Source organism: Canis aureus, chromosome 4, assembly GCF_053574225.1.
Source record: "Canis aureus isolate CA01 chromosome 4, VMU_Caureus_v.1.0, whole genome shotgun sequence".
Lineage (NCBI taxonomy): Eukaryota > Metazoa > Chordata > Mammalia > Carnivora > Canidae > Canis > Canis aureus.
The window spans coordinates 79,284,433-79,572,790 of record NC_135614.1 but is presented as its reverse complement, the minus strand read 5'-3'; the positions used below and the strand labels follow the sequence as shown (position 1 = coordinate 79,572,790).

The 288,358-nt window shown below is 34.0% G+C and overlaps 1 long non-coding RNA gene and 1 pseudogene across 3 annotated transcripts; one reads left to right on the top strand and one right to left on the bottom strand.

The window, feature by feature from the left end:
• The first annotated feature begins 22,169 nt into the window (after positions 1-22,169).
• LOC144311744 (ectonucleoside triphosphate diphosphohydrolase 6 pseudogene) lies at positions 22,170-23,281 on the top strand (annotated as a pseudogene).
• An 80,439-nt stretch (positions 23,282-103,720) lies between these two features.
• On the bottom strand, positions 103,721-266,364 carry LOC144313054 (uncharacterized). Of its 3 annotated transcripts, XR_013378752.1 has the most exons (6): positions 266,276-266,364; positions 179,792-179,957; positions 170,782-170,867; positions 118,870-118,976; positions 117,748-117,862; positions 103,721-103,924 (listed from the first exon to the last, which is right to left on the bottom strand). It is a non-coding gene; the product is annotated as an uncharacterized LOC144313054 (long non-coding RNA). The 3 variants fall into 3 exon arrangements; XR_013378750.1 differs by lacking the exon at positions 170,782-170,867 and having other exon boundaries at positions 103,722-103,924; XR_013378749.1 differs by lacking the exons at positions 118,870-118,976; positions 170,782-170,867; positions 179,792-179,957; positions 266,276-266,364 and adding an exon at positions 118,413-118,523 and having other exon boundaries at positions 103,728-103,924.
• Positions 266,365-288,358: the final 21,994 nt, after the last annotated feature.

Below are 288,358 nucleotides of genomic sequence, written 5' to 3'. Positions count from 1 at the left end.
TGGATGGACCATCTTAATTATTATAATAAATATAATGAAACTACTCAAGTTTATATATAATTAAAGCTGAAGTTATGTAAGACTAATGATAATATATAAACAAAGATAAATCATAAATCATAATTATTAAATAACTTAAATTTCTGTCTTTAATAGAAAAGGTAATGAATTATCTGATCTTGTTTTATACTGATGATCATTTCATTCCTATATTCTTTACTTACAGAAACCTAGGTGGTAGTTTTAAAAAGTAAATTCATAAACTTTGTAAACAGTCACAACATTAACTATTGCTCTTTATCGTTATCTTGATTCTTCAGTTAAATATTCATTTATAATTCAGTTGTGTTTTTAGTAGTTTAGGGTTTTTTTGGTTTTTGTTTTAATTAACTCAACATTCATACCATCAAGAAAAATAGTGGTGAGTAGAAATAAGTTAAAAAGTGATAGAAACAGAGGCTAAAGGATATTCCAATAGAATATACAATTTTGAGAGAAATAATTGGTATGGAAATGTAAAAGGATATTAATCTAGGTTTGAGCTTGTGTATATAATGGTCAATAATTTTACAACTCAATTGTTGACATTAGCATAGCTTCACTTGAAGCCAGTTTTTAAGTTATTTAACATTAAATATAAAGTTGGTTTTTAAAGGATTGATTTGAGAAGCTAAGCAGTTTCAGCTATAGTATTTGACATCTGCTGCTTAGCAAGTAATAACATTAATGAAAGAATGCAATTTTCTACAACGAACAGAGTGGATGGTCTAGTAAATCACTAGATAACTTTACCCATAAAATCTTTTCTTGCTCAAGGCTGGGGCATGACTGAAAACAAGAAAGAAAAAGAAAATAGAAGGCTTTTCAAGGGAGTAAAGTAGATTTTCCTATTTGGATATAAGACAAATGTTTCCAAGGCAGGAAAAACTACTCATTCTTACACAATAGACTTTGATCCCTTTTCTATTCGTCTTCCTGGTGGAACACTTTAGATTGCAGCTCTGCAAATTGATACCCAAGGCTAAGAGCAAATGGGAGCATTTGCTCCTAAATTTCTCTCTTTCTCTTAAATTTTATCGCTGCCTGATTATAGGGGATGGATATCATGGCCACACCCATGTCAGGGCAAGGAAGACGTGGTAATGTCTCTAACATTAGTTTACAGGCTGGAGACAGAACAGTTTAGAGACTAGCACAGAAAACATACCAAAGGCAACAGAAGTAACATGAGTGAGAAACATCTCCCTACACCCACATTCCTATATAGAGAATCTTAAGAATTTAAATTAGGAACCGCAATATTGGGAAATTTTTAAGCAATCTTTATATACGCAGTTCCCGTGCTATGAAAGATCGAGCCAAGGGACTACATTATGTTATGAATTCTCGTTAATTCCCGAACAGTGTGTGTTAAATTCATATAAAATGATTTGAAGACAAGATAGATTAGCATGCATTAAGTATCCATAATAATATTCAAGATTGTCAAAGAGATATTATGAAATAATGATGATATAAGATAAAGTTCAGAGAGTTTCCCTGGTGTCAGTAAATAAATCTCAGCTTTTAAGGTTCATGGGCTCCAATTAAAATGTTATTCAAAGGAACCAAAGTGTCAGGTTCAATAGAAATAAGAAAAAATGGTTAATCACGGCAGAAAAAGCATTTTCTTACATTTGAATAAATATTTCTGCAGAATCTTAATATGTCACTTTCTATGAATGGAATTTTTTTTCACTACAGAATAATAAGTTAATTGATTTGATCTTCTTGAACCATGTATAAAATAACAACCATATATAAAATAACAACCACTTTGTTATGTACGTATACTTCATGATTCTTCTCTCAACATCAAAGGCATTTTAAAAATGCATTATAAAAACAATAATTAAAGTAATTATCTCAAATAAAAAAAAATTATCTCTGCATTAAGAATGCAAACAGTTTGTGGTAGGGAGAAGCAACCTTGATATGAGCATGTTTGCCATTTTATTTATTTTCTCCCATTTCTGTATAAAGTGTCCTACTATGGTCAAATAAAATCAAAATTTTCTTTGAAAAAAAATTCATGAATAGTCACTTAACATATTATCTAAGTAATCAGTTAAGGTATACATTTGCCTCACTCCCTTCTTTCTTTTTATAACCACAGAAAAGGTAAGTGGTCTGTGGGTGGTCCCAGAGAAGTCACTTATTATTACACTTGAATTTCCAATTCTTCTAAGAATTCACATTATTTCTTCTTTCTAACTCACTAATCTTTCAGCCTTCTGCAGTTTGTGTCAGGCTCTTCTCTGGTACATCAGGTCTACAGAAGAGTATTGTTATGGACAGGAAGCAAGTTGAAAAGCAGAACAGTAAAAAAAAAAAAGAAAAAGAAAAAGAAAAAGAAAAAGAAAAAGAAAAGCAGAACAGTGCAGTAGTCTTTGCAGTGATGTACCATCAACTCAATTAATGTGAAACTTTCTGATGTTCACAAGATTACAATCTTAAGAAAATTAATTTTCAGATTCTTATACTCAACAGTCTTCCCTAAAACTACCCTCTGTGGGAATTCATCTGCTGATCTTTCTACCTACACTTTTACAATTGTCCCTTCTCACGTATCTCTAGTATATTTGGAATCTTACCATGAAACAATAGCTTGAGGGTAAAAAAAGGTTCGTATAACAAAGGGACATTTCAAAATACAGTATTTAACTGTTGAAGTTATTGAAAAAATGGGAAATACCAAGTTCTGAGAAACAGTTCCTTTTAAAACCAGTCCATTTTGTTGCTGCTGTTTTAAACATATTGGTTGGAAAATAAAATTCAATTCTCACCTAGAAGCTCAATAAAAATAATTTTTTATTATATCATTTTTGTCATGTAAGTCAGGAAATTTTTGATTATATCATTTTTGTCATGTAAGTCAGGAGGTGTACAAGGAGTTGAGGGACATCGCTATAAAAAAAACAAGCTTTGCCACTTTCACTTACTATTTTATATCAACAAATTTTCTGAGTCCAAAGCTATATAAAAATGAAGACAATGTTTTATTCCAGCTAATATTAGTATTTCTGTGTATATATAATAATTTAAATAAGCAAGTATCTTCTACCAAATTAAGGAACATATAAACCATAAAATGTTATTTTAATAAGTATCAAAATTGAAATATATACATATTCACACTTTTGGAATCATGTACTGATAATAATTTTATAAAACCAATTCAGAAAAATGTTTGAAACTTAGAGACTTAGGACAATAGGATATTTTATGAATATACTTCAAGTTATAAATATCTTTATTGTATGAAACTCTGCTTAAGAAAGTAAATATAAAATATTTTCATAAATAAAATATATTAAATTAAGATGTATTTTTAAAGAAAATTGGAGTGAAATAGAGTATGAAGAAAAATATTTAAACTCTTTGTTGACTATTGTAAAGAAAGAAAATATACACAAATCACTCAAGAACCAGAAAAATATTAGCATTCCTGAGGCCTTCTTTGTGCTTCTTTCCCATCATGATCCCACTTACCTCAAGATAAGCCTATCTTGATTCCCAACACAAAGGCAAGGACACCTACATTACTAGTACTATAAAACATTTTACAGATATAGGCCACACAGAACGATATGACCAGAACCAAACCAAAACAATACAATAGAATGTCAGATAATATGATATATCACATTTTAAAAAATAAAGGCATGTGCTTTGGAAAGAAAGGAATCATTGCTATTATTTGCAGATGACACTATGCATCTATCAAAATGGCTAATATACCAAAGAGAGACAAAATAAGATGTTACTGCCTGATTTCTTTTGCTAATATTTTGTTTATAATTATTAAATCTATTTTCATGACAATGATGTTTCTGTATTTTTTTTCTTGAAATATATTTGCCTGGTGTTAATATCAAAGTTACTGAGGCCTTATAGTGGGAAGCATGGGTGGCTCAGTCCATTAAGCATGTACCTTTGACCCAGGTCATGGTCTCTGAGTCCTGGAATGGAGCCCTAAGTGTGGAGCCCCACTATGAGCCCCTGGCTCATCGCTCAGTGAAGAGTCCACTAATCCCTCTCCCATTGCCCTTACCCTGTCAGTCGTGCTTTTCCTCTCAAATAAATAAATAAAATATTTAAAAAGGCAGAAGATCATAGGGGAAGAGAGGAAAAATAAAACAAGATGAAATCAGAGAAGGAAACAAACTATGAGACTCTTAATCATAGGAAACAAACTGAGGGTCTCTGGAGGGGTGGGGTTGGGAGAATGGGATAACTGGGTGATGGGCATTAAGGAAGAGTGCTTGTGATGTAATGAGCACTAGGTATTATATAAGACTTGATGAATCACTGACCTCTATCTCTGAAACCAATAATACGTTATATGTGAATTAATTGAATTTAAATAAAATGAAAAAAATAATAATTTTAAAAAGCCAAAAGCCAAAAAAAAAAAAAAAAACCCACCAAAACAGAACAAACAAAAAACTCCCAAAACACAAAGTTACTGAGGGCTTATGAAAATAATGCTGTCTTTTTTGTTCCCCATTAGCTAGAGAATTTTGCATAAGATTGCTGTAATTCTTTTTTTTTTTTTTAATACTTGGAAGAATTCTGAGGAAACCATATGGGCACAAGTTTGTGGATTATATTTTGTAGGGGGTTTTTTAATAAAAAAAACTTCATTTCTTTAGTAGACATCAGACTTTCGGATTATCTATTGCTTCCTTTATTCATTTTGGTACATTGTATTTTTTTAATTACTACTTTCACACAAATTGTCAAATTTAATTGGCATAGAGTTGTTTTTAATATGTCCTATTTATCTTTTGAATATCTGTGCAGACTTCTTCCAGGCTAAGAAAAAGTAGTACTAGTAAAACTGTGATGTGATATCATAAAAATCATGTTTTGGAAACAAAAACAAACAAAACAATAAAATGCTTAGAACATATTTTTAAGTGAAAAAAATTAAAGTGTTTTAAAATCTTTACTAATTAGATAATTTGTATATAGAAAGAAAGAGTGAAATGGATGGAGGCATATACATGCAAACTACACACACTTAAACCTAACAGAGTTATCACAGCAAAATGAGATATAAGTGCCTATCATTTTGTCCTTAAAGACTTTTCCCTGCAATTCACATGGTTAATATGAACACGAATTGCTTTCATAGTGAGAACAATGTTTCAAACTGAAACAGAAGCTTATAATTTTGTTAGCTCTCAATCTCAAGACTAATTTAATTTTCTAAACCATATTTATAATTGCATAAATGCGATTATCTTATTTATTCCAAAGTCCCACTAATTGTCCATATATACATTTGCTCTAAAATTTGCTTTTGGAAGGTAAAATATAGTTAACCCTATTTATTTATAGTGATAATGACAAATGAAGGTTGTCATTTCTCATGATGATAATTTATTAACATAAATCAATTGGTGAGAGTTGGAAAAGAGCAGAGACAGACCACTTTTTGTTCCTGCATACATTTCTGAAATGACTGTCCATGAGCACACATAGAATCAAGATCAGTTACATACATAAATGAACTGCAGCCAAGCAGTATCAGGAGATGGATGTGACATAAAGAGGAGATCCATGTGCACATTTTTAAAAAAGATTTTATTTATTTATTCATGAGAGACTCCGAGAGAGAGGCAGAGACACAGGCAGAGGGAGAAGCTGGCTCCCTGCAGGGAGCCCAATGAGGGACTCAATCCCAGCACCCCGGGATCACAACCTGAGCCAAAGGCAGATGCTCAACCACTGAGCCACTCAGATGCCCTCCCCCACCCCCCCGTGTGCACTTCTGAATCTAATTCAATCCTCTGAAATTATATGAATGTGTTATGTTAGATTCCTGAGGACCGCATCAAGTTCAGAAATTCCGTAGAGGGACTCACAGTCCTAAAACATGGTTATATGTATGGTCATAGTGTATAATAGCAAAATTATACAAATCGAAATCAGTATGGGACATGGGACGAAGTCTGGAGGAAAGTAGGTACAGATTTCAAGGGTTGTCTCCTAGTAGGGTCACACAGGACACCTTGTCCACCAGCAGAAGACTGCAACACATAGAAAATATCATCTGCACTCAGCTCATCAGTACCCAAGGTTTTGACAAGGGCTGGCGTAGTCATTCTCTGGTTTGATATGAACCTACCAGGCAGGATGAATCTTTTACAAAATTTGATTTTTATGTTGCAGTTGATGGCAGCATGTACACACCCATGTGTGCGTGCCCCAAGAGTGTAGAAAGAGGTTTATACCCACACAGTGAGAATTTTAGGAGACTGGCTTGAGGTTTTTATGGTGTTTAGAGGATGCACCGGGATGAGGGTTGCCTAGTTTGAATCCCCTGCCAGGACCAACAGAGGGAGCACCATACTTTCTTATTAACTTACCCAGATATGAGAAAGCAGGGCAAGAGTGAGAGACTTTCTGTTAAAAAAGCAAACTTAAAAGCTGCCTATAAACTTCCAAATACTGAGTTAGATACTTTAATGCACCTCGTTGAACACATGCCAGAATGCCAGACACCTAGAAGGAAAGCTGATGTTGACTGTAAACCACAGCTCTAGTACAATAAACCAGACTCATCATCGAGGAAAGTTTTATACTGGCGTCAGGAGCTGTCCATCCACCAGATTCTTAAGCACCAGCCAAGGACCAACCTATCAAGACCTTTTTTCTTAGGATGGGCACCTTCAGCCTGCAACATTAACTTTTTTTCTTCACAAGTGTGCACTGAAGTTCATGTAGATGACCTGACCACTTAGATTTTGTCACATGATTTTGTCATTGACTTTCGCAGGATTTTTTTTTTTTTTCAGCTTTGATCTTCTGTAGCATGCAGCTCATAGGACATACTCAAGTAGAGATGCAGCAGTACAGAGAAAGCAAAAATAATAATAATAATAATAATAATCTTCAAATAGTGTGTGATGCACCCTATTTTATTTACCTAAGTTCTGAGCTTTTTAGCTGTGGCATCAATTTGTTGAACATTTTCTGCTAACCTTTGGAGTTGTGTAGTATGAATGCTGCATCAATTGAGACAAGTCTGTTTAGGCAACAGGCCTCCTCTGTTGCCGAGGCATGAAGTCTTTGCTAACAACCCAACGGTGAATCTGTAAAATAGATGCTCACCTTGGTTGCCTCTCTGATCTGAGTGGTTGGCGTCTGTAGTCACCTTCAGGAATAATGAAATCCCTTTACATGCTCTCTGCCCCAAGAGCTACTGTATATATATTTACGAGATGTAGTATCATACAATAGCTACTATATATATTTATTTAACTTAATCCCCATATTCTTAACAAAAATCCCCATATTCTTTAGTTTATATTTTTGGTGAAAAATTAATTAGTGAAATCTTAGAGTAAACCACATACAATAAGAAGATAAAGTTTTGTTGACATCTGTGAGTTCCGTAGGTGTATCAATAGGCTTTCAAAGTTATAAGTACCTTTCCATTTCAACGTTATAGTTTTAAAATTCAATTATCTTCTGATATTGAAGAATCAAGGTTGTTGTTGTTGTTGTTGTGGGATAGTTACAATTCTTGTAACGAATAACAGATGGAAACTGTAGACAAGTTATTGTATATTTATTAAAGGAATTATACTCTGAATACTTAGCTACAAATTTCATACCTCCTGGCTGAAGAGTAAAATTGAAATAGCAGACATGCCATAATGCAATTTACAATATAATTAGCTCTTGGTAGTGTTATGTATTTCAAATAATTCCATTATTAAAATGTTTGCAATTTACATAATCAGACAAATAATTGAATGAGGTTGATATAGGAGAGGTTTTCCTACATAGAATGAAAGACTACTCATAAGTAGAAGTAATGGCCAACTTTAAATATTGAAAATAGTTTAAGCACCATAAACCAAGTCAAGGTATTTAACAGAAATAAAGTAGAAAGATGCATTTTAGGCATTGAAGTATGCCTTTTTTTTTTTTTCTTACTATTGCAGAATATTGTCAATAGATGATAAGATGAAATTTTTTTACAGTTTCACCATCTGAACTGATATATGTTCTGAATATATCAGAACATATTTGATATTTACCATAAAATAATATAGTTTTAGCGTATGATTTAGAAATATCTTATAAAAGTGATTTTGCTTTTACTTTCACTAGTTGTCGAGATTTCAGAATTTTGAAAGTTATTTTGATTCCTTCTTACTGTATATGTGCAGGTATCACTGAATCTTGACTGTTATCAGTACTAAAGCCAGACTTATCTGGGAACATTAGAAACTAGAATAAGTAGGTTTAATAGCAGTCTCTTTATAGAGCAAGACAAGCCCCTTTTAAGAGGAAACGTATGGAGAGAGATTAGGCTAGTCCCTAACAGCTCAATTTAGTGAGGAGACCTCTAATTTAGACATAAGAGTTTAAATTGCAGACAGGTGTCTGCTGCTGGCTTTTTCTCTTGAATTTTCTGGCACAATCTGAAGTCAATTGGGGCTGAAATTACTGTATCATGTAAACCTTAAGCAAAACATAAGGTATGTTAAGGATCCTATCTCATTGCCTGGGAAATCTTATAATTTAATGAGTATAATTTAATTTAATTTAATGAAACTTCAAGAAGGGCTCATGTGTGTACTGGCTTCAGGGCTATGGTTACAGAGGAAACAGAATTTCCACACACACAGGTGGTTAATAAAGGGTGTGGGCTGGCATGCTTTTTGTTGAAGGTGAAACTGAAATATTTCAAGATTCTCACAGAAACAAGTGTTCAATGCTTTCTTGTAGCCTGCAGTAAAAATAAGAGGGCTACAAATAAAAAATAAGGCTACAAATCTGGGGACTATTGTTTCAGTTAATTTGATATCATCATCTTTTATTCTTTTCCCAGTGCACTTCTGTTTGGTAGATCTCTTGAGTCAATTCGCAGCACTTTGCATATCTCTTCTCATAGCTTATCAAGCATTGGTTTTATTTACTAAGTTATCACCTAGAGTGGGGAGCTACAAACTAGGGCCTGTGGGCCAAGTCCAACCCAAGGCCTATTTTCATACCACCCTATTCGCATCCTAAGAATTGATTTTACTATTCTAAACCAGGTTATTTAAAAGAAGAAGAATATGCCACAGAGACTGCACATAGACTGCAAAGCCTAGAATATTTATTACTTGACTATTAAGAGGAAAAATGTCCACTCTTGATGCAGAGCAGTGCCTACAGTGCCTTCAATACAACTTTCAGCAAGGATGGAAATACTGGCACTTTTTAAGAGAGTATTAAGCAAAATCTTCACCTTTCTAATGAAAAAAACAAAAACAAAAACAAAAACAAACCTTCTTTTAAGGTACCTCAACGTTAAGGATAAACTTGTTTGAGTGAAAATTTTAAGAAGGGAACTTCAGGCTTAGCATAAGAGGACATTTTCTGAAATTAAGTATGGGTAAAAGTTTAATGAACATCATTGAGAAGCAGCTATTGCCATATTAAGATGTTTTGAAACAGAGACCAGATGTACCAACTCATCGGTGGTGACGATGAGAGTCTCCTGGATTACAAGTGAAGGTTCTTCTAACTGTGCTAAAATATCTTCAGTAAGTCGATGCAGAATTGACTGGCTGTATCTAACATTTTTAATGGGTTTCATGGAAATAAATATTCATTCAAAGCAAAGCTGTTTAGCCTCTTAAAACTGAGTGAGTTTCCAGAAAAAAAAAATGAAGAATATAAATGTTATAAAATGCAAGAAAGATCTTTGAATAACAGCTTACCTAGATAACTTAAATGTATTGTTTCTCAAATAATGGCAGAGATTGTCTCATCCACCCTTATGATATCATGCAAATAAAAGCAGGCTTTGCCCCAAAGAGAGAGAGAGACAGAAACAAAAAAAGACAGACAGGCAGACAGAAACGAAAAAAGAAGCATTCTCAGTAACAAAGTGGTGTTTGGTGCTTATTTGGTTTCAGAGTCTTGCACAATTAAATATGCTCAGGAAACTCAGTGATTGGCTAAAAACCAATTTTAAAAAGAAGCTCCTCTAGAGTGTTCAGTTTGGTAGACAAAAGTCTTTTAAGCGCGTTAGGAGTTTAGAAAATCTAATATACAATAATAACAATACAAAAAAGAAAGGTAGGGGTGTTACTTAAAAAAAAGTAATGACACCTAATGAAAACACTCTAGAGGTATCCAGGACCATCAGCTGTAATATGTTTCACACACAACAGGACAATTCTCTTACTCCATTGATTCATTCTCCTTCAATTTTTATTTTCTTATTATATGGGAACAATATAGAAAGAAAAAATCATTTTCAATAACTCTAAATCTAGAAATCTTTGCATAGCACTACATGAATGAAAATGTGGGGAGAAGAAATTATCTTTAGTTCTCAGAGCTTTGGAGAGACAACGCACAGTAAAATGGGCAGATTGCACTTTAATTTACATAGCCAGCTCCCATAGCAAACAACAAATACCAAATATCTTTTTTGTACACAATATTTTTGAATGGTGCTCAGTTGGATATAAACACGATAGCACAATATTTTCTGCCGATAGGTTTATTGTACAGTTGAAAATGACAAAGTAATCAGACCTGCTCCCAATAGGCATAGTGTGTATGTTAAAGCTCATGCCAGTCAAATCTCTTAAAGCAGTTATTATTATTATTATTATTATTATTAATTATTATTATTTCTAAATTGCAAATGAAGAAACCAAGATATAGAAAGGTGTCATTTATCCAGAGCCTCCACTAATAACTGCTAGAATCTGTTCTCAAATCTAGATTTGGCTTACCCTGGGCTTAGAGTTTATAGCTGTTGAACAGATTAAAAGTTCTCTAAGAAGGAAGTGATGAGTGGTAAATGAGTCTTGTGAGCAGCGTTGGAATATAGAGAAGACGGAACTCTGAATGTGAATGAGCCAAAAAGTTTTCGTACAGAATGGGAAGCAGTATTTTCTCCCTGAGAGATGAGAATGATTTAGATGAGCTGAGAAGGAGTGGGGTGGAATTTTAAGAATTTATAAAATTTACCGAAACACAAATACACACACACACACACACACACACACAAACAACTATCTGCCAGAAGAGTCACAATATTGCTGTAAACATGAAACCGGATTGAACAATATTCGCTCTTTTGTCAATGCTCAGACAGCACCATAGAAAAGGCTTCCATCTCTATATCCAAAAAAACAATCTACTCCCCTCAACCAGAAATAAAACATCTTTAAAGTTTTGCCTTTCTCATCCAGCTCTTCAGTTTACCTGGAAATAATTTCTCGTATGTTACTAAGAAGGATTACAAATTTGTTTGTTTTCTTTTTTTTTTCCACCTAAACAAAGAGTATTCGAAATGTTCCTGGTGTTATATCATGGGTCTAAGAATCATTACATGAATAACAATGCGCATCTTGGAACATAAGTAGGTTTCATTCTTCGAAAATAGATCTTTGGCTCTTAAGAATGAGGCGGTATAGTTTTGAAAGACAGGCAGTGCTAGGTCTGTATTTGCAAAAACTTAATTTCTACAGCTTTGAAACAATGATGATAGACTGGTTCACTCACTATCAAAACATCTATAATTTGATTCTAGCACCCTCCCATGTTGAAATTTCCTGTTGACTTTATTAACGACTGATAATTAGTCATTTCATAAGTTATTTTTTTTACCTATTTTGTTAAATCCAGTTTTCCTTTTTTTAAGCTCTTATTTCAATACCAGTTAACATACTGTGTAGTATTGGTTTCAGGTGTACAATATAGTAATTTGACACTTCCGTAGGATACCCAGTGCTCATCTCAGCAGGTGCACTCCTTAATCCCCATCACCTATTGTAGGCACCCCTGCTTGCTTTCCCATATCATAATGATGATTATATTGGTGATGATGAAGGTAATGATGATAATTATGGTTAGTAATTAATACACGTTAGGTTTAGTAATTGTTATTCATTTTAATGCTTTATGTTTATTAATTCAGTTAATCTCCACAAGAATCCTCTGAACAAAGCATATCATTATTATCCCTACTTTATAGGTAAAGAAACTGAGGCACAGAGATATTAACTGACTACTCAAGATTGAAAACCAAGTAACTTGGAAATCTGAGATTTGGATACAGGCATCTAGCTCCAGATTTGTGTCTTTACTACTATAATCCAGCCTCTTTGAATTGGATCATCAATCACCCACCACTATTTATATTAAGTATCTGTCCTTTGTTCACTGATCTGCAATACAATCTCAGTTAAATATCGTGTTCACATAACATGGTCTATTTCTGAGCTCCCTTTTCTGTTTCATTGACATATTTTCTTATTGCTACACAGATGTACTTTCTATTACTTGGTGTAAATTCTTTCTTAATTACTGTAGCTTTATGACAAGCCCTGTGGTTAGGAAAAGTCCATCAACCCTGTTCTTCTTTAATAGTACCTTGAATATTCTTGGCTGTTTGTTTTTCTAAATAAATTCTAAAAGATTTTGTCAAGTAACACCAACAAAAGATATTTTGAAAGATAGGATTTTGAAAAAAAAATGAGCTTTTGATTTATATATTCTTGAATTGATATTCCATGGAGATAATTAACATCTTGACAGTTTTAGGTCTTCCAATCTATGAGTAGAGAGGATCTGCTTATCAATTTGAGTTTTTAAACATCATTTGCTCATTTTCCCTTGAAATTATTTATGAAATTATTGAGAAAAGCTAGTCCAAAGTTTATGTGTAGAGTAGATGTTTAGGTAACCTGATCTTGGCTTTCAGATCCATGTTAGAATTTGCTTATGAATTTAACTTTTTAGGGAATTCCTCACCCATCAGACCTCCTGCTCTACAATGAGAAACTTATATTTTAATCTTCTTTAGATGGGAAAGAAGAGTTTTAGATTCAATTCTCAATTTTACAATGGTTATAGCCCTGTGGGACTGTAGTTTTCTAGAAGAATGGTCTTAAATGCAATTTGAGCAGGAGTTGAGACTGTGTCCTCATCCCTTTGACATCGACTGAGTATTGGAGAGCCAGTGCCAGCCAAGTTCATCATTTCGTAGCAATGTCTCCAGAAAAAACTGATACTGGGTTCCCACTCTCTTTTTAGAAATTCTAGCCAACTCATCATGATTTTAAGAATACTTTTATAAATAATTTACGTGCTCTTAACTGCTGTATTTTTAGTTGTTCTCTGGATATTTAGCGATTTCTTTACTATAAACAGAGTTCAGTTTTATTTATTTAAATAGCTTATCTTTATCACTATCAGTTCTTCTTGGATATCTTGTTACAACTTTTCCTTGTATCAACCATGTGCTTAGGATATGGCATGTGTTTATATAAAACATATATTCTACTATACTTTTTAGGGACATCCTTAAAACCTTATAAATTACTGATATTATTGTTTAATAAGAAAGGTTGTGAGAAAGTCAGAAATATATGACTACGGATATGAACTGGTTTTTAATAATAGAAAAAAATACATACAGTGTAATACATGTAAGAAGGAAGCCTAAAAACAGAAACATACTATTTATTCAATAATTTTATATGAGATAAGAGGTACAGTCTGAAGTCTTTGTTGTAAAAACAAACAAAAGACATCCATTCATGCTTTTAATATTTTCAAAGCCAAAGATCAGTTGAATTATCACATATAAAATTTAAATAAAATAAATCACTACAAGCAACTTAGTTTTGGAATTTAGAAAGAGATTGTGGAGGCTACAAAATAGAAAAATGAAGAAAATATTCTGGGTTTTAGGGATGTAGGCAAAGCTACAGATTTTTCAAATATGAAGCTAAAGAACTTAATAAAAATATATTTTTTTGCCAGCTGTTTGCAGATTTTCTAAATTACAGCAAATGAGTTTTAAAGCCATGTGCCAGATGGAAAAAGCCTCATATTTCCTAAAGTGTTAATGAAGTTTAGTTATAGCAAGTTAGAAACAGGAAAAAAAAAATTGGTATAAGACATAACGATTTTGTCAAGCCAGCAGCTGTCACAATGAGCTACTCATCTGCCCATATTTGGACATGCTTCCCATATTTGTTACCATATTTATTATACAGTGAAATACTGAAAAATGTTCACTTTTGATGCAAGTCAGGTTTAATGAATGCTATTCATCTATAAAATAATTCTAATATAATGCGACATTGTATGATTACACTAATTTTAAGATTACATAAATGGTTTCATGAACAAATTATCTTCCATTTTTTTAATTTTATTTTTTCAAGTTCTTATTTAAATTCCAGTTAGTTAACATACAGCTAACTATTAGTTTCAGTTGTACAATATAGTGACCCAATACTTCCAAACACCCAGTGGTCATCACGACAAGTGCACTCCTTAATCCCCACCACCCATTTCATCCATCCCCTGACCCATCTCCTCTCTGGTAATCATCAGTTTGTTCTCTATGATTAAGAGTCTGTTTCTTGGTTTGCTTTTCTCTCTCTCTCTCTCTCTCTCTCTCTCTCTCTTTCTCTCTTTTTCCCTTTGTTTTGTTTCTTAAATTCCACATATGAGTGAAACTGATTTTGCTTTCATGGACAAATTTATTTCACATTGATGACACAAGACCACCATTTGAAAATATTTCAAGGATTGATATGGAAGAGCACTAACCAAAAATTCTATTCATTTCTGTGATATCAACGTATTAGTAAAGACATTTATATAGTAAAAAGATTTTACTACCTTAAGTAGAAAATTGCCCATTGATAATATTGATATTCCAGAATCTTTAATTCACATTTTATTTTTTTAAAGATTTATTCATTTATTTTAGAGAAAGAGAAAGTGCAGATGTACAGGGGCATGTGCTCATGGATGTGGGGAGGAGCAAGGGAGAGGGAGAAAGAACCTCAAGCAGACTCCTCGTGAAATGCAGAGCCCTATAGGGGCTCAATCTCACCAGGAGGAGATCATGATCTGAACCAAAATCAAGAGTCAGTTGCTTGACTGACTAAGCCTTTTAATTCTCATTTTAATGTAAAATGTTGTCTTCACAAATACAGTATTTTCTTGTTTTAAAATTGATGGGCAAAGATGTCTTCTTGATGCCTGGTCTCTAGTAACATTTGTAATAGGTTATAATATTTCTAATAAACTTTGACTTTATGTAATTATTAACTTTAGTTTTGAAGACATGAAAGAAAAGGTATTTTGAATTTTAGTAGAAAAGTTATATTAAGGGACGCCTGGGTAGCTCAACGGTTTAGCGCCCAGAGAGTGATCCTGGAGAGCCAGGATCGAGTTCCACATCAGGCTCCCTGCATGGGGCCTGCTTCTCCCTCTGCCCATGTCTCTGCCTCTCTCTCTCTGTGTCTCATGAATAAAAAAAATATATAAAAAAAAGAAAAGTTATGTTAATGATCGCATATGAAGAAACATGTTAAGCTTTGTCATAATATTAGTGCAAATGAAAAATTGTTCATACATACTCACTTAATATGATGCAAAACTTTTGCAGGACTTCATGGATATAGTATGATTCAAACCCTGGTTGGATCAAGTAAGAAACTGGACCAAACTATGTGATTGAGAGTAAACACAATAATGATGACAACAATATGAAGATGATATAAACATAGAATATTGCTTTCCAAAGTCAAACATAATGGGATGTTTAAAGTGCTACTGTTAAGTGATTTATCTATGTTGTGTAATTATTCAATAATTGGTGAATGAAGGGTAGTCTGTAATTAGAGAAAAACAGCATTGACTGCTATCAATAAGATATAAGAATGTTCTTGAGCTTGAGTATTGAAACAGAGATTCATAAATCATTGTTTATTTAATATAGTTATAAATTTATTAATTCAGAGAAATATACGTTATTTTTAATGTCTATTTTTACGTGTATTAGAAATATCAAAACTTGTAAGATTTATAACGTTTTCACTGAAAATCAAGGATTATACTAGATAAACAATAATTTCTTTTTACCATTTAAATATATGTTTGTGTGAAATATAGCAACCTCTTAAATTCCACAAACTGTATCAACCGTATAGATAAAACAATTTTCCAAGGATAAAGTATACTAAGGCAAGCAATGATGTTGCCAAAGCTTGGCACATCCACTGGAATATACTGTTTGAACTATGTGAAATCTGAAGGGGTACTCTGCCTCGAACGTTGAGGGAAGGGTTGGTGTCCAAATTGACTCTTCTCTTTTGGCCAAGTATTGTGTAAGGGAATTTTAGAATGATTTAAATCCACTGAAATGTTTAATTCAAAACAACATTGGTTACTTGGGAGATATTCTGAAGTTTCAGTTTTAATTAATGATATACTAGATGCAGACATAAAAATGCCTAAAATTTCTTGTTTAAGAGTCCGGTAGGATTTTTGATAAAAAATAGTGGGTTCTATAAATTATCTGCAGACCCTCAAGTACTGAATAAAAGGGTGCCTATAATAGCATCAGCTGTGCTTGATATGATGTTAATTCACTCCATTAAGGAAGGATGGTAATTCTGTGATGGTCTTAACTAACACTTTCTTTTTGATTTCTATTTCAGAAACACTTTGCCTTGACTTGAGATGGAATGAACTACACATTTATTGTTCTCCCACAAGGACTTTTAAACTTTTGTGTATTGACTCCAGCTGGTGAGACTTAGGTTTGATTTAATTGAAAACTATTGTTATTCATTATATTGATGATATAATGTTGATATCTTAACTTGAAGATTAAGGTGAGAATGAATTAAAATACCTGATTTTTGACATAACTACTAGGGAGACATTAATCAACGTAAGTGAAATACAGATTCCAGGACAAACAGTAAAATTATTGTTTATTACTTGGGCTATAACAATTAAAGAGATTTGTCAATCAACCAAAACTAAATTGTTGATTTTTTCCAGTTCCAAAATCGAAAGAAAATGCAGAAAGATTGGTCCAGTTGTTAGGTTTCCAGAGGAATCATGACGCATATCTAGATATTGTTTTCAGGACTATCCACAAAACCATAAAAACATCTAGATTTAAATGAATATTTAAGTGACTTAAGGTTCCCTTGAGCTTCAGAGAGCCTCTTCCACTGATCCTTTGGTACCTGTAGCAGGAAGATCATGTTGAATGATCTCCACCTCCTGGTTTTTAAGCTCCTTTATAATTTCTCCCCTTTAAATGTAGACTGGCCTGGTGATTTGCTTCTTATCAATAAAATATGGCAAAAGCAACATCCTGTCACTTAGGCTGCAAAAGATCATGACTTCTACTTCTGTCTCCTTTGTTGGATTTGACAAAGTAAGTGGCTATGTTGGTGAGGCATATGTAGCAAGTTGATGAGGGAAGCCTACGGCCGATAGGTAGCAAGATAAGAGGCCCTAATTCCAGTGGTTCTCAAGGAATTGAATCTTGCTAACAATGACATGAGCACGCAAACAGATCTTTCTCAGTTGAGACTTCATTTGAGACCCCCGCTGGGGCCAACATTGCAACATTAAATACGGTCTTATGGAGTAATCCTGAAACAGGGAACCTAGCAATAGCAAGGTCCTTGACCCACAGAAGTTGTGAAATAATAAATGTGTGTTGTGTTTCAGCAGCTATGTTTATGATCATTTGTTGCAGAGTAATAAATAAATAATACAAGCTCATATATGATTCTGACATTCAGAAGACATTAAAAGTAAAAAAAAAAGAGATTAAAAGTATTAGTTATACACACTAATGCTGACTGGAGCCTTTGGCAAAGGCCTATAAGTACCATCTAGTTGTAATGGCTGGGATTTAAAACCAGGAAAATTATTGGAGGCACCAGGAGTACGCTCTTTGAAAAGCAAATTATAACCCTTGTTAAGGGCTTTAGTAGTATCCAAAATACTCATCACCTCAGGGTTTATGTCAGAATAGTATTACAGTAGAGGAGATTCACTCATCATATGTCAGAATGCCTGTCAGGGTAGTCACCTAAATGAACAAGCGGCTGACACGGCTTTGGGACCCACATTAATTCCCTCTTAGAAGTCATCTGATCCCATAAGGATTCCAAAAGGAGTTAAAAAACTCTTGTGTATAATCAGTTATTAGAGGACACCCAATAAGTATCATGGCTAAAGGTGGAAAACCAACATTCAATCTAGAAGGTAGCCACATTGTGACCTGTGATAGCTTTATGTAGCTGGAGAAGGAAAAGAAATATCCCCTAAATAAACAGAATTAGAATGATATTTCTAATTTATGAGAAGAATAAATAATAATGACAATGGAAAGGTATGGATTTATACAGCTCCTTAGTAGCCAACAAACAGGCTATAAGGTCAGGAAAATAGACTTTGGATGGCTGGAGGATGAAAGGGACCCTATTCTGGGTTCTGGGTTTGAAGAGGGCATTTCAAAGTGGGACAACCTGTATTTATCAAAACAAAGCCCTTAGAAATTCAGCAGCATCCAGGAATAAACAAGCTAAGGCCTTTATTCACTACTTGGAAGTGATCCCTTAGCTACATTATGTGGGCAGTGATAGAGGCTTTCAAGGAATACAAACAGGGGAAAAGAGAGAAAGAATTTCCTCTCTCCAAACCCCACCATCCCATTGCCCTCCATGAGACAATTGCTGAACTATTAAAAATTGCACACCAGGGGTATCAACTCCTAGCATGTTTTTAAAAATGTCTTCCTGGACACCTGGGTGGTTTAGTGCCTGCCTTCAGCCTAGGACGTGATCCTGGAGACCCAGGATCGAGTCCCAAAACAGGCTCCCAGCATGGAGACTGCTTCTGTCTCTGCCTCTGTTTCTGCCTCTCTCTCTGTGTGTCTCTAATGAATGAATGGATAAATGAATGAATGAATGAATGAATGAATGAATGAATGAATAAATAAATAAATAAATAAATAAATAAATAAATAAAATCTTTAAAAAAAAGTCTTTCAACAGGGACTCCTGGGTGGCTTAACAGTTGAGCATCTGCCTTTGGCTCAGAGCATGAACCCGGAGTCCTGAGATCGAGTCCCACATTGGGCTCCCCTCAGGGAGGCTGATTTTCTCTCTGCCTCTCTCTCTGTGACTCTCTCAATAAATAAATAAAATCTTCAAAAAAAAAAAAAAAAGTCTTCCAACCAAAACTATCGTTTCCTCTATTTTAAAGGTATATTTTTAGATTTTTAATTCTGAATAAAAATAATCTTACATTTTAAAATCTCCTACGTTTAGATTTTTAAAAATACACTAAACGTTCTGATATTAGCATTACCACTACTGCTGATATTAGCTCCCAACAATTTAATATTTGCAATGAGCTGAATATTGTTTAATTGCTTCATGTGAATTCCCTTTAACTAAATTTACAATGTTTTGAGAGCGTATTGTTAATATCGACACCATAAGTTAACTGACTTTCCCAAGGCACACATCTGGTAAGTGAGGAAGTATTTGAACCCAGGCAAGCTTCTTTCAGAAGTGGCATTCTAAAGCACTTTGTTATATTGGATTCCATAATATCAAGACACAATTCCTCTAGATCTAGGTCACAGAAAATACAATATCATATATAAGCTTCTCAAGTATCTAAGGTGTGATTTTGCTCTGAATCTTTTCTGTAGACATATGTAGAGATGATTCTCTTTAGAATTTGCTGGCCCATGGGGTCATTCCTGAGTACATCCCTCTACTTCCGAACACACAGTCCTACCTAATGCTTAGGAATACTTTTAAAACATCATAGTTTCAGATACCTGCTGTGGTATGCAACTCTGAGGGAAAATATTCCACATTTTTTCCATGTGCTACAATGTATCCAAAAATATTTCCAGAAGACCATTCTAGCTTTGCTGGCAGAGAGTGTCGGAGCCAACTTTTCTGCAGTGTCTGGGAGGCTTACTGTATGAGTGTGAATGCCGATTTTGTTTCTCAGATTTTAGAGTAGAATGTCACCTGCCCTACAAAAGTATCCTTTAATTCATTTTAGTTATAATTAGGTGGTTGTGTAATAACCGATTTGGCTGGCCTTTATCCCAGTTGCTGAGAAATAACCTCAAAATCCGGGATCCCTGGGTGGCGCAGCGTTTTGGTGCCTGCCTTTGGCCCAGGGCGTGATCCTGGAGACCGGGGATCGAATCCCACGTCGGGCTCCCGGTGCATGGAGCCTGCTTCTCCCTCTGCCTGTGTCTCTGCCTCTCTCTCTCTCTGTGTGACTATCATGAATAAATAAATAAAATCTTAAAAAAAAAAAATAACCTCAAAATCCTTGGAACTTCCTTGGTGAGAGGGGTGTCCTTGTTGTCCTTATGGTGGACTTCAACCACACCTGATGGTTTATGCTGAGGTGGCCCAGGGTAGGCCCCCGCATAGTTTATGCTAAGGTGATGACTCAGGAGAGGAGTTGTTCATGCCAGAAGGGAAGACCAGTCGTGTGAGGCTGAGGGCTTTGCATCACATACCAGCCAGATCTCTAGACAATGGAGAAGAGCTGGAATTTCAGCTCAATAGCATGACCAATGATTCCATCAACAATCTACAAGTGATGAAGCTCCATCAAAAACCTTAGACAAGGGATGCTTGGGTGGCTCAGTGATTGAGCATCTGCCTTCTGTCAAGGGTGTGATCCCGGAGTCCTGGGATCGAGTCCCGCATTGGGCTCCCCATGGGGAACCTGCGTCTCCCTCTGCCTCTGTCTCTGCCTCTCTCTCTGTGCCTCTCATGAATAAATAAAATATTAAAAAGAAAACTTAGACAATACAGCGTGGGTGAGTATATCTTGTTGAAAATGCTGTGTGTTATCACAGAGTGATGTGCTGAGAGGTTGTTACCTGACTCCCACAGAAGGAGTACAACAGGAGTATTGTGTTTGGAATCCTCTAGGAACTTGGACTATATTCTCTGCCTTCAGCTGGTTCTGGTTAGTATCTTTTTGCTAAAATAAAACTGTAATCATAAGTATAGTTCCTCCTGAGTCCTAAAAACTGTTGTGGCAAATTATCCAACATGAAGAGGTGGTGAAAACTCTCCAATTATAGCCAGTTGGTCACAACTGGTTGTTGCCCAGGAACCCTCGGACTTGCAGCTGCTATCTAAGGTGAGGGCTTGAGGAGCACCATGCTCTTAATCTATGAAGCACGGTCTAAGTCTGGATAGTGGAAGTTAGAAGTCTTTGTAACAGAATAACAGTGAAGTTGAATGTATGATTTCACTTCATAATTTAAAAATATGTCAACAAAACATTATGAGATATTTAAGATCACTTAAATAGGGTATTATCTACTATGAGTTAATGTGTGGTGTTTAAAAATTGGAATTGTATTAACATTATATGTAAAAATGTGTCTATTAGGTTAAAATATTTCTGTGTGTTCAAGCTAAGTGTTGTTCTCACAATTTATCTTTAATTTAAAGCAAGTATAATTTGCTTCATTTAAAATTAAGTGAAAAAAAAAAAAAATAAATAAATAAATAAATAAATAAATAAATAAAATTAAGTGTACTTAGGGAGACTGGCAGGAGAAGTGGAAGCAACCTTCACCTACTTGTATCAAGGGAATGACACTGGTATCCATGGATGGCTCGAAGGAGACCATGCAGGGTTCTGAACAACCATTGGGTAAGGAAGTTTGGAACTTCCTCTTATGCCACTGAATTCTGTGAAAAGGCTTTGGAAACAATAGCACAAATGAAATGATAAAGTGTGTTTGAGTTAGAGAGAAGCTGTGGACACATGTTTGTGCTCTGCCTTGCAATAGTTATGCAATTTTAACTAAGACACAGTCCTCAGACAAAGAAATGAGAAAGAACAAAATAATGGGAGCCTGAAGATGATGAAAATAGCATCAGCTCTGGGTCAGTTTGTGTGTCTGTTTATTGACGTGATATACATCAGGGGCACTGGTCTTTGTCATTCAGGGCTTCAGCATCATCGAGGTGACTGCAGGGGCAGGGAGGGTCCAGTGGGCCCGCACTGACCACCCCACAGGTGGAAGTGGTCATGAGGTCTTCTACAGGATCATGTCTGGCATAGGGATTACTGGTACTCACGTGTTGATCTTCTGGTTTGCACAGTAGCCCAGAGCCGATCCCAAATTGATCCATAAAAACTTCAAAACACTGAAGCCAGCCTTTCTGCATATTCTCATGATCTTGGAGGAACAATAAGAGATGATATTAAAAAAAAATCACTTTGTCTTCTGGAAGGCCAACTCTCTGTTCCTCATGAGAACAGCAAAAGAAAAGGCTCAGAAGCAACTGCAAGAGACACAAGGTGAAAGAAGTGGTTGAAGGCATCTCCTTGCCTGTAGGAGATGGCTATGTTTCCAGCATCAATGGAACAGATGAAGATATTTCAACATGGATCACAGTCAACTTCCTAACAGGCAGTTTAAAGTCCCCAGGAGGAAAAAGTGTAGGCATGCTAGATTTGGGGCAAGATCCACTCAGGTCACCTTGTTTCTGAGAGTTGAGAGCACCCTTCTGACATCTCCAGTTGATAGCACAACAACATTCCAGATGTTTAACAGAACCTATCATCTCCATTTCCACATCTATGGGTCTTGTATTGATGTTAGCAAGACTCAGATTTGGGAGGGCATAGAGAAGAATCTAGTAAAGGTGGAAAGGAGTTTGTCAGTCCTGGTTTGTCTCCCAGTTTCAAAGGAGATAGAAACATGTTGAAATAATATACAGGCTGTCAGGGCAGAGATGGTTAGTTTCCATGAGTGGCAGAAATCCTTTAAAACAAAGTGAACAAAATGGAAGAAGTGAAGAACTCGGTTCTTTTCTTTTTCTTTCTTTTTTTTTTTTTTTTTTGTACTTTCCTACTACCATGATTTTCCAGGAGAATTTGCCCTCATACATGCAGAAAGGAGGCAGGCTTGTGGTTGGAGACTTTGAAACTTCAATCAAATGTGTGTGTTAGACAACAGAGACTCATCCACAGAACAGCCCTTTTGTAGGTATGCATAGATTTCACCTATGTCAGCTTGCCACTGCAACAATTCATGTTTCTGGGGAACAAAGTGCTAAAGCTGACTCAGAAAATTGACAATGTTAAGACCAGCTATGCTCTGGGAGCCATTTTTCATTACATCGGCTCACTGAACCGACAGAAAAGTCAAGCCTCTTGGTCACCCAGCTTCTCAGTGACCTACGACCAGGCTGCCCTATTCCCCCCATCTCTCAATCAGCACTCAGATTTACCTTGGGACATCCTCCCCAAAGTGGTGACGATCTCCATGAGAACAACAAACATTTTAAGACGAATAAGTTCTGAGGATCTAATGTATAATGTTGTGACCATAGTTGATAGTACTGTATTGTATAAATGAAATATACTAAGAGTAGGACTTAAGTGCTCTCACAAAAAAAAAAATGTTAATTAAATAGATCAAGGGAATCCTTTCATAAGAATTGCATATATCAAATCATCATGTACAGTTTACATTTATCATGATTTTGTCAGTTATATCTCAGTAAAGCTGAAAAAAAAAGTCAAAAATAGAAACAGATCTTGCACACAAGAGAGGATTGAGGACGTTTCTTGATATGCCCATCCTTGTGGTTATATACCACAGTCTGCCTCTATCTACCTACTGTACTCCTTAGAATGGATTTTGTAGCATGGGAAATGGTTTGGGAAATCTCTCCCACTTTAACTCTTTAAAATATTAAAATAAATAAACAGAGAAGATCCTTCAGGATCTCCCTCCCTAGACAGGTCTGTCAGCTGACCGGACATCAACCAAAGTGATTTTACCCTCAGTTGAGCTGTTGAGGTATTGAAGGGCCCACAACATAGCCTAACACCCTCCTCTCTTCTAACCTCAGAGTTGGGGTGCTTCTGTGCAGACTTGCCCCAGGAACTTTTAGAGTTCTCCGTGTAATGGTTCTTAGGGCAAGCTTTAGCTTCTTCATCCGGGCAGCACTGCAGCCTCACTGTAGAATGGCAGTTTTGTCTCACGTGACCTGAAGATCAGAGCATTGGGAAAGGCTCTAGAGGAAAGAATGAAGGTCCAGGCCTCAATGGCTGTGTCCGTCAGTTAGCTGTAAGTGGGCCACGGAATACAGAGGGGCAAAGTAAAGCTGTTCAGGCCAGTAACACTCAGCTTCCACCTCCACACTGCCCCTCGGTCTCCAGGGTTGTTGTTTCTGTGATAGGGCATCCTTGTGATACAGGAGTCTTTTATTGTTCTCCCTGCTACCTGCCTGGTTTCTTCCTGGAGGAGTGGACCTCTACATTCTCTGAGTGGGGAGATTCTATAGACTGTCCTGGTTGCTCTCAATGTGAGCCAAGTAAAAGTAAAACACACACATATACACATATACCCAGCTCTCTGAGAAAGATGGGGTAGATCTTGGGGTGGGCACCCATGAACTTTGTGACCAAACATGTTTATCTCTTCCTTGGGTGTGGACGTGCACTGTTATCCAGATGCCTTCTTCAAATCCTTGACTGGTTTGGTTTGGAGCTAAGTGACAGAGATATCACTACAAACAGTCATAGGAATCCCAAGGAAGAAGATTTAGGGGGTGCAAAATATCACTGTATAGACCCTCATATGCCCTGATTCTTCAAAACTGGTACTTAAATACTGTTTTTTAGGGTGAATGTGATGTTGAGAGTCAATTGCTGTAAAAATATTTCTAGTCATGATACTTTCATTTCCAGATCTCTTAGCAACATCTTTGTAGTGTGGGTACGGAGTGGCTCATGGAAGATTTATGTTCCAACAGTGTCCCCTTTTCTGGGAAGTGGCTCTGTTCAAGTGCATCCCTACCAGGAACTACCTTTGCAGTCAAGCAATGACAAAAGAAACTGAGGACTCCATTGTACTTCTCATCTGTAGATCCCAACTCAGAGATCTTCCTGAATCAGAGTCCCAAGCATCATCCGCTCTTTACCCTTCCTGGTGTCTTGAGTCACAGCCCCTTCACCTGCCAGCACAGAGATGTCCTTGATACTCTCTCTACCCATCCTGTGTCCTTCTGGGAGACCCTCCTTCATCAGCAGGCAGAGGTCTGTTCCTTGGGAGACTTAGTCCATTCATTCTGCTTAAATATGGTTTAGGGTGTTCTGGACCAGCCCTTAGAGTCACTCATCCAGTAAAGGTACAGTAAGAATAAGCTGAACCTTGTATGTTCCATCCTAAATAAAATAGTTTAAAAAGGAAAAGAAATAAAGTGTTCTCATAAAATGTCCTCAAGCAAGAGTAATGCTTGTCAAAACATGTATTAAATGTTGCTTAGTTCTTTACTGAATGAATTATAGGAACACCTTTAAACAATATGTAAAGTCTACACTCTGAAATTTGAATTAAATATATACTTTTTGAGCCCCAACCCACATAACCTCAGTGTCTAACTCTATTACCCATAGTTTTATATTTCACACAACATTTTTACAATTCATAGAGTAAATTACACAAGGTTTCGGGCCATCAAACCATCAATTTTACTTTCAATAAGATGTCATAAAAAAAGATTTCATAAATATACTTATCTGAAGAAAAGTAAAACTTAGCACTAAGCTATTTGGATCATGCTTTGTCAAAAAAGATGGAGAATGGGACCACTTTGAACAGACAGAGGATTTGTTCTTAACTGCTTTAGGGTGAACTATGTGAAGTTAAACTTTTACAGCGGGAAAAGAAAGAAGTTCCCAGATTTCAAAGATAGAATAATTCTATAGTTCCGAAAAATGAGGCAGCAATTGTCCTTCCTCCATTCCTAATATAGGCCATTGATGCTGTTAAATTTTCCTGAAATATTTCTGCAAGTCAAAAGGCATGAATGATTCAAGGAGTTACCAGAAAAAGAAATTTATCTCTTCTTGCAACATTATTTTATATGTTTCTCTTTGAGTCGTTTTTGGGGGGAAGAATTTCAACTAATAGAACACTAATGAATTGAATCAGATCACACACACAAATAAGGATTCAGAGTCCCCTCCTAAGCTAGAGGCAAGAGACCTAGTGATCAGAAGAGCTTGCAAATATCCCTGAGAAGCTGAGCTCCTATAACTTCCTGGTTATTGTGGAAGTTAATTCTTTTCCATAAGGGCAACTCAGTCCACATGGCAAAAGAATCTATTCAGATCTTGTGAGTTTACAAATTGAACAACCATGTAGCATGAGAAACTGTTTCTAACATCACCAATTAAAAATCCATTGGGAAGAAATTCTTACTGTTCTTGGGGAAAGGGAAGAACCTACTAAGGAGTAGATCCTGTAAGATATTACTGAACAGATGGAGAGGAGTCTCTGCAATTGACGGATTTTGATCCCATCATGATAGCAGTGTTTGAAGCCAAACTCATACTTACCCTTCAAAAGAATTTCTGGCAGTCATGTACAGGAGTTTTATTAATATAATTATATAACTGGTAAAGAAAGGAAGTATTTTTATTAAAAGTGGAGTCCAGTGATTAACTGAATTTTTCCTCTTTTCATATTTTAGCTATATTGCTTCTAATCATTAATCTGTAATAACAAAGAGGACTTAAAGTTAATCTCATATAATCATAGATTTCACTAGGGAATCTGGTGCTCTGTATATTCCTCCTGTAATATGATTTCATTGAACTTTCTTAAAGCTTATACTCTTCACTTAAATCACATCTGCATCACCAGCTTGTTTCTTTCCCTTAGGATTAAAGATTGTTTTAATAATAGGCCTCCCAAATCCCTAACACAATGTGCTTGATAAAATAAAGTGAAAAGAGGAGATGAAGTAATTCATAGAGAAAGAGAACAGATTTTCCTATGTGCCTTCTCATTCCACAATGTTTTGATGAGCTGGATAAATAAAACTGCGTGTACGTGTATGTGTTTGCTGCTCTTAAGGCTGTTTTCTATTAACATTGGACTTTTGATTTTATCCCATCCTTTAAATATGCTTAATTTATATGTATATATAATATATATAATATATTATATATGTTTGAAATATATAATGAAATATATATATATATATATATATATATATATATATATATGATAGGTAACTGTATTGGGGAAAGGAAGGAACCTACTAAGGAGTAGGTCGTGTAAGGGATGACTGAACAGATGGAGAGGAGGAATTATAAATAAATATAAATTAATAAATTATAAATATAATAATTTATATAAATTATAATTTATAAATAATTATAAATTAATAAAACTCCTGTACATGACTGCCAGAAATTCTTTTGAAGGGTAAGTATGAGTTTGGCTTCAAACACTGCTATCATGATGGGATCAAAATCCGTCAGTTGTAGAGAATCCTCTCCATCTGTTCAGTCATACTTTACAGGACCTACTCCTTAATAGGTTCTTCCCTTTCCCCAATACAGTCACCTAATAGATATCGATAGATAGATATAGATATAGATATAGATATAGATATAGATATAGATATAGATATAGATTAGATATAGATAGATATAGATATAGATATAGATATAGATATAGATATAGATATAGATTATTTTATTTCATTTGATAGGTCATTCTTAGGAGACCAATATAAATTATCTAATAAGCATTAAAATGATCACTGAGATAATATGATTAAAAAATTCACATGTATAGAAGAATCCTGAATTCTTTCTGTACTTAGGGTAGCTCTTCATAATCTAAAAACTGAACTCCCAAATTTCAATGACTCAGCACAAGAGAAGTTTACTTCTCGCTCATATAGCTAGCTAATGTGTGTGTATTCTTATTTGATGTGAGGTTATCTCCTCTGTACGGTTATTTAGGAACCAGGGTGCTTTTAGACTGTAGCTCTGCTGTCCCCCAGAAACTCGAGTCCTCTGTCCTCAGTCCCCAAAAGGGCCAACAGAAAGCAAGAGGAAGGCTCCCCTGATTCTTAACTAATTTCACTTACACATTTTACTTTACTTTAATCTTCACTTTCATCGAAGACAGCTCTTATAACCGTCACAGAAAGGGTCTAGGTAATGTTATCTCTAGCTGGGAAGCCATTTCCCAATGAGAGTTTTATAAGATGAAAATGGGAAAAAAGATTTAGTTGGAAATCAACGTGTTGCTTTCTCCATAAAAGTAACCAGGAAAATTAAAAGAAGTTTCCCCCTGGAAAACAGTTAACCAAACTCAACTTTGTGCAGAGCTTAGCACTCGTTGAGTCTACACCCTGACTCTAAATTTTCTCTTTGATGTGAAATTGTAATAAAGTGAAATGGAGATAATATATAGCACCATTAGATTCTCTTAACTGGAAGTTATTCTGGACTGTAGACTACACTCAATGGATAAATATGTACTTCTTCATTTTGCTATTGTATTTGCCAAACTAGAATTTACCATATATAATAATAGAATGTAGTACATAGCAACAGGACAGTAATTAATTAGTGTGGTTTATATACAGGGATTGCTTTTAAATTATAGTGTATTGACCAATACCGTAGAATTTGCAAATAAAGTAATCTATCACATACATTGTAGTTTATAAGATTAAGATAGTTTGAATTTAACAGCAAGTTCATTAAAACTTCATGAAAATAAATATTGCATGCATAGTAATACCTACATTTGGGGGCAATTTTTATTGAATTCTACATAAACACATTTCTGTTTTGATCTTATTATTTTAATGTTTGGGTGTATTATATGTTTATATGTTTTGTTATATACTTGGTCTTATACTTTTCCTCACTATTACTACCTTATGATCTTATACTTCACCTTACTATCTCTGCTATTGATTAAATTCATTAAATAGTATGACTAAGCTGGTTTTTAGTAGAAATACTTTGAGATAACTGAAACCCACTAGGATTTTGGCTTCTAAGCTACAGTATGGAAAACGGTAAATAGACTGCTAAGGAGAGACATAGCAAAAACTCATTAAAAACGCTAATTAGCAAGCTGAATCTTTCTGACATACTCACTTCACTAATCTGCTAGCTAAACACATCATAAAAATATGCCTGCGTTAGAAGTGAGCAAATATCCAGAGGAAAGCTGTTTTGAATTTCCAGATTACTTTCAATTAACTGGATGCAGAACAATCTAGAATATGAATGGCTGTGTTATTGAAATTGTATCCTAAGTCCCTAAAGGAGCCATGGAGTCCAGTCGCTGTTCCTGAGGCAATATTATTGTTTCTGCTTCTTCTCACCCATCTCATTACCCTCTTTCTATTTTATTTAGTTTACAGGTTCTGGTACTTCTATTCCAGTGTCTTTCACATTAAAAAAAAAAGATTTATTTATTTATTTTAGAGAGAATGAGATAGAGAGAGAGAGAGAGAGAGAGCGCTGAGCAGAAGGAGGGGCAGAGGGAGAGAGAGAGAGAGAACCTTAAGCAGGTTCCCGGCTGAATGTGGAGCCTGACTCAGGGCTCTATCTCATGACCCTGAGATCATGTCCTGAGCTGAAATCAAGAGTTGGATGCTTAACTGACTGTGTCACCCAGGAGCCCCTCATATTTTGTTTTTTTATCGCATCTACATTATTACAAATTTTATCTTCTACTAGATATAAAGTTCTGTGAAGTCAGGGATTAAATTTTTTCTTGTTACCAGAAACCCATTTTAGAAAGTGTTGAATCTGAGAATAAGTATGGATGTTGCACTAGGCCTTTAAAATTTGTTCAGGAGGTGGATGATGGTTATCTAGTTCCCAGTCCTACTGAACACAGGTCTTCCCTGTGTGTGTGTGTGTGTGTGTGTGTGTGTGTGTAAGAGAGAGTGTATGGAGGCAGTTATATCTTCCTAAAATACATTAGATGAATTTCTTTATTTTTAATTCCCTAAAAAACTGATATCGAGTATAAAGAAGATAATGACCATAAGTTAATATTCTCTAATTTGGGAATCCCATGATTTAGTGCAGATGGCAATTCATAGGTTTTTAGTCAGTCTCTTGCCGTAAATCTAAATCTTTATTATTTAGTAAATCTAAATGTTTCCTATTTATTAATAATAAAGTTTATATCTTAAATTTATGTCTGTCTTCTGTTTTATTTCTCAATAGATAGATAGATGATAGATAGATAGATGATAGATAGAACCCAATGTCTTAAAACTTTTAACAGTTAAAACACTAACTGTTTAGTGAATTCTCCTGAAATCTTGAAAAAAAAAATGAGACACGGAGGGATCTGAAACAGCCCAAGTGGGTGACTTAAAATTTTAATTTTAGCAAATTAAAGGATAGGATCTTTACAGCAGCAAGTCATTTGAGATCATGGTTCCACTCTGAGGAGTTAGGAGATTGATATTTAACAGGACATGTGACTACCTTACTAATTAAAACTGTGATGAACTTTGCAGCTGACCATGACCATTTATGCAAATATTTTTATTAAGTTGGCATGGTGGAAAGAAGCAAGGATTTATATAGAAGAAAGATGTTTCTGATAACCAAGCATTTTCTATACTGAGGATTAGAAATATATATTGCAAATTTAACCAAGTTGTTCAGGAAGGTGTGTAAACTGAAATTTAGACTGCAAAGAACTAAATTCCAGATGGGCTGCAGGACAACCATGGTGTGCATTTCCCGCAGTGCAGTGCTGGAGGGAATACCTCAAATCCAGTCCATGAAACTGATGCTCTTAGACCAAGGAGGAAGCTGTAGGAGAGCTTTTCTCCACCATCCATGTGGCTTATCCTTGGACATAACTGTCACCTGACAATGATATTCTGATATCAGCATATTATGTGACCTACAGAATCTCTGAGTATGGGGTTCCTGGGTGACTGTCAGTTAAGCGTCTGCCTTCAGCTCAGGTCATGATCTCAGAGTCATGAGATTGAGCCCCACACTGGGATCTTTGTTTAGTGGGGAGCCTGTTTCTCCCTCTCCCTCTACCTGGGGCTCCCCCAGCTTGTGATCATGTTTCTCTCTCTCTCTCTCTCTCTCTTTCTGTCAAATGAATAAATAAAATCTTTAAAAACAAAGAATCTCTGAGTATAAGTTTGGATCTAAAATATTTGCTATGTGACTACTCCCTTAATTTGAAGCATGCCAGTCTATGCCCAACACCCTATAGATTTCTACCTGACATTCTGTCAATTTGATGCCACAGGAAATAACAATCTGTTGGTTTGACCACCTTTCCCTCACCAATGGATGAATAATATTCCATTGTATATATTTATAACATTTTCTTTATCCTTTCACCCACTGATGAACATTTGGGTTGCTTCCATGTCTTGGCCATTGTAAACCATGCTGCAATGAACAAGGGGGCACAGATGTCTCTTTGAGATAATGATTACATTTTCTTCAGATAAATAGCCCAAAGTGGGATGGCTGCATCCTACAGTAGTTCTATTTTATATATTTTTAAGAAACCCCCATAACCTTTTTCCAAAGTGGATAATTCAATTCATATCCTCAGCAACACCGCACCGGGTTCCCTTTTCTCCACATGTTCAACAACACTTTTTATCTATTGTCTTTTGATACTAGACATACTCACATGTGTGACATTATATCTCATTGTGCTTTTGATTTTTACTGATGATTAGTGATACTGATCACCTTTCCATGTACTGAGGAGACAAATCCATAAATATGTTGCTAAGGTGGATGTCCAAAAGATTACTGCCCAGGTTTTCTTTTAGGAGTTTTATCATTTTAGGTCTCACATTTAGGTCTTTGTGTTTTGTTGAATTTTTTCTCTGCTATCTGATAATTTTCAAAGTTATTGTTATATAACACATTGCCATTTGAGTGTTTTCTCTACCATCTATCTATCTATCTTATGTATGTATGTATGTGTTTATTTATTTACCTATTTATTTAGCTTTCTTCCCTATGTGTGATGAATGCTGTTTCCCTTTATCTATTAGATTGTCTTATATATTTATATAGTTATTTTAAGTACAAATGTAATTCCAATCTCTGTGTTACCTATTCTGCTTTATTGAACTGTTTCCTTTCTTTTTTTTAATAATAAATTTATTTTTTATTGGTGTCCAATTTGCCAACATACCAAATAACACCCAGTGCTCATCCCGTCAAGTGCCCCCCTCAGTGCCCGTCACCCATTCACCCCCACCCCCGCCCTCCTCCCCTTCCACCACCCCTAGCTCATTTCCCAGAGTTAGGAGTCTTTATGTTCTGTCTCCCTTTCTGATATTTCCTACCCATTTCTTCTCCCTTCCCTTCTATTCCCTTTCGCTATTATTTATATTCCCCAAATGAATGAGAACATATAATGTTTGTCCTTCTCTGATTGACTTCTTTCACTCAGCATAATACCCTCCAGGTCCATCCACGTTGAAGCAAATGGTGGGTATTTGTCGTTTCTAATGGCTGAGTAATATTCCATTCAGTGTACATAAACCACAAACAGTATATTCCATTGTATACATAAACCACATTTTCTTTATCCACTCATCTTTCAATGGACACCGAGGCTCCTTCCACAGTTGGCTACTGTGGCCATTGCTGCTAGAAACATCGGGGTGCAGGTGTCCTGTCGTTTCACTGCTTCTGTATCTTTGGGGTAAATCCCCAACAGTGCAATTGCTGGGTCGTAGGGCAGGTCTATTTTTAACTCTTTGAGGAACCTCCACACAGTTTTCCAGAGTGGCTGCACCAGTTCACATTCCCACCAACAGTGTAAGAGGGTTTCCCTTTTCTCCACATCCTCTCCAACATTTGTGGTTTCCTGCCTTGTTAATTTGCCCCATTCTCACTGGTGTGAGGTGGTATCTCATTGTGGTTTTGATTTGTATTTCCCTGATGGCAAGTGATGCAGAGCATTTTCTCATGTGCGTGTTGGCCATGTCTATGTCTTCCTCTGTGAGATTTCTGTTCATGTCTTTTGCCCATTTCATGATTGGATTGTTTGTTTTTTTGCTGTTGAGTTTAATAAGTTCTTTATAGATCTTGGAAACTAGTCCTTTATCTGATGTCGTTTGCAAATATCTTCTCCCATTCTGTAGGTTGTCTTTTAGTTTTCTTGACTGTATCCCTTGCTGTGCAAAATCGTCTTATCTTGATGAAGTTCCAATAGTTCCTCTCATTAGATGCAGAGAAAGCATTTGACAAAATACAGCATCCATTCCTGATCAATATCTTCAGAGTGTAGGGATAGAGGGAACATTCCTCAACATCTTAAAAGCCATCCATGTAAAGCTCACAGCAAATATAATTCTCAGTGGGGAAGCACTGGGAGCCTTTCCCCTAAGATCAGGAACAAGACAGTGATGTCCACTCTCAGAACTGTTTCCTTTCTTGATGATGAGCTACAGTATCTTGTTTCTTTTGTGCTTTGTAATTAGCTTTTTTCAGCTGAGTGCTAGGCATTTTGGAATGGAGGTAGGTAATAGCTATATACAAAAATTTCAGGTATTCTCTTCTGTCAAGTTGAATCCTGTATGAGTCAGTCAGGGTTATGCTGACTGTTATTTTTATTATTTACTATTTACTATTATTTACTATTATCCTCATCATCAACAACATCATCATCACTTGGCTTTGGTTAGATTCAGGTCATTTATTGCTTACTTCAAATTATTTGAATTGAGGACCAGAAACTTCTACTCTTCCTGAATATCTGATTTCAATTAGCTTTTCCTGCCTTTATCTTCCTGCTAGCCCTGGGCAATTACAAACCACGAGAGAGCTCTCTCTTTCTCAGTTCTCCTGCTTTTCTTCCACATGCAGATACCCAGTATTTAATACTCACTATAAGATTCAGAAAAGCGTTTTCTGTTATTAATGGGTCCCAAGACCGATATTTAGCACATGCTCCGTCACTTCTCCTATTTCCCTACCCTATAGAGTTTATTCTCAGTTTTCTACCTTGCCATTATAGTCCTTAAGGTCTGATATTTATATCTCACAGACAGTTCTCTCTTGGGGTCCTTCTTTGCCTTCAATCTTTCTGCAAGCACTTAGTGAGAACCAATGGAAATAACTCTCTGATTTTTAAAGTCTTACCTTAAGTCTATTACTCTAGAGTTTTCACTTTTAAGCTAGTTCTTAGTTTTCCATTAAAAGGATCATTAGCATTCTCATCTGATTTCTTCTTACCCAGGTCTTTTTTTTTTTTTTTCTTCCCTCTCATGTTCCATCAAAGATAAAAGCAACAGTGGGCCTCTTTGTTGGCAAGATGTATTCATCGAATTGCACATTAGTTCATTGGTTTTCTTTGTGGCATGAGCTCTCTTACATGCTTTAAAACTGGTTCTGTTGGTTTTCTAGCTTGTTTGCATTGTTAGAGAGCATTCATAGTTCTCATGACTACCTACATAACAGCGGGATGTGAACTATCTCTCTGCTTCATTTGTGCTGAAATTCTCAAGATTATGTTGCAAATCACTATTAGGCTTGTGTGCAGTCTGTTGTTCTTAAATTATATTATATTATGTATAAATTGTATGTTATATAATTTTATCTAAGATTTATATTTTTTCTAAATGTATTTATCTAACAGTGTTATCTGTATAAGTTTTTGATTAATAAATTCTGTCTATAAGTTTTTTTTTAAAGATTTTATTTATTTATTCATGAGAAACACAGAGAGAGAGAGGCAGAGACACAGGCAGAGGGAGCAGCAGGCTCCATGCAGGGAACCCGACGTGGGACTCCATCCCGGGTCTCCAGGATCACGCCCTAGGCTGAAGGCGTCGCTAAACTGCTGAGCCACTGGGGCTGTCCTGTCTATAAGTTTTTAAGACAAATATCTTTAATCTCCACAAATATCTTCAATAATTTTACTTAATATTTTTTCAAATTGTTAAGTAACATTATTATAACCTGTTGTGAATTTATATTTTAATTATAGAATACATTAGCTATCTTTCTTAGAATTAGGAAACCTAATTCTAAGGTTTGTCTTTTATTTATAGATTTTTTTTTCCTTTTCTCATTATTATAAATTTTTCTTTTCTTAGCATTATCCACTCTCCTTCCACCTCCCTGTCTTTCTTCCTTTCTTTGGTTCTCTTCCCTATATTTAATCTGTGTGCCTGGATCCAGTTTCTCATCTGTGTCTGAAGTGTATTTAGTACCTGTTACACTGCAAGACCCAAATTTCTTGCCACCATTGCACATATGGGATGGATGTCCCTTGTCCCTTTAGTGACATAAATGAGCTCATTATTTTTTAAATTTTTAAATTCTTTTTGTTGTAGGTATTTATTTTTTTAATTTTTCTTTTTTGTTGTTGTAGATATTCATCTGTTTTTATGAGCCTGGATGTGTAACTTTATTTATCATCCATCATTGTAATATATTGGCAGCAAAAACGATTATCAATGGGTAAATTCAGGGCACTACTTTTGATGCACTATATATATATATATTTTTTAATCATTCTTTTTTTCCAAGAAGCTCAACAGAAATTTTCTTAACACAATTTTTAATCATTACCTCCATATATATATATATATATATATGCCACAGAGTCTGAACCTAATAAACCATAATGCTATAATGCCATAAAAAGGTCAAGGCTCATGGAAAAGCAGACTAAATAAATGCTGATTACACAAAATGTTTGCTCTTCCCTCTGACTTTTTCTTCACTATGGTCATATGCAAGAGCATGTGGGCAAAAAGTGATAGTTAATTTATTTACTTTGCATTAGACTTTTGACTCAATGCTACTTCAATGTCCCCTGGATAATTTAGAAACTTCTGCTTAATAACTCTGGTAAAATATTGTTTTCAATTTTCTGAGGCTTTCATTAGGTAGAGGCAGCATTTTAGGAATACCCATGTATAACTTATGAAATAGTTACATGCTAGTGTGAGGTATTTAAACAACAACAGCAAAAAAACTTAAAAAGATGTGTAGAAAAGTAACATTTACAAAAATAAGTCAAATCTCCTACTTATATACACATGCTTCCTTGAGCTTTGGATGCTTTTTTACCTTGAATCTTATACTCTTTACTGAATTGAATCTCTGAATATGTTAGAATTTGTTTTCACTAGGTGATAAAATAACTGAAAAAAATGAGCTAGTAAGGTGTATAAAAATTTAGATATCTCACATATCTTTAAAAAAGGTGACATGTGTTTCCAGTAAATAGGAGTTAAAATTTATAGCCTACCCATAGGAAAACTGCAAAAAAAAAAAAAAAAAAAAAAAAAAAAAAAAAAAAAAAAAAAAAAAAAAAACAAAACAAGAAAGTAAATAAAAATTATAATACAAAAGAGCTAAAATGTATATTTAACAAGTGAGAAACTGTAATAACACAGACTTCTCATCATCCTCATTTTTTTCTTTATTTCATCTATTCTGAAAAACAACAAAAAAGTTAACATCAACATTTTAGACTCTATTCTTTAATAATCAAATTTGTTTATTGTTAGCATTCAGCTAATTTCATACTGAATAAAATCTAAATCATGGTTAAAAATCAGGGAAATGCACTCTAGAATCAATTTTACAAATTAAGACCAAACATTATAGTTCTAAAACTATAGAAGAAAAAATGCCAAAGAAAGTACTTCAATTTTTGTTCTGGAGTAAATTTAAAATATAACACATTCTATTTTATGTTAAAACACCAAAATTAGATATTATGTCATATTGCTTTGGTAGCAGTTCCCAATTTTTCACACCCCTCTCTGTCTATACACTTTTAAGTCCTCTCTTATTCTGATCCTAGGCTTGCCTGTGTGACTTGTTTTGGCCAATGTGACAATAGCAAATCCACTAGGAGCAGAAACTTTAAGCTTGCTCAATAGGGCTTGATATCTTGATACTTACTCAGCACTTCTACGAGGTGAAAACAGCCAGGCTAATCTGCGAGAGATGAGACACATTGTGTAGACTAAACACAAGTCTATATTTCTGCCTAAATAAAATATTTTGTATCCCATTGGACACGAATGATCAACAGAGGAAGGTTGGTACAGTTGCTACTGAGGAGCTGTAGAGTGTGTAATATATTATCCTAACTTGGGCTAAATGCATATTCAAGAATTCATTATCTGGAACTTTAGTGTCAGGAAAATAATAAAATGGGCCTTAAGGTACACACAATATTTGGGGAGAAAGAAGAAGCACACAATGTAATTGGGTGACAAAAGCAGAATATAAAAGCTAATAAATTATTAAATTCCACATATGAGTGAAATTATATGTTATTTATCTTTCTTTTATTTATTTTGCTTAGCATAATACACTCTAGCTTCATTCATGTCATTGCAAATGGCAAGATTATATTCTTTCTGATGGCTGAGTAAAATCCCCTTATATATATAGATCATTTCTTTATCCATTCATCTGTTCATGAACATCTGGGTTCTTTCCATATTTCGGCTGTTGTGGACAATGCTGCTATAAATATTGGTGTGCAGGTGCCCCTTTGAATCATTATGCTTATATCTTTTGGATAAATACCTATTAGTGCAATTGCTGGGTTGTAAGGTAGTTCTATTTTTAAATTCCTCAGGAAATTCTATGCCATTTTCCAGAGTGGCCACACCAGTTTGCATTCCCACCAACAGTATAAGAGGTTCCCCCTGTCTCTGCATCTTCTGCAATATCTTGTCTCCTGAATTGTTGATTTTAGCCATTCTGATAAGTGTGATGAGGCATCTCGTTTTGTATTTTTGATTTGTATTTCTCTGATGTCAAGTGATGTTGAGCATTTTTTTCATAGGGGAAGGGAAGGAAAAATAAGATAAAAACAAGAAGGCAAGCTGTAAGAGACTCAACTCTAGGAAACAAACTAAAGGGGGCTGGAGGAGAGATATCGGGGAGAGTGGAAAAACTGAGTGATGGGCATTAGGAGGGCACTTGATGTAATGAGCACTGGGTGTTAGATGCAACTGATGAATCACTAAATTCTGCTCTAAAACTTATAATATGTACATTATATGTTAACTACATTGAATTTAAATAATTTTTTAAAAAGCTAATAGATTCATTGTGATGCAATGCGGGTAACAACAGCAAAAGAATATCTCACAAATCTTTCTCTCAAAAACCAAGTAAGAAGATAGATCAAATAATGAACATTAAAGAAATCCATAGGGTAACTGGGTGACGGGCTACAAGAAGAACACTTTACATAAGGAGCACTGGGTGTTATATGTATCTGATGATTCCGAGTTCTAACCACTGAAACTAACAATACACTGTATGTTAATTAAATTGAATTTAAATTTAAAAATAATAAACAAACAAACAAACAATTCGGCAAAGTTCAACTTCATCCCTACCAGGCAACAATAAAATGGTTTTAAAAATAATAATATACATGTTTGCTGTATTTTATGTGCCTCTTCAGTACTGTAAAATTTACTTCATACACCTACATTGTACCAAAATTATATATTGCAGAAATAGGAAACCTATATTTTAATCAGAACTACAATCTTGTTCAAAATTCAGAGAACCTTTACTTATTTTGATAATTATAAGAATGTAGGATACTGAGAAACCTTAATTCAAAAAGCAATCATTTGTATTTTTAATGAGCCATTTAAAATAATAGAAATGATAGCTCTAATGAAAATACAAATAAATCATAGAGTAATATATATTGGTGTTGAAATGGGCATTACAGGTTGTCTGGTTTCACAATATCATCTTTCATATGCAGAAATTAAAACAGAGAATATTGGAGGATTCTTCAAGTTTGTATTCAAATAGCAGCAGAGTTTTTCTGCTCACTTCCATAAAATTTTGTTTCATATTTCTTTAATATGTAAATGTTTAATAGCCTGAAATCTGAGCAAAGCCCTTTAGAATTTTATGCCCTAATCTCCATAATTTAACTGTTTTAATATTTTTAAATGGCCTTTAGACCCCAGAAATAGATTTCAAGGTTCAAGGAGACATTTATTTTAGACCAGCAACTTAATCTTTCTTGGCTTTCATAGACCTGATGAGTCCTCATATTGCAAGTTGGCTTAACTGCAACATTTAAATGAATGGACAGAAAATGCTAGCCAACTGCTGTTAAAATATCTGTTTTTTGCTTTTGACATTCCCTCTCCAGTTTTTATGCCTGTTTAGTGCCTCTGAGGTCTGAGTGACAATGATATTCTAAACCAGTAAAAGAATTCATTTTTATAATGAGAAAACCCAAGTGCCAAGGATTGTTCAAGTCCTACTGCCTGCTTTAGATGTGGCTTTGGTGAAACAGTTTTATATGTCAATATATTATCTGTAAACACAGCAGTAGAGAGAGCAAAGACAATACTTATCCAGCACCACAGCTAGAGCAAGAGAAATTCTTTGGACAACAAATGTACTTGTAGCTTAAGTATGTGTGTTAGAAATGGAAAAACATTAATTCTACATTATGGTTTCTAAGTAAAGGTGACCCAGATGTTCTACTTTGTCTGATTACTTTGTTTATTTAGTTAAATATCCTTGTAACGTGATTGTTTCTAAATGTTTATTTATTCCTATTTTTATCAATCTATTTGATGCTTAATATTTGAAATGAAGTGTTATTAGTTACTATATTCTAGTTTGCATTTTTATTTTTCACCTGTTATTTATCTCATAACCACCATGAAATCAAAGGATGTTTTGTGAAGTTTTTAGTTTCTTCATTTTGTTTTGTTGTAAATGAGATGGCTTTAAAGATTCCTCAGTAAGTTATGTCTAATTTTTGATAGTAAGTTATGTCTAATTTTTGGCAAGTCCAAAATTTAAAACTGCGTAGCTCTTTATAGACAAATCTTTCTCTTTATTTACAAAAACTGACTACTCTCAGGAAGTAGAACGGTCTGTCAACATTTGTTAAATCAGACAATAAGCAAATTACTCAAAGATAGAGAAGTTGACATTGGAATTGTTAAATTGAGCGAAATCACCAAGTGATCATTTTTATTTATTTATTTTGTTTAAACAAAACAGATGTGCCTCCAAAATCAGAACAAAACAAAACAAACAAAAGCAGTGCAAAAAAGGGCATGTTGCCAAAATATGTCATCTGTAAAATAAATTGCGTCAATAGTCTTCAAAAATTAAAGCAACCAAAATGCACATCTCATCTCTTGAAAAGATAAACAAAGATTCATGTTATTTAAGCAGTAAACTGTTTATCTAAATTATGTTTATGAAGTGCAACATGAGATAGTCATAGACCTGACACGCGCTATGTATTGCTCCACGTTCACCATAAACAAAGCGAGAACTCCAGAGGCACACACACATTGAATGAGTGTACATTACATGGTTCCAAATTTAAGGTGTAAAACACTAAAGATAAACAATGAAATACATAGATCAACTTCACTTATATTTCAAATTCCTTAGTATACTCACTATGTAGTTTGTAAATTTCAATATTATTATCACATTAATAAAACCATAATGCCTTTATGAAATGATAAGACAGTTTTAAAAAATACAATGACTAGATAAATGTGTATTAAATTAAGTCAGGAGCAAGGACAAAAATAAAATAATGAAAATTATATACTTCTTTAGTTCTGAAGCTGTAGTGTTTTTTTTCTCCAAAGCAAAGTAAATTATTTATAGCTGTCAAACTTTTTTTGTTGTTTGATCTATTCAAAATCAAGCTGAGTAAGACATACTTAACACTAATGTTAAAAGAGGTTGAAATAATAAGAGATTAATTATATGGGATACGTGTCATAAATTTAGGTCCATTTGTGAAGATTTTCTGAATTTTTTAAAAGATTTTATTTATTTATTCATGAGAGGCACAGAGAGAGCGAGAGAGGCAGAGACACAGACAGAGGGAGAAGCAGGCTCCATGCAGGGAGCCCAATGTGGGACTCGATCACGCCCTGGGCCGAAGGCAGACGCTTAACCACTGAGCCACCCAGCTGTCCCAGATTTTCTAAATTTTAAGATAAATTCAAATTTTTACAAACTAAATTATGTTTTACTCTTCACTCACATGAATAATTTGGAGTTGCTTTATCTTAATGTCCACTTGGTATAAAGTTGGCAATGAATATTAACATTTTGACTGTTTCTGAGTTTCCCTTCTTTGCCTTACTCACTACTTCTTTGTACTACTGAGAATGTATCATTCTTCAAGAAATTGAGAATTTGACAAAGTGGCTTACACAAAAGTGTTATATTGTCTCAAGATAACCAAATATTTAAAGGTATGTGACTCATTCCTCTTTTTCTTAAATATTTACTTATTTATTCATGAGAGGCACAGAGAGAGAGGAAAAGACACAGGCAGAGGGAGAAGCAGGCTAATACTTTTACTTTTATTGAGGTATAATTGATATATAAAAAGCTGCACATATTTAATATAAAGAGTTAGATGAGTTTGGACATATGCAAGCAACCATGAAACCATTACCACGATCAAGGTAAAAAGTATATTCATCCTCCAAACCGTATTTTTTCATGCCCCCCACCTCTTTTTGAGAGGAGTGTAGGGATGAAGAACACTTAGGAGATCCATCTATTTTTTATTATTTCATAGTGCATTATACAGCATTAACTATATCATAGACACTGTGTTGTACAGCAGACTTCTAGAACTTGCTCATCTTGTGCGATTGAGTGATTCAGAGCTACATGGGCAACTGCTCATGATTTTTCCCACATTACCCTGCAACATCAGTCATCCTATTCATATTCAAAACAGGAAGAAGGGAAAGAGAGATGGGACCAGCAAAATCACAATCTCGTATGAGGAAAATGAGAGCTTTCCTTGAAGGTATCCAGCACTTTTGTTCTCTACGTGAAAATATTGTTTTGTTGTTAATTTTTAAAAGATTTAATTTATTTACTTGAGAGAGAGATAGTGAGAGCATGAGCAGGTGGAGTGGGGGAAGGAGGCTCCCTGCTCAGCAGGGAGCTCCATGTGGGGCTCCACCTCAGGACCCTGGGGTCACCATCCAAGCTGAAGGCAGACACTCAACCAACTGAGCCACTCAGGAGCCCCTTTCTTGGTCATTCTTAGCAGCAACAGAGATAGGGAAGTAATCATTTGCCTTTTTCAGTGTCTGGAGTCAAGTTGGCAAGTGAGAAGTCAGTTAAGAATGGGTGTCGAGTTAGTCAACTATTTCTCTAAGGTTGAATGTCTTATTTCTTTTCTTAAATTTTGTCAATTCTTAAATTTTGCTTGGCTCTCGGTTTTTCCCATCAGTTCTCATATGGTACAACATTCACTCCTTAAGCAATCTCTCATATACTTCTCTACCTAATGTTTTTTTTTTTTTCCCAAAACATACCTCATCTCTGAGCTCTACACCCATATGCACATATATTACCAACCAGACTTTGTCCTCTAAATAGTGTCTATATTAGCTGTACCAGACAACTCAGTGTGCACCATTTTCAACAACTGCTAACAAACAACCATCCCCCAACTCCCATCACACGTGAACACAACAAGTACAACATCCACAAGCAATCACTGCCCACAGACAATAAATCAATCCAATCCGTCTACGATGTTGGGCCAAAGTTAGAAATCCAGGCTTTGACATTGACTCTTCTATGCTCCTTACCACTCATCATGACCTACTTATCAAATCTCTCAAGCTATTATTTGACTCTATCCTTTGTTGCTTGTTACAGATGTAATTACATTAATTTAGGTTCTTATTTTCTGACAGTTGAACTTTTGCAAAATCCTCTCAGCTGCAAACCTCCGGTATCTTTATTCCACAGCACCTCTTTGAATAATACCATGCATGTTATTTTCAAAGCATAAAAGCCTAATAATGCTACTCTCTGTTGATAATCCTTTCTTTGATTCTTAGTATTGAGTACAAACGCCTCAAATGTCATTCACTATTCCCTTTTCTCACCTATCTCCTCACTCTTCTGGCCACAATGAACTATTTGCAATTATACACAAGTCTGTACAAATTGTAATACACAGCTGGGCATGGACTCTAACCAACCATTTTCCTGTGAATTCTGTTTTCTTTGTATAACTCAAATAAATAACACTTCTCTTTAAAAAATCATTTTCTCCTTGAGGGTTATAACTATCCACCCTACTTGGTTAGCATTCCAACATGCCATGCTTTTATTGTGGAACTGACTCATTTAGTTACCCTCTGTTTCTCATCCTAGAATGTGAACATCTTGGTGGCATAAATCTTGTTTCTCTTTGAATCTTCAGGACCTAGAGCCTTACAAAGCATGCAGTTCAATAGGACTGGTGCCCTTATTTAAAAAGAGAGAGCCCAGAGTGTGCTCTCTTACTCTGTCTCTTTGTCCCTCTCTTTATCCCTGTTTCTGTGCACATGTACAGAAGGCAAACTAAATGAGGACACAGAGAAGACTTGCCATCGTAAGCCAGAAAAAGAGCCCTCACCAGACACTAACCTTGCTGGCAACTTAATCTTGGACTTCCAGTCTCCAGAATTAGAAGAAAATAAATTTATGTTGTTCAAGCCATCCAGTCTGCATTATTTTGTTATGTCATCTTGAGCAGATTAATATAATTAGTGAATCAGTTGTCCATTTAACTTTGTTTAATGAATATCATAGATTGTGCTATAAAATTCATCATAGACCTGCTTTTTCATGAGAAGGCGAAATACGCAAAGATTGAGTTCACAGCAATTACAACATAAGGAAACTTGCATTGCATCTATACTGTAGGTTTAGCAAATTGTAAGATTATGGTGTAAAAGTTATTGGGTCTGAACAGTTTAATTCAAAGTTAAATTCAGACTCTGAATTTAGACTCTAACTGAATTCAGTTAATTCAGTTCAGTTCAGTTAACAGTTTAATTCAAAGTTAAATTCAGACTCCATTTCAGAAGATAACAATGTAAATTTAATTACCAGAATCAAAACTTTTTAATTTTAAAATTTTGTTTTTTCTAATTGGCTTATAATGCAAAGGACTCAGACAGACTAAATTTATCAGTAATTCTCGTTCACACTGTAAGGGCTTTTGTTTTATGGAATAGAGATTGATAATATGCTTTATATAAATTATTCTAAATTCAAGTACAGTTGATTAGTCATTAAATTACTATTTTATACAACCATGAATCTATAATTACACTCTCTATATAATGAATCTGAAAGCAAATAATTTTGCTATCTATATTGACTTCTCCCCTCTTTTATGACTACAATATATTTTAATTATATTGATTAACAAAAAAAGGACAATGAATTGAACAAGTTAAAAAATTCTTAGTAAATCCATACACTAGGATCACAGGGATTTAAAAATATTCCACTGAGAAAGAAAAAGAAGATAAAAAATTTGCCACTTTTTTTATCTATGTGGGAAATTACTTGAAGTGCATTTCAGGGTTATTACTATTTCTTGAAAATTTTCTAAAAAGCTTAAAGAAATATGACAATGAGAATAGGTGCTAAAATTTCAGTAAATTTCCTGGGATTTAATTTAGACTCTGCTGCTTATTTTCTTTACGACTTTGGGCAATTTATTTGACCTCTCTGAACTTCAATTTCTTGCACTGCAAAAAAGGAACAATTATGGGACTCACCTTCTAAGGTTGATATAAAAATTGCATGAGTTAACATATGTAAAATGCTTGGCATAATGCCCGATATCTAATAAACAGTCAATGGGAACTGGCTATCTTATAATGCCAGTAGATATTCATAACTCATTTTGTGTTTGATATTCAACATGAACTTAACACATTTACATTGGGTAAATAAAGACATTCCTACTTGATATATAATAAATTTCAGAGATCTATCTAGCTAACTTCACCACTTAACGGTCAGCCGAGGTTTTGAACTTTTGACCCCTAAAAAAATAGGTTTTACCTGTAAAACTAAGAGTATACAACACCTTTCTGATATCCTGTGAGGAGCAAAGAGTTTGTTTATTTTTTTTTCAGATATGGCAAATGTTTCCAAAATATGCAGTTTCTGTATAATGCAGAGAAGTAATTGAAGTAAACAGGTAATTACCAGGTTGTCTTGATACCAATTTATTTTCATAAACACACACACATACATACACAGACACACTCAACATCCCCAGAATAAACAGCTAACAGGTGAAGAATCACAGAGCAATTTAAAAAGTCACATGTTCTTAAAGCCAAAGCCCAAGCATAAATGTCATTTTTTTATAAATGTCATTTTTGCTACAATAATATACTCAGTTTATTTTCTTCTTCTTCTTTTTTTTTTTAAAGAGTCTATTTATTTATTCATGAGAGACAGAGAGAGAGAAAGAGAGGCAGAGACATAGGCAGAGGGAGAAGCAGGCTCCATCCAGGGAATCCAATGTGGGACTCGATCCCAGGACTCCAGGATCACGCCATGAGGTGTAGGCAGACGTTAAACCACTGAGCCACCCAGGTGTCCCAGTTTATTTTCTTCTTGATATGAACAAACACTTTCTAATTTGACGACCTTAGAGATGTTTTAGAATTCACAAAATGGTAAGGTGGTTTAGGGATTAATATAAATGGAACTTCTAATTAAAAAAAAATAATACATACGTGCCTTAGCCAAGAACTAAAATAATAATAATAATAATAACAATAATAATAATAAATCAATCAATAGTGGCAACCATAGTGGCGAGTAAAAGATATCATCAACTGCTTTTCAACAGCAGTGGCAATGTTTCAAGGTTGTCTGCCGCCTGCAGATTTGTTAGCTCCTTCATGGAATGTGTCACAAGGGAGGTATTTTTGAAGCAATCACAGAAGTGTGTGAAAAAACTGCATATGATGCATGAGTATAATCTCCTCCTTGCAGATGTTAATTCCCTGCTTGTTGCAACTAGAAAGCAGATGTCAACATATTTACGAAGGCTCTTTCCTGCTGGACACCACACAGGCAAGTTGGGAAAGAATCTTCTAACAAGCCACTTGCCATTGATACGCGATAAATCTTAACAGTTCAGAAGTCTTTCCAAATGCATGAGTGGTTTTTAATAGTATTTAATCTCCTTTAAGTTGAAAGATGAAAGGCAGTAATTGAAGCTGAGTGTGTACTCTGAGCTTGGAGGTGAGATATTTCCTCATCATAAGTTGTCTCTGATGAACTCTCAACAAAAAAGCAAAATCATAGATGCTATCAAATACTTTCAAAAATGATTTCAGTGTCAAAAATAAAAAAAGTTGCTTTTTTTCCTAGAAAAGTTTTTTAACAAAAAATATCATGGTAGGAAAAGAAAAACTGAAGAAAAAAATTCAATCTTCAAGGTGATATAAGAAAACCATAATTTGAAGATGATAGAAATGAGCAAAATATATCTGAACAAATACGAAAGCTAGAATCAGATAACCAAAATTTATATTCTTACAGAAAAAATAGATTAAAAAGTACAGTATAAAAATTTGATTTTTTTATTAATAGAAGTGATTTTTCAGGATCAGTGTAAACTTTCAAGCTGACATCTCATGGTAAACTATAGTACTTTTTTAACCCAACTGATGAGCTTACTTATCTTAATAGAATGATTATTCTATCTGAGCAAGTATGGATAAAAATGAGTTTTCTAAGGGTTGTGATGAAATTCTAATTGCCCAAATACTAATTCAAACACATCTTCCATGTACTAGGAAATTCTGTCTATATCTTCTAGAATTGGGAATGTAATAGGTAGAGAGGACTAATATTTATCTTTAGCATGTGTGTGACATAGTTTTTTAAACTTGGGTGTGTAAAATAATCTAATTTCTACAAAAGCTCTAAAATATTATTGTTTTCTTTATCTGGCACATGAGGACACTGAAGTAAGAGAAATCATGTAGCTTCTCCAAGTAGTTACCTTGTGCCACATCTATCTCCAAAACTGCCTTCTGTTCTTTTGTTGTTGTTGTTGTTTTGTTTTGTTTTTAAGATTTTATTTATTTATTCATGAGAGACGCAGAGACACAGGCAGAGGGAGAAGCAGGATCAATTCAGGGAGCCCAACTTGGGACTTGATCCCGGGTCTCCAGGATCGCCCTGGGCTGAAGGCAGCACTAAACTGCTGAGCCACTGGGGCTGCCCCTACCTTCTGTTTTTGTTGTTCGTGTCTATGTGTGTGTGTGTGTGTGTGTGTGTGTGTGTGTGTGATTTTTTTTCTTTTTTTTTTTTTTGTGATAAGAAAGTTGGATAAATCAAAGGAAGAGTTGGACTTTTTTTGTTTGTTTGTTTTGTTAAGGAAATGCATCCATCATTTGGAGTTGGGAACAGGAAAGAATAAGAAAGAAACATTTGAGGAATCAATAACAAAAGAAAAACAAAAAAAAGCATTACCTACTTTTGTACCTTATTAAATCTGATTATCTACAAATGAACTAAGCCACTATTTCTAAAAATCAAACCAACAAAAAATATGGCTGGAAGAGAAGGCAATTATTTTAGCTATTATTTTGATTAAAGCTGAACCATTTTCACTCAGGTCAAATGAAACCAATAAGGTTTTAGGATGGTAATATTTATTTTTTTATTTTTATTTTTTTTTAATTTTTATTTATTTATGATAGTCACACAGAGAGAGAGAGAGGCAGAGACACAGGCAGAGAGAGAAGCAGGCTCCATGCACCGGGAGCCGGATGTGGGAATCGATCCCGGGTCTCCAGGATCGCACCCTGGGCCAAAGGCAGGCGCCAAACCGCTGCGCCACCCAGGGATCCCATGGATGGTAATATTTAAAAATTGAGTATAATAGCTATATCCACATCATATAATAATGAGATGAATGCCCTATAGCACAATGAAGATCAAAGGTTAAATCCAGCTGTATTGTTATTTTTTCCCCTATCTCTCAAGTAATACTAAGTTCTTTGAACTGGGAGTTTGTTTTAAATGATTTCATAGAAAGAGGCAATGAACTGAATAACTATATTTATTCAACAAATATTGTTGAGTTTCTATACCAGAGTTTGTTTTTGTTTGGGGTACTTGAAACACTACAGTGAAGGAAGCATTAGAAAAAGGAAAAAGAATAGGGCACCCTGGTGGCTCAGTTGGTTAAGCATCTGCCTTTGACTCAGGTCATAATTCTGGGGTCCTGGGATCAAGCCCAGCATTGGGCTCCCTACTGAGCTAGGAGTCTGATTCTCCCTCTGCCCTTCTCCTGTCTTACAAGTGTATGCCCTCTCTCTCTTTGAAATAAGTAAATAAAATCTTTAAAAAGAGAAAAGAAAAAAGGAAGAGGAGGAGGAAGGGGAAAGGAAGAGGGGAAAAAGGAAAAATAGGGGAAGAAAAAGAAAACATTTTTCTTTTTTTTTTTTTAGAACATTTTCTTTCGTGGAACTTGCATTTTATCAGTGGTAGACATACAATACACTACTGATACACTAAATAAGCATAATATTTTAGTATGCTAGAATGTGGCAAGGGCTTTGTCAAAAGAAAACCATGGCAGGGTTCTGCAAAGGGACTGGAGGTGTGGTTATCCTGTTGACTCTGAGGTGTGGATATACCATTATACAGTTGACTCTGAACAACACAAGTTCTAGGGGCATCAACCCCCACACAAATGAAAATCCATGTATAACTTTTGACTCTCCAAAAACTTAACTCTTATTAGCCTAGTGAAAAGAAAATGTTATTAAGAAAATCATAAGGAATGCTTCACAGGGATCCCTGGATGGCGCAGCGGTTTGATGCCTGCCTTTGGCCTGGGGCGTGATCCTGGAGACCAGGGATAGAGTCCCACGTCGGGCTCCCTGCATGGAGCCTGCTTCTCCCTTTGCCTGTGTCTCTGCCTCTCTGTCTCTCTCTGTGTGACTATCATGAATAAATAAATAAAATCTTTAAAAAAAAAAAGGAATGCTTTACAGTTTTGCACCATATTTTCAATACCATCCATTTATATATTTATCTATTAATTTATTTTTATTATTATTTTTAAGATCTTATATATTTATTCATGAGAGAAACAGAGAGAGAGGCAGGGACACTAGGCAGAGGGAGAAGCAGGCTCCCTCTGGGGAGCCTGATAGGACTCAATCCCAGGACCCCAGGATCATGACCTGAGCCAAAGGCAGACAATCAACCACTGAGCCACCCAGGTGCCCAGTTTAGATATTTATTGAAAAAAATCCCCATATAAGTTGACACGTGCAGTTCAAATTTGTGCCATGTTTTCAAGGGTCAACTGTCATTTCAAAAGAGGGGTCATGGTAGGCTTCATAAAGAAAGGCACATTTGAGCCATTGTTTGGAGGTAAAAGAGTTATGTGAAAATCTAAGGAAATATGTTCCAGGCAGATGGACTACCAGTGAAAATGCCCTAAAGTAGAAGCCTGGATGGCTTATTCTAGGAAGAGCAAGATTGCTACTCCTACAACCCTGCCCCGCATGATTTGACGGAATGAGCTACAAGAAGAACAAAATGAGATTAGAAACAGCCTGCTGAATCACATTGAGGCACTTGTAGCCAACGTAAAAACATTACATTTGTACTCATAGTTCGATAAGAACATATTGCAGGATTTTGAGTGAGAAGTGATATGATTTCAGATACCTTGAAAGAATCACTCTCGCTCCTCTGTTAAGAATAAACTGAAAGAGCACAAAGGTAGGGCACAGAGACAACCAGGAAGCCAGTGCAGTAATGCAGGTAGTAGCAATGATGAAAGTTTTTATCAAAGTGATGCACAATGAGACATCAGTGAGATAGTAAGAAGTGGTTGGATCCTGTTTATACTTTAAAAGCAGAACCAGTAGTGCTTCCAAATATCTAGTACAAAGGGAAAATACAACGAAAACCAACACCAAGTATATAGTCTAAAGATGTGGGAAAACAAAATTGTCATCAACTGAGACAGAAAAGGTGGAAGGAAGAATAGATTTGGAGAAAGATGATGAAGGGTATACTATCAAAGATGTAGAATTTTAAATGACTGTAGATGCAAGTTGAGACATATAGTAGACAGCTAGACAAATGAGTGGATTTCAGGTAAAAAGTCTGGGCTAGGGATTATATTTGGGAAAAACTGGGACATAAACCATGAAACTAGATGAGGTAGCCAGTGTAATGGAAAACATGGGAAAAAGGTCTGAAATTCTGTAAGACAATATTATGCAGTCAGGCAAAGGAAGGAAAAGCAAGAATACAAGAGTTAGGAGAGCAAACAAGAAAAATAATGCCTTGGAAGCAAAATGAAGAAAATACATTAAAGAAGATATAAAGAAAAAAAAGAAGATATAAAGATAAGCTGAATTTTATGCTGCTAAATAGGTCATGAAAAATAAAGAATGAGAATCCCACATTGGATTTCGTAAGGTGGAGATCACTGATTACATCGACAAAAACACTTTTGCTAGAATAGAAATAAATGCATGGTCAGTGTGGCTTCGTGACAGGATACACACACACACACAAAAGGAGATGCTGTGTGTACACAACTCTTTCAAGCTGTTTAAATGCAAAGGAAAGCAAAGGAATGCAGTTGTAGTGGATAAGAATAATGGAATCACATCAGGATAAATTATGTTTTTAAATGGGAGAAATGTCAGTATGTATTTATGCTGTTGACAATAACCTGTTATGATGGTTAATTGTAGTGTTAACTTGCCTAGTCTGTTTTGTCTGGTTACGTGATCAAACGCCAGTCTAGATGTTGCTCTGATGTATTTTTCAGATACGATTAATATTTAGGTCAATATTTAGAATAAAACATATTACCCTCCGTCATGTAGATGGGACTAATCTAGTCAGTTGAGACAAACAAAAACTGGAGTCTTCCCTAAGAGAAAATAACTTTGCCTCCAGATCTATCTTGATACTCAAGACTGGAACATCAACTTTTCCGTGGGTCTCCAGCCTGCCACCTGCTGTGTAAATTTTGGACTTGACAGACACCAAAATTGTGTTAGCCAATTCCTCAAAATGTGGATCTATCTATCTTTCTATCTATCATCTGTCTGTCTTTATCTCTTAATCTCCCCTACTATGACTGGTCCAGTCTCTCTGGAGAACTCTGACTCCATGATAAAAAAGAAAATTACTGAATGATGCCCTTAAGTGGATAAGTGGTAAAAGATCTAGAGCGCATATAAAGGGATTGACTATAGATATGATATGGTCATTTCTTCTAGAGAAGTTCTTTTTTTTTTTTTTTTATAAAGATTTTATTTATTTATTCATGAGAGACACAGAGAGAGAGGCAGAGACACAGGCAGAGGGAAAAGCAGGCTCCATGCAGGGAGCCCGACGTGGGACTCAATCCCGGGTCTCCAGGATCACGCCCTGGGCTGAAGGCAGCACTAAACCGCTGAGCCACCCAGGCTGCCCATCTAGAGACGTTCTTTTTTTTTTTTTTTTTTTTTTTTAATTTTTATTTATTTATGATAGTCACAGAGAGAGAGAGAGAGAGGCGCAGAGACACAGGCAGAGGGAGAAGCAGGCTCCATGCACTGGGAGCCCGACGTGGGATTCGATCCCGGGTCTCCAGGATCACGCCCTGGGCCAAAGGCAGGCGCCAAACCGCTGCGCCACCCAGGGATCCCTAGAGACGTTCTTAAATCCCTTTATGCCATGGACCTTTTGGGGAGCTGGAGAAGCCTATAGACCTACCCTTAGAATAATATTTTAGGATTTTTAAGCTAAATTACTCATATGTAAATGCATACATGTCTATATTGCTAAAAATATTTTTTCAAGAAAATAAATGAAATTTTATCATAGTAATACGAATTTATTAATGGTTTAGATAACAAATTCAAGTGGTAGCTTTGTTAATTGTTTGCAAAGTTGTGAGTAGTAGAAAGAATATTTTGGAATGCTATAAGAACTGTAATGCAATGTAAAAAATACCTGTGCTTTTCAATGATGACTGTGTTACAAATATTGCAATTCAATTTTTGCCTGTATTCATATTTTAAAAACATATAAAATGTGAGGAATTAATAAAAATAAGAATATAGGTTTTTTCCATCCAAGTTCATAGACACTATAATTTCCACCCATAGGGGATTTGGTAGCTGCTGGCACCCAGTTTAGCACCATTTTACAGTGATTAAAGGGCAGTTAGAGGCTATGATTCAGATGCTGTAAGTGTCTAGATTTGGCAGTGGGAGTCTGAGAGCTTGCCTCTATTTGGTACCAGTGGTGTAAGGCATAGGTTCATCAGGGGTGTGTGAGGAATAGGAGGCGTGGAGGTTTGGAGAGAGATGATGGATAATTGTATGAAAGAATGAATTTTCTAGCAGAGTCTGATTGTTTAATTGTTTAATTACATTAAGATCCCACTTGGGGTTCATATCATAAATTGAAAGTGAGATCTATCAATGTGATTGTGTATCTTTCTCCAATCATGTTAAACTTCAAGGATGCAGATACATAGTAGCTGGAGCGTTGGACTTAATTGGAAGACTCGTTTTGCCAATTGAGTATGAGGAAGCAAGTAAGGGCCCAGGAATTAAGTATATGCACTCGACAGTGGAGTTCAAGATGGGTAAGGAGGTGTCAAGTATGTTAGGAGATAAAAAGCAGTGAAACTAACAGAATCAAAAGATCAATGGTTTTTATTATATTTGTGATTGTCGTGGGCTGGGTTAAATAGTGAGCTATAAATATAGGAAGCTAATGATATCGCTGTGTTTTTTTGCAGATATTTGAAATAACTGAGTGTTTCTTTTAATAGGTGCTTTTTGTGAAATAACTGAGGAAAAGATCTTCACAGAGGAAAAATCTCAGAAGGGAACATACTCGTTTGATCCAGAGACTGCCATAAAGTCCGTTTTGTAGGCCCTGGAAAACAAGTCTGGATCACATATCACTATTCTTTACTGAAAAACCAAGGCATAGGGACGCCTGGGTGGCTCAGTGGTTGAGCATCTGCCTCTGACTCAGGTCCTGATCTCAGGATCCTGGGAGGGAGTCCCTCATCAGGCTCCCTGCAGGAAGCCTGCTTCTCCCTCTGTCTATGTCTCTGCCTCTCTCTGTATCTCTTATGAATAAATAAATAAAATAAAAAAATACACTGTATATAATTCTTGTTCAAGAGTCCTGCAATGGACTCAACACTTGTGCTCCCCCAAGATCCATATGTTGTCCTCCTAATCCTCAATGTGATTGATTGCACTAGGAGACAGGGTGTTTGGAATGTAATTAGGTCATGAAGAGAGAGCCCTCAAAGAATGGGGTCAGTGCCCTTTCAAAAGAGACCTGGAGAGTTCTCTAGCCCTCTTTCTTCCAGAAATGATACAACCAGAAGGTAGGATTCTACAACGATTACAAGTGGCTTTATCCAGAATCAACCATGTGGGTACACAAAAGGGGCATATGTGCCTACATGTCTAGAGGAAAGCATTTTCATCTCTTCTTGACAGAATATGGTAGGAAAAGTTGGGATGGTCTTTTTTTTTTTTTTTTTCTCCAAGCTACATCGTTCTATTTAGCTTGACCAAAATGAAGAGAGAAAAACATTCTCCAATATCATGGCTCATAGACTCCCAAGAGTACTGACTCTAGGAAGGAAGCAGAATATATTCCTAGAATACAAGGCTCAAGCAGTATCCTTGATATTTAGTAGAATATCCTCCAGCTTGGTTTCAAAATGCAAAATCAATTCTTGTTGTATATTAGACAAGGGAACAGGCAGTTAAGGAATGATAGGTACCAAAGTCTCCTCACAGGCCCATCAGTAAATCTACAGCTGTATACTTTACAAAAGATATTCTGGACCCTAGATGCATAGTGACCACGAATTACCAGAATTTCAAAATCAGCTTTGCTCTTGTTTTGTTTTTGTTTTTGTTTTGTTTTTCAGAGAATTTGAAAGGAGTTTATACAGTATTTAATTGGTCACAGAATATGAAGAAGAAATGCTTATAATCCTGGAGAACAAATTATATCCAAAAAAGGATATTATTGTTACATATCATCCAACTCAAAAGAAAATTACACAATAAACTATTGCATCACAAGCATTTCCATGGGATACTTATAGTCTCTAAATGGTAGATTTGGGCAGCCCAGGTAGCTCATGGGTTTAGCGCCTGCCTTTGACCCAGGGTGTAACCCTGGAGACCCGGGATCAAGTCTCACGTTGGGCTCCCCGCATGGAGTCGGCTTCTCCCTCTGCCTGTGTCTCTGCCTCTCTCTTTCTCTCTCTCTCTCTGTCTCTCATGAATAAATAAATAAAATCTTAAAAAAAATAAATGGTAGGTTCTTTCCTGCATTATTTGCAAATATTTTAAGCTAATGAGTTTAGATTTCTGAGATTCAACTTTACATTCTTCAAAGTAGCAGTAAAGGAAACAGGCCTACAATACTAAAAAGAATATGATAAAGATCAAATTATATAATATATATGAACAAAGCAAAATCAAAAAAGTTGATGTTCAGTAAAAAATCAAATTAGGATAAGTAGTCATAGAGAGATAGATGATAGATAAATAGATATGTGATAAATAGATGGTAAGTAAGATATAATAGGTATAGATAGAACTATACAACATTTCCTCAATTAAAATTTACCTGCACTAACTCAGGTAGAAAAAATGAAAATCAGTCAATAAATATGTCAAAGAACTTTTGAAAAGCATAAATAATATTCCAGCAAATAAAACTCTGCCTATTGTGTTTTATAAAAATAAATGACTTCTTACTAAATCGGTGATTTCAGTAAATTGAATAATGAGCAACTTTATTTTTATCAAATTGTTTTGATACCTATATCGTTTCAAACACAGTACGTACTTATCAATGTATTTTTATTTGAGTAGGCCATCCTGTACTTGTTCTTTCAACATTGTTTACCAGTTTCTATTCCACGACTGCTATGACCATTTCAACTCTCCTAGCTAAGTGATGAGAAAGATGTAGAATACAGGATAATTTGGACAATAGCAATACACACTGTACTTTGGCCTAAGGATTGCCCTTTTTTAAATCTGGTATATATGGAACAAAGATGATAAGATGAAGTGATTATACTGAATGCAGCTATCAGAAAACAAAATATGCAAGGGGCTCTCTATATTTAGCAGACTTCCACAATTGTTCAGAGTTTAGGGAAAACACTAATATGCTTAGTTCCTGAGTTTTGGTGTCAGTGAAATGCAGTCATCCATTTTTATTTTTTAACTGAAGTATAAATATCCTATTCTCAAGCAAGTTCATGCTATTGAATAGAGAGATTCAGTGACAGGACAGGCAGTGGCAAGAAATCCCTTTCAAAATCAATGCTCTACCCTTTATTAAAAAATTCATAACCCTAGTGATAGAAATAGACTCTAGAAATGTACATATTTATAATATTAATAGGATTATTTGCACAATTTAAATTATAATGACAGCATATAGATCATTTACATGCCTAAGAAGTTATCTGAAATTCTTTTACATAACCAAATACAAATTAGAGTATCAGAGAATTATGATTTATTAGCAAAATTGCCTTTGAGTATATAAACAAATTGCATAGTTAACGTACAGGCAAATAATGAAATAGCCTTCTAAATAGTATAAGACAGATGCCTTCATTTCATAATAATAATAATGTGTTTACTATAATCACTTATTCACTAATTTCAAAACAATCGTATTTAATATCAACTCTTTGTTATATTCTGTATTTAAAGTTTTAAAATTCATTACATATGAGAAGTCATGTGCAGAAATAATTACAAAACAGATTAAGATATTCTGAATTTTAAAGAAAGTAAGATGTAGCAGAAACCATACTCATGATTAGCCAATGGAAGAAAATGTTAGTCTCAAAGAGTTTAAGTTCATTAATCCATTTATCCCCAAGTTTATATTGATTGCCAAACATATATCATGGACCATGCAAGAAGTTGAGATTTAAATGGTGAATAAAACAGATATAATTCTTGTATTGATGATGGTTATAGTTCATTTGAAAACTATATATATATATATATATATATATATATACAGTTGTTTTGAAATTAGTGAACAAGTGATTATAGTACACAAATTATTATTATTATGTATATATATATATACACTTGCATGTGTGTGTTTGCAAATGTGTGTACATGATAATGAATGTTGTAAATACTATGATGGAAAAATACCAAACTCCTTGCTCAAAAAGAAATTGAATGGATAATGTAGTCTTTTTGATCAGTGAAGCCTATTGCATGACAGGGTCTATAGAGGGAAACAAACAAATGAACGAAACAAAAGGTCTTTGGGAAAACACAAGCGATGGAAAGAAACAAACCAAGAGTTCAGTTTTGAAAAGGTAGACTACAGAGACTTGTAAGGCAGAGAAATATTAAGGAGACAATAAGAATTGTGAGGTTGGGATGAAGAGCTGAAATGAAGTTGGTATTCTTTTTTTCTATAACGATATTCCTTAAAACCAGGGTTAAAAGGTAAGATTACCTGTTTTAAAAATGTGTTCCATAAACACTTGTAGAGTGCTTATTAACAGTCAGGCACTTGAAATTGAATTGCAGTAGTGCACTATGATGTCTATAGAAAGATAAGGAACAGAAGGGACCCCCCTCTTGAATTCTAGGGGACACCAAAATTAGATGTCTATTCAAAGGGAAGAAAGGTATTGGTAAAGGTATTGAGAAAAAAGAAATATCTTGGCGTAAGGAGAGACAGGAAGATGAGGATGAGAGAGAAGGATTGAGTTAAAGAGAAAAGAAAGAGACCATGTAGTGTTACAATACATAGAGGAGAAGAGATACTACTATAGAAAAGAAACACCGGCAAAAAAATCTAGTAAAGTATGGTGGAGTAAAATGTATGAGGTTCCCTTTGGCTTTGGTCTACTGGAAATTAATGGTGACTGCAAGAGTATTTGGTTTGAATACTAGTAGCAGATGTAGATGCTAAGTGGGAATGGCTTAAAGATTGACTGGGATGTAACAACACAGTGGCTTTATATGAAAATAACTCTAGAATATGTTGCCAATGATGACGGTGGAGCATAGGGCAGTAGCTCTAGGCAGATGTGTGCCCAAAGCACGTCCGTAACTGCTGTGGAACTCTAAACCACTGAATTCAGCAACCACAGATCCAATCAAAACAACACATTGCTTTTGCAATTTGTACAGATTTCAAAATTCTCTAATCAAAATATATTTTCTGTTAGATATAGTATTTGAACAGGCTTTGATTTTCTGTCTTTATTAGCATACAGCAATAACTATTCTGTCTCGTTTCATTGGGAAATAGAATTATGATGTAAAACAAATGTCTTACTGCGATTAAATTCCTCATCAATATAATACGAGTCATATTCAAATATTGTCATTTCCACTCAATATGCAACTTCAGTGTGTAGAGCAATATGTGGAAACACAGAAATAGCTTTGTCCCTCTAGTTGTTTTATTTTTCAAGGGAGAGAGCAAAGGTTATTAGAGAAAAGGAAAGTTCTAAATACAAGTTATTAATTATACTAGAGAAAAGCAAAATTGGCTCTGTGTTTTATTAGAGAACAGATATCTTTCTACAAGTACATTGTAGAAATACTATATTTTATTAAAATCTCGTTCACTTTGTGCTTCTACTTCAAACATATAATTATATCATTTTTAACCACTGAATAACATCATGATAGTAATTCTATTATTGTGTATATTAATCATAATCCATTTTTGAATTAACAACCTGTCTCTATGGTGGTAGTTGTTATTCGCTTTGAGTATTTTCCTAAATCTTCCTATTAACAATCTTTTAAAATATCATTCTCAATTAGATAAATGCTCATGGTTTTCTGAGCAATGGATTTTGTCAGTTAGTAACAGTTTATACCATTAATCGTGATGCAAGATCATATTCACCAGATCTATTATACTGGTACATCCTGCATGTTAATCGTGGTTTTAAAAATTCTCTAACTGTGATATCAAAATCATGAGTGTTCTTTTTTTTCTGTTGGTTTTCAGGTATTTGGCCGTGTCTTTTAGCTTGTTGTGTTTATTCACTTACCTGTTACACATTTGCACACTAGTTCTTGGTTATATAAAAATGTCAGTTTCTAAATAACATTTCTTTTCTCCATGTGAGGCTTACAACTTTTTTTTTTCTGTCAGGCTGTTAGTTTAAGGTCAAGTAATCTTGGACCATACGCAGACTGCCGATATTCAAGGCTAGGACTGTACTTTTGTGAGAAATGGCCTATTGCTGATTTCTAGAACATAGCAGTTGATAATTGAAACCCAGAGATTTTAGCCCTTCTTCTTATCAGTTCATGAACTCCATTTTTTGTCTCCCCTACTCCCGGAGCCCATAAAAACAAACATTTTCTGGCTTCTTAGCTTCTTAGTCTCCATTTCTGAGCCTTTCCCCATGAGCCGCTTATAGACAGCAAAATACCTCAAGACACAGAGGACTGTTGCATGAGTTTCAGCTAACTTCATTGAACTTTCCTTCTTTCTGGGATTTTTGACTCCCTAAGCTCTGTCTGACTCGGTGGTTTTAACATGCCATCAAGAATTTTATTTTTTTAACTGAACGCCACTTTCCTAGTTATTTCTTATTATTTCCTCTGAATCTAACGGTCTATGATAAACTAATCAGTCATTTCCAAAAGATAAATTTCATTTCTTTCTCATTCAGTTATGCCAACTCAGATATGGTGCCATGTGTTTTAACAATACCCTAAATCCGTTTATTAGTGTATTTTACATTAACAAAGTAATGTAATGTAATGTGTTTGTTTGGAAAACAAAAACATAAAGACATATACACACACTTTAACTTATTCTTTTCCTTTCTTTACCATAATTTTAGCTCATCTTCAAAACAAGCAAAATAGACTAACAAATCCAGATCACACACCAAGGTATACACAAAACACCTGTGTATTTTTTGATGCATGAAAATAATGGTTTCTAAAAAGATACAGCTTTCCTTAAAAAATTCATGAGATACACTACATTTTTTATGCCAATCTTCAAAATCCAGTTCTTTACATTACACTTGACAGCATGTCTCAATTCACACTAGCCACATTTCAAGTTCTCATTAGCTGAGCTCCCGGGTGGCACAGTCAGGTGGTCATCTCACTCTTGATTTTGGTGCTGGGCCTATCTCAGAGTATGAGATGGAGCCCCACATCAGCATGGGGTGTGCTTGAGATTCCTCCTCTCCCTCTGTACCTCTCACTTGTGCTCATAGGTTCTCTCTCAAATAAATAAATAAATCTATCTTAAAAAAAAAACAAATTTTCATTGGCCACTTGCGGCCAACAGTCACTATATTTGAAAGCATGGTCCTAGTTCCATTTTAATATTATCTTTCATAATTAACAAGTGAGTATGGCAATCAACAAAATGTGTACATCATTTAACATAACCTGGATGATATTGGTAAAGATAAAGATAAATAAATAAATTGACAAAGAAAAAAAATATATCAGTCAAGGCAGAGGATATTCTAATATCAAGATCTATTATGTATGACTTTTCCATTTTATTTTCTTCCATATTAGTTACCTTTATTAGCATTAGGGAATGAATATTGGTTGTTTTTACCAAGTATTTCTTATTTGTAAATCTAGATATGTTGCCATTCAGGTTTTCTGTTAATAAGTGTTGATTTCATTAAATTAAACAGCCTGTGAAGGAATAGAAAATTGTAATACAATCACATATAAGTACTTTAAATCCAATTTCTCACAGATTTTTGCCAAGGAGATAAGTTTCTAGACCACATAGTTCTAGAAAATACTATAAAATTTAGGGAATCACAGGCCATAGTATAGTCATATCTTTGTCTCAAAGACATAAGAGTGACTGGACTAGATAATTAGCTTACTTTTATAAAAATAAAAATACTTATCTTCTCAAATTATCATTAAAATTTTCCAGGAAATTTTTAATTTTATTTTTCTGAATGGGTATGGGTGGACAATTTCTGATCTGATGTCTGCATTTGGAGAGATTCAACAGCACATGCATGCATGGATGGTAATAATCTTTTATTACAGAATGGTTTCCAAAATGATCAGAGAAGGCAATAAAATTCTAATTTAATTCCAAAAATATCATTTGTTTTGGTACATTTGAATCATATAATCTATGCTTCATTTTATTCTGTGCCAGCAACAGCCTCCACTAAACTACATAATCACTTTTTCTAAGACATTCGGCTTTTCTGAACTAGTACGTTTCATGAGAAGTGGAGTTTGAGGAAAAGGAGAGATATATTGGGGGAAAAGTTTGAAAAGTATTAAAATAGTTATTTCTTTGATATAGGCTGCCATGAATTGATAATCAAAGGTTACAGTACCAAGTGTATTATCTTTGAAACATAGATTCATCATTTGTAAAATTAGGAAAATATTATGGAACACACAAGCAATTGTAATACCTCCCAGCATTTGAATACAAAGCTGAAACTGTTCTTGCTGGTGGATTTCTAGTTTCATTAAATCATAGGAAATGAGTTTTATGAACAATCCTCCAGATGGGCAAATGTTCACATGCCACACAATGTTCATAGATTTATATGAAAAGCAATCTATAACCATATGCATATCAGAAATGAGAAAATGAATCTTCAATATACATGGATTGCTGTTAGGGAAACAGCTGTACAAATATAATGTTTTCCTTCCAGTGGGTTTACCTGATGCCCTCTTATTTTTTGTCAGCTAGAGTGATTAATAGTGATTAATCTTTACAAGAAATTAAACTGCTAGATATAAACAGTGTTTGGTTTGGTTTGGTTTGGTTGCATTGGCAACATATGAGAATAACCTATGCATTTACATTTTAATCTAAAATTAAACATTAATTTTGTATCACCTTCAATTCTCCTAGCCAGAAATACAAGGGTATTTTACAAAATCATATATTTAGCTTCATATAGTATCACATAATTGCTTTGCTTTTTCTTTTGTGTAACAAAAGTGTCATTAAAAATAAGAATAATATCTATCAAAATATGTTAATCTCTTGCCTAATCAGAGATAATTTACTATGTGTGCTTTACAAAAATCTATTTCATAATCTTTTGTCAATAGCATAAATATAATACATGTAATAGCATAAATAATGACAACATAAATACTACCTAAGAATCCCCTCCCTCCCTCCTTCTCTCCCTTCTCCTCTCTCTCCCTCCCCAGTTTTCAGAACTTAATGATTCCCTCATGCATGTGGTTAATAGATAGAATGTAAAGATGTATAAAAGACAGCATATAACATTTTTTCTTCTTTTCTTTTATAATGAAATAAATTTTCGATAGAATACATTTAATATGTGAAAACAATTTAAACAGCTTGATTCAAGTCTCTTAAGGACAGAGTTTCTTATTTGACTTAGTGCCCACGGGTCTTGGAATTTTGCCCAGCATATAATAAACTTTCACAAACTACTAAAGTAAAACTAAACCCATTGAGTCCATGTGGATTCTATTATACATCTTTGGAAAATCAATTACCATTAATGTGTAAAATATATGTTTATAGACTGCCTTTCATATTTTCCCCATAGAAATTATATTCAATTAAGTGCTAAGTTCCCTACATGAAATTATATCATATGATGTGAAAGTAATCATCACTTCTGAGTAAATCTTGCAACAGATAAATAGTCTATCATCACTTTTAATATAGTTTACATTTTGAATTCTCTGAATCATTCTGAGCTACTCTGGATTTTCCTAAATTTATTCGATAATCACACATCATACATTATCCTTTCCAGGCTTCTCCAGACCAATTAAGTCATTAATGTATTTTTCCTTCTTGGACTCTTCAACAAATTTTTGAGCAGAACGAAATCCCACTGAGTGTTCTCCTTGACCTATAAACTGGATGTTTTGAAGTTTGAAGTTTGGTACCTGTAACAATATGGTGAGTTCTTAAAATGGAGTTTTTTGTACTAAGTATGAAACTTAAATTTGTGTCATAAATTGTTAATTATGAAACCAAAGAAATTATTTTTGGCAAAGAATGACAGCATTTAAACCATTGCAATGATCAGAACTGTACGGTCTAAAGGCATCCATAACCCTGTTTATTTACTATTATGGTAAATCTCTTCATGTAGTTGCCCTTCATTCATCTATTCATTTAATATAGAATGTTGTGACAAAAATTGAATGATTTTTCACACATTTCCAGCGTGCATTGATTTATTTATTAAAAATAGAAGAATAAATTGGGAATACTGTGGATTTAATAGTAACAGTTCACTGCTTTATGTTCTCCCAAATCTGAATTTTAATTCGTAATTCTCACTCCACCCAATCTCACTTCCTCTCCAGAAGTAACTCCAGGCCAAATATTTATTGCTTTTCATATTCTTATGCTTCTATTTGTTTTCTGAAATGACTAGACTGGCTAACCATGTCTGGAAACTGTTTCTGTATGCATAACTAGACCTAACAATATCACAAAATAGAAACAACATAACATTAGGGTCCCCGATATTCCCAGTTTTGATGATAACTTTACCGTTCACTTGGAAAAAATCATTTAAAATGGCCATGCTCTATATTTACAGACGTAAAGAGGTGATACATTCTGGGGTAATAGGCAATCTAGAAGAAATGGACGCATTCCTGGAAAGCCACAAACTACCAAAACTGGAACAGGAAGAAATAGAAAACCTTAACAGGCCAATAACCAGGGAGGAAATTGAAGCAGTCATCAAAAATTACAATGTTCTTATACAAAAGCTAGCCCAATATCTAGCCAGAAACTCTTTCTCTTTTTAATATTTTTTTGAATATTCCTTTCACCTCTCTTCTATTAATCCTTCTCAAAGATCTTGCATTCTTTAGCAGGCAAGACCAGAATCTCTGTAAATACGGACCATTTAACTCTAAACATGATTGTGATAATTGGGGAGGCTGTTTATACTTCTTCCAAATCTAGCCTCAAAACAGAGAAAGAAGAGCATCTTCACCATTTTATAAGCTTAAGTGTTTTAAGGCAGATTGTAATCACACATTAACAGCCAGCCTCTACTAATTCAGCCTAACTGGAAAAAAAATTATCTATATACATAAAAATATTTCATTTATGTAATGTTAACAATTTCTGCTGTTTAATTTAAAAAATAGATGTTGCCGTGAAGTAGTTAATGATTTCTTCCCAAACAGAGCTTTAAAAATGGGTAAGTGACATACATTAATAAGCCACTTATATATAATTTGGTATTTCTAAATGCAACTTTTCCTTTTAAGTAAGTTAAACATCCTTCTTGTAATTCTAGTTAAAAAGTCTAATTTATTAATTGCTTTTTCATATTAGAAAATGAAACCAGATTTTATACTTTGCTCAAATCATATTTACTTTAAATGAGACTCATCTAGATGAATATTTTTCCTGTAATAAGCTCAAATGCTTATTTAAATGTTTTAAAATACAAAAATAAAATTAACATCCAATATGTTCCTTAGTCATCCCAATATGAAAGTGAACTGTGCCAAGTATTACCATCATATCCAAGAATTATTCATTGCTATTCTTGATTCAAGTAAACCTGCACGCTTTCCTGGGGTCTGAGGTTTGCAATGCCCCATTTCCCAACTCTCAAAGAAAGAATAGTCTAATGCCCTGCTTCCTTGAGATTAGGAGATATAAAAGATCTATATGTTTTTAATTTGCTGAAGCTGTGTGATTCTCACAAATTCAAAATAGGAAAGAAAAATTTATCATGCTCATTTGCACATAAAGAAACTCATGGGTGCCTGGGTGGCTCAGTCAGTTAAGCATCTGCCTTCAGCTCAGGTCATGATCTCCGGGTCTTGGGAGCAAGCTCCACACAGGGCTCCCCGTTCAGCAGGGAGTCTGTTTCTCCCTCACCCTCTGCCCCTCCTCCCTGCTCGTGCTCTCACTCTCTCTCCCTGTCTCTCTCTCATGAATAAATTAAAAAAAAAAAAAACTCATACATTTACTAATATGGAAATCTGCCCGAGGAGAGAGATCTGTCCGACAATTTACTTGCACTTCCCTGAAAAATCTGTAATCTGAATATTTTAAATAGTTATTATTTGTCTTGACTTACTCTGTTCATTTATCCATTTTCCACCATTCGCATACATCACATTCCCAAAGACTACTTTAGCCTATTGACAAAGGAAAGGAAGGACACTTATCAAATATCCTACTATTGAAATAAATATTTACTTTATGTATTCCAGCAAATACCCTTAAGTGTTAGAAGACATATCTCATCCATTTCTTTATTCCACACGGTCCTCAACATTTATGTTTTCTGTAGAAGCAACTCTATAACAAAACACATTTTGTTTTTGTTTCCTTGAATATTAAATCTGAACTGTACCGATTCTACTTCCCCCCACTCTGGTAACAGACTAAATCCTTAGTCACAGAATTATGTTACATTGACTCAGACCAAATCAACTCTAATTAATATCCTAACAGAAGTAATTGCTCAAGAAATACATATATAATCTTGGGACAGACCAATGAGAAGCCTTTCTCAGATATTTTGCTCCTGTTTGCTTTTGGTGCTGTTTTCTTCAAACAAAGAAAAAGAAGAGCCTATTTATTTCCTCTGTATTTATGACACTCTTAAAAATAGAAACACATATCTGCCTGCAACCGTAACTCTAGCTTTGTGGAGAGAACTAGCCTGAGAGTTCAGAAAAGTCTGGGAGAACAGCCAAAATTCAGAAAGGAGATGATGCTCACCTCTACAATTCTAGTCATTTCTATACAATTCTTCCTCTGTCTCCTGATCCTTTACAAAAGCGACTGAATTCCCCTTTTTTTCTGTCTGAGCTAGTTGGAATTCATTTGCAAACAAGTAAGTACTAGTACTCTAATGGTTTAATATTATGACAAATCCTAGGGCTACCTACTTAGAGAAGTTTAGGGTGCTTCCAAATTAGCACCTGCCCTCACGCAAGCTCTGAATCAAATAAAAAAAAAAAAAGATAAATCTGGGTAGAAAACTAACCATATCACTAATATGACTGATATTAGAAAATACAGTTTGAGTGATTGACAATAGGGATTTCATCCCACACTCTCAAATTGGATAGAATTATCCAGGGGTGTGCTGGACTTTCCCATTTCTCTGGGCAGATCCTGTCTTTGTAAAAGTTACAGTATAGAGTAACAAACAAGAATGCTTGCTGTGAGGATACCCTAAATCCAGACGGACGGGAGGAAGGAACAGACTTCCCACTTTCTCTCCCAAATGCTCTCGTGAGGCAAGTAATTCTTTCCGCCCAGAGGAGGAAACAGTGAAGTAATAGATAAGAGATCAGAATTGTTACACTGATGGATGCCCTTCTTTATGGATGAAGACATCAAATTGCTAACAAGTCTTCTCTCCTAATGCATAAAGACAAGTACAGGGTATTTTTTAATTAAAAAATACATTTGGTGTTCTTAGAAGGATCATTTTAGAGAAAAATCCAAAATGACCAGCAATTTGTTTTAAAAAAAATTGCTTGCTATGTAAAATATAACTTTTCCTCTGTTATAAAATTCTACTACTTTTGTAGCCAGTGTGTCTGGTGTAATTTAATTAGTTTTTTAAACATGCTTTTGCATCCTAATTTTATAAAAATAATTTGATACATGAACTTCTCGATAGGAATGGATAAATTTTAACAAAAAAAATAAATGTTGGTCTTTTTTTATATCTCAGTGTGTTGTCAACAAATGCTATCTCAGGGATGTAGTGACTTTAGTATAACCTGCAATTTCAGGTAATCTTTAGTCATATAATTTCTCTTCTCTGCTACAGAGAAGTCATATTTGTGTATTATAGTCCCTAGTCTTTCTCTTTTTGGACACATATCTAGAACTATAGAATCAGGATAACAAAAGGTAAGATAGATGCTACTGCTACAAATCGGGTTTTCTAAGAGACAGTCAAAATAGAACAACTCTTGCTAGGATTCAAAATGATGGTCACTTTCATTGCCAGCTGCAAATAGGAGAAAAGTCTCACCACCTGTGCTGTTGTACTTGTACCACTACTTTTTCGGTCTCTGTATTAATAATTCAACATGAATACATTCAATACTGTATTTAAAATTTTGTTACAGTCAGCAAGTACAAAATTTAGACAAGATGAAATAATTCTTATAAGTTTCTCCGACATCTAACAATCTTTAGGCAACAAGCTTCAGACATTTGACCTCATAGGTTTGATGAATAGGTCTATATTACAATTTTAGAAATTAAAAACATTGAAAATTGTATCCTATCATTTTGTGTGATCATTCAGCAGCAAGACAATGGAAAACAGTTATGAAGGAAGTCTTGAGTTGGTACGAAGTTAAATTTACTTATGCAAAAGTTACTTGCAAATTATCTGTGAAAAGTAGGATAAAATAGATATCTTAGTTATGACATAGGTGTTAGAGTTCTAAGCAATTAATTCCTAGCTACATGGTTAATCAAGACAAGATGACTAAGTTAATTTAGGAGATGATTTAAATTACTTTCCCAAAGAAAAACCACTATCTAAATTATAATATGAATAAAAATTTCCAATAGAGCATCTTCAATTGAACTTTTAATATGTTACTGTCTTAATTTTATTTTCTATATATCTGTAGTGTATTTGTTGTAACTTGTTTATTTAGGTCACCATTATTTCCTGGACATGTGACAAAAAACAACACACACCAAATTTACTATAATTAACTCTTAATTCTTCCACTGAATAAAGGACTTTTTTTTTAAGAATAAATTAACTCTCAAATTAAATAATATATCGTAAATAAAAACAATAATTTATATGTGATTTTAGTATAACAATTTCATGTAATATGCTATTTAATTATCATTATGAACTACTTGAAATATGAACCAACTGGTCCTGTGATATGTATTAAAAGAGTGTATGGAGGTGACTTTAAAAAACTAGGCATTTCTGTCCACCTTCTCTAGCTCTGGAAATCATATATACTGGAGATTTCAGAGTTGTTTCTTACAACAAAAGACTTTCTAAAAAAAATGCATAGCTTTTCAAAGGAAATTTTTATAAAGCAAACAAAGAAATAGAAATAAAAACTATTGAATTTTTTGTTTTGTTTCTTATGTTGGTCTCCATAGAGTATTTCCAATCGGTACTTACGGTCTCATTCAAAACCGTTTCCCTTAGGAAGCTCCTGACATCTTCTGTCATTCAGAAAATCAAAGTTAGTCTCTTTACCTTCTGTTGTGACAACTTTGGCTTAAATCAAGTTTAGAAACAGCAACAGCAATAATATGTATTTATATATGCATATATACGTATATGCATGTAGGTATATTTGTCCTCCATCACTAAAGGTCTTATACTTTCATTTAGAAGTAATCATTTTATATTTTAGCTAGTGTCCTTACTGAAAGTCAGATTAGTCCCTACACTGATTTGCTCTTCATTATAATATAGATTTATTATTAAAACAAGTTAAAGAAATGGTATTTCTCACCAAGCTTTAAAATATTAGTTTCCATTTTGCCTCAGAATAAGATGTTTTATTCATTGGCAAAATTCCCAGTCCAATAATATAAAGGGAATAAATTATGTACATTTGGATGGCACTTTAGTGGATTCTTAATTAAGAAATGGTAACCATCATCTAAGGGGACACATTTTATTTAGCAAGTAAAAGAACAGATCCATTAACCCCCATAAATTCCAATATTTAGCACTAGGGATGAATTTAAAATTAATGTTAATTTCTTCATTGTGTAAAAAAAATATAACCTTAGGATATTATAAGGAATAAGGAATGAATAAAATCTCCTAGCTATATAGGTATACGAAACATTTTGAATATTTAAATATAAGATGTAAACATAACCATTACTTAGAATGTTTTGTCATTAAAGAAATGGTGGATTCCTAGCATTTTAAAGCAGTTTAACACATTGTAGTTGTTTTACAGAGATAGCTGGGCAAGAATTTCTTTATAGATATGTACATCTTTGTAACTATAAACCAGTTAATTGATTGGATAATCTAAGGTGATAAAGAAACCTCCCCAAATCAGTGGAACAATGTTAAAAATTTATGACATACATTTTTTGGAATAGATGAAGGTATGTTTTTGAACAGAGAGAAAACAAGGAAGAAAATACATTTTTTGAAAGGGAAAAGAAGGAAGTAGTCAAAAAATATTGTGTATTTGTCACATATCAAGAAGGAACTAAAACCAGAGTAGAAATTGGTAATTTCCTAAAATAATAGTGCATTAAAATATTTGTCTGTTAAACATAAACATAGAGAAACTTAAAAATAATGGCAGGAGATTTTAGAAGAAAAAAACTCTTTGTAAGTAATATTTTCAAATTGAAAAGTAATAAAGTGTTCAGGCCAGCATGTGAAGTATTTATTGATTTGTGAAATTCTGGTACAAATGAATTCCTTGTATTTATATTTGGTAGAATTCATTAACATTTCAAATGTTTCAAAAGATATGATGTCTATTTAAGAAATTGATGGTTTTAGGACAAGTGGCATGGTATGTTTAACGAACACCAGCCTATGATTTATAAGGAGAGATGGTCACTTTTGATGATTTAATAGCAGTACTAGCAATCACTGTCATGGCAAAAGTGAAGAAAATGACACTAAAGATCAACTGCATATGATTTTTTCCTTACCAATCAAAGGTGTATTGACTTCTGAAACAAAGAATACTTAAAAAATAAAACCAACAATAGCTATACCCCCAAACTATTTAAATTATATTTAAACAATTTAAATTATATATGCATATTTGGTTAGTTACAATATTGGAAAAGAACAAAATTGGCTCAAATGAAGCTACTTTGCTTGTATTTACTGAATTATGATTCATTATTTCCTGGAAACCGTAGTCACTTAAACAATATTTTAATATTGTGCATGTAAACCATATCTTCCCAACTACTTTGAAAAGAATATTCTCTTGATCAGTTATATTCTAAAAATAGTTGTGGTACTTTTTTGTTTGTTTGTTTTTTTCACAGTTTATAAAGGGCTGTTGATCTTATTGCCATTCTTTCACAGACACACTACTAACGCATCTTTCCAGATTATCTTTTCGTATCTGATATTTTCAGTTTCACTATAATCTATTTGTTGCGAGTTTAGTTTATGTTTCCTATTATTATCAACTTTTTAAAAAAGACATGTTTTTATTTGAATTAGAACATATCCCAGGCTGCTATTAGCTCCAATATTTTTTTCTTTACCATTTTCTTGTCTTTACCATTCTTTTCTTTAACATTCTATGTCTGAAATCTAGGAAATACTGATGCATGTATTTCTTTGTTTTTTTGATGCATATATTTCTTAATAGTTTTTGATTCTTTGCTATTTTTCACTCTCTCTGTGAGAGACTTGTAGTCCTAAATCCTAAATTCAAATTGATGAAAATGCTCTAAGAATTTGTCTAAGTTATGGTTTATAATACATATTTTATTTTTACTTAAATAATTACATATTTCATCTTCTGTATGTCCAACTGTTTGTAGGGTTTTTTATATGTCTCTTAGATTATTTCCTCATACATTTTTATATCATAAACACTAATGAGTTACATGGATACTATTACTTTATAACTGAGGTAATTAAACATTCTAACAGTACTTATTTACTTTGTCTGGAGAGAATGCATCTCCTTCTTTTTGAGTTAGTTAGGCTACAAAATATTATTATGGTTTAGTTGGAGCCACAGCAGCTATTCTCATAAATAAACCCTCATTGATAACAGTTTAAAGATACTAGGAATTTTTATTTTTGGCTCCTGAACCAGTGCAAAATGGCAACTCTAGTTGGGAGATAACTTAGCCTTCTATCTTTTGTACTTCTGTCTACAAAAGTCTCATCATTTTTTACAGGCAGAAGACGTAAGGGATTCTCTAAGACATAATGTGAGACAAGCGTAGCCACAGTTTAGAACTCTTCCCTTGTAAGTGGAAGAAATCTCTTCATATTCCATTTGGGAGAATAAATCATACGGCCGTACATAGATGCAAGAGGCTCCAGGAAGGTAGACCAGCTGCTGGCTCAGCAGTTGCTTTCTACATATAACCACAGGTCTTTACCATGAACAGAAGAGTTTAAGACCTGAGTAGAGATCTAGCCTATTCTGCCAACATGCATTTTTCTTTTCTTCTTGTACTTTGGATTCCTAGTTTGTAAGTATACTGAATCTCTGAGGAGAAATTCTTTCTCTCTTTCTTCCCCCCCCCATTTCTCCCTCCCCCTTTCCATTTATTCTTCTCTTTAGTTGGTTGTGTAATTGCTTCACTGAGATTTTAAGATCCCAAAATAGTTCACAGTTCAGAAAATCACAGCTCAGTCATCTTTTATGGTGTTGACTTTTGCACATCGCGCGGATCTCCTTATATGGATGTGGTGCTCACCATGGGGTTCAGTGTACTTCTCAGTCCCTGACTGTGTAGTCTTAACATAGACTAAGATCACACATATTTTTAAAAGTTTAAAAATGTTCAATATACAGATTTTTTTTCACCTCCTTGATTACATTTATTCCTAGGTATTTTATTGTCTTTGATGCAATTTTAAATGGGATTGTTTTCTTAATTTCTCTGACACTCTATTTTTAGCATATAAAAACACATCAGATTTATGTGTATTGATTTTATATTCTGCAAATTTGCTGAATTCATTAGGTTCTGACACTTTTTGATAGAGATTTTAGGGTTTTTCCATGTATAATATCATGTCATCTACAAATAGTGACAGTTTTACTTTTCCTTTGCAATTAGGATGCCTTATATTCTTCCTCGTTGTTTTTTTTTAAATCTAACTGCTTTAGCTAGGACTTCCAATACTGTATTGAATTAAGGTAGCAAATTGACATCCTTATCTTGCTCCTGATGGTAGAGGAAACACTGTCTACTTCCCACTATTGAGGATGCTGTTAACTGTGGGCTTTTCATAAATGGCCTTTGTTAAGTTGAGGTTTGTTCCTTCTATACCCACTTTGTCGAATTTTTATCATAAATGAATGCTGAATTTTGTCAAAAGCATTTTCTGCATGATCAAATTAAAAACTTTAAAAAGGTCTTTGTTCCTGGCTAGACTACTGATGCTGACTCTCAGTTATTCTACAGAGTAAAATTACCACCTGATGGTTCATTCTGCAACCAGAAGTTTAGAATATTACCAAGATTAACCTGAACTTTTTACTACTAATTTGTTTGATCTTCAGTTTATAGAGACAGTGTTCCTTTTTTTTTCATGTCCTTTTCTTTTTTTTTTTTTTTTTTTTTTTTGAGTAGTGTACCTGTGGCATTTATATCTCTTGCTCTGTACTTAAAATATTATGGAGAGTTGAATATAAGTAGTGAGGGTTCACATTGCTAGATTATCACTTTATAGGTGTGTTTGCAATATGTCTTGTGGATTATACGTGCTCATGTACCTTACCACGTATCAAATGTAGATATTCTTTTTTTCTTTTTTACTTGTATCCTCTTCTACTTTATATATATATATACACATTTCTACTTTATATATACATTTCTACTATATATATGTGTGTGTGTCTGTGTGTGTATATATATATATATATATATATATATATATATATATATATCTTGAGATTTGGTCATATTTCATGTAAATATTTCCAGTTTGTTCAGTGCCTCCAATTATTTCTAATGCTTGTGTGAAAAAGTAAGTAGTTAAAAGCACACCATTGCTGATTCACATCTTTATCTGGTTCATTTTTTTGCAGTCCCTATATGACCTTATACTTTACTTGTTTGTTTGTTCCGCTATGTATGTATACAGCCAATATTCACAATATATACAGTCTGGGAGTTTTTGTCATTAAGACCATAGGAATAAACACTAGGGAACTACCCAAACTTTTGAACAAGCACAGGAAAAATGACCCGTAAAAAATTGCATGATTATTACAATTGTAACCTCCAGATATTTTGGAGTGAAGCAGACCTTTTAAAAACAAAGTTAAACCAATCTGTTGCATTTCCTGAGAGTCTAGGACTTTGCAGCATAGTTAGCAAATTGATCCATGGCGCCTTTGTTTCTCTGGGCCACAGAAGTCACAGAGCTTATTCTTGCCTAAGGGATAGATTTGTGCTCATTTCTCCTCTCTGCTAAAGCACAGTGAGTAATAATGACAGACATTGCTCCCATGGCTCCTTCTAAAATGTCTTTAAGGTATAGTTCAAGAAAAAATATCTTTGGCCATCCTGATTTAGACTTAGTGTCACCCAACAATTTTGAGTCATTCATGACATTTAAGCAATTTCTATTTTCTGACTTTAAAATTATCTTAACATTTTAAGATAATATAATACTTAAAAGTAAAACCATCTATAATGGCTCTGTTCTAACAAAATAACAATCAGTTTTGCATGTACCCCTTACATACTTTTTTTTTTTTTGCTTTTTAAAATAACTATATCTTATCGAAGTTTAATTAACATACTGTTATATTAGTTCCATGTGTACAATATAATGATTTGATAATTCTATGCATTACTCAATGCTTATTACAAGTTTAATCACCATCTGTCACTAAACAACTTTATTACAATATTATTGACTATTCTCCCTAGGCTGCATTTCATCTCTGGGACTTATTTGCTTTATAATTGGAATAATATAACCTCTTAGTACTCTTTACCTATTTCACTCATACCCTCATTCACCCCTCTGGCAACCATCAATTTGTTCTTTGCATGTAAGAGTCTGCGATTCTTTTTTTTTTTCTCTTTCTTTTTTTTTTTTTTTGTTCCACTCCCCATCTTTTTCAAATAATATGAGAATGTGTAAAAAAATAAATAAATCCCCATCAAAACTTACACCTTCAAAATAAAGTTTGCTTTAGTATTTATATTCTTAATTTCCATCATGCCATATTTCATGCTGTGATGGCCTTCAGAGGTTTACTTCCATGTGAGTTTGCCTTTAGCTATATTTTTATACAAAATGACTCTGATTCTTATTCAATACTTTACTGCTTCAATATGCCTCAATACTTCACTTTGTTTTTGTGAAAAATTAAAATTAAATAACTACTGCTGAAGTAAGTATAAGAAGAAGTCATAGGATAGTTCTATTTTTAGCTTTTTTAAAAAAACTTTTTGAGGAACAGTTGCTACAGTTTGCATTCCCATCAAGAGTGTGAGAGGGTTTCCTCTTTCTCTGCATCCTCATTATCTGTTGTTTCCTGTGTTGTTAATTTTAGAAATTCTGAAAGGTGTGAAGTGATATCTCATTGTGGTTTTGATTTGTATTTCCCTGATGATGCGTGACGTTGGGCACCTTTCCATTTGTCTGTTAGCTATCAGGATGTCTTCTCTGGAAAAAATGTCTCCTCATGTCTTTTGCTGATTTCCTAACTAGCTTATTTGGTTTTTGAGTGTTGACTTTAATAAGTTCTTCATAGATTTTAGATACTAACTCTTTTTCAGATATGTCATTTGTGAATATCTTCTCCCATTCCATATGCTTTCAGTTTTGTTGATTGTTTCCTTCACTGTGCAGAAGGTTTTATTTTTGTTTGTTTGTTTTGTTTTGTTTGTTTGTTTTTCTTTTTTGTTTTTTTTTGTTTGTTTTTTATCTTGATAAAGTCCCAATAGTTCATTTTTGCTTTTGATTCCCTTGCCTCCAGCAATGTGTCTAGTAAGAAGTTGCTATGGCCAAGGTCAAAGAAGTTGCTGCCTGTATTCTTATTTAAGAGTTTGATGTTTCCCTATTTCACATTTAGGTCTTTCACCCATTTTGAATTTATTTTTGTGTATGGTGTAAGAAAGTGGTCCAGTACCATTCTTCTGCATGTGGCTGTCCGATTTTCCCAACACCGTCTATTGAAAAGACTGTCTTTTTTTTCCATTGGATATTCCTTCATGTCAAAGATTAGTTGACCATATAATTATGGGTCAATGTCTGGGTTTTCTATTCCATTCAACTGATGGATGTGTCTGTTTTTGTGCCAGCACCATACTGTTTTGATGACTACAGCTTTGTAATATAACTTGAAGTCCAGAATTGTTATGCCTCCAGGTTTGCTTTGCTTTTTCAAGATTGCTTTGGCTATTCAGGGTCTTTTGTGGTTCCATACAAAAGGATTATTTGTTCTACTTTTGTCAAAATACTAGTGTTATTTTGATAGGGGCTGCATGGAATGTGTAGATTGCTAGGGTAGTATAGACATATTAACAATATTTCTTCTTCTAATCCATGACCATGGAATGTCTCTCCATTTCTTTGTTCTTTTCAATTTCTTTCATAAATGTTTTGCAATTTTCAGAACACAGGTTTTTTACCTTTTTGGTTAGTTTTATTCATGGGTATCTTGTGGTTTTGGTGAAATTGCAAATAGGATTAATTAATTTCTCTTTCTGCTGCATCATTATTGGTCTGTAGAAATGCAACAGATTTCTGTACATTGATTTTGTATCTTGTGACTGTTGAATTTGTGTATCAGTTCTAGCAAAATTTTAGTGGTCTTTTGGGTTTTCTGCATAGAGTATCATGTTGTCGGCAAAGAGTGAAAGTTTGACTTCTTCCTTGCCTATTTGGATGCATTTTATTTCATTTTGTTGCCTGATTGCTGAGACTAGAACTTTTAGTACTATGTTAAATAACAATGGTGAGGATGGACAACCTGCCCAGGAATAAATCCCAGTGATCATGGTGACTGATTCTTTTAACAGTATGTAATATGCTTATTTTGATTATGAAATCATGCACTGGAAAACTGACATGAATGATATGTCTAAAAATAAGCAAATAATCAATTCAATTTCTGGCAACAGAATTTTTTATGCTTTCTTTCAGGGTCCTTTATATTTATATTCACATATAAATAAATATTCAAAGTAATCATAAAATTCCTAAATTTGTTAATCTGCATATCCCTTGATTTTAACAACTTGTATATTATTCCACTATATTAAGCCCCATGTCTTAATTGGTTCATTCCTTATCGCTTTCAAGTTGTGTTTTTTTAATATGACTTTGAAAATTATGGGTACTAATTTTTTACTTAAAAAAATAAATTTCAACCTGCTAACTCAAAATATATATTTTATGTACTTTGAAAATACATTGCCAAATAATACTTAAGAAATTTTGCATAAATTTATATTTCAAATATATATATCAGAATCAGTATGTTGCTTTTGTATTGACACAATAAAAAACAGATACTAGGTAGATAGGTCATATCTTATTTGCATTTTAATGATTTTCAACAGTCATAGGAATGGTGGTAGAAAAAAACTATATGAAAAATTTCATAGATACCATCTATGTAAGAGAGTCAGATTGAGGGGAATTTAGGAACCATATAGAGAAACACCAAATGACTGTAAGGCCAAATATCTTTCCAAACTGTAGTAAATATTCCATGTAATATTCCAATTCCTTACTCCCTTTCCTATATTTCTGGCCTGAAACATTCATTCTCCTAGTGCTGAAAACGTGGGGAGACAAATCTCTCTGATGAGTTACATCCAGGCCTTGTCATGGGCTGAAGAGAGTTGCTCATCCAATGTCATTACACTCTGCTCAGAGCAACACACGTTCAATGACTGATTGAGTTGGCAATTTAAAGGCCCAGACCTCTTATTCCAATTTGATGCAACTCTGAATGCCATTCCAGGTCTAGTGCCTCTTCAAATGGGATCTTTTCTATATTAAAACTTCTACTACTACCTAACTCTATTTCTTTACTCCCATAGAAATGTTGATTCTGAGAGTTTTTACCAATAAAATTCCTGCATGTAAAATCTCTCAGAGTCCTCCTGCAAGAAACCAATCTGTGATACCTATAGTAATCCCAACACCAATAGAGGAAATGAAAGCAATATCACCTTTTTCTCCTTTCTTTAGGTGACAAGAAGAGACTCATTAATCCTGAATCAGCCTTCTTCTTCACAAATAAGGTGTTACTAGAAAGTGGTAATTGTATAGGGAATAATATAGGGATGCTTGGGTAGCTCAGTGGTTAAGCATCTGCCTTTGGCTCAGGGCATGATCCCGGGGTCCTGGGATTGAGTCCCACATTGGGCTCCCTGTGAGGAGTCTGCTTCTCACTCTGTCTATGTCTTTGCCTCTATCTCTCGGTGTCTCTCTTGAACAAACAAATAAAATCTTTATATATATGGAATAATATAGAAAAAGAAAACTGAGATGATCAGTAATCTGGATATAGAAAAATAGACATTGTAACCCTTTAAAATTTCCTTTCTTTACTATAAAATAACAATTTTATGTACAATAAACATACTTAGTGTTTTTACTAGTTCCTGGGATCAATCTAAAGTGGAAAAAGCTAAAAAAAAATAAAAATAAAAAAATAAAGTAGAAAAAGCTATTCAAAAGCTTAAGATACCCTGGGTAAGAATAAAATATGCTTCAAATCAGAGGTGATTTAAAGACTTTTAACCTAAATATACTTTAAAATATCAAAGACTGAATCTGTGGACAAGGAAATGCAGAATATGGAGACTAGAATTCTATAAACTTAGCCCTCATGTCTAGTCTCTGAAAAGAAAAATAAAGTCCCAAAGTGCAGTTAAATTAGGGCTAATTGGTTAGATATTTTATATGAGTAATATCTAGTTTAGGTAAGGGTATCTATGTTAAAATTAGTAAGATGGCAAAATGAGGAGAAAATAAAAAAGAAGGAAAAAGATGAAATCATAACTTAATCAAAGTCCAAAACATATTTTGCACTCCTACAATTTTAAAAGAAATTTTGATATCAGTAAAAATAAGTTATATTTCCAATGCTAAATTATATTTCCTTCACTGAGATAAACAGAGAATGCCGAACAAAACAAGCTGAGAAAAAAAGCAAAATTATAGGAACAAACATGAGTAAGAAAAATAGTAGCAGAATTCTCTTATATTAGTATCTAAATCAATAGACTAGATGAGAAAGTTAAGATAATCACCGAGAAATCAGAAGAAAATTCAATATCATAAATTAGAAGATAGTAAGTGTGAAGTACACAACATAAGAATATTTAAGAAATGTGTAATTAATTCCCCTAAAGTAGAAAATGCAAACTAAGGAAGAAAATTATTTTTAAAAAACAGCAGAATAGGAATGTATCAAAATTCAAGAAAAAGCAAAGCAAACAACTACATGCAATAATTAATTAAGTTATAATCAATGCTTCATATATTTATGTCTTTTTGAAGCCCCTGTGGGGAGTGGGTAAAATTCAAGAAAGTTAAGAGGTAAAAGCAGGATGGTTTCAAAGTTCTACCTAATACCATTCAGTGGCAGAAAGTCTTTAAGAATAATATTTACTGGGCAATGAAGGAGATCCAGTCAAGCTGTCACAACTATAAAATTGAAATTACAATGATCATATTCCTACTCACCTGAGCTAACTGCTCATATGGTCACACTCCAGAGATTCTTGGCCCTGGTAATTGCCTATTCTCTGAAATGCATATTTTAAGACTCCTGTCCCCCAAATATCATGTTTCTCCCCGAGTTCACTTATTCCAAGGGCTATTCTCTGCAATCCTTTGACTCCACTGAGAACTCCTACCTATGGATGTCACAAGTTTTTCACGATGTATCAATCAGTTTCCTCATTTTGTTTCTTAGCCATAGGATCACCTAGTCTTATACTACTCTTCCTATTTGTCATCACAACTGGACAAACCTCATCTCAGTTATTAGTCCATCCTGGATTCACATCCTACTCTGAGTATTAATAGAAAAAGCACATGACAGTGTTACATGGTCCCACTTTATTTGTGTGCACACAAATCCCAAATGCACATTACTGTATGTATCTATTGACTTCTCACTCCCATACTCCTATATAGCTACTTTATATCCCATCTTCCTATTTAAAACTATAACCCTTTTACTTATCCCCATTGACTCATCGAAAACTTTCCCTAACATTTCATTTGAAAAAAAAAAAAAAATGAGAGCAATCAGAGGTGAAAAACCTCATATTTCCACAAGCAGGTTTAACAATGCTCTTTCCTCTGGAGGTTTATATTCTGACTTTGCTTATGCCACAAAATAGGAAATGCCTGTAGGGGTGCCTGAGTGGCTCAGTTCATTAAGCATCCTACTATTGATTTTGGCTCAGGTCATGATCTTAGGGTCATGAGATGGAGCCCTGCATCAGGTTCCACACTCAGCAGGGAATCTACTTGAGATTCTGTTTCCCTCTGTCTCCACCCCTCCTTCTGCTCTGCTTAAATACATAAATGTCTTTAAAAGAAAAAGAAGAAATTTTCTTTTTTTTTTAAGATTTTATTCTTGATTCTTGATTTTATTCAACCCAACATGGTGCTTGAACTTACAAACCTGACATCGAGAGTCACATGCTGTACTGACTGAGCCAGCCAGATGCCCTAAAATGCCTTTACTTTCATTCGAGTTTTTCGTTTGTGATCTGGATGCCGTTCTCCCCCATCAACCCAAGAAATTCAATACTGCAATCTTCCTCTCTCACCCTTTACCCTCAAGGGTTATCTTTCTTGTACATCATCTTTAGAATTTTATTTTAAAAATCCATATTAAATAATTCCCTTGACCCAGTTTCTCTCTAGGAATTTCCTAGTTCTCTATTGTCAATTGTGAAAATAGTAATCTAAAACAGGTGTCTAAAATTATGTTCCTTTGTATTTCCCTACTTTCTTCTCAAGTTGTTTCATGTGTACTATTATATCCACCTAATGTTTAAAAAAAAAGAAAAGAAAAGAAAAGAAAAAGACTTTGTAAGATAAACACAAACATTTACACAAATAATGTTTGGTTGTATTATATACTGGACCATGTTATAAGGATTGCTACATATTTTTGACTGTAACTCTCAATTAGAGAATAGAGGTAACCAAATTCTTCAGGATACGAATAAGAAAAATAGATTTTAGGCACACCTGGGTGGCTCAGCGGCTGAGCGCCTGCCTTCGGTTCAGGGCCCAATCCCAGGATCCAGGATCAAGTTCCACATTGGGCTCCCTGCATGGAGCCTGCTTCTCCCTCTGCCTATATCTCTGCCTCTCTCTCTCTCTCTCTCTCTCCCTGTCGCTGATGAATAAATAAATAAATCTTTTTAATAAAAGAAAAATACATTTTAATTGGCTATCCCTACTTCTAATATTCATAGATATAAAAGAGAGAAGTACAACATACTCAGGAGAGAATATTAATAACCAGGTGCTTATGCATAGAGTTTATTGGTGTAGCTTTGCCCTAACACTCAAGTAGGTAGAATTGGGGGAGTTCCTATTTCCACTCAAACACTTGAAAGAGTTGAAGTAGAAGAAATCTGTATTAATCATAGTTTGCCAGAGAAATGTAATCGATAAGATTTATATATGTGTATCTAGAAATAAATTTCTTATAAAGTATTAGCTGATGATATATATATATATATATATATATATATATATATATATATTGCATAGTATTCTTACATATGAAGACATAACATTTTTGGAAAAACATCAAAACAGTTCCAATAATTAATGTAGAATTATATGCCCCACAAATAAGAGACCTAGCCAATAAGGTTCACTGGAAAGTTGTTTCAAATATATTTAAAGAAAGAATAATTCTGATCTACATCATTACAGAGCATAATCAAGAGGTAAAACTGTTTAATATTATTTATTGAGAATCTAGAGAAATATTGATTTAAAAAAAAGAAACTGGCAAAGATATCATAGCAAAAGAAAAGGCCAATTACACTTTTGAGTATCTATTCAACATTTAAATATAATGGTAACAAATAGAACTCAGTAACACAATAAAGAATATACCATCACAATATTTCATTCTTAAAAGTATGGTATTATGTAATATCAGGATATAAGTATATTACATTTAACATGTTAAAAAATAATTTCCTTTAGAGATGTTTAACCCTCATTCATCATTCTGAATCTGTGTTGGCCACCTTATCTCAATGTACAGCCTTCCCTCCTATCCACTCTCCATTCCCCTCCCCTGATTTATTTTTGTCTTTAGCAATAAACACAATTCACTATAATGCAATTTTAATTTCTTTATTATTTTTATTATTTTTATCATTTGTATGGATTTTCTCACCCTGGTAGAATGTAAGGTCCATGAGGCAAGGAATTTTGTCTATTGTTTGTTGTTATCATTCCTCCACTACAGATGGAAATCTTAGGAGGTTCTCAGTAAATATTAATTGAATAAATGAGTGTATGAATCATTTCAAGAGATTTCAAAAACCACTTAATAAAATTTAGTATCTATTCTTCATAAAAATCTTCAGCAAAATATAATCAGATTTTCCTCTGATATGGAAGATATCTACATAGTAAACTACTGGAAAATTAGCAGATGTGCATGTATGTATGTGAGAGAGAGACAGAAAAAAGGCAAGGAAGGATTTTTATCCCAGTCTTTAATCTGAGGGAAAAGGTTTTAGTAATTCTCATTCCTTTACCTTCTGCATGGGGACAAAGAGGTAGCTAGGAGAGAATAATAATATTGGGAGATGAACAGATTGAGAGCTACATGATAGATTTATTACTGGCACTTATTTTTTATCCTTTGAGATACTCATGCTTCCTGGCATTCAATTTTGTGTCCATCTCACTAACAGCCAATGTATATAGTGAACCTTGACTTGGGCTTGGCCAAGTGACCTGTTTGATCAGTGATATATGGATTGAAGTGATTATGTTGATTTTGAGCCTAGGCATAAAAGAGACCTCACCTCTTTCTGTTGTCCTCTTGCAGCTCTTCCACCTGCATGACGCTATGTCTCACTTAGGTCTGTGATCTCAGAGGGAGAATGAAATCTAGTACAACACGTATCCATTGGCCCTTGCCTAGCTAGTTGACTTTTGTGTTGAATTTTAGGTGAAAACAGACTGTAGGCAGATTGACTTGAACACATTCTGAAAGTGAATGATGTAAAGATGGAAGAGATCATCACATGATAATATAATACACTTCTAATAAAGTGTGAAAATGGATATTCAATGATAAATACTAGAAAGCTGGCTTTACCTGAGTGTGCCCCTTTTGAGCTACACTTGCTGCATGTCTGAAAATATGGTGAAATTAAATAATCAATTCCTTATCTGTGGAGTCCTGTAGCAGAAGACAGATAGTTCTCATATTTTTGGCAATACACAAGAAAATTCACCAGCAGACTTATTGACTCACTGCTAATTTTCTTATACACATGATATCATACTCAGAACATTATTTTTTCCCTTGGTTTCCTTGAGTATTATTAAGATCCAAGGAGTGGTCAAAAAATATGAAAACCAATGTGAAGATATTTTTTTCACATCTGAGCTCCACCGGATTTGCTATGGCTTTGTAAGTAACAAATGTTTCACCCTTTGCCAAGTAGTAGAATGGATACTGGGTTTTTGTTTCACGTTTTGATTTTTTTTTTTTCTCCCAACCACTGCATCCTCTGAATAGCTCTCTTTCTAAAAGCCTGGTTGTTACAAATTTTTGTATCATGTAATTCACATCATATATAGGGCAAATTAAAAATGGGGAGAGAAAATAATCTTTTGGTGCAGCTATTATATTCTCATATTGAACTTTTCTAAGACATGGGTTGAATCCACAGAAGGTGCCCTGGTGAGTCTAGAACTGTGGGAGCTCTGAATGCATTGAAAGGCTATGCTGGAGGAAATCCTTCAAACTAGTAATATTACTGCAAATAATTGGCATTCAGGCTGAGATGCTGTATTAAACAAGAGGTATAGAGAAAAGATATTTGAGCCTGCTATACATTTGGTGATGGTCTTTCTGAAGTTTACCATTCCATATTATCACTTGCATAAACCCGTACTTTCTCCTAAGCATGTCAACCCTTTCTACTGACTATTATTTATCTAATTCCATTCTGGAATCCAACAGATTTTATGCATCATTCAACCAACTCCAAAACCACACTAGATTGTGATGTTATCATTGAAAAATTAAGCAAATCAAGATGGCATAATAACATACATTGAATTCATAAAGACTCTTTAGTCTTTCTAAATGTTTAATGCTTCTGTTTCCAGTCATATTTTTCTTTTTCATATTCCAACTTGCACATAAATTTATACACTTCATAAAATGACTTTGATCCAAAAAGGATGAGAAAAAAGCAAAAAATAAAACCTGAACTGTGTCTATTTAAAAAGCTATCAACACAGGTAATTAAGCGAACAACAGAAGTACATCAGGGATTCTCTCTACTTTGTTGGTCTATTGATGCATTGATGTGGTAATAGTTTTATGACATGTGATCAATTAAAAACTTTCAATCAACTTGCAAAGGAAAAATTCCACGAATCATAGGTTTTGTCAGAGCGAGTAATTGAGTGACTTTGAAACTGTAACCTTCAAGAAGGAGTACTAGAACCTGCTGCTCTTCATTTCCACTGAGAGTAGAAGACATGAGTTTGTTTTTGTTTTTTAATCACAGCAGGAGTGAGTTAGATTGGATAATGGAAAGATGCACTTGACAGAAATTCATACTAGACCCTAACAAATATTAGCAAGGGAGATTTGTAAACTCCTTTTCCATGCAAGTCTGCAAATAAATTAGATTCTACAACCACTGTGATGACTATGAATTCTTGTCAATTACTCAAGGTGGTGAAACAGCGTGCTAAAGTAACAAGTCTTGTACTGCTCTATGCTAAGATGGTACAAGTTAAGTAATACATAAGGCATCTCCTTTCTCTCATACATGGCTCCCTTTCTCTCCCGTATCTACTATGAATTCATATATGTAACTCAGTTTAAAGTGACAAATTTTCTGTTCCCACCATGGTGCTTTGTTATGAACAATAAAGGCCTATCTCACAACGGAAGAGACAGACACAGCTCAAATTATGTCAATTTTTATAATTAATTCATCTCATTATTTCCCTCTTAATGCTAAAAGGTGTCACATATTTTCTATTATGAGTGTTATATCTTCTTGAAATGATTTGTTAATGGCTGAGTATTCCTTTTTATCTCTGTATTTGCACTGAGCAAATAGTATGAATCAATAGGATCTTTGCATTCAGAAAACATTCTGCTTTGTTTTTGAAAACATATTTGAATGACTTGGGAATAAAATGTCACTATGAAAAAGCAAAAAACAGTCAAAAGGGTAATTAATCTTCCTTCATTGATATATTTATCTAGGTTATGTTTTACCACCTAATGCAGTATGCTTAATAGAATAAAATAAATTTGTTTTTTTCTGTAACTAAATTAGCTAATTATATTCTTTTATGTTTTAGGTATTAGGGTTGACTTTTTTTTAATAAATTTATTTTTTATTGGTGTTCAATTTACCAACATACAGAATAACACCCAGTGCTCATCCCGTCAAGTGCCCCCCTCAGTGCCCATTTTAATGAGCTCAATAATTCCTCCTAATCCTATGTTTATATTCTTTGGCAATATCTTTGCCATTCCTTTATCAAGAGGCAGGGTGTATTTTCTTATCCATTGAATATGGGCTGTAAATAGGACTTCCTTTGACCAAGACAATGGTTCACAGATGACATTTTGAGAGTTCAGCAGATGACCCCTATTAACTTCTTTCTTTTCCTTTTCATGCACTGCCCTGGGGCCACTATCTAAAGCCAACTCCCTGGAAGATGAGAAACCATATGAATGAGAATTGAGGAACTCTGGTCCACAGGCAGCACCCAGCAAGCACACACTAGCCTTCTTCATTGGTTCTTATCTGCTTGCCATCTCTCAAAGCCATAAGTAAATATTATTCAGTTGGATACAATGGAATCAGGAAAGCAAATTAACCAAAAGTGGCGTAGTGGAGCCCCCTGGCCACCTGTGACCTAAAGCAGTGACCATGTAGAGTATTAAGTAGCAATGCTGGCAGCAATACTAGCTTAAATTGTTTCTGTGGAATGATTTTTGCTGTGCCTTGTCTTTCTTAACTCCTGTGCAATTCTGGTGCTTCTGCTTTCCACTCTTTTGATGCACTTACGTTGCCTAACCAAAAGTGATTTCTATTGCTTGGAACCAAGAGGTAACAATGGGACAAACTGGACTGACTGGAAGCCACAGATTCCATCAAAGAAATGGGGCAAACCTAGGGGTAGAAATCTTAGTTTGTCAGTACTAAAGGGAGTGCACATCAAGAAATGAGTATCTGGCTATGCCTGGCACACAATGCACAAAAACAGCTAAACAAATGCTTGTCTCTCATCCTCTGGAAAGTAGCTCTTAGAAAGTAAAAGGGTGTCTTAGGGTGAATAGGAACCTACTTCTATGAAGGAAATTAGAAATTTAAGATGTATATTCCTTTTAATGACATTGGATATCTTCTGTGAAATAAAAGCTCAAATACACATAGAAATATTCTATATTTTGGTCAATGTTAACTATAGCTTGGTGCTAAATAATTCACCAGATTGTTATTTCTTGCATTCATCCCGGCAAGGCACTTTCAATCACAGCTAAGTACCTGTTAAAAAGATCCACAACTTAATTTAAATAATAATTTTGATTTTTTTCTGTATACTTCCCAAGGACATCTCCATGTAAAAGTAAGTTGACCACCATCCAGGTAAGTTTACAGTAAGCACCGTAAGATCATCATAGTCTAGCTTCTTGTTGTATCATTGGTAATAACAACAACAAATATGCTACTTTTTCAATCAACAATGTACATTTTCGTAAATTCCTGAAAAGCCTAGTTTCTGAATATTTGCTATTTAAGGGAAGTTAGAGTGCAATTGAGAGACAGAATGATAAGTAAGATAGCCTTAATTAGGGTGACAATGTCATTTGTTGTTTAAGCATTAACAACCTTGATCATCAAATGGGTCATTAATAATTATGTTTAGATAATGGGTATAAATTCAACTGTTCCAGGACAACTGGGATGCACAGTTTACTTTTTTAAAACCATATAAAGGATACATTCTTGTGGGTTTTCTTAATTCAATTTATAGTATTCTTCTCTTTGGTAATTTTCAGCATCCTTGTAAATATTTTTTTCAAAATTTAGAATCCCCACAAAAATGCAAATTCCAAGAGGGAAATGATCTTATGTGTCTAATATGCATAGCATGAAATTCTGCTAAATATTAAATAAAGAAATTATTCAATGCTACATTTCCAGCATTAAGTGTAGAAATAAGAAAAAGTCCAAATAAAATTGTTCCAGAAAAAAAATAGTTTCTTACCTTGTGTAACCATATTATAGAAGGCATTGTCTATTAGGTTATTTTAAATCTGTATGTTAATGACAATCATTTTACACTTCTGAAATATAATCACAGAAAGTTACATGAATTGAAGAACTAGAATCCTTCCTCCCAACCATAATGAATGTGATATGGCTTTTGCATTTCTAACTTGAGTATGGATGTAAAAATATAGAGGTATCAGAGATAAACAAAAATGTAATATCAGTAATTATGTTATTAGATAATTGTGTAATATTTTTTTTTATTTTCAAATTATGGTTTGGGTTCTCTATTGATTTTATAGACTTTGGGTATGAACGTAATTATGAAGTAGGTATAATTTTATAAGACTTCAGATTACCTAAAAATTTTTAGTATGAACATATATGAATCACAAATATTGTCAAATGGTAGTCATCTGTCACTTACAGTACTCCTTTAAAGTATTTTAGTTCAAATATACATTCAGCATCTCTAATGCCACATATAATGTAAAAGTTATTCTTTCAAAGAAGAATTGCTTATAATCAGTAAATGTTTTATTTTTTCACAAAAATCATAGAAGATAAATAAGTGCCTTTCTTGCTGTTTATTTGCACACTTTTCACTACTAAAATTCATCAATAAATTATTTTGTATAGGTTTTTTTTTTTTCAACAGTGTGGAGCCATGAAGCAAAATCTTAAAAAAAGAAAAAAAATTGCAAATAAATTTTGGATTATTACTTGAAAAGGTAATATGAGCAGCTCTTATTTGAAATTCAAATAATTACTTGCAATGCTATTGATATGTCAACATTTTATGTACCTTTCTCTTTTAAAACACACACACATAAGCACACACTATTACATTGTAAACATCTCCAAATATTTTAAATATATTTTATTATGTGAAGAAATAGGTTCAGATAAATGCTTTATAGTAGGAAATGTATGTCTCATATTTAGAAATATGCATCCATGGTAGAGTCATGTTATTAATACATTAGAAATTAAAATAATATGAAACATGAAATTAACTCTTCATTCTATTCTAGTTTCTATGGTGTGATGCATTCATTCTTTTCTCCATTTCATTACTTTTGAAAATAATTACACATCTTAGAACAGTATTCTAGAATCTTCATTTGTTTGGCCTCATCAAATTTAGAAAACAAATTTAATTATCAATTTTGAATTCTGAGTTTTATCAGATGTAGAAGACAAATATATTTTCTAATATAAATTCTGCTTTCAGCTACACAAATCTTTGACAGCATGATTGAGTAGTTTTTTTTGACACATCCCCTACCTTGAAAAATAACCTTTATAATCTTCTTGAGTTTTGAGATAACAAGATCTTTCTGCAAAACAGACACTGAGGAAATAATCACAGTGGCTCGCTCTGCCTTGTACCCCCATTTTTATCAGCTCTCTGCTCCTGCTGTCCTTGTTGACCTCCAGAGTAGAAGCTGAAGAGCATCTTAAGGCTTTTTTCAGCATTGATTAGAAAATAAGCAGAAGATTAGCATGAAAATTAAAGCCTGAATGCATACTTTCCTTTTCATATATATTTAGAGTATACTTATTAATGGAATTTAATAACAAGTATGAATGCAATTATAGGCAATTTACTTGACATTTGTGTCCTCAGAGGATTTTAAATTAGAGAACAAAAAGTCAACACAGGAGGGAATGTTATTAAAAAAATAAGGGGTAACTATACAGAAGCTTACTTGGTGGTTCAGAGCTTATATATATTTTAAAATTTAATAGACACTATTGGATGTGGTCTTTAGGAAAATAACAAGTTTACTACATAGGCGTTCTTATCAATTTCTATCTCAAAATAGGTTATGTTGTCTGTGAATTATTATTTTTTTAATTCCACTACTTGATCATTTTGTAATCACTCAGTAAGGAAGGTGAAGGTGAAAAGGAAACGTATAATTCATTTAATCATAACTTTAAGGTTTTGAAATTTGGATATAAATTATTTTAACTAAACATCAATATTTAATTTGATTTATCAATGAGTCCTTTCAAGTGGGTAAGGCAATTGTGAATCTTAAAAGCACTCAAAGTAGAATCAGATGCACACATGCACCCAATATACATTTGAAAGTGCATGCACATATTTAGATGACAATTATGAATATATTCTCTCTAATTACTACTGAAACAGACTTAAACTGCAAAAGGGAGTAGTCTGCAAAGTTATGGAAAAAGAGCCTGATTATTTAAATAAATGCAATATTTCTGGCATCTTTTTTTAAATTAAAATAACCCTTAAGATATGTTAATAATGATAGCACGGATAGAGGATATGAAATAAGTTATAATTCAGAAACAACATCTTATATAAACTTGCCAGAATGAGGACAGTAACACCGACACACCTGCTAGGCCAGTTCCTCTGCTGTCTTCTTTCCCTCAGTTCAGATCTATTTCATCCTTTCAATTGCTCAGGACCAAACCTAAGTTTATGCTGCTTGTCTCCTCTCTTTCTATCACATTCCTTATCCACATTATGAAAAATTCAGTTTGCTAGGCTTTCAACATTCAACATTTAAATCCCTTCGCCACCACCAATGTCACCACCCTGATCCAAAAATTACTGCAAGCAACAGTAGCTTCCTGTGCAGTAGGTCCTGGTGAAAAGAAGGACGCTTGTCTTGATTTAATGCTCTGCTCTTTGGCTTCTTTAAATACTTAATATTTTAGTTAGAATTGAATCCTTTCCTTTTGCACTGGACTTTCAGAACTATTTAACCAGACCTGATTGCAAAAGTTGCCTAAATGGTTGCCTGCTAATGCTTGTATTCCCTCTAGACTTCGCAGGACAGCCAAGGTGATCTGTCAAAATTTAAGTTAAACCATATTGCTCCTTTGCTTAAAGTCCTCTGATTATGTCAAAGCTAAGAGTTTGACTAGTAAGGTCATATATGATTTCCTCACTCCGTTCTCTCCCTTATTTTCCTACAGTTCTTTCACAATTCTCTCTGAGTCAGACACTAATTTTGTTTTCCTAGATATGCATATACTCCAACATAACAGATTTCAAGTTTTTCCATTTCTTGCTACTAAGTCTAGAGAACATGTTCTTATTATGGTAAATTTTCCCCCAAGAGAACAAAAATGGATTCTTCAAGGGCAAAAAAAAAAAAAAAATCTCAGCTATTAAAATTGAGCCTTTCAATGTTCAATTTCATTGATGTTTCATTTCAACTGGCCAAAATGTAATTCTTAGGATTGAATTTCTGGAAGAAGAACAACTAAGAAAAGTCTGAAAGGCTCCTAAGAAGGTAGATAATGATATTTTAAAAAATGTTGAGGAATTTTAGTCTACAATATTCTCCTACCAGATACCTTAAATTATGTTAGCTTCACTTTTTACTCAGTGGGGTCCCCTCCTCAGTGGGGTGTTCCCTGACCACGGGAGCTCAAGTTTCAAAACTTACTCTCCTTTCCAAAAATTATGTTTTTTTTTAAAGATTTTATTTCTTTCTTTGAGAGAGAGAGAGAGAGAGAGAGAGAGAGAAACCATGAGCTGGGGGGGGGGGGATGGTAGAGGAAGAAGCAGACTTCCCACCGAGCAGGGAGCCTGATGCAGGGCTCAATCCCAGGATCATAGAATCATGACTTGAGCTGAAGGCAAACACTTAACCCACTGAGCCACCCAGGAGCACCCCCCCCCCGCATTTTTCCCCTGAAACAGTTAAATTATTTCCCTAACACAGACGTGCAACCTGTTTTATATTTTCTTTATCATGTATAGTGTCAGTTTGTCTCACTGAAACACAAGTGCCCGTAGGAGCTAGCTTTTGTCTGTCTTATTTACTATCGTATCTCAGAGTTTAGAATAGAGCTTTTCACACAGTAGGAAGTCTGGGCAAATCTGTGAACAAATGAGTCAAACAATTCTCTCGTGTTCTCTTTTATGTTTTGAGAAGAGTAAATGGTCTAATGTGCAATGAGTTTATTGAAAGCAGCTACAATACAGGTTTGTATCAATAAATTTTATCTGTAGTCCTTTCAATATCTAGAAAAATATGAAAATTATTATATACAGGGATAAAAGTTTTCAACTGGTAAAAATTCAAGTAGAGGAATGTATTTAGTTTAAGCTCTGGCTTTCAGATAGAAGATGGGAAATCAAAATATTTTGGTAAAGAAAGAGGAAACCTCTTCATGCTGGAAGTACTGTCTTTTTTCTTTCTTTTTTCTTTTCTTTTTTTTTTTTTTGCTGACAATATAAGATATCATCTTATACCTCGAATTCAAATCTGCATAATGAAATTGTAATGTTTCATTCCAAGTGAAAGTCATTATAGGATGCATAAGACTTTTATGATAGACTTACAGGAACACAATAGGTCCATAAACATGTATTGGCACCCTTCATATTTTAAAATTCAGAATATGACACATCAAAAATCTATTAAAAATTAAAATAATTGGTAACACCAGGCTATCACTCCCTCATAGCAGCAATGACGTGAAGCTCACATGGCTGCAATATTTGATACTGTCTAGACAAATTTTTACCTCTAGGCAACTGGTGCACCTCTTTCTCTCTCTCTCTCTCTCTCCCCTTGACTCTTTTTTCATCCATCATCTTTAACACAAGGTGTTTAAAATCTATCTTCAAAAATTAAGAGTTAGCAAAATCATTTTCCTGAAAGTATTATTCAGAAAAGACTTAATGGCATACAAGATGTAGGAGATTTGGGGCAAAGGTAAGTACAAAAATCTTTCCCAAAATTTAGTTTAAAAAATAAAATTGCACACATATCCCAAATCTCAAGAACACATTTTGCCATGTCCTTCTTCTGCCTCTAAAGCATGCCTCTTTGACAGTTAGTAGCAATATTTTTAAAAATGTTAGTATATTCATTTTTTCCTATTGATAATTAATCTCAATACCTACTATCCTAATCAATTTTTTTTAGAGTATCATTAACAAGTGTTTTAAAACTACTTGCTAATAACAACTGCTTTTGTATTTTCCTCTAAATAACAATTTAGATCCACAGGTCATTTTTTTCCTATAATTATTTTTTATGAACCAACAATATCCTGAAAGTTAATTATAGTCATGATGCTGGCAGAATGTCAGTGCAGGCCATGACTTCTCCAGAAATGTAACATATTTATCACTTTAACAATGGTCACATTTATTTTATCCTATTTAGGTTCACATTCTATTATAATAACATGTATATAAGGCATACTTGCTGATTATTAGTAGAGTAATGATCATAAAAATATCTAATAATCTACTTTTCATATTGTTTCTAGGACATAACTCCTATAATTCACATAATATAACTAAATATTATATAAATATGGATCGATATGCATGAATTCCATTCACATAGATGATAGTTAAGATTTAAACCTTATCCAGTTTTGTAACTATGAATTATTTTATTTTACTTTTCAAACTGCAGTTGGATATCAGTGTTTGAATACTTTTGTCTCATTGAAATGCACAGCAAATACAAAAATACTACTTTGATAAATAGGGCCATGAATTATAATTCATACAACAATTTCATGTAACCTAACCTCCAGGCATCTATAAGCCAATGATATTTATTTGGAAATTATTGGGAATAGGAGGAATTTAAATAAATCTGGGCAGTTTTCCAAAGCTATATGCAAGAAGTTTTTACTCCTGTGAAAAATCATCTTCCTTGCTGCCAATTAAACTTACCAAGTATGAAGAGTAACAAGATTATATTTGAATATATCAAAAATCTTCAAATAGACAAAATTAAATTATATGTCTTGCATATATGTCTAAATTATTGTTAAGAAATTCAGTATATAAATGCATATGAGTAAGAAACACTTTCTCCTTTGAGAAAAAATATGTTTTAATATTTACTTCATTTAAGTTCTACTTGATTAAGAGCAGTTTTAAACATAACATGTATAAATGTGTAATCAAATCTCTTTTAAATCTCCATGTGCCTCACATAATTCCAAGTGATTTAATCAATACTTGGCTGGGTGACAGATGTTAGCATCAATGGACCATATGGTGTTATTAGTATCTACAGACAACAAAATAATAAAAATTCTATACTGATCTCCAGTCCTTTAAATTCTAACCTTATGATTGCTGGCTTTGAAGAGAAGATATTAAAAGTAACATTTTGTTTTCAACCTTGTTATACAAAAGTGTATTTTTAATATAGCATGCCTATTTTACCAACATTCATAAGAATCATGATATAAACTGTGGAATATTTCATCCTGTATGGATGCAATGATATTGGTAATACAAAAATATACTACAACAATCTAAAATCTTATATATGTAAATATCTTGGTGTTTCCCTTTAATGTACTTAAAAAAAAAAACTTTTAACACAATAAACTATTTTTAGAACTAAAAATGGGAAACAGAACATCCGATGTTAGCATAAGTAAAGACACATGAAGACTTTTTCTTGCACTTATTGTTCCTGCCACAATAATGATCACTGAAATCCAAATAGGAAAATATTTGGGAAAAGATTTCCTCTTGTACGTGACCTAATTTATAAGTTTGAATTGTTCAATAAAGGACTGTATATGATTTATTTTTCCCCTGAAGCAAAATGTGTCTTAAATTTTTTATAAATTTTAAATTTCCACAAATATAAGCCCATGTCCTAGAGCACAATCATCATTCTAAACATTGCCACAAATCAAATTTAATAAATCATATTTTCTTTCCCTACCAAATTGGAAGAAATTGGAGACATGAATAACTTGATTTTCTTTCCCATGATCTTTGAAAGTAAAGTGAAGAAAATGCTCTTTGCTCTTTTTCTGGAATTGAAATGTCTCCTATGTGAAACTTACATCCCATCTTTCTATGAAAGTTGTTTTACCATCTAAACTCTTCATTTGAAAAGTACTTTACTATAATTACTCTGTTTTAACTTTAAGATGTAACAATTATCAGATGTTTTGATATTTGTAGTGGGTTACGTGAAGAACTTCCATATTGTACGTCCGGGTAATTGATATTACCAGATATGAGGAATATGAAAGACCTAAAGATATGACTTAACCTAATGTGATCCACAGGAAAATGGAATTTATAAGCCAGAAAACCCTTATATTCATTTGTTGCACAATTTTTAATTAAACTGATGGAAATGTGGTGCTTAAATACATTAATTAAATACAGAGGTATTGAAAGAAACATATTTCATTTAATTATAAAGCCTAAATCACTAACACAGCACAAAATGTTAAAGTAGTTATTTTAACCTCTTGAGATATTGGTTTCTAGTAGTTAATAAATAACATATAAGTTTGCTTTAAAACAATGTAATCTTACTTAGAGTTCTCTGTGTGTTCCTAAACCCTCTGAGCAGAGATTTTCCATTCTTCTCTATATGTTTATTAAGGCATATGAAATCATAATAAACCTGTTAAAATTTAAGTCATCTGCCCTTCAGAAAAGACCCTGTCATCATGACCCTTGCTTTATATGGTCCTTTATGTGTCCAGTTTAATAATGGTTTTCTGAGAGAATGACTGTCCAAAAGAATCTCAGAACATGTTGCAAATTATGTGTGTTGATGATCTTTTATGGCCATCTACCAGATGTTTTATACTACATATTCACCATCCCTGAACCTTTTTATTTTGATTAACTTTTGTTGGTCTACTAGATATCTAAGAAATACTTTTAAGAAAGCAATGTGTGTGGTGTATCTCCAAAATTCTTTGTATCTGGGAATGGCTTTCTGTTGTTTCAATTCACAAAAGAAAAAAAAAAATCCTAATTGTATATTCTTGGGCTTCATAGTTTTCTTCAAGCTTAGCAGATGTTACTCCCATTGCCTTCTGGCACTTGATATAGCAGAGAAAGGTACCTGCATCATAATAATTTCATTTTTTTCTCATATAACCATTTCTTAGATAATTGTACAGGATACTTAAAAGGATTGTATTTCCGGCTTTAATTGTCATATAACTCATGACAAAGAAAAAAACTCTTCTGGTGAAAAACTGCAATGTTCTGTTTTGCTTCCTACTCAAAGACTTCTTACAGGTAGCTACTTTTGAATATTTCTTACTTTACTTTTTCCTTTTTGTTACTCAGCATCACATGATTATAATATTCCATGTGCATTTATAGATATAAGACATTGTTTGCTGACTACCCTTGAAACATACAATAATTTAGATCATTAACTACACTTTCCTGCCAACACTTCAGAATTTTTGATATATAATCAAGTTGTGATGGCGACTGTTGTATGTTTAAGGAGCACGTGTCAGGAATATAAAGGGTCTAGATTTTTAGCTTACTTGCAAACTAAAAGTTAGCTTGCAACAAATTCATAGAAAATTTTGCCAGAGACAGAGGGAAATGTATCAGTTGAAGTAATAGCAGTAGCTCCAGTGTTATTCCCTGAGCCACATTTTTTTATAGGGCAACATAGTGAGGATCAGAAGATGTCTTCACATGCGGTGGGGGTGTTTTACAGGAGAGGAGTCCTGACTTGAGGAAGCACCATTCTGTGTAAGGAGCCACCAGCAAACCTGCCCAATTTCTGTCTCTGTGAGAGTTACTATCTTTATTATCTAGACAGTAAGATCTGCTCAGATGGAGACATTATCTTCCAAGGCTGCTTTCTACAAAAACACCCTTGAAAAGAGAATTCCAAGCAATAATAGTAATAACGATAATAAAAATAATAATGCTTTTGTTCAGAAGGTATGCAAAAATATGAGAGACTCAAAGAAAAGATTCTCCCTATATATACTTAAAAGTCTTGTTCAAACAAATGTTAACATCTCCTGGTTAGCACTGTTAAATGAAGCAGTTGGCAACTTTATACATCCTTCTACCATTCTTCCTTTCTCCTATGCTCTGTCACTTTTATCTTTCCTACCACATTATAAAGATTTATGGTAGTTATGGTCTCTTTCTCAATTGTATTTAAGTGTGCTTAGTACAATAACTAATAAACTAAGTGTTTAGCTTGTCTCCATTTCCTTGCAACACCTCATTAGAATGGTAGAACTACATCCCTTATGAGTTAAGAAGCTCCAAAGCATTTCTATGAGAAACAAAAAATAAATGAAAATGGTGGCTAAAATTGAAGTGAGTCAGCAGCAGCCAACATTATATGGAATTTGCAACTAAGGAAAAAGCCAAAAGCATAACTGCAATCTAGACATGTCCAATACTGGTAAATAAATGAAAGTTCATCTTTACAGTGATTGATGTCTTTATTGTCCCAAACGCCATCTCTTAACTACCTCCTCCATTATTACTCAAACTGAATCAGGAAGTACAGCTCTTGTGTTCCCAAAGAAAACATTAAAAAAGATGCTATTTTCTAACTTAAATGACTTTGCAGAACTTAGGATTTTAGGATACAATTTATTGAAGCACTTTGCCCTTTCTTTCTTGGCATTTCAGAAAAATGGCTTTATTTTCATTGTTTTTTCCTAAAAGATCATAAGCTCCTTCAAAAAAAAATATTTTGAGCTTGTGCATGAACATGAGTGGGGGAGGGGCCAGGCAGAGGGAAAAAGAGAGGGAGAATCTTAAACAGGCTCCACACTGAGTGCAGATCCCAACACAGGGTCAATCTTATGACCTGAGAGGAAATGGGGAGTTGGGTGCTCAACCCACTGAGTCATTCAGATGCCCAAAATATTTATATTTTTAAAATTATTTTTCCAAGGTCAAACAATTTTCCTCCATTATTTCTTTGAATATGGCTTTTATTCATTTTTCTAATGTATATATTAAGTATACATTTTTGCCTAAAATCTCTATCCTATTCTTCAATTATCTATTTCCTTATTTTCTCAAATCTACAATTGCCTCTCAGATTTTTTCCCTCCACATTGCTATATGTTTTATATTATAAGTTCTCTTTCATATCATTTGCAACATTATTTTAGTTTTGTTGTTTTTCTTTTTTTATGTAGTTCTTTTGAACTACATACATTTCTATTTGTATCTTATGTCTTCATTTTAACCTATTCTGTGTCCACTAATTTTTACTCATATTTCATGGGTCTCTTCCTTACAAAATGTTTTCCCATTTTTGTAAAGCACATTTCAGGGCTAAGAGTTTCTGGATTTCAGGTTGATATTTTATCTGTGTTAGTCTACAATATTTTCTATTTCTCTTCCTCCTCTCTATCCCTCTGTCTCTCTTCCTCTGGGTCTGTCCCTTCCTTCTACCTTTCCTTCTTTCTCTTCTTCATATCTTTGTCCTATTCTGACTTGAGAAAGCTCTGTCTGAATGAGAATGTTAAGCAACACTGGAGTTGAAGTTATTTTTGGCCATTAGGAAATAGGTCAATCTCTTCCTCAACATCTCTAGCTAGAGGGTCTGATGACTACACCACTTTTTTGTGTATAACACTGTTTCATCAACCCAGCCTCAAAGGACTTGATATTAAATTGTATTCAGTCTTCAGATGAAGCATATGAAAATTGGACTCCCAAGTGCCCTCTGCCAAAAAGACTGTTATGTCTCTGCCTCCAGACCCTGTGGGCAATACACATATCAAGATGGGTGGGCTCAGCTGTCAAAAACATTTTACTTTTGCCCAGTGGTTTTCTGAAAACTTCAATAATAGCACAGATTTTTCTAGTTGGTGAAGATTCTTGCTGAATTAGGAAATGTAAAGCATGATGAAGGACAAGTGACCCTACTCAACCTAGGCCAATTATCAATAGGCCTATGTTTGTGTTAACCAACTTAATTTCATCAGCTTGTATAAGTCTTGGAACTTCATTTTAGTTTCACATTTGCTGGCAGAATGTTTTAATAGTTTACATGAGTGTTTTTATGAAAATTGTAAACTAATCTATATGAGGGGTTTGTTGTCAAATCTCATTTCATTTGTTTAGTTGTTTGTTTAGAGGGAGTGGGGGAGACAGAGGGACAGGGAGAGAGAGGATCTTAAGCAGGCTCCATGCAGGTGCAAAGCCTAAAGTGAGGCTGGATCTCACCAGCTGAAGATCATGACCTGAGTCAAAATCAAGAGTTAGATGCTGAACTGACAGAGCCACCCAGATGCCCTCAGGTCTAATTTTAAAACAAGATCTTTGAATATCAATTTAGAAATATCATCTGGAAATGAAACTGTCAAATATTTCAACCCTTTGGCTAGTACATTATATTGCTAGGGAACATATGTTGGAATCTAAGTGAAAATTAGAATATTCCTTAACAGTGAGAACTGTAGAACCCTGGACACAACAATTCCTTCCAAACCTTGCACTAAGAGGTTTGACCAAACTCTACCATGGCTTCCACTAGCTTCAGGCCATGTCTCTGAAATGATCCAGCCTCCCTAAAATCCTTGCCTGGAAAAGTTCAATGCCACCAGGATAGTCTCCGGTTTGTTCTAGCCAAAACCTGGTGATAAGCAGATAGGCCCCTGAACTCCCTGTGAGACCTGTTACTTTAGATAGCTCACAGTTATCAATCTTTTGACCTTTGAGATGTATATCTATCACCAGTGGAGCTGGAAAGCTTCGTTTTTGTCTCACAGAGTTGTTGAAGAATGAATTTCATGGAGGAAAGTGAGTTAAAGCATTGAAGTTTATTAAGCAAAGATGCAGAGAAAACTCTCAGAAGTGAGAGGGGTCCCGACAGGGTTGCCACTGAGAACTTTTTTGACTGGCCTTTTATAGAAAACCTGACTAGGGAGTTGATGGCCTTGAGATTTCTTGAGTGAATGACATGACTGTTTTGAGTCTCAGTGATTACTTGATAGCCATCAAAGGAAGATACTCCTAGTATTTTCAAGCCAAGGGACCAGATTTAATTCCTTATCTCTGTTTTTGTTGCCTTGTCTCTGTTGCATCTCAATGTCCTTGGTTTTTATGGGAGCCCATAAATTTGTGGGAGCCTGACTCTGGGCCTTTCCCTTATCTTTCCCTGCCTAGCCCCATCTGCCGCTGACTCACCAGTATTGTTTCTTCAATGACTTGAGAGCCAACTCTTTGAAAAGCAAACATTCAGGGAGATAATTCTGATTCTCCTGGCCAGGTGTGAAGAGAAGGGTCTAACTGGTGGAAGCCATGCTCCAAGTTGCCCCACTGCAAGTTTGTGTCTGCTCCAGGTGAATGCCAATTAGCAGTCCAGATGGCCTGGTCACATAGACCACACCTCTATCTTCACCCTTGGTGCTTTTCTCATAGCACACTCTAACCTTTAAAATTCTTCTGCCTTTTCTTCGGGTGAAGTTGAGTTCAGTTCATGCCAGATTCTTTCCCCTATTGTTACCGAATAAAATCTGCGCCTACTTCTTTAACCAGTGCCCACATTTATCTTTGACAGTGAACATAAATTTAATTATTGGAAACTGAGTGATATTGGTAAAGTGACTATGTTGTAGGTATATGTCTGTAAAAGAGGAGGATTCAAGGGTGAGCAAAATGGGTGAAGGAGATCAAGATACAAACTTCCAGTTATAAAATGAATAAGTCTTGAGGACATAATGTACAGCCAGGTAACTCTAGTCAATAATATTTATCATAGATTTGAAAGTTGCTAAAAAAGTACATCTTAAAAAGTTATCATCACAAGAAAACTAATGTTATAAATTTGTATGGTGACATGGTAAATGAACTTAATGTGGTGAATAATTCACAATGTATACAAATGTCAAATTATTCTACTGTACACCTGAAACTGATATAAGGTTTTATCTTAATTATACTTCAATTAAAAAAAAGTGGCTACATTATAAGAATAAATCTGTAAGTATACATTATGAAAAACAGCAGATAAATTGACTACATTTTTTATCTGCTTCCTTTCCACTTGAAAACTATGGTCCTGACTTTTTCTATCCACCGGTTTTCCTTTAATATGTTAAGAACATTGTTGTCACAGTTTTAGATATGTAAATGAGGCTTATCTTCCATTTTGGAAACACAAACCAAAAATATCTTGTTTACACAACAGTCATACATTCATAATTACTTCTCATGTTAGAAAAATCAACAGTAGACACGGCTGTTTTGATTCGTTTAATCATTTCTCAGAGTTCTAGGTGTCGTAGTACGTTCTTTTGAATCTTCTGCTGGTGTGGAAAAACCTGAATAATTTAAGTTGAAATGTTAAGTATAATTTGCCCTATCATTTCTTTATCCTTAATGAAGTCAACAAGATAATAATATTATGAAACTATGTATATGAAACAAGACCATCCTTGTAAACATGGAAAACAAATAGGATGAAATGTGATAAAATGTGGGGTACTGGCATAAAATGAGGATGGGGTTGCCTGGAGGGCTCAGTCAGTTAAGCATCTTCTCAGGTCATGGTCTCAGGGGCGTGGGATCCAGTGCACTGGGCTTTCTGCTCAGCAGGGAGTCTGCTTCTCCCTCTCAGTCTTCCTCTGAGCTCTCCCTTTCTCAGATATATGAATAAAATCTTTAAAAAAAAATGTAAAATTGAGGATGGAATGCCCTTCTATCTCAAAATCAGATGATCAAAAGTACACACATACACACACGCAAACATATGCATAAATATGTGCATACAGCCTCCCTTTTCCTACTCTATTTGTTGTCTGTCAAGTTTGTTGAAATTGCATTATTTCAGATTCATTTCCTTAGTTATTATGGCTGCTTATTTTTAAACATAATATTTAGATTAAAAATCCCTCATCTAAAGCAACATTGAGATACAGGGAAACATTTGCAAAATAGAAAAGCTTGCAGAAATTGGAAAAAATGTAACAAAATTTGGCAAGTAAAACTTATAATTTTTTCAAAAGCTGGAATATGTAGAGAGAGCATAGGAAGAAATTGTATCTGCTTTATAAGTCTTAACTATTACAAAAATAATTCAAAGTTGTTACACCAGGAAACGTTTCATAACTTTAAAAATCTTAAGCAAAGAAATGGACACTTTATTCTATATCTTAAATTGCAATAAAGATGTTTTCAGGACTACCTTGTGAGTTACAGTTTTAATGTTTATAAAAAACACAGACATAAATATAAAAAACTCTTCTGTTACAAATAAATGGCAAACATTGACACCACCATTTTTAGCAAAGGGCTTTTTAGAATTATATATTAAGTATATTTGCATCTAGTGCTAGGACCATGAGAAAAGTATGTGGAGAGGAAATTATTTCTATAAATTTTTATGCATTAACCTATTTTAAATTCTTTATTGGATGGTTTTATAGAAATGTGCTTGGGCATTATCTAAGTCTTCCAGTTAGGGTGATTGAAAGTTTCAATTTGTGGAGTTTTATAAGGCTGATAAGCACTAAATAAAGAAACCAAATATTATACTATGGTAATAATTCAAATAAACCATAGTCCCATTTAGAATTTTGTTCCTATTAATATTTTAATTGTTTTATTAGCATAATGTTGGGAACATTCACAGATGGTAATTTTGCTTTTATGCCTTACAATTAATGGTAAATAATAGAGAAACTTGTAATCTTTTATACCTTCTCACTTTGGACAACTTTATTAGCATATTTGATATTTTTATGGTTTCTATGGTGCTGTACAAAAAAATGTATCAGTGAATTTGCATTAATTGGTTACAGATAAGAAATCTGTATATTAATAATAATGATATCTAAAGATAATACTTTTTAAAGTAAAATGCCCTACATTTATATTTTTTGAATCTGCTACATCTGATCTAAAATGCTAAGCTCATTTCTTTGTTTATCATTACTTCTAAGAAACACTCCAGGAGAAAGAGAGTGCATAATGCTATGTGTATTTATCAGGTTCTTCCTCAAAGTCACTTTTAAGACTTTTTTTGCCCATCAATGCTTTTCACTCAGCCTAGTAACCATTCAACAGATATAACCTATAGGAGGAAAGATGAGGACAGTGTATCGTGGTCATGTTGGAGTCTTTTTACTTTGGGGAGAGTAAGGCATTGAAAGAAAGATATATTAAAGGCCAGAATCGGGGAACCCTGGGTGGCTCAGCGGTTTAGCGCCTGCCTTTGGCGCAGAGCATGATCCTGGAGTCCCGGGATGGAGTCCCACGTTGGGCTCCCTGCATGGAGCCTACTTCTCCACCTGACTGTGTCTGCCTCTCTCTCTGTCTCTGTCTCTCATGAATAAATAAATAAAATCTTAAAAAAAAAAAAAAAAAGGCCAGAATCATAACAAGGACTGTGCAAGTTAATTACATGTGATAGAGGTAGGTTTCCACCTGGCTCAGTCTGCAAAATAACAGTATAAGAACTCTTGATATATTATGTTAGCTCAAGACATAAAAGTTATTTTACCATAGCTTATGTGGTTAGGTCTCAGTTTCAATTCAATTCAATGCAGAAAAAGAAAAAAAAAATACTCGATTTGTTTCACGTCATCTACATGATTCAGAAGAATTTAACCTTCAAAATGATTGATAGTGACCCAGTTTGCAAGAACAGGGGAAGCCTGGAAATGTTTTCTATGCACCATTGCCTGGTCAAAAGCTTTTCCAGTTAGCTGCAATACTGGAAGCTAGGTCATCCTAGAGAAAGAGTGAAAGAAAAAGTTGCTGGATTCCTACTTTAAGGCTCGCAGCGACTGCCATCTGTGGAATCAGACGGGGGAGTATAAGGGCTAAGTTTAACGTGGAGCAACTAGCAAACATCTTAAACATCTAGAGGTGTCTCATTGTATTGGCAAAAGCAGCACTGTACAGCATCAATCCCACTGCCTGAAGCCAGGCTGCCTGGGTCCTTCTGATGGCCCCAATGGTACGATTTATAGGGCAAAGTCCTTTTCTATCATTGTTGGCCTGTCCCTTTCAGACAGTGAAGGATAGGTGGGATTTAAAAATGAATGTAGGAACTTTATATCACTGTCTTAATATGGCATTTTCTCTTTCTCGAAGAACGCAACTGGCTATGTTTTAAAAAAGAGAGTAGAATAACAAGAAGAGAGGCTTTGTTTTTCCTTCTTCTAATTTTCTTCTCTTGAATTTAGAAAACAGTAGAGCATTTTTGTTGCCTTAGTCAAAGCCGAAAATCTTTGAAGGTTTTGCAAACAGGACAGCAGGTGTTTTTCATGGGAAAGAAGGGTAAGGGAATGGAGGAGGTGGCTAGATTAGACTGGAACAGAAAGAGGGGAAGTCATCCCTCCTGTGGGGCCTTCACATTTTAAATCTGAAAATCAAGAGGAAACAGTGTTATATCCACAGAACAGATGCTGTCAGGTAAGCCTAAGACCTGCTGCTTTCATGGGGCCAGCTCTGCCCACAACAAAGCCTGGAGCTGTAGCTCATCTTAGCTCAGGGCATCTCCTCCTCCATCAGTGAAGGACCTGGCTAAGAACTGATTCCCTGTCTGTGCTTTATAATTAGACACCACGGTTCCAACATTCCCATTGAGCTCTGACGGCAAATATTGTCTGTAACCTTTTAAGCTTTGATATTCTTCTCAGAACTATAAATTTGTTTTCTCTGAACTATAAATTTCTCCTCAGATATTGGGAAACAACAGCAATACATCAAAACAAAATCTCTCTCTCAAACAAAACAAAATAGGGCAGTCAGTACTGAACAAAACAAAACCAAACAAAAAACAGGAAACCATCCCACAAAATCCACCAGTCTTTTCAAGACAGTTCTGTGGGCTACATGAAGGTGATCATAACCAAAAGTCATTTTCCTGCCTAATTGTATTGAATATCTTCGTCATTAGTCCAAGGGGAACAAATACCAAGAAAGCTTTGGTGCAACAGGGGCAGGATGTGAGAACATGGTCCTGGGTCTCGCCATCCTCCCATCTGTCTGGGTTCCTCCCTCACATCCTATGACACTTTCTTCCTTTTTTTTTTTTTTCCCCATTTCTCTTTCTTTAAATAACCTGGAAGTAAATTTCAACATTGTGACTATTTAAACTTCATCTTGATTTTCTTCTCTGATAACCTAAGTTTAAAACATATTTTAAATGGAATTTATGCTTTAAAAATATTTATTTATTCATGAGAGACACAGAGAGAGAGAGAGAGGCTGAGACATCGGCAGAGGGAGAAGCAGGCTCCCTGCGTGGGACTGATCCCAGAACCTGGGATCACAACCTGAGCTGAAGGCAGATGCTCAACCCCTAAGCCCCCCAGGCTTTCCTAAACCATATTTTAAAATGGAAATCAATATCAATAAAGCAATATTGTCAATAAAGATCACACATAACTGTAAAGATCAAGAGTTAAAAAATATCTTATAAGGGTTATAAGGGGACATATATAATTAAAATTGTAAAATCAACTACACATTTATGTTAATGAGCTATAGATTGAATAATCGCAATAATAGCTATGTCTGAAAGATCATGGTCTTTCTATGATAATCTTCTATATTTGTTTTTAAGAAACGTCACTCAGGTGTCCTTTACGGAGAGTCATTTTCCTAAGGGAATGGCAAGCTTTTAAGAAAAACAAGCACGTTAAAGACATTTTCTAAGTTGAAGTAGAGGGTGAGTTGAGGCAATCAAGAATTTGCAAAGTAATTTGTATATAAAGGTGAAGGTGGTGGTGATTTTTCAAATGAGGAAATGCAGAGAACAGCACAGGAAGAGTCCAGAATGGGTAACTGTGGGCTTGAATTTCTAGAGATTACTTAGGCAGTTGTCAAGCAGGCCCTGGTGGTTCAAGGTGAGGGTAGGCTCAACTTAGGCTAAATACTCTTTTCCACATATATGGCAATAGTTAATGTTGCCACCTAATTTTGGTAATACGCAATAGTGCCTGTCTCAATATATAGCAAAACATTATTTGGATAATACAAAACCAATTGCTAATGGGTCTCCTATAATGTCTTGATATTTTTTCCGTAATTAATAAATATTAGTTTTTTGAACAAAAACAAACCCAAAATGCAAATATTTATCTTTTTTTTTTTTTTTTTTAAGATTTCATTTATTCATGAGAGACACACAGAGAGAGGCAGAAAAACAGGCAGAGGGAGAAGCAGGCTCCATGCAGGGAGCCCGATGTGGGAATCGATCCTGGGACTCGATCCCGGGACTCCAGGATCACGCCCTGAGCCAATGACAGGTGCTAAACTGCTGAGCCACCCAGGGATCCCCACAAACATTTATCATTAAAACCAAACACACTATTGCCCTAGAAGCATGTTGCAGCACTGCTGTACTGCCAGATTTTATAAATCCTAAATCCGATTACCATGATTGCAGTTTGCAGATAACAGCTGTAACTAAGAAAGCTGCTGATTGGAAATGAATTGCTATATAGTAATTTGATGACAATGAGAAGAAAACTATGCTCAGAAGGAATGTAAATAAATGTACATCAAAGATTTTATATACACTCTCCAAATAAAGTGTCCTTGAAGAGTGTCTTTGTGTGGTTTATCTGTGCACCCATATACTCTGATATCTTTACTATATTAGGAAGTACACAGAGGGCAAGTCTTATCCATAGTACCGAAAAAAAAAAAAAAAGCAAGACTTCTTAATTGGACAAAAATAATCAATTTAAACATTTATTTCATATTATCATAACAAGAGTAGAAATCTTGGAAGTAACTCTTCCCAAATTTAGATAATAATTTTGCAAAGACTCTAAGAACATGGTAATATTGTTATATTTTATTGATGTTCTTAACTATGTTATTGATTTAACGGAATGAGAATTCTTCATCCCTTTCTACAAAACAAATTGGGTTTTATTTTTTTTTTATTTTACCTTGCATTTTTCTGTCTACTAGTGAAGTGAGCATCTGCTTGTATGTTATTTAGCTATCCAGACTTTACTTTTCATCAATTACCTATGCATAGCCTTGGCTTAACTTTTATTGGATTTACTTCTATTTTGTATAGATTTCAAGTTCTTACTATGTAGTAGGTAGCAATCCTTTGCCAATGTCAGACATTGCAAATGATTAGAAAAAAATTTAAATAATTACAAGAATAATGAAGTGATAATATATATAGTATTAGTATTAAGATAAAGATTTGTTTTTTGTTGTTGTTTTGTTTTAAAGATTTTGTTTATTTTATTCATAATAGACACAGAAAGACAGGCAGAGACGTAGCCAGAGGGAGAAGTGGACTCCCCATGGAGTCTGCTGGGGGACTTGATCTTGGGACTCCGTGATCATAACCTGATCGAAAGGCAGACGTTCTACCACTGAGTCTCCCAGGCGTCCCTAAGATAGAGATTTGTGATTAATTTTGGAGACAGAACACAGGAGAGAAAACACAAATGTTTAGGTGAAAACAAGAGGTCTGGCAAAATATTATGCATTTACCTATGACAATATCAAATGTTTATAATAAAATATCATACAGTTATTTCATTTAAATGTGCTAAGTTAATTCAAAGATCGGTAAATCTCCACTGGTTAGCTAAACAAGTAGAATAATCATCCTATTATTATTATTTTTAACTATGTTATCTGAGGTGATCCTACTTTCTGTATGACAGCAAAAAAATCTATTTCAGCTCCTTTGGTGATATTGTCTCTCTCTTGTCTTTAAATGTTTTCTTTAGAATCTGAAATTTTACTCCTAGGCAGGGCCAAATAAACAAGAGTCCATTCAGAATGCAGCTTTCTTTTTACTGTTGATGCTATTGCCAAAATAAAATCACATATATGTAGTCTATAATATATTGTTCCACCTAATGTCATTCTCACTACTGTAAAAGGATAATCAACTTCCTATTTTTGAATAGCATGTAATTTACCAAACAGTAAAATCAGTGAATAGAAACTTTTGCTGTTTAGAGTAATGCAGTCCTTCTTTGTTCCAATGAAAATTGTGAAATAATCTAGTATTTGAATATCTCCCAGAATGTATTTCTAATGCTAACATTATTAATTCAAATTCACTTCATACCAAGGATAAAAAATGATTTTTTTTAAAGAAAAACTTCCCTCAACCTATATTATAAACACACTGAAAAGCTTTAAAAATTAGCTTCTGCTGTGGACTTGGTCATATTTCTTCATTAATCCAACAAGAAAACAGTGCTTATATAGGAAACAGATATGTGAAATAACTTTTGATAATTATTAACATTCTTTGAGTCATGAGTAATGTCAAGCTGCTTTACACACTGTGCTGTCAATAGCTAAACAAGCAAAATCTGCAGGTGCACACATTTCAGGTGAGCCGAAACTACCATTCCAGCAGTGTGTGTCAGACTTCGATGAAAGTTCAAAGGAAATTTCTGTATTTCAAGAAGCATTGAATTATAAAATGGAGAAACTTTCATATAACCTTTGATTGTAGGTGATTATCTGAAATGTAATGACATCATAAAACACAAATATCAAGAGGATAACCCAATGGGGCTCTATAAATATGCTCAATTAAAGGCATATACTTGTAGAATGATACTAGTATCTGGCATTACCTATCTCCATAAGAAAAGGTTTTCATAGAGGAAATACATAAAATCTCATCACAGATCAACATTAACAGGTAAATATTTACAAAAGATTTCAATGATATGGAACATGAAATTTGAATCTCGATGAAACAAACAAAAGAAAATGAAAGAAAAAATAAATCCCACTATTCTCATTAGCAAATGTTTACTGAAAAAAAATATTCAATAGTTCATGAGACCTTCTTTTCTTTTTTGATCCTTAAACTCTAAAATATCTACTTTCCGGTCCTTTGTCAGAAAATGTTTGCTTACTTCACACTTAGAGAACCACATATATTTTCTAAAGATTTTAAACATAACATTTCCCAAGTATGATATAATCCAATCTTTCTAGAAATTAATAAAGGTGTAGTTGCCTTACAGTACACAAACATTTCAGATACACTTTCAGCAACATTTTTGAGTGTTTTACACCAGGTTTTGATACACAACCAAGTCTGTTTCTACTGTCCCTGATTTGTCTTATTGATATGCTTATATTTGATCATATATAAACGTATATATATCCTTCCCATAAACATTGATGATATATGTGTAAATATATGTCATGTGCATATATCATTAGTCATGTGTATAGTATGTGTGTGTATGTATATAGAGAGGGCTATTTTGGATTTTCATTTCAATTTGCTATTTTTTTTTAAGATTTTTCTATCAGTGTTTAAAAGCCATGTTCACATGAAACAATATTTTCTTCCTTGTATTTAATGTTGATATATAAATTAAATTCTATTTATAACATATTCTGTGTGTATTTTTTTTTCAATTTCTGGAAGAGACTTCTTAAAATACAGATTAGCTATTTCTTGAATATTGTGTAAAAACTCCCTTACAAAATTCTCTAAGATTGAAGTTATTTTATGGTTAAATATTTGTTAAAATAATAGTTTTAATAAAGGTTAACATTCTAATCATATTCTATGTAAGTGTTTAAACATTTCTTTTTTAAAAATGATAATTGCACAAAACATAAATGTACACTTCAGTGCATATGTATAAAATGAAATAATAGCCATGGTGTAGCCACACCCACTCATGAAAAATACCATGAAAGCTCTTTGTACTCCCTCCCAATCATTAAATTTTATCTTTCCACAAGTAATACCATATTAATTACTAAAATATGGTTAAGTTTTGCCTGTATTTAAAATGTATAGATAAATGGAATAAATCGGTATATATTGTGTGTGTTGTATTTCTTTTATCTACTATTATGCTTATGAGTTTCATCTGTGTTGTTGATGTAGTTATATTTCATTGATTTTCTTTACTCGTTGGTAGTCAATTTTGTGACTATATCACAATTCAGTAATTGATTCTGATAATAAATGTAGATTAGGGAGTTGAGCATCAGGTTTGTGGTCTGTTCTTTTCTACTGGAAAGAAAGAAGACAAGTGTCCCCATCTAATCTTGTAAATGTAACAATGACAGATCTCTTGGCAAAAAGTCCAAATTCTTTTTTTCTTGGCAAAATAATTCTTATCTATGAATGCTTTTAACAGATTGTGCCAGACTATCGAGGATTACTGACCGGGGTCTATGGATTTATAAAACATGGCTCCCATGACAATGTCACGTAGCTGTGAAACTGAGTAAAAAATGTAGATATTTCATGACCTAAATGTCTATGTTTGGGTATGTGAGTTTATCTCACACTTTGCTTAGAAATTTCATCTGTTTTCCAAAGCCTGAGTATATCTGATATTAGAAAAAAAGGGCCTGGGAAATCTTGCAAAAGATCCTGATCTCTGCCCTCTTTGCCTGTGCGTGTCGGTTCTTTGTATTCTTGAAATAATTATAAAGCTGAAAGTCAGTAGGCTCTCTAGTTCACGAAAGTCCAACCTGACATTCTGATCACCTCTGTTAACTTAATGGACATTCAATTTGCTTTCAATTTTAAGCTTTCTTTAAGTTGAGAACTCTCGAAGCAGACCCTGAGCTCAAGATTTACATGAAATCTATTGGGGTAATAGCTGTAAAAGAGTGAGAAAGTAGGGCTGGGCAGAGATAAAACTTCTCTGCAGTGACATTGCAACCGAGAACACAGAACACCCCATAGAGAGCTCTGAAGCTGGGTGGGCTTTCAGAGGTAGCCCAAATTGAGGCAAGAGAGCTGGGAATTTATACTACAGATTGACTAGTCCTTGGTGGAAGAATCTTCCCAAGAGAAGGCTAAACTTGGCAAGCCATCTTCTATACAAGATAACATTAAGATAAGCGATGACAGCCCAACCCCCAGATGCTTCAGCTGCTTCATCTCCATGGCATGGAAAATCCTGGGATAGAACTTCACATCTGCATGCTACCTACAGATCAACTCAACCATAGTATTTCTTTTTATATGAATACTGAAATAACAAGTCTTCCTATAAGATACTGGTAAGATTCGGAGACACTGACTTCAAGGAAAAGTAAGAGAAGCAGGAAGATGAGTAAAGAAAATAGCAGAACTCTTTCCTCATCTATACCTCTGAATATATATATATATATATATATATATATATATATATATATAATTATATGATTTATTTTATTAAAACTTCCTGAGAGAGAACCCAGAGAACCATACTTATTTTTAGTCTTCAGAATAATTATGAACATATACTGGTATGTGATTATACTTTGAAATTACTATCCTGAATATTCTCTTAACTTGAAGGAAAACCAACATGAAATATATGAGTATATATAAGTAATGTGTTAGAGTTAATTATTTTCATTTTAAGACAAAGTTACTTTCTGAGTTGTAAAATATTATCTGAAGATATTAACAGTATAATTGTGATAAATGCACCATAGTGAACTTTTTTAAAGCAGTCTCTTTAACTAACATAACCAACAATCAGCAAACATATAGACTCTTGTTTTCAAATGTCTATTATCCAGGTCATACATTGCTCTAAGCAATATTTCAAAAAAATCTGCAAACCAAGAATTTCATATGGACAACCAGAGATTGGAAAGGAATAATTGTATCCATTCTGTGAAATAAGCCATATTTCCTTAGCAATTAGCATTTTTAATATATTTTTTAAAGATTGTATTTATTTATTCATGAGACACAGAGAGAGAGAGAGACAGAGACAGAGAGAGAGAGGGGCAGAGACACAGGCAGAGGGAGAAGCAGGCTCTATGCAGGGAGCCCAAAGTAGGATTCGATCCCAGGACTCCGGAATCAGGCCCTGGATTCAAGGTGGCACTAAACTGCTGAGCCACCTGGGCTGCCCAGCAATTAGCATTTTAAACATAAATAAATTCAGCTATTAAAAAAAAAAAAAAAAAAAACAGCCCTCAGTAGAAACATGTTCTGTGTTTAGCTTCTAATCCTTGTTGATAGACCATTGGTGAACCTTTAGCCATGAAATAAATGTATTCTTAGTTTTGGGTCATTATGGTTTTGTATCTCACAAATAAAATTTTGTTTATTATTTTAAATTGTTCTCCTGGTCTTGTAGTAGTTCATTTATGGCTAGAATAGATTATCCTTAATAGACAAATTTAGTTTTAAATATTTTCTCCTTGACTTTCTTGGAACCCACCAAATGGACCTCCATTGCTTTTTGTCTATCTTTTTTCATATTTACTAATGTACATCCTTAAATAATGCCAGGGATTACATGTGATATATATGTCCCCACAAGTAAATTCTTGTTTTTTACTATGGCTATACTTTTATTCTTTTTATATAGTACTAATAAAAAAAATCAAGTGTACCCATTTTCTATATGTTTTCTACTTTTTTTGAAAATTAAGATATTTATTCTGTAATATGGAAGACAATAAGACTTTATTCCTCTGTTTCACGATGTACTGTTTTACATGAAATATATATTTATAACTTCTTAAATCTCACCAAGAGATTCACTGGGACTTGGTTCTTACTCTTAAGTATTAACAGTTCCTTTTGTCACTGCACTGCATTTGAGAACTGTGAACTTGCTAAACAATTATATCAAATTGGGTATCGACATTACAAAAAAGTTGTAATCTTTTTTTTTTTTAATCTCATTTATTCATGAGAGATACACAGAGAGAGACAGAGAATAGGCAGAGGGAGAAACAGGCTCCCTGAAGAGAGCTTGACGTGGGCCTGGATCCCAGGACCCTGGGATCACGACCTGAGCCACAGGCAGACCCTCAACCACCGAGCCACCCAGGTGTCCTTAAAAAAAATTGTATTCAATTCTATAAAGTAAGGGAGTCTGGGTCTGTGATTTATGAGCATTCATCCTAATAAGGCACAAAGATTTAGGTCTATATGGCATTTACGGAATATATGTTACATTAAATTGCATTCAATTTTGAGTCTAAAACATGACTATAATCTATGCAAGGGGTTGCAGCACGTAAGGCAATTCAGAAAAGGAAATGCTCCCTTCTTTGCCAGGGCTTGAGTGATTTACACAGAGTTCTTGAGTACTCTGGGAAATAGAAGGTCAAGATAGCAGTTTTAGATGTCCTGTAGAAGACTAAGCTTGTAATAATAACCTATTCAGTGAGGACTGGAGGATGAGAATTCAGAGATAATATCAGAATTAGATATGTTCTTTCAGGGTAAAAATCAGGTTCTGGTTTTGGGAGAGTGAGAAAAAAAGTACCGGCCTTTGGGCATTTTCTAAAGCTTGACAAAAATATTTTAATGACTCATTTTTATTATTTCCTATTCTACTCTTCAAACAACAAATTTGAAAGTGAAAATATGGGCAGCCCAGGTGGCTCAGCGGTTTAGTGCCGCCTTTGGCCCAGGACATGATCCTGGAGACCCGGGATCGAGTTCCACATGGGGCTCCCTGCATGGAGCCTGCTTTCTCTCTCTCTCTCTCTCTCTCTCTCTCTCTCTCTCTCTCAGTCTGTGTCTCTCATGAATAAATAAATAAAACATTTAAAAAGAAAAAAGAAAGGAAAATGATTAATTAAAAAAAAGAAGTGGAAATATATTAAAGTGAATCTGAATTAAATTTTATGATTTCGCTCACATTTCATGGTATCTAACAATGTAGTCACTCAAACCATAATACTATGTTTAATTGTCACATGCTATTTTCATAAAAGCAATCATAGTTTTTGTTAAGTCAAGATACCTTTTCAGCATTTGTAATGAAAACACCATCATCCATTCCATAAATAACACATATTCTTAATTCAGTTACATTTTAGGTAATGAATGATTTCACAAAGGAAATAAAAATAGTTTATATAGGGGCACATGTGTGGCTCAGTGGTTGAGTGTCTGCCTTTGGCTCAGGTCATGATCCCGGAATCCTGGGATCGAGTCCCACATCAGGCTCCCTGCATGGAGCCTGCTTCTCCCTCTGCCTATGTCTCTACCTCTCTCTCTGTGTGTGTCTCATGAATAAATAAATGAATTCCTTTAAAAAAATAAAAATTTGTATAAAATATATGCAGTATTATATATTTCTCCCTATCTTTGATATGGAATTGTATCTATTAAAATAATTAAACAAATCAGAGAATATGAAACAAGTATTTGCTAGACATTCAATTATTGTGATAACCATGAAGAACTAGTGTGATTTAATCAACACTAATAGATTGTGTTTGGACACTCTCATTTGACTTTTCTGTTAAAATGACGTCATACTGGATTAGGGTGGCCCTAAATCCAATAACTGGTGTCCTCTAAGAAGGCTATATAAAGATACAGACACAGAAGGGAGAACTTCAGGTGAATATGGAGGCAAAGATTGGAGTAATCCATCCACAAACCAAAGAATATCAAAGATTGCTGCAGCAACAGAACCTAGGAGAGAAGTGTGGGACAAACCCTTCCCTGGAACCTGCAGAGGGAGTATGACCCTGCCAACACTTCGCTATTGGACTTTGTGGCTTCGGAATTGTGAGAGAATACATTTTTATTGTTGTAGGCTACCTCTGCCGTAAGAAACTACCACACAGGTGAATAATTCCTGCTCTGGCAACTCTGCAAAGGTATAGTGGTGGTTATGGCAGGAATGATCATAGCGTATTTGGAATATAAGGAATGTAGTAAAGGAAGCAGATTAGTTTTTACAAGGGAGAGTGTGTGAAGAAATATCAAGCAGGAGATACAGGCAAGGTTTATTAGCCATTTAAAACACTTACATACATACTGAAGTTAAAGAAACTGCTTATTTCTAGAACAATGGAGAAACACACCCAGGGATGTGAGCATTATTGAAGTGGAGTGACTGATTTGAATATGAATCTAAAGTGTTTTATTACTCCCTGCCCAATGAGTTGGATTTGCTCACCCAGTCTAAGACAAAAAAGCTTGCTATTTTCAAACCACCACCAAGACAGACCTCGTATCAAAGCTTAATAAGCTTTCTTTTACAATATATATTTCATCCTCTTTCTGATCACACAGCTAGAATATATTTTTCAGCTTTCTTCGCTGAAAAAAAAGACATGGTACATGACCGGGTTTTGGCCGAGAATGTGAATAGAAGTGAAGTATAAGGTCTATAAGCTTAGCCGTTAAATATTTCCATGTGCATTCCCTCATTCTTGATCCCTTTCCTGGTGATCTTGGGTGCATTATATTGAAGATATAAGAGCCATAAAATAGGAGTTCTGTTCCTTGATTTGTGGATATTTCCCCAATGAGTCGCAAAGGTTTAGGTCTGCATGGGATTTTTGGATTTATCTGTTATAGCAAATATAATTGCTCTAAATAACAATATAGATAAAGATAAAAACACCAGGGAAAGCATTTATGAGAAAGTATTTGTGAGAAAGAGAGAAAGTAAGAGAGAGAGAGAGAATTATAGGCTACTTGTGACCTATGACCATCTCCCATTGATATTTGGAAGAGGAAAAATAAATAGTTTCCCAAATTCCAGAATTTGGAATAGAAGAGAGATGATGAGTGAAAAGGGGCATCTATATTTCCTCCAAAATTGACTTTACCTCCCTACAGAAATATAAAATGTAAGATAATGAATGTTGTCCTCTTTTTCTCACATACATGACATAGCATTGCACACTATTAAGCTTTATAATAAAAAGTCACTTATACTTGTAAATAGTTTGAGATTTTATGATAATAAATGTTAAAAGACATTTTTAAGAGATTTTATTTATTTATTTGAGAGAAAGAAAATGAGTGGGAGGAGGAGCAGAGGGAGAGGGACAAGCAGACTCCCCACTGATCGCAGAGCCCAATGGTTGGCTCGGTCTCAGGACCCGAAGATCATGACTTGAGCCAAAACAAAGAGCTGAATACTTAACTGATGCACCACCCAGGTGCCCCTAGAGAACATTAAAAGATGACAGTAGTAATCCATGTTTTATACCTTTGGTGTTGACAGTACAAAACATGTGCCAATTCAAAATATATTTAGAAGATAGAGTTGAAATATATTATTTATCAATAAGGACAGAAAAAGTCATTAACCAATGTATGAAGACTATGAAAAGGTACGTGGGGTTTGGGTTCTGAGCTCATAACTGGTATCATCAGCCTGTAGGATGTTATATTTTAGGTGACTATGCAGCTTCAAAAAAACAATATTGTATAGGATTGGAGAGGGGTATCTGTGAGTTTATAGTGAGACTACTTATTTAAAGAGAGTACATAGATACAGAAGAGAAATAAATTAAAAATGAGGTCCCAGCTAAATGTGGGAAGAGGAAGAACCCCTTACAGAGGACAGAGGACTCTACTTTTGTGTAGCTGATCTGATACTGGAATGATCACCTGACCGTTTTGTGCATCATTTCAACATGATGCTTATGCATATTTCCAAAATATGCTTAAAAAGTTACTTTACAGAGTATATTTTCCATCTAAACCGCCTCTGCCTACTCCAGGCTATGGTATTATTATACATATAATTGGAAAAGGAAACCATTTTGGAAAACTAAGGACAAATGTTAATTAGGTTTCTTATCATTTGAATTTTAGTTTAATAAAATATATTTCACCCGAAGAAATGAAAACATTATGGCGCTCTATTTGACGTTTGCAAGGTTAGCTTAGCTTTCTTATTAGATTACTAAACACTCTCTACCTCTCTCCATATAGGTCAGTGGTACAAAGTACAATCAGTACAGTAATGTGGCCAATCCTGAAAACAAGATTGCATAGCATCCCTGATAAAAGTGTAGCTGTTCCAAATGGAAAACCAAATACCAATCATGACAATACGGCCTTGAAGTCTAACATTCTAAGAATAATTCACTTTTGAGTGGAGAAACTTAATCTATGATACAGAAATGCATCAAGTTATAAAGGGAAGATTTGTGTAAACATTGCAGTTTGTAAATATGTGTAAAATTTTTAATGTGGGAACCAGTTGGAACTTTTCTTTCCAGTTTTATTGAAATTTGGTTTATACTAATGGAAGAAAAGGAGATCCTCGGGTTTATCATGAGTTTGTTCTTGTATGTCAACTTGTATACCCAAATCCTTTCCAGTTCCACCTATCTAAAAAGGTAGTAGCATCTACTAAATCAGTCATATACCACACACAGTGTAGCTTAGAATAACCTGCCTTCTATAAATATTAGCAAGAAAAAAGGATATATGCAACAGAAAAATTAATAGAATAAGCCTTTCCATGTTGCTTTGTCTTTCAGTTTTAGCGAATATGCAGCATTGTATTTTTATGCTTTCAACCTTTTTATATTATCCTGCATGTCGTCACATGAGAGATCATAAACAAGGCAATGTTTCTGAAATATTATAAATGTGATGAAGTGAACTGAAATGGGCATTTCAAATTATACTGTCTAGAGATAAGTGAAAGTCCCTTTCCACGTAGCTCTAATGGTAATTGGATCACTAACCCTTGGGAAAATGCATGTTCTAAATCTCTCTTTGATATTATTTTCTGTTCTTCATATGGCTTGAGTCTAAATCACGCCTCACACATCTGTGTTTTTAAGAGTCTGTTGAGAGGTCATTAAGCCTTTCTGTACCATGCGGTAGTCCTCAGAGCTTTGTTTGCTTTGTGATGTTATTTAGAGTTTGTATGAGTGCTGAACAACCTAAAAATCTTGAGTCTGAAGTAAACATATTTCTGGGTGGCCAACTAGTGTGAAGGAATTCCTTGACCTTTCGTCTCATTCACTGAAGCAAATCAAAGTGTATTTCAAGTAGTGCTGCCTTAAGTCATTCTCAGAACAAAGTCAGAGCATAAAAGTAGTTCACCCCTGAATGTCCTAAGCTAGTGATTCTACTCTTGAGCAAAAAGAGAGAGAGAGAGAGAGAGAGAGAGAGAGAGGGAGAGAGAGAGAGAGAAAGGAAAGAAATGCTGTGAATGGCAGTATTCCTTAATAATGTCCACAGTCCTTGCTGAGATAGCTTGTCTCATTTTGTGTGTGTGGAGTGACAGTTTTGCAAGGTGCATGTGATTGAGACAACAAAATAACTCTTGAAGATACCATACTCTGAGTTTTTGAAAATGTAATTTTATTTCTGGTTATGGCTAATTGGGAATTGCTTAAGTCCAGAAGGTAGTGGATATAAAGAAAAATGATATATAAAATAAGTGGGAGGTAGCATTTTCCTCCAGGCAATATGGTTTTATCATTAACCCCACCTGGAAATCTTGATATAACTTGCTTTACTATAGATTTTAATTGAAAGGGGACAAAAATTATTGGCTAGCCTGGTCATATTGATAAATAAAACTATATCCAAGGAGCCTGAAAATGAGTTAAGTTCCTAAGATCCTGGAAAGTTTGAGATCAAGGGTGTAAGTTACATTATTTTCTTTAGTAAAACTGTAACACTAATGACGTAAATACAATCTTAAGTTTTATTAAAACCTTATAGTGAAATAAACCTTGTTGTTAGTAATTTAAAGCCATTATTAATTTTAATCCAGAGCAGAAATACTGTTATTTATCAATTTATATTGTAATGATTATTTTAAGTATTTATTCCACCTTTACTGATTTCCAATGTTTGCTTAAGCACATTACACATTTCTGAAAATTACTATGAAATACAAGGTTTAAAATTAAAATTCATGCAAATTATGCCCAGTTAAAATTGCTCGACAAAACAAATACAAAAACTGTCTCCTATTGAACTCCTGAAAACTGAAGATTATCAATTTAAATAATCATCAATATTTTAATGAATTAAAGAATCAGTTCTATCTTAAAAGAGCCAGTTTACCCCATGTGAAATATGTTTTCCTTCATATGAAAAAAGCACAACTGTCTTGGGGGGTGCCAGGTGGATCAGTCAGTTTGGCAGCCAATCTTGGTTTTGGCTCAAGTCATGATCTCAGGTTTGTGGGATTAAGCTCAGCATGGAGTCTGCTTGTCCCTCTCCCTCTGCTCCTTCCCCTGCTCATGCTCTTAAATTGATTAATTAAATCCTTTTAAAATATCACACAAATGTCTTCATATATTTATGACATAGTTTTCCAGGGACTAATCCTGTGTTCCTGATTACTGACTCTTCTCTGGGTTCATCCCCATTGATTCATGACCTCCCACTGAAGAGGTCCATAAAAATGAATATTTCCCCACCCTTTGAATTTTGGTGTTGCCTCGGACTTGCTTTGACCAAGTGGATAAGGTTACATTGATACCATGCCACTTCTGAACCAAAATATAAGAGGCAGTAACATTTTTTCTGTTTGTTCTCTTGCAATTCTGTTATCACCATGAAAAGAGTATATCCAAACCAGTTCCCTGTAGTTTAAGTAAAGACTTAAAGACAAGTGAAGCAGAGCCAGACAGAAATATGACTTAAAGAAATGCTAATTGTTATATAACAATAATATTTTGGCACAGCTTGATGCATAGAATTTTTGTTAACAAATAGGTAATTAATGCATATATCGTAAATTTCAGAAATGTAAGAGAGAGAAATGGAATGGAAACAATGCAGTCTTGAAAATAATGGTTCATATAATTAATAATAATTTTTGTTTTAGTCCCTTTTCTGTAGATCACAAATACTAAATATTACAGAAAGATTTCCTCCCCACAAAAGAACATAAGCATCTTCATCCTAAATTTGGTACACATAGCTACCACTCAATGATTCCTTTAGGAACACTGAAAAAAACTCCATTTATAACAAATTATGAAGTATCAGTATATATCTGCATGTACTTTAGCATGTTATTTATCCCTGTTTTATATTCTTTCAAGAACACTGATGTAAATGGAACTTCATCAAGCATAAGAATAAAAAAAATAAAAAATAAAAAAAAGCATAAGAATAATCTTGGGACGCCTGGGTGGCTCAGCGGTTGAGTGTCTGCCTTCAGCTCAGGGTGTGATACTGGAGTCCCGGGATCGAGTCCCACTTCAGGCTCTTTGCAGGGAGCCTGCATCTCCTTCTGCCTATGTCTCTGCCTCTCTCTCTCTGTGTCTCTCATAAATAAATAAAGTCTTTAAAAATATATTTTAAAAAGCACAAAGGATAATCTTCAAAAACAAAGTCAGTCTTACAGGATACCCTCTACAGATGGTGCTTATGAGTTTACTTACCATTTAAAAAAACTGAAATATAACACAAAAATATCATATTATAAATTTAGAGTCAGTGAAAAAAGTCCATAGCAAATACAGGCATTGTGCCTATCAGGGAAATCATATTTGATTGACAACAAAAGTGTTAAAATACAGAGGAAAATTGAATAATTATATCATGAAAAAAACAATGATTTAGAAAATAAGCAACACTCATGTAATATGCACAATAGGAATTCTAGAAAAAAGAGATTTTAAAAAGTAAAGTTTTTCCTGAGTTAAATCTAGATAGTATTTGATCAATAATCTCCTATTTACTAGTATCAGACTATTCAAAAACTTAACCATGGTACTCTGTGCAGACAGCAGATGCATTTTTTCAAGTGCCTACACTTTGGAGATAGATGCAACATGAGAATAAGGAGGAGATTATATATTGTAAAATTCTATTTGAATAATTTTAATGTGAATGTTCAAAATAAAAGTTTCAAGTAATGTATCTACAACTCAGTAATAATTTATTTGTATTTCTAAGTGTTCAACACTGTGGTTTATATAAAAGTGGCAACTGAATTTCAGTCAAAAAAGGTGTTTAAATGTTATTTAAACAAACTTCATATTGATATAAGAACATTTTTAAAGCTGTCTCATCTCACATGTTTTCAATAATCTATTCACTCAATCTATTCACATATCTATTCAGATTTCATAAACTTTATGAAATATTCTGGAAATATCCAAATTTTATTGGTATATGTCTTCATTTTTTCCATTATAAGCTTCTTTAGAATGTGTTATTTGCATTTTTATCTTTAATGCCACAAATACAGCTATTTTCAAATTATATTTTAAAAAATGCTAATGATGAAATTATAGTAGCAGTAAGAACTCAAGCAGGCTATATTTTGGGGCTTAACATGCAACCTTTGTTGATAGCTTTTCAGGTTTCCTTTTGGCTACTTCAAATGCATCTGCTTTGTTCTCTATATTGCCTTCTAGGGAAAGCAAGGCTTCTCACTATTTATTTCAATCCTTCCCATCTTGTTTCTATAGTACTCATGGCTTCCAGAAGGCATCACATAACTCTTCTCCAAATATTGATCCTCAATGAACTGAAAACCTGATATTCATACCTTAATGTGATTTTCTTTCCACTGAACCTGAGCTGGAGTGATAGAATAATATGGAGGAAACTGAAATTCATTTCAGATGCTTTATATAGTAATGGAAAGTTGAAAACACTGTCACCTGTGTAATGGGAAAAGTAAGAATATAAAAATAAATTTGTGGATTTGACTAAGCATTTGCCAGACAAAAATGTTGAAAGTGTCGACTATAAATAATATATAATAAGCAAAGTGTATTGTATAAGAAATAATGCAATATATAAAGCATAATAAATATATCATAGGGGATCCCTGGGTGGCTCAGCGGTTTGGCGCCTGCATTTGGCCCAGGGCGTGATCCTGGAGACCCAAGATCGAATCCCATGTCGGGCTCCGGGCATGGAGCCTGCTTCTCCCTCCTCCTGTGTCTCTGCCTCTCTCTCTCTCTCTAGGTCTATCATAAATAAATAAATCTTAAAAATAATATCATATACTGTATATAATAGACTATACATTTCTAAATATGAAAATATATGTATTTATATGTATATTTATATGTATATAAATACATATATATACATATATATACACACACAAAAACTTGTATATCTAATTCTGAACTTTTAATTACATCAGAAAAATGTGTCTGTTTGCTTAAAACTTTGTTAGCTTTTCCATTACATGCAACAGACCTCATTTCTCCATGATAAAACTATGAAAGGTTAGAACCCAAATTCCTAGACGTGTTGAGAGCTTTCATAAGTTCACCACTACAGATATCTCCAGCCTCAGGTTCCAAAATTCTGCACCTGATTCTTTGTTCTAAACAATCCATTCTGCAAATTACATAACAATGGAAAACCAGCATGCTCTTTTAAAGTTATGATTTTGTTTAGATAAGCTTGGAAAACTCTGACTTCTATACTCTTCTGGAAATGTAGAATAAATATGGGTACATAGAATCTGGGAAGTTTTTCAGTTAAAGAAACTTGAATGCTTTCAGCTACATGTTTTCTTAACGTATTTGACCACATAATTCTTATTCAAGTAACCCTTTGTATCAATACTCAGTATAAACATAATGGGAGCAATGTATTGTGAAATGCTGTGTCTAAGCCCAAGAGATTTCTCACAGTCTCCTAAACTTGCCTTTTCTCTTCACTTCAAGGATGTGTTCAGTGTCGCTGCTCCATCTGAATGCCCATGTTGACTTGTCTTCACCTGACACACTGCTCCTTGTCACATACGAACTTGTTCTGGTGAAGACACAGGATTGAGGGCACCCTCAAGAGCCAAGCCTAATTTTACAAATAATCTTGGAATTGTTTTAGGAGTGGATATTTTGGTGGATAGTACATGAGGTACATAAATGCTGCCTACAATTCAAAATTCCTAAAACCATACAGGACTAAGCTAGGAAATTGAAGTTTTACCCAAATTGTATTAGAACAAGGTATGTGTGTGAGTGTGTATGTGTGTTTGTAAACACACATATGTAAACATCACACAGACACAGAGTTCAGCTTTGTTTTATGTTTTTCCTTCAGTTTTTTTCATTCCTAAACAGATATATACATATTCTTTATCCAAAGTAGCCTGAACAATCTTATCATTAGACCAGTTAGACCACCTGAATTCAACCTTAGGTAGATGTTGACTTCAGATGATTAGTAAGTGTGTCTTGATGGTAAAATGACACTTCTTGGGTTTTGTAATAGAAAAAAAATTACTTCCATGCCATATTAGATTTCAACCTGAGGTAAGTTGATACAATTAAACACACTAGAGGCCCTTTAAGCAGAAAACTTACTGAAATGCAGTGACTAAACAGGAAATATTTTATAGTCTTCACACTACATTACATTGTGACTCAGTATGAGGAATAAGATTAATCTCATAATTAAAAGAACAAAATAATAGACTTCTTCTAAAGAACAAATGGATTTACAGGAAGTTACTTCTTTTAGAAATATCCCAAAGGGGGCACCTGGGCGGCTCAGTCCATTAAGCATCTGACTCCTGATCGCAGCTCAGGTCTTAATCTAAGGATTGTGAGTTCAAGCCCTGAGTTGGGCTCTACTAGTCATTCTATGACTACTTATCCTGGCACTTCTCATGTTTCTCTAACAAAGACATTTAGACATTTTTGCTCCACTTTTATATACAATCAACTGACATATACTGCCCAGGGTTTGATTAACAATGTATTCAATATGTTGAGCATATGTTCATTTGTAAGACATCTTGCCACAGTAAGTCATCAGCTCAGAATACACACACACACACACACACACACACACACAACCAGGTGGACTCATATGAGAAAAGGTCAGTGAAAAAGTGTTTTATCCAATATTACCCATCTGGATAAGGAATAGGTATTTCTGAATACTTAGAAATAATTAGGTTATGCAACATTATTGCTTGCCTAATCTTTCTCTCATACCTTTACATAGTTTAGCAATCTTTACATGGTGAGCTTTATGATTCTAGATATTAAACATCATTTATTATAACATCGGATTCATTTGCGAATTTTCTAGAAAGGTAATTTATACATTATCCAGATACTGACAATCTTGGGCTCACCTTGCTTTAGAGTCAGCTGATCATACAATTCTGTATTATATAATCTGTTGGTATTTATAGCTGTGTGCACTGACAGTGCTATTTTACAGGAGAACTATCCGTGTCCCGGAGAAATTGTGTGTCTTGTCGAAAGTAACATAGCTAATAACTCTGAATTCAATATTGGACTACATTTCTGCCATAAATGCAATCTACTTTAATCTTAGCTCGTATGCTCTGCTTTTTAAATGAGTCTAAATATAATATATTGAAATTAATACCATGCTATTAGTAATTATAGCAATTATTATTGAGATATTACCGTGTGAAGACACTGCATTAAGTAACTTACACATACTATCTGCAATTCATATATTTACCCTGGAATTCGATTTTCATGGATAAAGGAACCAATGCTGAGCCTCCTCTAGAGGATCAACACCTGGTAAGAGGTAGAACTGAGCTGAACTCTGGTATCTGTAGCCTTTCTTCTATTTCATATCAATTTTCATTTTTTAATAATTATCTCCTTACTTACTGTAGGAAAGGGAAACATTTTTCAGTTCTGCTGAAATAATCAAAATGAATTTCTATCAACATGTTTTATTCCTTATGTTTCTATTTATTATTCAGTTCACATTTACCCTGTATAAATATATCTGGCACAGAAGACAATTTTTTATGGGTCTGCACATTTCTAGCTTTCTTACCTTTTCCAATTGCTTTGTCCTTCCAATTTATTTTCTGCTCTTTCTACATTGCTCTAACTCTTGCTGTCACTTGCCTGCCCTTGTTTTCACCTTCTGGTTCTCTCTCTCATAGTCTCTATTTTGCTTGGATTTATAGATTAAACATTTACATTTTTACATGACTGTTTTCCTTTCGGGGTGAACAACTTAATATACTATAATAATGGACATTACAGCAAGCAGTCATGATTCACAGAAACACAGCACCATCTAGACATTGTGGCTTGGTATCTCAGGTCTCACATTAACATACACACGTGGCAAAGAGGGTTGTATACCTGGAAGTAGGAGCAGCTTTCCGGGTCTCCCTTCCTTCAGTCCCAAACCCAGAAATCTCTTGGGGAATCTAAGGCCTGAAGGTGAACTAAGATGCAGAAATAAACCAATGAGCGCAGGAGTGGGGAGGTGGAGGATCGGCAGGGAAGGATGAGGCAGCTGATTCTGCAGGTAATCGGGGTGTTCGTGAATTCACAGCCAGCACAGAATAAAATTTGTTGTGGGGCAGCCAATGTCCGGATCATTTCTATTCGGTAGGCAAATTCCTCAAGGTTTCCAAATACATTACAGCCCACTCTGCATGCTGGACAAACTACTTATCACCATTGATCAAAGCTGACTTTGAGGGCGTCCTTCAGGTGCCTCTGAGAGCGATTTGAAACAAGTGCCCCATCCTGGTTCCCTTGTGTTTCTTACGGCTGCTAGTGAACATCAATAATATGAATTCCATTTTAATTTTTCTGTAAGGGATCTTATTTATAGGGCAATTTCCAGTGCAGTGTCTTGTCTCTATGAAATGATTGCCAACTCAGGCAGCCGTTAAAGTTTACTGCCTAGGCCTTCCTTCAAGGTACAATATGGATATTACTTTCAAAAGTAATTTGGAATACGGAGTGAGAGGCGGATGTTAACTCTTTGCAAACATCCCAATGTAGACGAGCAAATTCTTGCCTTTTGGAAGTGACTTGGAGCTTTTCTAAGGGAACAGAAAATGCAGCATTGAAACTTAGTTTTTTGTTTTTTTTTTTTCTTTTTTTCCCTGACCCATGATGTATAAATTAGGGATGGTCCACTTTCAAATGAGCATCACCTCACAGAGCTGTGGTTGTTAATTGAAGGAACTGACCATTTGGTTTCCTTCTGGCTGTCGTGCCAGGGCTGCCACCCGCACCCACACACTGGGTAAACCGCATAAGCTGTCACATTCTCAGGCCCGCTCCCTCCCTGATCCGCGCGTACTTCCACTCAGCAGCCTGTCTCCACACTCCTACACACAATTAAATAATGAGATTCCCCAGCTATAACCTAGTTAAAGGTTCTATTCAGAATGGAACCTGATCTTTCAGAGTTCAAATCTGTCCCTCTCAAGCTTCAGAGAACATGCTGCTGCACTGAACTGATTCCGAAGCATGATTTTACCCCCAAAATGTTGTATGGTTGGCTCTGCACTCCTCTTTTCTCCTATGGCAAATATGGGGCTGATGGAAATACGATTTACATCATTGGATTGACTGGGGGTATGGGGGCAGGTCTAATCTGGCTCATTTCCAGATGCAGAAAGGACTGCATGGTGAGGTCAGTTTAATTGCTAGGCCCATACATATAGGGTTCCGATCTTTGTTTTTTTTTTTTTTTTTTTTTAACTGAATCCCCCATCAGGCCAACATTATTTTCTGTGGTGCTTGTCCCAACCTCTTGAATTGCAGGCTGAATGAAATTATCATTTCATATCACAGTTTTTAAACAGATGCCTAGAATATGAAAACATTTCCTCTTAACTATCTCTGGACCTCGTGTGTCATTTTATCGACTATTCCTCGTGGGCCATTCCGGTTTCTCCCAGTATGTTTACCCTTTTCTATGTATTTGATCTGGTCAAACATTTAATCTAAAATGCATTGTCCTTGGGGCACCTGGGTGGCTCAGTAGGTTAAGTGTCTGCCTTGGGGTCAGGTTATGATCCCAGGGTCCTGGGATCCAGCCCCACATCGGGCTTCTTACTCAGTGGGAGTCTGTTTCTCCATCTCTTCCTTGCTCTTGCCCTCTCTATCTCTGTCTCTCTTCCTCTCAAATTAATAAATAAAATCTTTTTAAAAAATAAGTAGCTAAATAAAAATAAAATGCATTGTCCTTACTTTGGAAAAGTATCCTAATGCAGCCAAACAGCAGTTCTGATAATTCTATTGTCAATAGCTCATGAAAAAAGTTTTATTAATACCGAGACTTAATTTCCCTTTTAAAGTATTTTTTTCCTTTATAGTATAGTATCAGTTCAGATAGAGTTTGTAATATTTCTACTTTTCAGGTTTCTTTGTCTATTCATTCATTATATTTCATCTTACCAGAGTGAAGATAATTTTCTTCCACTTTGATGCCAATTTGACTATTTTGTACTGTTTATCATATTTAAATTTATTCTAATCGGCTGCCATCTAAATGTTTGGTAACTAAACATTTTTTTTTTTTATCTACTTTCAAAGAATTGAAAGTAGTTTAGAATATGTCAAAGAAAGATCTTTATAAGTCAACTCCAAATCATCCAAGATACTGAGACAAAGAGTACAGGATAAAAAACCCAATAATATTTTGTTATTCATTTCTTATGTCTCCATCTTATCTGCAAGGCTAATTTAGTACATTTAATTCAGATCATTACTAGAGCACATGGAATTTCTAACCAATTTTTATATACAGAGAATACCTTAAAATTGTGGATATCCTTATTATTTCCAGAAGTCTGTAAATATTCTCCACGTCCCTACAATATAAACAGTAAGAACAGGCCAGAGAGGTACAATTCCTTACGAGGCTACTAAAAATTAGCTTCCTGGACAGTATTAACGTTCACAGTCATCAGCTTTTATTTGAGGTAATAGATTATACTGTGGTTAAAGCTTAGGATTTAGACTTACTGGTCAAACGTGTTTATTGAATACCTACTCTGTAAAAAGGCACAATTATAGGCATAGTGGTTACATCAATGAACATGAGGGAGAAAGACTCCTTGTCTCTTTATTAAGTCTTTGAAGAACATAAAATGGGCAAACACGACTATAGATACTCCTTTAGCAAGGCTAGTTGAGAAATACATCCCTGTGCAACTTGTATTTGATCTCTCATTTGATATAACAACAGGAAGAAAGCCAAGTAAATATCTGTGTGATGAAATTTCTGGAAAAAGAAAGGAGGTCTGGAGATAAAAAAAATATATATATATATTTTCTCAAAAAGAGAAGAAGCCATAGAAAGGCCCCGAGAAACAGAAAAGGTAATGGAGGGATGTGTTGGATGGAGTTGGTAGTAAATCAGGGCAGATAACAAGGTAAAGCACAGTTCATGCAGGAATTTGTAGACACGGTAAGAAGTTAGAAAAGTTTTACGTTTGCAATGGGGAGTTTTAAATAGAACACGACTTGATGTTACGTGAGCCTCTAAAAGATCATTCTAGCTACTCCGTAGTAGAGAGTTTGCAGAGTAGCAAGAAGGGAGGCATGGGGACCTGACGGGATATTGTATCTAGAATCTGGATGTCAATGGCTTGAAAAAGATTTGCAGTGGGATAAGCAGTGAGGTTTAGATCTTTTTGGAAATGAATTTGAGAGGCCTTTATTTAGAATTGGATGTTGAGTATATGGGCGAGACGCATCACAGGTAAGTCTAAGATTTGTGGTCTAAGTGGATAGATTACGATCTATTTATTGATAAATAGTTTTGTTCGTTTGTTTTTAGGGTGGGGTGCCATATTGATAATGATATGATATAGATGGTATTGTCATTATTTTGGCTACATAGCACCAGAAACACCTTTCTGTATTTGGTTCTTAGGCAATGCCCTGCAAGTCTTTCACTATAAAATATACAAATGTCAAACATCCATTTCCCCAGCTAGCTTGCATGCATAGTGTGGGCATAGGACTAATGCTCTTGCAATCAGGAGGTCATACTCTCGATTTTGATTCAAGAGATAATAATCAATAGAATTGTCAGCAATAGTTGATTATCCTCTCCGGTGACAATGGCGGCTGTATTGTGTTTCAGTTCCTTAAGTGACAGTAGAAGCTTTGTTAGGAGCAGCTTCCAGGGTGAGGGGCTAATTGTATTAGCAGCACATTAATAGTGGTACAACTTGCAATATTAAAGTTCTGACAAGGTGGCCATGGTTTCTGTTAAACCACCCTGTGGAGGGATCTGGGGCATGATCCCAGATTGTATATCTTCTAAGGATGATTCTCTCAGTATTCCAAAATTTTGTAAATTACTCAAGATCGTATTTTTTCCTTTTTTTTTTTTTTACTAGACACTACTTCAGTGTTTATAATTAAGAACTCTTACAATATAAAAATTGGAATTGGAAGTAAAAGGTCCTAAGGCAAGTGAAGAGAACCTGCAATTTGTTATCTGCTTGTACTGACACCAAGGGCAGTGATAATCAGCTAGGACACTATGGGATAGCTCTGAGGAATTGAACACTAATGATTTCAATAAACACTTACCTATAAATTGGACTAATCCTGCAATTAAATTTGCAGAATCAAACTTTTTTAAGACTTTTCCTAGCCCCATGGCTACAAGAGATAATAGACATTTTAGTGAAGTCATAGAAAGACTTATAGATAGATGGAAATAGAGAATGAGAGAGGGAGAAATGGAATGTGAATATATGCATTATTTCATAGATCTCAGAATATCCTTAGTGTTTACACCATAATGAGTCTCCCTTAACAGCAAGTACAAATTCACCTCTTCTGTCTCATGAGGGTTTTCTTACATTGTTTAAACAAACAAACAAACAAACAAAAATGACCTGCCACAAGGGAGCTCTTTTCGAAGAAAAAACAATTCTCTAATGCTTGTATCTCAGAGTGTAGTTATTTGAAAATTATGATTCAAATGAAGCTTTGTCATTGGAAAAAAAAATGAATAAGTATTATAGAGCTAGAGATCTATCTATTGATCTATCTATTGATCTATCTATCTATCCATCATCTATCACCTATCATCTCCACTTAGTCTCTATAATTTACATGAGGTCTTCAAAATTAAGAACCATAGTCCATAATCTAATTCCATGATTTGAGTTTTTTTTTAAAGATAGACTCTTAGAACAAAGGTAAATCGGTAACTTGAGGAAGGACCTTGGGATATTATAATTAATATAATAAAATTCCTATCTATCAGCTTACTAGGGTTTTTACAGCAAAGTGCCATACTTGGTGACTTAAATGTAGAAATTCATTTTCTTATATTTTTTAGAAGCTGTAAATCTGAGACAAAGGTGCCAACAAAGCTGAGTTCTTTGAGGTTTCTTGATTTATAGATGGCCATCTTCTCCCTCTGTATTCACATGGTCTTACCTGTGTAGGTCTGTGTCTTAACCGCCTCTTCCTGTAGGCCACCAGTCACTTTGGATTAGGATCCACCTAATGATCTCATTTTAACCTTATACCTCTTTAAAGACTCAATCTCCAAATACAGTCACATTATGAGGTATTAAGGATTGGAATTTCATTCAACATATGAATTTTGGAAAAACACAGTTCAGCCTATAATACTACTATGAAATTGCTGATAGCCATTTTGTAGGATGCCTCCATATTAAGGAAAACAACAGAACTACATAGAGATTACTGGACACAGGCTCCAAAGACTCAGAATTTTTTTTTTTTTAATTCAGTTAGCCAACATATAGTACATCATTAGCCTCAGATGTAGTTTTTAATAATCCATCAGTTTTGTAAAAGACCCATTACTCATCAAATCACATGCCCTCCTTAATGTCCATCACCCAGTTACCCCACTCCCTCACCTACTTCCCCTCCAACAACCTTCAATTTGTTACCTGAGTTAAGAGTCTCTCATGATTCGTCTCCCTCACTGATTTTTTTTTTCCATTCAGTTTTCCCTCCCTGCCCTTCTGGTCCTCTGCACTATTTCTTATATTCTACATATAAGTGAAATCATATGTAGTTCTTTAAAAAAAAAGAAAATATTTTATTTATTTATTCATGAGAGACACATACAGAGAGAGAGAGGCAGAGACACATGCAGAAAGAGAAGCAGGCTCCATGCAGGGAACCAGATGTGGTACTCGATCCCAGGACTCTGGGATCATGCCCTGGGCCGAAGGCAGGCGCCCAGGTATCCCCATATGTAGTTCTGATGTAAGTTTTATTCATGGAGTTCCCAGTAGAACCAAGCAAGATATTTCCCGCTATTATCTTAACATGCTTTTGCAGTTCTACTAAGACACTTACATAACATCCATAAAGCTGTTTGGCTTATGCTATAATACTGGTATTTGGGAGAGGACCAATGAAGTAGAAGACATCTGAGCTATTCCTTCTGTTAAATGATAAACCCTATACAATACTGAGTCTAAGGTGAATAATACATTTTAATGAAAAGAACCTCAAATATGCTGAATGGAATTCCTTGCCATTCTTTTTTAATATGCTTGCTTAGCCAGCACAGAAGGCAATTGGATTTTGGAAAATAGCAAACTATGGCCTGTGGTCTAAATCTGGTTTCTTTCTTTTTTTTTTAAACAAATAACGTTTTATTGGAACACAGCAACTATATTTTATTTTCATACTGTCTATGGCTGCTCTCACACTGCAATAGCAGACAGGAGTAACTGGAATAGATTCTTTATGGTTTACAAAACCTAAAATATTTACCTGCAGAAGAAGTTTGCTAATCCCTATATGAGATTAGTGGAGTAACATGTGAGATATAGATTAACAATGATTTTTATTACCATCAATTAATAGATTGCTATCATGATCAGGGCTTGTAGGGAATAACTTTGGAGTATTTAAGACAAAAGGTTTGGGAACATGAATGGGAATTGTCTCTTAGATTAAATCAAATTTTGAGACATGCCAAAAGTTCTAAGAAATAGGATCTCAATAATCAGTAAGACTAGATAAATTGCCTTGTAAATTATCAGACAAGCTCATTTCTAGCTATCTAGTCCTTGTTTAATGGCTGTTTCTTTGATAAGAAATAAAGACTTGGATCTTCTTCTTAACTAAGTTAGCACAAAGTAAGTGATAATCTAACCTTCCAAGAGTGGACTTCCTTCTGGATTCCCTGAAAAAAATGCTATACTCTGGGGGAGCCCAGGAACCATGGAATAGCTCTAATAAGTAAATTACATTGAAGCTCTAGCACAGTTTTGACAGTAAACGCTTACTTACAGTTTAAATTTGTTTTCTCTTTATCTAATGCTGCTCTAAGAACCCTCTTAGCTTGCTTACTGAAATTATGTGATCACTGATATTTTATAAAGCACAGTATGGTACCTGACCAAGGAACTTTACAGGAAAAACAAAAGGTGACAAGCTAATTATCGCAGAATTTATTTGCATTACATAAGTCAGAAGCAACAAGCATTCTAGAACCTTCTTGAACCTAGTTGCGGCAAAAGAAAGATCTGAGTTTGGAGTTCTATCCATATCAATTTCTTTTTTTCTTTGAAAGAATACATGGTGTGGGAACCAGACCATAAAAGAGAGATGGTGCATGCTGAACATTGCACAAAATGATTTCATTGGGAAAACTTTTCCTGGAAACTATAATCTCTGAGCAAAGAAGCTCCCATTTGAAGACTTAGCATGGGGTTTACTCAACTAGAAACTGAGGCCATATTGCTGGACATTTTTTGTTTGTTTCTCTTTCTCAATCTTCCACTCTTTTACTCTCCAACCTGTCTTTCTTTCTTTCTTTCTTTCTTTCTTTCTTTCTTTCTTTCTAATTTTTTTTTTAATTCTTTAGGGAGAACAGGCAAGGGCAAGAAAAAAATGGGTATGATTTTGGCTGAAGTTATCCATTCTGACTTTCAAGGAGAAGTGTGGTTGCTACTGCAGAAGGAAGAAAAAAAAATGTATGAATGGACTTCAAGAGATTGCCTCTATATATCTTAGTACTGCCTGTCTAGTAGTAAAAGTTAAAAAAAAAAAAAAACTCTAAAGAAAACAGAAGGTTTACATTCCTCCATAGAGAGGTTGTAATCATATTCCTTGATAAAGAAGGATGACTGGCTAATGATCAAGCTAAAGTTAGAGGAAATATGCAATAAATAGTGGAGAAAGGTAATCATAAAATAGAGATTCACTACCAGTGGATAATATTAGAATTAATGACATCTTTTTGCATTTTCTTCTTTGTGGAGTTAAAAAAAAATCTGTGTTATTTATATTAAATAATATATTTCCTATCTTTTATCTATCAATTATATATATAATTATAACTGAGAGATAATTAAATTATAACTTAATCCATAGGTTAGAGAATTTTTTAGATGAACTGTGACAGAAATAGAGAAACAATAGTCATTACTAGGATAATGTTCAGTTGAGTACAATAAATGATGTGAATTTGTATTTTCTCCCTTTTAGAGAGCTAAAGAATGTGTGTCCAATATTAGGAAATATGTGTGCTAAATAAGAACCATTTTATGTAAAGATGAAAAGAAGTATGTATGTTTTTATTGGAAAGTCAATGGTGTGGAATATACTGCTTATTTTCTCCCTTTGTCTTTTTCTCCTTTTCCTTTTTTTTTTTTTCTACTTTTACTTTTTTTCTATTTTTATTTTTCTAATGCCAAGTGATACTGTTTGGGAAAAGCCTTATTTTATTAATCTAAATAGGGGACAGAGCCTCCTTCTCACAATAGAAGCAGGTAAGTCCAGATAGACAATTTTCAAATGACTTAAAGAATGAATATGGACACCTGGCCTACTAAGCTCTCACAATCAGGTGCTCTTAATCTGGGCTTAAAATTAAAAAAAAAAAAAAAAGTGGCACAAAAATTCTGAAACTACATAAATTTTCACAGCAATGGCAGTTCTAGCAAGATTTCCTTCTTGGTCACAGTGTCAGGGGTGCTAATGTTGGCATCTAGAAGTGCCTTCCCAGTGATACCTCTGGATTCAGCTGAAGCATCCATAGTTCTATTCCTCAAGGAAACATTCTGGAGGGAGATTTGGTTATTCTTAGATATGTGGCAAGCACCCTTCGCAGCCATTGGTTGCTACTATGAAAATGTTCTCAATAAATTTCTTTTGTGTTTATTTTAGCCAATGTCATTTAGCCAGATGTCTAATTTTCACATGACAATTGTTACTGATAGATGCAAACATAGACAGATATTTGATTATTAACACTAGACATGTTAAAATATTCTTAGTGGTCTAAGGATGAGAGTCCAACTGGAATGGGTGAAGGATAGAATTAATATTATGGAAACATAAGAATAGACAAATATTTCAGTTTGCTGATTATTATGAGAACAATCAAAAGAAATTTGGGCAACGTTTTAATGAAAGGAAAGGGGAATACTTATAGTTGCAAAAACTTTTAAGTAGTAAAAAGAGATAAAGTGCAGAGCCAAAATTATGAGTTGATTGAAAATTGGGGCCCAGGCAATTCTTACTGCAATAAAAGAAAGAAGATCTAGAAATGGGATCAAATAAGTTAGCTTAAGAAATGGTGTGAAGTTAGGGCAGCCCCGTGGCTCGGTGGTTCAGTGCTGCCTTTGGCCCAGGGCGTGATCCTGGAGACCCAGGATGGAGCAGGGCCTGCTTCTCCCTCTGCCTGTGTCTCTGCCTCTCTCTCTGTGTCTCTCATGAATAAATGAATAAAATCTTGAAAAAAAAATCGTGTGAAGTTAAATAGCTTTCTTCCAATTTCATGTATTTTCTTTATGAAGTAATTAGCTTGGTCTTTGGCTGAAGGGGAGTGGAAATAAGACATATTGGGACAGGAAAAAATTACAAAATATCTTATGTAATAGAAAAACTAATTTATTAGAAAAGTGGAGTAGGAAAGTTTTCCATATTTATTATGTTGGTCTAAATATTTTTTTTTTGTTTTTCTTTTTTTTTGTTTTTCAAATGAATACATTGCTATCCACAAGGAATATACTCAATTATCTTGAGGAAATTCCCCTGGAATGGAGGCATATTCTCTTTCTGTCTTAAAAAAAAAAAAAAATGAGTTAAGGATGAGCCCTGGGTGTTAGGCTATATGTTGGCAAATCGAACTCCAATAAAAAAAATGCAAAAAAATGAATTAACTTATTAATATATTAGCACTGCTGTATTATCTCTTATCTAATAAAATAATCAATATGGCAGTGTCATACAAGGGAACATGGGAAGTAGGAAAATAAAGAAACAGATCATAGGGGTTGAATATTTCTAAAATATTCAGAAAAATTTTGAGTTTACCTGTATGATTGTAAAAATCCCAATTTTTGAAATAAGAATGTTTTTGAGTAAAAGAAGCTGTAAATGGTTTTGGATTGCCTTCAACTGCTGCTCCTTCCTCATCATTTCCCACTACACCTCTTTTATCAGGTCTTACTAAATTTTCACTATCATTATTGCAATAACAGGTTATAAAAAAAGTTAATTACATTTATGTGGCTAGCTAAACTGCAAATAGCAATATATGTATTGATTGGTATAGTTTTTGAGCAGCTCCCTACCAATAAACACCATGACTACTTCATCTCCATAAAAGGTAAGTCTTAAATTTAGATATTTTTATAAAGCTCCCCTTCCTGAAGCTTATAATACACAAATAAAAGCATCTAACACATACCTGTTGAATGACCTGGTGTAAAGACCTGTTCTCTGACAATACATTATGTGCTACAATTGTTTTCCATGTGCTAGTTGATAGAATGTGTCCGCAAACCCTCCCCATCACCCCCCTAATGATAATATAAAGATGGAAACAGCCATCTTGTTGTCTCATCATACCAAGATTATATGACATAGTTTCTGAAAGCTGTTGACTGGGTGGGTTAGAGTACTTTTACCTTTTTCAAGTCATGCTGTGTCTTTTTTTGAGAAATGAAATAGCATAACATTGAGTAGTATATTCCCAAACTACAATTGCGGAGGCACTTGGCACTTCAGAAGATCTTGTCATCTGCGAATTATTTCTAGCATTTCTCTCCAGCTTTCCTTTCAATGTATGTGTACCACAAATTTGGATCATTTCTATTGCAAATGCCTACAATTTCCTCAGTATAAGAGTAGAAAAAAATGTAAGAATGAAAGCATATTGCAAAAGAACCGCGGCCGTGGTACACTGCAGATATCCTTCGTTGCATTTATTTTGATTGAAAAATGAGGAAGATTTGGTAACATATACTAAAAATATGAAGCGAAAATCAATCCTTATTTGAGCAATTGGAAAGGACGCAGCCATGCTGAAAGATTCTGTAATAATGCAAATGCATTGTGAAAAAAGAAAAATTAAAAATGCAGTAAACCTGGTGTCTGTGCGATTAGGACAAACAAATTATTTGAATAAATAGAAAGTTTTTAGTCATCTAAAAGTGACCAATATAGCTGGTTGACTTAGACCGACAAGTATGAAAACCAATGGAATACTCCAGATCAATTTTTAAAACCTAAGGCTATATCTACTTGACAAACTCATGATCTTTCTAATTAATAGATAAGAATAAAGTTAAATAACATGAGGATCTCTTTTGACTATATATTTCCTGAAAATAAGTTTTATTATGATTCAATTGAAAAAACATATGAATATATATGTATTTTAATGAAACAATGTATATAAATATTTGCTATTATTCAAACCTCTTCCAAACCAAACACGTGTAGCAAGTATTCTTAATTTAACCTGTTAACAATCTCTGACATACTTTCTCATACTTTCTCAACTTTTGACAGTCTTATTTTCTTTACATTTCTCAGTAATTTGTTACCCCTTCCTATCACATGCAAACATTGTTTTACCTCACTTCCCAAAAAAGTAAAAATGAAAACAAAAGTCAGGTTTTCAACCCTCTTTCCTTCTAGTAATGTCTTATCCCTTAGCTTCCTCTTAAATCTATAAATAATTATTTATATTTGAGTAATATTATATATATATATATATATATATATATATATATATATATATATATGCCACATCTTTTTTTCTCCGTTCATCTGTCAATGGACATCTGGGCCTTTTCCACAGTTTTGCTACTGTGGACATTGCTGCTATGAACATTGGGGCGCAGGTACCCCTTCAGGTCACTATGTTTGATTCCTTTAGGTAAATATCCAGTAGTAAAATTGCTAGGTCCGGGAGTAGTTCTATTTTTAGCTTTTTGAGAAACCTCCAATTGTTTCCCGGAGTGGCTGCACCAGTTCGCATTTCCACCAACAGTGCAAGAGGCTTCCCTTTTCTCCCCTTTGCAACGATGTGGCTGGAACTAGAGGGTATTATGCTAAGTGAAATAAGACAATCAGAGAAAAACATTTATCATATGATTTTACTCATATATGGAATTTAAGAAAACAGAGGATCATAGGGAAAGGGAAGGAAAAATAAAATGAAATCAACGAGGCAGACAAACCATAAGAAACTGTTCTAGTGAACAAACTGAAGGTTGCTGCAGGGAATGTGGGAGAAATGGTTAACAACTGGATAATGGGCATTAAGGAGGGCCATGATGGAATGAGCACTGGGTGTTTTATAAGCAAGTGATGAATCACTGAACTCCATCTCTGAAAACAATAATACACAATATGTTAATTAAGTGAATGTAAATAAAATGGAAAAAAAAAGACTTTATATCTGCCATCTGCAAAATCTCTCCTAATTTTTCTTTGAATACCTTTTGAATCTCATCATTCTATCACAATGGTACATCAGTGTCATTAAATACCCATGCTGCACGTGGCATTGGAGACCTTTTACCTCTCCTCTTGAAACCCTGTCTTCCACCTGACTTCCACATCTCCACACTCCCCTGGATTTCATTCCCCTCACTTACTGCTTCTCATTAGGTCTCCTCTCTGGTCACTCCATAGAAATATGGTGCTTATTATTTTTTTTCATAGTTTGAATATTAAGTAGACTTTATAAGTTTCCAAAGTTTCTATATATATATATATATATATATATATATATATATATATATATATATATATATAGTTTATTCATGACAGTGAGAGGCAGAGACACAGGCAGAGGGAGAAGCAGGCTCCATGCAGGCAGCCCGATGTGGGATTCAATCCCAGAACCCCGGGATCATGCCCAGGGCCGAAGGCAGACGCTCAACCACTGAGCCAGCTAGGGATCCCCGAAGTTTCTTTTTTTTCCTATTTCCCAGGTGTTAGCTGCACAAGAGAAATCAGTTCCAAACAGGGTCAGCTTCTCTGGCTTGAAAATCAATATTCAAGAGACAAGTGATGGTTGGATAGGAAAAGTTGCTTCATTTTGGAAAGTAGCAACCTAAGAAGATGGACTACTGTCTCAATATTCATCATTCCTCACCATGTGGAGCCCAAGGGGGTTAAAGAAAGGGGAAGGAATGGGAAAAGAGAAGAGCAAGTGCCCAGGCAGTTAGTCCTTTGTGGATATGACCGTGAACAGACTTGCTAACATCAGTGGCAGCTGTTTCCAGTCATGGCCAGGGCTTACTGCCTGGGAAGTTTGGTTCCTTCACGCCTCAAGGCCAATTTCAAGGAAAGTAGATTAGTTCTGCTAGGGACAAAGGGACTTAGGTCAGCAAGCAAGGAGTCCCTAAGCTTGAAGCAAGTTAACCCCGAAGACTAGTAAGAATGCTATTATACAAGTAGTTCAATTATCTGCTATCTGAAAGAGCAATTTTATGTTTTTTTTTTTTACCTTTATCCCCACCACCCCAATTCTAAGTTGATCATCTTTTTATCTTATTTTACATATTTAAAAAATATTTATTGGTGAATTTTGCAATCAAATATACGGCATCATGTTAATATTTTCATATCTTAGCTTTTTTCTCAATCTTTTTAAGATTCATATGTATACTTTTTCATACAAATATTAGATCAACTTAACACTTTAAAATAATTTAATATGCATGCGTCAGGATAACAAGAACTCATATTTCCCTAAGCTATTATTTGGGCAAAGAAATATATCTAAATTTACCACTGCTGCTAGGACATTGGCATGACTTTACAGCCTTGAACCTCTCTTTTCAATTAGTTGACATTTATATTAATATACTTTGTAATGATTCTCCTAAGTTATTACTGCTGATAAATTAAGTTATGTAACTTTATTTTTTAAGATTATCATCATAGTTTGGGAAAATTTGTTTTCTTTATTTTATTTTTAGTCTGTAATAATACATACTATGGATGAATTTTCTGTGCAACACTCATGTCCAGGAAACTTCACATCATCGTATTTTTAGAATTACACTGAATTACATATATCTTTTGCAATCTTTCAGAGATAGCACACAGTGAAGCTCAATTTAGTTTTGTTTATGAAAGTTTTGTTTTTTTTCCCCCCTCATGACCTAACAGAAACCTGCCATCATGTTAATAAGCCATCTTTATTGTTGGTTTATCTATTAAAAGCAAAGCAAAGCAAAACAGACAACAACAAAACTATTGTGAGTCTTGAAAAATATGTCTTAAAAAAGTATTCTCTATTATTTATAGTCTCAGTTAGGCAATCCATATCAGTGTCTTAAGGCCATGGTCATATTAACTAAAAAAGGTCATGGCCTCCACACAAAGAAAGCTCCAGACTCAGGGAAGCTATTTTTAGATCTACTCTCTTCTTCTGAGCCAAATAGTTTCCAAACAGGACCCTCGCATGAGTCATACATCTTGGCATTTACTCCTTCATATAATCAATTCTAATTGACTCTAGTCTGGTCATGAGATTCACTTTTGATCAATAGAATGGGATGCAGGTGATTCAGGGTGGTATCTGAGACTACATTATAAAAAGCCTTGCTGTATCTGTCTAAATGTCTTGTCTTGGGTTGCTTTTGTGTTTGTGTTTGTGTGTGTGTGTGTGTGTGTGAGAGAGAAAGAGAGAGAGAGAGAGAGAGAGATACTAGTTCCCAGAACTGAGGGACCATGTTGATTAGCCCAAATTAAAGCAAAGGTCAGAAGTAGCCGCTCTGGTAAGCATCCCCACTGAGATTTCAGGAAACAGCCACCTCTGCCAGTTGTGACTTAACTATTTAAACCAGGTTGGTGGAATTTCAGGATGACTATAGTCTAGCTGTTTTCTGACTGCAATCATGTGCAAAACCTCAGGCAAGAACCATTCAGCTGAGTCCAGTCAAGGAATTACGTTCTTTTGCTTCTATTGTATGGTTTCTTATAAAGTGTTACAAATGTCATGATTCATGACTCCATTATATCTCTCCTGTGTAAATAATCCTTTATTAAAATCTGAAAGCATAAATATTAATATAATTATTCTGAGATACAGAGTACAGATAGCATAAATGGTATTTATGAAAAAGACACATAATTTTAAAAATAACACTTGATGTAACATGAATATAAATGATCATATAAAACAAATGCAGAAATTAACCTTTCTGTGTATTTTCTTTTTCTTTTTTTTCCTGTGTATTTTCAACAGAACATTGATACTATATGTAAAATTATAAGGAAGTGCATTTATTATTCCTTTATTGTATTCAAGACAGTGTATTTTAAAAATTCACTTAGATTAATTTTGGCTTTAATTAAAATGCTTTGCATACATTTTCTACAGAGAGAAACATAAAATTGAGTATATTAGTATATGAGTCTGAATAATGCCTTTAAGATCACCAAGGTAAACAAAACAAAACAACAAAACCATAATAATTAACTGTAAAAAGAATAGTTATAACAGAGGCACCTGGGTGGCTCATTGGTTGAGTGGCTGGCTCTTGGTTTCAGCTCGGGTCATGATCTTGAGGTCCTAGGATAGAGCCCTGCATTGAGCTCAGGGCTCAGCAAGGAATCTGAGCAGATTCCTTCTCCCTCCCCCCGCTCACTCTCTCTCTCTCTCTCTCAAATAAATAAATAAATAATTTAAAAAAAAAAGACTTTAAAAAGAATAGTTATAACAATTTTAGCTGAAATAGGTTAATGGTTACATGTTAATATCACTAATTTTAAATTGATGAAATTAATATATTTGGGTTCTATGTTTGCCCATTTGTTTAGTTGTATTCACTAAGAAGGAACTAATCTAATAATTTAGAGACTTTGAACATTTCTATTATTCATTCTGGCTCCACTGCACATGAACAGTTTGTAAACATGCAATATCTCTGTCATGGATTACCTGAAAGAAGAAGTATCACTTAGCCAAACTTCCATAGTTAATTTTTTTTTAGATTCATTAATTTATTCATGAGGGACACAGAAGAGAGAGAGAGGCAGACACAGGCAGAGGGAGAAGCAGGCTCCATGCAGGGAGCCCGATGCGGGACTCGATCCTGGGTCGAAGGCAGGGGCTAAACGGCTGAGCCACCCAGGGATCCCCAGTTAAAATTTGCAAGCACTGAGTGGATGCAGTAAAAATAAGGTTCCAGAAACTTACAATATTTGTTAACAGGCTTTATTGATCTTTCTAGAGTTTGTTCCCAGTAGTGTTATGATTTCATTTTTATTCGTATGACTAGTAGAAAAGAATTTCCTAGTTGTTTAACGAATATATTTTTATATATTTTATATATCTATAATATATACAAAATTCTGCTTTATAATTTAAGTATTATATTTCTAACTTTGTTGGGAGAGATCAGTATAAGAATCTAGATTTTTAAACTTTGTTTCCAAACTTTTTCCCGAGAGATCAAATTCTCAAGTCTGGAGTACAAATATTTAATTAGTCAACCAATTGATTCTCATTTGATAATCATCTTCAGATAATACCCAAGTTATTCATTAATTTATTGTAATAAATTTTATAATAGGACAGATAATAGAAATTATTAATATTTGACATGTTTAACATCATATTACTTCAGGGTATAAAAAAAGGGATGCCACCCTGGACGTATCTTTCAAATGCCTACTTGTAGGAGGCTACTCATTTTCTTTACTCAAAAGGCCACTGTTATTTGATCTACTGTTTGAAGGATTTATAACATTTCCAAATTTTGCATAGCATGTTATGTTTTGATAAATGTAATTTAACTTGAAATATCTTTGAAAAGAAGTACAAGAAAATAAAGGTATTTTTAGCATTCTATATTAAATATAGTTCTCATAGTCGTTCATTTCTAGTATGGTGCTATTGCATATGGCTAGACTAAATAATTTAGCTTTACACCATGAAAAAATATATTAATAGATAAACAACATAACTATCTTGTCAAAAAAATAGTTAAGACATAAAATAACAAATGGTTATGTCAACTTGATATTTAGATTACTTCATTACCTCCACTCTTTTTTTCTCCCCCTCTGCTCTCATTCATGGTAAAAGTCTCATCAGGTATTAAAATATTATAGTTTTTCAATACAAGGTTGGGTCATTGGAATTTTTGTATTGGAATTATTTGCTAAATAAAAAAATCTCAGGGTGCCTGGGTGGCTCAGTCCACTAAGCATTTGCCTCTGGCTCAGGTCATGATCCCACGGTCCTAGGATCAAGCCCTGTATTGAGCTCCCATGGTCCTAGGATCAAGCCCTGCATTGAGCTCCCTGCTCTGTGGCAAGTCTTCTTCCCCCTCTCCTTTTCCCTCTCCCCTCCTCTTGTGCTGTCTCTCTTTCTCAAATAAATAAACAAAATCTTAAAAAAAAAAAAATCTTACAGTTTATGAAAATCACCTGCTAGAGGATCCCTGGGTGGCTCAGCAGTTTAGAGCCTGCCTTCGGCCCAGGGCCTGATCCTGGAGACCCAGGATCAAGTCCTGCATCAGGCTCCCTGCATGGCGCCTGCTTCTCCCTCTGCATGTGTCTCTGCCTCTCTATCTCTGTGTCTCTAATGAAAAAAATAAATTAAATCAAGAAAGAAGAAAAGAAAGAAAGAAAGAAAGAAAGAAAGAAAGAAAGAAAGAAAGAAAGAAAGAAGAAAGAAAGAAAGAAGAAAGAAAGAAAGAAAGAAAGAAAGAAAGAAAGAAAGAAAGAAAGAAAAAGGAAATCACCTGCTGAGTCCCTAGCTGAGAAAATAACAAGTCATTTTTAGATGAATGGATAGACTCAGTCTGTATGCTTTATCAGTAAAAATCAAATTCTGCAAGTCAGCTAAGATCTAATTAAATTAAAATTTCAACACCATGGCTTGATTACCAAAATAAATGTGAAAAAAAAGAGTACCAAAAGTACCAAGAAAGTTAATACTGAATAATCACATGCAAAGGATGAAGTTGGATTCCTACTCGACATATACAAAAGTTACCTCAAAAATATGTCCTAGGGCAGCCTGGGTGGCGCAGTGGTTTAGCGCCTGCCTTCAGCCCAGGGCGTGACCCTGGAGACATGGGATCAAGTCCCATGTCATCTCTCTGCATGTAGCCTGCTTCCTCCTCTGCCTGTGTCTGTCTCTCTCTCTCTCTCTCTCTCTCTCTGTCTCTCATGAATAAATAAAAAAAAATCTGTAAAAATAAAAGTCCTAAGATGTAAATGTAAGAGCTAAAATTATAAAAGTCCTAAGACGTAAATGTAAGAGCTAAAATTATAAAATTCTTGAAAATAATAGGCATAGATCTTTATGATGTTGAATACACAATTCTTGGACATGACACAAAAATCCAATTAAGATTAATTGGACTTGATTTAAAAAACTTATATGCTATAAAGCACACTGTCAAGGAAGTGAAAATACCTTTTTCAAAGTTAAAATAGAAGATACAAATAACAAACATGAAAAAATGTTCAACATCAGTAGTCATTAGGGAAATCTCTATCAAAATCACAATGACATACCTCTTCACAGCCATTGGGATGATCATAATCAAAAGTACACACACACACACACACACACACACACACCCAAACCCCCCCAAAAAATAAGTGTTGGCAAGAATGTGGAGAAATCAGAGCTCACATACACTGATGGTGGGATGGTGAATAAAATGGTGGAGTAACCTTGAAAAACAGCTTGGCCGTTCCTCCAAATTTTAAATATAGTTTACTATATGAAACAGGGATTTCACTTGAACAGATTTAAAATCTTGCACACAAATATTCATAACAGCACTATTCAAAATATCCAATGGGGCAGAGCTGAGAGCTTTTCCTCCATGGTCAGGAACAAGACAGGAATGTAGTTCACCCTCATCATTGTTATTTAACATAGTACTGGAGGTCCTAACCTCAGCAATCAGACAACAGCAACAAAAATAAATAAAAGGCATCCAAATTGCCAAGGAAGAAGTGAAACATTCACTATTTGCAGATGACATAATACTCTCTGTAGAAACTGGAAAGATTCCATCAAAAATTGTTAGAACTGATACAAACATTCAGCTAAGTCACAGGATACAAAAAAATCAATGTACACAAATCTGTTGCATTTCTATATCCCACTAATGAAGCAGCAGAAAGAGAAATCAAGGAAACTATCCCATTAACAATTGCACCAAAACCCGGAGATACCTATGAATAACCCTAAACAAAGAGGTAAAAAATATGTACTCTGAAAACCATAGGTCACTTTTATGAAAGAAATTGAAGATGACACAAAGACATGGAAATACATTCTATGCTTACTGATTGGAAGGACAAATGTTTTTTTTTAACATGTCTATACTACACAAAGCAATCTACACATTTAACAAAATACTAGCAGCATTTTTCGCAGAGATAGAATAAAATTTGTATGGAACAAAAGACCCCAAATAGCCAAAGCAATCTTGAAAAAGCAAAGCAAAGCTAGAAGCATCACAATTCTGGACTTCAAGCTATATTACAAATCTGTAGTGATCAAGGAAGTATGGTACTGGCACAAAAATAGACTCATAGATCAGTGGACCAGGATAGAGAACCGGGAAATGGACCCACAACTGTATAGTCAACTAATCTTTGACAAAACAGAAAGGAATATCTAATGGAAAAAGGACAGTCTTCAACAAGTGGTGTTGGGAAAACTGGACAGCAATATTCAGAAGAATTAAACCGGACCATTTTCTTATACCATGCACATAAAATAAATTCAAAATGGGTGAAAGTCCAGGAAACCATCAAAATCCTAGAGGAGAACACAGGCAACAACCTCTGTGACCTCAACTGTAGTGACTTATTAGGCATGTTTTCAGAGGCAAAGAAAATAAAAGCAAAAATGAACTATTAGGACTTCATCAAGATAAAAAGCTTCTGCACAGCAAAGAAAACAATCAACAAAACTAAAAGGCAACCTACATAATGGGAGAAAATATTTGCAAATAATGTATATGATAAAGGGTCATATCTAAAGTCCATAAAGAACTTATCAAAATCAACACCCCCAAAATACATAATCCATTTAAGAAATGGGCATAAGACATGAATAAACATTTTTGCAAAGAAGACATACAGACATACAGACTAACAAACACATGAAAAGATGCCCAACATTACTCACCACCAGGGAAATACAAACCAAAAGTACAATGAAATATCACCTCATACCTGTCAGAATGGCTAAAATTTAACAACACAGGAGACAATAGATGTTAGTGAGAGTGCAGAGAAAAGGGAACCCTCTTACACTCATGGTGAGAATGTAAACTGGTACAGCCACTCTGGATAAAAATATGGAGGTTCCTCAAAAAGTTAAAAGCTACCCTATGTCCCAGCAATTGTACTACTAGGTATTTACCCAAAGAATACAAAAATACTGATTTGAAGGGATACATGCACCCCAATGTTTATAGCAGCATTATCAATAATAGCCAAATTATGGAAAGAGCCCAAATATCCATTGGCTGATGAATGGATAAAGAAAAAGTGATATATACATATATATATATATATATATATATATATATATATATATATAATTTATTTATAATATATTTACATATATAATGGAATATTAGTCAAACATCAAAAAGAATGAAATTTTGCCATTTGCAATGATGCAGACGGAGCTAGAGTATATAATGCTAAGCTAAATAAGCCAGAAAAAAATCAAATATCATAGAATTTCACTCATATGTGGAATTTAAGAAACAAAACAGATGAACATAAGGGAGGGGGGGCAAAAAAGAAAGGGAGGCAAACCATAAGAGATTCTTAACTACATAGAGGACAAACTGAGGGTTGCTAGAGTGGAGGTTGGTGGGAGGAGAGTCTAAATGGGTATTAAGGGGGGGGGTACTTGTGACAAGTACTGAGTGTTGTATGTAAGTGGAGAATCACTAAATTCGACTCCTGAAACCGATACTACACTATACATCAACTAACTAGAATTTAAATAAGCTCTTGAAAAAAAAAGTAAAAATAAATATAACATGAAAATTTTTAAAAAACTGCTAAATAAAAGAAGCCAGCAACAAAAGATTATGTGTAGTACTATTCTATTGATCTGATATGCCCAGAACAAGCAAATCTCTAAAAATAGAAAGTAGATTAGTGGTTACTTAGGCCAAGGAAGCAGGTTAGTAGGAAGAATAGAAGAATGATAGTTAAAGCCCAAGAAATTAAAGATCTTATTTCTTTAGAGAGGTTTCTTCTAGTCTTCACTTATATATTGCTCCCCACCCCCATTCACTCTCCTTCACCAAAAAATGACATTATTTTTCTATCACCAGAATCTGAAACAGCTTCATACATTTATTGGTTTACTTCTTCACAGCCCTAAAGAGAATAGGTAATTAATATTTTAGTGAATGTATGAGTTAGTGAGTAAAATAATAATATAATGTAGTGTTCTTTATTCAAAACAAAGAATTAACCAATCTAAATTTAGCAGTTTACACATGTCCATATTCAGTCATAGTTATTTATGGAAGTAATATTGGGAAAATAGGTACCGTATTTTGTTCCATCCAATCTAATAGTGGTTACTGCTGCTGGTTAATGCCTGTGATTATTAGAAAGAAAACCAGGTTTGTGTGGGTATCTGCTTTAGCTAATAACCACAATAAAAAAAAAATCATAGCTAATTTTCCTACAGCCAAACTGAAATAACTTGGAAGGAATAGGAATGGTAAGACTCATCTATGACCACACCACAACAAATTGTGATATGAATAAAGTCGGTCTCCTGCATTCTTACTCTCTTCTCCATAGTCTCCCATTTCAGAGTGTCTTCTTACTTTGGGTGTCTTCCTGTGTAATTTTCTGAAGGTCTGTCTGATGTCCCTCTAGTTTTTTAAGTCTTATTCCTCAATAAGGAATTCCTCAATTCCTCAATCTGATAAATAAAACATCGTCAGTAATGGTCCTTCTATTAGGGACTTTTTCATCTCGACAACAAATCAGTCACTGCACTTAGAAGTTTGAAAATACAGCTTCATGACCAAAAAAATGAGTCCATTTGGGGCATTCAGAAAAATCTTATGTCACAGAGCAGCTATCTTGTCCCTTTTAGCACCATAAGGATTATAGTCTCTTCATTTTACTAAAGTTCTAGAAATTGATGTCTTTCACATTCCAGAATCAAGAAGGAAATATCAGACGCAGTAGAACATATGCCAAAGTTGTCAGGAAACGGCATTTTTATTTAACCAAAAGATTAATGGGAAGTAAAACTAGGCCACATTTGCATTAGTTTAAGAAAGTGCTGCTTGAGGTGAAGGTTCTTTACTTCATTACTTTCCATGAATTTACTAAAGTTTCTGCTTATAATTGTATTTAAAATATTTGATTTAGGTTCCTAGAAATTGAAACTGTATATATAGGGATCTCTGGGTGGCTCAGCAGTTTAGCGCGAGCCTTCTGCTCAGGGCATGATCCTGGAGACCTGGGGTCAAGTCCCACATCAGGGTCCCTGCATGGAGCTTGCTTCTCCCTCTGCTTGTGTCTCTGCCTCTCTCTCTCTCTGTGTGTGTGTCTCTCATAAATAAATAAATAAATAAATAAATAAATAAATAAATAAATAAATAAATAAATAAAATCTTAAAAAAAAAAAGAAACTGTATAGCTAGACATAGACGATAGATATATATAGAATGATTCACACTGAAACAGAACACCTGACACAGAAATCATAAGCCATTTAAGGAGGTAGTTGTATTTTTGTTTTTAAGAAATAAAGTCTTTCTAGCCAATAAGAAGGAACTACTTCTGTTTGGGGGTTTTTGCCTATTTCTGCTCTATGGCTCATTAGACCTATGGCTTGTATCAGCCTATGTGATGCAGAAAAAACAAAATAACTTATTGGACATATATAATTCCTTTAGGAAGTATTTTTTTTTCAACTGGAGAGAAATTAGATTAACAGAAAGAAATGATTAGTAGTTTGCAGACCCACCCATCTTCATGACCCAGAATTTAGTGGTGCTGGAGGCCAACTACTGAGCCCTCAACACCTAGTTTAATAATGTGAGGACATCCCACAAAACATCCGCAAAAACTGATAAAAATAAGGATAAAGGATGATGGGGTCAGAAGTAATAAAAACTCTTAGAATGGTGGCAGTTTGTATATGTGCTGCCAAGACGAGCACGAGTGGTGGCAGTTTGATTTTTAGCTTTACCTATCTCTTCCTACTTTTGACAAAAGAGCTAATAGAAAAGATGATAAAATAAAGCCATTTGAGAGATTAAAGAGACTTTTGTCAAAATTTTATAAATTTTGTGTTTATTATCATTAAGATCATAACATTTGTTTTTATTTTGCTTCAATCTGTAGCTTAATTTAGTTTGATGAAAAACCTAGGACTAGCAACATACTGCCCTTACAATTTCTGACCTCATCAGAGGGACATGTAATATGTAATGTAGCTTTGATGCATAATAGAAGAACTAGTTTTTATTGTGATTATGAATAATGTTGCTATGAGCAATTTTGTTCAACATTTTCATTTAAAAATAAGTGTGCCCTATTAACCTTGAGAAGTGGATTAAATTAAAATGAATATTTCTTAATCATTATACATTTAACTAAAACTTTAATTAGCTAAGCTCTAATAGTTCAAAACGAATAGATTTTAGAAATAGTCCTCAAATGTTCAGCTTGGTGTTCTTTAATATAATAATTTGTAGATGAATTCATGGGATTTTCCCTCCCAAAGTACTGATGTAGTCAGATAAGCTTCTGAGACAAAACAGATACATTTATCCCCTTTGTTTATAACTAAATTATAAAGTCCCTCTCAAAAGAAAAAGGAATGAAAATCACAATGTCACATTGAAAAACAAACTAGGAGGGTAAAATAGTATGTTAAAATGATTGAGAAGTTTATGTAAAAATAAGAATGTTGATCTGCTTATTTATCAGTCAGGACAGCATGTCTACATGGTAGCAGAGATAAAGAGTGGGGGTAAACTTTCTAGTCCAATTAGAGGGCAGGTATTTTTTTTTTTTAAGATTTGATATATTTATTTATTCCTGAGAGACACACAGAGAGAGGCAGAGACAGAGGCAGAGGGAGAAGTAGGCTCCCTGCAGGAAACCTGATGCAGGACTCGATCCCAGGACCCCGGGGACCAAGACCTGAGCCGGAGGCAAACGCTCAACCACTGAGCCACCCAGGTGCCCAAAGGGCAGGTATTGAAAGGGCTGATTATGTGTGTCTTACAGTGTTACTAAGGTAAAGTTAGTAATAAATTATGTAATTATTATAACATTATACATAGTAATATATTAAGTATATATCTATATAATATGTTAATTATATTATTTAATTACATATACATATATACGCATATAATACTTGAGTCAAAATTATTTTATTTTATACCTCAATATCAGAACTTCTATTTCATTTCTTACATTAATCATTATACTCAAAAGTTTTGAAAATCTGCTTGTATAGTCAGAGATCATTAAAGCTCTATAGAGAAACTTTAATTGGATTAAAATGTATCTGTAATTAGAAGAATTTAAATTTTAAATAAAGTTAAAATGGAAATATAATATCCATAATATATCCAATAGTATGTCAGTATGCCAACCACATAGAGGTAACACATCACAAAGGAAAGCATACTTCTAATTAGGGTCATTTTTAGTTAGAATATATCTAAGTAATTGCTAAATATAAAAAATATATTTAAATAACTTATTACTAATATGCATATACAAATTATTTCTTAAATATTAGTAATCTTCTATGTAGTAACTTTGTCTACTACAAAATAAGTACTTAAATATGCTCTTACTACTTGTGTCTGATAATAAGACAATGGTACTCAAGGTGGATGATATAGGTATACATTTTAAAATAATAATACCACAATGAAAAAAGTCCTAATATTATAGAAGTTATTGCAGTAGATATACCTAGATAATTGTGATATACCTAGATACTAAAAAATATATATAATAAACATACCTAAAAATATATTTAATTTGATTTCATTTAAAAAATCTGCTTATTTCAAGAATATGATAGACTTACTATAATATATAAAATAGTATCAGGCAGGAAATATCCAATACCATGTTGAGATGTACCTAAAAAGCTTAGAAGTGAAAAAAAAATAGAAGTGAAAGGCCCAGATACTAATAGTTCATAAGTCAGTCATTGCCTGCATTATACTTCAAATGCTCAAATTGTAAAGCATCCAAGAATAGGATAAAAGGCTGATCCAACTTCGTCATTATCAGGAAAGCTGAAAAAAGTTTGATTTGGTGACAAGATTGGAATAGAATACCATGCAATGGTAAGAACCAAAATTAGTTTTTCCTAAGAAAAGACAATTATCAAAACTAGGTAGAGAGTAAACAATCTTGTTTGAATAGAAAGGCCTTCAAAATATAGGAGATATAATGTAGAAATAGACCGGTAATCCTGATTCAAAATGATTTTAGATCAATTTAGAAAACTTATTTCTGAATATTCTTCTTTAACTGTCCATAAATTAGAATTTGTTTTGTTTTTGTCCTATCTTATATTAATCCTAGATTGATATGCAACAAAATACTTTTTTGCCTATTTTTTGGCTCTTAATATGTGTTGCTGATATTTGTCTATCTGTAAGCGATTGCTTAAAATCATGACTTTGTTATATTCAAATTCAGAGAATGAATTGAAGGTTAACTATACGAACACAAAAGTTTTTGTTTTTTTTTTTCAAATATCATTGGATATTTTCTCACTATACTTTTCAAATATTTGATCTTTTTACCGTATGAAGTTAAAAAAAGCTTTTAAAACTATTTTAATTATTATCTATAATTTTTAGAATTATATGATCTTTAAGTATTTTAACAAAGTTTTAACTATATATTCCACAACACTTGACTTATGTAAACATTTTAGCATCATTAGCTTTAAGAGATTTCACAAACTTATTATATAAGGTACACTACTTAGCTTTATCTTTCTTTCAGTAAATATATTTACAATGTAACATTCTTGAATCATTTCTACTCCTTCCCATCATACATAAATTCTAATTGAGAGGAAATCATTTGTTGTTTTTTAGTCCCTGGATCTTGCATCTTATATGGTACATGGCATAATAACCACATCATTAGAAAAAATGTTGGTGGCAGAAGAATGTATATGTCAATATATTTTTACAATCTTTTAAATTCCAAACACTAGTGATATATGATGAGAAATATTATCTCAGTGTTTGCAAGAGCATGTGCTTGTGTTTGCTGGATTGAGATTTGCTAAATCATCCCTGGCTGGCTTCTAAGAGTCATTAAAGTGTTCTAAATCTTATAATTCATAGATCCAATGCCTTTTTAAAGGATTGTGGCTTTTAGTTTCTATAGATCTTGACATTTTGCTAATACATAAGCACTTTGGAAAATCAAGTTATGTCAATTGTACAAATTCAGCCTCCACATGATTGCAGTTACTTTTAAAATAATATTCAAACTTAAAAATTTTGAGATAATATATTGATATTATCTTTCTTTAAATATTGAACTCAAGGTCAACTCCTTGAACTGAAATTTCAAAATCCAACAATTATATAAGTTAGGAGCCAAAAGTACATTTTATTGGAAATTTGTCATACACTTGAATGAAACTATAGTCTCAGTTTCACTTAGTGTGGATATTCACCTATTTCACTAGAGAAATTGTTTAGTTTGGATAAGATATTGTGTGCCTATATTAATATAAAATAGCAAAGTTATGCAGAAAATAGATATTATATATTAGTTGATGTAATGCATATTTTTATAACAATTTTTAAATTCTGGTATTTTAAACCTGAGGACTATATCTCTGTTGGTATAACTTATTAGTCCAGGCTACTGTACTAAGCAAGCACCTTCTTCCCATACCATTTTTCTGGACACCAGGTTGTGCGTCGTGCATTTGCCAGCCTCTAGATCTCTTTGTTGTCAGCTGATGCAGTGAAATAGAGTATATGAAGCAGGAGCACTGATTTCTAAAAGTTTCCGCCTGGAAATGATGCTCATCAGTGCATCACGTCTTCTATGGTGAAAACTAGCTATGTGGCCATAATATATGCTCTAGGGCCTGGGATATCATCTGTGAATGGAGGGAAAGTCTGTGATATGGGGAGACATCTACCACCAAAGAATGACTGCAGATTTTTGGTGCAGAGCAAAAAGTTTCCACCACAGGTCTTGTTAAATTATGCAAAATTTTCCCTTTTAACATTCACATCCAACATCATGTTCCACAAGCTACAATTTAAGAACATTTCTTGTTTTCGTGTTTGTGTGTGTTGTTGTTGGCTGTTAAAAGAAATTAGAAAACTAATATTTTTTCTTCCCATTTTACTTAGAGGAGATTAAAATGACAAGTCTCTCTCTCTCTCTCTCTCTCTCTCTCTCTCATTCTCAGTGTGTGTGTACCTGTGCGCTTTTCTCTTTTTAGAGGTCTTCTGGCTAATTTGAGGATTAGTCTCTACAAGATTCCAGGAAACCTCTCTTTTATTATTATTTTTTAAGATTTTATTTATTTATTCATGAAAGAGAGAGAGAGAGGCAGAGACACAGGCAGAGGGAGAAGCAGGCTCCATCCAGGGAGCCCGACGTGGGACTAGATCCTGGGACTCCAGATCATGCTCTGGGTGGAAGGCAGGCAGTATACTGCTGAGCCCCACCCTGAGACCCCCTAAGGAAACCTGTCTTTTTTTGAAGCAACTCCAGATTTTCCTAGGCTACCTTGGAAAGCAGAATGAAATTAAGGATTCATGTAGCTACATCACTAGCATGTTTGTTAACATATTAATTAATATAACTAATACTAAATGATTTATCTTTTGAAAGATAGCTTTTTTTCCCTAGTTTTCATTTCTCAGTGATTGGAATTTAGATTTCTTTCCTTTTTGTTCATTTTTAGTTTCTATTTGTTGTTGTCAAGAAACATAATCATCGCCTCCATTACTTGATTAAAAGTAAACAAAATATGTACATTTATCTTTCTTTCCCTTCTCCGGCCAGAATCTAAACAGATTAGCAGCAAAAAAAGCAGAGACACAGTGAGCAGAAGAGAAAAGAGAGCAGAAGGATCAACCCACATTTAATCATAGCAGGCTTCCAGCCTGAAGCAGATCCAAGCTGTTCAGGGGGAGAATAATTAATGATATTTCAAGTTCGGAGTTTTGAATAATATCTTAGTTTGAACATTCTAATTACTGAATTGGGACTGCTTTATGATTTAAAGTTGCTGGAAGGTTTCTGACTTCTAGTTATAGAAATATCAAACACCAAACCACTTACAAAGAGTTTGAAAATCATATATATACACACACATATGCTTGCATATATATACATATACACATATATGTATGCACATATATATGCACTGGAGAATGATTAAGGTAGTAACAAATTGAAGACCCAAGACTCTAGAGAAGTGAGAAATCTGAATGATCTTGGCAGTATTTCCCTGTAAAACACTATGGAAACAGAGAAGCCAAGAGGAATACAGCAGAAAAGATTGAGAAACTGAGCAGATTCCTTGAGTCATTTTGTGTATTGCAAAATTAGTATTACTCTTTCCGGTACACTAAAAAGAAGCAGTTTTGGTATACTCCTCAGACTTTCAGTTCAGACACTTCAAGATTAAAACTTAAAGTCAAAAAAAAAACCCAAAAAGCCTTAGACTTACTTACATTGGCTTAATACTCCATTGGAGTAACTAGCCTTCCTGCTGTCAAGAATCAAGTGTAATAAACTCTGGAAAACAATAGCATATGCTCAAAGTATCTTTGAAATTATGTATAATACATGGTTTGCAATCAAAAACTATTGAGAAAAAAAAAACTACTGAGCATAGTGTCGAACAATAAGTAAGTGAACGCCAAATGAGATGTTAGTTAATAGAAAGAAACTCATTTGATTCCAAGATTTAAGGATTGATATCCATGGCCTTGGAAGAATGAAAAAACAGTGTTTATCTGTTCAAGAAAATGAAAATGGTCATCGGAATAATGTTTATAATAGCCCGAATTTGGACACAACTCAAATGTCCATTAAGAAACTAATGTATAGGAAAAGAAATAGGAGGATGAAGGAAGAGGTTGGAGTTATGCAGCCATAAGCCGAGGAATGACAGAGTCTGCCAAGGTGTGAGAGCCAAAGGAATGAGTCTCTTCTAGGATTTTTGAGGGAGCACAGCCCTGCTGACATCTTGGTTTCGGACCCCAGGATGTTTCCAATTCATGATTAACCGTTTATACACATATTAGTGTTAAATGTTTCTACTTCTGTACTTTTAAAAGTTTACTACAAAACATCACAAATAGCTTTGGTAATGAAGGGCAAGAGAACTGGATTAGAGGAGGGAAGCTCATTATTCTCTTTAACATTTATTTGCATTTTCAACAAAGTGGGCTATAGCACATACAGCACTATTACAATTTTAAAATGAATACAGTCCTATACACAGAATAAGCTAAACTTATGCCAATGGACAACAGATAAAATACACATCCTTTTTTTTTTCCTGGCACCTAATATTTTTAATATATTCCAATCTCCAGAGTCAGTTTGTAATAACTATCGTCGATAAGGTTCTATGTGCAAAGATGAAGGAAAGATGAACTCAATTCAATTCTTCAGTAAAACTGCACAAGCGCATTCTAACTCAAGCTGAGGTATCTAGCTTTGATCAACTAGTATATTATGGCATCATCTCCTAATTATGTTAATATTAATTTTATTCAAAAACTCAGGGCCAGGACTCATGCTCTAATACTTGCAAGGAATAAGCTCAATCCTAGAATGGTACAGAGATCCATTTAGCACATCAATACGAACAGGAATGAACAGTCCTGACTTTGGAGAAATAATGCTTTCTTTTCTCTTTCTTAGGAATACAAAGACTACATGTAGAATATTTTTACACTTTAGGCCATAAAAAACTTGACATTTGATATCCCAATGTACCTATGTTTTTCTATAACATATGCTATGTAATTCTGTAATTGTTTGCCATTCCTTGATTTTTATGATGAGTCTATGACAAATTGCAAAGTGATAATGATGATGAGGAGAGGGATGATAAAAACTTTTAAATTTATAGGAGTCATTAGAAAATATTTCCCTTTTTTCCTCTGCAACTAAGAGAAAAACCTCTAATTAATATGCATTTTTGTCAGACGTGAAGGTATTATTTAGAACAGGAAACTTTTGTTTTATGGAAAGAGGAAATGTTTTATTAAAAGGCCTCTCTTCCTCACCATCTGCCTTTCTACAACGCACAGGACATCAAGCTCTTCGAGGACAAAGATCTTTCCCCATTCATGGTGGTAGTTTTGATTCCTGTTGCTGTGGTAGTTGCATTACAAGCTCTCGATGTTTTATTTATTGGCTAAATTATCTAATTGAGAGAATATTAGCAGTTGTAGGTTTAGATATTTGAATTGGAATTAATAGTATGTCTTATAACATAGAGTTGCTCTATGAACAAACAATTCCATTCCTAGGAATACACGCAGGAGAAATGAAACTACATGTTCACATAAAAACATGCACATAAATGTGTATAGCGGTATCATTCATAATATCAAAAGTGGACACAATGCAGATGTCTACCAACTAATGAATGGATAAACGATACAGGGTAAGGCATGCAATGGGACACTATTCAATCATAAAATAAAATAGTGTATTGATAAACACAGTACCATATGATGAGCTTTGAAAACACCATACTAGTGAAAAAAAAAGCTGGACACAAAATGTATCATATCATATAATCTCATTTATACAAAATGTCTGGAATAACGAAACTCACAGAGACAGAAAGTAGGGCAATGTTTGTCAATGGCTTAAGAGAAGAGGAGGGGAATACTGGAGTAACTTAGAAGGGATAGGAGCATATAAATGGGTCATACCCATTCTTTCTGAGGCCAGCAAAATATCCTAGAATTAGACAGCTGTGGTGGATATGCAGCCCTGTGAATATACTAGAAAATATTGAATAGTTCACTTTTAAAAGATGAACTTTATGGTATATGAATTATGTCGCAATAAATCTTTTGTTTCTTTTTAAAATAATTTTATGAGTACTCTTTGTAAGTTCCTTGAAAAAATTTTATCTATTTATTTCCTATTGTATAAATTAGTATACTTTTTCATAAAACAAATTATAATCATTTGCATTGCCCTTTTTATATGACCTTTGTATGTACTTTTCACTGAAGGTTAAAATCCTTATGCTTTTGTACATCCCTCAATATTTCTTTTTCACTCTTCCAATATTTTTATGATCATAATTGTGATGATCTTCAGCATTATAGTTCCAAAGTGTTGAGCTAGTGCAGAGTTTAATCATTAGTTAATAATCCCTCCATATGAATTAACTATTTTTTCATGAGAAACTATTTGAAACGAGTTACTTTATTATACGAACATTTTAAATAGAAAATTATAGTTTTGAGTGTTTCAGTAAGTGACCCATTGTCAGTCAAATAGTACAGGAGACAGTATTCAAATCCAGGTGAATTTGATATCAGAACATGAATCCTGAAAACTCTTCCTATATTGTCTACAGAGTAAAATAATTAACATGAGACACATAAGACATATACAGACATTTACATAGTCTATGGATTTTGCAATATTTAATTTAAAAGTTTATCTTTTCATTTAAATGCATTTTATTCTTCAGAGATATAATATTAGCTCTCTTGATAGATTGTCTTTTGTCCACTTATTGTTCAATGTATTTTCAGAAACCATTATCATTAAAAAAAAAATGCCGTTCTTATAAATATTGGATTGCTTAAACGAAACATCCCCAACAATTTGACTGATTTAAAACAACCAGTCCAGAGTAAGTTAAGGTCATAGAGGAATGTCTCTGAGTTATAGAAGAAATGATGGCTTTTTCTTCCTGGTTGCAATCAGCAATGGCAGTGGCAGTGGCAGTTTTAAAATACAACTGCTACAGCAAAAAGTTATCACGAGATACCCTTCAGGCAGCAAACAGAAGAAAAAGTAATTAAAATTGCTGAAAATAATTTTAAGAAGAAATCTCTAACTCATTTAGTAGAATAAGGAATGTAGTTAACATTGGTTTTTGTCTTATTTAGAAATAATTTATTATAGGGAGCAGTTAAAAAAAAGGTCAAGGAATATGCCATCTCCCCATGAATAATGAGTCAATTGCTCCTAAGTTCTTTTGAAATATGAACTAATTTTCTTCTTTATTCTGATATCCAGTAAAGAGCTACTTCTAAAATATCTAATACATATATATGATTCCCAGAAATACTAAATGTGGTGATTTACTAAGCAGTCCAACAAGAAAGGCAGTATTATCTCCTCAACTCAAAAGAATTTTGCTCACATAGAGTCAAATGACAGCAGAGTAAGCAACTTGGAAAACTACCATAACTCAGATTCAAAACATAAAAATAGAGTTTATACCTAGAGGACCCAATCGCCATAATATTAACTGTGTATGACTAACCATTTTTGCCTTTCTATTAAAAATTATATATATAATTTTATTGGAATTATGTTACAAATGGAATTATATATATATAATCAGATTTCATTTCATTTGATCAATTTTATATTTATATTATTGCAATGTGGTTATTAGCATGTTTGTACATATATATTTAGCTAACTTTCTGATTATTTCCATAGATCAAACCCCTAAATTATAAGTATGGAATTTTGTATCAAATGACACAAAATATTTTTAGGTTTTGATAAAAATTAATATGTTCTAAAACTTCGATACTGATTAACAATCTGTTCTGCAGTGTGTGTGATTTCCTGTTCCATCACAATATTGCTAAAATTTGGTGCTAATGTTAGCCAATTTGATAAATGATAAATATCATTTATTATTCTCTTCATGACTATTCATTCAAATTCTACAGGACTACAACCTTTGTTTATATTCATTGATCTTTTATATTTTATTTTTATACTTGCAAATTGCTTCTACAATTTTATTGACAGGTTGGTATTTCATTGTTTCTTCTTGTTTGTTTGGGAGCTTGCTATAAGGTAATAGAATACACTTTGGTATTAGAGAGAGAGAGATCGAGTTATTACTTTAAATCCCAGCTCAGTTAATTAATAGGTGCCTTTTAAGAAAAATATTTATTTATTTATTTATTTATTTATTTATTTATTTATTTATGAGAGAGAGAGAGAGAACGTGTGAGTGGGGTGAGGGATAAAGGCAGAGGGAGACAAGCAGATTCCCTGCTGAGCAGGAAGTCTGATGTGGGTTCAATCCCAGGCCCCTGAGATCATGACCTGAACCAAAATCAAGAGCGACATGTGTAACCGACTGAGCCACCCAGGAGCCCCTACCAGGTATTTTGAACATGATAAGGCATGCCACTAGAGCTTCAATACGCCTTCAGATAGTAGTACTGAAAAAATCAAGACATTATATCCAGGTAATTATGAATATCTAGTGTAGTATAAAAGCAAAAAATTTCCCCTATGATCAGTGATATTGAGCATTTTTTCATGTCTCTGTTGGCCATCTCTATGTCTTCTTTGGCCAAATGTCTATTCATGTCTTATGCCTATTTTTTAATTGGATTATTTGGGTTTTGGATGTTCAGTTATGAGTTCTTTATTTTGGATATGAACCCTTTATCATATATATCATTTGCAGATATCTTGTCCCATTCCACAGGTAGCCTTTTAGTTTCGTTCACTTTTTTTTTTCCTCTCACTGTGCAGAGGCCATTTATTTATTTATTTATTTATTTATTTATTTATTTATTATTTATTTATTATTTATTTATTTATTTAATAAATTTATTTTTTATTGGTGTTCAATTTCCCAACATACGGAATAACACCCAGTGCTCATCCCATCAAGTGCCCCCCTCAGTGCCCATCACCCATTCACCCCCACTTCCCGCCCTCCTCCCCTTCCACCACCCCTAGTTCGTTTCCCAGAGTTAGGAGTCTTTATGTTCTGTCTCCCTTTCTGATATTTCCTACCCACTTCTTCTCCTTTCCCTTCTATTCCCTTTCACTATTATTTATATTCCCCACATGAAAGAGAACATATAATGTTTGTCCTTCTCCGATTGACTTACTTCACTCAGCATAATACCCTCCAGTTCCATCCACGTCGAAGCAAATGGTGGGTATTTGTCATTTCTTGTGGCTGAGGAATATTCCATTGTATACATAAACCACATCTTCTTTATCCATTCATCTTTCGATGGACACCGAGGCTCCTTCCATAGTTTGGCTATTGTGGACATTGCTGCTAGAAACATTGGGGTGCAGGTGTCCCGGCGTTTCATTGCATTTGTATCTTTGGGGTAATTCCCCAACAGTGCAATTGCTGGGGCGTAGGGCAGGTCTATTTTTAACTCTTTGAGGAACCTCCACACAGTTTTCCAGAGTGGCTGCACCAGTTCACATTCCCACCAACAGTGTAAGAGGGTTCCCCTTTCTCCACATCCTCTCCAACATTGGCGGCGCTAAACCACTGAGCCACCCGGGCTGCCCAAGGCCTTTTTTTTTTTTTTTTTTTGATGAAGTTACAATAGTTTATTTTTGTTTTATCTTCCCTTTGCCTCAGGAGACATACCTAGAAAGAAGTTGCTATGTCCAATGTCAAAGAGGTTACTGCCTGTGTCCTCCTCTAGGATTTTGATGCTTTTAAGCCCCAGATTTATGTCTTTAATCCATTCTGAATTTATTTTTGTTTTGGTGTGAGAAAGTGGTCCAGTTTCATTCTTTTGCATGTTGCTGTCAAGTTTTCCCAACACTATTTGTCAAAGAGACTGTCTTTTCCCCATCTTTTTTATTTTTTGGTATATTTTTTATTGGAGTTTGATTTGCCAACATATAGCATAACACCCAGTGTTCATCCCGTCAAGTGCCCCCCTCAGTGCCCGTCACCCAGTCACCCCAGCCCCCTGCTCACTTCCCTTTCCACCACCCCTTGTTCGTTTCCCAGAGTTAGGAGTCTTTCATGTTCTGTCTTCCTCTCTGACTTTTCCCACTCATTTTCTCTCCTTTCCCCTATAATCCCTTTCACTATTTTTTATATTCCCTATATGAGTGAAACCATTTGACTTCTACACTTGACTTACTTCTCCATTTGACTTACTTCACTCAGCATAATACCCTCCATTTCCATCCATGTTGAAGCAAATAGTGGGGATTTGTCATTTCTAATGGCTGAGTAATATTCCATTGTATATATAGAACACAGCTTCTTTATTCGTCATCTTTCAATGGACATCTAGGCTCCTTCCACAGGTTTGGCTATTGTGGACACATTCAATACAATCCATGTCAAAATACCATGGACTTTCTCCAGAGAGTTGGAACAAATAATCTTAAGATTTGTGTGTGGAATCAGAAAAGATCTCGAATAGACAGGAGAATTTTAAAAAGAAAACCATATCTGGAGGCATCACAATGCCGGATTTCAGGTTGTACTACAAAGCCGTGATCATCAAGACAGTGTGGTACTGGCACAAAACAGACACATAGATCAATGGAACAGAATAGAGAATCCTGGGCAGCCCAGGCAGCTCAGCGGTTAGTGCTGCCTTCAGCCCAGGGCCTGACCCTGGAGACCAGGGGTTAAGTCCCATGTCAGGCTCCCTGCATAGAGCCTGCTTCTCCCTCTGTCTCTGTCTCTGTATCTGTCTCTGTCTCTGTCTCTCTCTGTCTCTGTCTGTGTGTGTGTGTGTGTGTGTGTGTCTCATGAATAAATAAATAAAAATCTTTAAAAAAATAGAGAATCCAGAAATGGGCCCTCAACTCTATGGTCAACTAATATGTGACAAAGCAGGAAAAACTATCCAGTGGAAAAAGGACAGTCTCTTCAATAAAGGCTGCTGGGAAAATTGGACAGCCACTTGCAGAAGAATGAAACTGAACCACTCTCTTGCACCATACACAAGATAAACTCAAAATGGATGAAAGATCTAATGTGAGACAAGATTCCATCAAAATCCTAGAGGAGAACACAGGCAACACCCTTTTTGAACTCGGCCACAGCAACTTCTTGCAAGATACATCCACGAAGGCAAAAGAAACAAAAGCAAAAATGAACTATTGGGACTTCATCAAGATAAAAAGCTTCTGCACAGCAAAAGAAATAGTCAACAAAACTCAAAGACAACCTACAGAATGGGAGAAGATATTTGCAAATGACGTATCAGATAAAGGGCTAGTCTCCAAGATCTATAAAGAACGTATTAAACTCAACAGCATAGAAACATACAATCCAATCATGAAATGGGCAGAAGACAAGAACAGAAATGTTTCCAAAGAAGACACACCGATGGCCAACAAGCACATGAGAAAATGCTCTGCGTCACTTGCCATCAGGGAAATACAAATCAAAACTACAATGAGATCCCACCTCACACCAGTGAGAATGGGGAAAATTAACAAGGCAGGAAACAACAAATGTTGGAGAGGATGTGGAGAAAAGGGAATCCTCATACACTGTTGGTGGGAATGTGAACTAGTGCAGCCACTCTGGAAAACTGTGTGGAGTTTCCTCAAAGAGCTAAAAATAGACCTGCCCTATGACCCAGCAATCCCACTGCTGGGGATTTACCCCAAAGATATAGATGCAGTGAAAGACTAAGACACCTGCACCCCAATGTTTATAGCAGCAATGTTCCCCACCTTTTCTGATCAATAGAGACAGAATGGAAAGCCAACATTTCTGGCTTTTCTATTTCTGGATTCATTTCTCAGTTTTCTATAGTGTTCTATTGATCTATGTGTCTATTTTTTTTTTTTGTCGATATCATGTTTTGAACACTACAGCTTTGTAATATAACTTGAAGTCTGGACTTGTGATGCTTTCAGCTTTGCTTTTCTTTCTTTGGTTGCTTTAACTATCTGAGGTCTTTTGTGGTCCCATATAAATTTCAGGATTGTTTGTTGTAGCTCTGTGAAAAATGCTGTTGGAATTTTGATAGAGCTTACATGAAATGTGTAGATTGCTTTGAATACTATAGATATTTTAATAATATTTCTTTTCTTTCAGTGCAATGGGCACGGGCTATCTTTTTCACTTATTTGTGCCATCTTCAATTTCTTTCATCAGTGTTTTGTAGTTTTCAGAGTGCAGGTCTTTCATCTTTTTTGGTGAGGTTTATTCTTAGATTCTTACTGTTTTTTGGTACAATTGTAAATAGGATAAATTCCTTGATTTCTCATTCTGCTGCTTCATTATCACTGTATAAAAAAATGCAACAGATTGCCGTACATTGATTTTGTATCCTGTGACTTTACTGAATTCATTTATCAGTTCTAGCAGGTTTTTTTTTTTCTGGTTTTCTTTTTTAGAGTTTTATGTCAACTGAAGAGAGAGAGTGATTTACTTCTTCCTTGCTGATTTTGATGTTGAATATCACTCATCATCAGAGAAACAAAAATCAAAACTACAATGAGATACCACCTCGCACCTGACAGAATGGCTAAAATCAACCCCACAAGAAACAGTAGTTGTTGGCAAAGGTGCAGAGGAAGGGGAACCCTCTTACGTTTTTGGTGGGAATGCAAACTGGTGCAGCCACTCTGGAAACCAGTATGGAGTTTCTCCAAATAATTAAAGATAGAACTGCCCTATGATTCAGCAATTGCCCTACTAGTTATTTACCCAAAGAATACAAAAATACTAATCCAAAGGGATATATGCACTTTAATGCTTATATCAGTATTGTCAATGATAGCCAAATTATGGAAATGACCCGTGTGTCCATTGACTGATGAATGGATGAAGAAGTTGTGAGATATATATATATAATATATATATAATTATATGTATATATATATTATACATATATAGAGCATTACCCAGCTATGAAAAAATGAAATCTTGTCATTTGCAACATGCATGGAGCTAGAGTATATTATGCTAAGCGAAATAAGCCAGAGAAAGACAAATGACATATGATTTCACTCATATCTGCAATTTAAGAAACAAAACAAAGGGGTCAAGTTAAAAAAAAAGTGAGAGAGACAGGCAAAGCAAGAAACAGATCCTTAACTATAGAGAACATTCTGATGGTTACCAGAGGGGCTCTGGGTGGGGGGATGGGTGAAATAGGTGATGAGGATTAAGAAGGGCAATTGTGATGTGCACTGGGTGTTGTATGTAAGTGTTAAACCATTAAATTCTACACCTGAAAGTAACACTACACTGTATCTTAACTAACTGGTATTTAAGTAAAAACTTGAAAAAATATTTTTTTAAAGTAGAATTATTAAAAACAAAAAAAAGAATAACTTTAAACAATTTTCTTAACAGTTGGAGAACTCCCGATTTTACTCACAAACAGCATCATGTGATACATCTTATATTCTAAAATGTTTTTCACATTTATTTTTATTATAAGTTTAATAAAATTTGAGACTCCTAAGAAAAGCAAATTATTTACATTACATATATATGTTCACCATAACTAATGAACAAGGAAGCTATTATTTATCGCTTTATATTTAGTGTTGGGAAATAGGAAGTGCTTTGGCATGGATCCGGATGAACAGAAGAGAAGCATGGAGGGTTTGGGTTTTTTTAAGATTTTTATTTATTTATAGGCGACAGAGAGCGAGAAAAAGCATAAGCAGAGGGAGGGGCAGAGGAAGAAGCAGGCTCCCTACTGAGCAAGGAGCAATCCCCAATGTGGGGCTCCATCCTAGGACCCAAAGATCATGACCTGAGCCACCTGGGTACCCCACATGAGGGATTTTTAAATGACTTCTCACCCAAGGAGTCCATTAAACTGATATGAAGCCGCTAAAGATAAATGAATTAGATCATTATGATGGAACAGTTCCAAAAATTCTTTGTGAAACTGAGCATAAGCATAATCTCAGTATCTGGGGCATTAGAGACAAGTGATTGGACTGTGTGGGGAAATAAAAACTTTTCGCATTACATCCTGGAGCCTAATGCTTCTCCTGGCTCCAAAGAGATTTGGGATCAACCAGATAATCCAACCACTGCATAAATATTAGAGTCTCATAATGGGTTGCGGCAAACAAGTCACTCAACGTGTCGCAGAAAGTACATAGGGATAAATGCCTATGAAATGATGACTGCAGTTTAAAGTTTTGACTCTTTGGAGCTTCTCATTAATAGCTACAAAAGGGGAAAGAGACCTGTTCCTGTGTTGGAGAAACTATGGAGCTGGCCGAAATTTAGGTTATAAAGATTCTCTTAAGGAAATTCCATATACAATATTACCCATCCTTTCCTTTTTACTATATGTTGTTATACTCTCCGCATTCAAAGCTACTAGAAATACCCAGTTATATTTTTGCAATCTAGCTGTAACTTTATTCACCTATATTAAATATTTGATTTATCTGGGATTTATTCCATTGTAAGGAGGGCAAAACTAAAGCACGCTTGAAAAACCAGGAGGAAAATTAATGAAAAAAGAACTCTTCAAGAATGATTCTTATTTGGATATAGTGTCTAATGTCAGCAGAAGGTGAACCAATGTCCCATTGATTAGCAATGGGACCAAATGGGTCTGATGGTGTCCTGGGGGGCCGGGGATACCTTGGAGAGACAGAGTCATTAAAAATATATATATATATATATCCACAGTAGCTCCCAGTTCTGCTCCTGCCCGAGTTCATTTTAGACAAGACAACATATCCTCCTCACCCAGGCCAGGAAACCACACATATTAAGGCTTCACACAGTTACTGATGAGGCAGTTAGGACTGTCAAATGAATCATATTGTTCTGTCAAACACTTTCCTCCATAATATTCCCCATCTTAGTTAATAAATACTTTATCTCTGATTCTTTTCGTTTGTTTGTTTTTCTTGTTCTACATTCACTCCAGCAGCAAATACCGTTGGTTCTATCTTCAAAATATACCAATACTTGACCCCTTCTTACCACTTGCACAATCACCACCTTGTCCAAGCTACTGTAATCGCCTTTAATCTCATCTCCCTCGTAGGTACGTCTCTCCCTCCCTTACATCCTACTTGATACGAAAAAGGAGAGTGATCCTTCCAAGATGTAAGCCACAGCAGTCCACTCCCCTGCTTTAACCCTTCAATGACTTTCTATCTCATGGGTAATATTTAAACAGCCCAGGACTCCCTCCAGGATCTGACTCACAGTGGCCTCTGGGTTTCATCTATGCCTCCTGTACTATACTATTGCTGCAAATGTGCTGCATGTCCCTCCCTACCAGGTCTTGCGGGAAGATCTCTCTTACTTGCTAGGAGTCAGCAGTACTGGCCACCTTGCTCCCATCGGCATTACCAAGTATGCTCCATCCTAACAGACTTTGAACCTGTCGCCTAGAAAGCTGTCTCCTCAGAGATCTAGATAGGCTGGCCATCCTCTAAGATCTGGCCAAATTTTACGTTTTGAATGAAACTACCCATTCTTCATATTTAATAAACATATTTTTTAAAAAAATTTGATTTATTTTATTCATGAGAGACACACAGAGAGAGGCAGAGACATAGTCAGTGGGAGAAGCAGGTTCCTCATGGGGAGCCTGATGTGGGACTTGATCCCGGGACCCTGGGATCATGCCCTGAGCCAAACAAAGATGCTCAACCACTGAGTCACCCAAGCATCCTACTTCATATTTAAAAATGAATGGCCTTCTTTAAACAACAGACTCCCCAGTCCTCCCACAGGCTTCATTTTATTTTAATAATAATTTTATATGTCATTTCTTTCAGAATCATGTGTCTGATTCTATAAGAATATAAGTTATACAATGGCAATATTTTTTGTGTTCTTCTGTGCTATATTTCTGATGCCTAGAATAATATTAAAATGGACTCAATAAGTATTTGTCAAATGAAAAATAATAATAGCAGCTAACAGTTTTATAGCTCTTAATATGTGTTAGGCCTTGTAAGGGCTTTACACATATTAGCTCATTTAAAATTAATGAATCTTTTGAACCAGTAAATCAATGAATAAATATTTTTGTGCATTTTAAGCTTTAATCAAATTGTAAGATCTCAGTATCTGAAGTTATATATTATCCTTCCCATTATAAATATGAGACTTTATTTCATGGATGTACAAATATATCATTTTAATCATTAGTTCTGACATAAGTACTTGGTTACAACTATTCACTATGAGAATATTTTATTTTAATATAAAAATCTATTTCAAAGAAAATGAAAGTAATAATATTATAACACATTTCCTTCTGCTTTGATAATCAAAATAAACATTATAGTTCCCATTCCTGTTACATGCTCATCATGATCCTTACCAGAAACACATAAAAATGAAGTAACCATGATTGGAACCCTTGAAAGTTACTGTGGCAGAGGAAAGAAGAAGCCAGAGAAGGATCTACTCTTATCTTAAGTTTGTGGCAATTATGTCGCAAACTATTAATATTCATATGTCATTGCCAGAGTAAGAAAAGTGTTATCCTGTCATGTGCGCAGAGAGAGAAGGATCAGACTAGTTGTTGTTAAACCACCCAGCAATCCTTGGGGTGGTTTATTATAAAGCATGTTTTCAAAATAATATAAATTTATGACATTTTAAGGGATGAATTTGTAACCAAGTCACTATCTTAACAGGAACTTTGCTTTCTGATTAGTTAGTGATATCTATTGTGAAATTATCTATTACAAATAGATATTAATAATATATATTGTGAAATTATCTATTACAAATAAATATTAATAATAATATAATCACATATTTTCCTACATCAATTAAATGTATTGGTTGTTTCTAAATGAGAGTGAGGACCAAGAAAAGTGTCACTTCAATGGTAGATCACATTTTTAAGAATATGCCTGTTTGTTAAAGACATTAAGTAGTAAGTTCAAGGACCAGAAGGATTTGTTTAAAGCATCTGTTTCATATTAGCTGGATAGATGATAGATAATAGATATGACCTTTTAGAGTCCAATTATGTCATATTTACTGAATCTTGGTGTCATATTTTGCAACATTGGTTGACAGATTTTATAGAGTAGTCACTTTTAATAAATATTTCTTCTTGAACATTTAAAAATATTATATTTGGTTTTAAATTGTACCTACTATTCAAAATAATATTTTTTTTCTTATTGGGATGGATTTCCTGATTTGTAATTCTTTTAATTATGAAGAAGGCAACAGAAGCTAGTATGTTTGGATTTGAAATAGGAAAATATAAGTCAATCTCTGAAATCTTTCTTCCTGTTTACATGAATTCAGAAAGGGAAAAAAATCACATTATGAAAGAACAGATAAGGAGAAACAAAGAAAAGGAAAGAAAAGATTATGGAGTTTAAAGACGTTTGGGCATCTAGTCACTATCTTTTCCTGAGGCCCACTGCATGTTGGACTGTTTACTGAATATGGTTTATTATAAAGGTAATCTAAAATTTGTAACCAGAGCAGATGAAAAATAACTTTTTCAAAAAAAAAAAAAGAAAAGCATGGAAAATTTTAAGAACCGTGTTAAAACTAAGGAGAATTCTAACTTTCTCCCAAACTGTATATCCCAATCTAGAGGAAGCATTATTAATTATTTTCAATTATGTCTACAAATTAATAGAGTTAAGCACTCTCTATTCAGCCACCATGAAAGATTTATGATTTTTCCCAAGAGTTAATTTTATTTAATTCAAAGAACTGACCTCTCTTAATTTATTTCCTGCTTTTCATATTCTGAAACATTAATTTAAAAAGTTAAACCACATTTAAACTATTGAGAGATAAAATAAATTACATGTGTAAGATAGAGTAGAAGGAAAAAAATAAAATGTAATAGCCAAAAATTGTGAATTTTTCAACAATGCCCAATATCAGAGTTTAGTGAAGAATGACCTGGTTTTAAAAAGATGATGTATAGAAAAAAATAATGTAATGCACTATGCATACACACGTCTCCAATATTTTCAAATTTAATACAATGTAGGTAATTATGAAACACAATAGATAATAACTATACCCTATGATGTCTATATATTAAATATCTTGAACTAAAACCCACTGAATATAAACAGAAGGAAACTAAACACAAATTTCAAAACAATAATGGCAAATAATGAATCTCTCGCCAGAATGAAATGATTTTTGTTCAAAAATGCTTATTTCACAATTTTAATATATTTAAATACCTTACTTGGACAATTTTCCAAGTGGGTTCCTTTATGTCATTATTTTACAGAATAAAGCAATAGCATTTTAGTTTCCTCTGAATGGGATTTATGGATAATAACTTCTCAGTCCAATATTCTCCTCTCTACAAAATAACTCATTAACCCAAGGTGTCCGGGCTATCAATTTCTCTGAGGTTAGAGACCATAAGTCATTTGGGTTTCAGTTTTCTATTTTAGATATGAATTTTGAATTTCACCTTTAGCCATGGAGGAATTCTTTCTATTTGTCAAATACGCTGTGTGTCCCTCGCTACCAGGTCTACGGGAAGATCTCTTCCCCTGGCTTCTTTTTAGCACAAGCCTCACTTTCTGCCCATCAATAATGTATTTGTGTCCCAGAGGGGTGTGCACTAGATCTTCCTCTCTTGTTCTGTCTAAGCTTCCTGTGAAGACCCCATCCAGTTACTTGGCAACAATAACTGTATGATGGTGAGTCCCACCCCTGCATTTAGCCAGCTGTCTTGTGAAATCCATTTGTAGAGTCATGGTTTGAATTGCCACTCAAATGTCTCCCTCGCCTCTCAAACTTAACATGTTCAAACCTCAGCTTACCATATTTCCTCATAAATCTCTATTTTTCCTATACTGATTTACATTACGGGTATCGACTTTAAACTGTTTCTCTCTATTTTCTCATTCTCGTCCAACCAATTATAAAGCTCTACTGATTTGATTTCTTCTTATCTCTTAAATATGTCCACTTCTTTTCATATCTACTGTCTTATGCCCTCTATTACCACTTCTAACTATATTACTATTCCCTGAAATTGGCAGCATTTTAGATAAATGATTTTTTCAGAGATATTAATTCTTAAAAGACCTAAACTTAAGAAAATGAGATTATAAAATTAACTTAAAAGATATAGGTAGCATTTTATACTATCTATTTAATCCTTCTGGTAGAAAAATAAATCCCCAATACTCTATTATGAATAATCTTGAATAGAGAACATAAAGTAAAATATATTTAGCCAATATGCCAGTCACTTGCACAGGAAAAGAATCCATTTTTGTGCAGTTATGTTGTACTTATTAACTCTGCTGAGACAAACCTGGCTGTGTGTAAGAATAGAATACTGAGGAAATATAGAGATAATGGAAAAAGGGAGGAACCTGGAATCAAAAACAAAAAGGACTAATGGTTAGTATTCATTCATCTGTATAATGGCATTGCTTGCATTTCCCGGAGTATTTCTTCTCTTTCCACTTTAACACTTTGATGAGGTGATTAAATACAATAGAGAAAACTCATACTAAATGTCATCTAAGTACATTTTGCATTTTCCTCTGGCCAAATAATAATGTTCTACGTTAATTACCTTGTGTTTATTTCTGCATTTAATGTATGCAGAAACTTGTCTTTTTCTAGACCATGTTAGCTTTTAATTCAACGTACTATAAATTGTTGACTTAATTAATGCTTATTTTGTAGCCTGTGTCATTTAAAAGCTTATATTCTTCCCAATATCTATAAAGCTAGTTTAGGATACAAATAATGTACTGATTTTTAAAATAACCAAACCCTAGCTTAAAAGTCCACATGTCAAGCTTGTGGTAAAATCTGCTTTTTCTTTCTTGAAGCCGTAAGCTCTAGCTAAAATCAGCCCCTTAATATGAATCCTTTTTCTTGCATTCAAATAACTCTGGGATAGGTTTCCACTATGATTATTTATATTATATTTATTATATTTCTCTAAGATACTGTCACATTTAAAACAAGGCTCACAAGAACCTAATATCGCTTTTCCCACAATTAGTTCGCTTTTTAAAGAAGGGAGGGAAGAAATCTCACAATTTGTCCTGAGAACAAATCTTTATTTTTTTAAATTCGAGTAGAGTTGACACAATGTTATGTTAGTTTCAGATGTACAACATGGCGATTCAACTTCTCTAGAAGTTCTGCTCTCCTCACCAGAGTGTAGCTAGCATCTGTCACCATACAACACCATTACAATATCATTGACTCTATTCCCTATAATCAGCCTCTTTTTCCTGTGACTAATTCATTCCATAGCTGTAAGCTTATATCTCCCAATTCCTTTCACCTATTTTGCCCATCTCCCTACAAACCTCCCCTGGCAACCATCAGTTTGTCCTCTCTATTTTAAAATCTGATCCTGCTTTTTTGTTTGTTTATTCACTTGTTTTGTTATTTAGATCCCACATATGAGTGAAATCATGGTGCTTGTCCCTCTCAGTCTGACCTATTTCACTTAGCATGATACCATTTATGTTCTTTAGGTTCATTCATGCTGTCGCAAATGGCAAGATATCATCCTTTTCTATGACTATGTAGTATTATATTATAAGTATGTATTCACAGGGTGTGTGTTAAATATAAATATAAATATAAATATAAATATAAATATAAATATATATTTATCTGTGTATTTTACATTTTCCTTATCTATTCATCTATGGATGGACACTTAGATTGCTTCCATATCTTCACTATTGTAAATAGTGCTTCATTCAACATAGGTATGTGCATATCTTTTCAGAATATTATTTCCATCTTCTTTGGATAAATACGAATAGTACAGTTATTGGATTCTATGGTATTTCTAGCTATAATCTTTTGAGGAAACTCCATACTGTTTTCTACAGTAGTTGTGCCGATTTACATTTCTATCAACAGTTCACAAGGGTTCCTCTTTTACCACGTGTTTGCTGACACTTGGTATTTCTTGTCTTCTTTATTTTTGCCTTTCTGACAGGTGCAAGGTGATATCTCAGTGTGGTTTTGATTTGCATTTCTCTGATAATGAGTGATGTTGAACATCTTTTCATCTCCTTGCTCACCATCTCTATGCCTTCTTTGGGATAATGTCTATTCAGATCCTCTTCCCATTTTTTAATAGGATTGTTTGTTTTTTGGTGTTTAGTTATAAAAATTATTTATATATTTTGGATATTAACATCTTATTGTATATATTGTTTGCAAATATCTTTTCTGAGAATAAATTTTAATTCTCATTTTTTAAACAATGACATCATAAGAAATCTTAGAACAGTTAATTGTGGTTTAGCAGGTGATGGTGTTGTTGCTCTCTCAGTGCCATACCCAGGAAAGAAGCCTCTAATTAAAAATCACACAGAACACTGAGACTGTATAGCTCCTTATTTTAAAAACACAAAGAAGACTAAAACTTAGAAAGCTTGTTCATAACGTCAATGAAAAGATATTGGCTGCCTAGCATTATACTGTGACCAGCCACAGGTTGGTTCATCTGGCATCTGAGTGGTAAATTTAATCCTGCTTTACTTGATAACAATCTCCTGTTCCTCTGATGGGCTTCATCTTAGAAGGTATGGTTGAAGGTAAATTGTTGCATTTATGACTGACAACCATTTCAGTTGCATCTGAAACAATTGGATAATATCCATTAACCTTAAATTATAAACTGAAAAGATTTAGAGTCATGGTTCTTTTCTGTGGAGAACCCTAGAACTTTGTGAAAAGGAACCTTTCCTTTCATAACCATTCTTGAACTCTAAAAATCAAGGTGTTTGAATACTGTATCATTTTAATAAAACAAATACTAATGTCTTAGTGGGGAAAGGTAAAACAAAGAGAGACAACTGAAAGCAATGTTAAGAATGTTAAAAATTTCCTTCATTAACTAGACTTGTTGTGGTGGCTATTTTGCAATATATACAAATATTAGATCATTATGTGGTACACCTAAAACAATACAATGTTGCATTTCAATAATTTCTCAATAAAAATAAATAAATAAATAAATAAATAAACAAACAAACAAAAAAAAACAGAAAATTCCCCTGTTGAATGAATGGCAAACTTTTCTCATATATAAATGATTCATTAGTTCTTTTATTGATGCTTACTAAAATAAGGAGTACCAGAGCCATGGCAAATTTCTGTTTCTACTTGTTGTAAGAAAGTATCTGTGAACTTTCACACTGAAGAAGCATATAAATGCATGCAAGCATGCATACATGCATACAAATCTTCACTTACAAGGCTCCCTTATTTATAGGTTCAGTAGAATTTATAACTTGTGGAATATAAGAAAAGTTCACAAACATTCTTCTTTACTAAAAAAAAAGTAAACTACACATGTCAGATTAAACTTCTTTGCAAGATGATAATCTGTAAAGAATTTATAAAACCCAAAGAAGTATATATAAATTTTGTTGATGTAAAATAGAATGCATGTTTCAGAGAAATCAAATGAGTGTATGAAAATGATAGTATCAGGTCAAAGTATTTATATTTCATAGATCTCTGTCATTAAAATTTCAATCTTGCTTAAATTATATCGATAAAAAGATGACTAAGTCAATACTAATATATAAATAATTTTGGTCAATACCAGAGGATATATTGTTTGATTTTCAAGAAAAATCAATGTTAATTTATATTATATTAGCATTATTACTATAATTAACAATAAAATATATTATGTATGGAGAAATATACAAAATCACTTAGATTTATAAAGAAAGAAAAAAATATATTTTTATTTTATTTATATATTCACAAGAGACACAGAATATTTATGTATTCACAGAGAGAGGCAGAAACATAGGCAGAGGTAAAAGCAGGGTCCTCACATGAGCCTGATGTGGGATGTGACTCCAGGGCCCTGGGATCACAACCTGAGCCAAAGGCAAACACTCAACCACTGAGCCACCCAGGTGCTCCAGAAAAAAATTTTTCTAAAGAGTAAATATACAAAATGATTTACTTAGAGACAAAGAATCAATAAGCCTAGTAGAAAGCAAACAAAATGATTAAATATAGAATAAAGTAGGAAAGTACAAAACAAAAAATGTTATGATCACACTAATTACGAGTTCAATGTGAACAAAAACAAATACCACTGTTTAGAAACAATTATATTAATAAATATTAAAATAATTATAATTATTCATAGACCAAAAGTAATGTTTTTCTCTATATTTTGTAAGGGACTTACAAAGGTTTCATATTGGTTTTCCATTTGACTATGGTGGAACTATATTTTACTCAAAATCAGACTAATGTTGACAATCTACAGGGTTCAAAAAAGATGAAAAGGCTTCCAGAAATATTATTTCATAGTATGGAAATGAGAATAGAGCCATTTGTGTTCAAATATTTGAATTTTTAATACGGAGCTCTACTTTTGCTAGAAAATTTCTCATATCTAGAAAACTGTAGAAGATGGAGTAGATGATATTAAGCTAAGAAAAATATAAGGTAGACCCTATGAATTAACTTGTCTATTTGATACAATCATATTGATGTGGTAAAGGTCATTTTATTCTGAATTATCTCTCAAAATTTAACTCATCTTGTGGTTTCTCTTTGTTAGAGGACACTGGCCAAAACCTAACGTTCATACACTAGAAAATAGCCCATAGTGTTAATAGATTGTTTTATGCACTATAATTATGAAGGTAATTCCAGTGAGTTAAACTATAGTTGTTAAATTATCTACATAATCAAATGTTAAAATATTCTATTAATTTTTCCTAATTAACAGCAGAGAGAGAAAGAAAAGGAGAGAGCAAAAGAAATCAAATTAAAATCCTTTAAACATAATATGGGACTTGTAAAATCCATAAGAAGAAAATTGTTTATTTTACTCAAAAATACTGTGCACTAAAAAACATTTCCAAGGTTTCTAATTTTCTAACTCTTTAATACTTAAGAAAGTATTTGGTATTTCTTAATCTCTCCAACATGGAGAGATTAAAAAGACACCTAATATGTTTTATGGTTTTGTTATAAAAATCAAGGGATTACCCAAAATAAAATCACTCAAAAATTAACTAATGGAAAATAAGATAAATGCAGGGATATGATAAAATAAACTGCTCCAGGGAAGCTAATGGGTAATTTTAAAGTTTATTCCATGAAAAATAAACTATAGATGTCAGAAAATAATTTGTGATAAAAGGAACTCCAAAAGATGGACATAGAAGGAGATCTCTTTAACATGATAAGCTAAACATTATCCAGATATTTCACTAAATAGTTTTTTTTTTTTATCACCCGTGACATTAGTGAAGTTTTGTTTGTATTATTTCTTCTTGAATTATTCGTGAAACTATTGGCCCATTTTTTCCTAATTCTTCAATGATTTAAGAGAAAGAACTGTACTTATATTAAAGCAATTATCTTTATGGATGTCATATAAGTTTATATAATGGATCATCAAAGTTTACACATGAATTTGCTTAACTAAATATTTTCCTTTATGAATTCTGGATTTAAGATAATGTTTTAAAATGTGAAAGGATATCTAGCTATATTTGTATTTAGTACATTAATTATCAAAAGTTCACAAACAGTTTAACTCTCTAGTTTTGTGGAAACAAATTTAAACAAAATATTAGTTTACATTTTTTTTTAAACTCCTCTTGATAGTTGTTGCCTTCAGAAAGTACCAATTCTCTGCTCCATCAACACTGTCTTAGAGGCTCCTGCCTACAAACGGACGGGTAAATCAGCCCTAGTCTATGGTTGTGTTAGCAGATGCATTTGTCTTATATTAAAATACTAATCCAGGGCACCCGGGTGGCTGAGTGGTTGAGGGTGTGCCTTTGGCTCAGGTCAGGATCCCAGGGTCCTGGGATTGAGTCTCGCATCTGGCTCCCTGAGAGGAGTCTGCTTCTCCCTCTGCCTGTGTCTCTGCCTCTCTCTGTGTCTCTCATGAATAAATAAATAGAATCTTAAAAAAAAAAAATACTCATCCAGATTAGTTTCTGTCTTCAATGAAAGTGACATTTAAACTCCATGTTATCCCTCCTTTTATTTTTCAAATTGTACAAATGGAGGTTTTAATTAATAAGCGCTCCCTGGGAGACTACAGTAGAAATGCTTATTTTCCCAAGAGAGGGTGGGCTTCAGCTTTACATGTATGGGAATAAAAGGTCGGTTAGGTATCCATGGCTTTGGCCTGGAAAGGTGAAGAATTTGAAGAACTGAGTATTGAAACCCTCCACTTGAGGTCAATTTAGCATTATTGAACTTCAAGTGGAATATGTAAGCATTTTAGAAATTTAGTTTTAAAGCTAATGACAAAAATATTAGTTTTCAAAAAAATAGACATTTGTTAGTCTTTTGATAATAAATTTAGCAGTATTACATAGACTTGAACTAATTATATTTCCTTTTTTTAAAGATTTTATTTGACATACAATAGACAGAAAATTTATTTGACAAATGTAATCATCCATGCTTATCCACATTTTTGCTATATATATGTATATATATATATATATATATATATAGAGAGAGAGAGAGAGAGAGAGAGAGAGAGAGAGGGGGGGGGAGGAGCACAAGCTGGGGGAGATGCAGCAGGAGAAGGAGAAGCAGGCTCTTCACTGATCCGGGAACCTGATGTGGGGCTCAATCTCAGGACCCTGAGATCATGACGCCAGCTGAGGCAGATACTTAACTGAGTTAGTTACCCAAGTGCTCCCAAATTGAACTATTTCTATTTCTTTGCAAAATTATAAAGCGTAACTCTCCATATTTTCCCCAAATTACATCACCCACTATACCAGAATGTTTGCACATCACTGAAATCATACCTATCTTCCCTACATTTCTCACGTTGCTATAATTTCTTTGAAACTTCTTCTTCCTAATGTATGAATAGTGACACACTTATCTACACATATCTGACATTACTTAAGAAATATATTCCCAATATTCAGACTGCCTAGATTTTCTTTCCTTTGAATTTTTTATTTTTCTTATTTATGCCACAAATCTTAACACTTGGTTTAAAATAGTCTTGCATTTTCACAAAATTATTTAATAGAGACATTTTACTCTTTCCCAAACCGATTAAAAAATGTTCTTGAGCTCATACTATGCCATATTTGTAAATGTAAATTCATAGCAAATATTCATTGTACGTACTGAATAATTTAGATTAAAAGATGAATAAATATATGTAGGGACATATGGTAGTGGTTACATATTTTTGAAAAATGTTTTAAAGGATATATTTACTTGAAATATTTTGTCCCTAACATTACTGTCTCACCTTTATTTAGGCACATATAATTTGGAAGTGTAGAATGATTACTTTATAAAAACAAAATTTTTAGGGGTGCCTGGGTGGCTTAGTTAGTTAATCATCTGCCTTTGGCTCAGGTCATGATCCTGGACTGAGTCCTGCATTTGGTTCCCACCTCAGCGGGGAGTCTGCTTCGCCCCCTCCCTGTACCCACCCCCACACTGGTAATGCTACCTCTTACTCTCTCTTTTAAATAAATAAATAAAATATTTTTAAAAAGTTTTGACTATTACTATTCTGCTTCTATTCTAAAATATCACACTAGTTAAGTTTTGGAGTTTAACAAAAAGTGTTAGTGTTTGAATGTTATTACTTTATTTCTCCTTTAATCAGGCCTATATTTAAGCCTCCAATTGCCAATATTTATAATTCGTTTTTTTTTAAATAAAACCAGTATTCAGTATTTGACAAAAGAAATTCATAGCTTTGCAAAGTATCTCTATGACCATATTTTACTCATAATTTTGCATCATATTAAAAAAAAGAAAACTGGGTCTTCTGTATTATGCTTAAATTTCTATGTATAGAATCACTGGAATAAAGGATTTGTATGAGTTTATATTTTGATAAAATTTATCAAATTGTTTTTCCCAGAGAATAAGAGAGTTATATTTCTAGCATATGTAAACATCCTGTTTATCCACATTCTTCCTACCATATTATGCTATATTTTTATATTAATTATGGGTCTGATAAGTGAAAAGGAATGCTTCCTTTAAAATCCATATGTGATCCCATGCTAATCTCATAGTTTTCATAGTTTAAATCACTTACTTTTATTTATCTTTCTCTAATCAAAATAAATTATTCTCAATTCTTATGTGTCATGTTCTCTCAAGCCCTCATAGATAACTATTATGACTCCCAAACCCAACTGAATAAGAATAGTCTTTCAGCTATGATAAATATGTATGTATTTATTTTTCTGAAGTTGCATTTAAGATATTTTCTCTTTGGTTTTTATTAATTTTATTATTATTGTTATATTTCGTTCTAGAAATTTTCTTTGATTTTAATATTTTTTAATTCTTTGCCAAAATCACTTTAAGCATACTTATCTGAAATCATTGAAGAATATCTGGGTCGTTTGAAATCTTCATGGGTCTATTTCTACTGCTTTTTAACATTGTCAGCCAATAAAGTCATATCTTCATTTGTATTCTTTTATAAAAAAAATAAATTTCAGACATATATTAACTTAATGGAAATAGAGTCTTTGAATATGGTTGGTTTTTTTAGATATATTTATTTTTAATTTTTGAATTGGAGATGTGCAAACCAGATAATCAAATTTCAAGGAGAGATTGTTTCTTCACTCAGAACAAAAAATCACTTTAAAAATGATGATGAAATACAGACTTTTTCAGTAATAAAAAGGTTGAATGATTCTGTCACCAACAGATCCTAAGTATGTATCATGTATCCTGATTATAAATATGTAAACAAAACTCTAAATTAGTAAAGCTTACGAAGATAGAGGCAGTAAGAATGCACGCAATTTTATCAAGTCCAATCCAACAACATATGAAAATGACACTCATTATGACCAAGTAGGGTTTAGCAGAGAAATGAAGAGAAAGCAATATAATTTACCATATAAATAAGTCTAAAGATAAATTGAGAAAGAAAATTTTGTGTATTATTTCAATACACAGAAAGTTTATTTGACAAATGTAATCATTTAGCAACAATAGTAAGATTTTAGTAAAGTAGAAATAGAAAGAGTAATATTGTCAACCTTTTGCAACAGCCAAGAAAAATCTATGCTCATAAACTACTAACAAGAATGTAGATTGGTAAGACATATTGGAAAATAAGTTGACAATTTCTTAAAAACCTAAGTATGTATCTATTATATGTTCTAGAAATTTTACTTGAGTATTTACTCAGGATAAATGAAGGTATAGGTTCATTAAAAATTGTACATTAGTGTTGATAGAAGCTTTATTTGTAATGAGCAAGACTGGAATTAACAAATGGCCATCAAGGGATGAGTGGATAAACAAATTTGGAATATTCATGCAACAGACTACTATTAAACAGTGCAAAGAAAAGCATTATTGGTACATGTTGCAGTATGGATCAATTTCAATATAGTTATGGTTCATGAAAGATGATGGGCAAAAAGTAGTACCTGCTATAAGCTTCTAATTGTATAAAATGTAGGAAATTCTAGGGGTATGGTTGGGAGAGATTACAAAATGGTGCTACAAAATATCTGGGAATGGTTTAGATCTTGATTGTGGTTATGGTTTTAAGGGTTTATACCTATGTCCAGAGTCACAAAAGTATACTTAAAATATATGCACTCTTCTTTAATTATATTGCAATAAATATGGTGAACAATAAAAAATAAACATATCTGTACTGCTGGTGTGTAACATTGAGCTTCTAAGTGCTGGTCTTAGAAATAATGTCTGATACGTGAAAATTCTATATTGTTTTATAATAAAATGTTATTTTATCAGATCTATGTCACAAATATTTATTTTACCATGTTGAAGTTGTTATTCCCTGAGGACCAGTGAACCTTCACCAAATAAAGATCCATATATATATAATGCAAGTATATTTCAGAGAGTTATAAAAAACATATGGCTCATTAGTTCTTTAATAATGGGATCGACAAATGCCATCTCTTTATTGCCAAATAGAAAAAAAGGGGGGCTTATTTCGATTGAATACTACGACTCATTATATGGAAAGAACATGGGTTAGAAGGTTATTAAAGTAGAAAGAAAAATAGTTTAAAAGGGGAAGAAAACAAGTTATGATTACAATAGTAAAAATGAATGGAAAACAAGAACTAGACCCACAAATGCATTCACAATCACAAAAATATCCAGCCTCATAAAGAAAGGAAATTCACAGAACTGCACAAACAATACCTCACCAATGTATGCAAAGAAGAAAACAATAGAAAGTTGTTTGGGCCCTCCATAGGTGCCCATCAGGATTCGAGAGCTAGACTTTTTTAAAGCCAGGTTTTGTTATCACAACTACCTCAATTATAATTGAGGATTATAATTGTAATTATTTTCCCTGTGAGCCATGAATATCTTCCTCTCCTTATGTTTGCATTGTTTAGCAAACAGTAAGTTTGCAGTTAACTTAAATTTTAGGAGATCTAATATCTAGTCACCAGACAGAGAAAAATATTATGTTTTAAACTATTAAAAATTTCAGATTTTTCTCCATATAGCAACTGCTTTTATCCCGATTTTTGTTTGTACGTGTATATCTACATGTATATATGATTATGTATAGCATATGTGTTTGTGTTTGCATTTGCAAGTAAATATACATATGCATGCATGTTTCATTAATTTTGATTTTACCCATAAATAATTTAAAAAGTCAGTGCTAAAGTAAGAAGATCCTTAAAGTTTACCTTATTCAACTGGGAAATTAGAGTATTTTTGTGTTTGTGTCTGTGTGCTGTTTCATTTTTTAAAACGTGGTGTGTATATGTTTTACTGACAAATAATAGAACTGTGATTATATCTTAGATCTACTGCACATAACTCTTCTGTGCCTGAGACTTTTATGGATTCATTCCCTCTCTCTCACCTTCTCTGTCTCAAAATTAATATACAGAGTTTTTCTAGGTTAAGTTCAAGCTGCTTTAAGTCACAAATTGTTTTTCGCTTCTTATATTTACCGATTTCTATTTTAAATAACATATATTTTAAACAGTAAATGAAAAAAAGTTGCATAGATCACTTGGTTGAGACACTCTTTTAAAATATTATATTTAAAGGTTTTCTATGGAAGCAAGATCTTGTAAAACTCTTTCCTGTTTTGAAAGTCTTCTAATCCATTGATATGAAAAACGATGCAGTTTAAACTCAAATCAAGTGTCACTTCCTCTGTGAATTATTTTTGCCATCAAGCTGAGATAAAAAATACTATTTCTTTGTGCTTTCATCCTTATATCAATTATTGTCATATTACAAAGGCATGTGTCTCTGACCCATTATATCAAAAGCTCCTTCAGAGCAGGGTCTGTCAACATGATGCTTAAATCACTTGAGGCAAAGAGAAATTTTTGATGAAAGAATCCATAAACGAAGGAATATATGGGTAAATGACATTCTCTCAAGTCACTAACACTATTTGTTTTCTTTCTCCCCAAAGGATGGAAGAATGTTGCATACAGTTGTGCTTTGCTTGGAACTGTTATTAGGTTCAGGTGCATATCAAATATAAAGCATTCAGGTTTAAAAATTACTAATGGGAGGAACAATAATTACTAAGTAATTCTTTTTTTTTTTTTTTTCTGGGCAAGATTTTGATAGGAGATATTCTAAATTTCTTTAAGTACATCTATACCAAGGTCACTTGGATGACACGGTTGGCTAAGTGTCTGCTTTTGGCGCAGTCATGAGTCCTGGGATGGAGGGCTCCTGGCTCAGGGGGGAGCTGGATTCTCCCCCTGCCTCTGTCTCTACTGCACCCTACTGGTGCTCTTTCTCACTTGTGATCTCTCTCTCTCTCTCTCAAATAAGGAAGTAAGTAAGTAAATAAATAAATAAATAAATAAATAAATAAATAAATAAATAAAATCTTTGAAAAAATAAATATATCTATACTCATGTTTAATGAAATGTTAGTTTAGTAAAGTTAAGATTCAGAAATTCTCCTTATGCATATCCCCACAAAAATAACTTTGATATTGTTATATATCATATAATATTATGTATTATATTTTATGTATTCTATCCTATATATTTGATTGTTAAAATATTGTATGGCTGTTAAAATATTGTATGATATGAGGGAAAAACATAATATATGATATGTTGTATCATTATATGCAATGTATCATATGCTGTATATCATAAAAATTTTATTAAAAATCATATTCCATGAGTGGTGAGAATGACAACCTTCTCTAGTTCCTGATCTTTGAGAAGAAGCTGTTAAACCTTCACCATTATGGGGTATAATGTTAGCTGTAGGCTTTTTATATATGGCCTTAATCATATTAAAGTACATTCCTTTTGTATCCAATTTGTTGAGATTGTTTATAATGAAAGGCTATGAATTTTGTCAAATGCTTTTTTTGCAAATATTGAGATGATTATATGATTTTTATATTTCATTCTATGAATGTAGCTTATCCATTCACTGATTTGTGTATTTTGAACTATCCTTACATCCAGGGATAAATCTCACTTGACTATGGTGTATGATTATTTTAATGTACTGTTGAATTTGGTTTGCTAATATTTTGCTGAGAAGTTTTGCATCTATATTCATCAGGGATATTGGTTTATAATTTTTTCTTGTAGCGTCCTTATGTGGCTGGGGTATCAGGGTAATGCTGGCCTCATAAAATAAATTTGGGAGTGTTTATCCCTCTTCAAATTTTTGGAAGAGTTTGAGAGAGATTGGCAATAATTCTTCAAATGTTTGATAGAATTCAGCATGGAAGCCATCTGCTCCTGGGTTTTTCTATGTTGGGAGATTTTTAATTACCAATTCAATCTGCCTACTTGTTATTGGACTGTTCACATTTTCTGTTTCTTCATGATTCCTTAGTGTCTTAAAGCTATTTAGTTAGCTAATAATTCTCCTATTTTTTTTTTTGTCTAGTCTGGGCTGAGACTGTAGATATAATCCTATTCATTCATATATCTGCAAAAAGTTGAAAGTTTTACTGGTGAATGGGTTGTTCCAGATGGTCACTTTCACATATTGGGCAACGGCAAGCTTTCTACTGAAGTGATGGAGGTGACTGTGATATATCACAGACCATTTGGGACTGATTCACATACCAGTAGAGTTATAAGGCATGAAAGCAAAATCTGAAAAGCCTCTTATATGCTCTGGATTGGCACAATGTCATTTATGCTATATTATGTGGGTCAAACCAAATAACGAAGCAAGCTTGGATTCAAAGGGTGAGAAAATAGATACTACTTCTTGATGAAAAGAGATGCAAGTTCTCTCCATTTTGAAATCTATTACATTTTACCTCCATATTTTTCTAATTCTTGGTTATCTTTTTCAACTTCAATATCTGCTCTTGGCCCCTTTAATGTCACAAAACATTAGATATTCTTCTGACCTATTTGAACTCTAAATCACCTCTAAGCCCAGCTCTGGAGGGTGTTACAATTCTCCACTTTGTTGTTAATAAGAATCTCCTGCTGCCAGCACCATGGGCCAAAAGACCCCCATTACTTAGATTAGACCATTTATTATATTAAAGAGGGATATTTGAACTTAAGTGTGATTTTTTTCCAGACTTTTTTGCTTGCAATATCATGAAGGGAGTGAACAATGTTTAGATCCTTTTGGAATAATATGGCAAGCAAGTTTCATGAAGGTATTTATTTTTATCTCCACTTATGTAAGTGCAGAAATAAAATAGGTACCCTTCCCTATTCTAGGAAAACTAGACGAAAGAAAGAAGAAAGAAAAGAAAGAAGAAGAAAGAAGGAAAGAAAGAAAGAAAGAAAGAAAGAAAGAAAAGAAGAAAAGAAAGAAAGAAAGAAAGAAGAAGAAAGAAAGAAAGAAAGAAAGAAAGAAAGAAAGAAAGAAAGAAAGAAAGACGCTTGCATTCTTATTTAACACATTAAACTACCTCTCCACCAAGTATAAAATTGACACTTGCTTTCTGTAAAATAAATATCATGTTACTTGTTATTATTGGGTTTTGTTGTTTTTGTCGTTGTTCTGATTTGTTAGTATCATTAATGTGTTTGTGTATCCAGAAGTAAAGGTATAACTGTTTATCTAAGTCAACTATTACCTCTTAGGTCATTTCCCAAAGAGCTTTCTTCCCAGTTATTATATTTTCTTAATAAATGCAAATTAAGTAATTATCTAGTTAAATTTTGACTAGACATTATTCATTTGAGAAATTGTTGTTTTATAGTGCAAAGGAAGCATTTTTTCCACCTTTGGCACTTTACAATAAACTCATTCTGATCTAAATTGATTGCTGTGGGATTATCTTGGAGTCATTAAAATATTGCTGTATTGACATTCACTAATGTCTTTAATTAGCAATTTCAAATTCCAGTGTTTGGCATTAAATATGAACCAACATAATTTATTATATCCCTATAGCTGTTTATTCAGTTTTGTTTGTTTATCCATTGAGTATATTAAACACTTATTTGACGTGCTCTGTGTTAAAGAGTCAATGCTTATAGTATATTCAGATTAGCTTGTTCACCTTTATAATAAAGATAAGGTTGAGATTCTGAACCTAGAATAAGGTAAAATATACATCTTTATTGAATTTTATTCCTTTTAATTTTTGAACAAAATATTGAATTTGTCATAAGTGTAAAAGATTCACACTCACACACAAAGCGAGACTCACTCTTCAAAAGCCAGAGGGTTTTGTTCTGAGAGTTGAATTTGGAATCCATGAACACATTATAAGGTTATTCTCAACTGACTTGGCCATTTTTCTTTTGGGTAAATGTCATATTCACAGCGTTGCTTCTAAATTCTTCTAAAGGAAAAGCCTGAAAAAGAAGGAGTCAGTGACAAAAGTAGAAAAGTAAAAGTCCACCAGTGTTAATCAACAATAGGACATCATTAGGGTAATGGAATGAATGCCTTCTCTCCTTCCATATCTTCCTTTTGAGGCAATAATGTAAATTAGAGGCCACACACTTTAGATTAGTGTTGAATGTGTATCTCCACAACAATGCCCCCCTCACTTTTAAATTGGTCATATTCCCTCTGTCAATCAGCTTCCTTGATAGAAAACAAGTAAAACGACGTTAATCGCATATTTGTTGTGAGAAATTGACAAAATAAGGCCCTCAGAGCAATATGGATATATACAGTTGGTGTTCATTTCATATGGTTTCCTTCTTTATATTCTGTGTGTGCTTCCCAGCTAGAATGTCTGAATCTCCCTACAATATCAGAACTTCATTTAAAAAAAAAGAAAATGTAGCCATTCTTTAAAAAAAAATAGATATTAAATAAAGCCCTGAGTATTTTAGTATATGATTATAGGGAATTTTCACAGGTTATTATTTTATGTGTCACTCAGCTATAGATTTAATTTGGATATTTTAAAATGTATTTCTTAATGAATGAGTATAACCTGGAAAACATTTGAACTCTGAAATGAAACTTGGGTAAAAGGCCACACTTGGTGACATGGTTTACAATCATCCAGGATTTTCATTCTTAACTAGGGTCCTTTCCCATTGTTTCTTCTGCTTGGAACATTCTTCAAGATATTTTCACTGCTGCCTCCTCATTATTTAAGGTTTTAGTTTCCTGACCACACTACTAAAGAAAAATTCCTCATCAGTCATTCTTCATCACATAACATTATATACTTATTCTTAGCACTCATAAGATGAAGGAACTATCTCATTTGTTTATGTATGGATGATTAATATCTGTCTTTTAAAAAAATGTGTAAATTCATGAAGGCCAAAACACCAATTTTCCCTTGTCATCCTTATATCTTCTGTGTCCAAAATAAGGTTTGATAAATCATATTCACTTAATATGTATTAATGTATATTAACTGATGAACCAGTGAGAGTTTTCTAGTCTTTAATCTTTCTACTTCTATATTCCCTCTGGATGTTAGTGTCAATGTAATATTGATATGTCTGTATAGATCTGTGTGCAATTTATTTTGGAACCTGAATAGGCAACGAACTATAACTTGTCTGTACCCAACAATGAAAATATCCCTTATCGTTCTGGGCCTATTGAGGGTCCCTAAATAGAGTGTAAGGAGTTCAGTTCTAAATGAGAAATAATATGGTGCAGCATCAGACACCAACCACTTCACTTGCTAAAAAGGAAAGAATATATCCTATTTTCAGGTAAATTTTAATGTATAAAATAGAACATTTTGAAAGTTTAAAAATTGAGGATTGTACTTTTTAGAAGGTCAACTTCAATATGCATGATAAAGCATCTATATTCAAACTTCATTTTTATGCCTGTAGCTTTGGATATTAAATGGATTGATACTTTTGAAAAGGAACTCCTACAGCTATTTTAGTTCTCTGTCCCATTACACTTCATCTTCTTGCTGCTTAGTTTTGAGCTCAAAATTTGATACAGGCTCTTCTTGTATGAATATTAGAGGATCTAATAATTATAGTTTAATAAAATGAAACTCAAGGGTAAGATTCATCAACTGGAGAAATGTAAGATTTTTTTCATGCAATTTAATAACATCAAATGGCCTCTATAATCATTTCCATATAAAGCATCAAAAATGACTTAACTGGGCTCATGTAGGTAGTTAAAAATATGCTTAGACAGATTATATGGAAGTGTGTCAATTTTATTTAAATTACATTTTATTATTCTTTTCATAATTATTTATATATTTATAAATCCTGTTTATAAATATTCTATATATAGTAAAAAATAGATGTCCTTTTGACACTTAGTATTTAACTTTAGACATAAAAACTTTGAAATAGCTGAAAGGGATATTGATGTGCCCTATACACACAGATTTAGGATTGGCAATACCCAATCTTGTGAGGCATAATCATTAATGTTATCATTAGAGAACTTCAAAATAGAGATGCTAAAAATATATGCATAAAGTTTCACTAGGGAAATCACTACATGTACACATATGAAGTATTATTGAAGTAACTCTGAACACATACAAACTTGGAGAAGTAAAGATTCAAATGTGGTCACTCCAGTTATAGCCTTTGGTGGGAGAAATTGACTTTCCATTAACCTTATTAGTACAAGGGATTCTCAGTCAGAATGTTAAAAAGATACTTTTACTAACAATGTTAGGAGAAAAGGTACTTCCAATTGAATTTGATATTAGATGAGGTGATACAAGTAGAAAAAGGTAAATCCCAAGAATTACAATGAGTTAGCTGTTTCTAGTACCAGTTTGCCCAGATATGAACAGTTTAACTTTGAGAAAGTGAAAGTAATTCACTGAGGCTTACTTTCTCACCCTTAAACTGGAAAGAGCACTATTTTCACCTAAACAGTAAGATAAGATAATAATATTCATAAGGATATAGATAAATATTCTAAAGTGTTATTCAATATTTCGTTTTCAGCAATATACTGGAGGTCTTATCTAGTGAAATAAGGAATCAAAAATAAAGTTACACAGATGGGGAGGAAAATTAAAATGCTCAATTTTTCAGACAACTTAGTTGTATAAATAAATAATTCACCAAACAATTTGAGATAATGAGTAAATAAGTGAATTAGGGCTGACAGATATAAATAAATATACAAAAACAAAACAAAAATCTCTGTATTTCTAAACACTAACAATGATGTGGGAGTGAATTCATAGGTATATTAGGAGAAGAAAATAAAACACCAGCAACATAGTTCATGAAAAGTGTAAACAACTCCAGTAAAATAAGAAGTACATTCTTGAAAAAAAAATCAATTGAGATATCTGATGTTAACTAATTATGGAACTCAGTATTACAAAGATGTAGATTCACTCAATTAAATTACAGATACAATGAAATATCTCTGAAAATTCCAGCAGAATTTTTGTGGAAAACGACAAGCTGATTCTAAAATTTATATTGGAATACAAAATATTGAAAATAGCTATGATGATTTTGAAAAACAAAGTTTGAATACTTAAACAATAAAAAATCAAAACTTACTAGAATTCATAATTAATATGACAGAAAAATACTATTGGCATATACAAGACATTATGGAAGAGATTAAATACTCCAAAACCTGCCAACCCTATGAAGTTTCCTGTAATCATAATATCAAATAATGTGGAACAATAAAAATGAACAAAATTCACCAATGGCAAACGGATTGGAAATTTCTCCAAAATAATTTATTAAATAATCTGAAGACTATGAAAGTTCACAAAATACATATTGAAGTAACAAAGAATTGGATTGTCAAATGAAACTTTCGTGAATTAAGGATCTTACCAATTTTACTAAAATGTTTAAGATGACAAGAAATCAAGAGATAATCAGGCTTAGGTCTCCCCTGGTCCTCCCTTGCATCTCTGTATGTGGACTGTCTTTACTAGAGTGGAAGAAATCTCTAATGAGGTACCTGAGTTGCCTCATACATAGAGAAACCTCTAGGTTACAAGATATCTATGCTTAATACCATAGAAAATTATGTAGCTTACTTTACATTCAATTAAGATATATTTCTCATAAATCTATAGATTGAAGGTTTGCTTACCATCAGCAATTATAAAGTAGGTGCTAAAAGCATTTCCTAGATATGGACTTTATTTCTAGCAATTACCATCATCCCCTCCACTGGTAGGTCAATGATCGGCATGTTTATGTGGATATTGATCAGGCTCCCTGCCTCTTTCTTTTATCAGAAGCAAATTCCAGTAATTGAGTGAAGAATGGATCATAAGCCAATTGCTTTTGTTTCTTCATGCACAAATACATATGCTTCTATGTGCATAGAATTTCTCTGGAAGGGCCCATGGAAAATAATAATTGTGGCAGCTTCTGGAAAAAGAAATTCTGGCCATTGGCATATGAAAAACAAGTTCTTTTATTACCTTCTGACTTTTCTACTTTATATATTCACTAATACATAGAAAATAATCTAACCTTTGGATTTTGAAAAGTGTTCTCCTTAAAAACCAAACTAAAACAAAATGAAAAACTATTTGAGTGGCCAAATTTATAATTCCTGCATTTAGATTGTGTTTTGTTGTGACAAACATAACAGTGTGTTGCTTACAATTCCCTTTAAGAAAGAATTTGTTCAGCTTCAAAGAATGAAAATGCTGGATTATCTCCAGGTATGGTATTTTCAAGCTCTCCCTCTCCTTTCCAGGACAGCCCCCAACTGATGATAATCCAGTGCAAGGATTTCAGTACCTGCTTCTGTCTGCTGAATGTAGGACTCTAAGAGAGCCACTTGTGGGTGCCTGGGTGGTTCAGTTGGTTAAGCATCTGCTTTGAGAAATGAGGTAATGATCCCAGGGTCCTAGGGTCCAGGGTCCTAGGATCAAGTCCGACATCAGACTCCCTGCTCTTTGGGGAGCCTGCCTCTCTCTCTGCCTCTGCCTCCCTCTCTCTATCTCTAATGAGTAAATAAATAAAGTCTTAAAAAAAATAAAAGAGTCATTTTTTTTTAATTTTTTTTTTCATTTATTTATGATAGTCACACAGAGAGAAAGAGAGAGGCAGAGACACAGGCAGAGGGAGAAGCAGGCTCCATGCACCGGGAGCCCGACGTGGGACTCGATCCCAGGTCTCCAGGATCGCGCCCTGGGCCAAAGGCAGGCGCTAAACCGCTGCGCCACCCAGGGATCCCCTAAAAGAGTCATTTTCACTTCAGAATTCTCCATTGGTTTCATGAAGATTTTATCAAATATGTACATGTTTGGTGAGTCTCCTTAACTAGTCTCACTTCCCTCCCACTTTCCTTTAAGGTTTCAGAATTGTGGTCTGAATGCTTTTTTCTGCAGACTTGTTTTTCCTTTCCTTTATATCTTTTATAATAAAATGCTGAAATTCTTTTATTTATTTTTTTCCTTTTTTAAATTAGTTCCAGAGGTAGTATTTTGTGATTCATCAGTTTCATATAACACCCAGTGCTCATGACATCAAGTGCCATTCTTAGTGCCCATCACCCAGGTACCACATCCCCCCAGCCACCATCCCTCCAGCAATCCTCAGTTTGTTTCCAGGAGTTCAGCATCTCTTATGGTTTGCCTCCCTCTCAATTTTCATCTTATTTTATTTTTCCCTCTCTTTCCCTATATTCATCTGTTTTGTTTCTTAAATTCTACATATGTATTTGTTTTTTGAGAGCTACACATACTTTGCCCTCCTCGAAAGATGAACCACATGAATGCTTATCTTTATGTCTTAATTAATGATTCATCACTTTAAAATATGAAAAAAACTGTCTTCTAGTATTCAATTTTCTTTCATTGTTCTTTAAAATATGTATATGAGCATTTTCCTAAAATTTAGTACCACACATAAATAAATATATTTGAATATAGTATGCTACTTTTACTTGTCATGAGTTAACAAAGAGAAAATTGTACAGGTGGCTGGATTACCAATTTTTTTTTATTGAAGTATAGTTGATACACAATGTTACATTAGTTTTAGGTGTACAACACAGTGATTCAACAAGTCCATGCATTATGCTATGCTTACCACCAATGTAGCTACCATCTGTCATCTAACGCTCTTAACTGTGTCTCATTTTCTGTTTCCCAGAGAGCCAAATTAATACAGCTGAAATGAGGAATGGCCAAGAGTACAGCTGGTAGGATGAAGATTTAGGACTGGATCTCTCACCACCTGGCTGGTAATGAAGACCTGATACTGTAAGGTGTGTGGAGCATGAATAGTCACTGGTAGAAGTCCAATTTTTGAAACTTTCATCTGAGTTGATTTGGCTTATGTTCCAGTGGAGAGAAATAGCCAGCTTGTAACAATGATTTAGTCATTTGAAAAATAAAAGGTGGAGAATAAAATATATAAAAACGGTGGGCTTCATTGGTTGTTATTAAATTCCATTAATGTGCTATAGAAAGATAGTGAGAGAGTAGAGGCAGTTAACCACCAATTGGCAGCTGAGAGTGAAGTGCAAAGGGTCTCTATGGTGGCTTGCAAAGGGTCTTTATCTTTTAAAATGGGAGAGAAAAAAAAATGGGAGAGAAAAAAATCTAAAAACCAAACCCAAAATTTATTAGTTGGAGTCCCTGAGTTTTAAAAATTATTGAATCTTTAGCTCATTCAGGTCTGCAATGCCAAACTCAGTACCCTTGTTAGAAAATCTAGAACTTTTCGTGTATGGGCCAGGGACATATGAATGGATACTCCTAAAGATCAGAGGTACCATATCTTCTCCTTCTTTGTTAGAAGGAGATCATACAGAAACCAGGTAATGAGTAGAGTCTTAGCTAAACTATCTTTAGAATGGATTTTCTGGGTTTCTAAATGTATAATTCATAATAACAGTTGGTAATAGAACTCACATTTATTCTAATCTGTTGGGTAAAAGCAATTATAGTGGGAAAGGTGAAATGGAAGCCTCTGAACCCACCCGCCATCTCAACCAACAATCCATATAGCAAATGAGAGACCATATGACAATCTGATTTGAGTAGTGAAAAAGTCCAAGCTTCAGAAATCTGAAGAATTCAGGAATAGCCTATTAATCTCCATTTTACTCATTATTCTGATAACTGAACAAAAATATCCTGAAAAATGACCCAAACATTATCACAAGATCTAGATGGTACCTTGCTAAAGCAGATTAATGTGGTCTTGAGGTATAAAGGCACTCCCTGCCCAATTCTGTCTTCTTCCACTCCTATTTTTCAGAGCCTTTACCATAAAATATACTGCTCTATTATATGTGCCCTCTGATTTAATAATATGTGTAATTTCAGTATCTCCTTACTGAAGGTCTCAACTAGCACAACTGCCAAACATGATGGCAGTCAAAAAATTTAAAAAAAACACATCTTGAGCATGAGAATTTTGACCTGTGTGACCCTGCTATAGCAGCGGAAAATAGGAGTACAATTGTCATTAGTGTATATGAACATCTGCAACTGGAAAGATTTGCAACCAAATATTTGAGATTGGTTTTCTAGGATGTATGTACTAAAAAATGTGCTTTCCTAAGATTGAATGTGAACACCTTTGTTCTCTGCTTTTGATAGTTATGGATTTTTGCTTATTATATTGACAGTTGTTGGGTGAAGAATATGAGACCCATAGGTAAAAATACTATGAATCACTGTGAGGTGGTGATCTGAGGTTGTTTTAAGCTGCTATATTTGTGCTAATTTGGTACGAAGCAATAGAAAACTAATATACTCCAGGGAAACTACATAATTAATAATGCATTGTAAGTGCTCATCTTAATGACCATTTTTCTACCTTTCTCAGTGTGACAACTAGAATGGCTCAATGTTTAATATTTTTATTCACTTAATTCTGGAGATGCATCCATGTCTAGTGAAATATTTTTTGCACATCAGCAAATATTTAATATTTTTATTTACTTCATTTTCCCCTCACTGATCCTAGTCTTTCTGCAAATATAATTATACAATAGTCATTTTAATGTTTTTGTTTGTTTGATTTTCACCCACTGGCATCTTCCATTTAATATTTTCTAATAATATTACAGAAGCTTCTTCAGTTAGAAAATTCAGAGATTTCATTAGTCAGAATTCAATATTCAATATCTCATTAAGCATGCTATTGTTCCATACTCTTATTATTTCCTCTGGGTATATGGTTTTTTGGAAGCATTACTTATAAATTTTTGAAAGAAATTCTTTCCCCCCAAAATACATAAAATTTTGTTAGGATTTTGAAGCTGTTGGAATTCTTCAGAGGAATAATAACTTAATTTTTGAAAACATTCAAAATGGGAATCTGGGTGACTCAATGGCTGAACGTCTCCCTTTGGCTCAGGTCATCATCCTGGGGTCCTGGGATCAAGTCCAAAATCAGGCTACTGATACGGAGGCTGCCTCTTTCTCTGCCTATATTTCAGCCTCTTTCTGTGTGTTTCTCATGAGTAAATAAATAAAATCTAAAAAAAAAAAAAAAAAGAAAGAAAAAAGAAAGAAAGAAAAAACAAAAAGAAAAAAGAAAAAGACAAAGAAAAAGAAAACATTCAAAGTAATAATGTCAGGACATTTTAACCTCTTTACTAACATTTTGGTGGGAATTAAATGCAAATTTAGGGATGAGATCATAGTATGCTGAAAAGAATGTTTGATCTATTCCACATTGACTGTAGGAAATTCACCCATAACTAGGAAGCAGGGTGGGAGCAGAAACAAATATATTTACAAAGAAAAGCTCTCAGAGAATTAGAAGTGCCAACTACAAAAAGACTTTCACCATGTAGTAAATTTTCATGGAGGATGTTGAAATTAAATTAAGCTAGCTATCATTTAAAGAGACTTTAGGATATGTTGTACTATGGATGGGTAGGGTAAAATCATTATATAACTCTTACACAACTTAAAACACCTTGTAACTCTTAAAACACTTATAACTCAGTGTGGGACTGACCTGAGGAGCACAACATGATTAAACAAAATCTCCAGTGATCGCACATTGAAAGGATGTGTCTGTGAATCTGCTTTTTACAACTAAGAAAACTAAACAGTGAAGATTATAGAGAGAGGTACACCTATCTAACTCTAATAATCACTCCCTTATACACAGGTATGATATGCACTGGTGTGAATAAACTCTGGAACAAGGGAATCTGAAATTAAACTACTCATAACTAGTTAAGAATAAGGGAAATAAAACATTTGTCTACAAAGCTGGTAGAGTCAGATTTGGGCAGTCCATGGTATAGATTTCCACCTTAAAAATGACTTAAGGAAGAAATAATAGTTCTACTTCTACTCAAAATCATCTCCTCTATACCTATTATGATAATGGTGATTACATGTAGCTTCTGCTTAAATTTCATTAACCAGATCAGCCACATGGCTTTACAAGAGAATCAGTAATTATATGTGAGAGAGCAGAATAGTCCATATGTTGTTATTCTGCTAGTTATACACTAACATTATAAAACACTACCAGTTAATAAACTTTAGTATGAAAAAGATACTAAATCATGCTCACCAACTAGAAAAATTCCTTAAAATTGGGTCCTTGAGGACAATTTTTAAATGGTAAAGACACCCAAAAATCCACTCTGCCATAAAAGCAATGAGAGGAAAAGAAAATCTGGCAAAATCAATGCCCTCAAAATTGAGGAAATTAGAAGCTTGCAACAATCTGTAAAGAGTTTATTCAAGAAAAAAAATTAATGGCTGAAATGGAATATTACTCAGCCATTAAATATTTTTCTTGAATAAAGGAGGGTGGGGGGGTGAATGGGTGATGGGCACTGAGAGGTGCACTTGACAGGATGAGTACTGGGTGTTATTCTTTATGTTGGTAAACTGAACACCAATAAAAAATAAATTTATTACTAAAAAAAGAAAAATATTTAATCTCAATAAGAACAGCAGGTATTGTGGCATTTTAACTTGCTCTTAATCCCATTATCTTCCCCAAATTTATGATAACTTTGCAAACCAGCAGCCTCATAATTATAATAGCTATAAAAGCAAGAAAACTAACAACCAATGGAGGAATACAACAAGTTTGGATATCCAAAATAAAAAGCCTAAAGTCCAGTGAATTGCCATTATTTGATTGTCCTGGCAGTTTCCTAAAATGCTTGACTTTCTAGGCTGCTCTATATTTGATGTGGCACAGAACTTACTTTTTGCAAACAGCCCTACCCTCAGGATATTTTTCAAAATAAACAGAGAAATTAATAACATCTGTCAGAATTTTAACAGTTGGGTCCAACAAAGATCTGACAAAAAAATTATGAGGAAAAATAGGGAATAAAATATTCATAGAACACTTTTAAAACTTCCAACTCACCCTAGGATTCTGGAAGACTGTGTACATGTACAGAACTGTGTGTATACCCAGGACTTTGCACATGCCCAGCAAAGACCTGAGAAGGCCCTAAGCTCTGAACTCTGGTTCAATTTAAGACTTGAAGCAAAAAAGAAATGAAAGTTAAGGGAGGCTTACAAACTGCCTATTAAAGCGTTAGAAACAGGGACACACACAGAAACATACATTTCATTTGCAAAGACTGGAAGTCTCATTTGTTTAAAGAATATAAAGGAATCTCTCAAGTGACCTTTAAGTGAACTGAGCATAGACCTCACGTTAGGTAAAAAAAAAAAAAAAAAAAGATGTTACAGACTAGTTTAAAAAAGTAACTAATGAACATGTAGCAACAATGAAAACAACAGGGAACTCTAAGGAATGAGGTAGTGATGGATGATTTCAAAAGTTGCCACGTTTAAAATGTTAACTGGGTATACAAAGACAGACCAACAAAGCCTGAAGAGAGCAAATCAAACAAGCAAATTGATTTGTTTGAGTTGCTACATTTTATTATTTCAGAACTTCATCTAAAAAATAGTAATACAATAAGAAACCCCAAAAGACAGGAATCTATAGTCTATACACAGAAAGACAAATACAGTCAATAGAAACTGTTTCTGAGAAAGTCTAGAATATTAATAGGTAGATTTTTAAAAGTGAACCAAATAGAATTTCTAGACTTGAAAACACAAAAACTGAGGTTAAAAAATTCATTAGCATGTCTCAACAGCATATTTGAACACATAGAGTAAATAATGAGCAACTCGAAGGCAGAAAAACTTAGAATATCCAATCTGGGGAAAAGAACAGAAGAAAAAACTATGAAGAAAGGTGAACATGACCTCAGAGATATGTAGGAAACTATCAAGTATACCAAATATTCATATTGGGAGTCCTGGAAGAAAGGAAGAGAAATAGGCAGAAAAAATATTTTAAGGAAAAATGTTCGAACTTTCCAAATTTGATCTTCACACCCAAGAATTTCAGCAAACTTGAAGTAGGGTAAACTCAAAGAAAGCCATATATAGACCCATTTTGAAAAAAATTGTCAAAATCCAAAGGAAAAATATCTTGAAAATAGTAAAAAGTGTAATGTGTAAAAGGGATCCTCAACAAGATTAGCAGCTGGTTTCTCATCATGCAGGTCAGAAGGCAGGTGGATGTTATTCAGAAAAAAAGGAAAAAGTCAAGCAAGAATTCTATATCTAGCAAAATTATGTTTCAAAAACTGAGAAGAAATTAAGCTGTTATCATCAGAGAGGCAAAAACTGAGAAAATTTGATGCCATAAACATACCTTATAAGAAATAGTAAAAGGAGGGGTCCCTGGATGGCTCAGTAGTTGAGCCTTTGGCTCAGGTTGTGATCCCTAGGGTCCTGGGGTCGAGTCCCACATTGCTCTCCCTGTGAGGAGCCTACTTCTCTCTCTGCCCATGTCTTTCCTTCTCTCTGTGTCTTCATGAATAATAATTTTAAAATCTCAAAAAAAGAGAGAGAAAGAAATAGTAAAAGGAGTTTGTGTAGCTGAAATAAAAAGGTGCTTGAGAATTACTTAAATCCATACAAAGGAATAAAGAGGAGTGAGAAAGATAAATATAAGGTGATAAAAGTAAAAACATGTACATGCATTTTTCATTGTGGTAAAATACACAAACATGAAACTATATTTTCACAATTTTTGTGTCATTTAATACATTCACAGTATCATTCAGTCATCACCTCTATATAGTTCCAGAACATTTTCCTTTCCCTAAGAGAAAACCAGGTGTTCATTAAGTTTTTACTCCTTATTCCTTTCTCCCTTCAGCCCCTGACAATCACCAATCTGTTTCTTTCTTCCTGTGTTTGCCTATTCTGAAAGTTTCATATAAACGCTTTCATGCAATGTACAACATTTTGTTTCTGATTTCTTTCACTTAACATAATATCTTTAAGATTTATTCATGCAGTATGCATCCATACTTCACTCTTTTTAAAACTGGGAATAATGTGTTTTTCTTTATAACACTTTCATTCTCCTATCTATTCAAAAGAAAATTACACAAAATAATAATTATGAAACTGTGTTAATGGGCTTATGATGTATAAAGATGTAATTTATGCAACAATAATAGTACCAAGAGGAGGAAGAGGAAACAGAGCTGTGTTAGAGCAAAGTTTTTGTATATTACTCAAATTGCACTGCTATTAGTCTAAACTAGATTGTTCTAAGCTATTTATATTCCCTATAGTAACAATTCAGAAGAGAAACTCAGAAAGATTTAGTAAAATAAGCAAAAATAGAGTCAAAACTATATATTCCAATATATCTACTTAAAAAAATAATACAGTAATGGAGCGATAGAGAAATTACAATTATAAAACAAATGAGATCTACAGAAATCAAAGTTAGATATGTAACAGTTAGACGTTAGATATATCCCATCTGATTAGTAATCCACTAAATGTAAACAGACTAAAAACCACACTAAAATGTAAAAATTGGCAAAAAGGACAAAAAAGAACAATTTTCTTATGACACTATAAGAGGTTTATATTCAAAGTCACAAATAGGTTAAAAATAAAAGTATGAGAAAAGCTCTACCATTAAATACTACTCAAAAGAAATTGGTAGAGGCCATAATTATATCAGACAAAAATAGGTGTTATGACAAAATTGCTACTGGAGTCAAATATTTTTGAAATAGCCAATCTATAAGGAGGACATAATAATTATAAATATATAAGCACCTAACAACACAGGACTAAAATATACGAAATAGAAACTGAAAAACTAAAGAAAGAAATAGATGATTTAACAATAATAGTAAGAGACTTCATTACCCATCCTGCAATAATAAATATAACATCTCAGCAGAAGAGCAAGAAGTGGAAAACCTGAACAAGACTACATATCATCTAGACCTAGGAGATATCAATTGAACATTTCAATGTCACACAGGAGAATACACATTCTCCTCAGAGTACACATAAAATTCTACAGGATAGATCATATTTTTAAAAGGAAAACATAAAATGAATGAAAAAACTACTGAAATCATATCAATTATGTTCTCTGACCACAATGGATTGCATTAGGAATTACACGTAGTTAATAATAACATGTATAAATTTACTAAAGTTTTAAATATATGGAGACTAAACCACACCCTTTTATTTTATTTATTTTCTAAAAATTTGATTTATTTATTCAAAAGAGGCACAGAGAGAGGCAGAGACATAGGCAGAGGGAGAAGCAGGCTCTGTGTTGGGAGTCTGAAGCAGGACTGGATCCCAGGAACCCTGGGACCATACCCTAACCCAAGGCAGATGTTCAACCACTGAGCCACCAAGTGCCCTTCCACGCCCTGTTAAATAATAAATCATTGAAGAAGAAATCATAAAGGAAATTAGAAATAAAAAAAAACTTGAAATGGAGAAAAATAAAAATAGAAACTATAACAGTGCTTATAGGAAATTAATAGCTTTAAACATCTACATTAAAAAAGAAGAATGGTTGTATATGATAGGCATAATCTCTCACATTAATACATCAGGAAAAGAAGAAAAATTTTACTCAAGTAAGCAGAGGGAAGGTAATAATACAGTATAGCAAGAAAAGTAGTGAAATGGAGTCAGAATCACAATTGAGAAAAATTCAATGAAGTAAAATGCTACTTCTTTTGAAAAAAATCAATCAAATTTACAATCCTTTAGCTAGATTGTTGAGACACAGAAAGAGAAAGCTCAAATTACTAGAATCAGTAATGAAAGAATGCACGTTATTGACATTCGAGAAATAAAAAGGAATAAGGAAGTACTACGGATGATGGCTTTATGACGACAAATTAGATCCCTTAGATGAAGCAAACGCCTAGGAGACATAAATTTCTGGAACTGAATACAAAGAAAAAACAGAAAAATCTTGATAGACTTAAGTATTACAATAAAGACACTGAATTGCAATTAAAAAAAATAAAAAAAAATAATTCTACCAAGAAAAGCCTCAGTGCATAGGTCTTATCATTCCAAACATATCAAATTCTACCAAACATTTAAAGAAAAACTAATATCAATCACTCACAAATTAGTAATAATAGTATCAGGGAGAAAACACTTTTTTAAATAATTTCAAGGCATGCATTACCCTAATTTTAAAAAGAAAGGGCATTATGAGAAAACTAAAAACCGGATATAGATACACTACACAAAATGCTTGCAAACTGAAGCCAACAACACATGAGGATAATTTCTATGCTAGAACAAAGTGGGAATAATCATATGAATTCAGGGTTGTTTCATCTTGTGAAAAGCTGTAAAATAATATACCATATTCATTGAATAAATGAAATAAAGCACATGATCATCCCAGTACACTGACAAAGCTCTTGACAAAATCCAGCTCTCTTTTGTGAATAAATGTTCAGGAAACTAACAGTAGAAGAGACCTTTTGAACATGATAAGGGCCATCTACACAAATACTCAAATTAATTTCATATTTAATAATGAAAGACATGATTCTTCCCTCATAAGATCAGAACATAATAGAGATATATGCTCTTGTCAATTATAGTGATTATTATACTGGACATGCTACCTAGGGAAATTAGTCAAGTAAATGAAATAAAACACATCTCGACTGAAAAGGAAAATTTAAAACTCTTTCTTCCTAAGTGCTAATGTCTTGCATGTAGAAAACCTTGAAGAATACACTTAAAGAAAAACAACTATTCAGGCTAATAAATGATCTGAGCAAGTTCAGCAAGATTTTAGGCTACATTATAAATATATACAATTCAATTGTATTTCTGTACTGTAGCAATGAACATTTATTTCTAAAACTAAACTATGGGAGCTCCTGGGTGGCTGTTGGTTAAGTGTCTGCCTTCAGTTTAGGTCATGATCTCAGGGTCCTGGGATGGGTGGAGCCCCATTCTAGCTCCCTGCTCAATTGGGGAAGCTTACTTTTCCATATCCTCCCCACTTGTGCTCTATCTCACTCTCTCTCTCAAATCAATCAATCAATCAATCAATCAGTCTTATAAATAAATAAACTATGAAGAAATGCACTTAAAATAGCATCAACAGAACAAAATATATAAGAATAAATTTAAACCAAAGAACTGCAAGACTTGAACACAGAAAAATCCTAAGAAGGTTGAAAGAAATTACATTTAAATAAATGTAAGGCCATCCTATGTTTAATATCAGAAGCATTAAAACTCTTAAGAGGAGTGTGTCTCAAGCTGATGTGCAGGTTCAGTTTTACATCAAAATTCCAGCTGTATATTTCTGCAGAAATTGAAAAGCTGATCTTCAAATGTCATGGAAATGCGGCAGATCCAATTTGAAAGTTACTTATCAAGGCAGCATGGCAATTTTAATTGTTTTCTATTTCATTAGGTATATTTCATTAGTAATAATTAAAGATGGTTAAGGAGTGCAGCTTGATGTTTTGAAATACATACACCCCTCACCTCACATAATTTCTGTTTTCTTTTTTCTCTCCTTCTTTTCCTTCTTCCTTTCTTTTTATTCTCTCTTTCTTTTTATTCTTTATTTCTTCTTTCTTTCTTCTTTCTTTCTCTCTTTCTTTCTTTTTTTCTCTCTCTTTCTTTCTTTCTTTCTTTCTTTCTTTCTTTCTTTCTTTCTTTCTTGTTAGTCTCTCAGAGTCTCTCTCTCTCTCTCTCTCTCTTTCATTAATGGTGAAAACACAAAACCAATCCTCTTAGCAAATTTCAAGTATGATATACAGTATTGTTAATAGTCACATTGCCATATTTAAATCACCAGAACCAGATCTTGTATAACTGAAACGTCGTCCTCCTTGACCAACATATCCTCATTTCTTCCTCTCCCGTTGCCCTTGCCAATTACAGGTCAACAAATTGCATAACCTAGAGGAAATGGATAAATTCCTAAAAATATACAGCGTACCAAAACTGAATCAAGAATAGAAAACCTGAATAGACCAATAAAAAATAGTGAGATTCAATCAGTAATAATCCAGTCCCCCCACCCTCCACCCCGCAATTGTCTTTTCCCCCATAGAGGAAGCCATGCGAGGAGAATTTGTCTTGGTGCCAAGTTATGTCAGTCTAGGTGATAAGGTGACTCAGTCTGAGGGATGAGCTATCTTCCTAAAATTGGCTATGCAACCATCCACATTTTTTTTTCTACTGGGTTACTGTAGCTTCCTCGTTGTACACCAATTAAGCTCACCAAAAATAGCTCCAAGAGCTATTTTTATCCATAAGTAGTTGTTAAATTATGGTTTGTATGTGTGTAGGGTGAGATCTAAGACTTCCTAGTCTGTCATCTTGCTGCCATCTTCTCTGATACTGTGGTATTTTGACAACAATAGGAGTATATATTAATTGAATATAATTGAGAGTTCAAAAATAAGTCATTATGTTTGTGGTAAATTGACTTTTTAAAAATTTTATTTATTTATTCATGAGAGACACAGAGAGAGAGACAGAGACACAGGTAGACGAAGAAGCAGACTCCATGCAGGGAACCCAATGCAGGACTTGATCCCTGGACTCCAGGATCATGCCCTGAACGGAAGGATGACACTCAATGGCTGAGCCATCCAGGGGTCCCAATGGTTAATTGATTTTTGACGAGGGTACCAAAACAATTCAGAAAGTGAAAGAATTTTCAACAAATAGTATAGATACCACTGGATCTCCACATACAAAAGAATGTAGAAGAGCCCTTACTTCATCCCATGTACAAAAATTAACTCACAATGCTCCAATGTACAATAAATATATGAAAAGATGCTCAACATCATTATCTGTTAGGGAAGTAAGTGCAAACCAGTCTGCTATGAAATATCACTTCATATCTGCTAGGTTGTCTACAATAAAAAAAAAGGCAGAAGGAGTTTTCTCAAGGATATAACAAATTGGGACTCATACTGGTGAGACTTTCATGTTTGTGGGGATATAAGATGATACAGACACTTTGGCAAACAATTTAGCTATCCTCATAAAATTAAATATGTTCCTATGTGATCCAGCAGTGTTATTCCTAGATATATGCCCAAGAGAATGGAAAATATATATACACACAAAAATTGCATACAGATGTTGATAGCAACGTTATTAATAATAGCCTAAAGTGTAAACAACCCAAATCCATCACCAGTTGAATGAGCTGGAAAAATGTGGTATATCTATGCAATAAAATTAATAATAGCCTAAAGTGTAAACACCCAAATCCATCACCAGTTGAGTGAGCTAGAAAAATGCGGTATATCTATGCAATAAAATACAATTTGGCAATAAAAAGGAATAAAATTTCGATACATTCTAAAACCCAAGGAAGAACCTTGAAAACTTATGCTAAATAAAAGAAGCCAGACACAAAGACAACATATCTTATGAATCCATTTACGTTAAAGGTCTAAATAGACAAATTCCCAGAGACAGAAATATGTCAATGTTTGCCAGGGGGTAGGGAGAGGTAAGAATGTGCAGGGACTGCTCAGAGACATGGGACTTCTGTGTTGGGCGATGGAAATACACTGGAATTAAATACTGGTAAGGATCACACAACACCATGAATGTACTAGAAATCACTAATTAATATATTTTAAAAGGGTGAATGTTTGATGTGTGACTCTTATCTCAATAAGCTTTTACAAAATAAAAATGGAATATAGCTTTGGAAATATGTCTGAATAGACAAAAATCTAAGGTGACATTTGAAAGAGCAAACCCAAAATCAAATTATTGATGCACAATTTAAATTAAATTTAGAGGCTACACCTAATAAAATCCTAACCTCTAAGAAACTTTTTTCTGTTCCTAACACATTTTGTAATTATGGACCATTTCACGTTACTATGAGCAGAACAGCAATGGATTCCTGCCACTGACAGGAGCACAGTTCTTTCCATGCTTTACCATCAGATAACATTAAGCCTTTGCAATAATTTACAATGTTTCTGTGGTGAATGATTGAACTAAAAACCTTGATTTCAGTCTTCAAGATGAAATACTTACTTTCCATTAGGCAGCATACTCCTATGTTCAGAAAAAAGAATAAGATGATTGTTGAAATAAGTGTAGCTGGGGGATTTAGAGTGCTTACAGTTAGGGGAACATTTTCTCCACACCGAACATCTTCATTTGGCTGAAATGGGTGATTTTTCACTTGCTTTAATCCTTTTATTTACACAGGGAAAGTAAATAGGCTACAAGCTTAGTGACATTGTGTCTTTTAAAAAAATTATTTTATATCAACTGTTTTGTGTTTACTGGAATATAATCAGCACATGACTAGTGTTGAACTTTCCACAGATGATTTCCCCTCCTGTAAGTTTGACTATGCGTTTTCTTTGTGTAAGGAAAGCCTTATGTCTGCAGCATTGAAGGTAAAAAAAACAAATGCTACCTTTCAAATATATCACAAATAACTGCATGCTCCTTATCTACAGCAGGACCATAGTCAGACGTAGTTTTCCTCAATAAAATGTTTACTAATAGTTTACTTTTCACTAAAATCCAGTTTATTCTGCTAAACATGAATTTGATTTTATGTCTCTGATAAATTTTAATTTTATTGTGGAGAAGTATGCATTCACATATATATGCTAATATATAATATATATCCATATTCATATGTATGTAAAGATATATTTTACACATATATTCTATATACATTGGTTTATTATACATAACTAAATATGTTTATTAACAAATTATATTTGCATTACCATATGTACATATGAATTTTATGAAATTATTCTAAAGCCACTCTTTCAGTATAATCATTTTTATTGTTATTTTTAATTGCTGTGTTTTGGGAGAATCACCCCTACTTATTCAAATGAAAGAATCCACTCCTCTTCTCCTATACTGCCAATAGTTATGCATGTATTATCACATCTAATATTTCAGGGTTTAGGGAAAAATGAACAAATTAAAATGGAGTGTGCTGATTGCTAAGATTTTGTTCCTGATGATTATATTTGCCTGTGAATATTTTCTTGTTTCTACTCTTTTGTTTAGATGGAATACCATTTTCTAATTTCCAGTTATCATGGGAACAGATTTCCCAGTATACTCCTGTAGTCTTGGCTGCAATCCTTATTCCTCGCCACTGTACTCAGGTGGGTTTACTGCTGGGGGAGCAACTGACAAAGGTATCAGCTCTAAATTGGAAATAGCTAATGTATTGAGATAGGATATTTGGTACTTCTACTTCTTCACTCCTTTCTGTACTGACCCGTGGGAAGGAGTGGCCTGGGCAGGTGTATTCTTTTCTTTAAATTCAACATTTTCCTCAGGTGTGTTGCAACAAGACCTGGACTTCAGGGAGGTCAGTTAGACAGGAAGAAAGCCCAGCCAGGTGTAACACCAGCTGAGGTGTCCCACATGCTTATTAGTAATCATGTTTATATATTGTACATCATCTTCTGGCTCTGCTGTTGTTTCTTAATTTGATAAGAAATCTTGGTCTAAAAAAAAAAAAAAAGTTTTGTCAGGCTTTTTCAAAATACTCAAAGTTTCCCTGACTATTTCAATTGCATTTACTATCAAAGAAATAACTGCTCACATTTGTATTTAAATACATTTGGGCAGTACCTTTACTCAGCTATAATGTCACTATGGACTTTTGAATTACTCATACCTTTAAAACTTACACTGTTAACTTGATTCATCTACTTATGAGCTCAACCTACACTACTTAAACATAGCTTCCCTTTCTGGTCTACAATTCAACTTATATACTCTATATAGTTGATCAATAATGTACAAATGTTTAAAAAGTGTGGCAGATGTCAAACATTACACAAATAACTTTAAATGGATTTATGAATAGAGGGATGCATATTGGCTGAGTTTGTTCAGTGTTAGTAGCATATTTCAATCTCTAATTCCTATCTTTCTACTCTTAGGCAAGGAGTTTTAGTGATTATTTAGTAGGGTCAAGATTAAGTTCATAGTTGGCTTACATGGTTCTAGAAGGAGAAAGACTATTAAAAAATCTTCTTAAAAGTTTGAATCTATAATCTGCAGCTTATTTGTAGTTCTATTGGATTTTAGCTTTGATTTTTTTTCCCCTTTGTTGTTCAAAATCTCCTCTTTGGTGCCATCTCCTCGTATGTGTTTGTGTATGTCTATGATTGCGTATCCATGCTCTGCTTGCGACTGGTGCTACAAAATGAGTCTGAGATTGCTATTATTTACAAGGAACTCTACCCAGGGAAGTCTCAGACTCTAGCTTGGGCAATCTCTGATAAATGTTTTCTTTCCTTAGTTTTGTTCTTAAATCTATTCCTCAATGGGTTTATTGCTAGGGGGAAGATAAAAGCAAAAGCAAATATCTAACCCAGAGTATGGGGGGTAGAAAGCCACTTTACCCGCTTTTCTCTAGTATACTTATTGTGTATCGTCTAGACAAAAGGATGTTTTGTGCTCATCAAAGAGAGGGTTATACATAAGATTATGAGAATAAAAATATTTTTAAAAATAATGAGATCTTGGCATTGTGTTAGGAAACCTAGCAGAATTGTCAACTTCAAAGGATGTATACAGGTTTAGAATACTAGGTTCACGATTCTCCTTTTTTACAGAATCAGATCTGTAAATACAGAGAAAAGAATTGATGATTGCCAGGTGGGAGGGAGGAGGAGGAAGGAAAAAATGGATGAAGGGCAGTGGGAGATATAGGCTTCTATTATGGAATGAAGAAGTCATGGGAATAAAAGGCACAGCATAGGAAATATTGCCAATGATATTGTAATAGTGTTGTATTGTGACACCTTGGAGGTATGCTTGTGGTGAATATAGCATAATGTATAGAGAAGTTGAATCAATGTGTCGTACAACTGAAACTAATGTAACGTTGTGTCCCAACTACACTCAAATAAAAAAAATAAAAATTCTCCTCTTTCTGTCTACCTGAAAAATGCAAGGACATATAATTAGAATATAACCTATCGCAAACTACATTCAAAATCTAATTTAACGTATATGCATGCACATAGATAGGCTTACTTATTAGTGACCTAAAGGATCCCGTATCACAGTTTTCTACCGTATCCCTATAAATTTACACAATTCTTCTGCAAAAACAGAGTTAAAACTTGACAGTGTAAGAAAATACTTAAAAGTAAGTCTTTTAATTCCCAAGTGTTCTGGAAAAGTTTTGATCAATGTTTGTGATTTTTAGTATCTATTATAATGCCCTACAAATTCAAGTATTTATACAATTTCTAGTTTCTGGACTGATTTTGTGATCTCTCTACCTGGAATCAAAACAAAACAAAACTAAACAAAAACAAAAACAAAACAAAAAAAACAATCTGACATCCAAAATGACTCACAGTTATTTATTATGTGAGGTTGGGATACATCAAAGCCAATATTGCACAGAGAAGCTTCATGTTCAGTGAACTAACATATCATATCCATTTCTTCTGTCTATAAATCTTGTCGATGGCTTATGGCAGCAGAAGCTTACACTTTATCTCATGTTCTGTGATAGCTACTTGTCCCATATTGAGCTAGTTCCAACCCAGGTAACTACCAGAGACTACATAAGTGATATGTTTTGCAAATACTGAAAATCATTGTCTAACCTGCTTTAGCATCTCAAGTAAAACAAAATGTTTTCATAAACAGATGGAGACATGGATAGACAGTCTACAAAATATTAATATCACCCCCACTCAGGGCGAAGTTATAACATTATAAAAGGGGGCCTTGTCTTAAATATCCTACTAATCATCCATCCAACAGCTGTTAGTATGTGGTCCACCCTTCCTCCCACCCCAAAATCCACCTATCCAATGTTTTCACTTTTGCTATGGGACACTACTAATTTGGTTGTTATTCATTTCTTATTTCCTATACCCTGTATTAAAGATCCCCTGGAAGGTTTTTTGACCCATGCATGTGCATACTAAAAGAAGTGTGAGATAATAGAATGTGTATATGTATATGTATATAGATAGATAGATAGATAGATAGATGATAGATAGATAGATAGATGATAGATAGATGATAGATAGATAGATATGTTGGTCTCTGTCTCCTATTCCTGACACAGAGCTTCTAAAACCCTTGTAATTTTGCAAATGATAAGAGCACTAGGATCATCTCCTATTCTAATATTCAGTATTTGACCCCATTACTAACAAGGCTCCTAAAATCCCTTGCAAATCCCTAAGTAATAAAAACACTAGTAGGGTCTTTTGTTCTAATGAGGCAACTCTTGGTTAGCTCCTTGGTCCAGAAAGACCAAGCCATGGTTAGAAGCTTGGAACTTTCAGTGCTCACCCCACCCTACTACACCACCTTTTCCAAAGAAGGAAGAAGAACTAGAAATGGAGTTAATGATCAATCATATGTGTGTGATAAATCCTCCTTAAAAAAATCCCCATAGTTTGGGTTTTGAGAGTTTTTAGATTGGCAAACACATCCATGTGTCAGGAGGGTGACATGCCCGAACTTCGTGGGGATAGAAGATTCTGCACTTGGCATCCTCCCAAACATACTTCATCTGTCTGTTCATCTATATCTTTTATCATATCCTTTAATAAACTAGTGAATGAGAGACACACAGAGGTAGGCAGAGACATAGGCAGAGGGAGAAGCAGGCTGCCTGTGGGGAGATCAATGCAGGACTCAAACTCAGGACCCCAGGATCACAACCTGAGCCAAAGGCAGAAGCTCAACCACTGAGCCACCCAGGTGCCCTTGATCTAGCAAATCAATCGAATCCAAGGAAAGGGTCATGGAAACCTCAGGCCTAAAGCCAATCATTCAGAAGTACAGATGACAACGTAGACTTATGGTTGGCAACTGAAGTGGGGAGGGAGCAGCCTTATGGCCCTGAACTATTAACCTGTGGGATTTGACGCTCCGGAAGGGTAGTGTCAGAATTGAACTCACTTGTAGGACACCCAGCTTGTGTTGCAGAGAACTGCTTGGCAGGGGAAGTCCCCCCCCCGCCCTACATTTGGTATCAGAAGTGCTGCTAGAGTGGTAGTTGTGGAAGAGTAAGAAGGAACACAGGAGGAAGACTGAGTTTTCCTAATGCGGGAGATATTGGGAGAGAGCCAATCTTTTCCATTATCCCATCCTTTAAGTCTAAAATAAAACACAGGGTTATCAAACGTCTGTATACCATTGAAGGTAATTAAAGAAAAAAACATATATCTGTACCTGTATATTTATATCAGCATACAAATATCCTCATAAAGATAGAAGGGAAAGAGAAATCTTTGAATATGAGTCCTTTTGAACAAACCTCAGTTCTTAAATTTATTCCCCTTTTAGCAAGTTTCTGGTATCTCCCAGGAGACTATTAACATTCCTACACCTGAGCAGTGTACACCTTTCTGTTCTGTTCCTTCCTGTAGAGACTGGCCTGCTGTAGGATCTATCTCTCCACCCTGCCCTTAAAAACTCTAGAATACAGAGATGACATTTGTCTTCAAATCTGACAATTCAAGAACAAAAGGGAAATTAGGGGTCTGGTTTGATATCTTAATACACAGTCCCTTTGGGGATCCTTAATAAATGTTATGGTAAAAATAGAAATGAGTAATTTTTATGACATTTTACTGAGAAAATATTGAACCAAACCTACATGCACACATTTATAAATGCACAGCTCCCAAAGACAAATATTGAATTATAGAAAGCGTGTTTAGATAAGTATTATTAATGTATATAATGCTACTTGGAGATGCTTTTAAAGTAGATTTTCAAATCCTGCCTTCAGATACTCTTATTTTTTTTGTACCATGATTCAATATTTTATTTTTTTAAATAAGCATTCCAAGTAGTTATAATAATGAAAGTAATCTGGATCACACATTTAAAAAAATTGCTGGCCCAATTCTATACCCACAATGTCAAAGTTGCTTTGCATTATTCAAGTGAATGGTGTCAATCTTCCTTCTAATTATCATCTAGGTTTAAATTGTACCCAGATGCCTGCCTACACAATGACTCAGCAATCCAAAAAGCATTAAATGATGACCCAGAGAAGATGTGAGATGATTTCAACTCCGTGCCTTAGATGACATTGAATTCTGGGCCAAGCCAAGACGCCTCCCCTCCCCAAATCTTTTCCATAATGAGGATGGAAGTAATATACTGATTTCTGATCCTCAGGGTAAAAGTGAGAAATTCTAGTGATATAACTCTCGAGATAGGTGTGTAGGCAAATACTTGCACACATACAAAAATAGTGTTACATTCTATATATTATTAAAAATATTAGAACTGGGGCAAAATTTCCACTTGAATTTTATATCCTTCACTATCTTGTTTTAATCTACATTTGATGTTTGATATAGATACAATATATCAGAAAACAGATCACTATTATTGACTCTTAATTTTGCACAAACTGCAGTAAATAGTTTCCTTGTCTATTATATTTCAGCATCTGAATAGCCTTTGAGATCATCTTTCTCAGTTCCAATAAAGCATTATTGTTTGCCATTAGTAACAAATTTATTTATTGACCATCCTAAATGAGGGTAATTTTCATTCTAGCAGCTCTCACATTATTTTTCTACTCCAAACACATGGGAGAAAGCAGCACCACATTATTAGTAACGTTGCCACAGCAAGGAAGTTATCCTTATTGGCAGGGGGAACAAGGGCGTGAAGGCACCCATTGTTTTCAGCTGTTATAAAAGCACCCCATGGATTCAATTTTCTCATCAATTCAAAGCTGAATACTAACATGCTGCCTAGAGGCATAAGGTTGGGATAGATGCAAGGCCATACCCAGCTTTTGGAAGAAAACTATGAGAAAACTTCAAGGAATGATTGTTTGAGTCTGGTGTAGAGGAAAATAGAAGCTCAACACCTAGTGAGGGCTAGAAACAACTGTGTTTTTAACAAAGTATATGGTTCCTTGATCTGCCTTTTGCACTGGCCTTTTCTAAGGACTTGGAAAGGACACCAGAAAAATATTCACATGGCCATAAATATGTGAGCATTTTGCAAAGGTAGGGTAATTTTATATTTATTTTATTGACTTCTCCCCTAATTATATAAATTTTAGGCTCAGACATGGCTTAGGAAAGTTGTCTCCAGCTGTGACTTCTTTCCCTGCCTTATTGCTCAGGAAAATCTTAATTGAGAACAAATCCTCCTTTACTGAATACTTCTAATATATCTATCTAGTAGATGTCTCTTAAGGATTTATATAATACATATTATCCTGAAAAAAAAACACAGGTGAAAGTAGAAAGAATATGGCAGAGGAGGTAAATAATGAACTGGAAGGTCAAATTGGAAAAAAATCATCTAGAAAATACAGAGGTGTAATAATTGATAATATCATGGTAAAGTAAGAAGACCTAGAGAAGTAATATTGAAAAAGTCACCTTTTAGAAGTTTCAGAGTTAAAACTTAAAGAAATAATAGTCAAGTATCTTCAATAATTAAAATGTAAGTTGACACACCGAAAAGTCAGAACGGATTGAAACAACAAAAGTATCACCAACAAAATGCTTCTACATCATTAATAACAAGGTAAAAAATATTAAAGACAAAAATTTCAAAATGGATTGAGGTTTACATAAAACATGAAAGAAAATTATATGTGATATTCCATGAAACATAATGATCTAAATCCTTAATCATATAATTCATATAATATGTAATATCTTGATTATTACCAGGATTAAAATGCAATTACATTTACCTATAATTTGTGTGCTGGTAGCCATATTAAATATAGTTGTCAATAAATGCACTTCACTATTTTCAGATATGAAATGGCTTTCCTTTTTTTAAAAGATTTTATTTATTTAAGAGAAGGAGATACCTAGAGAGAGCATGAGAAGGTGGCAAGGAAACAGAGGATTGATCCCAAGACCCCGGGATCATGACCTGAGCCATAGGCAAATTCTTAACCAACTAAGCCACCCAGGCACCCCTATAATGACTTTTAATGACCTTATTTTTTTAAGATTTTATTTATTTATTCATGAGAGACACAGAGAGAGAGTGGGGGATGGGGTGGGCAGAGACACAGGCAGAGGGAGAAGCAGGGTCCATGCAGGGAGCCAGATGTGGGACTCAATCCTGGGACTCCAGAATCACTTATTGGGCGGAAGGCAGGCGCTAAACTGCTGAGCCACCCAGGTGTCCCCTATAATGACTTTGTAATATAACTCTTGGAAGAAGTATATAAATAAATAAATATTAATTAACTAATTTATCCAGGAGGAATCAATGAGATGAATGAGATCTACTCAGCAACAAACCACACCAAAGTCAGCAGCACTAAATAACAATGATTTATCATTTATTATGATGCTATGGGTTACCATGATAGTTCTGTTGATATGGGCTTGATTTGGCTGATGTGGGCTTGTATATTAAAGATTTTTACTGACATGACTGAAATCTGCTGTGTTTACAATGATATTCCAGGATGCTAACAGTAGCTGGTGATGGTGGCCAAGATCCAAGAGCAATAGACACACACACACACACACACACACACACACACACAACTGTAAGACTGTCTGAAGCCTAAGCTGTTTGATTCTGAAGTCAGTTCAGCATCAAAAGTAGGAAAAAGGACTATGTGCTTTTTTTGGAGGAAATGGAGAGTTATGTTGCAAAGAGAGTAGATGCAGGTAGGGATGAAGATTTTCTGCCATTTTTTATAATCAGTCAACAACATGTCGTAAACGAGCATTACTAAGGACATTGGTAAACTAAAATTGTCTTCTTATAATCTGCCACATACCAATTCTAAGATTATATCTTCTGGATCTACACAGAAAATATTTCTGTGGAATGGCTTTAAAATATTTAAAATAGTTATTTTCCACCTCACTTTCTTGTATCCATGCTAAGCCAAGAATCCTCAAATGTTTGCAGACCTTTTGCAATATTGATTTTAGAATGTTGACACTTCAAAGGAGTTATATACACGCCTCCAGTAAACTCTAAAATGTACTGATACTCTATAGGTCAAAGCATTCATGGATTTTAATATACAAGCTGATAGATAATTGATCTGTTGGTGATTAATGAATCTCTGCATTTACAAATTGTTCTAACATATTATTCCTACATTTTTTAAATAACAGGTTTATAACATATACCATATATAATTTATATACCCTATACTTTACTATGTTAAAGTGTACTATTCAGGAACTTTGAAAATATGTACAGAGTTGTGCAACTATCACAGACATCTAAATTTAGAAAATCTTCATCAGCACATGAAGAAACCAGCACTCATTCCTCATTTCTCCTGTACCCATCTTCTGGGAACTAAAAATACATTTTGTCTTTTGGGATTTGCCTCTGACATGAATGAAATTATACATTTATGTGTAGCCTATCAGGTCTTGCTTTTTTTTTTTTTTTTTTCACTTAGCATATCTTCAAGTTTCATCTGTATTGTACCATGCACCAATACTTCACCCTGTTTATTGCTAAATAATATTTAATTATACAATATTACAGATTCAATGTTCAATTTCATATATTTGATACATGCTTGCACAAGCGAAATTACCACCATAATCAATAAGGTGAACAGATCTACTTCACAACCCACAGTTCCCTTATGCTTCTTTGGTAATCCCCTTTCCCTTCTCTTCTGAACACATAGTACCCATCAAACCAAGTAATCACAAATCTATAGATTATTTTCTGGTATGTTATACACTGTATATATTATTTTTATCTGATTTTTCTAGATTCAACATAATTGTTTTACGATTCATCTTTCATTTATATGACATTCTGGAGAAAAATACAGACACAGAAATAAGAACAGTGGTTATCACAGACTGGAAAGGGGCTAGAACTAAATACAACTGGCATAAGGTAACTTTTTAAGAGGTGATGGAAATATTCTTATTTTGATTTTGGTGACAGTTTCATGTACGTATGTTTGTGGAACTATACCTTTTAAAGGTGAAATTTACTCTGTATAAATATTTTTTGGTAAACTTGCCTGATTTTTTTTAAGATTTTATTTATTTATTCATGAGAGACACAGAGACAGAGGCAGAGACAACAGGCAGGAGAAGTAGGCTCCCTGTGAGGAGCCTATTGTGGAATTGATCCCAGGACCCCGGAATCACAACCTGAGCCAAAGGCAGATGCCCAACCACTGAGCCACCCAAGTGCCCCATTGTCCCATGTTTTTGAAAATCACATTTCTAAATAATGAAAATAAACAAGTAGAAAATAGTTGTTTTTTAAAGTTACCACTACCATAACATCAAGAAATATCAAGGACTTGTAAATAAGCATAAGCAATATTTTGTAATGCTTCTGCAAAGGAAACTATAAAAATTAGTGCTTATTAATTAAATCAGAGATAAATTTTGGTATATGTGATATTCACATTTTATAAAATTCAAGATATCAATCATAATCATGTTAACAGTCAAAATCACAATAGTTGTATTTTTTATAATTAGAAAAATAAATTCTAAAATGTATATAAAAGTCAAGGAATAACCAATATGCTACATAAAAAAGAATAGCACTGATGTAACTTATTAAATCAGACATAAATCTATAAAACATAGTGATGATACTGAACAAAAGATAAGCCAAAGGAATAAAATGATTATCACTAAAACAGATCCACACATGTGTGAAAGTGTGGTTCATAATGAAGAGAATACTGCACAGTAGAGGGGAAGAATTCTATTTTAAAAATAAATATGTCAGACAAGTAAGCATACATGTAGAAAACAGTTATGTATTAATATATAGTTACAGGTATATAGGGTTTTTTTTTCCTTTCTAGGTTCTATATCTGCATGGAAAAAGATTTAAACATTGGATGAGAATATAGAAAACTATCTTATTGATGTTCGAGTAGCAAAATATTGCTCAATAATAAATGTACTATAGTATGAATGACTACTTTAAAGTTAAAAACATGTTTATCAAAAGAAAAATATGAATAAAAAAAGAGATCAATCTTGTAAATAAGAAAAGACCATAAGAGAAAGACAGAGGGGGCAAAAAACCTCCTACAAATCAACAAAAACAAAACATGAGGCTGTGGAGAATAAAGACAATAAGGATATTAAATGTCAGGAGGCAAAAGAAAGAGAAGAAAGAGAATAGTTTAGTTCACATGGGTAATCACTTCATCACCCAGAATATTTGGCTGTTCCAATTTGGGGATATATTAGCTGAACAAAGAGCAGAAGCAATTGTAATCTGAATATTTGTTCTCACAAATTCATATGTTGAAGCTCTATCTAACCTCCAACATGATGGCATTTGGAAGTGTGGCGTTCGGGAGGTGGTTGAGGTTTCTATGATGTACTGAGGGTGGAACCCCCTCCCCGTGATGGAGTTAGACTCTGTAGAAGGAAGAGATCAGAGTTCTCTCTTGGTCATGTGAGGACACAGTGAGAAGGCAGCCATCAGCAAGCCAGAAAAAGGGCTCTCATCAAGAATCCAACCACGGTGGCATCCTGATAGTAGACTTCCCAACCTCCAGAACTGTCAGAAATAAATGCCTGTTTTTTACCCCATTCAGACAATGGTATTTTGTTATAATAACCCAAGCAGATTAATAGAGAGGCTTAGATTTTGTTAACAGCATATTTGAAAGCAAAGTGGAAAATTGGAAATCAGAGTTATCAAAGTTAGGACTTCATAGGCTAGGATCCCAGAGAATAGGGTTTGAAAGTGGAAGGTATGACAACAGACTCTCCAGAGGTTTTGGCATGAGAAACCTATATCTCTTAAAATATTATAAAGTATAAAAATAACAAGGGAGCCTAGCCAGAGAAGCATATGTTCTTATTACAACAATAATTTTGAGGGATATTGAAATTTATTTTGTAACACCTGTCTACAGTATAATACAAATAATTTATAGTTTGTATACAACTTATAATGAAACAGAAGCATACATATATGGATGTTTGGCACACAACAAATGTTGCACAACACGACTAAGATGATGTTGTTTCTAATAAATGATCATGTGTCATCTTGATGTCCATATAGTGAAATAAATGAATCTTAATCTCCAAAACATTCTTATAGATCAATGCCAGGAAGCTATAGATATGATTAAAATAAAATGTTGAGGGCAGCCCGGGTGGCTCAACGGTTTAGCGCCACCTTCAGCCCAGGGTGTGATCCTGGAGACCCGGGATGGAGTTCTGCATTGGGCTCCTGCGTGGAGCCTGCTTCTCCCTCTGCCTCTCTCTCTCTCTCTCTCTCTCTCATGAATAAATAAATGGAATCCTTAAAAAAATGGAAAATAAAAAAATACATTGTTGAATCTTCTAGAAACTCATCTTGGGGAATATTTTTAAGAAATAGGAGTAGAGATATATATAAAACAATACATTTTTCACATCTTTGACTGAATGAGTCTTTGTTGTGGTTGGACTACCTACCTATTGTAGCAAGGTATATTGAGTAGTATCCATGGTCTCTACTCACTTAATGCCACTAACACCCCACCAGTTACTGGTGTACTGTCCCCAGAAATGACCCCAGTCATCACTAAATATCCCTTAAGTAACAAAATTATCCCCAGTTGAGAACCATCCAATTAAATTGTTAAAATTAGTCATTAATATTTATTAAAATGTACCGTAAAAGTGAATTAAACAGCAATCAATAGAGAAGAGAGCTATTATCAATACATATAACCTATAAAGGCTTTTATCAAATATATATATGTATTTACATATAGAATTAAAAACACATAGAAGGACTAGAAGAGACCTCAATGAGGGAGAATCAAAATGTACAATGAAAATTAAAATATCTATTATCATATAAAATACAAAAATAATCACAATGTAATATTACTAATAAACATCAAAATATCTCACATAAACTAGGCTTCCCATCTTGCCAAGACTGTTTAGTTTCTGTTGTGAGTCTTGTTAGCAAACTATTTGTTTACTGAATAAAATTAACCATATATTCTGTATGATTTCTTCTATAGGAAATTAAAACGTCAGGTGATATTGAAGTGTCAGGTTTAGGAATACACATGTATGTATAAAATTCAAGAAACCGATTACTGTAAAATTCAGCTAGTAATTAACTTTAGAATGAAGGGAAGAGGTAGTGAATGGATTGGTGAATTTACTAGTCTTATGTGCTAGCAAGTTCTCTTTCCTGGCCTAAGTACTGCTTTTACAGGTGTTAGCTTATGGTGTGTTGTTGCACTGTACAGTTTTTGTTCAATCTTTGTATATATATAACATTTCAAATATAAAATAATAAAAATGAAGTAAATATTTTCTACACTCCAAGAGCAATTACTGTCAAAAGATTCTCAATTATCCTTCTAAATATTCTCTACACATATCCCTACACATATATTGCTATACTCTTACAATATCATTAACACTGTCTTGCATATTGTATGTTTTTTTTCATTTAATATAACATATGTAACTTTATCAGTCTTTTCAGAAGAAGTGTGTATCCCATTGCATATAATTGTCATGCATTAAACAATGTACTGTAACAGTCTGCAACAACAAGGCATGAAATTAAGTTTTGGTTTATTCATGTCACAAAAGGTATACTACATGCAGATTAAAATCAATATGCCATTTCCTTTTAAGGGTATTTTTCATAACCTTGCAAAATAAACAATAAAAATTATGAAGCAAAAAGATATTTTTTTTAAGTTTCCACTTTCCAGACAAACAAGATACTGTTTCTAGGCTGTCAGTTATATCGAGATAAAATGCCAGAGAATTTTAACCGAGTGTAATAAATCAAACAGCTAGTTTATAACTTTGATCAAGGAGAAACTTTGATAACTGTAGAAAATTCAGCTCTCTCTTTTCTTCTCTATGTGATAAAAACCAATAAAAAAATAGTCAAACCCTTACATTTATTTACTAAGCTCACAAAAATCATGTCTAGAAAACTAGCATAATTAATGATTAATATTCTTTTAAATAAGTTGTGATTTCTCTTTTGGAAAATATTATTTAGCAAGTTTGATTCAAACTACCAGGAATTATACACAATTTGAAAATATTTCGTTTTCCAAAGGTTCAGTTTGGGAAAATACGATCTTAGCCTTTCTAAACAGAATTTGTTCCATCTTACTTTGGGCAATCTTGAATCTCAAACTATATAATGCTTAGATATTTCCAAATAATCATTTACATTGCTTAATAAATGAATCATTAATTTATATTTATTACCTAAAATATTCCTAAGCACCTCAATGTAAGGCATATTTACTGTGCCACAAAATTCTGGGGGGATAATTGGGTAATTATAACAATTCTAAAATAGTCTTCTTGACACCAACTTGAAATGCAACACTTTGTTTTCTTCTGCTGCTAAGGACGTTCACAACATGTATTTTGGAAAAATTCCTCTCCTAATTTCAAGCCCTAATTATTAGAGACTCACCCAACATTGTTATAGGTGTAGTTGCTGATTTGGCTACTGGTCCTTTCCCCCAGTGAACTAGTGAACACTAACCCACACCCAAGGCTATCTGCAATGTGAATTTCTGATTTCTTCAGTGCTAGTGTTTGTCCCAAGAGGATCTACTCCCAGTATATTTACGTAATAAAGATACTTCTACCAATATTGTTACCTCTCAAAATGTAGTATCCCCACTGTTGATGTTGCCTGCTAACGTAAATGGCAAAGCCATGGAAGATTTGGGAGAGGATACAGAATACAAATTGTCATCAATACCCATTTTTTGCAAGCATGTTGACGTTTTTATTGATATTGCCATTGTCTGGTTTTGCTTCTTTGTACTTTTAGTTTGCTGCAACTTCATTTCAGTTAGAAACAACTTAGATGCAAGAGACAGAATACTGCTCCCATGCCTAAACCAAAGGCAATTCATCTGTCATGCACACACAGTATAGATTGAGTAGTGAGGCCAAGAAAAAGTGCAAGGATAAAGGTGCTGCCGGTACAATAAGAAGTAAAAGTCTAAAAAGTCATCGGGCCATCCTCTTTGTCTAGGGTTTTCACATTTTCCGTAGGTTGTAGCCTCCTTATTTTCCACAGCAGTCATTTTTTCTTCATGTAGTGAAATATCCCTGCTGATACTTCTGAAATGTGTGGATTTAAGCTCTAGACGCTGTAGAGGGACTTGCAAGATTTTTCCATGTCCCAAGTAGAATACATACTTGTTGGCACAGTTGAACCAACTTGTCAGCTCCACTTCAGTGAATTATGGCTAACTTGGATGAAACATATCTGTGTTTCCATTGCCAAATGGGTAAATCCCATAATTCCCATAATGTCTAAACCCAGTCCTAGGCATGAACACATAGGGACAATCTAAAGGACAGATTTCATGCTGACTCAAAATGATCTCTTCTCTGTGATGCTATCACATTCTTTAAGCTAAAGTTCACTCCTTTTATGGACTGTTTTGTAGCAGATTCCTTGGTTCTTCAAAAAATGATTTTTATGAGATTCTGAAACATTTTGTTTTTAGATAAGCACACACATATACAAATCTTGGGATAAATATGCCTTACAAATTATATGGAAGCTACATATATCAGTATGTATAGTTTCCATTATGTCTAATATCCTTAAGTTTTCATATTTCTGGGTTTTTTTTTCACTCTTGTTCTACATGTTCTTATAAGGGAACAGGTGTTATGTAAATAGAATTATGCCTGGAAGTTAGGCGTAAAAATCTGTATTTAACCTGGACCTACAATTAATTAATTATTTCCAGCTTAGCTATCTCCATCTCTTGCCTGCTGTAAATCTCCAAAAGAATGCTCCCACTTACTAATATGAAATCAAAATGCATCTCCTATGACTATACCTATTCTAATTAGTGGAACAAGAACTAGATTGACCATATAAAGCATTGAAAGTCACAAGTAAGAAAAAAGAATATCTCTGAGTTATCTATGTTCTACCTCTTTCTCAGGCTTTATCTTACCCCATCTTCCCTTGAGAAACAGATGCATTTTTTGGCTTCTTCATTTTTTTTTAAAACGATAAAATATTTGATTCTGTACAGAAATGCAAAATCTTGATTTATCTTTTTTGAAACCATAGCACAGTTGATTATTCCCCAATGGGCAAAGAAAGAAAAGATAAATTATCAACTGTCTTTCCTTCCTTTGCTCTTTACAATTTAGTCTCTCTACACATGAATGAGATGTGACACCCTCTGGGAATTAGTTTGATAATGGCATTTCCTCCTCTTTGAAAAGTCTTTCCCAATTCAAATAAGTCTTCTGATAATTTTAGTTTCTCTGGATGCAACATTGGGCAAATGTAGGATTCCATAGCCATGCAATAACTAGAATAATAACTAGAATATGGGAGAGAGTTCAGAAAGAGAGAGAGAAAGGAAATATGACAGTCAAACCTTAATTAATTAAAGATAAAGTCAAGAAAAGCTTAGAAGAAATAGACCTCAAAGATAATGATATGAGAAAGAGGAAAGTTAAAATCAGAAATTAAAGTCATCAACATGGGAAAGGGAAATACAACCACCAACAAAAAAGGCTAGGGAGCAATAATCAAAAATACAAACAAGGGGAAATCATCACAACAACAATTAGGTAAATTCTCCAGATATTAAAGGCATAGGTTTCCAAATTGCAAAGTTGAAAGGATGTTCTAAAATTTCAGCACACTAAATGAAGAAATACCATAATACAGTAAAATTTTCTAAAATAAAAATCAAAGAAATATATACCGGGGTATCTTTTTTTTAAAGATTTATTTATTTATTTATTTATTTATTTATTTATTTATTTATGATAGACATAGAGAGAGAGAGAGAGGCAGAGACACAGGAGGAGAGAGAAGCAGGCTCCACGCCAGGAGCTCGACGTGGGACTGATCCTGGGTCTCCAGGATCGCGCCCTGGGCCAAAGGCAGGCACCAAACGCTGAGCCACCCAGGGATCCCCTCTACCTGGATATCTATATGTAGCAAAATGAAGAATGATTTATGAAAGAAAGGATCACTCAAGAAATTTGCTTATTATTATTTTTTTTCTTAAGGAACTACTCAAAAATGAATTCAGTGAAAAAGAGTGGTTCTAAAAACATGGTCCCAGACCACTATCATAAACATTACACTGGAACTTGTCAAAAATACAAATTTTGGGGTCTTATCCTAGACCAAATGAATCAGAAATTCAGGGATTTAAGTCCAGCAGTATAGACTATAAAACTTCTGGTTTCTGGTCCAGGATATAGCAAGCAAAGAACAACACTCCCATCCTAACAAAAGAAAGAAGCTGAATGAACTGAAAACCATCCATTCTTTTTACATCCATCAGAAATCTGAAGTCACAGAGCAAATCACTTCATCTAGAGACAGACATAGGGATACAGAGAATCAGATTAGGTCAGCAACTGAAATCCCACCTGGAACCAGTAATGAGATAGGAAAACATAAGCTATAATTGACAAATTGCTGGACTTTCAATATGAACCCGCTCAAGAATTAAAAACTCTAAATGGGCTCAGCTTTAAGAAGCCCCGAAACTTTTGTTAGTTTTACCTATGGCAGCCTATCAAGTCCTTAAAATGGAGAAAAACTCCCTGTGATTGCAACAGGGGGAGAGGAAAAGTAGCCACTTGGAAATAGAATTTCAAAATCTAATATTCTATTTGACTTAACAAGGCCTGTCCTAAGGAGAAACTATTTTACCACAGTCTAAGCAACCTAGAGGAAGAGAAATATCCAACTCCAGCACACTGTAGATTTCTACTGTGGAATGAGAAATACCAAAGTTTGTTCCAATAGGCTTTTTGTTTCATCTAAGAAAGGGAAAAGGAAAGAAGCACCTGTGCAGGTTTCAGCTCAGGAGCACAGACTCAATTAAAGACCTAGACCCAATAATAGGACGGCAGTATGTTTCCTTTCTCCCACACCTTGCTACTTCAGGAGTAGTACTGTGTGATAGCAAAAGAATACAACAGAAAGAACTGTGTTTCTCAGAGTTTATTTAAAAATTTCATACTTAAAACTAATTTAATAGTGTCTATCAATTGTATATTAGCTAATTTTTAGATAATTTAAAAAGATATTTATTTATTTATTTATTTATGTATTTATGTATTTATTTAAGAGAGAATGAAAAAGAGAGAGCAAGTATGAGCTGGGGGAGGAATAGAAGGAGAGGGAGAAGCAGTCTCCCCCCTGAGTAGAAAGCCCAATGTGAGGCTCTATCCCATGACCCTGAGATCATGACCTGGGCCAAAGGCAGGAGCTGAACTGATTGAGTCACCCAGGTGCCCCAGTTATTTTTTTTTTAATGGAGGCTCTAGGGACACCCAAATGCAAAAGAATAAGGGAAATAAAAACAGGGACACAGGAAAAATAATTCAGCCTCTGACCCTTACAGATACAACCAGTTATAAACTCAGGATAACTCCTAGTTCTAGCCAGATAATCATAAATGTTCACAGTAAAGGCCTATTTACCTCAAATCCTTTTATGTAGTATATCCTGTCCCACTTCCAACAACAACAAAAACTACATGACGTACTAAAAGACAAAAAGAAACACTTGAAGAATCAGATTAAGCATGACCTCCAGATTTAAATATGGCAGAGAGGTTAGAATGATCAGATCGTGGGTTTAAAAGAAAAATTATCAATATGCTAATGAAAAATACATAATATGCAAGAACAAACAAGTTTAATGTAAATAGAAAAACTTTAGAAAGAATTTTAAAAAATGCTAGGAATCAAAATCATTTTAACAGAAATGAAGAGTGGTTTTGATGGACTCAGACATTTGCTGAGAAATGACTAAGGAAAGAAGTGAGTTTACGGATATGTCAATGCATTTTCCAAAACTGAAATGCAAAGAGGCAAAAAAAGAATACAAGAGACAGAATGGAATATTAGAAATGTGGGACAATTATAACAGTTGTTATACATGTATAATAGGAATACCAGAAAGAGCAGAAAAACAGAAAAGAGGAAATGTTTGAAGCAATAATGAATGGGAGTTTTCTAAAATTAATGATATATACCAAGCCATGGATCCAGGAATCTTAGAGAACACGAAGCAGAATATAATTACGTCTAAATCTGTATCTATATCTTTACTAAATTTGTAGCACCTACAGCTATACCTATACTTATACCTGTATCTATAGAGGTATATCATATTCAAACTACAGAAAATCAGAGACAGAAGAAAACTTTGAAAAAAGCCAGGGGAAGAGGAGATAGATTATATGTGCAGAAGGAAGAGTCAGAATTTTATTAGACTTCTCTTCAGAAACCATGTAACTGAAGAGAGTGGAATCACATATTTAAAGTGTTAAAAGGAAGAAAACACATATGCACTAACCTAGAATTCTGTATCAAGTGAAATTATCCTTCAAAACTGAAGGACAAATAATTTTCAGACAAACAAAAGTTAAAGGAACTTCTTCACCAGTAGATCCATCTTGCAAGAAATTTGGAAAAAGTTCTTCAGGAAGAGAAAAAATGATATAGGTCACAAACTCAAATTTACATACACAAAGGAAGAACAGTGTATAAAGAATAAATAAAGGTAAACTAAAATATTTTATTATTTTATTTTTAATTGATCTGCCAGATAAGAATTTACTCAAAACAGTTATAGCCGCTATGTATTCACTGACTATCTCTTACGGATAAGTGAATAATGAATGTCATCATTTTTATAATTCATGGAAAGAATGGATTCCTTCATACTGTTGTAAAGGACTCGCATACCTATGAAAAGTAATATTTGAAATGCTTTAGTGGTAATATGTAAATTTCAAACTCAAGGACAACCACAAGCAACTGATTTAAGAAAAAATAAAAGAAGTGTAATTGATACGATAATAGAGAAGAAAAATGGAATTATGTAAAATGCTCTATTAAAATGAGAAAAGAGGGACACCTGGGTGGCTCAGTGATTGAGCATCTGCCTTTGGCTCAGGTCCTGATCCCAGTGTTGGAATTGAGTTCCACATCGAGTTCCCCACAGGGAGCCTGCTTCTCCCCCTGCCTGTGTCTCTGCCTTTCTCTCTGTGTCTCTCATGAATATATAAATAAAATCTTTAAAAAAAATTAAATGAAAGAAGGCAGAAAAAAAATGAAGGCAACAGTAACAACATAGTAGATATTATCCAAAATATATCAATAATAACTTAAACATCAATGATCTAAAGACAACCATTTAAAGGCAGAGACTGTAGAGTACGTAAAACAAATCCCAAGTATATGTTGTCTGTAAAAACCCACCTTACACATAAAGGTAGACATAGATTAAAAGTAAGGGAATGGAGAAAGTTACGCCATGCCAACATTAATGGAAAGAGAGCTGGAGTAGTGGTATTAATTTCAGACGAAGCTGCATCAGGAGAAAGGGAAATTATCAGTGATTAAGAGGAGATTACATAACAATGAAAGGATCATTCTCAAAAAAGATATAGCTAGTTTTAATGTGTATGTGCCTAACAGTAGGTTGTCAAAAAGATGCAAGACAAAAACTGATAAAACTGAAAGGAGATACAGATGAAACCACTATTAGAGCAAGAAACTTCAAAAGCACTCTATCAGTAATTAAAATATCCAGCAGGCAGAAAATCAGTAAAGACGTAGTTGAACTGAAGGGCACCATCAATCAACAGGACCTAATTGACATTTATAAAATACTTCATCCAACAATAAATAATACACATTTTTTTCAAGCTCACATTGAACATTTACCAAGATAGACGACATTGTTGGCCACGAAATACAACTTAACAAATTTTAAAAAATTAAATCATAAAGAAAATATTCTCAGAGCTCAGAATTAAACGAGAAATTAACAACAGAAAGATACCTAGAAGACTCCAAAATATTTGGAGATTAAATTAGACATTTCTGAATAACACATAGATCAAAGACTAAATCCCAAGTGAAATTTTCTAAATATTTGGAACTAAATGAAAATGAAAATACAGCTTCTTAAAATTTGTGGGATCCGGTGAAAGCAGGGTTTACGGGGAAATTTGTAGTAGTGAATGAATGCACGTATTTAAAAGAAAAAAAAGTCTAAAATTAGTAACCTAAGCTTCCACCTTAAAAAACGAGAGAAAGAACAAGTTAAAACCAAATTAAATAAAAATTAAAAAAAAAAAAAAAAGAATTAAGAGTAGAAACTATCAGTGAAATTTAAAACAGAATATCAATAGAAAATAATCAAATCAACGAAGTTGGTTCTCTGGCAAGGTAAAAAGTAATAAGCCTCCAGAGAGGTAAATTAAGAAAAGAGAAGCTACAAATTATTAATATTGGAAATAAAAGAGGGGCGTCACTACTGATATTGTGAACACTCAAAGGATAAGAGAAGAATATTATGAACAATGCTATGCTGCTAAATTCGATAACCTAGATGAATTGAAGCAATTTCTTGAAAGACATGGGCAACCAATTCACAAAGGAATAACAGATAATTTGAATAGCCCGCCCTATAGTAAAAAAATGGTAATCAACATTTAATAACCTTCTAAAGTAGAAAGCACCAGATGGAAATGGATTTACTCTATATCTACACGCATGTAAGTATATATTCAAAGTACTTAGTGCAGAGAATATTTTGAGTGATTTGTAAAAAGAAGTAGTGCTTTATTTTTTGCTATTTACACGATATAGTGGAAAAAAGAAAGCTTTTGGAGTCAAAGGCCAGGTTTCCCAATCTGATTTTAGCATTCTCAGTTTGTGACTATAACAAATTACATGAATTCATTCATTCTATACATGAAAGGAATAATAATAGTTCCTCATTAGCTGAGCCATTTCTGGATCCATCTTTAAACCAACGATTCATTCTGTTTTGGATCCTGTTAATCCCTACACTGATCGGTTAAGTTTTGCCCTCAAATTCCCATAATTATCACTTGTTGAATTGTGGGTAGAATTCTGTGATACTTAGAATTTCTGTAAATGTAACCCGGCATTTCCAGATGAATTTTCCAATTAGCCAACAATTTTATTTTATTTTATTATTTATTTTTTTAAACAATTTTAGATGTTCACCATGTTTTAGGGACAATTCTACCTCCATCTAATTTTATAAATTCTCTGGATATTCTAGAATCTACCTTTCCATGGTAGTGACTAAAACTGCATGAGTAGATTCGCAGAGAAAAGAAAAATTTTGGCATAATTTATATTTCTAATCTCCAGGAGGGGAAAAAACATGTATTGTGGTGAAAGCAAATTAATCTTTTCTTTATTTAGTGATAGCTAATTTGGATCTGACTGAAATGGCTAAACATGTAAAACAGAAATCTCATTACTAGCCATTCTGTAACCTATAAACTAGATATTTATAAAATTAATTTTGGAAAAACAAAGTTTTATGAGAAACTATAATTTGATAGTTTCCAAGATATTTCTGCTCGATTCTCAGTGTTTTTACATTTTGAGGTGTATTAAAAATTGAATGTAAGTGACAAATATTTTTATTTGAATCAAGAAGACTTTATGTTTACAAACTTAAATTGTCATATTGTTTAAGAAGCTTAAAGAAGCTATCATTTATATAACATGTTACTACTCAATATCCTAAATAGCATTATATCTTATAATTTACAAAATAAAATAATGCTAAATGTCACAAAGCTCCAAATTTATCTGGAGGCAGAAATAATGTCTCCCATAAAGAAAACCTTTTTTCAGGGGATTCCTGGGTGGCTCAGTGGTTTAGTGCCTGCCTCTAGTGTAGGGCGTGATCCTGGAGACCTGGGATTGAGTTCCACGTCAGGCTCCCTGCATGGAGCCTGCCTCTCTCTGTGTGTGTGTGTCTCTCATGAATGAATAAATAAAATCTTAAAAAAAAAAAAGAAAACCTTTATCAATATTCAGATACATAATTTCAGAAATGGTCAAATTAAAGAAAACAAGTCACAGATTTACAAGTTGTTATTATAATGCAGAAAACACAATAGAAATTATATATAAATGATATATTTATTTCCAAACCACTAATCTAATTTATCCAACAATTTATCCAAAATTCAGTCTATATTTATATAAGCCATACTCTGCTTGAAAACACCGCATGATCCTCTAAACCATGATCCTTGCCATATTTCTCTGATTCTCACTGAGATTCAACCACATTGAAGTATAGTCTGTTTACCAAAACCTGGTATTACCACACCATCACTTTGCTATTACTGTTTCTTTTTTTTTTTTTCTGCTTGTTTTTTAAATCATTTCCATTGCAAATGGGGCTATTGGAAATTGACTAATTTTTCTAGCAAATTATTTCCCTAATAATCATTCTCATCAAATTTTCCATTTTGAGTAAATATCTCCAAATCCAGTTCTTTGAACGTGGCATACCAAATAGATGTTCCATAAATCATTTTAGAATGAATAAATGTTTATATATCTTGCCCTGATATCTAAATCTTTTTTTAAACTGTGTCTCAATAATTGCCAATTCTCTCCATAATGCTATTTAGTTAATACAATAATGACTATAACAAAACCCACAAAAAATACATTTTGTACCTCAAGAGACATGTTCTATTTTGTTCTAAGACCAGAAGGTCTTGGAGACAAAGACACCTTAATTAATTTATTTGCCATCCCTTTGAGAAATCCTGAGCTTTGCTCAAAAATGACATATTTCAATTTTTCTGCTTGTAATTTTATCATTCTATGGAGCCTAGACACAGTCCTGAAGTTCTCAGTTATTCCACATGGGTCTAATTCCATTACATTTTTGGCCTGTGTCAATTAATTTTCTTTTCTCAGATAATAAATCTACACTCTATCCCTCTTCTGAGCAGTTAGACATATTTGGTATGGAACATTCCATTAAAATGAAGTGACAAATGGCCCTGTAGCACACAAATTTTCAAAGACTGTTTGGCCTGATAATATAGTTCTTAGTAGTTTCTTTCCAGAGTAATACATACGCACAAAAGACATTATTAATTTTGTGCATTTACAAACCACGCATAATTTAAAAGTGATGTCATTGTTCCACAAATATATCTAGGTTTCAAAATGATTTATTAAATTCTGTTTAAAATTTTGCACAGAAGTACGGTATATAATCACATTTTATATTCCTCTGAGCAGGATCTAGTTTTCTAAATCATACTCCATTGTCATGAGCTTGTTCGTCTTCCATACAGAACACACTGACTGAAAAATAAGATCAAGTCTGCACATTTTGGGATATAAATTTTTGAGATTACTGCAGTTGGTACTATATATCTCCCTTGTACTAGAGCCTCTAAATCTTGCTGTTTTTACCACTTTTGTGCTTGCAAGATTTATGCCACTCTATACTGTGTTTATATTCAGGAGCTAAGTATTATTTGGCCTGTTATGATGACTTATCCTGTAATTTATTTTAAAATACCAATAAGGTTTTAAGCATAATTATAGGATAACCTCTTCGTGTTTGCTGCATAACACAGAAAGAAAAATCAAAATTAAAAGTACACACACATATTCTTCAAACATGTAAAGTTAGTCAGCATGTTGTAATAGATTCAGCACAGGTAACTCTGACTCAAAATCTGGAAACAGAAATTCATTCTAATTCTTACAAACATTACTTACAGATTTCATACATGTAAGTATGTTTATAATTCTTTCAAATTACTTATCATTCAGTGTGTTAGTTTCCTTCCAATTCCTAATTATTTCGATAGAAGTGGACTTCTATAAAGAGTGATTAAAAACAACTGTATGTAAAGGTAATGAGTATAGTTTGAAGCTTTTAAATATTATTTTTAATTATTATATTCCTAAATAATTCTTATTCTTATTTTCACAAAAAAATATTTAATGTGAAAAGGCAAAAATGTTAGAGGTTTTGATGTCCATTAAAAAATAAATAAAAGCTTATAGGACAAAACATAATACACGGTAACACTACAGGAGTTCTCCCTAATGGAGTGTATACTGATTCACAGTTTGACATTGTAACTTAATATTCTTAGTTTCTTCATTGGTAAACTGAAGCTATTGATTTATAGGATTTCTGACATTTCTTCTAGCTTGCACCTTGATATTAAATATGTGAAATTGGATGTGTCACAAATTAGATTCAGGCTTAAAACTGAAATTTATATCATCTTTTAAAATGAGGGACCTAAAAATGGGAGAAGCAGTAAAAGTTAAGATAATATCTGAGGGAAAAAAGCTGCGTAGCATTTGGGAATGAACTAAGAAGTGTAGATGTAGAATGGTCGAGGGTTCAAATGCAAATAGGGACTAGTATGAGAGGAATTAGACGGAGTGTATAACAGCATGTGCAGAATCTGCAGAAGTGCTCCAAATACTGAAGTGAGTATTCTTCAAGGATGCAGAAAAATGAATCACGGTAAAGAGAAAGCGATATGTATTAAGTCTCTATCTGAATTTATGATATTCAAATTTAATGTCTGCACTAAAAATCTCTTTATCTTAATATATTATTCCTTCCTTTGTCAATAAGTTTAATCTCATATAAGATGGAAAATTATAAACCTAATTAATAATTATTTATGAGCTCACATTTTTATTTATAGAATTTCAAGATAGGCAATAGTTTCGATTTTAGTTATGAATTATTCAAATGTAAATTTACGACTATTTATAGATATTTTATAAAGTTCTAACCACAGTTACAATGTAAAAACTATGACATTAGCTATCATGATATTTCATAATTCTAGTTGGGGATATTGGGACATTTCCCTAAACATTAAGATTTAGGCCCTTCTTTCAGTTCAATGAAGTCGTAATTTGAAAGAGCCTTTGAAACAGATAGCAGAAGATTTTCAGCAGACTATTTAACATTTATTAATTTAGAATTCATGTTTCAAAGACCTCACAGTGAGCTCTGACCATCTATCTATAGGGTAATCTTTTGAATCAAGAAAATAATGATATCCCGAATAAGAGATGAGGAAGAGGATGTTTAATGAATCACTTCAATTACATGCAGTGAAACAGTACTCATGAAAAAAAAACCCACTGAACTTACATGAGAAATTGCATTTCTCAAAATCCATACTATGTATTTTGAGAGGAAAAAAAAAGATGAATAAAATCCAAGAGTTATCTGTGCTTCCATTTTTCATAAAAAAAGAAAAGCCTGACAAAATGATTTACTATCTTTGATAACAGAAGAATAAACTCCACAAACAAATGCCTAGGATTCTTCATTCTGTGTGCATGCTGTTTTAGATCTTTATCATTACTTCATCTCCTTAAGACTGAATAAGGAGTAGGGAAGGTGAACACCAGAGCTCACTTGTGCTCCCAAGTATCTCCAGAGAGAATCTAGGGAATGTGGCAAAATATGATCTACCTTTTTACCGAGGAAACAACTTAGAAATCTAATGGAAAAAAAAAAAAAAAAGAAAGAAAGAAATCTAATGGAAGCCTGGAATAAATAAATATAAAATATCCTTTATGTGATACATTTTTTGGTAAATGCCAAATAGTTCTCAATCTCAATTAAGTCATAGACTGTTTCCATAAAACTTTAAGGAAGCAGGGAGTGGTTCTTGGCAATTTATCATTCTCTGAGGATGTTTTTCAATGCCAGTTACCTAAGAAGAACTTGTTTCTTTGAAACTGCTATTCCTAAAAATGTTTCGTTAGCCTTTAAAAGATGTGGCAACCCGCAGTTCATCTTACTGATGGACACTGGACATAAAATAATTTAAATTAGAAAAAAAAAATGGCCAGACATTGGCCCCAGGAAAAGCACTAATACTTTTAGATATATATGGAAAGGTTTCAAAATCCTTCAAAATATTTATATTCTGAACAACTTAAGAAATTTAAAAAAAAGCTAAATGGTACAAAATATGTCGAGTTTTAGTATATTCAAAAATATTATTCAACACAAGGGGCGCCCGGGTGGCTCAGTTGGTTAGGTGGCTGCCTTTGGCTCAGGTTGTGATCCTGGGGTCCTGGGATACAGTCCCACATGAGGCTCCCCGCTCAGTGGGGAGCCTGCTTCTTTCTCTCCCTCTGCTGCTCCCCCTGCTAGTTCTCTCCCTCTCTCTCAAATAAGTAAGTAAAATCTTTAAACAAACACTATTCAACACTTACTATTTGTGGAACACTATTAACTCTTGTAACTGATGTGTTGTACATTCTATAAAAGGTGAAGACCCGTGAGCTGCCTCTCTATCTGATCCATTCTCTGTCTACTAGACTGAATTTGGATCATCCAGTTTCTCTTGCCAGCACTCTCTGACTTGGTTTTGCTAGCTGAGGGGATAACAGAGAAACTGAGGTATTTCTTCCACTTATTTCCACCCCAAGGCCATGAATCTGCCACTCACTGCATTCTTTCACAAATATAACCTTTTCCTGCTGTACACCTCAATTCCTTCCATCTTCCTCTGAACATTCCTAACATTTTATCTCCAGTCTAGGAAACGTTCCTTCCATGGCCCATCACTGGGAGCTTCCTCATCCTTTGTCCCCTCACTCTTGCACATACCTCTGTAAAATGTCTATTTATTAAATTCTCCTTATGATCCAGGCGGATTTTGCTTTCTGCCTCTTAGCAAGATCATAATAAATACAACACAATAAAAATACCTGTAAGAGTATAATTAGACAAATTACACTTTATATGAAAAGTTTGCTGAGGAGACAGCAATTTTTTTTAATGAGGTGGAAGATGGAGTGGTAGTCATTAAGTGACATGTCAACTGGGCCTTCAGATCTGCATTGGATTTCAATAACAATTTAATGTTACATTGACTTCAGGACACTCATATAAGATTTTTGATTTCACTATCTCTTGAAAAGGTCATTAGAATTTTTTAATAAGCTTAAATTGAATTAAGTGACATAGGAAAAATTCATACAGTCATTGCACACAACAAATAGGCCATTGTCAGTACCCGCAGAAACTCTAGTTGTCTTCTTTCTCAGCCACAGGTCCCTGTACTCCTCCTTGATGTCCCTTCTACCCCAACTTTGCATATATTTTTTACAATTGTTTATAATTTTATTATGTTTCCATACAGACAATATGGTTTGATTTTATTTGCTCCTGTACTTTATATTTTTTACATTTTTTGTGATGTGTATTATCTCATCATGTGAACAGTCATCAGTTATCATTTTTATTATTGATATCTATTTTTCCCGAAAACTTTGTCATTCTTAGCAGTTCTATCATGGATGTTATTATACATGCATTCAGGCAGATGTAAACCTCGGAGTGAAGCTGCTCGCTTGAAGAGCTTGTACATCTTTAGTATTGACTGTTAAATGTAGTGGTTGTATTGACTTATGTGAATCATATTCCACATCACCAGTATCAAGTATTGTCAGACATTTTAATGTTTACCAAACTGATAAAATATGGTGATACTTGCTTTTTTGTCTTAGTACAGTATTGTTTTTATATGTTTTTTAATAATTAGCCCTTGTGTTCTTCAAAAAAGTACTGTATAGAGTACTTACTAGCTGTACTGTAAGATATATATTTTCACCATTTGGACTGACTCAAATGTGATTCAAATACAAATTGAGTAAATTAGGAAAACTCTTTTACCTACACAAAAAGATATCAAAAGATTTGTAAATGTAAAACGAACACCAAAAAAGGCAATTGAAAGAAATAAAGTCAATAAATGTCCATTTTTACTAGTAGGGAAATATTGAGGTATTTACCTAAATTTAAATAGATTTTCCATAGAATTCACTTTATTTTTTGAAAAAATCATTTGAGAGACAGAGAGAGAGTACAGGCAAGTAGGGGTGAGGGACAAAGGAAGAAGGAGAAAAAGAATCTCAAGCAGACGCCCCACTGAGCGTGGAGCCAGATGTGTGGCTCCATCTCACAACCTGAGATCATCACCTGAGCCAAAATAAAGAGTTGGTTGCTTAACTGACTGAGCCACCCAGGTGTCCCTAGAATTCACTTTATTGCCCATAATAAGTGAATATCATAAATGTGTAATCCAAATACTTACATTTAATATTTAATAATAAAAGTAACAGTGGCTTGTACTATTATCAATGTTTAATTCATTTTAATGCAAATTTCCTATCACATATAATTTCATGATAATGAACACACACCTTTGATGATTAAGATTTAGTTGAAATGATCACACTTATGTTCAAGATTTTGGTTGCCACTCACTGATGATTATTTTCCATTCTGGAAATTGAGTTTTTAGTAGAAGTAAAATAGAAACAAGTTGAGGTATTTAGAAAATAAAAAAAAAAAAATGTGCTCACTAATGTCACCATTTATACATGATTTACAATGCAAATATTATATAACAGATATTATTATTTCTCAGTAAATACAATATGTTTACTGTAGCCGTATATTTGCAGGTATGAGGTTATATATATGTGTGTGTGTGTGTGTGCCTGATAATTTTAACATAGATTTTATTTTTATTAAATAAAATAAAGGGTTTCCTAGGTACCATCCACAAGGATTCTTTCCGTTATGCATAAAATGAGCCACATTAGTTTGCATCTATAGAGAATACACATACTGTAGCAAATGCTAAGTAAATGGATATATTTCAAGAGTGTCTCATCCTCAGGCTTTTTCTGGCCCTCCCTTCTCCAGTTCTGCAGGATTCTATAAGCTGTCCTCTTGAGGCCTTTCCCTCTGCATGGGCAGGTCCTTCTACACAGACAACAGCCATGCTTGTTCAGCTGGAGGAGCTAATGTTTATCCAGTCTTCCTGTAAGTGCTATCTCTGCTTCCCATCATGCTGTGTGTCCTCCACTTCTTTCTTGGGTGCATCATTCTGTGACCTTCAGACTCAGAGTCACTCTGAGACAATACTTCCTATGGATTAGTTATGTGGAAATGAAGAAATGGAGAGTGCAAACAATTTGTTTAGGGTGGTGTAATTGTAAATGGTGAAGATAGGATATGTAGTCTAGTATATGTGACTCTAAAGTTCATGACTTTTTTAACTAGTGTACTATATCTCTCCTCTGACTGTGAATGTACCCATCCCAAATTCATTCCTGAAACAACTTTATTTTCAGGTTAACACTCTAGGCTTTTGGAATAAAACATTGGATAAGTCTGTGGAAACCTCTGTCCTTATGTAACTATTACTTTAGTGAGGATACAATATAATAAGTAAGAATGTAAAATATATAGTGTGTTAGATGATAGTAAGTGCTATGGTAAATAATTAAGCATTGCAAGTGTCTACAGAACACAGAGAGTTTGAACATTTTAATACAATGGCCATGGAAAGCCTCACAATGAAGATAATCATCTGACCAAAGTCATGAAAAAGATATGGAACAAATCATATCTACTTCCATGTTTAGCAAAGCAAAGAAACTATTGCACCTGAAACTGAAGAATTGACCCAGGAATAGGAGAAAAGTTCATACAGAAAACAGAGAGTCCATATGATAGGACCTATAAAACATCTGTATAAATTCTGGCTCTTAGAATGAGTGAAATGAAAATAATCAAAATATTTTATGCCAAAGATGGCCATAATATGATTTATGTTTTAATTACACAAGTTGCTATTTTGGGAATATACTGAAGGATGCCTCGTGCAGTATCAAAGACATCTGCTTGCAGGCTTCCATAATAAGCCAGATGATCGGGTGCCTCAGTGGCTCATTTGATTGAGTGTCTAACTCTTGATTTCTGCTTAGATCATGATTTCAGGGTCATGAGATCAAGCCCTGCAAGGGGCTCCATGCTGAGTGTGCATCCTCCTTTAGATTCTCTTTCTCCCTTTTCCCTTTGCCCCTCCCCCTCTCTAAAAAATGAAATAAAAAAGAAGTCAGATAATAAACCATGACAGCTGGATGAAAGTAGCAAAAAGTGGCCAGTATACTATTGTATTTTCAAGATACTATCAATGGGACGAGATGATGGATAGATTCTGAGATGTGAGGAAAAAAAAGGATTCCATGGTTTTGGGATTGAGCAATTCCATTCATATCATATTTGAAATTAGCTCATAATTTAAAAGTTTTAAATGCTAATGAAATGTACTCGAAGGAAAAAAAATAGCCCTCATTCTATAAGTGGAGCTCTCTTCCATTGTTTTAACAAGGTACCATGGACAAAAAAGAAACAACATATGGGTTTGGGAGACAATTTTCCATAATCCAATCTCACTGACAGATTCATTGACTTAAATGTGATAGGGCGGTGAAGTAGAAAGAGAAAGGAATTCTGGAGGCCAAGATCTTTGGATTTATTTCCTCCACAGAAAGAAAAGCTACTATTTATATGGTGAAAGAATGTGCCAAATGCTTTTACTTGCATTATTTCATTCCTCTACCAAATCTTACAGTTGACATCGGTTTCATTTGTAAAATCTGAGAAAAATCATGACACAGAGTTTAACATTTTTTTTCATAAAACAGCAATATGTGCACTGTAGAAACCTTAAACATGCCATCTAAAATTAATGAAAACTAAGTTTCCTGATTTTTGTTTTAAATTGAGAGTACATGCCTAGAACAAGTTAAAGTTACAATATATCAGTTATACTTCGTATGTATATAGTTCCAAAAGGTGATCCCAAGTATCTTCATTCCTCCAGTGGACATAGAAAGTTTAGCAGATATCTGGTAGAATGTGAAAATGAAGTTCCAATTTTTTCTAAAAATGAAAAGGACTACTCTCAGAGTATTTTTAGTGGGTATACAGAGGAAAAGTACTTTGGCTCGTTTAGTTTTGTAAAATCTCTTTCTTGTACATAATTCAAATTCTTTTTTTGCCCATAGGAATAGTGAGGCAGGTATGCATTAATTCATGTCATAGTACAAGAATAGGTAGTAATAAAACACTGGCATTTTCCAAATTGCCAGTATAAAGAATTGTCAGAAGAACATGAGTATTATCTTCAAATTCTCCAAGGGGTTAACCTTTATGTTATCTGTTAAACATGAATTATGTATTAGCTTCTCATATTTCCATATATAAAACTTTGTGCCTTGGTCCTGTTCCTCAGGATGACCTTGATGTAATCAGAGATAATAGTGTTCTTTACCAAAGACATTAATCAATAACTTTATAATATGAAGCACTATGAATATTTAATAGCTTCAGCTTGAATAATTTAAATTTGTATCGCTAAAAAATAAAGTAAATTGAGTGACTGAGATTTCTATATCACCCCTATTCCTATTCTATTTACTACCTCTTATTTGAGAAGGCATGGAATTATATATGTTGGTGATATAATACATCTTTTGCTCATTTTCCATGTATATGTAATTTTCATTTGTCTTTACTTCTATGGCTGAATATGAACAGTCTTCTCGGTGAGTCCATATTTCAAACAAGAGTTCATGTAGAATGAGTAGCCTTAATTCACTGAAAGATACTCTGTAAAAAATATACCTTAAAATTTTAGTAGGTGAGAGCATCAAAGAACTATTTCAAAATAAAAACACAGAATAATAAATGCTTAATAAAATTGCATTGAAGTCTTAAAAAGAGAAAATAAGCTGTAATAATTGCAGATCAGATTGAAATCCACTGGACAACTCATCTAAGAAAAGGCTTTGCGGAATTTCATTAAAATATGATGTCAATATGAAAAACGTAGGAAACTGTTTAATAAATGGGAATATGTGTATATGTACATATATATGCATATATGCATTCTAAGTTATATGCAGCCATCGTATTCTGATTTTTTTTCTTAAAAAGCTTCAGGATTAGTCAATTCTATTTTTTTTTTCTTTTTTTAAAGAAGCAAATTACTATTGCACATAGTAGAAAAAGATTGTCTGCTATGGAGTGGATTTATATATAACCACATTATAATCCCACTCTCTCAATAATGCATTTCGAGTTTTTCAGTAAAACCTTAATTAACTCAGGAATCTTTATGTGTTGTAAGGATATGAATATACAAAGAATAATCATAGTTCACTAAAATGTTTTATTTGCACATAAAACTATGTTTCTGAAGATGCTCTGAGAGTATGAATTACACATTGAAAGCCAATTATTTGTATATTCACTAATTCTTTAAGCTCACTGAGGTAAGTATTAGTACTAATTTATACAAATATATCAGAAGATACATACATAATTTCTAATATATATGCTACCAATTTTATCAGTAGTTAATTGTCCAAGAAGTAGAAATGACCTCCAATACACTTGACTCTTCTAAGTTGTACTTTTGTCACCTGAGATAATAATTTTGTTTTAAATTGTTATTTTTCTCTTTGTCTTACAGATTATATGATTCATCAGAAGAGTTATGAACAAGAGTTCATGTAAGTAGATCCATGTACCTGTATTAGAGCTTGACTTTGAAAGAGACAGATATAATAGCATTATTACATATGTAAGTATTTTTTACAGTTAAAATAATATTGCATATCTTGGTTTTGGGAAGAGGAAGCCTACAAATATCAGAAAATTACAAATCTCTTTTAACTGATGTTATAAATGTAATTAAAGGAGATATTGAACACACAATTAGAATCTCTGTTTCTCAGGCGCCATGCATTGGAAGTGCTCACTCCACATTTTTCAATAATGTGTACTGCAAGTAAGCATGCATTAGCTGCAGAGTGCATTTCCCAGTTCACAGTGCCCTGAGCTGTTTCTTTTGGTCCTGAGAAGATGAGAACGAGAGGTGAGTAGGAAGGAAGAGAGACTGGAGTGTGTGTGTGTGTGTGTGTGTACACAGAGGTGAAACAAACCAGCTCCAAAACAGTTCTCTCTTCCACCTCCTTAATTCTGACTCTGTTTCTATAACTGAAGAATGATTTTGGACTGAAAAATAGACACTGTGTCATTTGTTTTTTTTAGAATATATGGTAAAGTTCTGGCTGGACAAAAAAATGAGCAGATCTGCAGGTAGGGAAACACATGGTAGTTGTTCATTTTGATTTATGTAGCTCTCATTATTTCTGTTGCATGAATACATCCTAACATATTAATATCTTCCTCATAATGGAGAGTAAGCTGATTTTCACTTTTTTGAGCTATATATAATATAAACAATATTGTCTTAACAGAGTGGAAGAAAAGATCAAATACGTGACTTCCAATAATGAGAATCAATAAAGACAAAACTGAACCTTTCTAATGAATAATGGTCTGAATATTCATCTAAGGATTTCTCTCTCTGTTGCCATTTAAGGAAATTTTTTGAATATGGGCTATGTTGTTTAAATCATTACTGATAGTATACTGCCATAAACAAGAGGGTTTCAAGTCAACTCCATATGGTCTAAAATTATTTTATTTATTAATAAGAGAATTGCCTAAGACAAGTCCAGTGGTAAAAACAGATTTATTGTCTCTGCTATTCACCTGTGTTATTTCTCCATATATTACCATTGATATATATTATCTATTCTTCACAGCAGTGGCTCTGCCATAGTAAATTAAATATCTCATTGTCCTTCTCTGTCCATTTTACATTATAATGTTTTGGAACAGACTTTTATAGTTCTCTTAGAATTATAGCAGGTCTTTAAATAAAACAATGCTAAAAGTAAAAATCTTAGACTCCATTGAAAACCCTTTTAAAGTTTTAAGTGGGATTTTTAAGTAAAATATGCTTAGTTTGATTTTTTAAGAAGAAAATAAATGTGTGGTATGTCAAAGGAATTATCTCCAGGTATCATTTTCTCTTAAATAAAAGCAAGACTATACTAGAAACAATCTAAAGTGGACATTGTGACAAAAACAATTAAAAGAAAACTAAGAAAAATAGTGATTTATATTTTTTCACCCTAATACTCCATATTGTATTATACTATTATATTTTACTAAGGGTAATGAAAACTTTCTGTAGGTAATGAAAACTTTTCATTATATTGGGAAATTATGTTTTTTTTTATTGAAGTATAAGTGGTACACAATGTTACATTAATATAAAATGTACAACATACTATTTTGACAAGTCTGTACCTTCTGCTGTGCTCACAAGTATACCTTAAAATATGACATTGTGAGTGATGATAAATATATTTATATAATATATAATAATATATATAATATATTAATATATAACATAGTAATAATATATATAATAAAGTATATCCAACAGACTCAGATAAATATAAAATGAGCAAGAAATAATATAAAAAGGTAGATATATTTTAATAGTATATCTCTTTAAATTCATTATCATAAGGTAAAGGGCATATAATTTACAATGATCAGAAACATAAGAATAATTTTTCTTATCACAACATTATGATTTCTGATAACTAGAAATCAGGTGATAATTTTATATTATTCTATTGTCTTTGATGTGCTAAAAAAAAGACAAAGAGTTTGTCTCCATTTCCCAGTGTTTATGTAACAGTCTATTAATTGTGAGGCATCAGATGATTTTTAAAGTTTTTAATTTAAAAATGTTTTAATTTATGGGGATCCTGGGTGGTTCAGCAGTTTGGTGCTTGCCTTCAGCCCAGGGCATGATCCTGGAGTCCTGGGATTGAGTCCCATGTCCGGCTCCCTGAAGGAGCCTGCTTCTCCCTCTGCCTGTGTCTCTGCCTCTCTCTCTCTCTGTCTCTCATGAATGAATAAATAAAATCTTTAATATTTTTAAAAATTAATTTAATTTTTAATTGAAAAATTTTAAATTTGTATTTCAAGTTTTTATTTACATTCTAATTAGTTTACATATATGGTAAAATTGGTTTCAAGGGTAGAATTTAGTAATTCATCACTTACATATAACACCCAGAGCTCATCACAAGTGGTCTCCTTAATTCCCATCTTAAAATCCTTAATCCCCACCATCCATTCAGCCCACCCCCACCCTCTTCCCTCTATCAACCCTCAGTTTGTCCTCTATCTTTAAAGTCTCTTATGGTTTGCTTCCCTATTTCTCTCTTCCCTTCCTTCAATCTGCTTTGTTTCTTAAATCAATGAGTGAAATCATATTGTATTTGTCTTTCTCTGTTTTTTTTTATTTAATTATAATTGACATTCAGTGTATTTGCAGACAAACAACATAATGATTCAACTTCTCTATGCATTATGCTTCACTCACCACAAGGGTAGCCAACATGTCACCATACAATTCTATTATAATATCACTGACTATTTTTAAAGTTGTTTATGTTATATACAGCACTAAAGAAAACAAGCTTACTGCCCAATATTAGGGATATATGTGTGTTATGATGTATTCATACAACAAAAGTAATGAAAGTTGCATAAATCAAAATGTAAATGATTGATTTAGCAAAGGGAAGATAAATGCCAAATTTAGAAAAGTGATTCCCCGCCTCCCCACTGGATACAGAAGGAAAGGGGGGGATTTTGGTATGAGCCTTTGACACTTTCCATGTTTATTTCTGAACAAAAAAGATGCTTGCGGAAACTACCATAAAATATTAATAACTAATAAATTTAGGTGAATGGCACTATAGTATTTCATGTACTTTTATGTAAGTTTGAAATGTTACATGATTAATTTTTTAATGATAATATTCTATTTCATATCTTGCTTTGAAATTTTCCAGCTCAAATTGAATTTTAAGGAATATACTAATGATTTTTCAGTGTGAGATTTCACACAGATTGCATCAGGTAAACCACAGGTATTCTGAGGTACATTGTGCATCAACAGCATTTTATTTTATTTGTGCAGAGACTCTTGGCCATCCATATCTTTGTCTACAGGAAACTTACATAACCATTCTAAAGTAGAAAAATAAAGTACCCATGTACCTCTTCCATACAATGGAATGTATACATTCTATACAATATAACTCTTCCATATATCATTATTTAAAAATATTTTTTCAACTGAAATATACAGTTGACATTTGAACAAAATGAGGAATAAGATTCCCAGCTCCCTGCAGAGTTGCATAAAATTTTGAATTCCCCCAAAACTTCACTACTAGTAGCCTACTGTAGACCAGATGCCTTATTGATAACATAAGTCAATTAACATATATACTATATATGTATTATATACTGTATTCTTGTAATAAAGTAAGCTAGAGAAAAATATTATGAAAAAAATCATAAAGCAGAGAAAATACATTTATGGGGCTGTACTGCATTTATCAATAACTGTAAGTTTATGTCACCTGTTTACAAAATGAATCATCTGTTAGTACCTACATCAATACTGTCTTCTGTAATATAAAACACTGTAGTTGAATACATATTAGTAACATTAACTTAAGAATGAAAAGATGATGTGAAAATGAAATTTATGTTTATTCATAGGTACAACAATTCATGCACTGATAATAAAGAACCAGGATTTGGCAGACAAATCTAGAAAAATGTCACTATAGCTAATATCAAAGAAATTACTGCCTGTGTTGTCTTCTGGGATTTTTATGGTTTTAGATCCCACATTGAGGTTTTTAACACATTTTAAATTTATTTATATATATGATGTTAGAAAGTGGTCCAGTTTCATTCTTTTACGCTTAGCTTTTCATTTTTTCCCTGCACCATTTATTGAAGGGCCTGTCTTTTCCCTATTATATTTTCCTACCTCCTTTGTCTTACATTAATTGACCATATAACCGTTGGTTTACTTCCAGACTCTATTCCAAACCATTGAGCTATGTGTCTATTTTTATGCCAGTTCCATACTGTTTTGATTACTACAACTTTCTAGTATATCTTGAAATATAGAATTATGATACCTCTAGCTTCATCTTCCTTTATCAAGACTGATTTGGCTATTCAGGGTCTTTTGTGTTTGCATACAATTTTAGTATTATTTGTCCTAGTTCTGTAAAATATGTTGTTGGTATTTTGATAGGGATGGCATTGAATCTGTAAATTGCTTTGTGTGGTATGGACATATTAACAATATTAATTCTTCTGATCCATGAGCATGGAGTACCTTTCCATTTGTTTGTGTCATCTTCAATTTCTTTCATTAATGTTTTAAAGTTTTCAGAGTAGAGGTCTTTCACCACTTTGATTACGTTTGTTCCTAGCTATTTTATCCTTTTAGTGAAATTGTAAATGGAATTGTTTTCTTAATTTCTCTTTTGGTTGCTTCACTTTTTAGTATATAATTGCTGCTGATTTCTGGGTATTAACTTTGTACTTTGCAACTTTACTGAATTAATTTATTATTTCTAATAGTTTTTTAGTCGAGTTTTTAGGATTTTCTATGTATAGCATCACATCATCCACAATAGTGACAGTTTAATTCTTTTCCAGTATGGATGCATCTTATTTCTTTTTCTTGTCTTATTACTATGGCTAGGACTTCCAATAGAAGTACTTAAGAGCAGTCATCCTTTTCTTGTTCCTGATCTTAAAGCTCTCAGTTTTTTTGCCACGGAGTATTATGTTAGCTGTGGGTTTTTCGTATATAGCCTTTATTGTGTTGAGATACTTCCAAATGCACTTTGTTGAGAGTTTTTTTTTTTTTTTTAATCATGAATGGATGTTTAATTTTGCCAAAAGCTTTTTCTGAATCTGTTGAGATGATTATATGATTTTCATCTTTGTTTTGTAAATGTGGTGTATTACATTGATTGATTTGTGAATATTGAATCATTCTTGTGTGCCCAGAATAAATCCCATTTGATCATTATATATGATTGTGATGGTGAGTGGAAAAGGCAGGCTTCGTTATGGAATGAATAAGTCACAGGAATAAATACATTCTACAAGGTCTGTGTTACTCAGATACCAAAATCAGAAAAGACACCATACACACACACACACACACACACACACACACTAAAAATAAAACCACAACAAGCCAATAACTCTGAAGAACATAGATGCAAAAATACTCAACCAAATATTAGCAAACCACCTTCAGCTGGGATTTTTGAATGTCTTATAGAATACATTTCCTTTCTTGGGAATTTTTATTTCTCTTTTATTTTTTGAATCGTTTGAGGAGAATAGGTGTTGACTCTAAATTTTTGGTAGAATTTACTCATGAATCTATCTAGTCATTGACTTTTAATTTTTGGTAGTTTTTGGATTATGGATCTAATTTTATTTCTAGTAATTAGTCTGTTCAGATTCCCTTATTCTTTCCAATTCAGTTTCTAGGAATTTATTCATTTGTTCTAGCTTGACCAACTTGGTGGTACATATTTTTTTATACCAGTCTCTTATAATCCTTTGCATTTCTGTGGTGTCAGTTGTTACTTCTCTCTTGTTTCTGATTTTATTTATTTGGGTCTTTTCTCTCTCTCTTTTTTTTTTTTTCTTAACAAGTCTGGCTAACAGTTTATCAATTTTGTTTCCCTTTCAAAGAATCAGCTCTTAGTTTAATTGACCTTCTTAATTTTTTTTAGTCTATATGTCATTTATCTCTGCTCTGATTTTTATATTTCCTTCTTCCCACTCACCTTGGACTTTGTTCTTCTTTTTCTGGTTCCTCTAGGTATAAGGTTAGATCATTTATTTGATCTACAATAAAAATTTTATGACATACAGTAGAGTTATATGTATAATACATTATTGGGAACATTGTTATTTTTAATATTTTATTTATTCATTCATGAGAGACACAGAGAGAGGCAGAGACACAGGCAGAGGGAGAAGCAGGCTCCATGCAGGGAGCCTGATGTGGGACTCGATCCCAGAACTCCAGGATCACACCCTGGGCCGAAAGCAGGTGCTAAACTGCTGAGCCACTCAGGGATCCCCAAACATTTTTTTTTTTTTTAAACACTCACCTTTGACGTTAGGCTCATATGGAGTTTCTCCAATTATGAAACACATACTCTATGGACTGTAAAACTTTGAAAGTGAAGTTATAAAACAGTAAAAAAAATGACACAACATTAATTTATGTTAAAAACCACTCCCTGTATGCTCATGTAAGGATAGCCTATCCACTTACATATGTGCCTTGCACACAATGAATACTCAGAAGATGATGACACCAAAATGTTTCATACAGTTCTTGCGGTAGTTATTAGATTTTCTTACAGCGGCACACACATGCAGAACAGATAAGTTTATTAACTATACAGCATAATAATTATCTACTCCTCAATAAGTAGAACAGATCATCATAAATATCTTCAATCTCAGCCTCTGCATGTTGAATAGACTGAGGAAGAGAAGGAATTGGTCTTGGAGTCTCAATGGTGGCAGAGGCAGAAGAGGTGGAGAAAGTGGAAGGGGAGGCAAATACACTTGGTGTAATTTTATATAAATAGATCATAATTTCCGTCAGACATTTTTTTTGCTTTTTAATTTCTCTAAAATGGTTTCTATATGGTATGAGTCCTTGCCCAACACTTACTTTAGTTTTTATGCCCATATCATAGAAAAATCCATGTTGTAAAAGAAATCGAGGCACTTTTGAATAATTTGAACACACCTGCTAGATTATCTAATGGCAGTTTGTTTTCTGACCTGGCTTCTTCTATGTCTTTCTCCTCACCATCTGGCACTGGTTATAAAGGACTCATCTCCATCAAGTAATTTTCTGTTAATGTTGCTGGTGTGGTATCTATTAGCTTTTGAATTTCTCCAAGATCCATATTTTCAAACAAGTCACTCCTTATTTTTTGAGTCATATCCAAAATCTCTTTCAGGATTTCCTTGAATGACTCTGTTGTAGATCTTATGAAGTCCTACACAACATCTGGACAGTTTCCTCCAGAAGAAATTTACTGTTTGGGGTTTCATGGTTCTTTCTACAAGAGCGATGACATCTTCATTAAGCAATGACACTTCATTGAAGTGTAATCCTTCAGACTTTCATGATGGTCTATTGGGGTTCTCTTCCCTATTGTTGACATTTTTTTTCATGGCATGCCAAATGTAATAAGCCTTTAAGACACTTAAAACCTCCAGTCTAGAGGCTGACTTAGGGATGTATTTGGGAGCAAGTAGAACATTTTGACACATTGGTATTGAGCTGATGGAGTTCTGGGTGACCAAGGGCATTGTTGAATATCAAAATGATTTTAAAAGGCAGCCCCTTACTGGCAAGGTGGTTCCTGACTTCAGAAACAAAACATCAATGGAAAATACTCAGGAAAAGGGTTTTTATTGTCCAGACCTTCTTGTTGTATAATCAAAAGACTAGCAGCTAGTGTTTATTCTTTTCCTTCAAGGTTCAGGGATTAACAGCTTTATATAAATGAGGGCAGTTCAGATCATAAACCCAACTGCACTGATTTGCACAAAACAGTAGAGCCTATCACTTCCTGTCTTAAATGCTGGTGCCCCTTTACTTCCTTACAAATAAATGTCCTTTGTGGCATTTTTTTTTTCTCCAGAATAGGGCACTTTGCTCTGCATTAAAAACCTCTTCAAGAAATTATGCTTCTTCTACTTGATTTTCTTAATGGCTTCTGGGAACTTATCTGCTGCTTCATGGTTGGCGGAAGTTGTTTTTCCTGTTATCTGGACATTTTTAAAATCAAATTATCAAACCATCCTTTGTTGGCATTAAATTTTCCAGCTTTAGATTATTAAGCTTCATTTGCTTTTAAGGTTTCATATAATAATTTGCGTTTTCTCAAATCATATTAGACTCTAATATGGTTTAGGTATGACTTTCTTATTGCAATCCTGCATCCAAATAAAAGTTGTATTTTCAATACAAGACAAAAAGGTTTTTCACAAAAAGTACAAAGTTTTCACACCTCTTGGCATAGATGCAGTGATGGTTTCACAAATTATTTTTCCCCTTTTTAACAATGTTCTCTGTAGGCTGAATTCATTTATCTTGAAATGGTGGACATCCACAGCTGCAGAGCTCAATCTAGGGTATATATCAAGCAATTCAGCTTTTTCTTGGAATGTCATGACTTTTCTCTGCTTCTGGGGAACACTTCCAGCATCACTAGTAGCACTTCAAATGGGTATCATGGTGTTACTCAAGGTTTACAGTATTGTACTAAACATGATGAAGGATACACAAGAACCAGGAGAGATCACTCTTTACTGCAATACATAATTTACTGGGGGGGACATACTGTTCACACAAAAATAACTAGTATCACTTGGCATTTTAAGCAGATACTTGCAACATTTGAGCTCACTGCAGTAGCAACAGGACACAGCTACAAAATTATTACAGAGTACAGTATGCACTACAGTTAATTTTATGCAGTTTAGATTTAACACTGCATCTTTACATTTGTTTGCATTTCTGTCCACTGAGAATGGTGTCATGTGCAGTCTCTTTGTGCAGATAGTTTTTGATAAATTTTAACTTTTGTAATAGATTTGTATACATTCCATGGTAGTAAATGATAAAATAGACTAGTATCTACATATATTTTATGCATCCATGACATCCTTTTCTTTTTCAATATTTATAGGCTACATAGTTTGTTTTTTTTTTCAAATTGTCGCAAATCTCAAAAAAATGCCCCAAAATATTTATTGAAAAAAATCTGCATATAAAAAAACCCATGCAGCTCAAACTCATGTTGTAGAAGAGCCAATTGTACATGCAAAAATGCACAAATTATGTGTATACTTCAATTAATTTTCACATAGTGAGGATACTCAAGCAACAGCCATGTAGGTCACAGAATAGTACTTCAAAATACCTTTCCTCCTCCCATCACTCCAAATAACCATCATTCTTGTTTTTAATAGTATAGGAAAGTTTAGTTGGTTGTGTTTGTGGTGTGTGTGAGTGTGTGTAGATGGTATGGTTATTTACAAATGTGGATGCTTACAAGTATATGCCTTCTTTAGGCTGACTTTATGGTGGTGCAATTGGTCAGGGATATTGTTTATAGCAATAGTTCATCATTTCCATTTATTTACACTTTTCTATTATAAGAATATATTCACAATTGATCGATTCATTAAATTGTTGAGAATTGTTTGGTTTTGTTTCCAGTTTAGAGCAGGTAGAGATAATGCTCTTATTTGCAGTTTGGTTTTATCTCTTGATGAACATATGCACAAAGTTCTGTTTGATACATAGAATCGAATTGAATTGTTGGATCATTGGTACCAAAAACAGACAATGCCAAATTTCCATTTTTATCTACTATGTTCTATCTTTCTAAACAATCCATGAACTACTGTAAGTCCTTTTTATTTTAACAAACTGGTGGGTGTGTAGCATTCTCTCCTTTAGATTGGTTTTTTCATGATTGTATGTTTTGTATTACTCTCATGATTAGTGGGAACATTTTCATACATTTATTGGCCAATTTGGATATCCTCTTTAAGTGCTACATCAGGCATCTTGTCCATTTTGTTTATGGAATTCTCTGTAATTTGCTTATTGATTTGTAAGTTTCCTTGTCTTCTTCCTTTGTTTGGAATGAAAACATTTTTTTTTTTACATTTGTATGATTTTTTTCTGGATTTTGTAAATATTCTCTATCAGGTTATGGAAATTTTCTTCTGTCACTACTTTGTTTTTTATTAAGATTGGTGAACACATTTTATCTAATGCTTTTATTGGTGTTTTATTTTATTTTATTTTATTTTATTTTAGTGTTTCATTTTATGTTCACAAAAGTTTTCTCCTGATTTATTTAGTCATCAGGGTGAAATTATATTCAGAAATTTTGATTTTAAAGAAACCCTTTAATCATGGACTAAACCCAATATGTGCATGATGAATGGTCATTCATATACATTGCTCAAATATTATACTTAGGATTTGGCATACCTATTTATGAGAGGGATTGACCTGAGGTTAGCAAGTTTTTCTTTTTTTTTTTTCTGATCTTGAGTTTGTGTAAGATTCATGTTCTTTTTTTCACTGAAAATTTCAAATAGCTCACTAGAGAAATATTATTTTTTGTTGTGAGAATTTATTTAATCAGATATTTCATTTCTTCAACAGATAGAGGACTATTGAAAACCTCTATTTTTTAGCACTTTTAATGAGTTGTGTGTGAGTTTTTAAGAAAGGTTTCCTCAACTCTTGAGACAACTCAAAATCTGCTTATCTTGTTATATATTGGCTTAGATCTAAATGTGATGAGATTGAAACAGAAATAATATAGAGCTATATCCATTGTTAATCCTAGAAAATCCTTCTGTATCGAATTCCTTTAAAATTCTCCACAATTAGTTTCATTTTTTCCTGTGTTGCATTTATATCCCATCATTTACATATGATTCAACACATCTAAAAATATATACAGAAACCTTGTTATATGGTAGGCATTATTTCTGGGTTATCAAGGCAGATAAGGAACAATTTACAGATATTTGGACATATAGTTTTGACTCCTGATCATACCAACAAATTAATTAATATGTGATGGGAAAAAAATAAAACAATTATGTCATTATGGCAAAAATATGAAAGAGTCTTTAAAATAAATGTTGCAGTTAAAGTGATGGGGCAGCTCTTTGCATATCATGGAAAGCATGATACAAAGAATATCATCTATTTCATTTGAGATGAACATACAGGAGAAATTGTATGAAATATTAACAGGAAGGGGATTAAAGCAAATATAGGCTGATTCTAAGGATCCCAATATTCCCTGTATTACTGATATTAGATAAAAAATGGCATCATTATTTCTCCAACAACAATAATAAAATTCAAATTTAAATATAGTTATCTATGAAGTAACCAGTTTCCATCATGATTAAACATGGAAGGGTCCATTGCATGAGACACTATTATATAAACCAAAATACTGCTTATTCCCCTCCCACTCCAAAGCACTTCCTAAGGAGGGTATTAGCCATAGGTTCTTGCTATTGGCCATATCTTTTTTTTGGCCAGTCATTTAATCATAAGGAAATACACCATCAATAAGTGTCCTGATTATAATCCAAAAGAAAAGCAGAATGAAAATTCAGTGGCTTTATTCAGTATATGGAAGGAACAGCTAATTTATAATATTAAGAAAACCATAAAACACACAAGCCCCAACATCTCATCCTGCTTAGGAGCTGCATTGGTGTAGATAATTAATTGCTCAGTATCATGCTAGCTCTTTTACACCACTTAGCGTTCAGTCCCTATGAGGTGTTTTGTTTTGTTTTTAATAAAATCAGATGATTAAATGTGCTGACCAGTGCTTTCATTAACTTTTTTTTTCTTTTTTTTTTTTTTCCCCTGAACCTCATGACAATGGAAACATTTCTGCTCTATACAAAGTCACAAACAAAGTCACCCGGCTGGAGCTTGTCACCCAATAATAGACTCCGTCATTTATGAGTTCCCATTTTATGGCACCACTGAAATGCTTTCACCTGAACCATTACTGAGCAACCTGAGTCGTCGGGATAAATCTGCCACTGTGTTCTCCAACAGTGACAGATCATCTAAGGGTGAGAGAGTCTCCATGAGGACTGCAGAGAGCAACTGCTCTCAGGCCTCCCACTGCCTATGGATATGCATGCCTGAGTAGGCCGAAACTCTGTTTTCTTACAATGTTATGTATTGGAAGCTGTTACTCCGTCGCATTTTTCACTCACAGTGTGACAATTTCTCCTCCAATGTACTTGCTGCAGTGAACACACACTTCTCCTCTGTTGAAACTGCTGTCAGTAAAGAAGAGTTGATTTCCTTCCTACGGATTCCCAGTCTGAGCACCCATGTGCCAGGCACTCGGCTGGCATTTTGCATTCATTATATCATTTGGTTCTTAGGGCAGCCCTCCAGAATCCACGTTATCATCTTTTTAAGCACCTCCAGGTCACAAACCTAGTAAGTGGTAGGATAACTATTCGACCCCGATTTTCCCAATTCCAAACTCTCTGCCCTTCCATGGGCTAGAGTGTCGCAGGTGTTTGCGCATATATCATTAACACTACTTTCTTTCTAAATTTTGAAATTGGGAAATATACATACAACTGCTAGATATGTTACATGTACATTTAAATCACAATGATAAAACAAATGATAAACTCATAAGTCAGCTTAGTACTTTAAACGTCCCTGTTTGTTCCTTGTCAGATATTCAGTAGTAGTTTCCATGCAGCCTGAATGATATGTTATTAAATCTCTTTCTTTTCTTTAGGGTTTTATGATCAACATAGTAATTATGTATATGTATATATGTATTGTATACATATGTATATGTAATTATGAATATATACAACATAATATAATATGTCATATATATGTATACAACTATACATGTAGTTGTTTGGTTTTTGCCTGTGTTTTCGATGTATATAAATGAAATTATTATATGTTCTTTTGGGGCTTGCTGTTCTCAGTAAACCTTATGCTTTTGAGATTCATCCAATTTGAGGCATGCAGCTGCAGTCTATTCAACTGTTGATGGACATTTGGGTAGTTTCCAGTGTTTTACCCTGATGAACAAGGGCTGCTAGAAAAATTCTGATTTCCTGTCTGCAGAAGCACATATGCAAGACTGTGTCTAGAGTATATACCAAGTAGTGGTATTGCTGGGTCTAAAAATATGTATGTGTCAACTGTAGTAAGTCATGCCAAATTATTTTCCAAAGTGGCTGCACCAATTTGCAATAAGACAAACAGTTGCTAAGCAGTTAATGAAAGTGTCCCTTGTTCCCTATCTTTGCCAATAATTGGTTCTGTCCAACTTTAAAATGTTTACAAAATTGGTCACTATGGTTTTGATTCACATTTCTCTGCTTTCTAATGTCCCTTCATTACTCATGTTTCATCTTCTATAAAATCCCTGTTCATATATTTTTGCTAGTGGTCTTTTTCTTACTGATAAACACACATACACACATTTACTCACTTATGTATCATGAGTATTCCCTCTGGATATTTTTGCGAGTGATATTTGTGGAAAATATCTTCCACTTTGGCATGTCATTTCACTCAGGGTGCCTATAGATTAACAAAGTTCTTAAATTTACTGAATTCATCTATAATTTCCATCCTTTAAAAAAAGTAATTTGTGAATCTTAAGAAATTTTTCCTTATCCAAAGCCACAAAGTTAGATCATCTCCCAAAAATATATAAATTTCCCTTGCACATTTAATTCAATGTTACATCTTGATTAATTGTTTATGTTGTGAGATAAGTTTTCACCTCCTTCTCATGTAATGATAATTATTTTTACATTTTTATTTATTTTGTAGTCCATCATATCCCCAGTAATGTGTAAGGCCTGTCTAAATTTGATTATGACATATGCATGAGTATAATTCTGTTTGGATTGAGATTTCAATTATATTTAATATATAGATTAGTATAAAAAGCATGTCACATTTGATATCATTAATATTTCTATAAAAATAATATTTCCATCAATTTTATAGGACTTATTTTGTATTTTGAATAGTTTTTTCTAATAAGTATAATTTTCTCAGAATTGATATAATGTATTTTACATATTGTTTGTAGTATATGGCATCTTATTTTAGTTTTCTCTATATTCTCAATATTACACTAAAATAGTTTCTTTTTTCTTAATAGTTTCTTCTTTTTGCTTACTTACAAACTTTCTAATCATTCAATGACATATGATTGTATTGGCCACTTTTTCTGTGTATTGTTACAACTGTACAGTTTCTACTCTTTAATTTGTTAATATCTAAAGTCTTATTGATAAATTTTCTGTTCTAAAATTAGAGTCTCTAGAAAAAAGACCACTGATATATTATATATTATCTTTTAATACACATATACACATATGTATGTTTACTACATTTCATTTTTAGAAGCTCAATATTTTTATGTCTTCAATTCTCCACAAGGATATGCATGACATTGGACTTATCGCTCTATAAATGTTTAGGAAAAATATATATTCTAAAGTTATTTGATTTTTTTTGAGGAAAAATCAGAAGTTACTAATTGAGATTCTTTACAGTTAAATGTCTATTTAAATTTTTAGTTCTTTATAGTTTAGTCAAATCACATTTTTCAGAGAACTTGTTCACTTAATACATTTTCAAAATTATTAGCAAAAAAACTTCAGTTTTAGGATCTAATATTTAAATTTTATATTTTAATACCATGTATCTGTACTTTTATTCACATTTTATTTCTATACAGTTCATTTGTATTTTCTTTTTTTATCAACGCTAAGGTTATCTGTTTGTCTCAAACATAACTCAAACATTATTGAATCAATGTATCATTTATTATTTTTTTAAGATTTTTATTTATTTATTCATGAGAGACACAGAGAGGCAGAGACATAAGCAAAGGGAGGAGAAGCAGGCTCCACACAGGAGCCTGATGCGGGACTCGATCCTGGAACTCCGGGATCATGACCTGAGCTGAAGGAAAATGCTGAACTGTTGAGCCTCAGAGGCATCTCTCAATGTATCATTTAAAAATAACTAAAATGCCTCAGATATTTAAAATCGGTCAAATCAATAGATATAATAAGAAAAAGGGTCTGGAAAAGTAACATTTATATGACCCCAGTTTCACATTTAACATACTGTCAGTAAATGCCACATGATTTTGTTCTGGAGTGGTACTGCATCTCAAGATCTATCCTTTTTTTTCCAAGATATTATGATAAAAGGAAAACACTTGTGAAACACTCATTGCAAATCAATACGCTTTGATAGAAGAATAGGTTGAGATCTCTTAAAGTATTTCTTCAAGAAGTAAAAACTCATCACATCACTCAGTGGCAGGATGTATAATATTTACTAATGAAAAATGGTATATTTACTGTGAAGTGAGTAATTTCATCCCAAATTAAGAGTAATAAAAACCATACCAATACATACAGCTTTCTTTTTAACAGTGCTTTTATGCTATGTGCCTTGTAGTACAATTTTCAATCCCCTTTGGTTTGGAAAAAGGCATTTCCATTTTCTGAAGCACAATTTTATCAGTATATGTGTAGAAAAGAGTTACTGAGTAATAAGTATTATGTTGTGGTATGTAAAATTAAAAAAAAAACATCATTTGCCTCTTCAGGAACATGCAAATGCCTTGAAGTTAAGTAGAATAGGAATAAAAGATTGAATCCCTTTAAACAGTTCATTTATATACAGTGAGTGAATATTTGGGGGTATTGAAAATTTTCATCATCTGAAATCCTTAGTTAAAAAATTATACCTTGACTCCCAGATCAGATTCTAGATTCTCACATAATGCAGACATTTTCAATACCCCTTATATAATATGGATGTTTCCAAAAACCTTCTACTGTGTTTGTTGCCATAGGGTAGAAGGAGGATGCAGCAAGGAGAAAAGTGAGAAAGATAACTCCCTTTCCTGACCTAAAGAAGTTGGAGAGTGAAGATATGAAAGGCCAGTTCCCATACTTTTGCTGCCTCAAAACCAAACTACAAGGTGGGAGTTGGGAGTTTTAGGAGAAGCTTCAAATGAATGGAGAAGCCTGAAGCTGCATTTTTGGGAGCTGAATAGAGGGCATCCTGGAGGATAGATTCAGTGTGGAGAGCCCCTGTGTTGGGCATGGAGAATAATAGCCAGATGAGCTTCAAGCAGCACCACCACATTCACTTGACCTGTGCATTATCTAGTGGATCTAGCACTTTCTCTACATCCTACCTGGGGACAAAGCACTGAGATCAGCTGTGAATGGCAAAGACTAAACAATCAAAACAAAACAGTCACTGTGATTGGAATATTTGATGTAGCACAATGGGTTTTGGTGATAGCTAGCTGTGCTTAAACCAGGTGGGACTCATTATACATCAAAGTTCTCCAATCCAGGGCAGCCAAGCATGTGAAAGAGAATTTCCTAATTTCACCTGGGATCTGAGGATGCCTGCTCTCCATGCACAAAATTTAAGGTCATAGAAACCACAGAGCCTCAATCCCACTTATACTCAGAACGTTGCATAAAAGTAAAATTAGATGGTGAGGATTAATATAGAGAATATTTATCTAATCAAAATGACAAGATAATTTCATTGAGCTAAATTTGTCAATGTGGAAGACAGACTAATGACCCTCAACAATGTCCAAGTCCCAATTCCCAGAACAGATGAAAATGTTACATTACAAGATAAAAAGGAATGAAAGGTAGAGATGGAATTAAGGATTAGCTGACTTTAAGAAGGGAGATGACCTTGAATGATCGGGGTGTGTCTAATGTAATCACAAACATCCTTAAAAGTAGAAACAGGGGCAGCCCAGGTGGCTCAGTGGGGTAGCGCCTGCCTTCAGCCCAGGGCCTGATCCTGGGGACCCGGGATTGAGTCCCACGTCAGGGAGCCTGCTTTTCCCTCTGTCTGTGTCTCTGCCTCTCTCTTGCTCTCTCTCTGTGTCTCTCATGAATAAATAAATATAAAAAAAAGCTTTCTTCAGAGAGTTAGAACAAATTATTTTAAGATTTGTGTGGAATCAGAAAAGACCCCGAATAGCCAGGGGAATTTTAAAAAAGAAAACCATATCTGGGGGCATCACAATGCCAGATTTCAGGTTGTACTACAAAGCTGTGGTCATCAAGACAGTGTGGTACTGGCACAAAACAGACGCTAGATCAGTGGAACAGAATAGAGAACCCAGAAGTGGACCCTGAACTTTATGGTCAACTAATATTCGATAAAGGAGGAAAGACTATCCATTGGAAGAAAGACAGTCTCTTCAATAAATGGTGCTGGGAAAATTGGACATCCACATGCAGAAGAATGAAACTAGACCACTCTCTTACACCATACACAAAGATAAACTCAAAATGGATGAAAGATCTAAATGTGAGACAAGATTCCATCAAAATCCTAGAGAAGAACACAGGCAACACCCTTTTTGAACTCGGCCATAGTAACTTCTTGCAAGATACATCCACGAAGGCAAAAGAAACAAAAGCAAAAATGAACTATTGGGACTTAATCAAGATAAGAAGTTTTTGCACAGCAAAGGATACAGTCAACAAAACTCAAAGACAACCTACAGAATGGGAGAAGATATTTGCAAATGACATATCAGATAAAGGGCTAGTTTCCAAGATCTATAAAGAACTTATTAAACTCAACACCAAAGAAACAAACAATCCAATCATGAAATGGGCAAAAGACACGAACAGAAATCTCACAGAGGAAGACATAGACATGGCCAACATGCACATGAGAAAATGCTCTGCATCACTTGCCATCAGGGAAATACAAATCAAAACCACAATGAGATACCACCTCACACCAGTGAGAATGGGGCAAATTAACAAGGCAGGAAACAACAAATGTTGGAGAGGATGCGGAGAAAGGGGAACCCTCTTACACTGTTGGTGGGAATGTGATCTGGTGCAGCCACTCTGGAAAACTGTGTGGAGGTTCCTCAAACAGTTAAAAATAGATCTGCCCTACAACCCAGAAATTGCACTGCTGAGGATTTACCCCAAAGATACAGATGCAATGAAACGCCGGGACACCTGCACCCCGATGTTTCTAGCAGCAATGGCCACAATAGCCAAACTGTGGAAGGAGCCTCGGTGTCCAACGAAAGATGAATGGATAAAGAAGATGTGGTTTATGTATACAATGGAATATTACTCAGCTATTAGAAATGACAAATACCCACCATTTGCTCCAACGTGGATGGAACTGGAGGGTATTATGCTGAGTGAAGTAAGTCAATCGGAGAAGGACAAACATTATATGTTCTCATTCATTTGGGGAATATAAATAATAGTGAAAGGGAATATAAGGGAAGAGAGAAGAAATGTGTGGGAAATATCAGAAAGGGAGACAGAACGTAAAGACTGCTAACTCTGGGAAACGAACTAGGGGTGGTGGAAGGTGAGAAGGGCGGGGGGTGGGAGTGAATGGGTGACGGGCACTGGGGGTTATTCTGTATGTTAGTAAATTGAACACCAATAAAAAATAAATTAAAAAAATAAAAAATTAAAAAAATTTAAAAAAGCAATGAGATTAAACTAAAGTTTTATTTTTTTGTTTATTTCTTTGCTTTTTTTCCCTCTGTATTGAATGGTGGGGAATTTGTAGGGGACAATCAACTCATGTATAGAATAGTAGGAAGAAATATGCTGAAAATATACCTTCAATTCTGCCCAACAGCTCTCAAAAATGGAGAGAGGACCAAGTTTATATCTTCTGATCTCTTTTAAGTGCTTAATATTACTCAAGGTTTTTAAAATAAGTTTAAAAAAGATACCTTTAGGGCAGCCCCGGTGGCGCAGCGGTTTAGCGCCGCCTGCAGCCCAGGGCGTGATCCTGGAGACCCTGGATCGAGTCCCATGTCAGGCTCTCTGCATGGAGCCTGCTTCTCCCTCTGCCTGTGTCTCTGCCTCTCTTTCTCTCTGCATCTCTAGGAATAAATAAATAAATAAATCTTAAAAAAAAAAAAAAAAAAGATACCTTTAATATGTCCTTTTCAAAGTCTATCGACTCTAAATTCTACTACTGTTTATCTCCAGGTGTTTCTCTTAAAGCTGAAGATCAATTTCCTATTGGTCTTGGATATTCACCTGGTTTCTGAAACTCATTATCTCTGATAGCAAATGGCATTCTCTTCCAATATGTTTTGGCAACTATGTACACTCTTCATCTCTGTTAATGTCTTCATTATTCACCAGTCATTGAATTTAAAATTTAAAGGGATATCCTTTACTGATAAAAATCTCCTCTTCCATGTCCACTTTGTCTACAAGCCTTGTGAATAGGGTTTAATTCTTTCTGTCATCTTTGCTAAAACCTTAGATTATTCTCATCATTTCTCTACCTGGACTATTGTAATAACCTTAGAGCTGGTCTGTTACTATTCTATTTCCCATCTAGGCTTTTTTTTTTTTTTTAAGATTATTTATTCATGAGAGACAGAGAGAGAGAGAGAGGCAGAGACACAGGCAGAGGGAGAAGCAGGCTCCATGCAGGGAGCCCAACGTTGTACTCGATCCCCGGTCTCCAGGGTCACGCTCTGGGCTGAAGGCAGCGCTAAATCACTGAGCCACCAAGGCTGTCCCATCTAGGCATTTTTTTGCTTCTGTGATGCTCTCCTTTCAAAATCCTGTTTTTGAATGTGTTTATTGGAAGTCATCGTTGTATTTCCACTCCCTACTGGCCCTAAGCCACCACCATTCCTCCTCTACAGGTTATAAGATGCCATCTACTCATACATACTGTGACTTCAGTGTCTAATAAAGGGCTTGGCTTCATGCGCCAAATAATATATGGAAATAAATAAAATTCAAAGTAGTTGAACCCAGAAATTTCCATAGTACTGGATCAGAGAGCTAATATGGTCTTTGCTGGAAGTCCATTGCCAAAGGAGGAAATGAACAGGAATCTCTTTATCTCCAGCAGCTGAAATTGCTTTCATCACCATTCATCTATTTGGTGATTATATCCAAGCCCTTTTTACAAACTCCTATTTGATCTGTGCATTAAAGGACTGATATGATTATTTTAAGAAGCTGTTAATTAACCCAGGATTAAGAAGATTAAAATTATTACTTGAAAGAATATATCTTTTGTCCGATGACCTCTCTATATCTATCTTTAGTTCAACAGATAAATTTTAGAAATTTTATTGAAAGCATTCAGTTCACCCAATCTATGAATGCAGACACTAATATGATTAACTGATCATAAAATAGAATTATCAAAATTCTTAACTCACCATTAAAATAATTTTCTTGGGATAAAGCAGTAGGGAAAGTAACAACGTCCACCATTTGTTTCTGTTCTTAACCATTGTTCTCTACTTGATTATTTTCTTTTTTTTTTTTTTAAGATTTTATTTATTTATTCATGAGAGAGAGACGCAGAGACAGGCAGAGGGAGAAGCAGGCTCCATTCAGGGAGCCCAATGTGGGACTTGATCCTAGGTCTTCAGGATTACACCCTGGGTCGAAGGCAGTCACCAAACTGCTGAGCCACCTTGGTGGCTCAGCCATCGCTCAACTTGATTATTCTTAACAGGTAATTATTCTATTTAAACTTACTTTTATTTTTTCATTTGTTGTTATTAGTTTTCGTGTTTGATTAGTGTAACTTAAAAAAACAACAACAACAACAATTATGGCACAAATGCCTTGCAGAGAACCTGGTCAAGCTAGCACTAACCCAGACATTAAATGTGTCTGTGTTTATTTTCTCTCAGCAGTTTGTGAGGGCTAGAAAAACACAAGAGTATCATAAAATTGTTAGCTTATTTTAAAACCTCTCCTTTTATAAATTACAGGATTCCATGAAGTATTACACTATCCTTCATATTACTTTACTAAGTACAAACATTAACATGAAGTGCTATTAAAAAACATGGTGGTGATGAAAAAGCAGAGGCTTATAATGGAAATATAAGTTTTCTAGGTCACTGGTTATGATTTCTTGATAGAAAAGAGGAGAGTGTTTCTACTTGAATAATTTGGATATTTCACCTTCACGTAAGGTGGGTGTGATGAAAACAGAATATATATTTGTATCTGTTTGATGTGAGATGGTGTTATATATCAGTGAAATAAGCTAGTTTGGAGTGGAAATACATAGACATTTTTAAGGTTTTGTACATTGGATAAAGCTTAACACAATATGTGGAAAATGCAAATAAAAGAGTGAATGCAAAGAAGCAGGGTTTGGAAATTCCAAGTTCATCCTACCTGTTAAAGTGACCCTACCTCTGAGTGTTTAGCTCTTGCTGCACTTTTGAAAAACTTTTTGCTCTGCATCCTAACCTTAGGAAATTATCTGTCAATTGAGAAGGAAAATAAAATAACAAAGACATTTAGCCCTAGTTTGAGCCAACCCCTCTCAAACGTTAGGTCATTCAGTTGCAGATGAAGCTGTGGAGACTTAGAAAATTTAATGATTTGTTTTAGTCCCCACATCTAGCAAGCACAGTCAGTCTTGAAGACTGACTAGTAGTTTTCTCAGCTAAATTGGTGACATTTTCACAACATGAACGTATTCGCTTCGTAGGACTGCCGTAACAAAGGAATTCAAATGGAATTCAAACAACAACCAAAAAGTTTTATACAAGTTCTGGGGACTAGAAATCCAAAATCAAGGATTGTGACAGAGTCTATCCCATGTGTCTCTGCTAGCTTCTGGTAGGTGGTTAGTAATCTTTCACATTGGTTGCTCCTGCAGCATCATTCAGATGTCTGCATCTCCACAGGCATTCTCTCTGTGTATCTCTTTCTGCCCAAATCTCCCCCTCTTTAAAGATTCTAGTTGTGTTAGATTAGGGCTGCTGAATTAAAATGGCATCAGACAAGTTGCACAAGGAAAAGCTTTACTCAGGACTATTGCAAGAAGGGCCCAGACTATTGTAATAGAGGATCCAGATTGAACTCAACTGAGATAAATGGCAAGAGACTTTTTAACCTCTGGGGTGAAGTAGCATAAAAGTACTAGAGCTGATTAGAGGGGAGGTTGGCTACTGTGATTAGCCCAACAGGGTTTGCCAACTGGTGCTAACTGAAGTCAGGCTCCCACTCTTCCACAGAGACCAAGAGAGAGCGGACTCTCTCTTGCTTGAGGACTACATTTAAATGGATGGTTCCCAGGTCTTTGAGAAAGACCATGCTGGGTTATTAAATCTGCAGGAGGCTGGGAGAGTTACATCTTAAAGGGACAGAGAAAAAAATTACAATTGCAAGTTTTCTAAGTGAATGTTCTAAAAAAAAAAAAAAAAAAAAAAAAAAAAAGAGTTCAGGGCCTCAGAGTCAGGAAGAAGCCAAACTAAAACTGGGTCAAGATAAGGAAACTATTAAGGCCTCCTTAGTAAGAGTTCATTCTAATGGTATCAATGCTAACTTTATTCTTAAGGATGTTCTCTCTAAATACTTTCCTCATGTTATAGTGTTAGAATTTTAATATATTTTTGGGGCGGGACACCGTCCATTTTAATAGGTAAAAATTTGAAAAGTTTTATAGTAGAAAACTATAAATTGTCAGGTTGAAAGCTATTTTTAAAGTCCTCTGTGTTTAAGTAGAATGTTTATAAAAGGAGTAATAATGGTATAATAATGGCAAGTGAGACAAGCGTTTATCCATTATAACAACATAGATGATAATTGTGGAAAAGACAATTTATAAGCATTGGGTTTATTTTCAAGGTAATGTATGGATAGCCTTCTACGATAAACTGAGCTACGTTGTTCAAGATAAAAAAAAATGGAAAGAAAATAGTATTTCACACACTTCTACAATTAGCATGATAAAAATCGCCTAAATTATTTCTTAAAATATCGTATTTCCAGCTTCTTTCCTTATAAATTCCAATTCAAAAACTAGATGTGTAAAATCTGTAATTTCTATGTAATCATGCCATGTGCTTATTATTGGGGAATTTCGGACAGCACAAAATTTGAAGCCCTTTCATATTTTTTTAAAAAGGATCTTATCTTTAAAAATGGTAAGAAAATGGATCAACATTGAGAGATGTTTAATTCTGCAAAAATATGGATTTGTTCATATCAAATATTGTTAAAAGTAGCTGGGAAATTTTAAAAATATGTATTTCATGCTATAATAGGTATATGAGATTTCCTAAAGAATGCTGGTCTTTGGGATTGAGTTATTAGCTTAATTTATGGATAATCCTTCCCATACAATGCATACACCCAATGTAAAATGCATCATTCTCAAGCCTTTCCCCATATCTTATGTAATTCTTGTTTTGTTCTTATAAATACTGATATATAGAGAATTTGAATGTCTTTTTCAAACATCTAGCTAATGTCCTAAGATTCATATCCAGGCATATCTGTGTTTTGTTATGACAGGGGTCCTTAAAAGTTATGATATCTTGATGTTCACAACTATAACACACATATACACACATACGCGAATTTCGAAAAACAGAACACTCAAAATTTCAGATGGCTAGACCAGTACAGAGACTGCTAATCTTAACAATTCGGAAGACCGTGTTAGCTCAGTATGGACTGTGCCAAACACCCTCTAAATTGCCCTATGTGTAACTGAAAACTCTCTACTTACAACTCTGCATCTTTCCTTCAATAAGGAATGGTATATATCGTAGCAGTATAGTAGCAATACACAGGGAAGGCAGTATTACAGAGATAACTATACATCACCTGAAAGTTATACTGAAATATAAATTAATTAGCACACTATATAGAAAATGTTCTTAGTGCCCCTGAAAAGAATTCCCTATCCTCTATGGAAATCATCAGTTAGGCTGACTTGGTTATCGTCTGAATCTTTTTCTAGGTGTACCAATGGGAAGAAGCAGATGGCTATAGGCAAGAATGAGAATGGTAAGTTCGGAAATACATCTACTTAACTTGCCACCCATGGGGTTACCACAGGCTGATGACAGCCTAGATCCAAGGGCACAGCTTCTTTGGTCAATCGTTTTGATACAGTTCATCAGTGTGTTGCTGCCATGGCTCTCCTACTTGTGTCTTGAGAATCAGGGGTGTTGCTGGAAACCTCCTTTGCTAGTGCCAAACTATTGTACAATCCTTTGTAGTTTGTACCCTCACTATAACTTCTTAAAAAATAAATTTAAATTCAATGAATTAACTTATAGTGTATTATTAGTTTCTGTGGTAGAGTTTGGGGATTCATCAATAGCTTATGATACCCGGTGCTCATTGTATCATGTGCCCTCCTTACTCCCCCACCTACCTCTCCTCCGGCTACCCTCAGTGTGTTTCCTATAGCTCAATATCTCTTATGGTTTCTCTCCTTCTCTGTCTTGTAAGCTTTCTGTCTTTAAACTTCTATATTACAAAATTTCATGTGCCATCTGTTCCCTGCAGGAACTCTGCCGGATGCCACATTATAATTGAAAATAACTGAATTATGAAGTCGCTTGCATTTTCTTTAGCCAGACTTTTAGCATTCCCTGTCTGGTCCAGTATTATCTATAACTGTGTACTTTGATGCATTCCAATGTGTAACAGATCATTATTCAGTAAATAGTCACTCTTTTCCCCCACTGCAAAAACTTTCCTTTGGGCGGTGTATACCTTTGTGCATGGTGTATAGTCCCCTCTTTGGGCTTGACCATACACTATATTTCAGCCAATGAAGTATCAGCAGATGTGATGAAATTGGAGCATTTATATTTTCCTATGGGTTTACTTATTCTCCTGTGCTTCCGTTATCCATGATGCCAAGAAAATGTCTAGAGTGGATGCTGCTCCCAAAAGTGTAAGACGACCTTTAGATCACACCTGGACCCAGGTCAGAGTCTTGAGAGAGTTGTATGCAATAAGACTTGAGGGGATTAGCATAGTGACTTTAATATAGTAAAGACTCAGTAGGTGCTAGTTATACTTATTATCACCTAATTTGGACATGCACTTTATAAATTTTTTACTTATTTTCCCCCATTAGCTTGTGATTAAAGTCAATTTCAAAGTCACACTTGAATCTAAAATTCTGTAAGGATAAACTATAATTATTATTTTTAATGGGCTAGGAAATTGACATACCTCACATATATAATATATTAAGATTTTTGCCCAAGCCTCAAAGAAGTCAGTAGGAAATACTTACTAATTACCTAATTCAGGCATTCCACTGTTCAAGCTGAAACAACTGGAAAACTTGAGGTGTTGTATTCATGCTTTACTGACTGAGCCTTAGATGTCTGAGGTCATTTGAATATCATCTAGCACTTATCAATCTTCAAAATGTTACTTGTGCTTCTTCCTACTTGGTTTAGTAATTATAAATGTTTACTGGGTGGGTATTTTCTAACAGTGTTTATTACCATGCTAGTTTTTTTTTTTAATCTATAAAGAAGATTATAAAGTGGTTTCTGCTTTGGAGGAACATCTACTCCATTCTGGAGGAGTTACAGGAGTAGATTGATACAATCAGGGTAACAGATATTTAGTACACCCGTATGATCTATGAAAGTGTAGAACAATGTACTAATAAATCTCTTAATATTGGAACAATCAGATTTGAATGGCACATATTTTTGCTGGACTCAACTTCATGTTGCTTATCTCTTTAAAAAATTATATTACATCACTGAATTATATTACGTTTGTGACTTTCAGTCTTCAGTAGAGTTCTTCTATTCAAAGTTACAGTGAAAGTGAGCAGTCAGCTTTGAAATACCTAACGTGTAGGTAGATCAATCACAATCCTGAATTGTTTCTACTTGCCTCATCCTGATCTTGAGTTTTAGTGGAAGAAGGTATTCTCTTTTGTCTAGGATTAGTAACTATCCATTTTATGGTTCTTAGTCTTTTATTTTTATTTCTTTACAAATCTTACATAAATTGCTTCAAGAATTTATTGAGTGCTACTCTGCTAGACAATGAGAATATAAAAGTTTGCAAGATAGATATAATGCAGTTTATATTCTAGCAGGGTAAACAAACATCAAAATAGAATATAATCTTTTGATTACAGTTGTAAAAATTACCACAGAATCACACAGGATATTTTTTACCAGTTTACTTTTCATGTTTCTTTATCTGTTATATATATGATTCCATTCTTTCATTATACAAATATATTCAAAGTTTCTCTGTAATAACTAAACTGTCCATTTACCTCAAAGGGAAAGAAAGAAAAAAACCTTTCCCTATTGCTATGCATCTCTTCAAATCCCCCATGAGACTTGCTGACTCTCTTGATCACCTCCAATACTTAGGTCATTGGACCTATTTTTATTTTTCTCCAATATTTTCTAGAAACCACTCTTACTAAAGCAACTCGTGGACTATGAATTTCTTAGTCTGTGAGTACTGTAATCCTTAAGATTTAGTTTAAATATAAATCCTAGCATATTAGATGTAATTCCATCCTTTTGTTTGTAACTCAAGAAATCTTCATGCAATTCAAGTACATTAAAAAGAACTATAATATAGTTCAAATTGACTCTAAATTTAAAAAAAAATATTTGCAAAATAAAGCAGAAAAGCAGTAACTGAATCTGAATTATTTTACTTGGCATAATCCCATAAAAGTCTCTCCATTTTGTCAAAAATTGCAAGATTTCATTTTTTTTTTATGGCTGAGTAGTCTATACTTTCATTCACAGATGAGCCCCTAGGTTGTTTCCATATCTTGGATGTTGCAATGAACATAGGGGTACATATATCTTTTTAAATTAGTGTTTATTTTCTTTGAATAAATACCCAAAAGTAGAGTTGCTGCATCATATTCTAATTTTATTCTTATTTATTTGAAAAATCTCTATTCCATTTTCCATAGTGTCTGTACCAATTTACATAACTACCAGTAGTGCACAGGGGTTCCCTTTTTTCCCACATTCTTGTCAACACTTGTCATTTCTTGTCTTTTTGATAGTAACTGTTCTGTGATTTGCATTTCCTTGACTATTGCTATTGAGAATATTTTTCATGTTGCCTGTTCACAGGTCTTTGGAAAACTGTTTATTCAGATCCTCTTCCCATTTTTAGATCTGATTGTTGGATTCTTTTTTTTTTTTTTTTGGTTATTGAATTAGATCTTTATATATTTTTGGATATTAACCTTCTTTCAGATATAATTTGGAAATATCTTCTCCCATTCAGTAGGTTGACTTTTCATTTCATTTATGGTGTTTGTGTGTAGAATCTTTCCAGTTTGATAAAGTCTCATTTTTTAAATATTTGTTTTTATTGCTCTCACCTTTGAAATCAGATCCAAAAAGTTATCGCCAAGACCAATGTCAAGGAGCTTAGTTCCAATATTTTCTTTTTGGAGTCTCAAGGTTTCAGATCTTACACTCATCTTTAATTCATCATGAGTTAATTTTTGTGTATGGTGTAAAATGACGTTCCAGTTTCATTCTTTTGTGTGTTGAATTTAGTGGCTGTCCATTTTTCTCAGCACCCTTAAAGAGATAGTCCTTTCCCCATTGTAAAATCTGACCTCCTCTGTTGAAAATTAATTGATCACATATGCATAAGCTTATTTCTGGACTCCATTCTATTTAATGGATCAATATGGTTTTAATTATGCCATACCATACTGTTCCTATTACTGTAGTTTTGTAGTATAGTTTGAAATCAGGGGTTAGAATGCCTCCAGCTTTATTTCTCAAAGTGGCTATTTGCCATCTTTTCTAATTCCATACAAATTTTAGGACTATCGTTCTAGTTTTGTGACATGCCATTGAAATTTTGATAAGGATTGCATGGAATCTGTAGACTATTTGGGTAGCATGGACATTTTAACAATTATAATTTCAATCCATAAGCACAGAATATATTTCTATTCATTTGTGTCTTAAATTTTTTCATCAGTGTCTTATAATTTTCAGAGTGTAGGTCATCACTTTTTTGATTAAAGTTAAGATTTATTTTTGAGGAATCTTTACACTCGATGTAGGTCTTGAACTCATGACTCTGAGATCAGAAATCATCTGCTTTACTGACTCAACCAGCCAGCCCAGCCCTCCGTTTTCTTTTTTTTTTTTTATGCAGTTTTAGATGGAATTGTTTTCTTAATTTCTTATTTTGTAGGGTATAAAAACACAACACATTTTTGTATATTGACTTTTATACCCTGAGACTTTATCAAATTTACTACTTCTAACAGGTTCTTGATGACATCTTCAGGGTTTGCTAAACAGAGCATCATGCTATCTGAAAATAGTGACAGTTTTACTTCTTCCTGACCAATTTGGATGTCTTTTATTTATTTTTCCTGTCTAATTTTTCTGGTTACAGTTGCCAATATTGAGTAGAAGTAGGCTCCTAGGTATCCTTATCTTCTTGCTGAACTTAGAGGAAAACCTTAGTTTTTTGTTACTGAGAATATTAGCTGTGGGCTTATCATATATGACCTCTATTATGTTGAGTTACATTCCCTCTATATCTACTTTGTTGGGAGTTTTTATTATAAATGGATGTTATACGTTGTCAAGTAATTGTCCTGCATCAGTTGAAACGCTACAATTTTCTCCTTTGTTTTGGTAATGCGGTGTATCATGTTGGTCTTGTAAATGTTGAACCACCCTTGCATCCGTAATAAATCTCATTTATTATGGTGTATAATTGTTTAATATGGTTTGCTTATATTTTGTTGAGGACTTTGCATCTATATTCACTAGAGATATTGGCTCTGTAACTTTCTTTATATTTGTTTGTTTGTGGTGTCCTTCTCAGGGACACCTGGGTATCAGGGTAGTACTGTCTTTGTAAAATGACTTTGGAAGTGATTCCTCCTTTGCAATTTTTTTGGAAGAGTTTGAGAATTGGTATCAATTTTTCTTTGTATGTTTGGTAGAATTCAAGAGTGAAGCTGTCTGGTCCTTGACTTTTGTGTGAGAGGTTTTTGATTATTACTTGAATCTCCTTGCCAGTGATTGGTCTATTCAGATATTATACTTATTTCTGATTTAGTCTAGAAGATTGTATGTTTCCAAGAACTTATCCATTATTTCTTGGTTGTCCGATTCTTTTGACATATAATTGTTTATAGTAGTCTCTCATGATGCTTTGTATTTTGGTGGTATTAGTTATGACTCCTCCTATTTCATTTCCTTAAATTGAGTTATCTTAGTAAGTGTAGCTAAATATTTATCATTTTCACTTTTACAGGAACTAGCTTTAGTTTCATCTTTTATTTTGCCTTTTTAGTCACTATTTCATTTACTTCCACTGATTTTTATAATTCCAAATTTGGGCTTTGCTTGTTCTTTGAGTTCTTTTAGGTGTAAAGTTTGGCTCTTTGGGTATTCCTTCTTTGATGTAGGCTTGTTGTTAATACGAACTTTTCTTTTGGAACTGTTTTTGCTGTATCCCATATATTTTAGCATCTTGTATTCCTATTTTTATTTTTCTCAAAGTACATTTTTATTTCTCCATTGGTTTCTTTGATCCATTTGTTCTATAGTGTTTAATCTCTAATACTTGTTATTTTCCAATTTTCCTCTTTTTTATTTTAAAGATTTATTAATTTATTCATGAGAGACAGAGAGAGAGAGGGAGAGAGAGAGAGAGAGGCAGAGACACAGGCAGAGGGAGAGGCAGGCTCCATGCAGGGAGCCCAATGTGGGACATGATCCCGGGTCTCCAGGATTGCACCTGGGCCAAAGGCAGGCGCTAAACTGCTGAGCCACCCAGGGATCCCCAGTTTTCCTCTTGTTATTGACTTTTAGTTTTTTATTCTTGTGGTTGGAAATATGCTTAATAGGATTTCAGTCTTGTTAAATTTGAGACTTGTCTTGTGACTTAACACACAATCTATCCTGCAGAATGCCTGTTTCTTTGTTTATTGGTCTGCATCTATTTATTGATATAAGGATAGCATCGAAGTCCTCTACTATTGTATCACTTTCAATTTCTCCCTCTAGGTTTTCTAATATTTGCTTAGTTTACTTATGTGCTCCTATGTTGGGCATATTAAATATTCACAAATGTCATGTCCTCTTGTTGGACTGACCTCTTTGTCGCTATGTAATGCCCTTCTTTGGCTTTTAATACAGTCTATTTAAAGTCTAATTTTATTTGATATAACTATGGCTACTCCATCTTTTTCATTGTTATGAAATATCCTCTTTCATCTCTTTACTTTCAGTCTTTGTCCTTACGTCTGAAATGAGTCCCTTATAGGAAACATATAAATGAGTCTCTTTCTCTTTCTCTCTCTCTCTCTCTCCCTCTCCACCCCCCCCCCCCCAATCTCTCTTTTTATCCATTCAGCCAATCTGTTCTCTGGACAATTTACTCCATTTACATTTAAGAGAATTAATAGACACATACTTACTGCCAGTTTGTTCATTGAATTTCTACTGTGGGATCTTAGTACGTAGTTTCAGGCTGATTGGAAGCCAGAACCTCAGGCAGCAGTTTTTAAAGTATGCAAATATATACAGTCCTATATGCCCATAATCATAAACACTGTTAGCTTCTAGGCCAGATCTGGAGGTGCCCTTTGGCAACATTGAAGAAAAATATTGGGGCTCCAGGTTTGTATATGAGCTCCTTTATGGAAGGTATTGGCAAGCAGTAAAGAGGCCAAAGGAGATCACAAAGATGGCATCCCCTAGCTTATGTTCCCTTGGAGCACTTCCAGAGCCTGAGAGGTGGTGTAAACCTAAATCCTGATCCTCAGGCTAAAGCCTTAGGTCTTTCACAGCAAGACTGGGAATGTGTTTCGGTCTGTGCAGTGCCTTGGGGGTGGGAGCCTGCCAAGAATTGTCTCTTAGATGGTTTCAGATCTGTTGGACTCAGCAATGCAAGACCACCTGGCCACCAGAGCCAGGAACTGGTCACCTGTGTAGGGCTGTTGCAGCAAGCACAGAAGCTGAGCATGCCCTCTTACTTTTGGAGGGCCTCCAGTGAGCATGGAACAGGCTGTGTCTGCTGGCACTCGCAAATTACAGGAAGACAAAATGGACATACACCAATGTCCACCAGTGCCTTCTTTCCATGGTAGGGTCCCCATAGGCTTCTTCCTTCTGGCAGATGCTTTAAGATTAACAGATGACTATCCTTCATATATAGCCTAAGTGCTTTTCAAACTGCTGCTTTTGTTTTGGCTTTCTGGGTAAGCCTGCAGTAAGTCCTCTGAGAGTAGACTCTCCATTGCCTACAGCCCTATGGGTCTCCTGAACATAAGCTCCGTTGGTTTTAAACCCGATGTTTTGGGGGCTTGTCTTCTAGTTTTTGTACCAAGGGTGCAGATGACTGATGTGTCCCTTGCCCCTCACAGATAAGCTCTCCATTTGTGAGATTCCTCCCAGATGTGGCCTGCTAAACTCAGGGTGAGGCTTTGGCAAGAGTGCACCACTGCTTATCCTCTATCATATGATGGGATCCTTATATCCTTTGTGGAGGAGATACTCAGCTAACTTTTGAATCTTTTCAGAGGAACTGTTCCATTTAAAAAGTATTTATTTTCCAACTCATTCCTTGAAGCCAATATTAATCTGATACTAATGCTAGACAAAGAAATTAAGACAAATTATTTATTTCCCATGAGCATGGAAACACATATGCTCAAAATAAGGACAAATTGGGGCTCCTAGGTGGCTCCGGAGGCACCAGCCTTGGTTAAGTGTCTGCCTCCAGAAGCCTGCTTTTCCCTCCATCTCTGCCACTCCCCCTGCTTGACCTCTCTCTCTCTCTCTCTCTAATCTCTAAAAAAAAGAAAAGTGACAATGAAATTCAGTTATGTATTAAAGATTAAACAACAGCACAATGAAATAGGATTATCCCAGGAATGCAAATATGATGTAGCATCCGAATCAATGTAACAATTCATACTAAAAGAATAAAGGGTGAAAATCACATGATCATCTCAATAGATGCAGCAAAAGTAATTGAAATTTCACAACCATGAATGATATATATTCTTACCAAATGAAGACTAAAACTTAATAAAAGGAACCTACAAAAAATTTCCTTTATATCTAACTTAAAGGAAAATCACTCATTTTTGCTGTCAAGACTGACCACTTCTAATCTGCATTGTCCTAGAAGTCCGAACAAGTGCAATAAGGAAAGAAATTAAAATGAAAGAAATTAAGAATTAATATAATAATCTTAGAAGTAACCCTGTCTTTATTTGCAAACTGTATGATAATATAAAAAATCCAAAGGAATTTCACAATAAAAATAAAACCTGAAACAAGTCGAATGTTTATGATATAGAATCTGTATAAAAAATTATTTCTGTAAACTAGCAATAAGCAATCTGAAGAGGGAATTTAAACACTTTCATTCACAAAATCAATAAGATATTAAATGAAGAACTTCCTGCAGATATGTTGATAGATCAGCCTCAGCAATCACACATCTCCTTTATATACAGCATTAGTAGCAGATAGCCGTAATAGCAAGAGTGGTTGAATCCTTAAGATAGTTTCACATTAGCCCAATCAATCTAAATCGTAGGAGGTTGGGTTCCCAGTAGTGAGGGTTGTAAACTTGGAATAAAATTCTTTCTTGCATATGATGTGTGGACAGCCTGTCTGTGAACCCTCTGAAGAAGACTTTGAGTTATTCATCTAGGGTAGGACTCCACTGTAACCACAAAAGAGATACTATGTGTTAGCATTAATCAAATTGATCCTTTATTCCTAAATATGAGAGGACAATCAAGATTAAAAGATTTAGGGCCATCAGAGCAAAGGAAAGAATAAAGGTGATACAAACAAACACAAAAACAATACAAACAAAAATAATCCTAAAGGAACCAATTACTTCAGAGAAGAAAAGGATATGAGAAGCATGATTACTTATATTCCATTTTTACTCCACATCAGTAAAATTGAGTAAAAATTTGTACTCCACATCATTAAAATTGTATCTATGAGAATTTGCCCATACCATGAAATTGTTCTACTCTTTCAACTCAGAGATCTGGAACCTATATTTCCCAGAAGGAACTTACTTTAGTTGTTTTTTTCCCGGGATCCAATTCTCTCTCCACTTTCCCTACTGTGAGCATGCATGGACATGTATTTTCTCACATACATAACTTAAACTAATAGTCTTAAATAAGTGTAAATAAGTGTAATCACTTATTTTTCATTTTTCCAAAAATGTCAGTTTAGGAAGAATTCAGCCGTTGACTTACTTATATATCTAACGTGTATGTAGAGAAATTAGTTATTTTTGGAAGCTAGCGCAACTCTAACAAGAAACTCCTGTGGGGTTTTCGGTTTGTTTGTTTTTTGTTTGGTTGAGGTTTTTTTGCCACTAACTTTGAAGCTTATAACATGCTATTTATTGATCACTGGTGTACAATGTGTACACCAGTGACAATATTGACATTTTTATATCTTAGGTATTCTATATAACCTAATTTACTCTGACTTCCATAGAACAGAATTCCAGAAGTACCAGAGCACTTTAATTAAAATTACAAAGAATTCAGAATAAAATAACAATTTTTAAAACAGTTAGCAAAATCCCCAAATATCCATATAGCATAAGGATCATTGGTACTTATGAATTATAAAGGTAATATATTAGAATGTAAAAAGGCTTAAAACCTCTGCTACTAGAATATTTGCCTCTAATGAGGGAAAATTTTCATTTATGGTGGGGGGTGGATGGAAAGTACTTTGCTCCAAGAATATGATTCAGATCTAAAAATCCTAGGATACATAGAACTAATTTTTGACTTTCAAAAAGTAAAATACATTTCTGGGGATGGTGAGCAGGGGAATTCATACACTAGACTTGAGCCTCTCATATATAACAATCCAATGCATAAGGAAAATGAATCCTGTTCTACAACTGTTGGGAGAATATACAAAAATTCTACAGCTGCAGAAAAGAAGCATGTGCAACACTTTTTTTAAATTAACAATGAAGACCATCTAAGATAAACTCAGGAATATACAAGCTTTGAAGCTACGTGGAAATAGCTTATTTGTAGAGCTACTGTCAAAATTATATTTCAAAAAATAGATGTTGGGGACACCTGGGTGGCTCAGCGGTTTAGCGCTGCCTTCGGCCCAGGGCATGATCCTGGAGACCCAGGATCGAGTCCCACATTGGGCTCTCTGCATGGGGCCTGCTTCTCCCTCTGCTTATGTCTCTGCCTCTCTCTCTCTCTCTCTCTCTCTGTATCTCTCATGAATAAATATAATCTTCTAAAAAATAGATGTAAACATAGGCATAACAATACAAAATAATACAAAACAGATCAAATTTGTAGATACAAAAAATGGTAGTGAATGACTTTTCTAATTGTCCCATTTTTCATAATAAATTTTTTTGTAAATTTTACATAAACTACAAGAGTTATTTTTCTTCATATTGATATTTTAGGAGAAACTAATTGTGGTAAAAAATGTTACTTAGGTTTAAAAATTGTTTAGCTCATGTTTGGTAGTTTAAATTCTTCTTTGATCTTTACCACATATGGATATTTCTTGGGAAATCTGTTGACCTATTTATACTTTTTAAAATGTTTATCATTACTATTTCTATCTTTTAGCCCCTTGTGGAATTTGAGCTATGAAATAAGTATTCCTACTTTTGTCTACTCTTAATTATACTAATGTATATTTGAGAACAGCCACTTTTCCTACTGAAATGTCTCAAACATATTGACCCTGGAATAAAAAGAAAGATGAGCTGTAGATTTCCTTCTCTCTTTTGGGAAAGGCATATATCATCTATAAAACTTAAGTACTTTGTTCAAAGGCTATAAATGTAAACTTTTATGAAGGTCTGCTGATAGCTAAAATGATTTTCTCTATTTAAAAATCTATCCTAGGATTTAAAACTCTATTTTAAGACCTTTCTCTTTTTTTTTTTTTTAAATATTTTTTATTTATTTATTTAGGATAGTCACAGAGAGAGAGAGAGAGAGGCAGAGACACAGGCAGAAGGAGAAGCAGGCTCCATGCACCGGGAGCCTGACGTGGGATTCGATCCTGGGTCTCCAGGATCGCGCCCTGGGCCAAAGGCAGGCGCCAAACCGCTGCGCCACCCAGGGATCCCAAGACCTTTCTCTTTAGTTGAGGTATTTGGTCTACACCTGAGAAGACACATTGTTCTAGGTACATTGCTATTAAAAAACTTTATAATAATCAAAATGCCAAATATCTTTCTGAATCTCCAGTGGTCTTTCCAATAGGTGAAACATAAAAATTGCCATTCTCTCATACAAAGGAGTGGCAAGGAGGAAATGAAGATTGAAGGATTTCATTCCTTAGCATCCCAAATGCTGCTGATTTTTCTCTTATCTCCTGAAGATTTCATTTTCATCCTTCCTTAATAAGCTCTTCCCATCTCTAAGATCCCAATCTGCTAAGTGTAGCATCTCCCAAAATTAGTCCTTACCTCTTTTCCCCATTTAAACCCCTTGTTTCAATATCCCATCAGTCAGCCTCAGGTGTGTTGATGTCCCTAACAACCATCTACATGGAATTTTCCTCCCTGAATTCCAGAATCCTACCCCAGAATGTCTTGGATGTTGAAGTATCATGAACTTATCCCACATGTACTTCTTTTCCACATTTCCTAACTCCATAAAAGGCATTGCCATTTCTCAAACTCCTTACCCCTCAAAACTTGAGGTTATTCTTTCTCTCAACATCTCAACATAGTCTATTAGCAAATCTTGTCTGTTTTAATTTCATAGTCTTGCATCCAATTCTTTCTCCACACTTCATACCAGCACCCTAACTAACCAGAACATTTTTCACGCTAACTTGAGCAATACCCTCGATTGTCTCCCTCCTTTTACTTGTTTCCTTATAATCCATTTCCACACAACAAGAGTATGTCTTTTATTTTTTTTAAGAGTATGTCTTTTAAAATGTCAACTAAATCATGTTATTTTCTTCCTTAAGATAACACCCAAACCTCTAAGTCCACTGGGAATAAAAGTTAGCCATTCCTATTGCCCACTGTACCCTACATGACCTAGCTTCTCCTCTCCTAAAGCTTCTACTGGGTTACTCTTTCCCAGATCCACAGCCTATTTTGCTACTTCTTAAACAGTTAAGGGATGTTGTGTCATTGAGGTCTGTGTATTTGTCCTTCCTACTGCCAGAAAGTCTCTTCTAAGACCTTCTCATTGTGTCCCTCCACACCTTTAGTCACTTTGCTCTTAAATTCTAACCTCTTCAGAGATCTCTTCTCTTATGTAACATCGTACTAAAAAAATAAAGCCTTCTGTATAATCTTAGTCTGCCCAGCAGATGAAATTTGGTAACTAGTTTTCACCTACTCATTGTCATCAATCCCAAGAAAGATAGAGCATGCAAAGAGAAACAAAGGGATTGGATAAGGGAAGATTGAATAAATACCAGGATATTGGGACTGCAATATTGTGTTGAGGGTGAATAAACCAGGAGTTAGGACAGATAATCTCAGTAGTTTCCTGGCACAAATTCATTCTGTTTAAAGTTAATTAACCTCCTGCATTAGGGAAAGAGTTGGCAAAGGTTTCTGGAACACACATAGTGCTCAGAAACAACGAGTGATGATGATACAATGTTACCAAATTACTTTATTAGACAAATGCTAGTTATACCATTTCAGTAGTCTATGATTATATTAAAGTAGAAGTTGTCATAGAAGTTTACAATTTGATTTTACATCGTAAACTCATGTTTTAGTTCCTTGGGGCGGGGGAGAGGGAAGACTAAATTATTTTTGTCTATATTCTATTTCCTGACAGCCCCAACTTCCAGAAAATAGGATAATCATGGTCTTGGATCACAATCTAAAGCAATTCTTCAAACTATCAGTTATTAGTTTACAGAATCTTCACTTCTATAGTGCAGAGTGGTGCCAGCTGGTGAGCCTTGAGCACAGGTGTGACCCACTTTAACTAAAATAATTATCAAAGCAAATGATTTTTTAAGGCAAGTTACATTAATGGGCAGTAAAGGTAGTTTTTTTTTTTTTTTTTAGATAGTGTAATACTTTGATAGAACTAACTTTTAAACTATATATATTATATTTACGCATAAGAAATACATTAGTTACAGTGATAGAACACACTCAAGCATATAAATTCTATGTTGCCAAAATTTTAAGTTGCCTCTTTTCTTTTTTTTTTTTTAATTTAAGCACTTCAAATCTTTTCCATGGGTAGAACAAGGACATTCAATAATCCTATTTTTTTAACTCTTTCTGCTTTTCATTGCATGTTAGTAATTAGATCTTCCTTGACCACCTATATTTTACTGACTTTAACTTGATCAGTTTTGAATAACAATGTTTAAACATTTTGCTTATGGCTTTGTCTGTTTTGTTTTATTTCATGTATTTCCTGGGATACTACAATATGAATGTTCTCATACAGGCTTGCTGATTTTTTTTCCAATTAAATAAGTGTATTTAGCTTCTGTCTTTACACATGGTTTCTATCTTATGTTTAAATTTTAAAACAATCAACTTGTGTCCAATATAACATCAGATATGGGGGGATCCCTGGTGGCTCAGCGTTTTGGTGCCTGCCTTTGGCCCAGGGTGCAATCCTGGAGTCCCAGGATCGAGTTCCACGTTGGGCTCCCTGCATGGAGCCTGCTTCTCCTTCTGCCTGTGTCTCTGCCTCTCTCTCTTCCTCTCCCTCTCTCTCCCTCTCTCTCTATGTCTATCATGAATAAATAATAAATAAAATCTTTAGAAAAAAAATAACATCAGACATGGCGTAACTCTGCTTATGCTAAGGACAAAATTATGAACAATTAGCATGCTATCAGAGCCCTGAGGAATAGATACACATACACACACAAGTATGTACATACAGACCAAAAAAAATGGGGGGAGAGGTGATTAAACTATGCCTGGTAAAGAATAAAGCAACAGATTTTTAAAGTCCATATTAGTGAAAGAAAAATGTAATTTCTTTTAGAACACTTGGAGAATTTATTTCATTTCTAGAAAGAATATTCTAACATCTGATCTCCAGTCTATTTCACTAATCACGGAAGTGGCCAAAAATATTTCTATGTATTTTTAGGAGAAAGTAGTGACAATTTTATTTTGGCACACTAATTTTGTGATTTCTCAAGACAAGTCTGAAATAGAAAACACAAAAGCAGGGATAATAGAAGTCTTAGGATATGTGAGAATCTAGCAAGTTTAGAATGTCTAAACTCAAGATAATGACTTTGCCTTGGGTGTCTATAGAGTTAGTATATGGCAGCACACAGAAATTAGAATTCTTAAAGATATTGAAATAACGTCTGCATTTGCTGTTCTCATAAATGTATGACAAATCATTCACTGATAAAATGTATTGCTGCATACTCATGGCATAGCTCACAAACTGACTGTCTAATTGACTCAAATAAGCATGTGCCCAAACACTTAAAATCACAATTACTACAATCTAACAACTTTATTTTTTTAATTTTTATTTATTTTTATGTTTTTATTTTTTTTTCAATCTAACAACTTTAAAAGCCTTTATTAAAGAGCTATGTACATGGCATTTTCTAAAATAAATAAAAATTCTGTTTCTTCCTTAAGGAGCTACAATTTTAGCTACTTATCCTTTTTTATCCTTCTCCTTTGAGGTGGCTGCCTTGAAGTAAGTTTTGGAGTGAGGGGGGACCTACCATGGGATCTAAAAATCTATTAAAATTTCAAATTTTCTTTGTGAATATTTAAACACATGTTATAATGACAAACAATAAAAGGATGATCAAGGTTTGTATCCTTCACAGAGGAAAGAGTCTAGTGACAGGCTTTGGGGAAAGGGATTTTCAGTTAGGTTGTACCACCTTTGCTCCACTTATTCTACATTACGAGGAAATGTATACTGGTATGAATCGTCAGGTAAATTCTAAGATCTATTAGGAGCTTGGCTTTTGCCCTCTTGGTATATTCCTCTGGAGTCTACTAGGAAGAGATATTGGATCAAAACAAGATTTTAGCATTCTGGCATTCCTAGGCTTCTGACTTAAAAACATTGTAATCATGTTGTGCCCAAGATTGTGTATCAGAGAACCCACCAAGGAGCTGACACCGATGCAAGCACAGGAGGGTTTATTTGCAAGCTCGAGTTTGGGTCCAAGTATACCCACACAGCGGAGCAGGGACTTGGACCCTGAGGTTAAGAGGTGTAGCAGTTTTATAGGGGCCAGTGGCCAATGAAATTGTAAAACATACAGAAAGTTGCATAGTCATGTTGGTCCACACGTAGGTGGCCAATTGAATTAAAATTTACCCTATAATGACCTTTTGAACTAGCCTATCACTCTGGTCAGAATTGGCGCACAGGTTTGGCAGGCAAAAGGCGGGGTTTACAGGCTTTGGAGGTTAGGGGTTCTGCATTCCTATATGAGCCAGTTTCTGGTAAGGGTGTGCTCAACGGCTTGACTAGGGTAGGGGAGTGCCTTAAGCAATAAGCAGGTCATGTGGGGGTCATACAGGAGATGGCGGGTGTAGCACAAAATAGAGTTAGTCCTGCTCTGCTTGTCCAGGGGTAGGGGATTTTTGTTAAATTACTTGGGTCCCACAATCATGATCCATTTTTGCATGGCTTCATATGTCAGATGAAATGTAGATAGGGATGGGCTAACATTCTTGATGTTTCTAGTAGACTTAATTTCATAATTTAAAAAAGCATGATGATGGTGGACCTGGGTGGCTCAGTTGATTAAGTATCTGCTTTTGGCTCAGGTCATGACCCCAGGACTCTGGGATCAAGCCCCACACTGGGCTCCCTGCTCAGCAGGGAGCTTGGTTCTCCCTCTCCCTCTACCTGCATGCAGCTCTCCCTGCTTGTGTTCTCTCTGTCAAATAAATTAATTAGATCTTTAAAAAAGCATGATGAAATGGCCAGTTCAAAAACAACTATTCCAAAATACTTTGTCTTATCCCATTCTGACTCTTTTTATTCCGTTGCCAGATAATCTTGGGATGCTCATGTGATCTCCTTGAATCTTCCATCTCCTTCTCTTAAACCCAAACATCTTTATTTCTATTCTTGCCACTCCTCTATTTAAAAGCCATCAGTTACTCCTCATTTCCTACAGAGTGAATTCTACGCCGCATACTTTCAAAGCCATTTGTATCCTGACCCCAGGGTGCCTATTCAGTGTATTCCCCATTAGAAGCTCTCTTCCTGAGCCACTATGTATTCCTTTAACCTACACATGCCTCTCTGGGATCATGGTTTTGTTTATTTTCCTCCCTAATGGCATATACAACCTTTGCTAATTCTGTTATCATTAAATGAATTTACTCTGGCAGGCCTATATTCTATGCAATTGTCTGAATGAACTTTTTAAAGTCACCTAACATATTTCAATATCTCTTGCAATTTTACGTTGTCCATTTTCATGTATTTTTTGTTATGTGACCTATACATCAAATTCTTCCAGTGATGGGTAGGTCACTTGTTCCCTTTCACTGGAAATATGTAAGAATAGAACAGATTTGATGGAACAGCTATACAAGGCATTACATTGCCTCTTGCCTGAGGGTATAGATTAAAAGAATAACCATGTGCCTTTTGATTCACTCAGCCTTCTCTTCTTAGGTGGTTTCATACATTTCTATGACAGTAACCATCCATTAATCTAGTATCCAACTATCTCCTTCTTTAGATTGTACTTTCTGAAATATTGATGTAAAGCAAAATAAAATTTAAAAATACAAAAATATAAATCTAAACAAATAATTAGATGAAAACATTCTTCTTCCAGAATCTACTATTGTCTTAGAAAGCAACCTCTCACTGCCAAGCACAAACTTGATGTTTTCCAGTATATATGCTATCTCATTGATGATAGTTATACCAGAAGCGACTTAGGTTGTAGAGGCAAAGCTTGTGTCTATCAATTTCCTAGTGCTCTTTGTAGACCTATATAGGACTGGTGTGCAAGTAAACTTGGGATCGCAAAGAATTTATTTTTCTATTTGACTTGAAGGGTAACTCTATTTATAATACTCTATTTCTCCCACTACTCTTTTTTTTTTTTTTTTTTTTTTGCAAAGGCCTTTACAAATGTTATCTTAATTTATTCCTCACAATAATTTTAGGAGGTAGCAATTATCATTCTTTTATTTTGTATTTTTATTTAAGTTCGATTTGCCAACATAGAGTATAACACCCAGTGCTCATCTCATCAAGTGCCCTCCTCAGTGCCTGTCACCTAGTTTTCCCAACCCCTTGCCCACTCCTTTTCTGCATCCCTTTGTTTCCCAGTTAAGAATCTCTCTCATGGTTTGTCTCCCTCTTCCTCTGCCCCCATTACTTTTGTCCTTTCATCCACATGATACCATCCGGTCACTGGATCTTTCTCTAATCTTGCAATTCTTTTTGCCTTTCATTTTCTTTTTTTATGCAAACTAGTATTTTTGGGGGATGCCTGGGTGGCTCAATGGTTGAGCATCTGCCTTAGCTCAGGGTGTGATCCCAAGGTCCACGATCAAGTCCCACATCAGGCTCCTTGCAGGGAGCCTGCTTCTCCCTCTGCCTATTTCTCTGCCTCTCTCTCTCTCTCATGAATAAACAAATAAAATCTTAAAAAACAAAAACTAGTATTTTTTTTCTCTAGCAAATCTTGAAACTTTACCAATGTGTTAATAAACTCCTACATTCTGTGGTATTATTGGAAACTGTCAGTATGAGGTCCACACTTTCACAGAAAGAAGGCTGAATATGGAATATACCTGTGATTTTTGCCTAAAGGTGTTTTTCAGGGCTAAGGAGACCACTAGTTCAAGTTTAGGACAAGTCAGTGCTGGGACACAGGTGTCCCAGAAGAGACCTTCATCTAATGACAGATTTGGTAGATAAATACCACATAATTCTTACCCCTTAGTAGGAAGAAATGAAGTCTATTATGTTGTCCCCAGGGTACCTCAGACCGTGTCCTCCAGGTATATACAGTGGTAACTGGTATTATAATAATACATACTTCATTGATCTATTTTTGTCACTTCTCCTCTCTCCAAACAATATTTTATTGGATAACTTCCTAAAGAAACAAATTGCATTCAAATCTTTGTTGTCCCATGTCAGCTTATAGGAAAACACAAATCAAGAGAGTTGGAAACAAAATAGGTCTTAGGAAGTAAATCCTGAAAGTGGGATGAAGAGATCAGATCATTTGTTGCACAAATGGTAGACATGACTACACTGCTGAAGTACTTCAGTTACTGAGACTCTAAAATGGTGGGAATTATGATACAATATTGGTAGGAAAGTATGAGCCAATTTAATGAATACTTCAAGCACTTAAGAAATATAAGGAATGCTATTAAATGAATCCTGGAGTTGTCTGGTGACTATAAAGGTAAACAAACCTTAGCCACAGACCTATTGTTGTGCTGCAGATAGTATGATTAAATAGAAAGGTTCAGCACACTTGCTAGCATGTGGTATACTGATGTTGATTTGCTAATCCATTTTTCCTAATCTCTATGAAGAAGGGAAAGCAATATTTCATATTTACCTGAAATGGATAGGACTTTATATTTATGAAAAAAAAAAAGAAAAAAAAGGACTTTATATTTATGACTGTGTCCTAGGGACATGTTAACTCTTTGGTACAAATGGACTTTCATTATATAGATCTCCCATAGACAATCAGAAGTCTACTCTGTTGATGTGATATGAATTGAACTCGTTAAGAAATGATAGCCTGGGTGCCTTTATAAAATATATGAAGATGGGAGACAAAGCTTACAAAGACCAAGCTTCCAAATAAAGCTATTACTTTGGGTGATTTTGGTGGGAGTTTATATGGGGCATGCTGAAACATCCAAGATGAAGACCTTTTACAAAAAAAAAAAAAAAAAAAAAGTGTGTGAGAGGGTACTTACAAGCCTTTTTACCTAAAGTTCTCTAAATTTGAAAGAGCTCATAGCACATTCTGGGATACAAATTGGATCCATTCAGCAAGTGATTTGGTCACTTGGTAGGGACAGAACAAAAGATCTGTAGTATGTTCAGGCTTCAGTATACATGATCTTCTCTATTATATCATTGAATCATTTGATCCCATGGAGCTGGAAGTACCTATGGTAGATAAGAATGTAGTGTAGAGTTTCTTACAAGTGTTAACGTGAGTGTTTCAGTGGCAACTTAGCCACCAAGAGTTCCAGGGCCTGGTCATACCATCTGCAATTCAGAATTACTATCTGAAAAGTAGCTTCAAGCCTACTAAAGACCCTAGTAAAAATGAAGCACTTTACAATAGGACTGCAAATGATTATGTGACCAAAGGGGGCCCCATTATAAACTATATAGTCAGACCCAGCAAATCCATCAGACTGATTGATAATACCACCAACCTATTGTAAAATGGAAATAGCACATTTGGGATAAGCATGAAGAAGGTCTATGGGATATCACTAAGTCAGATGGACTACCATCGGGGAAAATTATATAGGCTATCTTTTTCAGTGGAAATAAGCTATTTTCAGACTTCAGCCACCCAGTGCATGCACAATGAGCACTTGAAATAGATAAGATATGGTAACATGGGAGACTTCTGTAGTATATTGGACCTGGCAGCCACAGACCAACATGGAGCCTTAGATAACACTACTGACTTAGGACTCAAAGCATTTGACTAACATAGCATCCTGCACAATATCCTAGATTATGTGTTAATGAGGTATGGCAAAGACACATGTCTATGAATTCCTCTGATCCCACCATATATGGCCTGGAAACTGAAAGCTTAATAGAACATCGGAATGAGCTTAAAATATGATGAAGGTTTGACTGCTGTTCTCAAGATGACACACAAACTTTGAACTGATGGCCATCCTATAGCTCTGTGAGCACAATAGCTAGAACACATAAGTTTGGAAGCTAAAGTCTGAAGTACGAGTAGGCGCTCCCATCATAATATCCACGAAATCACATGGACAATTTACACTTCCATCCTTGCAACTTTAGGCTCTAGTGGCCTACAGACTGTGGCTCCCAAAAGAGTGGCTACTTCTACCAAGAGAGGGTTTCTTCTAACATATAGCTATGGCTATTTCCCAGTCACATTTTTGAGTACTCCCACCATTTAGATCAGTAGCAGTTATTCACTCTCATTGTGAGAAAGTGTATTTGCTGCTACTAATTTGCCATAGGAAGAGAGAATCATATGAAAACAGATATTACTAGAATACCTCATTATGTTTCCATGCCTAGCAATAACAGTTGCAGCAATGATAGCCTGCCAAGAACATAACTCAGATTTACCACAGAGATAACTATATTAATAATAACATAAGAAAATAATAAAATACTTGTTCAAATAAATTTTCAAATAACTCAATGTTGTGCACAAAGCTTAATGCTTTTCTCAACTTTTTTGGATTATCTTCCTATTTATAAAAATAATGCATATAAACATTTATAAAAAAGTGATATAACAGGACAGCCCAGGAGGCTCAGCAGTTTAGCGTTGCCTTCAGCCCAGGGCGTGATCTTGGAGACTTGAGATCGAGTCCCATGTCAGGCTCCCTGCATGGAGCCTGCTTCTCCCTCTGCCTGTGTCTCTTCTTCTCTCTCTCTGCATCTCTCATGAATAAATAAATAACATCTTTAAAAAATTGATATAACAACACAAGATGAAAAGTAACATTTAATTCTCCTTTACCCTTTGAATCATTGGTGAGAAATAGCCAATTTCAACCATTCCATTTCTAGTGCTTCTGAAAATTATCATTTTAAGTTATATAGCTATATAAATTTTTAATTAAATAGCTTATTTAGATATCTCCATTGTTTGCCATTTTTAAGTTACGAAGAATTTAGCACACAACTTAGGATCATTCACTATATTTTCTTTTTTTCCAAAAATATTTAATGCACTAAGAGAATCTGTTTCTATTGCCTAGAACTAAATGAATGGAAGATGGAGGGATTCTTTAGACTTCTTAATGAACCTTTCAACAGGGAGAAATGCTTACACATAAAATTAGGCTTTCATTTAAGATTAGACTCTGTATTGGTCTTGAACAGCTTCCCTCATATTTATTTATTTTTTTTTAAACTTTTTTTTTTTTTATTTATTTATGATAGTCACACAGAGAGAGTGAGAGAGGCAGAGACACAGGCAGAGGGAGGAGCAGGCTCCATGCACCGGGAGCCCGATGTAGGATTCGATCCCGGGTCTCCAGGATCGCACCCTGGGCCAAAGACAGGCGCTAAACCGCTGCGCCACCCAGGGATCCCAACTTCCCTCATATTTAATCAAAGAACTTGTTCTATCAATAATCCAATATTCTGAATTTCTTTCCAGCCATAACTTTCCTCACAAATATTTTCAAATATTTTATATTAAAATTAAAAAATATATAGAATTTTTCTTCGTCCTAGAGGCTTTTTAGATACTGCTCTCAGACTCTCCCTGTCTTCTCATTCAAGTTTCTCAAAAATCAGTCCACTTCAGATCCTGTCACATCTATTTTCTTGACTTTCTGATGTTCAGCTTCTGAACTTCATTATGCCTTTTACACCCAGCTATCACTTGGATAATTAATGGCCAAATCCAGCATTTGCTTGTGAACCATTATTTAATCTTTTTTTCATCATTCACGTAGAAAATTGATTTAACCTCTAAAAATTGTTTTCCACCTTTGCTTCCACAGAGAAGATAAACATGCCCTCCTTGATCAGCTATTTTTATTTGATTTCTCTTTTCCTCCTTCCCCAACTTTATTGCCCATGCTTGCAGTTAATGATTCACAGGTTGGCACAGGCCTCCCCTGGTTTTCTGAATAGTCATCTTATGCAAATTTATTTACTCTAATAGTTTATATCACTGGCCAAAAGCTGATGAATTTTTTTTAAGATTTTATTTATTCATGAGAGAGACACACACACAGAGGCAGAGACATAGGCAGAGGGAGAAGCAGGCTCCATGCAAGGAGCCAGATGTGGACTTGATCCCGGGACTCTAGGATGATGCCATGAGCTGAAGGCAGATGCCCAACGGCTGAGCCACCCAGGGATCCCAAAGCTGATGAATCTTAACTCCTTGTTTGCATATATAATTTTATCTTCCTCTGCTAGGTCTGCATCTATGAATGGTCTCCATACACCCCCAAGATTACTAACCCCTGGTTATTCAACCAAACACTAATGTTGGGCTACTGTGAAGAGATTTTGCAGATGGTAGAAGGGGAGGAGGGCGGGGGGTGGGAGTGAATGGGTGACGGGCACTGGGTGTTATTCTGTATGTTAGTAAATTGAACACCAATAAAAAAAAAAAAAAAAAAAAGAAAAAAAAAAGATGTAATTAAATTCCAAAGCCAATCTTAAAATATAGATCAAATTGGCCTGGTCTAATAACATGAGTCTAGGAAAGCAGAGACTTTTCTCTGACTGGTAGCAGTAAAGGAAGTCAGATGAAGCAGCAGATGTCAAGCAGATTTGAAGCATGAGAAAGAGTTGGCATGTATTGCTAGCTTTAAATATAGGGGTGTCACATGAAAAAGAATATAGGCAGTGTCAAAGCAGGGAGGGGCTTTCTAGCTGATAGCAAGAAACAAGGCCTTAAACATATAGTCACAAGAAACATCTACACGAGGAATAAGCTCAGAATCAGATTCTTTCTCAGATCCTTTAGATAAGAGCCCAACTAAGTGTACCTTAATTTTTGGCCATGCAAGACCCAACCCAGCTAACTTGGGGCATAAACTTCTGAACCATGTGTCCTACTACATTCAGTCATTTATTTATATACTAATTAAAAAATATTGGGGCACCTGAGTGGTTCAGTCAGTTAAGCATATGTCTTTGGCTCATGTCAGGATCTGGGGGTCCTGGGATAGAGCTTTGAACAGGCTCCCTGTTCAGTAGGCAGCTTGCTTCTTCCTCTCCTGCCAGCTTGTCTTCTCTTTTGCTCTCTCTCTCTCACACTCTCTCTCTCATAAATAAATACAATCTTTAAAAAAATAAAAATTATAAAAATCCTAACTATATGCCTATGATACATTGTGGGGGAAAAGTAGTAATATGTACTTAATTGTGCTTTAGTGGGTCATGGTGAGTATATTATATCCTTTTTATGTGCAATTAGCCTCAGTAATTCTAAGTGATTTTGACATCTTGGTATTACTCATTATTATGTGATTAACTTAGCCCTGGTAATGAGTACTGAGCATAATTTTGATACTTAAGATTAACTAAATTGAGGTGTTTTAATTAGGGACACAGGTGGTAGTAACGTTATTACACCTCAGCAAACCATATGTTTCCCAGAAGAATTTTGTCAATAATCATAAAATGACATGGGCAGAATATTTACATGCTGCTGAAACAGGACGTATTTTCCTTACTATAGTCATCCTACTTACATGAAGCTTCAATTCAATCTACATGAATCTTGCCGTATACTTAAGATTTCAAAATTCTGTTTTCCTAAAGTTCTTTCCAAACTTTCTTTGTGGGGCATGTTTAAATAAAGGGGACATTGGGATTGTTTAACTTGGAGCATATTTTTAAAGAATCTCTTCTGAATCCAACCTTTTTTTCTAATTTCTATTTTCCATTTTTCTTCTCTCTCTCTCTTTCTCTGGTATTAGCATGATTACGAAAAAGTTAGGTAGAGAAGGAAATGACTCTCAAAAAATGACTTTAAGATAGCTAATTTTATTTTATCTTATTTGTAATTATCACTAGAAATAAAGATTTTCCAATAACAGAATTAAATAATGCTCCCAAAGAATCTATTAAAGGTTATATTTTCTTTTATTTGCTCTTATTCACAAGGATGAGATTCTCCACAAAGTTCAAGAGAGTCTATATTTGTCATGACATTTAGATTGTAAATCAGGTCATCACAACTAGATGAATGGTGTTTATTCTACCATGTAGATATAACAATTTTATTTTGTTTTCTCCATGTATTAGCCAACGAATCCATCTGAGAACAAGTTCAGGAACTTCTAATACTTACTCTGTCTCTACCTCTCTGCAACAGACAGAAATGGAGAAGAATAAATATAAATCTCTCCCTCTAGATATAGAGATAAATATCAATATCACAGTATCTATATATTTATCGGGATTATCTATCTCTAAATATAAAATCTTTACATAGATTTCTTTATGTATGCATACATATGCATAAGTATATTGATCTCTTTCCAATAGATAGATAGATAGATAGATAGATAGATAGATAGAGACAGAATCAATACATCCAGACAGACAAATAAGGAGACACATAGGTACTCAGATACACTTTGACAGGTAGATAAAATGATGGAGATACTATTGTAAATATACTATCAATAATTAAGACTCCATTTCAATTCAATCTTAACATAAAGTAATCCAAATGTCAATTAACAGTATCTTTTACTTATGTTGATTATTAACTCTAATTAGAAAATTCTTGGGTCTCTACAAGTTGGACAATTTATATCTAAACTATGCAACCAAGCATTAAAGAAGGTCCTATGAATACTTATGTCCATAGTATCCTTAAAACAGGAATTTGTCGCTAAAATATTAAGGTATATTTCTAAACCTTCCCCTGCAGCCTGCTTCAAGTGAATGGTATTGCTAGAAGTATTTTCTACTGATAGTACTTAAATATAGTGTATTAACATGTTTGTCATGTATAATATTAGCCTTACATTATCAAAGAACATCAATTTTTATAAATATGTATCAGTTGTAATATTCTACAAATGGCATAAATTTTTTCTTAAATCATACTATCTTTAAAAAATACCTGTAGTCTATTTTTATCTATTTGACTTGAACAAAGATTCATAAAATAGTAACCATTGCATTTATAAAGTTAATGATCATTCCTTAGGTATGGGATCTTAATGTATTTTTAAAAATATACTTATATGGCCAAACTCATTCATTATCTCAACAAGCCAAATTTACAGGGCAAGAATCTTAAGTACAAATAAATTAAGTCAAGATCATATACAAAGAAAGTGACAGAGTTAAAATTGAATAATACCAGCAAGTTACTAGAGTTGAAACTGATTAAACCAGCAAGGCAGGATTATTGCTATGAATTGAGAGCAACCTTGAAGACTAGATTATTTTCCTCAATAAAACCTTTTTTTAAAACACATTTTACTATCAAGAAAATCTTAAGCAACAAAATTTCCTGCATATGAAAATGTCTTATTATGTTTTCAAAATAGGAATGGCTCCAAATAATCAAAAATTACGTTAGAAACCTGACATAGGCCAAATAGAATTAATGAGTCTGAAAGGTTTTTAAATCTAAGGAACATTTCATGGGAACTTGGTGCATCACATTTTTTTCTCAATTTTAACATAACAGTCCTAAGTGTGTGCCTAATAAGAGGGCTTCAACATTTCTGTCCAAGCAAGATGAACAGAATCAAGAAAGAGAACAGATCCCAAATGATGGTGAAGATTTTAAAAATACATTTTTAAGCAATTGATAAAACATATAAGTGAATATCAGTTAAATATATAAGATATGAGAAGAAATATCAATAAACTGGTCAAATTGGCATTTACAGAACAATACAAGTAATCCCTACAGAATACGCTTTTTTTTTCCCCCTCATGCCGACTGGCATTCATCACATTAGACTGGCTGTTGGCCCAAATAACAAAACTCATTAAGCTTTAAATGGTTGAAATACAGCAGAGTCTATGCTCTGATCAGAATTTAGGTAAATTGTGTATCAATCATCACACTATATCTCCAGAATCATTAAATATTTGGTGTTAACACATACATAAGTATGCATACGTACATATGTAAAAACAATGAATCAAGAAATAAAGCACCAGAGAAATTATATTTCAAGTTAAATAATTAAAATACAACCTATCTGAATTTGTGAGACAAAGTTAAACCTAATTTAGAGGGAAATTTTCACCACAGAATTCCTATATTGGAAAACGGAAACATTTAAGAAAAGCAATGATAGATCTACATTAAGAAAAATTTGAAAACTGGCTAATGGTTTATCTATCTTATTAATTCTTTCAAAGAACCAACTCCTGGTTCTGTTGATCTGGAACAATTCTTAATCCATAGTAAATACAAAGAAAGAAAGAATAATAAAAAGCAGTCATAAAAGGAATAGAAGATTGGAAAAAGATTTTTAAAAAAGAGAAAACAAAGGCAAAATTATTTGAAAAGCAAAGCTAGTAAGCTCCTTATAATGCTATTAGGAAAATACGTTGTCTCTGTCGGTCTCTCTCCCAACCAACGGCAGGAATGAATGAGAGGACAGGATTACAGATACTTCAGACATTAAAAGAGGAATAATGGGAATTTATAAATAACTTTAAATCAATAAAATAGATAACTTACATTTAACAGACTCATTTATAAAATTTGGGAAATAATTTCACAAACCTTAAAAAATAATGTACCAAAACAGATTCAAAAAGAAGTGGAATACCTGATTAACCTTTTAGCTAGTACAGATATTTAATATTTAACCCCAAACCTTCCCCATAAAGAAAAGATACTGACAGATTTTATAGATAAATTCTAAATGAGAAGAGAATACTTACCAACTCATTTTTAAGGCCAATATATCTGATTATTCAAATCTGACATGGATGTTATAAGAAAATTACAAATATTCCTTTTATACAAAAAACTCAAAAAATTATCATCATTTTATGTGACAATGTAGAATTAAGTTGAATTTATACCGAGGGATACAATATGTTTTTCAATATTTCAGAAGAAAGTATTCGCCACCTTAACAAAAATATCTTTTCTGGTCATTTCAATAGGTTCAATTTTTTTAAACCATTTGCAATATTCAAACCTATTTATGTTTTTTTAAAAATATGTTAATTAGGAATAGAATAAACATTATTTTCAAATGGATAAGTCAGTTATGAAACACCTAAAGCTAATATCATATTTAATAGTGAAAGACAACACTTTTACTCTAAGATTTGCAACAAAGCAAAAATGTCCCACTCAAAGACTATTCCTATAGTCTTTGTCTAAAAAAAAACGTGAAAGAAGAGGCACCAGGGCCCCTGGGTGGCTTAGTGGTTGAGCCTCTGCCTTTGGTTCAGGTTGTGATCCTGGGGCCCTGGGATCGAGTTCCTCACCGGGCTCCCCCCGGGGAGCCTGCTTCTCCCTCTGCCTATGTCTCTGCCTCTCTCTGCGTTTCTCATGGATAAATAAATACAATCTTAAAAAAAAAAAAAACATAAGGGGCACCTGGAGTGACTCAGTCCAGTGACTCAGAACCAACTCTTGATTTTGGCTTAGGTAATGATTGCAGGGTCTTGAGATTGAGCCCCAATTGGGCTTGGCACTCAGCTCAGAATCATCTTGTCCCTCTCCCTTCACTCCTCCTCTCTCTCTCTCTTTCTCTCTCAAATAGATGAATAAAATCTAAAAATCAAAATCTGAAATAAATCTAAATGTATACAATAAAGTAAAAAAAAATGATCTAGGCAAGTTTCAAAATATTAGATTAATGTATGAAGAGGAATTTTATTTTTTGAGACCATGAACAAAAATTTTGAATATGTTATATTTAAATTACATCATTTATAATAGTATTAAACCAAAATTCATGGGATGAATTTAGCAAAATGACTGCTGAAAATTATAACTTTTTAAACATAAAATTTAAGTAAACAAGTTATTAAGCCAAGTATATGGATTGGAAGAGAGCTTCATTTTATTTATTTTTTCTTAAAATTTTATTTATTCATGAGATATAGACAGTGGCAGAGACATAAGCAGAGGGAGAAGCAGGCTCCTTGTAGGGAGCCCAATGTGGGACTTGATCCTAGGACCCTGGGATCACGCCCTGGGCCAAAGGCAGAGACTCAACCACTAAACCGCCCAGGTGCCCCAAATAGCTTCATTTTTAATACTAATAAAAACCCCAGCAAGATATTTTGCCTACTTTACAGGAAAGCTTTACAATTTCTTGTTAATGCAATTTTCCTAGAATAGCGAAAACTATTTTGAAAAGGAATTTAAAGGTCAGCAGACACTTTACTGCAGTTTTATATTAAATCTTAAGTGATTCATTATAAAAACAGTGCAAGGGCAGAAAATTTTTCTCCTTTTTCCCTGTTAAGTTTTTAGCTGGTTTCATGATTAAATTGACAGAAGCCAGATTAACAGGAGAACAAATTTAATTATGTATAAACAGGGACATATGAAACACAAGACCCCAGGGGCAGCCAGTAGGGGAAGCCTGTGTAACAGCTCAGGCAAAGGAAACGAGTAGAGTTCTGGGGATCTAAGGGGAGGACGGCCATTCTCAGGAGGATGAGAGAAGTTTGAGAAAGAAAACTTTACCCTCTGGGATGCCTGGGTGGCTCAGCGGTTGAGCATCTGCCTTTAATTCAGGTCTTGATCCTGGAGACCCGGGATCAAGTCCTGCATCAGGGCCCTGCATTGATCCTGCTTCTCCCTCTGCCTGTGTCTCTGTCTCTCATGAATAAATAAAATATTAAAAACAACAACAACAACACTTTACCCTCTTACATGGATAAGTTTCTTAGATAAAATGGAATCTCTGGTGATAACTCTCTTCCAGGTACAGGCCCCAGATGTCAACTTAAGTAGGTGAGGGGAGAGGTGAAGATTTTCTTAAATCTGCTGAGTTTTGCTTTGTTTTAGTTCAAAAGTAAGGTTCATGTCCAAGTGGAATATTTCAGGGAGACATGTTCCAAACCCCTTTAATAGTGTGGCATTGACCTGAGTGCATTTTATGGCATTTGAATTATATTAAAGTACATTTAACTTAAAGGCCTAAATAACAGTTAGTGGTGTGCTAATACAGTGCCCGCGTCTCCTGTAATCTAGCAGATGAACATTCCTTACGCTTACGATGTCAGACATATGACGTTCCAAGTGAATTGCATTATACGTGCTGGGATGTGGGTAGTCTTGGATACTTCCCTCAAATAACTATTTTCCCAACATAATACTGTGCTTCTCCAACACAACACGAAAAAGAGGCTGGCAGAGAATGTTGCCTTGATTCTTCTAGCATTCGGTGGTTCACCCTCCCTTGTATGTTCATCCACCCCCACTGACTATTGGGACAAAGAAACAAGTGCTCCCGAGCACTGCAAACTGCAGACAACACCTGGAAACCCAAGAACACAACATATTTTTATACCAGGGGCAGCTTAACAAACTGCTGAAACTGTGGCCAGAGCAATATACAGCTCCTCTTACCCCACCCCACCCCCACCACCCTCCACCTGTGGCTCTTTTAAGTAATAAATTAAGTAATAATTAAGTAATTAATATTTAAATAATAATAAGTAATTAATTATTAAGTAATAATAATTAAGTAATAATTAACCCTTTTAAAGTAAATTTGAAATTTTACCATAACTTCTATATCAAATCCTGCTGAAGTAAAAACAGCCAACCCATCAGGCCAGAGAAGAAGATTTAATCACAAAACTGTTTAATCATCAAATCAGTCTAATTTCAGTTCATATGTAACTAATTTTCATGTAGTTTTTTGTGGAACTTGTTTGGTTTTCTCTCCCACCCCCACCCCCCCGCAAACCTCGAGAGCTGGGCCCTCCGAATGCTCCTGCTACCAGATTGCTACAGAAAAACTGTTTTGCCCCAGGTCCCTTCATATTGTCCTCACTCCCCACTGCAGGTTCTGACCATCTGGCAGGCGGCTTCTAAATAGCGCTAGTCTGTCATCTGTCACGTTCCACTTCTCCTGGGGATATCTTGAATAATTGCTCATCCCAAGCAATAATAACACCTCTTAAGGCCAAGAACGAGTTGTTTATATATCTGCACTGCCCCCAGCATTATCTAGGCATTTAAATTGAAAAATTAAATAAGCATTCTACAGCTAGCTATTAACTACTACACAATAGACCAGTAACCTCTAGGTATGTAGGCCAGATCCTATTAATGCAAGCTGCAAGAGACCATCTCAGGTTATGTTCTGTGGACACTATTCAAGAAAAGTGATCTATCACTGCAGGTGCAGAGATAAATTATGTAGAAATGTTAGGGCATCTTTGTATAACAGGTTTCTCCTTCAAATTCTGTCTTTAGAGCAATGAGAATGTTCAGTAATGAGCACAGATTTCATGGGATTTTGAGAGAAAATGAGAATGTGAATAAGAAACCAATGTGTCCTGAATGTCCCACCAATTCTCTTCTATATGATAAAGCAGGCCATTAAATCTGACCGCATGTGCCCTTCTAGGACCTTTTTTTTTTTTTTAAATAAATTCAGTATCTCCCTGAGAATGAAAAGATATTCCATCAAATCTATGAATTAAGAGAATACATACATTAAGGGAATTTCTTTGTTAAAAAAAAAAAAAAAACTCCTGGAAAATAAATGCTGACTGCTGTTTTTCACAGAATTGATATATGAACACATGCTATCAGGTTTGAAAGACCACTGGCCATAGCAGTAAAGCATCTCACCTAAAAGCCCTGACCCTCTAGGTAGAACCTGCGCCATGTCACAACAGAAAGAGAAATAGATATGAACATATATGTTATGCATTATAATACCACTTTTCAACAATGTAAAACGGATTCTTTTCCACAGAAACTACTCCTGTTTTATTTTAAAACCATATGTCAACAATTTGCTACTTTTTTGGCATCTTGTTGCAAAATTCATTATTTGTAAAATGAGTTTCAGGCCACACAGAGAGGACTTCCCAGGTGTCTTCCTCTCCCATCTCCACTACACCCACAAATACACAATTACACATCAACGTATTTTCCATAGCTGACAGATTCTTTAGGGTAGAGCCTCCAATTTCTGAATGTGAGTTGAGCAAAGTAATGACAACCTTGTGGGCAATGGAAAAACATATTCAACATGAGGTAACAGGAGTGAAATTTTACTCCATATAAAATTATTAATATTATTATTATTATTTTTGGCCGGGGGACACCTGGGTGGCTCAGTGGTTGAGTGTCTGCCTTTGGCTCAGGTCGTGATCCCGGAGTCCTGGTATCAAGTCCTGTGTCAGGCTTGCTACAGGGAGCCTCCTTCTCCCTCTGCCTGTGTCTCTGCCTCTCTGTGTCTCTCATCAATACGTATAAAATGATTTTTTTAACAGATGGTAGAACATCTATAATTTTAACCCATTCATAAAATATTTTGTAATTAGGAATTATTAAACATTAACATTTTTCAAATTTATATATATATATATGGAGAATTTATTATAGAAAAGGAGAGTTATATGTCAAAGCTATTTTGCAGCATTAGATGCCTCCTTTTGGAGGTCATTCCTTAAATCCATTAATATTACACTTGATTTTATAAATCTCTACCAGTGATATAATGAGAGGTGTTGGTGACATCATTAGACAATTTGATTCTGTGAGCAGCCCCATTTACCACATGATGCAGTGACTACATTGTTTAATCTGCCAATTTCCTGTCAATTCACCTTGAGTGACTTTTTCTATAGCTAAACATGGCCACGTTAGTCACTGAAAAATGTCTATTATCAGATTTAGGTGAAATATCACTTAACAACATTCAGACCTAGTAATATGAAGCACAGTAAGTAAAATTTTAGGGAAAAAGACCTCTTCAATATCTATATGCATATGTCTGCAGTGAGTTTGATCTGTGAATGTAGAGCCCAGAAAAGTAATCTGAACTTCATGTTGAGAGTTGGCCATCATTCACATTCAATAGTTGAACTCATGGGGCCACTGTTCACTTATTGGATAAAATATACAAAAGAGAGAAATGGTGATATACAGGCCTATTAAATATTATGTATGCTTACTTAAAGGTAAAATAGAAATTAATAAATGGGAAAGTAGATTTTTTAGGTAAGACTGATATAAAAAATGTTTCACATGTATAACATAGCTTGATATTTGTATACATAACAAAAATGATCACCAACATAGGTCTACTTATCATCTATCATACAGTGGAGCCTCTCAACCCATTTCACTCATCTCCCAACTCCCTCTCCCTCTGGTAACCACTAATAGGGTCTCTGTATCTCTGAATTTTTGTTTTGTTGTTTAGATTTCACATATGGTAATTGTCTTTGTCTGACATTTCATTTAACATAATACCGTAAAGTCTCACCCATGTCGTCACAAATGGCAAGACTTTATTAAATTTTATGGCTGAGTAATATTCCATTGTGTGTGTGTATGTGTGTGTACATATATATATCTGTGTAAATACATACACACACACTCTACATCTTCATCCATCCATCCATCCATTGATGGACACTTACATTGTTTCCTTATCATGGCTGTTGTAAATAAACTGGAATAAACATAGGAGTGCCGATATCTTTTTGAATTAATAAGTGCAATTGCTGGATTATATTGTAGAATTGTTCTTAATTTTTTGAGAAATCCCCATCCTGTTTTCCATAGTGACTGAACCAATTTACATTCCTGCCAACAGTGTACAAGGGGTCCCTTTTTGCCACATCCTCTCTAATACTTGTGTTTCTTGACTTTTTGATAATAGTCATCTTGACAAGTGCTAGGTAATGTTTCATTATGATTCTGAATAGCATTTTTCCTCATAATTAGTGATTTTTGAAATATTATCATATACCTGTTGACCATCTGTATGTCTTCTTTGGAAAAACATCTATTCAGATTCTCTGCCTGTTTTTGTTGTTTTCAAATCAGAACACTTGACTTTATACACTGATGCAAGTGTGTTATTGGAGTGTCCTATTATTCTATCACTGTAGGTCTCTTCTCTTATGTTTGTTTTAATTACTCTATATATTTATATTCTCCTATGTTGGATGCATATATATTTATAAATGTTATATCCTCTTATTGTATGAATCCTTTTATTATTTTGTAATGTATTTTTGTGTCCTTCATTGTTGTTTTAAAGTTTTATTTTCTGATGAGAGTCTTACTACACTAGTTTTACATCCCTCCCATTTGCATGGAATATTTTTTCCATCCTTTTAGTTTTTGTGTGTCTTTAGATCTGAAGTAAATCTCTTGTAGGCAGCATATAGAAGTTTTTTTTTTTTTTTTAATCAATTTAGCCACTTTGTCTTGTGATTGGAAAATTTAGTCCATTTATGATTTAAATAATTATTGATATATATCTATTGCCATTTTATTGTTTTCTGGGTGCTTTATAGTTCCTCTGTGTTACTTTCTTCGTTTCTTTCTCTCATGATTTGGTGGTTTTCTTTAGTCTTATATTTAGATTCTTCTCTCATTGTCTTTTGTGTCTTCTCTAGATTTTTGCTTTGTGGTTATCATGAAGTTCATATATTTCATTCTACAGATAAGAGTCTATTTTAAGTTGATACCATAAGTTTGAGTACACCAAAAATTGCTATGTTTTTATTTTCCTCTACCATGTGTTATGTTTTTGATACTTTATTAATATTCTTTTTATTCCATATATCCCCTAGCTAATTATTATATCTAATTTTACTACTTTGTCTTTCATCCTTCATATTAACCTTAGAAGTTGTTAATTTACTACTTTGCTCTATATTTGTATTTATTAGTA